At 39.8% G+C, this 288,358-nt stretch overlaps 1 protein-coding gene and 1 non-coding gene across 3 annotated transcripts; one reads left to right on the top strand and one right to left on the bottom strand.

Moving 5' to 3' along the window:
- VPS41 (VPS41, HOPS complex subunit) lies at positions 52,642-252,788 on the top strand. 2 transcript variants are annotated; one of them, XM_005679350.3, is made up of 29 exons: positions 52,642-52,675; positions 64,400-64,438; positions 96,271-96,378; positions 104,685-104,762; positions 143,984-144,058; positions 155,633-155,695; positions 159,049-159,114; positions 178,914-179,033; positions 180,263-180,409; positions 189,072-189,138; positions 204,562-204,659; positions 208,016-208,145; positions 209,795-209,910; positions 211,338-211,394; positions 214,302-214,363; positions 215,191-215,272; positions 217,322-217,414; positions 226,018-226,145; positions 227,560-227,704; positions 229,825-229,866; positions 230,005-230,055; positions 232,785-232,922; positions 239,345-239,399; positions 240,069-240,209; positions 241,445-241,581; positions 248,520-248,619; positions 249,006-249,050; positions 251,347-251,426; positions 252,028-252,784. In XM_005679350.3, exons 1-29 carry the CDS (start codon positions 52,655-52,657, stop codon positions 252,106-252,108), a joined length of 2,565 nt encoding a protein of 854 aa, XP_005679407.2. In that variant the 5' UTR covers positions 52,642-52,654; the 3' UTR covers positions 252,109-252,784. The 2 variants fall into 2 exon arrangements, with proteins under 2 accessions (XP_005679407.2, XP_005679408.2); XM_005679351.3 differs by lacking the exons at positions 52,642-52,675; positions 64,400-64,438; positions 96,271-96,378; positions 104,685-104,762 and adding an exon at positions 131,580-131,584 and having other exon boundaries at positions 252,028-252,788.
- TRNAE-UUC lies at positions 105,974-106,046 on the bottom strand. Its single transcript has one exon. It is a non-coding gene; the product is annotated as a tRNA-Glu (tRNA).

Below are 288,358 nucleotides of genomic sequence, written 5' to 3'. Positions count from 1 at the left end.
GGAGATCAACCCTGGGATTTCTTTGGAAGGAATGATGCTAAAGCTGAAGCTCCAGTACTTTGGCCACCTCATGAGAAGAGTTGGCTCATTGGAAAAGAGTCTGATGCTGGGAGGGATTGGGGGCAGGAGGAGAAGGGGACGACCGAGGATGAGATGGCTGGATGGCATTACGCACTCGATGGACTTGAGTCTGAGTGAACTCTGGGAGATGGTGATGGACAGGGAGGCCTGGCGTGCTGCAATTCATGGGGTTGCAAAGAGTCAGACGTGACTGAGCGACTGAACTGAACTGAACTGAACTGATCAGAGTTAGTTGATAGAGTTAATCAAATTTTAGTGGCTACCAATATCTTCAAAAAAGAACCTAACAGTTGTGCATGACCAAACTGACTCAGATGGATTAAAAACCCTCTGATAGATATAGCTTCACTGTGTCAGAGTCAATGTGGACTTGGGCAGCACATTGCATAGAGATGGACAAGTAGCTCATTGCTACTAAATGTTGAATGAATGAGTAATGGATCCTGGGGAGATAATAAAGAAGAAAATTGATTATATTCGTTTGCTTTGTCACTTTGTGTCATGTGAAAATTTGAATAGGGACAAGGTTGAGCTGAGATGAAACAAGCTAACTAGATTAGGACAGAATCTTTCAAGAAGTACTGAATTAGACAACCCTGTCAGTGATAAAGCCCTGCACTGTTTGACAAAGGAAACTGTTTGGCAAAACCAAAATGTTTGCAAACTTAGTTCTGACACCAGATCTACCAGTTTATTGATTTATAATTAGAAACAGAGGTCATATGGGCCAAAATTTGGCTCAACACGACCAAGGAAAGCCCTATAAAAGAACCTAAATGAGGAGATACGTAAAAATAAGAGAGTTATCTGATAAACATGGATGTTAAGTAGATGAATCAGCAAATCAAATATTTAATACCCAGGTTACGTTGTTTCATCTCATCTGTTTCTGTCTTGGGGAATATATTGACAATGGAGCACAAAATGGATAGCCAAGGCTTCTTCTCCATGGATAGGTTCTGGTTGTCTTGCAATTATACCTTTCTCTAGAAAAGTTATACCTCAAACTTGGTCAACATTGAATCTTGCAAGTCTGGGGCAACATGTCACTTCAAAGAAGTTTTTGTATTACTGTTTATGTGGACCCTAGTGATATGCTTCAAGTTAGGATATATTGGGAATTTCTTAGCCTTAGTACTAACAGTTAGTAAATATCACCTTCATCAAAGAAGCAAAGCACATAAATACTAATTATAAGACCCTTCACAAATAACCTCTTACTTTGTCCACATGCTTATGATAAACATAGTGAGCTGAACCACAGAGCTTGAAAAAGATATCTAAAAGTAGTATGTTCTACGCTATATTTTTTCTCAGATATATACATCCAACCTATGCTTTTACTGCATTTTTTCAGTGCCCATTATCATGAAAATACTGAGCTTTATGTCTATGCAAAATAAACACAAAACTTGTATACTTTCTCATGAGAAATCTTTGGTTTAATTGGGAAAATCTGGTTCAGGTACAACACAACCACAGGAGTGACCCAGAAATATTCAGCCTTCCATATAGGAGGAAGCCAGTGTCTTTGATAAATGTAGGCCTTTTCCAGCCGCATTCGTCTTAAGTTGTTTGTTACTGAAATCAAGATTCGTCTGATCGACTTCTGCGAAGACAGTGTAAAGGAGTTTTCATGTACTTAACAGGCACTTAAAAAAACAGAGCTATACAAATCCTAAATTGTTCAGATTTGCTGTACGCATAGGTACATCCATGCAGGGAGGCAGGAAAATGCATCCACCAATACAAAGCAACTGGGGCAAACTCACACTTAGGTCATGAAAATAGGAAAACAGTGGTTACAACGGTTGGCATGTCTGTAATTCCACAGCTGTTTTAATGCCATTATCAGTCTTGGAACAGAAGAAGTTTGTGATTTTTATTTTAAGATGATACAAAATTGCTCCAATGATCTTAAAATTGATTTCAAAAGACATGAGATATTACATTTTATTCCTAACGCAACTGGTGGTAAATGTATAAATTGTGATATACGAGAGTTTTCTAAAAGCTTTGACTACATGTTATAGTCAAAAAGGTGTGTATTTCTGTGAGGAGAGTCATTGCTTTTATTGTCATGACTATAAAGTCTATTTTAGCATCTGATTAAACCTAGTATTGTGCAGGACACTTGACAAAGAGAATTGCCTCTATTGGGGGAAAATAACAGAAAAAATAATCCCTTGTGACCTCATCCAGGATGAAAAAATAATCACTTTTTTTAGTACCTCCAGACATTTTTCATATGGACAGGGTTTATATATAATTATAGTGTAAGACAAGAATTTATTGACTGACTCGCATGTCTGCGATAAAGAAATGTGTTTTATAACACAGATCTAGTCATCCTCAGCGTCAAGACTCTGACAGTGAGGAGCATCTGGCCTGTCATTGTTCTTGACTACCACCCTGTACCTTGCTGTGACATCACACTCACTGAATGCAAAACCTTTGCACTCCCTCACTCCTTCACCTGAAATGCACTTCAGGGCCTTTCTCCTGCAGGTAGGGACAAAGTCTGTGCAATATTTAATGCTCATTCCCATTTCCAAGACAGTTTCCCTAGATTCTCTTTAGCATTGGACATTAACATGTTAAAAATCAGCCTTATTATTTCTCAAGCAAAATATGTTTTCTATTTTTACTTTACTCCAAAATTTCTTTGAATACAAAATATGTTGCATTTCTTTATATATTTATTGGCAATTTCAGCTTCACTTTTGTAAACTGTCTTTTCCCCCTTTCTCCTGGATATGGTTTGCTATGAATTTATGTGATCTTTAAAGATGGACACTTTAACTAATAAGGACCTACTGTATAGCACAGGGAAAAATGTATAAAAGAGAGTGGATATAAGTGTATGTATAACTGATTCACTGTGCTCTATAGCAGAAAGTAATACATTATAAGTCAATATACTCCAAGAAAATATGTGTGTGTATATGTATTTATATATGTATATATATTTTTAAGATGAGTATCTTATGATTTATTTCTTTTTAAAGGGTTTTAAAAATATTTATTGCTCTCGTTTTATTTTTTATATTAGAGTATAGTTGATTACAATGTTGTATTAGTTTCAGAGGTACAGCAAAGTGATTCAGTTATACATATACATATATATATTCTTTTTCACATTCTTGCCCCTTATAAGTTATTAGAGAGTATTGAGTAGACGTCCCTGTGCTATACGGTAGGTCCTTGATGGTTATTTGTTTCATTTATAGTGGTGTAACCTTTTAAAGGACTTTTGATGCACACAATTTCTATCAAAGTTTTCACTTCTCTTTATTTTTTCTTTGCATTTAAAATCAGAAAGTCTTTCTCCATACTAAGCATAGTTATACATATTCACCTGTACTATATTTTGTATTTTCAAACATTTAAAGACTTAACTCCATTTGCAGTTTATTTCAGTGTGTCAGATATGAGGTAAGAGGTCTTTTTTTTTTTTTTTCAAACATCTAACATTCTGAACACCATATGTTGGATAATTAATCTTTCACCTTGCAGGTGTGTTTTGTTTCTTTTTGTTTGGGGCAAATAGTGAGTAGAACTTATTTTGGGCTCTTTATTCCATTAATCTGCATTTGCACACTGTTTTAGTTATTGTAGCTTTGTTATACATTGTAATATTCGTTAGGAGAATACTTCAACAGTGCTCCTCTATTCAAAATTCTTTTTGCTAGTATTGTCATTTTATTCCTCAAGAATAACTAGAAATATTTTTCAGATTCACAGGAAACTCTGCCTTGTATTTTGATTGCCCTAAATCTGTAAATTCTTTTGAGTAAAATTGATACATTTATAACAACAATGGGACATGATTCTTTGAAATATTATATTTGGAAAATGTTGCAGAATTAATGTAGCTACCATTTATGGAACACTTGCTAAACCATAACTCTGCTAAATACTATATATACATTATCTATTGTAATCCTCATGACTATTATATTGGTAGTATCACTATCCCCACATTAGGGTGAGAAAGAAGAATATTATTTTTTCAGGCAATTAAATAATTAAAATCCATCTCCAAAAGTCTGTACTGTGTTTATCAGAACATAATTTACGAGAGAGAATGTACCCAACATTAGTGGCCCCATTTACAAAGGACTATGATGCTATGAAAGTGCTGCACTCAATATGTCAGCAAATTTGGAAACCTCAGCAGTGGCCACAAGACGGGAAAAGGTCAGTTTTCATTCCAATCCCAAAGAAAGGTAATACCAAAGAATGTTCAAACTACCACACAATTGCACTCATCTCACAGGCTAGTAAAGTAATGCTCAAAATTCTCCAACCCAGGCTTCAGCAGTACGTGAACTGAGAACTTCCAGATGTTCAAGCTGGTTTTACAAAAGGCAGAGGAACCAGAGATCAAATTGCCAACATCCGCTGGATCATGGAAAAAGCAAGAGAGTTCCAGAAAAACATCTATTTCTGCTTTATCGACTATGCCAAAGCCTTTGACTGTGAGGATCACAATAAACTGTGGAAAATTCTGAAAGAAATGAGAATACCAGACCAGCTTACCTATCTCCTGAGAAATCTGTATGCAGGTCAGGAAGCAACAGTTAGAACTGGACATGGAACAACAAACTGGTTCAAAATAGGAAAAGGAGTATGTCAAAGCTGTAGATTGTCACCCTGCTTATTTAACTTCTATGCAGAGTACATCATGAGAAACGCTGGGCAGGAAGAAGCACAAGCTGGAATCAAGGTTGCCGGGAGAAATATCAATAATCTCAGATATGCAGATGACATCACCCTTTTGGCAGAAAGTGAAGAGGAACTAAAAAGCCTCTTGATGAAAGTGAAAGAGGAGATTGAAAAAGTTGGCTTAAAGCTCAACATTCAGAAAACGAAGATCATGGCATCCGGTCCCATCAGTTCATGGGAAATAGATGGGGAAACAGTGGAAACAGTGTCAGACTTTATTTTTTTGGCCTCCAAAATCACTGCAGATGGTGACTGCAGCCATGAAATTAAAAGATGCTTACTCCTTGGAAGGAAAGTTATGACCAACCTAGATAGCATATTCAAAAGCAGAGACATTACTTTGCCAACAAAGGTCTGTCTAGTCAAGGCTATGGTTTTTCCTGTGGTCATGTATGGATGTGAGAGTTGGACTGTGAAGAAAGCTGAGTGCCGAAGAATTGATGCTTTTGAAGTGTGGTGTTGGAGAAGGCTCTTGAGAGTCCCTTGGACTGCAAGGAGATCCAACCAGTCCATTCTAAAGATCAGTCCTGGGTGTTCACTGGAAGGACTGATGCTGAGGCTGAAACTCCAATACTTTGGCCATCTCATGTGAAGAGTTGATTCATTGGAAAAGACTCTGATGCTGGGAGGGATTGGGGGCAGAAGGAGAAGGGGATGACAGAGGATGAGATGGCTGGATGGCATCACCGACTCGATGGGCATGAGTTTGAATGAACTCCGGGAGATGGTGATGAACAGGGAGGCCTGGTGTGCTGCGATTCATGGGGTCACAAAGAGTTGGATACGACTGAGCGACTGAACTGAACTAAACTTAATGTACCCAATACATACTCCTTTGAAAGATGGTTAAGATGGTTTATTTTATATTATACATATTTTGCCAAAATTTTAAACACTTAATCAGATACATGGAGAGCAAATAAAGCCAAAGACAATGGGAGGGACAGGGGAGCACTGTCTGACTTCTCTTACCAAAATCACCCTAGCCTCTCTGTCTGCCAAGACACTAGCCATTCCTTGAGTCTATGCAACTGCAATGTTACTTCTTTTATTGTTTGGCTTGATCCTATGGGTACTTCAGTGGGCCAACATGGTGGAATGAGTCAGTAGTTTGTACCTAGCCATCATGTTAAGATGCTCCCCCTTTAAAAATATACATACAACATTTTACAAAAATACATCCAATACCATGTTGGACCACACAATGATGTCATGGAAGGAATGGGAAGGGATACACCTTTTTTAAAGCCAGGGAGTTTCTGGTGCTATTTGTTTTCATCTTAGATCTTTGGAGTCCAGACCTGGGTATCCACATCTTCCTCTTTCTAATTCTTTCCTCCTCATTTTAAAGTGCAAACCCTAGTTTAGAACAATCGTACAGGGACAGGACTATAACTGAAGGCATTATCCTAAAAAATTCTGCTTGGAGTAAACTTCTTCCTTCTCAGAAGCTCTGTATGGGTGCATACGTGTACACAGGGTTTGTGTATGTTTTGATTTCCTCCTATTCACCTCACTGGTGAAGGAGGGATCCCCAGTCTTAGGACTGGGAGGTTGGTTGAGCCCATGATACCAACACTGGACAGATGAGATCAGTTTGTTACATAAACTCACAATCAGACGACATCACACTCTGCACAGTGTCACTTGGGATTTGTGCTCAGGGACAGTGTGGACCACCTAGAAGGTGAACTGGGGCATGAACAGAGGCACACTGGGATAATTAGCAAATAAATCTCACTCTGTACTGAAAACAAAACAAGACAGCTGTGAAAGGTGATGTTAGTAGAATCAAGAGGATGAGGTGTCGCTGGTTCCCATGGGAGCATGTGATTGGTTAGTTTGAATAATTCCATGCACAGTCAGAGAAGTAAAACCCACCACAAAAGAATAAGCAGGAACAGAGCTTGTCCTTTGACACGGAGAGTTTTTTAGGAGGTTACTGTATCCATGGAAGCAGAGTGGGCTGGGGAGCCTTGGTGAAGCCATCTAAGGTGCTTCAAGTGTACCAGGTGTCACGGCAACACATAATATTAGCCTTGATTTTAGACCTTGAACCACTTGTTTGTGTCTGTGTGTGTACGCATGTGCACATGTTGGGGTGGGAAGGGGCTAGAAATGGTCAGCCATTGAGTGTTTGGTAGAACAAAGGGCAACGGAGGGTAGAAGGGGGCTGACAATATCAAAGGGAGGGCAAGTCCCATTTCCCTTCTTACATTCAGTCCAGTGCTCTCAAAGTGTGGTGCGCAGACCAGCACTGGTCCCCAAACCACTGTCACCAGTCTGCAATGGGACAGGGACAGAAATCCAGAGTAAGCACCTACTTTTTTAGCAATTTGGCACAGATCTGATAGTACTTGATTCTAGGCACATGAACAAAGCAAGCACATCACCCTGAAAATGGCTCCAAAACCAGGAACCGTCAGGCATTTTTACCAACCAACTTGGAAACTGGTGAATGTTGGTCGAGAGGAGTCTTATTTCATTAATGGTTAATTCTGCTCCTGCCCTCCTATCCCCATTCCAATTAAATATAAAATACACATTTCAGGATTTGATGCCAAACCATAAAGGATAGAGACAAGCCGTGTCACCCAGCAGTAAATATTAAGGGAAAGATTTAATGTAAACGGCAGTATATGGCAGGGCTGATGATTTCTCATAAACTACATGGGCTAATTTAGAAAGAAAAAAAGGTAGAGAAGCCTTCAAGGAAGTAATAACCCAGAGGTAAGAAATATTGATTAGGGAAAAATATTATCTTAATCAAAATATGTCTTTTAGCTAGAAGTTGTTTGGGCTCCAGAAAGAGAAAACAAAGTACATTTCTAAGACGTACATTTTTACTTGTGGTTTTTGTTGAATAATGAACAAGGCCATCACTCTTTCTGAAGTCTTGGTAAATCAAAATAAAGCTTTACTAATTCTAAAGAAAACATTATTTACCAGTCTGATCAAAAGTCAGCAATAACAATTATGTAAGTATCTCAGTAAGTCCCTGTGACTTTTGATGTTTCTTGGTGATATATCCTATAATTTTTAGAGGGCTTGCTACTTATTTCTTCTAATGAGAGCTGCTTACTTCTGACCTTCTCCATCTGTCTTCAGAGGCAAATGATTTTAAATAACTTGTTCTTCTCAGCATTTGTCTGGTGTTCGAGCAACTTCTTTGTAATCTGCTTCCAAGTTTAAGCTTGATCATTGAAACATTCCAATCATACAGTAGTTGGATATGTGTATGTATATTTTTATTTTTAGGAATTTTTATACATTTAAAGTGAATCTGAATCTCAATAGGTAAGAACTACTTTAAATCCTAACACTGCTCCGGTTCTTTTCTTTCATTTTACAATGTACAGTTGCCCTCAAATTTTGTATGCCAAAATGTCTTTATTTTCATATGCCATTCAGACACCAAGAAGTTTGTTTGTATGAGAAACTGTCTGTGAGAACCCACCATCCCTTTCTGCTATTCTTTATGAGGCAAGGCTAAGACCAAGTGATGTGCTAGGGGCAACAGGGGGAAAGCAAAATTAGAACATTTTCTAACTACTCACTCTGTTTCAATGAACACAAAGTAAGAAGATGATAAATTATCCAATAAATGTAGTCATTATAGCCAAGAAAATTCAAGCGTTATTGATCAATGACCCGAAATCCTTCAGGGACCCAAATCCTTCGGTACCTCCCTCAATCCCTACTTCATGTGTAAATACTGGCTCTCCTAATGCCCCTTCACTGACCAGTGATTTGTCTCACTTTGTTTCTGAAAATGTTTGCAAAACCTTTGTGTGTGAGAACAGTAGTCTTTACTTTTGCACTGAAAGTATAAAAAAATAAAACTGAAGATCATTTTGAATCAAATCTTTTTTACCTTCATCCAAATATGCAGTGAGCTCCCCCTGTCGGCTGCCCAAGCAGTGGGCAGTCATAAACACAGCCTTGTCAGTCCTCAGCACACAAAGAAGGGAACAGACCAGAAGGGCCGTCCATGGTCATTTGGCCTCCTGTATTAAAAGCGGGGGAGGGGAAATCAATATTTGCTTAATAGAAAAGAAAAACATGGATAGGGAAGGAAGTTTTATTCTCAAGCTTTTAATAGGTTGTTTCAACTCTAGGGAGTGGAACATTCTTTTCTTTCTTTTTTTTAGCTTAAAGCTATATTCACTTTCAATGTTAGATGGATAATATTTTCTAAAAAGAAGAGTGAACAGAAAACCTAACAAATACATTTGTTTTTTCCAAGGCCACATTTGACTTTTTTAGGTTGTGCCTTTATTCTATTCATGTCAAAGGCTAAGAAATCTGTAAATGCTAGAATCTGTCCTGTTCCCCCAAATATTTTCAAATAGGATGACCTGAGCTTTGAAGGGAAGAAATGGTTAGGAGAATAAGACATAACCACACACATGTACTTTCCTTCTGATATCCTAAGGATTGAGTCAATAAAAATAGATTTCCTTTCTATTTATCATAAATATGTTTCCATCACCACTAAGCGTACCTGCTAAAATCTGGTTTTACTCACCTACAGGGAAGCATAGATTTTACTTTAAAATTCTGATTTAGAAGTACAATCATGGGTTACTTTTAAAATGATAGCTATTTTGTCAATCCTACCAGTGACGGAATAAGGTGAAAATTCCCCCAAGAACCTCTTCTCTAAGAAAGCTTAAATATTTATTCTTTTATTTTCAATTATACATCTGCTGCTGCTGCTGCTAAGTCACTTTAGTCGTGTCCATCTCTGTGTGACCCCATAGACGGCAGCCCACTAGGCTCCTCTGTCCCTGGGCTCTACCTAACTCTAAATTTTAAATATAGGATTAGCAAGTGGCACAGAAAGAACACCAGAATAAGAGTCAAAAGACTTGGATTCTAATCCTGACTTTGCCACTTTCTCCTCCTAGAACTCTGAAGGCCATATAGTGTCCCTGAGTTTCAATTTCCTCATCTGAGAAGTGGAAGTCATTAAATTTAATCATCAATTCAAGATATATGAAATGCTAATTACCAGAGGTGTTGCCAGCTCTATGGCCATGTGGGTGGACTTATAATCAATGAATTGTACTGAGCTTTCACTATGGCCCTTTCACTGGAAGCATCAGTGACCAGACCCATGTAAACTCATAGGAGCTCAGCTCTGGAATCAGACTGGGTTCCCACCCCATCTCTATCGTTTTTCATCCAGTTAATGCTTCTGAAACCCAGTTTCCTGCACAGAAACACTGAGTTGTTTTTCTGAGTCCCAAGGATGGAAAACAGCAGAAGCAGGATTAGAATGCAATCGTGCACTTGAAAAAGACTACTGTCTAGAAGAGAACTGGCCATGATTGCATGGAGGTCCACTGGTTAGGACTGTGCACTTCCAGCGCAGGGGCATGGATTCTATCCCTGGATAGGGAACCAAGATCCGGCCTGCCATGTGGCTTGTGCTGTGTGCACGCTCAGTTGTGTCTGACTCTTTGGGACCCCATGGACTGTAGCCTGCCAGGCTTCTCTGTCCATGGAATTTTCTAGGTAAGAATACTGGAGTAGAATGCCATTTCCTACTCCAAGGGATCTTCCAGACCCAGGGATTGGCCAAACCTAGAAGAGAATTGGCCGCAAATGAAACATTGGAGGGCTGTTCAACTTCCTTTATTTCTCATTCTACTTCTTGAAGGATGCTGAATGTCAAACTGAAGACTTTATCTTGTAGTTTAAGGGGAGTTACTAGAATATTTTGAGTAGGGAAGGGACATGAGCATGATTAACTAGCCAGTATGTTGAGAGAATTTAATAAGCAACTATATGTGAATGGAATACACTTGTGTGAATTATAATTCTATTTCTTATAGGTGATCAATTACAGGTGATAATGTAAGGAAAAGACCACACACTCTATCTTGTCTGATATCAGATTATGGTGTTCTAATATGATACCTTATGGAGATAAAGTAAGACCATGTCTTACTGTTCAGAGATATGTTTTCCTCTAGAGGAGGAAAATTTCCCATGTGTCCATCATACTGGGAAAAATATTCCAGAACAAGAAATTAGAAACTGAGCCTTAGTCAGAGGTAAACCTTTCTTGCTGGAAGTAATCTAAAAAAAACAAAATAGTCGTAAACTATCTACATTAATGTGGAAAAATCCTCAGCCAAGGGACATAGCCAGTCCAGCAGCCAGTCCTTCCCATCTGAAATTTCTCTCTATTGTCAATCTTGGAACATATCAAAGTGATGAAGTTCCTGCCATATATGTGAAGAGCATGAATAATTTTACTCTTATTATCTTAAGCACACATTGAGTGTTTCTATAAATTAATCAACAATGGCACTTCAGTTGAATATCTAATCCCTAATCCAACAAGATAATCTTTGCCCAAATGTGGCAGGGTTATGTTAAACTTTGGTCATAATTTTTAGTGCATGTAGTTCTTGATTTTTGGTTTGTATTCTTTGGAGTTCATCTGGGGGCTAGGAGCCTAGAGGGGTGAGATGTGCTTATTATGAAATGCCAGCATGCAGTGATTACAGTTTTTCTAAATCTGGGTTAGAGGTTCATAAAAGGCTTCTGATCCATCAAAATACCTTTTATAAGTCTCCAGAATGAAGGAAATGTAGAAAAAACACTGTTCGAGGAAGTGCTTTGCCTGTTCTTAAGATGTGTTTAGTTCACTTGCTAACTTTTTCTGTATCACAGCCACCCAGTTAGAACATTCTGCTTCAAGTGTGTGTCTCTGGAATGCCACATCTTTTCAAAAACATATGCCTACCATTTCTGGAAAATTCTTCTCTCCTGGTTTATTTCCTTACCAGAGGCAGCCTCCTCTTCCATGAGAGCTGCTTGGCTTCATCTTAACTATCCTGATGGATGGGGTGGGGTGTGGGGGGGGGGGTGGCCTGGTTTTTAATTCCTTGAAACCTACAGATATACTCTCTACCCTGGAAGAGGCTCTTAGCTCAAAATGTATTTCTTTAGAAAGGCTCATGAGAAGAAGCAGTAGGGGGAGAAAAACCCACCACAAAGCCAGGTACTTAAGCCGTCTCTTTCAAGCACCACTTAACGGCGTGGAGCTGACCTGCAGAGACCACGATCTGACATGGGATGAGGCCACTCAGTGGCCTCTTAATCAAGGGCTGCCCAAGGGTGCCGGGCTCTGGGTGAGCCTCAATTACTAAAGGGGTTTGGGGAGGAAGAGAGGAAATAGGAAGGGCAGGCTATTTCTATGAAAAGGAAAAAATTGATACAGCACGGGAGTGGAAATTGTACTGAAGAAGGCCATCCTGTTCGCAAGGTGGTGATTAGCAGCCAGACCCCGTGGAAAGCATGGGGATGGAAGTGGCTGGAAAATGGCCCCCTCACTGCCATCAGACTTTATCAGTACAAGTGCAGAAAGTGATCTATCAGAGGTTCTTTTGCGCATCGTTTACTCTGGATGTTTTAAACTGTAATTAATGCCAGATTTTACCCCTCAGGAAATATTATAGGAAAACTCCTTCATTGAATTACACAGTCTGAATGTTTATGGCTAAACTGAAATGAAAATTGTGACAATGCCAGGTAGTTTTTGACCAAAAAATTAGGAATTGTCAAGTGAAAGAAGGGAAGAGGTCTTGGGAGGCCACTCAGACAGACCCCTCATTCCATCGGTTCTTTGAATGGGATCAGACACATACATTTCTGTACCCACCACTCCCTACACTATAAGCAACATCAGCGTTGGGATCATGTAGTAGTCAGCCCTGTGTTACCAGTGCCTAGCACTGTTACCCTCTGTTTAAAACCCATGAAAGAAAAATATATAAAATATGAACTGCAGATTGCTTGAATCCCTCTTCAGCACTATATATACATATATACACACACACTATAGATTTAACTGTGTGGTGGTCATGGTAATGATTTTAACATAAGTTTTATTTTATATTGAAGTATACAGTCAATTTACAATGTGTCAATTTCAGTTGTTATTCAGTGATACATATATCCATTCTTTTTCAGATTCTTTTCTTATATAGGTTATCACAGAATATTGTATTGAATTCTCTGTGCTATATAGTAGGTCCTTGTTAACTATATAGTGGTGTATACATGTTACTCCCAAACTCCTAATTTATTCCTCCCCTTATTTTTCCCTTTTGGTAACCATAAGTTTGTTTTCTACATCTGTGAGTCTATTACTGTTTTGTAAATAAGTTCAATTACATCATTTTTTTTTAGATTCCACATAGAAGTGATATTATGATATTCATCTTCCTCTGTCTTACTTAATATGATAATCTCTGAGTCCTTCCATGTTGCTGCAAATGGCATTATTTCATTATTTTTATGGCTGAGTAATATTCCCTTGGGCTTCCCTTGTGGCTCAGCTGGGAAAGAATCTGCCTGCAATGTGGGAGACCTGGGTTCGATCTTTGGTTTGGGAAGATTCCCTGGAGAAGGGAAAGGCTACCCACTCCAGTATTGTGGCCTGGAGAATTCCATGAACTGTGTAGTCTATGAGGTCGCAAAGAGTCGGACACGACTGAGCGACTTTCGCTCACACTCACGATATTCCCTGTATACATGAGCACCACATCTTTATCCTCTCACCTGTTGATGGACATTTAGGTTGCTTCCATGTCCTAGCTATTGTAAATAGCACTGCGGTGGATATCGGGGAGCATATATCTTCAAATTAGTTTTCTCTGGATAAATGAAAGAAATGGGATCGCTAGATCATGTGGTATTTCTATTTTTTGTTTATAGGAACCTCCTTACTGTTCTCTATAGTGGCTGTACCAAACTACTTTTCCACTAATAGTATAGGAGGGTTCCCTCTTCTCCACACCCCGTCTCCAGCATTGGTTACACTCTGTTTTTTTGATGATGACCATTCTGTACAGTGTGAGGTGATACATCATTATAGTTTTGATCTACATTTCTCTAATAACTAGTGTTGTTCAGCATCTTTTCATGTGCTTTTTGGAGATCTGGATTTGTTTTTATTACTGCCTAACTCTGGAGAGATTTCAGGCTGGCAGTAATTTGCTTCATCTAAGTTCAGATACAGTGAGTTTCTCTTTCTCCTCTGATAGCTGTCTATGCAGCAAGCCCCTCACACTCCACTTGAAGGGGGTTTTTGCATGTCCTAGTTGGGGTTGTCTACCCATGATTAATGAGATGGATACATGGGAACCTAAAGAGGCAGTCTTTCTAGCAGATACTCAGCAGACCACGTGGTGATAGCAGTGGAAGGGAGATGCTCACAGAGCCTCTGTTTTGTTAGTCATTCTTTGTTTTTTAATTTAAATTTATGTATTTTAATTGGAGGCTAATTACTTCACAATATTGCATTGGTTTTGCCATACATCAACATGAATCCACCACAGGTATACATGTGTTCCCAATCCTGAACCTCCCTCCCACCTCCCTCCCCATACCATCCCTCTGGGTCATCCCAGTGCACCAGCCGCAAGCATACTGTATCCTGCATCGAACCTAGACTGGCGATTCTTTTCATATATGATATTGTACATGTTTCGATGCCATTCTCCCAAATCATCCCACCCTCTCCCTCTCCCACAGAGTCCAAAAGACTGTTCTATACATCTGCGTCTCTTATGCTATCTCATTAGTCAAGAATGACTAACACAACTCCTCAGCACAGGGAACACAACATCCTCACCAAAATGGAGCCAGGAAGTCTCCCAGGTGGACCCTGCTTGTGGGACCAGATGCTGGAGCAAAACTGGGTGAATTTTCCTAGGGTCTCTCCCAAATTTCTCCCACTCATGCCCTCCTCTTTTCTCGCTACCCTCAGCCTGGGTATTCCTTACTGGTCTTACAGTTAGTAAGCTTTATATCTTATTCATCACACGTCCTTCATGCTCTCCTGAAGCCTAGGAAATTGAAAATTAAAAGCTAGAACTTTATATTTCTGCTGTGCCATGCCTTTTCTGAGGAAATGTATAAGGAAAGCCAAGCTAACTGAATGGGAGAAAAGATAGGGGTAAAGAAATGGTGGCAGGAAAAGACATATGAATTAATACTTAGAATACTCTTAAAATAGATTATCCTGCCAAATAAGCCACTGAACAACCCATTTCTCCAAGGATGTAAGAAGGGAGGTAGAAAATAGCCTCTATTAATAGTTCCCATGTAGACACAGCATGCACAAAATCTTTACACTCACACTACAAATATCAAGTCCTTTGTGTCCATCTGGTTTACCTTTTGTCAGAACACTTCCACTTGATGGGTAAGAGTGCTGCAAACTGCCCACACCCACATCCTTACAACTTGGCAAATCCAACAGAAAGAGGACATTCTCTGCACTCATTCCAGCAGAGAAGTTTTGATCAGTGTGCCTTGGGTTCATCATTCTTGTTCACCTGGAGGGATTACTGTGCCCAGGAGGAAGGAGTGCTGGCTGTGCGGGCACAGGAGGGCCTAGAGGAGCTATCCCACATTGAAGGTCAGGAAAGGCAGCACTGAGGAGATACCCCTCATCCAAGGTAAGGAGCAGCAGCTGTGCTTTGCTGGAGCAGCTGTGCTTTGCTGGAGCAGCTGTGAAGAGAAACCACACACCCAAGGTAAGAGAAACCCAAGTAAGATGGTAAGTGTTGCAAGAGGGGATCAGAGGGCAGACACACTGAAACCATACTCACAGAAAACTAGTCAATCTAATCACTCTAGGACCACAGCCTTGTCTAACTCAATGAAACTAAGCCATGCCTGTGGGGCCACCCAAGACGGGTGGGTCATGGTGGAGAGGTCTGACAGAATGTGGTCCACTGGAGAAGGGAATGGCAAGCCACTTCAGTATTCTTGCTTGAGAACCCCATGAACAGTATGAAAAGGCAAAATGATAGGATACTGAAAGAGGAACTCCCCAGGTCAGTAGGTGCCCAACACGCTACTGGAGATCAGTGGAGAAATAACTCCAGAAAGAATGAAAGGATGGAGCCAAAGCAAAAACAATACCCGGCTGTGGATGTCACTGGTGATAGAAGTAAGGTCCGATGCTGTAAAGAGCAATAATGCATAGGAACCTGGAATATCAGGTCCATGAATCAAGGCATATTGAAAGTGGTCAAACAGGAGATGGCAAGAGTGAACGTTGACATTCTAGGAATCAGTGAACTAAAATGGACTGGAATGGGTGAATTTAACTCAGATGACCATTATATCTACTACTGTGGGCAGGAATTTCTCAGAAGAAATGGAGTAGCCATCAATGGTCAACGAAAGAGTCTGAAATGCTGTACTTGGATGCAATTTCAAAAAAGACAGAATGATCTCTGTTCGTTTCCAAGGCAAACCATTCAATGTCACAGTAATCCAAGTAAATGCCCCAACCAGTAATGCTGAAAAACCTGAAGTTGAATGGTTCTATGAAAACTTACAAGACCTTTTAGAACTAACACCACCAAAAGATGTCCTTTTCATTATAGGGGACTGGAATGCAAAAGTAGGAAGTCAAGTAACACCTGGAGTAACAGGCAAATTTGGCCTTGGAATGCGGAATGAAACAGGGCAAAGACTAATAGAGTTTTGCCAAGAAAATGTACTGGTCATAGCAAACACCCTCTTCCAACAACACAAGAAAAGACTCTACACATGGACATCATCAGATGGTCAACACCGAAATAAGATTGATTATATTCTTTGCAGCCAAAGATGGAGAAGCTCCATACAGTCAACAAAAACAAGACCAGGAGCTGACTGTGGCTCAGATCATGAACTCCTTATTACCAAATTCAGACTTAAATTGAAGAAAGTAGGGAAAACTACTAGACCATTCAGGTATGACCTAAATCAAATCCCTTATGATTATACAGTGGAAGTGAGGAATAGATTTAAGGGACTATATCTGCTAGATAGAGTGTCTGATGAACTATGGACGGAAGTTTTTGACATTGTACAGGAGACAGGGATCAAGACCATCCCCATGGAAAAGAAATGCAAAAAAGAAAAATGGCTGTCTGGGGAGGCCTTACAAATAGCTGTGAAAAGAAGAGAGGCGAAAAACTAAGGAGGAAAGGAAAGATATAAGCATCTGAATGCAGAGTTCCAAAGAATAGCAAGAAGAGATAAGAACGCCTTTTTCAGCGATCAATGTAACGAAATAGAAATCAAGAACAGAATGGGAAAGACTAGAGATCTCTTCAAGAAAATGAGAGATACCAAGGGAACATTTCATGCAAAGATAGGCTCAATAAAGGACAGAAATGGTATGGACCTAACAGAAGCAGAAGATATTAAGAAGAGGTGGCAAGAATACACAGAAGAACTGTATAAAAAAGATCTTCACGACCAAGATAATCACGATGATGTGATCACTCATCTACAGCCAGACATCCTGGAATGTGAAGTCAAGTGGGCCTTAAAAAGCATCACTATGAACAAAGCTAGTGGAGGTGATGGCATTCCAGTTGAGCTATTTCAAATCCTGAAAGATGATGCTGTGAAAGTGCTGCACTCAATTTGCCACCAAATTTGGAAAACTCAGCAATGGCCACAGGACGAGAAAAGGTCAGTTTTCATTCCAATCCCAAAGAAAGGCAATGCCAGAGAATGCTCAAACTACCGCACAATTGCACTCATCTCACACGCTAGTAAAGTAATGCTCAAAATTCTCCAACCCAGGCTTCAGCAGTACGTGAACTGAGAACTTCCAGATGTTCAAGCTGGTTTTAGAAAAGGCAGAGGAACCAGAGATCAAATTGTCAACATCTACTGAATCATGGAAAAAGCAAGAGAGTTCCAGAAAACATTTATTTCTGCTTTATTGACTATGCCAAAGCCTTTGACTGTGTGGATCACAATAAACTGTGGAAAATTCTTCAAGAGATGGGAATACCAGACCACCTAACCTGCCTCTTGAGAACTCTGTATGCAGGTCAGGAAGCAACAGTTAGAACTGGACCTGGAACAACAGACTGGTTCCAAATAGGAAAAGGAGTACATCAAGGCTGTATATTGTCACCCTGCTTATTTAACTTCTATGCAGAGAACATCATGAGAAACTCTGGGCTGGAGGAAGCACAAGCTGGAATCAAGGTTGCTGGGAGAAATATCAATAACCTCAGATATGCATATGACACCACCCTTATGGCAGAAAGTGAAGAGGAACTAAAAAGCCTCTTGATGAAAGTGAAAGAGGAGATTGAAAAAGTTGGCTTAAAGCTCAACATTCAGAAAACAAAGATCATGGCATCCAGTCCTATCACTTCATGGGAAATAGATGGGGAAACAGTGGAAACAGTGTCAGACTTCATTTTTTTGGCCTCCCAAATCACTGCAGATGGTGACTGCAGCCATGAAATTAGACACTTACTCCTTGGAAGAAAAGTTATGACTAACCTAGATAGCATATTCAAAAGCAGAGACATTACTTTGCTGACTAAGGTCTGTCTAGTCAAGGCTATGGTTTTTCCAGTAGTCATGTATGGATGTGAGAGTTGGACTGTGAAGAAGGCTGAGTGCCGAAGAATTGATGCTTTTGAAGTGTGGTGTTGGAGAAGACTCTTGAGAGTCCCTTGGACTGCAAGGAGATCCAGCCAGTCCATTCTGAAGGAGATCAGCCCTGGGAGTTCTTTGGAAGGAATGATGCTAAAGCTAAACTCCAGTACTCTGGCCACCTCATGCAAAGAGTGGACTCATTGGAAAAGACTGATGCTGGGAGGGATTGGGGGCAGGAGGAGAAGGGGACGACAGAGGATGAGATGGCTGGGTGGCATCACTGACTCGTTGGACATGAGTTTGAGCCAACTCCGGGAGTTGGTGTTGGAGAGGGAGGCCTGGCGTGCTGCGATTCATGGGGTGGCAAAGAGTTGGACACGACTGAGCGACTGAACTGACTGACTGACTGAGGCCCAACTTTAGTTGCTTAGGTCGAAGGCTGGAAATAGTGAGAAAGCCAGTGGGATTGAGCCCCACCAGGATCACCTAGAAATCAAAGGAAAAAGGATGGGAAAATGTTCTAGAAAGTAAAAAACTAGAGTTAATCCATCTTCTTGCCTTGTTTTCTTACTGCCAAAAACTATAATCCAGTGCTTTTCAAATTGCAGTGTTGTACCTCAAATGCAGATAATGGAATCAACTTAATGGCAAGTGACCAGAATATTGTAGAATAGCATAGCATAGGGCTGGACAGAAAGACAAAGTTCATGATGTCAGTGTGAACCACATAAACTAAGGGTATTATTTCATGGAAGTATTGAGTGTGTTTGTGTGAGTGTGTCTATCTACCTGTCTTCTATCTATCACCCATCTAAACTAACCAGATCATAATGTAGAATGTGTTTCTTCCTGTGGAATGCAGTAGGTAGAAAACAAAACCCAAAACAAAAACTTTTAAGATACAGTGAGTTAACAGTGAGACTTTCAAGCATACTCTTATTTTTTTTAAAGATGAGAATTCTACTTAGCTCTTGGAAAGATTAAATAGTCCTACTAAGAAATCAAATTTGCTTTCCACATTTAATGATTGTATACAATATGTTTCTAAAGTCTTTGCTCATGAAAGCAAATAAACAAAAATATTTATAGCCCTAACAATAAGTGCCCATGATTTGAATATTCTTCATCAGGTACTGTAAACTCAAAGCCTCAGAGATAGTCTGCATAGCTGGCTGTGGAACAATACAAATAGCACATTTTATCAAATATATTTATCAAATTTATCTTATAAGAGCTGGAGGGGAAGCAATGCCAGAATTGAATGTCATTCAGAAAGCAGGACAACAATCTGCAAAGACTCAGAAAAACTAAGCTAAGATTCCAAGAGTCAAAGGTTTACTTGGAGAGCTAAGTTATTATATAACTTACTGAATGGAAGACATATAGTAATGTATTAAGTCATTTTTGTCATTAAATGATAGCCTGGAAGAGGGAGGAATGTTGTTATAGGCAATATTAGACAAAGCTTAATTTGAAGTAAATAGTCATCTTTTTATGGAATAATGCCCTAGTGACTTAGAAGAGCTCTAGTTTCCACCATCCCCAATTCACTTGCCTAGAATGGAAGAACCATTCTATGACTGCAAAGAAATGTTATAGCTTTGTGATCACCAGGCATAGAAAATAGTATGTTGCACCTGCCTAAAATTCTAGGAAACTTTACATAAGTACAAATCAAGATATGTTTCCTTGAGAAAAGATTAATAGATATTTTTATTGCTATTGTGATAAGAAGTGATGGTTCTGAAGCCTGAGACTTTAGCAATCAAGTGTGGAGGTGGGTTAGAGCGACAGGGGACAGGAAGATTATTGTAGATAAAAAGGTCAGCATGTGCAAATGCCCAGAAATTAGGAAGAGTGAGGCACATAAGGCACTTCAAGAGAGTCTATATGGCTGAAGAAGGAAGAGGTAGAGACTGGTGGCAGGTGAGCCTAGAAAGGTGAGGCACATAAGCCCTCTAGATTTTATCCCAAGCACAATAGAGAACTAACGAAGGGTATACAGCAGAGGAGTTTTGCGATCATGTATCACTTCTAAAATATCACTCCAGCTGCAATGTGAATAAAGAAGTTGAGAGAGACAAGAATGGAGGCACAGACCTTTCAGGAAGCTATTACAACAATCTAGGGGAGGATTGGTGGTGAGCTGAAGTAGGAAAGACATTTGGATGGACAGAAGAATACAGAGAGAGAGGTTAACAGGTTGAATTAGCAGAACTCGGTGACCTAGTGAGATCTAGAAGTATAAGTAAACGAGATGAGTCAGGGATGACACCCAGCTCCCTTTTTTTTTTTTCAAACTGAAGTATAATGGTTTTACAACATTGTTAGTTGTAGGTATATGGTACATGTGTGTATACACACAGACACACACACACACATACACTTGGGTCTTCCCTGGTAACTCAGATGGTAAAGAATCTGCCTTCATTGCAGGAGACCCTGGTTCAATCTCTGTATCAGGAAGATCCCCTGGAGAAGGGAATGGCTAACCACTTCAGTATTCTGGGATTTCCCTGGTGGCTCAGACAGTAAAGAATCCACCTGCAATGTAGGAGACCTGGGTTTGATCCCTGGGTTGGGAAGATCCCCTGGAGTAGAGACTGGAATACCCACTCCAATATTCTTGCTGAAGAATTCCATGGACAGAGCAGCCTGGCAGGCCACAGTCCATGGAATGATAGAATTGAACATGACTGAGTGAATAACACTTTCGCTTTCATACACACACATATATACATCTTTTGTTTAGTTGCTAAGTCGTGTCTGACTTTGCAACTCCATGGACTGTATCCCACCAGGCTCCTCTGTCCATGGAATTTCCCAGGTAAGAATACTGGAGTGGGTTGCCATTTCCTTCTCCAATACATATACACATACACACACACATATATATATACATATATGTGCTTTTCCCTTATAAGTTATTACAAAACATTGAGTGTAGTTCCCTGTGCTACACAGTAGATCCTTGTTGGTTATCTATTTTATACATTCAGTTCAGTTCAGTCGCTCATTCATGTCCGACTCTTTGCGACCCCATGAATCGCAGCACACCAGGCCTCCCTGTCCATCACCAACTCAGATTCACGCCCATTGAGTCAGTGATGCCATCCAGCCATCTCATTCTTCTCCTCCTGCCCCCAATCCCTCCCACCATCAAAGTCTTTTCCAATGAGTCAACTCTTCGCATGAGGTGGCCAAAGTACTGGAGTTTCAGCTTTAGCATCATTCCTTCCAAATAGTACTGTTTATATGTTAATCCCAAGCTTCTAACTTTTCCTTCTCCCCACAACTTCCCCTTTGGTAACCATAATTTTGCTTTCCATGTCTATGGGTCTATTTCTGTTTTGTAAATAATTTCATTTGTTGTTTTGTTTTTTTCAAAGTCCACATATAAACGATATCATGTGGTATTTGTCTTTCTCTGCCTGACTTAACTTCACTTAGTATGATAATTGCTAGGTCTATCCATGTTGCTGCAAATGGTATTATTTCATTTTTCATGGTTGAGCCATGTTCCATTGTGTGTGTTTGTGTGTGTGTGTGTGTGTATTCACACACCATATCTTCGTCCATTCATCTGTCAATGGACATTGAGGTTATTACCAGCTTTTTTACTGGGGCAACTACATTATGAAGTGGTGTCAGTCATAGGGAAAAGAAACTCAGGATGAGAGGCAATCCATTCAGTTTGGGATGTTTCTGAAAGATTGGTGCTGAGCCATGAAAGACACCAGGATTCTTTGCCTCTGAAGGAGAGAGATTCAATCCTGGGCCAGTGACAAGGCTTGCTCGCTCAGAGCTTTTGTGTAATAAAGTTTCATTAAGGTATAAAAGAGATAGAGAAATCTTCTGACATAGACATCAGAAGGGGGCAGAAAGAATGCCCCGTTGCTAGTTTTTAGCAAGAAGCTATATACCTAATGGCAGGCTGCTAAAAGGAAATGTCTCAAAACTCAGAGAGTGGCACCAGGCCCCTCACCAACAACATGCATGAGATAACATTGGCACAAGTTGAGTCATCCCAGGCCATAAAACCATTGACATGAATCTTGAAGAAAGACAGATTTCCAAGCAAATTCGAAGTCTCATAAACATAGCTTAAGAGAACATTTCCATGAATAAAACATACTGGGTTTTTGAGCCATTATTGGTTCTGAATCTTAAGTGAACCAAAGACAGAGTCTAGGGTAAGTACATAGTTCATTAACATAGCTTAAGAAAAACATTTGCATAAGAAAAATGCATTGGTTAGCTCAAGTTTTGAGGAAAGTTAAATTCAGGTGGAACACAGAGTTTTAAAAGAAACCTTTTTTAATTTTGTAGAGAAGGTGGAAGAAACCTGACACTAATAGTTTGTTTCCTCCTGCCGCTTAAGAGAAAGATAAAAAAATGTCTGACACTTGCAGCCTATTTCCTCCATTTGGAGACCCCTAGCCTTTCTGCCTGTTATGCTCTCACTTCCTCATAAAAGGGAGAAGAGAAGGAAAAGGCTTAGCAATGTCTTATGACGACATTGTATTTGAGTGTCTGTAAATTTAGTTGAATGTTCTCATATTCAGTGACATCTACCCTTAGGTAGAACTGTCCCTTAATCTTTAGGTTCATGTATCCACTCTTGCTACAAGCCAGTTGTTAAATGAATGAGTGTTATCCGGGTAAAATAAGTAATAATAACAATGCCTTTTGAACAATATTCAAAACAAATTACATATGATATGTTGTTAATATTTCTGAGAGGGAACCAGGGATATTAGATACATTCATGGAGGAAAGAATCTAGTGAATGGCCCAAGAACAAACTCACGGAAACACTAAGACAAGCTGCTATCCCATGTAGTCCTTTGGATAGAGTGAATAAAAATTCTCCCAGGGTCCTTTCTGCAGTAAACAGTGAGAGAAAGCATTGAAGTACACTGTACGCTCACAATATTAACTACTTGTCACCAGGTTTAGTGTATTATAAATACCAGTATGTCATGCGTGGCATTAAAGATAATTTCCTGACATTGTAAGTAGGGGTGGTGTCACATGAAGAGCCAAAAGCCCTTCACTTTGCAAGAACCCACATCTTGTTAAAATCGGGAGAGAACTTTCAGGTTGTAACTCATGTTACCCACAAGGTAGCACAGATCTTATGTGGACAATGGACCTGGAGTTACTATGGCATGATATCTGAGAGTTTCAACTAGGCTATCCCAATTCATGGAATACGGGATGAGCAAATACAGAAAGAGCCATTACTACAGGATGAAATGCCTTTTGGGTTTGTAGATGCAGTCAAGGCATTGATCCTCCAGTGTTTCACAGCAACGTGCCACTTGGAGCCTAGGACATAACTGTTACAAGTGAATCCTTTCCTAGTTATGAAATTACACTGAAATTATACCAGGTCTGCAAAGACTATCTCTATTAAACTCTGAATATTTTCTTCAATCTTTCAGTATGCTTCTTTAGGCTTAGAAGAAGCCTATTAGATAATATTTACAAATTGTAGACCAAAATGCAAACTTAGCAATACTTTACATCATTAGAAAGAGAAAAACCTGTCATTCATTTCAGTCTGTTTGTGGAAGAGGAAAAACCTCTAGGAATTATGAGAATTCACAGAAGGGAATTGTCCTCTTAGAGTTAACTGTACCTTCTTTAAGAAGTGTTGAATTGCAAAAAGTCATGTCTAAATCCTGGTTCTTCAGAGCTATTCCTTCTAACTATATGCCACTTAAATAAGGGATATGTTTATCTGAACTCTAAGTATAGTTATTACAATAGGAATGCTTAGGTAGGTTGCTGAACAGCTACAGGTAGGGCTTCAGCTGGCTGCCTGGTTGGGGTTAGGATTTTCTTGAACACTCTTTCTTCATAGTCCTCTAACCTCCAGATCAATGAGGACTGGGAAACCAAGGCTAGCCCACTACTGACCTAGCACTTGAACCAAGTATTTGAACCAGTGTCTTTGAGGGTGTTAGTATCATAGTTTCTCCTGAGCTTGAAACTGCCCATCAAGTGGCTCCAGACCCTGTATCTAGCTCATCTATAATGATTTATCTGAAATATAGCAAAGAAAGCATGGTCAATTTAGTTTCTGGCTGAAATTCAGCTAACATCAGAAAGAAAGTGTTAGTCACTTAGTCTTGTCCAACTCTGTGACCCCATGGGCTGTGGCCCACCAGGCTCCTCTGTTCATGGAATTTTTCCAGGCAAAAATACTGAAGTGAGTTGCTGTTTCCTTCTCCAGGATAACTTCCCAACCCTGGGATCCAACCTGGTTCTCCTACATTGCACATCTTTACCCTCTGAGCTACCAGGGAAGCCCCAACATCCGAAGGATGACAAAGCCCTGCAGGCAAGGGAAGAAACGTATAAAGGAGAGGTGAGAGTGGTGATTGTATGCTCATCCAAAGAGCAGGGCATTGAGTCCTGTCTGTACTGGAGACATTTCCTTAATCCCCAAGGGCTGAGAATCAAGAACGTTTCCCTGGTTACCAAAATCCATTTACTAGAACCAAGGGCAGGGAAGATATGATATAAGACAGCTTAGAGGAGAAAGCCAACTGTGTATGCGTGCATGATTGTGTGTGTGTGTACGTGTGTATGTGTATTTGTGTGTATGTATGTATAATCAGTAGAAACAGTGTCAGACTTTATTTTGGGGGCTCCAAAATCACTGCAGATGGTGACTGCAGCCATGAAATTAAAAGACACTTACTCCTTGGAAGAAAAGTTATGACCAACCTAGATATATTCAAAAGCAGAAACATTACTTTGCCGACTAAGGTCCGTCTAGTCAAGGCTATGGTTTTTCCAGTAGTCATGTATGGATGTGAGAGTTGGACTGTGAAGGAGGCTGAGCGCTGAAAAATTGATGCTTTTGAACTGTGGTGTTGGAGAAGACTGTTGAGAGTCCCTTGGACTGCAAGGAGATCCAACCAGTCCATTCTGAAGGAGATCAACTCTGGGATTTCTTTGGAAGGAATGATGCTAAAGCTGAAACTCCAGTACTTTGGCCACCTCATGCGAAGAGCTGACTCATTGGAAAAGACTCTGATGCTGGGAGGGATTGGGGGCAGGAGGAGAAGGGGACGACAGAGGATGAGATGGCTGGGTGGCATCACTGACTCGCTGGACATGAGTTTGAGCCAACTCCGGGAGTTGGTGATGGACAGGGAGGCCTGGCGTGCTGCGATTCATGGGATCACAAAGAGTCGGACACAACTGAGTGACTGAACTGAACCGAACTGAACATATCAGTTAAAAATTAGGACTTTTTTGACTGAAAACATCAGAAAACTAATTTAAACTTATTTCGACAACAAAAAATATTCCTGGATATCTCACTGAATCAACAAATCTTTTTATCTCTTTCAGTCTCATTTCCAAAAATACCAGGGAAAGATGAAGATTAATAAACTATTGATATATCCAGCAAGCAGAAGGGCTTTGTAGGCACCACTTGGTGGTAGGCCAGAAGCATGGAGTGGTGGGGAGGCAAACCCTGGGAAAGGGTGCTGGATGGACAATCTAATCAATGTCTACCACAATATTTCATAAAAACTTATAACAGGCTTTCTGTACCATTGGGCCTTCTCAACTGCAATGAAGAGTCCAGGGATAGAGAAAATCAGGATCAGCCTTGATAGAGAAGCCCATCGTTTATACCTGCTTAAGGGCTTCCCTGGTAGTTTAGTCGTAAAGAATTCGCCTGCCAGTGCAGGAGACGTCAGAGATGTGGGTTTGATCTTTGGGTCAGGAAGATTCCCTGGAGGAGGGCGTGGCAACCCACTTCGGTATTCTTGCCTGGAGAATCCCATGGTCAGAGAAGCCTGGTGGGCTACAAGCCATGGGGTCACAAAGAGTTGGATATGATCGAAGTGACCTAGTGCATGTGCTACATATAGGAAGACATGGTTTTCTTCTCCGTGGCCAGTGCTGTCATAAAGACCTTTCCATTCCAAGGGCTGCGGCTTGTTGTGGCCATGGGGTCTCCCACTGCATGCAAGAAGAACTTGGAAAGACACTGACAGCACAGGCCAGCATAATACCTGCAGCTGCCACTCACCTTTCCTATAATATATTCAAAAAAAAAAATCTTTTCAACTCACTTGCACCAACGTCAGGCACTGAAACAGTAAAAACAAGGGGGTAGTGACTCTAGAATGAAATAAAGGAAAGGGGGCATGACCTGGCTTTTGGGAACAGCAAGTCTAGAACATCCCAGTTAGAAGTAGGATCAACAGGACCCTGGGCTTTTCTGCTGGCTCAGCTGGTAAAGAATCTACCTGCAGTGCAGGAGATCTGGGTTTGATCCCTGGGTTGGGAAGATCCCCTGGAAAAGGGAAAGGTTACCCACTCCAGTATTCTGGCCTGGAGAACTCCATGGACTGTACAGTTCATAGGGTCACAAAGAGTCGGACATGACTGAGCGGCTTTCACTTTCACTACAGGAACAAGAGTGAGGAGCATTCTAGATGGCCTTTGGAAGTGGTTGGTGGGCATTTGGGGCAGGGGAGTTTCCTTCAGAACTTTCTAGACATGTATACCTGAAAGGAGAAGTTGGGTTTTGTTTTGTTGTTTTTTTGGCTGAACTCTGTGGCTTGCAGGATCTTAGTTCCCCATCCAGGGACTGAACCTATGCCCCAGGTAGTCAAAGCAGAGTCTTAACAACTGCACGGCCAGGGGAATCGCAGGAGAAGCTAATGATACATCAATTAGAGATGTCAGGCCTGGGGTTCTTGTGCTGCTACATGTGTAGATACATGGTGGATACAGAACAATTTTTCTCCAATAATTGTCAAGTCAGCTAGAAATGTCACATGGGAATCTAACAAGGATTATCTAAAGATGCAGGAAAAGGCTTTGCTTTAGGACCCAATGTTATATTCCATGCTCATTTTATGAACCTCTTTCTCATTTTCTCCTTGGTATGCTTTCTTTTTTAGGGGATAAATCTTCTTTAGTGATGGTTAAAGTAATTTCTCTCCTTAATGCTACAATCAAAAGGCTCTAAGCTCCATTTCTGGGCCAGGGATCTGTAATTAAAGTGGTACTGTCTTATGATAATTATTCCTTAAATAGTAGAGAAGCTCCATGATTGTCATAAATTATTCCAATAAATTACTGAATCCTAGAGAAACACAATCAAGTCAAAAAAATAAAACCATGTGATGATAAGGTTTGGCTTTTTTCATTAACCAATATTCAATGTAAGTACAAAATAATTCAACCAACGTTATAGTATTTTTATGTTATTTAATTATTGCATTAGTAATTTTCTATTTTTCATAACATGTACAGATTCCACAGTGTTATGGATTAAACAGTCTTCTGTCTAAAAAGCATTTATATTACTGTTCATAAAAAAGAATTACTAATAAGTTTCAACAATTAACATACTGGTTACATTAAAATTTGAAATACAACTGAGAATTGTCATTGCTTTTACCCAGTGAAGCGGACCCTTCCTCCTTATCATCTTTTCTCTTCTCTTCCTCTTCTTTTTCAATTTGTTGTGTCTTTGTGTTTGAAGGCCTCCGATATATAGGAGACAAAGTCTCTTGCTCCACAAACATACCTTGAAATTGGATTCTTGCTGAAAAATGGACCTTGTTTCACAAATGATATTTGGATCCAATGGCAGGATGTGTTTAAGTATTTTGTTTCAAAATTTTGATTGAAAATGAAAGATTCTCTATAAAATAATACATTTTCTTGGCACAGCTAAACACCTGGATTCTGAACAGATTGAATCCATGCCTTAAGTTAAAAAAATTAGTTTTGTGCTTTTCTGTCAAAAATATGAAAGAAGTTCAGTAAGTGGATTGCACATAAGCAGTCTCTGTCTGGGGAAAACCCAAACAGATGGTATTTGAAGTATTTGTTAGTTAGACATACAATAGCACTCCAAAGATGAATAAAAGATTTCCTAAAATTATTCAAAACAACCACAATAGATGATTCAAAAGATGGGCTTTTTAGACACTTTTTGTTATTTCCAAAGAACTTTTATGACAACCTCAAAGGTCCTCTGACCAAGTCGTTCAATTTCTGAATATATTTCTAAGGATATATAAATTGTCAAGTACACAAAGTTACAATGCACCACACAATATGGTTTAATAGAAAAAATTGAAAAGCAGTTTAAATATTTAAAAGTAGAGAATTACTACATAAATTATGATAATCAATTCAGTAGAAGCATAGACAACTATGTAGCTACATAGTTGAAATTATTTATGTGAAATCAACATTTTGTATATTAATAAATGACACTATATTTTACTTATTAATAATTAAAATTAAAATGCGCCAAAGAACTGTAGAGTATTATCCAAATTGTATTTGAAACTCACATATAAGGAGTCCTCTGTATATACACAAGTGGAAAAACACCTGGGAAAATATACCCTAAAATATATAAGAAAAAATATCCTTCTTGATCTCCTTTTCTCTTTTTCATTAGAGTAACATTTGACAGGTCACTTATATATTACCTTTTTCTTTTCACAAAGAGATTGCATGCATGTGTGCTTAGTAGCTTTAGTTGTATCTGACTGTTTGTGACCCCGTGGACTGTAGCCCACCAGGCTCCTCGGTCCATGCGATTCTGCAGGCAAGAATACTGGAATGGGTTGTCATGTCCTCCTCCAAGCAATCTGCCTGGCCCAGGCACTGAACCCACAATTCCTGCATTACAAGCAGATTTTTTTTAACCACTGAATCACCAGATAAGCCCACAAAGAGATTAAACTTCACCATTCTTTCTACAAACCCACAGATGTAAAGCATTAACATACATAAAGCAATGATCACTTATGGGAAAAGCATGACCAGTAGGATTTTCTGCTCTCATTACTGGTAAGATACAACTGTGTACATTCTGTAATGAAACAGAAAATATGTATTTAAGAAATACACTATTTTTAAGAGCAGTTTTAGGTTCACAACAAAATAGAGAGGAAGGTAGAGCTTTGTCATATGCCCACTGCTCTCACACATGATAGCCTCCTGAAACCTCCAATACCAATCACAGAAGTGGTACATCTGTTACAGCTAATGAATCTGCATTGACACATCATAACCACCCAAAGCCCATAGCTTACCTCAGAGTTAACTCTTGGTGTTGTATATTCTATGGGTTTGGACAAATGTATAATGACACATATTAATTATAACAACATGCAAAATATTTTCACTGACTTAAAAATCCTCTGTGTTCTGCCTGTTCATCCTACCTCCACTCCATCCCCAGCAAAATCTGTTATTTTTTTTTATCATCTCTGTAGCTTTCCCCTTTCTAGAATGCCATATAGTTGGACTCAGATACACTACCATTATGCAATAAGGTTCTAGAATATCATATAACTAGAATCGAACAGTATGTAGCCTTTTCAGATTGGCTTCTGGCACTTAGTAACATGCATTTAAGGTTTCTATCTTACCAGTTGGGCTCATTTCCTTTCAATGCTGAATGACATTCCATTGTATGTACCATGGTTTATTTATCCATTCACCTACTGAGCATTTTGGTTACTTCCAAACTTTGGAAATTGTGAATCAAGCTGCCATAAACAACCATATGCAGGTTTTTGTGTGAACACAAGTTTTCATCTCCTTCGGGTAAATACCAAGGAGCAAGATATCGGGATAGTATAAGAGTATGTTTAGTTTTAAGAAACCCTCAGACTGACTTTGAAAGTAGCTTTATCATTTTGCATTCCTACCAACAAAACATAAGTTCCTATTGATTCACATCCTTGTCAGCATTCAGTGTTGTTAATGTTCCACTTTTGGCTATTTTAATAGGTGTGTAGTGGTATCTCATTATTACTTTAATTTCACCTTATCCCTGGTGTTATAGGAGGCAGAACATATTTTTTCCTATGCTGATGTGCCATCTATAAATCTTCTTTGGTGAGGGATCTGTTAAGGTCTTTGTCCCAGTTTTTAATCAGATTGCTGCTTTTTTGTGTGTCAAGTTTCCAGAGTTCTTTGTATATTTGGGTAAGTCCTTTATCAGATGTATTTTTTACAAACATTTTCTCCCAGAGTGTGGCTGTCTTCCAATTCTCTTCACATGGTCTTTTCTATAGAGCTGAAGTTTTTAATATTAATGAAATCCAGATTAGTATTTATTTCGTAGATCATGTCTAACTCTGTTCCAATGATCTATTTGTCTGACTTTTCCCCAGGACCACACTGTCTTTATAACCATGTGACAGTAGCTCAATAGTTTCCAACTCTTTGCAACCCCATGGACTATACAGGCCAGAATTCTCTAGGCCAGAATACTGGAGTGGGTAGCCTTTCTTTTCTCCAGGGGATCTTCCCAACCCAGGGATTGAACCCAGGTCTCCCGCATTGCATTGATAACTGTAGCATTATAATAAGTGTTGAAGTTTGGTAGTTTCAGTTCCCTCATTTTGTTCTTTTCCTTCAATATTGTGTTGGCTATTCTGGGTCTTTTGCCTCGCCTTTAGAATCAATTTGTCAATATTCATATAATAACTCACTAGGATTTTGATTGGAATTGCATGGAGTCTTCAAACTGAAGAACTGACTGCTTGATGATATTGAGTCTTCTATCCAAGAGCATGGAATATCTTTCCACTTATTTAGTCATTCTTTGATTTTGTTCATCAGAGTTGTGTAGTTTTCCTCAATAGATCATGTACATATTTTGTTAGAGATGTATCTAAAGAAATTCACCTTTTTGAGATGCTCATATAAATGGTATTGTGGTTTTAATTTCAAATTCTTAATAATTATTAATTAGTTAATTCATTGCTGTTATATAGAAATGCAGTTGGTGTTGTGTATTAACTTGTATCTTACAACCATGCTTTAATCACTTATTTATTGGTTTCAGAAGTTCTTGGTGATTTTTTCTCCCCAGATTTTCTAAATAGAGAATCATGTAATATGCAGCAGGGACAGTTTTTTGTCTTTCTTCCCAATCTGTGTACTTTTTATTTCCTCCTTTTCCGCCTTATTGCATTAGCAAGGGTTCTAGTACAGTGTTTAAAAGGATTGATGAGAGGGAACATCCTTGCCTTGTACTTGAACTTAGTGAGAAAGCTTTGAATTTCTCACCATTGAGCATAACATTAACTGTAGGTTTTTGTAGATGGGCTTTATCAAGTTGAGGACATTGCTCTCTGTTTCTAGTGTACTGAGAATTTTTTTTACCTTGACTAACTATTATGCATCTGTTGGAACAATCATCTAATTTCCCTTTTTAAATCTGTTGATTAGATACATTACTTAGAAGAAATGGAGTAGCCCTCATAGTCAACAAAAGAGTTCAAAATGCAATACTTGGATGCAATCTCAAAAGTGACAGAATGATCTCTGTTTGTTTCCAAGGCAAATCATTCAGTATCACAGTAATCCAAGTCTATGCCCCAACCAGTAACGCTGAATAAGCTGAAGTTGAACAGTTCTATGAAGACCTACAAGACCTTCTAGAACTAACTCCTCCCCAAAAATGTCCTTTTCATTATAGGGGACTGGAATGCAAAAGTAGGAAGTCAAGAGATACCTGGAGTAACAGGCAAATTTGGCCTTGGAGTACAAAATGAAGCAGGTCAAAGTCTAACAGAGTTTTGCCAAGAGAATGTACTGGTCATAGCAAACACTCTTCCAACAACACAAGAGAAGACTCTACACATGGACATCACCAGATGGTCAATACCGAAATCAGATTGATTATATTCTTTGCAGCCAAAGATGGAGAACTCTATACAGTCAGCAAAAACATGACCAGGAGCTGACTCTGGCTCAGATCATGAACTCCTTATTGCCAAATTCAGACTTAAATTGAAGAAAGTAGGGAAAACCACTAGACCATTCAGGTATGACCTAATTCAAATCCCTTACAATTATACAGTGGAAGTGACAAATAGATTCAATAGATTAGATCTGATAGACAAAGTGCCTGAAGAACTATGGATGGAGGTTCATGACATTGTACAGGAGGCAGGGATCAAGACCATCCCCAAGAGAAAGAAATGCAAAAAAACAAAATGGCTGTCTGAGGAGACCTTACAAATTGCTGAGAAAAGAAGAGAAGCTAAAGGTAAAGGAGAAAAGGAAAGATATACTCATTTGAATGCAGAGTTCCAAAGAATAGCAAGGAGAGATAAGTAAGCCTTCCTCATCGATCAATGCAAAGAAATAGAGGCAAACAATAGAATGGGAAAGACTAGAGGTCTCTTCAAGAAAATTAGAGATGCCAAAGGAACATTTCATTTATAGATAGGCACATTAAAGGACAGAAATTGTATGGACCTAATAAAAGCAGATGGAGAAGGCAATGGCACCCCACTCCAGTACTCTTGCCTGGAAAATCCCATGGGCGGAGGACCCTGGTAGGCTGTAGTCCATGGGGTCACGAAGAGTCGGATATGACTGAGCAAATTCACTTTCACTTTTCACTTTCATGCATTGGAGAAGGAAATGGCAACCCACTCCAGTGTTCTTGCCTGGAGAATCCCAGGGATGGGGAGCCTGGTAGGCTGCCATCTATGGGGTCACACAGAGACAGACACGACTGAAGCAACTTAGCAGCAGCAGCAACAAAAGCAGAAGATATTAAGAAGAGATGACAGCAATACACAGGAGAACTATACAAAAAAGATCTTCATGACACAGATAACCACAATGGTGTGATCACTCACCTAGAGCCAGACATCCTGGAATGCAAACTCAAGTGGGCCTTAGGAAGCATTACTATGAACATTGCTAGTAGAGGTGATGAAATTCCAGTTGAGCTATTTCAAATCTTAAAAGATGATGCTGTGAAAGCACTGCACTCAATATGCCAGCAAATTTGGAAAACTCAGCAGTGGTCACAGGACTGGAAAAGGTCAGTTTTCATTCCAAAGCCAAAAAAAGGCAAAACCAAAGAATGTTTAAACTCCCACACAATTGCACTCACCTCACACGCTAGCAAAGTAATACTCAAAATCCTCCAAGCCAGGCTTCCACAGTACGTGAACTGTGAACTTCCAGATGTTCAAGCTGGATTTAGAAAAGGCAGAGGAACCAGAGGTCATATTGCCAACATCCGCTGGATCATGGAAGAAGCAAGAGAGTTCCAGAAAAACATCTATTTCTGCTTTATTGACTATGGCAAAGCCTTTGACTGTGCAGATTACAATAAACTGTGGAAAATTCTGAAAGTGATGGGAATACCAGACCAGCTTACCTATCTCCTGAGAAATCTATATGCAGGTCAAGAAGCAACAGTTAAAACTGGACACGGAACAACAGACTGGTTCCAAATCGGGAAAAGAGCACATCAAGGCTGCATATTTAACTTATATGCAGAGTTCATCATGAGAATTGCTGGGCTGGATGAAGCACAAGCTGGAATCAAGATGGCAGGAGAAATATCAATTATCTCAAATATGCAGATGACACCATCCTTTTGGCAGAAAGCAAAGAGTAACTAAAGAGCCTCTTGATGAATGCAAAAAAGTTGGCTTAAAACTCAATATTCAGAAAACTAAGATCATGGCGTCCGGTCCCATCACTTCGTGGCAAATAGATGGGGAAACAATGGAAACAGTGTCAGACTTTATTTTTTTGGGCTGCAAAATCACAGCAGATGGTGACTGCAGCCACGAAATTAAAAGACACTGCTCCTTGGAAGAAAAGCTATAACCAACCTAGACAGCATATTAAAAAGCAGAGACATTACTTTGCCAACAAATGTCCATCTAGTCAAAGCTATGGTTTTTCCAGTAGTCTTGTGTGGCTGTGAGGTTGGACTATAAAAAAAGCTAAGCACCAGAGAATTGATGCTTTTGAACTGTGGTGTTGGAGAAGACGCTTGAGAGTCCCTTGGACTGCAAGGAGATCCAACCAGTCCATCCTAAAAGAGATCAGTCCTGAGTATTCATTGGAAGGACTGATGCTGAAGCTGAAACTCCAATACTTTGGCCAGCTGATGGAAAGAACTGACTCCTTGGAAAAGATCCTGATGCTGGGGAAAATTGAAGGCAAGAGGAGAAGGGGACGACAGAGGATGAGATGGTTGGATGGCATCACCGACATGATGGACATGAGTGTGAGTAAGCGCCAGGAGTTGCTGATGGACAGGGAAGCCTGGCATCCTTTAGCCTATGGGTCACAAAGAGTCGGACACGACTGAGTGATTTAACTGAACTAGATGCATTACTATTAATTGATTTTGAAATATTTAATGCTACATAAATCCCACTTGGTCATGGTCTATAATTATTTTTTATACTTTCTGGGATTAGTTTTGATTATATTTTGTGTAGGATTTTTGAATCCATGTTTGTGGGAGACATTGGTCTATATTTTGTTTTTGTTTTTCTCAAGATTTCTCTGTTTGGTTTTTGTGTTAGGATAGTGCTCACCTCTTAAAACTAATTAGGAAGTATTCCTTCTGCTTCTGGATTCCCTGGTGGCCCAGTGGCAAGGAATCCACCTGCAAATGCAGTTTCAATCCCTGGCTTCAGAAGATGCCCTGGAGAAAGGAATGACAGCCCACTCCAGTATTCTTGCCTGGGAAATCCCTTGGACAGAGGAGCCTGGTGGGCTACTGACCATAGGGTGACAAAGAATCAGACATGACTTAGTGACTAAACAACAACATCTGTTTCTATCCTCTATAAGACTGTAGAGAATTAGTGTAATTTCTTCCTTCAGTGTTTGGTAGAATTTACCAGTCGGGCCCATCTTGGCCTGGTGCTTTCTGATTTGAAAGATTATTAATTATTGATCGGTTCAATTTCTGTAATAGATTCAGGCCTATTCACTTCTTCTGTGAGTTTTGGCAGCTTGAGTCTTTCAAGGAATTGGTCTGTTTCATGTAGCTTATCAAATTTATGTGCTTAGGATTGTTCATAGTGCTCCTTTATTATATCTTTAATGTTCATGGGATCTTCAGTGATGTCCCCTCTTTATTTCTGATATGAGTAATTTGTGTTCTCTCTTTTTTTTCAGTTAGCCTGGCTTGAGCCTTAACAATTTTACTGATCTTTTCAAAGACCCTGCTTTTGCTTTCTTGTTTTATTTTTTTCATTAATTTCCTGTCTTCAATTTCATCAGAGTCTCTAATTCCTATTTCTTCCCTACTGATTACTTTGAATTAAATTTGCTCATCTTTGTCTATTTACCTAAATTGGAAACTTATAGATTATCACATTTAGATCTATCTCTCTCTCTAATATTTACGTATGATGCTATAAATGTCCCATTATGCATTGCTTTCACTGCTTCCTATGAGTTTTAATAATTATGTTTTTATTTTCATCTAGTTCAAAATATTTTAAAAATATCTTTAGATTTCTTCTTTGACCCATGTGTTACTAAGAAGTATTTTTTATTTAAGCTTGTGCATCTTGGGGTTTTTCCAGTTATCTTTTCATTATTGATTTCTGGTTTAATGCCATCATGATCTGTGAGGAGACATTTTATAATTTCTATTCTTTTATATTTGTTAAGGTGTGTTTTATGGCCCAGAACATGGTCTATCTTGGTGCATGTTCCATGTGATCCTGAGAAGAATGTGTAATCTCTTGTTAGATGAAATAGTCTATAGATGTCCATTATATCCAACTGACTGAAGGTGTGGTTCAGTCAAGCTATGTCCCTACTGATTTTCTGTCTGTTCAATTTGTCCATTTCCAACAGAGGCATGTTGAAGTCTCCAGCTATGATAGTGTATTCATCTATGTATTCATTCTCCTTGAAATTCTATCAGTTTTTTGCCTCACAATGTTGACACTGGTGTTAGGCACCTACATATTAAGAATTGTTAGGTCTTTTTGGAGAACTGACCCTTTTTAATTTCAAACAGTATTAGTGTTAGAGTGACTGACACTAACTGCTTGAAATTAATACAGTTACTCCTGCTTTCTTTTGATTAGTCTTAGCATGCTATATTTGTCTCCATCCATTTACTTTTAATCTATTTGTGTTTGTATATTTAAAATGGGTTTCTTATAATCAACATATAGTTGAGCACTGTTTTTTACTTTTTCTGACAACCTTTGTCTTTTATTAATAATTGGTGGATTTAGGCCATTGACATTCCAAGTGATTTTTTTATATATTTGAATTCATATTTACTATATTTGTTCAGTTCAGTGCAGTTCAGTTCAGTCACTCAGTCGTGTCTGACTCTTTGCGACCCCATGAATCGCAGCACGCCGGGCTTCCCTGTCCATCACCAACTCCCGGAGTTCACTCAAACTCACGTCCATCTAGTCGGTGATGCCATCCGGCCACCTCATCCTCTGTCGTCCCCTTCTCCTCCTGCCCCCAATCCCTCCCAGCATCAGAGTCTTTTCCAATGAGTCAACTCTTTGCATGAGGTGGCCAAAGTACTGGAGTTTCAGCTTTAGCATCATTCCTTCCAAAGAAATCGCAGGACTGATCTCCTTCAGAATGGACTGGTTGGATCTCCTTGCAGTCCAAGGGACTCTCAAGAGTCTTCTCCAATACCACAGTTCAAAAGCATCAATTCTTCGGCACTCAGCCTTCTTCACAGTCCAACTCTCACATCCATACATGACCAATGGAAAAACCATAGCCTTGACTAGACGGACCTTTTTTGGCAAAGTAATGTTTCTGCTTTTTAATATGCTATCTAGGTTGGCTATAACTTTCCTTCCAAGGAGTAAGTGTCTTTTAATTTCATGGCTGCAGTCACCATCTGCAGTGATTTTGGTGCCCAAAAAAATAAAGTCTGACACTGTTTCCACTGTTTCCGCTGTTTCCCCATCAATTTCCCATGAAGTGATGGGACCAGATGCCATGATCTTCGTTTTCTGAATGGTGAGCTTTAAGCCAACTTTTTCACTCTCCTCTTTCACTTTCATCAAGAGACTTTTCAGTTCCTCTTCACTTTCTGCCATAAGGGTGGTATCATCTGCATATTTGAGGTTATTGATATTTCTCCCGGCAATCTTGATTCCAGCTTGTGCTTCTTCCAGCCCAGTGTTTCTCATGATACACTCTGCATATAAGTTAAATAAGCAGGGTGACAATATACAGCCTTGACATACTCCTTTTCCTATTTGGAACAAGTCTGTTGTTCCATGCCCAGTTCTAACTGTTGCTTCCTGACCTATATTTGTTACTACTTCCTATTTTTTGCCCTTGGATTGTTTCTTGGGCTTTTTGTTTTATTTGTTTTGTGTTTTTTTTTTTTTACTGTGTTTGCCTTCTAGCTTTTTCTGCCTTTTGTGGTTAATTTAACATTTTATATAATTCCATTTTCTCTCCTTTCTTAGCAAATCAGTTATACTTGTTTAAAAAAATTTTTTTAATGGTTACCCCAGAGTTTACCATATACGTTTACAACCAATTCAAGTTCACTTTCAAGTAATGCTATACCACTTCACAGGTAGTATAATTATTACCTTATGATGACCAAATAATCCTAATTTCTTCTTCTCATTCTTTGTATCATTGCTGTTACTCCTTTCACTTATATAAACACATATATAAGCTATATTCTTAAGTATACATTGCATGTTGAACATGTGGTTGAAAACATTGTTACTGTTATTGAACAATATTTTATGTTTTAGATTAAAAAGAAAAATAAATTTGAAAATTTTACTTTCACTAATTCCTTGTTTTCCCTTCTTTATGTACATCTGAGTTTCTGACTTATTTTCTTTATTTCTAAGAATTTCTTTTAACATTTCTTGCAAGGCAGGTTTACCAGCAAGAAAGTCTTCAAATTTTTGCTTGTTGATAAAGTCTATTTCTCCTTCACTGTTGGAGGATCATTTTGTAGGACTACCAAACTCAAAGTTAGTTTTTTCTCCTCTCAACATTTTAATTATTTCACTCCACTTTCTTTTTTGCTTGCATGGAAGCAAAAAAGAAAAGTTAGATATGATTGTCTTTGTTCCTCTATAGTAACGGTGTTTTTTCCCTCCATCTTCTTTTAGAATTTTTTTTTATCTTTGAAAATGATATGCCTAGATATAGTGGGTTTTTTCTTTTTTCTTTTTTTTTTTTTTTTTGCATTTATCCTCTTTGGTGTTCTGAGTTTTCTGATCTGTGGGTTAGTGTCTCACATTAATTTGGGGGAAATTCTCACACATTGTTTCAAATATTTCTTCTCTTCCTTTCTCTCTTCTGTTGTTCCCATCTCACATATATTACATCTTTTATAGTTGTCCCACAGTCCTTGGACATTCTGATCTCTTTTTCCCCATTTCTGCTCTCTTTGCTTTTTTTGAGGGTTCTTTTTATATATTTTTTGGCTTCATTAGCCATGTCTTGTTTATTTATAACCCCATAAAAGGCATTTTTCATTGCACTGTTTTTTATTGCTAGCATTTCTTCTGGCTCTTAGGATTTCCATTTCTCAGCTCATGTTCCATACTATCTTGCATACTGTCTACTTTGTCTACCAGCATGTTGGATAAATATGATTAGCATGTTAATCATGTTTAAATTTCTGATTTAATAATTCCAATATTTCTGCTATGTCTGGTTTTGGCACTTGCTCTATCTCTTCAAATTGTGTTTTTGCTTTTTGGTATGCTTGTATTTTTTCTTGATAGCTGGGCGTGATATGCCAAGTAAAAGGAATGCTTAAATAGGCCTAATGGCAACCTACTCCAGGATTCTTGCCTGAAGAATCCCATGGACAGAGGAGTCTGTCAAGCTACAGTCCACGGGGTGGCAAACAGTTGGACACAACTGAACAACTAACACTTTCACTTTCACATTCAATGTGGTGGTGAGGTATGGGGAGAAGAAAAGTGCTCCTGTGATTAAGTGTCAGTCTTTTAGTGAAACTGTGCCTGTGAACTATACATTTCACAAGTACTTCTCTCTCTCTCTTTTTTTTTTTCTCCCTCTTTAGGTGGAGCAGGGTGGCTAGAGGGGGTTAGAGTTGGTTATTCCCCTTCTCCCAGGTCAGTTAGGTTCTGTTTAACGACTTTACCCTGAGGGCAGGCCGTGTTTAGAATAAGCATGAAGTGAAAGTAGCTCAGTCATGTTCGACTCTTTGACCCCATGGATTGTATAGTCCATGGATTCTCCAGGCCAGAATACTAGAGTGGGTAGCCATTCCCTTCTTTAAGGGATCTTTCCAATCGAGGGATTGAACCCAGTTCTCCCTCATTGCAGAATTCTTTACCAACTCAGCCACCAGGGAAGCCCTTTTAGAACAAGGCCTGTGGCTAATTTCAACAGTGTGTCTTCCCCTCTTTCTCCTAGAAGCACGATGGGATTTTTCTCCAATATTTTCCATGGGAACCTGTTGTGAAGAAGGAATTAATAGGGCCTGGACTCCATCTAAGGCCTGTTCATGCTGATCATGCTCGGCCACCTTTCCAATGGACTCTGAAAACAACAACGGAAGGATAAGACCCCCCTCCAGACAGGGGAACCTTGAAGATCATATCTAGGTTACTCTTCGCCTAAGAGAAAACATACACTAATCACCTCTTCCTCCCAACAGGCCATAAATTTTTCTGTATCTATCAGAGTGTAACCTCGGGTTTCTTGATTATTGGCTAATTGTTTGACTGTTTGAGCACATGACCACATAACACGTGAATGAGGGGGTTATTGAGATTGTATTTTCCTTGGTTTATGTAAGTCTCAAGGAATTTGGAGTGGTGGGTTCAGACACGTACACATGGGGTATAAAAGGTTTTCACAAATGCTGGTCGGGGTCCTTGGCTAAGAGGAGACTCTGCCTTGGGCGCGCCAGTGTAATAAACTGCACTCCACTATCTGCATTGTCCTTCTGAGTGAGTTTGTTTCCCAGAACCCGTGGCTACAACAGTTGAGCTCCAGAAGGTAAATCTCACAATATTGTGGGGGGCCCAGCCCAGGAGTCCCTGGAGTTTCTAACTCTCACACTTGTCCACACTGAGCCTCCAGCACTTTGTCAGGTACAGTTTAGGTTTCCCTACCCTGGCACTGGTTTCCAGGGTGGTTTCTCCTTGTGAGTCTCTGCTCTGTGATCCCCTGACTCCATATTTCCGCTCTTAGTCTCTCTGATCTTGGGGACAAGGGTTTGCCCTGCTTTCTATTACAGACCCTAGAAGAGTGATTTCCCCCCCCCTCCCATTTTTCCAGCTTTTTATTTGTTCTTAGGATGGAGTGGTAACTTCCAGGTTCCTTACATGAAGAAATGGAAATTGGAAGTCCCCAGAAAAATTACACTTTTTAGTCTACTCTCCTTTACCTCTACAAGGCCTCTGATAAACCCTACATAAAGTTTCCTTTGAGGGGCACATCCCAATATTCTTTTACTTCTTACGTAAACAAATAAGGCAGGAGAATGGTCATGCACCTATAGGTGAGGGTCAGGAGAAATAGAGCAGGAGGAGGACATTGCCATGTTTGCTATGTGGATATTCAAGTACAAGAAACATAATAGTTACATGTAAATAATTGAAATAATTGTGTCCCTGTTTTCTGCTTTTCTCATTTATTTTTCACAATAATCCTTGAGAAAGTTACTATTAGCTCATTTTTTGTACTTTTTTTAAAGTAACTTGTACTTTTGTGAGATTATATTATAGGTAGCATAGGTAGGATTTGAGTCCTGGTCTCTGTGGTTCTCAAGCTCTTAGACATCACAATGAACTAGACAGAGTCAAAGGCAATTTTGTACACGGGTTCACTGTTCTAGCCTTTTTTTAGTTTCAAGATCCAAAAACTTTACATAAAGGAAGTTGTTCTTCTCACACACATGCATACATGATCTCTTCTCCTTTTCTTATTTCTCACATGTGCAAATAAAAAAGAATAATTCACTCATGTGCCGTAGGTGATGTCCTTATGGCCATGTCATTTCTGGTCTCAAAAATCCTGAGTGTATATCACTGTATCAGTTAGGATGAAATATGGGTGCCTGTGATAGACAACCCATGATAACACCATGATTTATTCTTTCATTAAAAATAAAATTGGAGGCAGGCAGTTTGGTGGGGGATAGGAAGTGGGGCAGGGCTTCCCAGCTGGCGCTAGTGGCAAAGAACCTGCCTGCAAATGCAGAAGACTTAAGAGACATGGGTTCTACCCCTAGGTCAGGAAGATTCCCCTGGAGAAGGAAATGGCAAGCCACTCCAGTATTCTTGCCTGGAGAATCTCCATGGACCGAGGAGCCTGGTGGGTTACCATCCATAGGGTCGCAGAGTCAGACACAACTGAAGTGACTTTGCACACTATTTGGGAGGAGGGCATTTTGGCTCCAAAAAGTCATCAGGAACCCCAGTTTCTTCTATCTTTCCACTTCATCCTTTCTAGCATTTGGTTTCCAACCTCAGGGTCACTTCATGGACCCAGATGGTTGCTATAGGATCTAGTAGCAGAAATGGAGAAAGGAAGTATCTCCAGCTGTCTGTCTCCATTGAAGAGTCTTTCCGGGAAAGAACATAACACTTTCATTTGTATATCATTGACTGGAACGTAATCATACAGACACACCTATCTATGATATAAAGGTCAAGAAATGTAGTATTTTTATCTAATGGAATTGCTGTCCCCAATGTTATAGGAGTTCTTTTGTTACCAGAAAACTGAGTTTGCCTCTTGGTAGGTGTCAAGTCAATAAATGCAACCAAGCCAAAGATTGGGAGAAGGAAGGATTTATTATTACTTGCAGGAAGGACTCAATGGAAACGAATTTGAGCAAACTCCAGGAGATAGTGAAGGACAGCAGAGCCTGGCATGCTGCAATCCATTGGGTTACAAAGAGTTGGACACGACTTAGTGACTGAACAACAACAACAGAGTAAGGAGAACACCAGGGTGGATCTCTCCCAAAGCAGTGTCAGCAAAATTGGGGAAGTATTAAGCTAAGAGTACTCACGTATTCATGAGTGAGCAGAGGAGTATTCAGCATAGACATGGGGCAAAGGTCAACAGAGTTTAAGTCTTGGTTGATTGAAGCCTGGAGGGTCAACATCATCCTTCCATCCTCCACTTGGGTGGGAGTCGTAACTCCTATAGAACTCAAAGATCTACAATTATGTGTATCCCCTGAGGAGGAACCAAGACTATTGCTTTTCAGTGTACTATTGTTTGACTTTTCTTTGTTCCTGCATTCCTTCCTTCCCTTAAGATCATTAATTACAAGACTTGTTCAAGGGTGAGCTTTGTGGTTAGGTTTAGATTACAAAATGGCTCAGGTCAAAATGGGCTCTCTTATGTCGAGAGAGCCATTCCTGTTTCTCTTTCTCTGGGGACCCCTAAGCTATCCGCTTATGCTCTTACTAAGGAAATAGAAGTTAAAGGATATCAGGGTGTCAATTAGCAATCTCTGTCACAACTGCCTGTGAAACTATGCAAAATTATGCCTGGTGTTGACAGACTCTAGCACTGTCCTACCTAATATTATGTCTGACTCTTGTGATATATTTCACATATTTATGTCTCTTCTCATAATTGCTCTCTGTATGTGGGAGATCATCCCTTTCCTTTGCTTTCTACCATCAGTCTCTTACCCATTCTTTAGGGACCACTTGGTAAGATGCTTCCTCCATGTAGTCTTGAGGCTTCCCACGGCTTCTGACTTAAACTTCCCAAACACCACTCTCATTGGGTCAGCTTTGCTTAAACCTTCAATGCCTCCTTATTTTCTCACAAAATAGATGGCCTTGGGATGCCAAGAAAGTCTATCTCCTGGGAAAACATGATGAAATAAAGATATGCTGCTGCTGCTGCTGCTAAGTCACTTCAGTCGTGTCCAACTCTGTGCGACCCCACCAGGCTCCCCCGTCCCTGGGATTCTCCAGGCAAGAACACTGGAGTGGGTTGCCATTTCCTTCTCCAATGCATGAAAGTGAAACGTGAAAGTGAAGTCGCTCAGTCGTGTCCGACCCTTAGCGACCCCATGGACTGCAGTCTACCAGGCTCCTGAGTCCATGGAATTCTCCATGCAAGAGTACTGGAGTGGGGTGCCATCACCTTCTCCAGAATAGAGATATATTCAATTCTAAACGACTGATTGAATATAACTGATTAATTCATTAATTCAGTCAGAAACAATTATGGTGACTGCAGCCATGAAATTAAAAGATGCTTGCTCCTTGGAAGAAGACCTATGACCAACTGAGTTGGCATATTAAAAAGCAGAGACTTTACTTTGCCAACAAAGGTCCGTCTAAGTCAAAGCTATGGTTTTTCCAGTAGTCATGTATGGATGTGTGAGTTGAACTATAAAGAAAGCTGAGCCCCTAAGAATTGATGCTTTTGAACTGTGGTGTTGGAGAAGACTCTTGAGAGTCCCTTGGACTGCAAGGAGATCCAACCAGTCCATCCTAAAGGAAGTCAGTCCTGAATATTCATTGGAAAGACTGACGCTGAAGCTGAAACTCCAATACTTTGGCCACCTCATGTGAAGAATTGACTCATTTGAAAAGACCCTGATGCTGGGAAAGATTGAAGGCAGGAGAAGAAGGGGACAGCAGAGGATGAGATGGCTGGATGGCACCACCAACTCAATGGATGTGAGTTTGAGCGAGCTCTGGGAGTTGGTGGTGGACAGGGAGGCCTGGCTTGCTGCAGTCCATGGGGTTGCAAAGAGTCAGACACGACTGAACAACTGAACTGAACTGTATTATGTGGGACTGAGTAGGTGCTCAAGCACTGACCTTGGTGCTGGTCACATGTTTATTGAAAAACAGAGAGCTTCACACAGACACAGAGAACAGACTTGTGTTTCCCAAAGGGGAGGAGGGATGAGGAAGAGAAGGATGGTGAGTTCAGAGTTAAGAAGATGCAAACTATTAAATACAGAATGGATAAACAACAAGGTCCTATTCTATAGCACAGGCAACTATATTCAATATCATATGATAGACAATGATGGAAAGGACATTTTTAAAAAGGAATATTTATGTATAACTGAATCACTTTGCTGTAGAGCAGAAATTAGCAAACATTGTAAATCAACTAAATTTCAATAAAAAATAAAAAACATAGGGAGCTGTTAAAACAAATATGATAGTTTCTTTCTGATTCTTTTGTTGAGATTAATTTACTGTTTTTAGTGGCTTTTTGGAGGGAGCTTAGTACTTGTTTATAGCTGCTGCTGCTGCTGCTGCTAAGTCGCTTCAGTCGTGTCTGACTCTGTGTGACCCCATAGACGGCAGCCCATCAGGCTCCTCCATCCCTGGGATTTTCCAGGCAAGAACACTGGAGTGGGTTGCCATTTCCTTCTCCAATGCATGAAAGTGAAAAGTGAAAGTGAAGTCGCTTAGTCGTGTCCCACCCTTAGCGACCCCATGGACTGCAGCCCACCAGGCTCCTGCATCCATGGGATTTTCCAGGCAAGAGTACTGGGGTGGGTTGCCATTGCCTTCTCCATGTTTATAGCTGAGTAATAGCAAAGTCAAAGATTCTAGGAATACATGTAAGAGAAAAGTTTTAAATGGTATATGTTCTCCACTATTTAATTTTTTTTCTTATGAATTGGGAAAATTCTGTGACTATTTAATTTGAGCAGTGAAACCCCTTGATCCTCAAATCCGGGCACACTACTTTCACAGCCAGAAAACAACCACATTGAATCTGAACTACATCTTGTCAGTGTCCTTCAAATCTGCATATTCCCAAAGGTTCTATTTTAAGTTCTATTTTCCCTTGATTGCTTAGTCTCCCTGAACTTCAAATACCCATTGTATGCTGAGGATCTCAGACTACTGCTCCCCAGCATCGGAATTCTCATAGCTTCAAAACCAGCTAAGAAACCATTTCCTTAAAGAGATGGGAATACCAGACCACCTGACCTGCCTCCTGAGAAATCTGTATGCAGGTCAAGAAACAATAGTTAAAACTGGACATGGAACAACATACTGGCTCCCAATTGGGAAAGGAATGCGTCAGGCTGTATATTGTCACCCTGCTTATTTAACTTATATGTAGAGTACATCATGCGAAACACTGGGCTAGATAAGCACAAGCTGGAATCAAGATTGCTGGGAGAAATATCAATAACCTCAGTTATGCAGATGACACCACCCTTATGGCAGAAAGTGAAGAGGACTAAAGAGTCTCTTGATGAAAGTGAAAGAGGAGAGTGAAAAAGCTGGCTTAAAACTCAACATTCAAAAAACAAAGATCATGACATCCGGTCCCATTACTTCATGGCAAATAGATGGGGAAACAATAGAAACAATTGAGAGACTTTATTTTCTTGGGCTCCAAAATCACTGCAGATGGTGACTGCAGCCATGAAATTAAAAGATGCTTACTCCTTGGAAGAAAAACTATGACCAATCGAGACAGAATATTAAAATGCAGAGATGTTACTTTGCTGACAAAGGTCCATCTAGTCTAAGCTATAGTTTTTCCAATAGTCACATATGGATGTGAGAGTTGGACTATAAAGAAAGCTGAGTGCTGAAGAATTGATGCTTTTGAACTGTGGTATTGGAGAAGACTCTTGAGAGTCCCTCAAACTGGAAGAAAATTGAACTGGTCAATCCTAATGGAAATCAACCCTGAACATTCATTGGAATTAAGCTGAAGCTTTAATATTTTGGCAACCTGATGCGAAGAACTGACTCATTGGCAAAGACCTTGATGATGGGAAAGACTGCAGGCAGGAGGAGAAGGGACCACTGAAGATGAGATTGTTAGATAACATCACTGACTTGATGGACATGAGTTTTAGCAAATTCTGGGAGGTGTGGAATGGACAGGGAAGCCTAGCGTGCTGCAGTCCCTGAGATCTCAGAGTCAGACAGGTCTGAGTGACTCAACTGAACTGAACCGGTTCCTGTATGTTATCATTTAAGTCAATGAGAAAAAGATCTATTTGCCAACGGAAAATGAGTGAAGAACAAGAGTAGAAAATGCAGAAAACAAAAGAAAATACTGATTCATCAAATCAAAGAAATATAAGTTAAAACAAAAAGTTAAATACTATTTTTCTTCCAACCCAGTTGATGATGTTTTAAAGAAAATGATAATCTTGAATGTTTGGTTGGAAAGTATAAGGATTTCATACATAGGTTTTATGAGTATAATTACGAGAGATGGAATATACAAATAGACAGTGGCCAGACCATATATAAAAATAGAAATCTAACTGACAGCCTGCCCAGGAAATCAACCGCTTTTCTAGCAGTCTTGGAAGCCAGGCTTCCTTAAATCAGACTTGTAGGCAGTCAGATTGCTGACTCTAGTAACAGACAGGAAGCTTAACAATAACTTCTGTAATAATTGGCCCAAAGTGTCCAAGACTTGATTAGTAACTAACAGCTTCCCTAAGTTTTGTCTTTACTTTCAACTTAGAAACTGAAATACTAAATACGCATCCCTAGCTGATCACACAGAATGCCCTACTTCTCATAGCCCGCTCATGGCTTCCCTTGCCATCAGCCTCTTATCAGGGCAGACCTGACGCCTTCCCTTTTTTACACCATGAAGCTTCCTCACACCTCTGCCCACCACTGAGTCTCTGCCAAAACACAGATGAGGGTGGCTGATGTCCATGCTGGAGAAGGTTCTTTGGTTGTCTCTATTTATGTCTATATTGATACTACCTTTTATTATAGCACCTACCAACACTATGCACAGGAATGTTAATTAGATATACACAAAATATGCAATAAAAAAGAGTTGATTAGGGAATTCTCTGGTGGTCCAGTGGTTAGGACTTGGGGCTCTCAGTGTCGGGGCCCAGCTTTAATCCCTGGCTCCCTGGTTAGGGAATTAAGATCCTGCAAGTCACACAGCAGGCCCCACCCCACCCTCCAAAAAAGAAGAGAGTTGATTATATAAACTATGGCATTTTCACAGAATACAATCTAAACGTGCAGCATTAAATCACATTTCAGACTAATAATTTATAATGTTATTGGAAAATGATCTTGAAGTTTGACTGAGGAAAGCAGATGGCAAGTCTTGATAGAATTTTTGTTTTATAAAGAAAGGAAGAGAAGGGGGGAGAGAGAGAATAAATATTTACAAGAAGGGAGAAACTGAGTGACTTCTGAATTTATTAAAAAATTTCTTTGGTATTTTCCCAACTATCTGTCATGATTATGCATTCTTTTTGTAATTAGAAACATGTGTCTTAAAAAAAATCTAGTGTGGGGTCTCAGGGAAAATTACAATAAGCTATATCTCAAGGTGACTTCTAGTCAAGGCTATGCTTTTTCCAGTGGTCATGTATGGATATGAGACTTGAACTGTGAAGAAGGCTGAGTGCCGAAGAATTGATGCTTTTGAACTGTGGTGTTGGAAAAGACTCATGAGAGTCCCTTGGACTGCAGGAGATCCAACCAGTCTGTTCTGAAGGAGATCAGCCCTGGGATTTCTTTGGAAGGAATGATTCTAAAGCTGAAACTCCAGTACTTTGGCCATCTCATGTGAAGAGTTGACTCATTGGAAAAGAGTCTGATGCTGGGAGGGATTGGGGGCAGAAGGAGAAGGGGACGACAGAGGATGAGATGGCTGGATGGCATCACTGACTTGATGGACGTGAGTCTGAGTGAACTCCAGGAGTTGGTGATGGACAGGGCGGCCTGGTGTGCTGTGATTCGTGGGGTCGCAAAGAGTCGGACACGACTGAGCGACTGAACTGAACTGAAGGTGACTTCTGAAACATTAGAAGGGAACAGGTTTCAGTGGGTACAGGTTTCGAAAAACCAAGCTGCAAAATAAGTGGAGGATTACCAAAATTGATAAAAATAAAAATTACTTTATCTATTTGGGAGATAAAGTAATTTTTATTTATCTATTTGGGAGAGAAAGTTAAAGCAAGATTAATATCATAGCTCAGAAGTCAGTAGCATAAGGTGGTTTCAACTTTGCTTGTCATTGCTTGTCAAGAAAGACCTTTAGACTGAAAAAGGCAGCAATCTAAGAAGGAATGGAAGCTAATGTTTGGGAAAAGATTCTTTACAGCATCATCGAATTAGAAAAGATAAAGGGGACGATTTTTTTTTTTTTGCTTTATCTTTCCACTTTGATTTTTTAAGTTTCTGAAATTTAGAAATACTATATTTTAATTAATTTATTATTTATTTGTTTGGCTGCGCTGGGTCTTGGGATATTTTCACCTGGGGCATTCAGAGTCTTAGTTGTGAGATATGGGATCTCGTTCCCTGATCAGGGATTAAATCTAGGCCCTCTGCAATTGGGAGCATGGACACTTAGCCACTGGGCCATCAGGGAAGTCTCTAGAAATACTATCTTTTAATGGAAAATATTAAAGCCCCTCATCGTGTTTAACAATAAAATAGATTATTAGGAATCAAATGACTAAATTTATCAAGTTGGTCAACTCTTTCAGGCCTATACAACAAACATATGAAACAGAGCCTTCGAGCCAGTGAACTATTTACAGTACCAAGTCCTATAGACTGAGAAGGAGATGCTGAGGCTCACTCTTACCTCCATAACTTGAAGCTGGAGAGTGTGACCTGATGATGGGAAAGAAAAAGTCATTTCTCCATAAAATGAAAGACTGTTAGTCTGAACATTTCTCAGACTTTAATGTACATACCTATCACATGGGGATATTACTAAAGTTCAGATTCTTGTTCAGTATGTCTCTTGAGGGGCCCTAAGCTCTTTATTTCTTTTCCTTTTTTAAAAAAAAATAATTGTAATATATAGTGAAGCATATGTAACTGTTCTGTAATTTCCAAGTCTCCTGTAATTGTGTTTCCTTACTTTCAAATTTTAAAAAATAAAAAAGCGAAAGTTGAAATTTATTTATTTTGGCTGTGCTGGGTCTTTGTTGCTGTGTGCAGGTTTTCTCTAGTTGCAGGGAGCCAGAGTTATTCTTCTTTGTGGTGCACGGGCTTCTCATCGCTGTGACTTCTCTTGGTGCATAGCACAGGCTCGAGCTGTGCTGGCTTCCGTAGTTGCAGCACGTGAGCTCAGTAGTTGTGGCTCACAGGCTTAGTGAAATCTTCTCAGACTAGGGATTGAACCTGTGTCTCCTGCATTGACAGGTGGATTCCTTCACTGCGCCACTAGGGAAGTCCCTAAGCTCTTCATGTCTAACAAGCTCCAAGCTCCAGTGTGATATGGATACTGCTGGTCTGTGGACTGCACTCTGAGTCTCAGGGGATAGAGAACATTCTAGATAAGAGAAACCAACCTTTCGTTTCACAGGAGAAAACTTGGGGCACAGAGGTCACATATGAATTTCATCTTGTTCACAGGCACAGTGTGAACCTGTCAGCCTGAAGGGGCTTTCTTCCTCTAATTCATCTTTCCATATCATTGTCATTTCACTTTCCAGTCTACTGCAAAGGAAACAGTAACATATATAATACTCATCATATTTTATCATAGTTAAGCCAGTACACTGAATCAGGAATAGTCTTGGGGCAGCCATTGTCTCTGAGGTTGAATGAGCAGAGGAGAATTCTGCTGTACATTTTGACTACATCTTCAATCAAGCACATAACACCCTTTTTGAGGAAGAGAAGGAGGCTGAACACTCTGCATTCCAGAAAAGTAGAAAGACCAGGAAGGCCCAGAGCTGATGACCCGCCTCCAACTTTGCTTTCTTGGGCTGCCATTGGATGTTCTCCACCAAGAGGGTCCCCAGAGCAGAACCTGTGTGGCAGATGAGAGAAATGTGTCCCTGGGAGAGTTTGTGGAGAGGACTCATCATCACATAGACCTAGGGATCGCCAGCCTTCAAGAAAAGAAAAGGTAGCGTATATTCAGCAATGAAATCAAAGAGCCACAGCCCTGGGCAAGGAGCTGATTGTGACTCTCAGAAGATCTTTTCAGTAATGTCTTTCCACTAATCCCCACCTCTAATTCTACCATCAACACAGGGCCAAGTGACAGGGGTCTGGGAGAAGACTCAGCACAGCTGGCATCAGAGACCAAGATGGGTTAGGAGGAAGACTGCTGGCCTAGAAGGAGAGAGAGAAGCTAGCACCTCCCCAGAATTTTGAGGGTGCACACACTGTTGGGAAAGAAAAACAATTTTTTTTACTTCTTTTTCTCTTTTTAAAGTATAATTAATTTACAATGATGTGTTAGCTTCAGATGTACAGAATAGCGATCCAGTTATTATATAATTACTCTTTTTCAGGTCCTTTCCCCTTACCGGTGGTTATTATAAGATATTGACTTTGTTCCCTGCACTGTATAGTAGGTGCTTGTTATTTATCTATTTTACATATAGTAGTGTGTATATGTTAATCACAAACTCCTAATTTAAAGAGAAAAACAACTTTAGGAGAGCAAGACTTTGTTCTGAATTTCAGTGGCAGTTTTCTCACTTATCTCCAGTATTTAGTCTCTCTTTTTCTGGATGTGTTACTTGACCTCTCACCACAATAAAATGGAACAATACAAGAACACCCTAGGGACAAGATAGTGGTTATAATCTTCTGTTTTTCTTCCTAATCCTAAGCATATGTTTCGTCAAAGCAGAAGAGTTCAAGTATATGTATGGCTGAGATGCTTTGCAGTGCACCTGAAACTATGACAACATCGTTAATTGGAGCTACTCCAGTATATAATTAAAAAAAATTTTTTTTAAAGCAGAAGAGATTGCCAGTTTGGAGAGGGTATAGCCCTAGAAGTTTATGGGTGTGTCTATGTCCTAATGGAAAAGGAACAATTACAGTGTGTGAGGAAAGTCAGAATGGTAGTGGTCTAGGCTCACTTCTTTTTTCGTAATGACTTTAATGGAGGCTTCCACAGCCTCTTCGGTTGGTATAAGGATCCTTGTGGGACTGAAAGTCCATCATGAGTAACGAATGTTTGCTCATGGGAAGTTTTGTGACAGATTTTAGAAACTTATCAAACTGGAAAGGTTGATACTTAGGGTATGGAGTTCTTGGCTACATATACCTAGATACCATGGTGTTGGTGTGTTTTTATTCCTTGTGACTAAGTGATCGACAAAATAGAAGAGGGACTCCCCACAAAACTTGGAGGAAGAAGGTGGAACTAAGGCTCTTTTGGCACAGGGGAGAAGATAATTTTCTCAGATGATGTCACCCGGGTGTTGAGGAATCATGGGTTGAGCAGGTTACAGGGAGAGATCTGGGAGGCAACAGAGTGCTGAGTCCATGACTTCCTACTAGGTTGGAGTTCATGCAGCACAAGAGTCAATAAGCACTGGGCACCCACCAGGTGCTGTCATTTGTGATGCCCTCTGGTAGTTCCTACTTTCTGGAGATGAGAGGAAGGAAGGAAATACCCATTTTTGGACAGGAAACTGCAGATTTTGAGGATTAGGAAGGAGCCTTCATAATGTCCAGAAAAGTGGAGAGGGGATCATTCATTCTAAAGGATGGAATTAATACAGTGGTTTTACAGATTTTACCAAGGGCAAATTTATGTTCTATGTTGAATATTTACCCATGGAATATACTCAGTGAAAACTTAAATAATTAAACAATGGACATTGTTTAAAAGTTAGCATGTCCAGGTTCCAGAAGAGAACAATTTAAAAGTAGCAGCAAAGAGTAGGAGCTAAATATTTTTGGAGGATAAATTGTCTCTGGTTCTTTATTTCAAAAACTTCTTTATATTCATATACTTTTTTTTGTTGTTGTTTTAAAGCAAGGACACTTTTAGATGAACCAGGATTTGGTAATCACAGAGTTTTTGGCATCAGACAAAGTCAAATTCGAACCCTAGTTCTTTCCTTGACTGTGTGACCTTCGAGCCAAGATGTTCCCCTCTATAAAACGGGAATAACAGTAAAGATTACTGGGAGGATTAAATGAGACACTGCACGCAAAACTCTAAATTCAAGATCTGATATACAGCAAATATAAAATACTATTGTAGGGTAAGGGAGTTAGAGAAGGCAAGGTTCAGAAAAAGAAGGAGACCAGCACTTTACAGGAACAGATCACCTTTAATGAGGCGAGAAGGGGAGACAGTCAGATTAGCGAGTTTCTGCACTAACCTAAGAAATGAGTAAGTATATATAGGCATGTATGCGGAAAGTTACTGTCTTAAGGGGGCCTGTTCTCCAAGGTTGCTGGAGTAGTTCTCTCTTAAATGGCTAGGCAAGGAATTTTGGAGATCGGCCAGAGGCTGGATGGGCTGGGAGCTGGGCATAATCAGCCTAACGTCCATTTTTTGTTCCTGTGAGAGAGTTCTTTGTTTTGCATAGAATGGTGGGGAGGACCTGGAAGGGAGTTTTAACTCCAGGGTACCTAGAGACTTGCTACTTTTCTTCAACTATAGTAATCAAGGAATCAATAAGATCAACGATGAAATAAATCGTAGCATTAACAATGGCTATGTCTGGATTCCCCAAAGCACAATTCCACTTAACTTGGAGAATCGGAAGCCGAAATGAAGTCCAGCAGGTTCATCAGCTAAAATAAATTTCTCGGTTCAGAAATGACGCTAAAACTACATTTCCCAGCATGCGCTGGGTTCCAGGGTCTTGTTTTCTCTCATTTCCGGGTAGGTCAGGTGACTCCCTGGCTGCGCCATGGCGGAAGCAGAGGAGCAGGTAAGGGCTGCAGTTCCTAGGCAGGGGAAGGAGAGGCAAGGGTAGGGCGATGGGGGCGTAAAGTGGGGTTGCTACGGAGGAGTGGGGCTGGGGTATGGCCAAAGTCCATTTCGGGGAGCCGAGAGGCAAGTGGGATGCAGTCTTATGGACCGCAGGCGGAGGCAGCGCCTCGACACACCCCCAGCGTTTGTGGGGCGACCCTCCGTTTGGCTGTAGCCTTGTGGCCTGTGTTCTGAGAAATTTTGGCTTGAAGGCAGCTTGGGCTCTCTCAGGGACTGGCTGTTTCTGGGAGGCATCCCATCTGATTTGAGTTTTGAGGTCAGGTGACTGAGATTTAAGTTCCTTTCTACTCGAAGTAGGACTGAAAGAGCTGATTTGCAGGTGGGCTAGGAAGGCGAAGTAGATGCGATGAGTTTTGTTTCAGATCTATTTCATTTAGGTACCAAGCTAGGTCAGTGTTGCATCTGATGAGTTTTATTTCGGGTCAATTTCATTTTCATACAGAGCTAAGTCAATGTTGTGTCTGTTGAGTTTTATTTTGGATCAGTTTCATTTAGTTACAAATCTGGTTTATCTGGCAGTGGTTAAGTGCATCAGTCAGGGAGCAAACAAGTCTCAGGCTCTAGTGCTCGTTCTTTTTCTTAAAATGTGACTTTGGGCTAGTTGTTTGTAGAGATGGAGATAATTGTAGTACAGTCCTCAAAGGGTGATTTAAGAAGGACTGAGTCTAAGCAAATTTAAAGTGCTTAGAAGAAGTTTGGCTCAGTAAAAGTTTTGTGGGATAGTTGCTGATTATCAGCTGGCAGTGTTCAGCCTACACCTGGCAGTGTGACACTGGAGTTTAGGGAAAGATTAGTAATGGCAGTAGTTATTTTCATATAGGCAATAGTGGTAGCCAGGTATTAGATGAAATGACAAAGTAAGATCCAGTACCCGTCATCCCCCACATCCCCCACCCCCCAAAGGCAGATCGGAATTTGGGGAAATACCTTAAATTTCCATTTCCAGTGTTATTTTAGCTTGGCATTGTTTTTCCTTATGAATTAATAGGGCCGTCAGTTTCCATAATTGCTTGTGAGCAGTGACTTGATGCGCTACTATCATATAGGAAGTTTATTTCCTTTAAAAATTTACTTTGTACCATTTGCAGCATACTTCAATTACATAATGAAAATTGTCCTGTGTAATTTTCACACATGCCAATAAATAAATTCGCCAAGGTAGAAATTAAGTTTTTGGGTCTTCATTATGTTAACAGATGAGTCTCCTCTGTAACCCTGGAGCCCCTTTTTCCATTTCAAGCAGTTTAGCAGGATATGTTCATTCAGTTCAGTTGCTCAGTCCTGTCCGACTCTTTGGGACCCCATGAATCGCAGGACGCCAGGCCTCCCTGTCCCTCACCATCTCCCAGAGTTCACTCATACTCATGTCCATCGAGTAGGTGATGCCATCCAGCCATCTCATCCTTTGTCATCCCCTTTTCCTCCTCCTCCCAATCCCTCCCAGCATCAGAGTATTGTCCAATGAGTCAACTCTTTGCATGAGGTGGCCAAAGTACTGGAGTTTCAGCTTTAGCATCATTCCTTCCAAAGAACACCCAGGGCTGATCTTTAGAATGGACTGGTTGGATTTCCTTGCAGTCCAAGGGACTCTCAAGAGTCTTCTCCAACATGTTTACTACCTAGTATTTGCTACCTAGTGTCTGCTACTGTTTTGTGCAGGAGTTTAGTCAAGCTGTTTGATTAAAATGACACTTAGAAAGTTCGTGATAGTAAGAATGCTTTGCATTTTTATAGGACCTTTCAGTTTAAAGAACCTTCTCATGTTTCATTTGGTCCTTACAAAAGAATTCTGTTGGTAAATTTTACTCTGATATGTAAGTCAGATCAGTCACCTCCTATGCTCCGAACCTTCAGATGGCTTCCTATGCACTCTGGAAAAAAAAAGAGTCCTTAGGATAGTCTAGTTCCCTATAGCACCTGTCACAGTTGCTCCCCGTTCTTGTTCTCAGACCTCATTTTCCACTATTCTCTTCCCTTTCTGTCCCTCTGCATCAGCTCCCCTGGTTTTCTTACTCTGCCTTCAACAAAGTAGGCATGTACCTGCCTCAGGACCTTTGCTCATGCTGCTCACTTTTTTTGACCCCAGGTATTAACAGGACTTTCTCTCACTTCCTTTTTATTTCTGCTGTTATTTTGTTTCTGGTGTTTGTTCTAGGTGTTATCTTTCTGTGTGAGACCTTCCCTGACCATTCTTCAAAACCGCCTTCAGTGTAATTTTCTCCTTAGTGCTCATGACCATCTGACATACTGTGTTTTTAAATTTCCTTTCTCCTCTCCCCTGTATATTCTGTATATTTCTATATTCATTTTTATATATCCTTTCTATGGAATGTAAGCTCCAGGATGGCAAGGATTTGTTCATTGCTGTATGCCTGACACCTGGACAAGTGCTTGGTTCTCAATATATGTTAAATGATTGAATTTTACAGATAAGCATATTGAAGTTCATATGCCTTAAGTAACTTACCCAGGCTTGTGTCTGTAATAAATCTCCAGTATTCTGTCTCCAATGCTCATGATCTTTTACCAGAACACTCTGCCTTTTAAAAAATTACTTAAGGGGCTTCCCTGGCAGTTTAGTAGTTAAGACTCCGAGCTTCCAATGCATGGGGCTCAGGTTTGATCCTTGGTTGGAGAACTAAGAACCCGCATGCTGCTTGGCCAAAAAACAGAAAATTAAACTTACTCTAAGTCAACCTCTCCTCTTAACTTTTCTGAGTGTTGTATTTTTGGTGATGGCTCTTTTATCCCTCTTAATTTTAGGAAGAACCAAGAGAGTGAGATATATGCTGAGTTAGTATAACACAGTTCACAGACTCGCAAACTCAAGATCTCTTTTTGTGGAATATCCTGGCGATCCAGTGGTTAGGAGTCTGTGCTTCCAGTAGGAGGCAGGGGTTCTATCTCTGGTCTGGGAACTAAGATTCTGCAAGCTGTGTCATGCAGCCACAAAAAAAAAAAAAAAAAAAAAAAAAGATTAAAAAAGATCACTTTTTGGATATGAATGAACTTTTTTAAAAAAAGTCATTGGGAAATCCTTGTTTATTCTGAGAATGGTTAAAGTGGTTAGTAAAAATAACTACATATAAATTAGTTCACCTTGCATGTGCCTGGAAATCCTCTAACCAGCCATTTTATCTCTCACCAAAATGATTTATAGTTGACCTTCGTAATCACAGATGTCTGACACTATTTGCCCATACCGTGCTTGTGAGAGACATTCTGCCCGAAGTCTGGCTGTTTGTATGTTTGTGTATTTGTCTTAGCTCTACTGCAGATTGCTGAGTCCTCAAGAACGAGCACAGAGTTTACTCATGTCTGTATCTCTCACAGCGCCAGTGCCTTACACAGGTACTAGGTACTTAATAAAATGTTTAAATGGATTTATTAGGGGGAGAATACCTTTCTGAATTGAAAACACCAAATTTTTAAGCTAGGTGCAAAGAATTTGTGCTGTTGTTTGACCTGAAAGTTTTGAAAATCCATTCACGTGGATTGTAGGTTACATTTCCTACGTTCCTTACCCTGTCAACTCCCTGGGTACTCTCTTTCCTCCCAACCAGCAGGGAACCTGGTCCATTAAAATACTTGGTCACTCAGATCATCTATTCTTTGACCAGACTGGAGAGCTTCTACATTGAGTTTCCCTCTGCCTTTTAGAAATTAGGGGCATTCTGTCTGTACTGTAGAGCATTTTAGGATTATGAGATAGTACGTTGGTGAGCAGGTATACCCTCATGTGATTGTGCCCTGTGTAAAAGTAAAAATCAAGGTGACAGATATTTGAGTATCACAGGCTTTTCAAGCCTGTAGCTTGGGAATTTTACTCCCCAGGATTCTTGTGAGTGTGAAATGAGATAAAGTATGTTACAATACCAGATTGAAGCAATTGGCTTGTAAATAGGAAAGTGATTTATAACCCAAACTTGGATTGGCTAAGGTGCAGACAGTCTTCATATAGTTTGGTGAAGACAGGTCTTTTAAAAGCAGCTTTACTAATAAGTGGGCTTCTCTGGTGGCTCAGACCATAAAGAATCTGCCTGCAATGCAGGAGGCCAGGGTTTTATCCCTGAGTTGGGAAGATCCCTTGGAGAAGGGAATCGCTACCCACTCTAGTATTCTTCCCTGAAAAACGCCATAGACAGGAGCCTGGCAGGCTGCAGTCCATGGGGTTGCAAACAGTTGGACACAACTGAGCAACTAACACTTTTCACTTTCATTTACTAATAAATAACTAAAAGAAAAGCAAAGCCCTGAACAAGAAGTTGCAAAAGCACAGGATCAGAGAAATCTTTAGGAAACCCAGTCTTTACCTTTATGTAACAAGTATAGTCATGAATTAGCTCAGCCGATGAGCTTGCTGCCTTGTGAGTCTCTCCTCCCATCTTCCTCTGGCTTGGTTGGCTGGAGGCTGGTGACATCAGCTGATCATTAGTAGCCTCCCTGGCTCCCAGGTTACCACTTTGTGTAGAGACCACTCATCAGATCCGGGCGGGCTTCTGTGTTTCATGCAACTCCCTGCTCATGGCTAATCAGTCACAGTTGCCTTTGTTTCTTCTAGAAACTTGATCTTCCTTAGTGGGTTTTTTGTTTGTTTGCTTTATCAAATCCTTGTGAATCTGGACTCTGATTTATACCTACTGCATCAGAATCTGTGAAGATGGAGTGGATACTAAATGAAGTCAGTCAGAAAGAGACAAATACCATATTGTACCACTTATATATGGAATCTGAAACATGACACAAGTGAACTTACCTGTGAAATAGAAACAGACCCAGAGACGTAGAGGACAGATCTGTGGTTCCCACGGGGGAAGAAGTAGGGGAGGGATGGGCTGGGAGTTTGAATTTAACAGATGCATACTGTCATATAGAGAATGGATAAACAACAAGATCCTACTGTATATCACAGGGAACTATCTTCAGTATCCATAATGGAAAAGAAAAATCCGTCAGTTCAGTTCAGTCACTCACTCGTGTCCGACTCCTTGTGACCCCATGAACTGCAGCATGCCAGGCTTCCCTGTTCATCAACTCCCGGAGCTTATTCAGACTCATGTCCATCACATTGGTGATGCCATCCAGCCATCTCATCCTCTGTCGTCCCCTTCTCCCTCCTTCAGTCTTTTCCAACATCAGGGTCTTTTTCAGTGAGTCAGTTCTTCACATCAGGTGGCCTAAGTATTGGAGTTTCAGCTTCAGCATCAGTCCTTCCAATGAATATTCAGGACTGATTTCCTTTAGGATGGACTGGTTGGATCTCCTTGCAGTCCAAGGAACTCTCAAGAGTCTTCTCCAGCACCACAGTTCAAAAAAATCCATAACTATATTCAATAAACCATAATGGAAAAGGAAAAAAAAAACATGGAGTGGATTAGCAAATATTAGCCAGTTCCCCAGACAGTTTAGATGGCTCTGATGCAAAGTCAGATTTCGGATGGGGACACTAGGCACCAGACGGGGGCAGTCCTCGAGGCTTTCCTTCATTTGCAGAGTAAAATGAGAGCAGCCGTTGAGCCTGATGGGTTGAACAAGGTTGGTAACCTGCGTATTCTGCTTCTATCGGCTCCTGCGGTACCCATTCATCTTACTCAGACAGCCTAGTCCTTGTGGGACCCAAAGCTTTCTGTGATGGAAGCTCTGTGCACGAGGATATCAAATACAATTCACACAAAATATTTCCTCTTTCCGTGCCTTTGTCAGACGTTGGGACCTGTCCCACTGTGTCATCAGGCTCAGCCATGGCACACAGTGTGTTGGGATGGGAGAGAAGGTGGCAGTAAGTGTTGTGTGTTTCACGTCCGTCTCCAGCCCAGTCTGGTTCTCTGGGGCCTGGTCTCTGCTCTGTTTCTTCATCCTGCAGAGTTTGGAGCTGGCCTTCCTCAGGCTCCAGCCTCCCATTTCTCCCCCTCAATTCTCTTCATGGTGCTTAACAAACTATTCCCTCCAAATTGTGAGGATTTCACAACCTTGGAGGTCCTGGCTTGTCTTTCTCTTCCTGGGCTGACATCTTCTGAACCCCTCCTGGCCTCTGAGGCTGGCTGTGCTGTATCTTCTTCCCGGCTGCTGTCACGGGGCCCTAATGGTGGGATTAGGGTCGAGGTGCGTGGGAAGACCTTGTTGTGGGGACCTTCCGAGCGCCCCGTTTGCTCCCTCCCGGGGCTGCCGCCAGGTGGTTAACACTCTGTGTGAAGCACTCTGTCCTTGTTTGTGCTGTCACGCCTCTGTCCCCCTCTGTCGCTGTCCTGTAGCCAAGAGCTCATGAGCTGGAGAAAATGCACTTACTCTTACTCACAAGTGGGAAAGGAATACACAGAGGCGGTGCAGCGTTACTGCCTTGGATTGGCAGCTTATTCATTCATTTATTTTAAGGTTTATTTTATTGAAGTATACTTGATTGCGGGCTTCCCAGGGGGCGCTAGTTGTAAAGAATCTGCCTGCCAGTGCAGGAGATGCAAGAAACGTGGGTTCAATCCCTGGGTCTGGAAGATCCCCTGGAGGAGGGCATGGCCACCCAGTGCAGTATTCTTGCCTGGAAAATTTCATGGACCGAGAAGTCTGGTGGTCCCTGGGGTTTCAAAAAGTTGGACACCACTGAATGACTGAGCACCATAGTTGATTTACAGTATTTTACTTTCTGCTGTACAGCAAAGTGATTCAGTTAAATATATATATTCTTTTTCATATTCTTTAACATTATGGTTAAACATTTAACGGTAAGATACTGTAGTTCCCTGTGCTATATAGTAGGACCTTGTTGTTTATCTCTTCTATATATAACAGTTTGCATCTGCTAATCCCAAATTCCTAGTCCATTCTTCCTCACCCCACCCATACCCCAGCAACCACAAATCTGTTTTCTCTGTGATTCTGTTCTGTAGGTTAGTTTGTTTGTGCCGTATTTTAGATTCCACATGTAAGTGATTTCATATGGTATTTGTCTTTTTCTGACTCATTTCACTTAGTATGATACTTTCTAGGTCCATCCATGTTGCTTCAAGTGGCCTTGTTTCATTGTTTTCTATGGCAAAGTAGTATTGCATTGTATACTAGTAGCATAATAGTATTCCATCTCCTTTTATCCATTCATCTGTTGATAGACATGTAGGTTGCTTCCTGTTTGGGCTATGATAAATGGTACTGCTATGAACATTGGGATGCATGTATCTTTTCAAATTAGGCTTTTCATCTTTTCTGGATATATGCCCAGAAGAGGGGTTGCTGGATCATATGGCAACTCTTAATTTTTTGAGGAACCTCCATACTGTTTTCCATAGTGGCTACACCAATTTACATTCCCACCAGCAGTGTAAGAGGGTCCCCTTTTCTCCACATTCTCTCTACAGCACCTTATTTCTTCTCATCGTGATCATCAGCAACCAGCTGTTGAATCCTATCCTTTGGGTAGGATAGTTGGAGACAGGCAAAGCCTTTAGGTTTATCCACAGTGAATTTAAAAGGATAACTACTAGGATCAGACAATTAATATTAGGAGAAACAGAGGCCATAGGAGGCCAGATCTGGACCTTGTGGCCTGAACTCATTGGAGACAGTTTTGTGAGTGAGATGAGGGCTAGGTTGGGCTGTGAGGAAAGTTTAGGATTTAGAAACAGCCAGTGAGTTTTTAACTTTTTTTTTTAGCCTTGCTTTGGCTTCCCTGGGGGCTCAGATGGTAAAGCGTCTGCCTGCAACGTGGGAGACTTGGGTTCGATGCCTGGGCCAGGAAGATCTCCTGGAGAAGGAAATGGCAATCCACTCCAGCACTCTTGCCTGGAAAATCCCATGGACGGAGGAGCCTGATAGGCTACAGTCCATGGGGTCGCAAAGAGTCAGACACGACTGAGCGACCTCACTTTCACTTTGGCAACATGGAAATGGAAGACATATAGTCCAGGCTGTGTTGAAGCAAGATTGAAGGCCCTCAGCCCGACTGTCCCTACCTCCTGGAGGTGCTTACTGAGCATTGTCCTGTGGAGCAAGCTGAGAGTTGGAGGAACACTAGGAAGTGTGCGGAGTTGGGCCAAGGGCTAGGGAAGTGCTTCAGGAGGCTCTGCACTGGCATCACAGGCTCAAGGGCGGGCATGTGGAGTGGCCATGAATGGGACTGCCTGGTGTTGGGACTTTTGGGGTGTTGGTGGTGAAGTGCATTCTGTCTCCAGGACCATAGCTGCTCAGCTCCAATCGATGTCTGTGGAAATGTAGATTTCAGGTGTATCTGAGTTTATGAAGTCAGAAATACAGATTTTTATGTGAAGGTCTTAAAAACACTACCTAGACCAAACAAAACACCTACAGTTGACATCCAGACTGCAAGTCACTCTTTCTTCCGGTGACGTAGAGACTTGAGCATGTGATCTCTGCGTGAGAAGTCACCAGTGTGCCTGGAGGGCCATGAGTCTGTACAGAGAGTGGGGAGTGAGGCTGGAAGTGCACTGGGGGCCAGATTGGGGTGGGCTTCAATGATCTTGCTGGAGAGCAGTGACCAGTCTACTGTGTGTTTTGGGAAGACGATTCTGTCAGTGGTTGAGTAGATTCAAGAGGTCACTTGCCAAGGCAGTGAGATTTTTAGTTAATGCTGTTTGGACACACGATTAAGGGATTGATGTTCAAAAGAAAGGTAAAATGAAACAGTTGTTGACTTAGTTAGATTTCAATCTGATGCCCAGAACTTGTCCGACTACACATTTGTGTCACTAGATGCTTTCCAGCCCTTCATTTTGGCTTCAAGCAGAGCAGCATATTTTTTTATGATGATAAGATACATATAATATATACCATTTAAACCATTTTTAAGTGTAAGGAATCAGTGCAATTAAGTACATTCACCTTTGTGCAGTCATTACCACCATCTATCTCTAGAACTTTCTGTCATCACAAAACTGGAACTGTACCCATTAAACAATAACTCTCATTCCCCCAACATCAGCTCTAGGTAACCTCTGTTCAGCTCTCTGTCTCATAAGTGGAATACTGCAATGTTTGTCTTGTTGTGTCTGACATATTTATCTTAGAAGCTAGCACAGTTTTATAACTTACACTTTGATGATTTGAAGGTTGTTTAGTCTCTAAGTCGTCTCCGATATTTTGTGACCCCACAGACAGTAGCCTACCAGGCTTCTCTGTCCATGGGATTTCCCAGGCAAGAATACTGGAGTGGGTGGTCATTTCCTTCATTGGGGATCTTCCCGACCCAGGGATCAAACCCATGTCTCCTTCATTGGCAGGCAGATTCTTAACGGCTGAGCCCCCAAGTGTATGTGAAATTAAAAAAGAAAAAAAAAAAAAGAGAAAATGTTTGGAAGTCACTATTTCTCTATGTTCAGCCTTCTTCTTCTGGGATCCCTCACTGGGTACATTCACTTTAGATCTTCCTCTAGCCTCTTTCTCTGGAGCATTGAGCAGCGGGGCTTGATGAATGAAGGATGCTAAAAAGTAACAGAGCCAGCCAGTTCCTGAAGGCACTTATTCGGGGCTTTGATAGCATCGTGGGTAGAAGTGTCGTTTTTTGAGGCCACAGCTCCGTTTGGGAGGTTCATGCTGGTGCTAATGCTAAGTCTCTGAGTGTCCTGAAATAAATGTTCTGTGTTGATTGATACCAGCAGCCACAGGAGGGCTGGAAGACTCAGATGTCTTATATTTGCATGCCTTAAGGTATCAGATTCTGCCTCTGCGTGCTTTCTGGTGGGAACAAATGTGTAATTTGATTTTGAGTTTTTGGATTGAAATTGCTGGTTGGGAACTTACGTTTTTGTTTTAATGATGCATGTAAGTGGGATGTTTGTCCTTATACACCATGTGTATATTTGAATGGATCACAAATTAGGAAAAAATGTTTCCTTTGATTTAATGTCAGTTTTGGAAAAGAGTAGTCAAGTGTTCCCTGAAAGTTCTAGAGGTGGGAGATAGGAATCTTGCCGTGGCTTATTGGCACAGCTGTCAAAGCCTGGTTTCGCTCATGCTAATAACTTAATGTGCAGAAACTGTCAGGGATGTTAGAAGTCATTTAAGTTCAAACTCTAAGCCTTTGCATTTTAGTTTGGAGGGCATTAGGAAATTTCAAGATACTACATGTGAAACATTTAGCATCATGAGTGATATATTATAGATGTTGAGTGAAGACATTAGAACAGTGACTATTAATATTAAGTGGAGTATGTCTGTGTTCAAAATAGAAGGATCAGGAGGGCAGGTACACTAACCAGGGGATGATTAGTGTAGGGGAGAAATAATTTAGAAGAGTCAGCTTGATCTGTTTCATTAACTGTCTGGAGAACTGGCAAGCAATAGAATTAGATTTTTTATGTGTCATAGTTAGAACTAAGAACAAAACATTGCTGTGGAAAGATCATAGCTCCAAGTTACTGAGGACTTTCTAATATTTTAGATTATCTTGAAAACAAACAGGCTATATTAGGATATAGAGGAGATGTTCACATTCATCATAGTTAATATTATAACTACAATCATATTCTTAATTACAACTATTATTCATCCCCATTTTACAGATGAACTTGTGAGCAGGGACTGTTCTGTCCACAAGGCTCTTCTGGAGGGAGCCTGCCACCTGCCAGGCTCTTAATGATTTTAGACACGTGAAATTAAAATATTTTCACACACCCAGTGTCTGTTTATCCTGCAGTCCAATTTGCATTGAGTGATATGTGCATCCACCTTTCTTTAAAATGTTCATTTGTTTGGTCCTGAAAAAAATTATTCTTTGTATCTAGAATGTCCTACCCCCCCGTTTTTTTTTTTTTTGGCTTGTGAATGTCCTTGGCCCCCCACCCCACCCTTTTATGTCTCATGGATGGTTGAGAAATGCTTATGTTCACTGTCAGCACGTTAGCTGTAACCTTTTATTGCTATTGATATCTATAAGCACGTTAAGTAAATCTTCGTTTTGCTGACCCCTTTGAAGATGCGTGGCATCAGCAGATTCTCTCTTTCAGTGGACAGGTGAGAGATTAGCGGGACCAAGTCCATTTTTTCCCCCCTTTTGCTTTGTTTTCTCCAGAGCAGCAAGATTCATTGTCTTGCAAGAGGAAAACTGTTAAATGGCAGAATTTGTCTTCCGGTTAATGGTTTAAAGAGTGGATGTAAATTATACAGCTTGTTTGCGCAGTGCCTGATAAGGTACCACACTAGGGGAGTTCTTTTGTAAAAGCTGTTTAAGCAAGACAGTCATTTTGACTCAGCCAGATTAATAGCATAATAATTAACAGCAAAAGAGCTTTGAGGTTTGCTGTATAAAAATTGACTTATGGACAATTTGAAGTGGCAGTTGCCTCTTCCCTTCTGAGATCAGTAAACTCTGCTTTGCCAGACTGAGTTCCATCTTTAGTGAAGGAAGAGCTTTCTGGGTCCTCCCATAAGAAGTTCCTGGAGTCATTTGTTAAGCTGCTGACCCATTGAGGGAGGTCACTGGGAGTGACAGTTCCATGTGGACCCAGGATGACCATCTTAGCCCTGCAGGGTGTGGAGACGTCGTAGGAGGCTTGTGAGAGTCGGACCATGTGGAGTTCTTCAAACTGGGTTTGAAGATTACTGCTAAAGAAGAGCAAATAGGTATTGGTGGTGAGGACGTGAGGACTTTTATTCCTCGAAAATATTTTTTCTTCTTTTGTCATGTGTTGTAACCATTTCCCCCCTCTATGATTTGTAGGAAACTGGATCTCTGGAAGAATCTACAGATGAGTCTGAGGTAGGTGGTGATTCAAGAGCATGGAAATTTCTAGCTGAGCCAACATCATGAGCTGGTCATGCCTTGCTAAATGGAACATTCCCCGGGTTTGGGAAGGTAAGGTAGGGTCATAGGTGATTAAACCTCGAGGAGGAATATGTTGGTCATCTTTTAAAGTATTAGATTCATTTAAAAAATGAACGAGAAAAGGAGCAAAAAGTGTTTTCCTTATTTTGAACAATATTTTAATCCTAAGTGTGTTGGCAGTGAGGAAATTCATGCCAAATTTTACAAACCAATCTTGACAGTTAAAAACCTATTTTTAAAAATAACCATTGTAGGGTCTGCAGTATTTATTCTTTGTTCTTTTAATGAATATGATGTGCTTTTTAGTATAACTTCTGAATCACTGAAATGATATTTCATAAAAAGGGAAGTAGCTACCTAAAAAACTGTTAGGGAGCTCAGTTGTAGTAAAGATTGTATTTTAAGGAGAAAAAGTAATATATAAAGGAAGCCTTTAAAAAATTTCTCAAGGCTATGCATAAAAAATAAGTTTAAGCATAACACTGATCGATTAGCTTATTAGTTTTATGGATACACTAATAATAATAGGTACATTTTTTTCCCTTATAGTATTTCCTTTGGCTCAGAGGACTATAAAAGTATCTGTGATAACATCTATTAAATTTGGACTGATATTACAGATAGTCTCTTTTATGCTTTGGGGAGAAAAGGTGGTCTTATACATATTCCTCTAGAGAACATCTTCCATATTATGCCATCATACATCTGTAGAGTTTCTATAGAGTTGTAATTCCTAACGTTTTCACTACTAAAGATCTGTGATGCTGTTTTAATCCTGGTAAAGTGTAACTGAAATTACTTATAGATAGGATATAATAATTGTTGATTTTTAATAATGCATTGAAAGCATTTCAGAGCACCATTTTTACTTTTGGAGAACTTTGCTTAACTGAGAACCCTGTGTTCTGAGGATCACTAGTTCAGAATCCTACAGTGTTGGAACCCTGTCCAGGAATTTCATTTCCAGGGTGAGCACGATGTTGGCACCTGCGTCCATCTAAATCTTTCCACCCATCTTTCAGATATGAAATGATCCAGAAAGGGAGCAAACAAAAGAATCTGTAAGCCATGCCTCCAGCATAATTAGGCAACAGGGAGACTGTAAACTTCAAAATAAGTGGGGAAATAAATATTTGAAACTAATAGAGCCAGCTTTGGATTGACTGGAGCTGAGGATCAGATGGATGGAAATGAGGGGAGTGTGGCCAAGCCCCAGTGGTGGCACAAAACGAGGGGAAGTCATGCCCAATCCCAAGTAGGGAAGTTGTGAGTACAGGTCTGAGCCTGGTGGATCTGAGAACTGATTGTTGAGAATTTAAAGGAAGGAGTTTGAAAATTCGTGAAACACCAAAAGTACAGTATTGGGATGGGGCCACTTCTGCAGACAAGGGGGAGGCATTCCCTGGAGGTCTGGTGGTACAGGGAAAAGGAAAAAGCAGAGATATCAAGGTGTCAGAAACAAACAATATTGTACAATCAGGAGATTTACCTCTTCTCTCCACGCCCCCATAAAAAGGATGCCACTTATTAAAGAAAATGTGGGACTTCCTTGGTGGTCCAGTGGTTAAGACTCAGCACTTCCCATGCAGAGGGCACAGGTTTGATCGCTGGTCAAGGCACTGAGATCTCACATGCCCCACACATCATGGGCCGTGCCCAAAATTTAACAACAAACAAAATGCCCTTCCCTTACCAGTGTAACTAAGAAACCTAGTAAACCACCCAAACACCTCACCTCTCCCTGGGAGCACCTGTTTATGCTGTCCAGGAACATCTAAGTCATTTAAAAATGATCTGAAATGGTAGCATCCATACAAAACTGCTTACAGGATAAAAAAGTAGTGAGAATAAAAAATTTTCCAAGAGAACACCAACGTAACACTCCAGCATAAACTGAATATCTTGAAACAAACAAGCGCACAAAAAAACTATCTTAAACCAGAAATTTAAAAATCTCAGAATAGAAATGAACCAAAAACTAGGAAGTTAAGGAATAAAGTTAACGACATTTCAAGAATGATGGAAAGAAAAGATATTTTAATGTCGAGAAAACTGAGGCCCAAAAAGTAACCTGAGAGTCTAATGTCGTAGCTGCTTTGTGGGAGAAATGGGTTCCGATTCTGGTCCCCAGCCTCTGGGTTCTTTCAGTCTTCTTGCCTTCCAGCCATGGTGCCTTCTCAGGATGGTACCTCAGGTCATCTCTCAGCTGTGCTTCATACTTGCTGTGTTACTTTGGGCATCGTGTCAGTTCTTCCATTCTTGGGCTTCTTGGTGTGAAAAATGGGAGTGACTGCTAACCTCGTATGGTTGTTGTGAGGATTAGAGAAGATTGATGTTTGCAAGTCGTCATGTTTGGCATTCAGCACATGGGAAGCACGCTGGGAATATTAGTGATCTCCAGCTTCTGTTTTAGCTGTGGTGCTGGTGGCTGATTTTACAGCCTGGTGCTTCAACCTGAGGGCTTGGAGATTCTTCCCACACTGGCTCTAGGAAAGTGGTTGCCATTCCAGATAATACCAATTCTAGTGAGTTTATGCACCAGCAGCATAGTTAGGTTGGTGGTAGAGCTGAATGAAGTCATTGTAGCTATAGTAAGTTACTTGCGGTCTAGTCTTTGGAGAAGATTTTCTTGGATTTCTCACTCAGTTTGAACCACTTTCCACTTCTAAGATTGATATTGGTATTGACATACCACTTGATTCCCAGGGAATCTTTATTCTTCCTTTTCTGCCTCTGTCCCTTCTTCCCATTAGGGTTTTTTTTATTTTTATAAAGATGTTTTTTAATGAGTCTTCATTGAATCTGTTACAATATTGCTTGTTTTATGTTATTGTTTTTTTCTGGGGGAAGGCATGTGAGATCTTAGCTCCCCCACCAGGAACTGAACCTTCAAACCTGCAACCCCTGCATTGGAATGCAAAGTCCTAACCACTGGACCACCAGCGAAGTCACCCCCTATTTGGTTTTGTAACTGTTAATTAAGCTTTCTCTTTTTGTACAAATAGGCTTTCCTTTATGAATAAGCATGTTTAAGTGCTCAGATGATTTCCATTTTTGTGAACAATACTTAGTGTTTTCAACCATGTAGTATAGTAATTTATTCTTCTACCACTTTATGAAATGCTGCATTTCATATAAACTAGACTTTCACATTATAGGAAAACTACAGTGTTAGGTTATTCTGAAGTTCTTTTATTGACTTTTAATTTTTAAATTTTTAGTTGTAAAATATACATTAAAACAAAATATACCATCTTAACCATTTTTAAGTATACAGTTCAGTATCATTAAGTTTATTCACATTGTTGGGCAACCTGTTTCTGGAACTTTTCTCCACCAACACTTATTTTCCTTTCTGTTTTTGATAGTAGCTATCGTAACAGGTGTGAGGAGATATCTTATTGTTGTTTGATTTGCATTTCCCCAAAAATCAGTGATGTGAAGCATCTTTTCATATGCTTGTGGGCCATTTATGTATCTTTGGAGATATATCCAGGTTCTTTGCCCATTTTCTGATAGAGTTGTTTGGTTTTTTCGTTGAGCTGAATCCTTTATATATTCTGAATATTAACCCTTTTCAGGTGTAGATATGGATATCAGATGGATACCTGGATATTAATGCCTTATTCAGTAGCTATAAGTATAACTCAACAACCTGTGGATAGGATGGATGGATAGATAGATAGCTAGGTAGGTAGGTAGGTAGGTATAGATTTGTGGAGTTATAAGTGATTTACCTGTATTTGTGTGTGTGTGCGTGCGCGCTCAGTCCTCTTGCAGCCCCATGGATGGTAGCCTGCCAGGTTCCTCTGTCCATGGGATTTTCCAGGCAAGAATATTGGAGTGGATTGCCATTTCCTCCTCCAGGTGATCTTCCCCACCCAGGGATCGGACCTTGGTCTCCTGTGTCTCCTGCGTTCTTTACCACTGCACCACCTGGGAAGCCCTGCTTACATCCATATCTCTGTATATAAGATATATTGGTAGTATATAAAGAATATATACTAACGTGTGTATCCCTTTTTAATTATATGCAGATATTTAGATATTTTCTCCCGTTCCATAGGTTGGTTGCTATTTCATTCTCGAGTCTATCTTTTGATATATAGGCATTTTTAATTTGGATGCAATTCAGTTATCCATTTTTACTTTTGTTTCTTGTGCTCTTGGTGTCATATCCAAGACATCTTTGCCAAATCCAATGTCATGAAGCTTCTTCCTGTGTTTTCTTCAAAGTTCTTATTGTAATGTGTTTGAGAAAATAACACTGAATACTCAGAATTATCAGTATGTTTGTCACTAATCTTGAAAACTGCAGCCAAATGAAATGAATTTGAGGTGTGGAGTATAATTAAAATAATTGAAAGTGGTATATATGTCAAGACGTCAATCTTTAAGAATTTTAACTTGTTCTTTGCACTTAAAGTAGAAATTCAAAGCCAGGTTACAACCAAGATAGGAAGTAATGTTTATTTAATAAGCTACATAGTTAGGGGTCTTGCGATCATGTTAATAATTAATGGGAAATTTGGAGGAAAAATAAACTGATCCTCATATCTAGGATTTTTTTTTGTTTTTAATATACAGTCATCTGTTTTTTCCATGTTGATATGATGAGCCAGACTATTTTTGAGACAGTGTTTCTCTTGTAAAGTTTAACAGAAAAGTATATTATCTTCAAAAAGATTTCATTCTCGTCTTGAAGCTCAAAGACCTTTTCAGTTTTTAGGGATGGATGGCTACTGTCGTGTAGGTATGATATTTTGGATGATGTTACAGATTTTGGTTTATTCAACTAGTGGGGTAAGATGCTGATTTCAGAATCTTTGAACTTATTGATTATTCTGGAGAAGAGAGGATTGTCTAGCTAATGTATGTATGACATTAATAATTTTGATAAAATTCTTATTTTAGAATAATAAACATATATAAAATAATGTTAATTATGAGTTACATCCCTTTTGAAAAGTATATCAATTTCTGTGTGCAGAAATTTAGCTTCAAGAATGTTCATTACAACTTTGAATTATAAAAATTTGGAAACAGGCTAAATATCTAGAAATAAGGAATTGTATTATCTTTGTAATTTAGAAAAGCTTTTTACAAAAATACCATGTAGGGTGGTTGGCAAGCTCTTTTGGTCAGTGTTTAGATAGTAAATACTTAAAGCTTTGTAATCCAAGAGATAGTATTGAAGATATTATGTAGGTATGTAACCATATAAAAATGTAAAAGCTCTTCTTAGTTTGTAGATTGTACAAAACCAGGCATATGGCTGGATTTGGCCATGGACTGTAGTTTGCTGATTCCTGATTTAGAGTATAATCTAGTTTCTCTTCAACTTCCAAAGTGCACATATGGTCATAGAGAAAAATACTACAAGGCCATTTGGGTCATGTGACTCTCATTTACTATTATAATCTGTCTTCATTTTTCTAAATTTTTTATAACAAATACGCATTACCTATGGGGCTTCCGTGATGGCTCAGATGGTAAAGAATCTGGCTGCAGTGCAGAAGACCTAGGTTTGATCCTTGGGTCAGGAAGGTCCCCTGGGAGAGAAGGGGAGAGAAGGCAGTGGCTATCCACTCCAGTATTCTTGCCTGGAGAATTCCATGGACAGAAGAGCCTGGCAGGCTACAGTCAGTCATGGGGTTCTAAAAAGTCACACATGACTGAGCGACTAACACTTATGTGCTTATGCATTACTTTATATACTTAACAATACAAGTATTCCTCTTTAACAAAACATGTTAATGTCTATACATGTTAGAAAAGTCTATAGCAAAAAAAAAAAAAAAAGTCTATAGCAGTTGCTGTTATAGAACTTTTGGGTTGCAAAGGTATGGAACCTGATATAGAACTGTGTCCTTTCTTCCCTACCTCAAACTCAGACCGGGGAATTGGAGGAAAACTTTGGTTTATTTCTTGGCCTCTGTTTTTTCAAGATTTTATATAAGGCCAGAATAGTTTATACTCTAATAAACATTTTTTTTTTCCTGAGCTTTTTTTTTAAAGTGTTAAATTCTGAGGTAATTGTAGATTGACATGCCGATATAAGAAGTAATACAGAGAGATTCTTTATACCAGCTACCTAGTTCTGAAACGCTAACATCTTGGGTAACTAATATTGCACAGTCAGATGTGATACGCTATGAGACTGATATTGGTGCAGTCTACAAACCTTAATCAGATTTTACCAGTTTTTTGTGCATTCGTCTGTGTAAGTGTGTGTTTGATTGTGTGCACTTTTATCACATGTGAAGATTTGTGTGACCACCAATGCTGTCACGATATAGAACCATTCATCACAGGGTGAAAAACAACTTTCGTTTTAAGTCACAGCCGCTCCCTCCCCTCCCCCCACGCCTGGCAGCCACTGTTCTATTCTCCATCTCTTTATGTTTGTTATTTCAAGTATATTATAGGGATGGAACCGTACAGTGTGTTTATCTTTTGAGATTGACTTTCTCCTACTCTGCCACTCTCGTCTTTTCCCTGGCATGGTGAGAACATTCACATTGAAGGCAATCATTGACATATCAGGGCTTAAGACTGCCATTTTTTGTTTTCTGTTTGTTCCTGTTTTTCATTTGTCTTGTTTTTCTTTTCTTCCCTGTCAGTGAGTTGCTTGAACATTTTCCTGAAATTCTGCATTGATTTATTTATAACAGTATTTTTGAGTATATTACTTTGTGTGATTTTCTTAATGGTTGCTCTTTGTGTTAAATATGCGTATGTAACTGCTCACAGTCTGCTGGTATCCCCAACATTGTAATATTTCCAGTCATATGTGGAAACCTTCCTTCCCATTTTTTTAAGTACAGTTGTCTTAAATATGTTTCCTGTTCATTGAGCTTATCAGTTGGTATTAGACATTTTAATTCAAATATCAAATATGCTTTAAGAAACTTATGAAAAGAGGGCTAATCTGCTATGTTTACCCCCTACTCTAACCCATTTTTATGTTTTCTTTTTAAAGTTTTAAACCTTTATCTGTTAACTTCTATCTTCTATTCCTTCCTGTTTAGAAAACTTTCTTTACCCCATTCTTTAGGGATAGATTTGCAAGACACAAATTATTTTAGTCTTTCTTCATCTGAGAATGTCTTTATTTCCCTTTGATTTTGGGGGGATGTTTTCATCAGATATAGCATTTGTGGTTAATAGTTGTTTACTTTTAGAACTTGAGAAATTATGTGCCACTGCCTTCTGGCCTCTGTCATTTCAAATGAGGAATCTGTTGTTGTTTGAGTTGGTGCTCCCCCATAAGTCATGTGTCGTGTTTCCCCAGCTGCTTGCAGGATTTTTTTTTTAACCTTAGTCTTTAGAAATTTAATTAGGATGTCTCTTAGAGTGGATTTCTTTGACTTCTCTTCTTTGAAATTTGTTTAGCTAATTGAATCTGTAGGTTTATGTCCTTCACCAAATTTGGAAAAAGTTCAGTCATTATTTCTTCAAATACTTTTTCAGTTTTATTCTCTTCTCCTTCTGGGCCTTTGGTAATATGAGTGTTAGGCCTTTTGTTATTGTTCACAGAGCCCTGAGACCATTCATTTTCTTCAGTCTGTTTTCCCTTTGTTGTTCAGATTGGGTAAGTTCTGTTGATTGATCCCAAGTTCATTAGTTTTGTCCTGTCATCTCTGCTGTTGAACCCAAACACTGAGTTATTTCTTTTGGGTATTATATTTTCCAGTTCTAAAATTCTCATTTTTTAAAATAGCTTGTTTTTTTGCTGAAAGAGTCTGTCGTTCCATTTGTTTCAAGAGAATTTATAATTGCTTGTTGAAGCACTTTTATGATGGCTGCTTTAAAAATCTTTGCCAGATAATTCCAACACCTGATTCATTTTGTTCTTAGACATTTTAGTGGAAGGCAGTATTTAAATCATGAAGAATCATCATTTACTTCCATTTTTTTTTCAAGTTCACTTATGACTTCCTTGTGTTGTGCTCCTTGCTTTACTTGGATTATTTAATATTGACTGCAGTCCTATATCAGGCAGGATGCTGCAGTAACAAACGGTTCCAAAATTATAGTGGCTTAACACACCATAGATTTATTTCTGAGTAGAATCAGTGGTGCAGGAAAAAGAAGTTGAGGTATTAACAATACAGAAATAAGGTCTTTCCTATTTGTGGACCAGGTATAATGTACTGTGGAAAATTTTGTTTATAAAGCTGGAAACAAGCTGTTCTGCTTCATGGAGATACATATTTTTTAAACCCTGCTTTGAATAGGTTCTTGGTATATTGTTTATTTGGAAGTTTATTCCACCTTTTTGTAGGAGTTTATTGGGTTGTACAAAAAACTTTGCAATAGAAGCATCAAATTGTTAGCCTAACCTTTCAAGATTAAACTTGCACAGCAAGAAGAAAATAACAAGAGGGAAAACTTCGGGCTAAATGGGGATTACAAGGAAAGAGAAGAGCACCAAATGGAAATTGAAATGTAGTGAGGTCTGCTTTCTTCTAAGTAAGAGTCCCAGTGACCTTTTGTTATTCATGAATGCAACTGAATAGCGAAACTAAGACTTACTCTGTCTGTAGTGTCTTTCTTTAAATTGCCTGTAAATTACATGACCTGTGCCTGGGCCATGGCATGTGATAACTAATTGTTAATTAGTGTCATTTCTGTCCTTATGATTTTGTTAACCATTGTTAGTAAACCTGCCTTCTAAGTGATGTCCATTTACATCTTGCTCAGGTCTTGCAGATATCACAATTAGGAGGGCTTGAATGTGTTAGCTGAATTAATTTTAACAAACCAGAAAGACTGACAGATAGCTGAGCCTATTTAAAATAAACCTATACATAGTTTATGTTGAATGAGGAATTAATTTTAAATGCACCTTTTGGGACATCTACCACAAGGAGAATTTTTTTTCAGCTTTGTTGACCTGAAAACCAGTCATTGGGAGAAATCAGCAGATAGGTTTTTTAAATCAAAATGCATCACACAAAAAGTATTTAACCTGGTGGGTAGAACATTGTGAATCATTTATTGAAACTTAAATTGGTTCTTTACATCTATTAATTTTAATAAACAAATTGTCGCAACTAGTAACTGAAATGGTAATGTACTTTGTTATGAGATTGATTGGTGTGAGAAATGGAGCATGGGATTATAATATATCCTTCCAAATAGCCCTTGGATTAAAAATTTGCTTTTTCATTTAATGAGCTATTAATATTAACAGGTTCTGCTGATTATTGCATCATTCAGGCAAGGATAAACATTCTTTGTGAAGCCTATATTATAAAAATTATACATTTGGAAACTTAGTAGAAACTTTCCAGATGCAAGATTTGTGAATCTATATTTCTGACATTTGTTAGCAATTAAGATGAACATGACTCTTTCTGGTATGATACATATTTGAACAGAATTTATAATTTTACTACCTAAGGAGAAGAAGTTATTTTAGATAGCCAAGATGGATTGATTATTTTCTCTATTCAACGAATGTTTGAGTAGTATTATGTTTTGGGTACTAGGATATACCAGCACTTGATAAAGAAGGCAGACAATAAAAACATTTATATCAAGTAATAATAAATGTGGTAGATAAAAATTAAATAACATTGGGTAAGGGGGCTGTGAAGTGGCCTGAGGGCTGTTGTTTTATCCTGGGCAGTCGGGGAGGCCTCTCTGATAAGGTGGCATTTAAGTAAATATTCAAGGGAAAGGTCTTCTTGATAAAAGGAAGAACAAATACGGTACCTACAAGTTGGGTCATGATAGAGGTTTTAGAGAATATGAGCTGGGCTGAAGCAGGATGGTAGGAAGTCTTGCTTAAGAAGCACATGACCAAGAGCTAGAGTCTGAAGTCAGCTTATAGACTTTAGTTTTTACTGTAAAACAGGAAACCACTGGAGGGTCATTGTTTTAGTAAGATCACTTTGGATGATGTTTGAAAAAAGTCAGGGAGTGGTGGCAAGTAGGAAGCAGCAAGACCAGTTAGGAGGTTTAGGCAAAACTCTAGCTAGAGGTGATGTAGATTAGGGTATTTTTAAAAAACATCCAGTGATTCTTTATTTTCATTTTATTAATACTTATTTATTTAATTCTTTATTTGACTGTGCCAGGTCTTAGTTGTGGCACACAGGGTCTTTAGTTGTGGCATGTGAGATCTTCAGTTGTGGCATGTGAACTCTTGGGGCTTCTCTGGTGGCTCAGACGGTAGAGAATCTGACTGTAGTGCAGGAGATCTAGATTCGATCCCTGGGTCGGACAGATCCTGGAGAAGGAAATGATTACCCACTCCAGTATTCTTGCCTGGAGAGTTCCATGGACAGAGGAGCCTAGTAGGCTACAGTCATGGGGTCACAAAGAGACACGACTGGGCGACTGTCCCTTTTACCTTCATGTGAACTCTTGGTTGTAGCACGTGGAATCTAGTTCCCTGACCAGGGATCGAACCTGGGCCCCCTGTGTTGGGAGTGCAGAGTCTTAGCCACTGGCCCACCAGGGAAGTCCCTCGTGTATTTTTTGAAGTAGAGCCAATGGATTTCTTAACCAGGACATGGAGGTGTAAGTGAGAGAGGAATGAGGATGAATAGCTAGAATGATGGAGCTCTTGTTAATGGAGATAGGGGAAGTCTCTAGATGGCACTGGTTTTGTTGCTCAGGGTGAGTTGGTGGTGATGGTGGTAGTTGGGCAGGATGGGTAAATAAGAAATTCCATTTGGGGTAATTTAAGTACATAGCATATTGAAAAGCAGAGACATTACTTGGCCAACAAAGGTCCTTCTAGTCAAGGCTATGGTTTTTCCAGTGGTCATGTATGCATGTGAGAGTTGGACTGTGAAGAAGGCTGAGCGCCGAAGAATTGATGCTTTTGAACTGTGGTGTTGGAGAAGACTCTTGAGAGTCCCTTGGACTGCAAGGAGATCCAGCCAGTCCATTCTGAAGGAGATCAGCCCTGGGATTTCTTTGGAAGGAATGATGCTAAAGCTGAAACTCCAGTACTTTGGCCACCTCATGCGAAGAGTTGACTCATTGGAAAAGACTGATGCTGGGAGGGATTGGGGGCAGGAGGAGAAGGGGATGACAGGGGATGAGATGGCTGGATGGTATCACTGACTTGATGGACGTGAGTCTGAGTGAACTCCGGGAGTTGGTGATGGACAGGGAGGCCTGGTGTGCTGCGATTCATGGGGTCACAAAGAGTTGGACACAACTGAGCGACTGAACTGAACTGAAGTTGGAGATATCAATTAGACATCCAAGTGCAAATGTCAAGTAGGCAGTTGGATAAAAAAAGACTAGTGCAGGTCTGGGCTGAAGATAAGAATCTTTGAATCAACATTTGGACGGTATTTAAAATAATGAAACTGAGTGAGATCTCAGGGCATGAGAACAGATACATAAGAGACCTGATGTCTGGACCTAGGGGTACTCTAACATTTTAGAGATCTGGTATATGAAGAGAAATCTTCAAAGGGGAGTCAGCAGGAGTAACCAGTGAAGTAGGAATAGAGCACTAGAAAGCAGTGTCCCAGAGGCCAAGGGAGGAATGCATCTCGGCAGAAAGAACGTGGTCAGTTATACCAGATACTGCTTGGAAGAGGAATAAGATGAGGTCTACAGCTTCACCTTTGGGTCTGTAAAGGTGAGCCCTTTGGTGTGATCCTTATAAGAACAGTCATGGTGTCTCATAGTAGGGAAGTGGTGTTGGAACCTATCTGGAATGGGCCCAAAAGAGATTAGCTGGCAAAATGTCTCTGCTCAGAGAAATTCTTAGCTTATGTATTATAAAATGTTGATATTTAGAATGCTCATAAAGGACACATTTGTTTAGTGACTGTTTTTGCCTGTCATTAAAAGGTGTTCAGTAGGCATGTGTTATTTTTGTCCAGTTGTATGCCAACTACTTTCCAGAAAGCAGGGACCCTGTCACCAAGTTTTCACTAGCGAGGTACTTATAAATGACAAATGAATTTATCTTTACAACAATTATATGAAACTGGCACTGTATCGTTACTTAGAAGATGGTGAAACTAGGGATTTGAGAAGTCCCTTTGCCAAAAACAAGTAGCAGTGACTACCTCTGACTTCCAGACTCAAGCTTAGATCTGTTTTATCCCACCCTCTGTCTTCAAGAGGATTGTGATTTTAATTTAGGGACAAGTAACGAGAACTCTTTTAGTTTGGGGTTTGGCTTAGGGGATCCAGCACCATAGCCCATCATCATTTTTATTACCTCTGATCCTTTTATTATTCTCAGTAATAGGCAGAATAATGGTAGCTAGAATAATGGAAATCATCCTAATTCCTGGAAGCTGTGAACATGTTATGTAATATGGCAAAGGGAATTAGGTTGCTAGCTGACTTAAGATAGGGATATTATCCAGGTGGGGATCAGTGTAGTCACAAAGTCCTTACAGGTGCAGGAGAGAGGTAGAGAAGGTCAGAGTAATGTTACGTTAGAAGGACTCAATCTACTCTTGCTGGTTTTGAAGGTGGAGGAGAGAGGGGGGAACCCATGGGCAAGGAATGCCAGTGGCCTCCAGAAGGTGGGAAGACGAGGGACCAGATTCTCGCCTAGAGCCTCCAGAGAAAGGCTTCTTGCTGTCATCTTGGGATGGGATCTGTATTGAGGTCTGTTTTGCGTTGTAAGACAACAAATTAGTGTTTCAAGCCACCGGAGTTTATGGTAATTTCTTACAGTTCAGTTCAGTTCAGTCACTCAGTCGTGTCCAACTCTTTGTGACCCCATGAATTGCAGCACGCCAGGCCTCCCTGTCCATCACCAACTCCCAGAGTTCACTCAGACTCACGTCCATCAAGTCAGTGATGCCATCCAGCCATCTCATCCTCGGTCGTCCCCTTCTCCTCCTGCCCCCAACCCCTCCCAGCATCAGAGTCTTTTCCAGTGAGTCAACTCTTCTCATGAGGTGGCCAGAGTACTGGAGTTTCAGCTTTAGCATCATTTCTTCCAAAGAATTCCCAGGGCTGATCTCCTTTAGAATGGACTGGTTGGATCTCCTTGCGTCCAAGGGGCTCTCAAGAGTCTTCTCCAACACCACAGTTCAAAAGCATCAATTCTTCGGCACTCAGCTTTCTTCACAGTCCACCTCTCACATCCATACCTGACCACAGGAAAAACCATAGCCTTGACTAGACGGACCTTTGTTGGCCAAGTAACGTCTCTGCTTTTCAACAAGCTATCTAGGTTGGTCATAATTTTTCTTCCAAGGAGTAAGCGTCTTTTAATTTCCTGGCTGCAGTCACCATCTGCAGTATGAAAAGGCAAAATGATAGGATACTGAAAGAGGAACTTCCCAGGTCAGTAGGTGCCCAATATGCTACTGGAGATCAGTGGAGAAATAACTCCAGAAAGAATGAAGTGATGGAGCCAAAGCAAAAACAATACCCAGTTGTGGATGTGACTGGTGATATACGCAAGGTCCGATGCTGTAAAGAGCAATATTGCATAGGAACCTGGAATGTCAGGTCCGTGAATCAAGGCAAATTGGAAGTGGTCAAACAAGAGATGGCAAGGGTGAACATTGACATTCTAAGAATCAGCAAACTAAAATGGACTGGAATGGGTGAATTTAACTCAGATGACCATTATATCTACTACTGTGGGCAGGAATCCCTTAGAAGAAATGGAGTAGCCATCATGGTCAACAAAAGAGTCCGAAATACAGTACTTGGATGCAGTCTCAAAAATGACAGAATGATCTCTGTTCGTTTCCAAGGAATATCATTCAGTATCACAGTTATCCAAGTCTATGCCCCAACCAGTAACGCTGAAGAAGCTGAAGTTGAACGGTTCTATGAAGACCTACAAGACCTTTTAGAACTAACACCCGAAAAAGATATCCTTTTCATTACAGGGGACTGGAATGCAAAAGTAGGAAGTCAAGAAACACCTGGAGTAACAGGCAAATTTGGCCTTGGAATAAGGAATGAAGCAGGGCAAAGACTAATAGAGTTTTGCCAAGAAAATGCACTGGTCATAGCAAATACCCTCTTCCAACAACACAAGAGAAGACTCTACACATGGGCATCACCAGATGGTCAACACCGAAATCAGATTGATTATATTCTTTGCAGCCAAAGATGGAGGAGCTCTATACAGTCAACAAAAACCAGACTGGGAGCTGACTGTGGCTCAGATCATGAACTCCTTATTGCCCAATTCAGACTTAAGCTGAAGAAAGTAGGGAAAACCACTAGACCATTCAGGTATGACTTAAATCAAATTCCTTATGATTATTCGGTGGAAGTGAGAAATAGTTTTAAGGGCCTAGATCTAATAGATAGAGTGCCTGATGAACTATGGAATGAGGTTTGTGACATTGTACAGGAGACAGGGATCAAGACCATCCCCATGGAAAAGAAATGCAAAAAAGCAAAATTTGTTACGGTAGCAATGGTAAAGTAACACAATAAATAATGTGATTGTATGATCTTATTCCCTTAGCACTTTTCATTAGTTTTTATTCTCAGAATTTGAGCAGTAAAATACATGTGGCAAGGAAGAACATACAGAAAACAGTTGTATTGAAATTGCTATTACTGTCAAAGCTGTATTTATAAAAATTTATCTTTTCTGATAATTGCTCGAGAATGTTGTTTAAACGATAATTCTGCTTGACAGTTCAGTTCAGTTCAGTCGCTCAGTTGTGTCTGATTCTTTGTGACCCCATGAATCGCAGCACGCCAGGCCTCTCTGTCCATCACCATCTCCCGGAGTTCACTTAGACTCACGTCCATCGAGTCCGTGATGCCATCCAGCCATCTCATCCTGGGTCGTCCCCTTCTCCTCCTGCCCCCAATCTCTCCCAGCATCAGAGTCTTTTCCGATGAGTCAAGGGCCCAATATTACCCTGTCAAGGCTTTAAGGTGTTCTTTTCTGTGCAGGCTCAAGAAATGCTATAACAAATCTAAGTAACATGTAGATTTCTTATCATCTATGAGCTATTTCAGTTTGAGTACGGCCATTTTTAAGTATAGTGATTTACAGACATCCATGTTGTCATATTTCTTTACTTCAGAAAATGACTTTCTTCTCCAAAGACCTCAGTGGAGTAAATAAATCTCTTGAAACAGTATCAGAAGGTTGGGAATGAGGAAACCCTGTATAAACCTTAAAATTTTAGTCTGTTGTCATCATTTCTATCAGTGGTTGGGCATTTTTGAGATACTTGACCTGGCATGAGTTACTTTTGAAATTTATAAGCATCCAGGAGTGACTGTTGGCTTAATAAGGAGGGGACTGTAGTATTTCCTTTTACTTTCTGAATAACAGGATTCACACTTAGGTATGATTGAAAACATTTTTGAAATGATGTGACCAACTCAACAGTAATATATCTTCATTTTTTGTAAATAGTGTAAAGCAAAGAGGTAATTAAATTAGAAATGTTATGTTTATTCAGTTTTATGTCTGGAAATAAACTCAAAAGGGAGGATTTGAATTATGCAGTTTGAATTTGGAAACTGTAATACAAATGATAATGTTTTTAGTAACTGACATTCACTGGATACATAGCTGATACTGTGCTTTAACTCCATACACAAAAATGAGCTCAAAATGGGTTAAAGACCTATATGTGAGACCAGACACTGTAAAACTCCTAAAGGAAAACATAGGCAGAACACTCTCTGACATAAATCTCTGCAAATTTTTTTTCAACCCGTCTCCCTGAATAATTGAAATAAAAACAAAAATAAACAAATGGGACCTACTTAAAAGCTTTTGCACAGCAAAGGAAACAATAAACAAATGAAAAGACAGCCCATAGATTGGGAGAAAATACTTGGAAATGATGTGACTGATAAGGGATTGGTGTTCAAAATTTATAAATAGTTTCTGACTCATAACAGCATCAAAACAAACAACCCACTCAAAAAATGGGCAGAAAACCTGAATAGACATCTCTTCAAAGAGGACATGCAGATGGCCAACAGGCACATGAAAAGATGTTCAGCATTGCTAGATATTAGAGAAATGCAAATCAAAACTACAATGAGATATAACCTCATGCCTGTCAGAATGACTGTTGTCAAAAATTCCACAAATAACAAATGCTGGAGAAGGTGTGGAGAGAAGGGACTCTGTTGGTGGGAATATAAATTGGTACAGCCACTATGGAGAACAACAGTATGGAGATTCCTGGAGAAGGCAATGGCAACCCACTCCAGTACTCTTGCCTGGAAAATCCCATGGACAGAGAAGCCTGGTAGGCTGCAGTCCATGGGGTCGCTAAGAGTTGGCACGACTGAGCAGCTTCACTTTCACTTTTCACTTTCATGCATTGGAGAAGGAAATGGCAAGCCACTCCAGTGTTCTTGCCTGGAGAATCCCAGGGACGGCGGAGCCTGGTGGGCTGCCGTCTATGGGGTTGCAGAGTCAGACACGACTGAAGCGATTTAGCAGCAGCAGCAGCAACAACATGGAGGTTCCTTAAAAAACTAAAAATAGAGCTACCATATGACCCTGCAATCCCATCTCTGGACATATACCTAGCGAAAAACATGATTCGAAAAGACACATGCACCGCAGTGTTCACTGCAGCACTACTTACAATAGCCAAGACATGGAAAGAACCTAAATCTCCATCAACAAAGAAATGGTTAAAGAAGATGTGGTGTGTGTGTGTGTGTGTTTGTGTATAATGGAAGTATCACTCCACCATTAAAAATGAATGAACTAATGCCATTTGCAGCAACATGGATGAACCTAGAGAGTGTCACATTGCCTGAAGTCAGACAGAGGAGGAGAAATATCATGTGACATTCTTTAAATGTGGAATCTAAAAGAAATGATACAAATGAACTTACAAAAAAGAAAGAGACAGAGAACAAAATAATGGTTGTCAGGGGGAAAGGGTAGTTAGGGACTTTGGTAAGGTCATGTACACACTGCTATATTTAAAATTGATAACCAACAAGGATCTAACGTATAGCACATGGAACTCTGCTCAGTGGTATGTGCCAGCCTGGATGGGAGGGGGATTTGGGGAAGAATGGAGACATGTATATGTGTGACTGAGTCCCTTCACCATTCATCTGCAACTGCCACCACATTGTTAATATTCAGTTCAGTTCAGTAGCTCAGTCATGTCCAACTCTTTGCAACCCCATGAATCACAGCACGCCAGGCCTTCGTGTCCGTCACCAACTCCCGGAGTTCACTCAGACTCACGTCCATCGAGTCAGTGATGCCATCCAGCCATCTCATCCTCTGTCATCCCCTTCTCCTTCTGCCCCCAATCCCTCCCAGCATCAGAGTCTTTTCCAATGAGTCAACTCTTCGCATGAGGTGGCCAAAGTACTGGAGTTTCAGCTTTAGCATCATTCCTTCCAAAGAAATCCCAGGGCTGATCTCCTTCAGAATGGACTAGTTGGATCTCCTTGCAGTTCAAGGGGCTCTCAAGAGTCTTCTCCAATACCACAGTTCAAAAGCATCAATTCTTCGGCGCTCAGCTTTCTTCACTGTCCAACTCTTACATCCATACATGACCACAGGAAAAACCATAGCCTTGACTTGACGGACCTTTGTTGGCAAAGTAATGTCTCTGCTTTTCAACAAGCTGTCTAGGTTGGTCATAACTTTTCTTCCGAGGAGTAAATGTCTTTTAATTTCCTGGCTGCAGTCACCATCTGCAGTGATTTTGGAGCCCCCCCAAAATAAAGTCTGACACTGTTTCCACTGTTTCCCCATCTGTTTCCCATGAAGTGATGGGACCAGATGCCATGATCTTCGTTTTCAGAATGTTGAGCTTTAAGTCAACTTTTTCACTCTCCACTTTCACTTTCATCAAGAGGCTTTTTAGTTCATTTTCTGCCATAAGGGTGGTGTCATCTGCATATCTGAGGTTATTGATATTTCTCCCGGCAGTCTGGATTCCAGCTTGTGCTTCTTCCAACCCAGCGTTTCTCATGATGTACTCTGCACAGAAGTTAAATAAGCAGAGTGACAATATACAGCCTTGAGAGGAGGCCTTACAAATATCTGTGAAAAGAAGAGAAGCGAAAAGCAAAGGAGAAAAGGAAAGATATAAGCATCTGAATGCAGAGTTCCAAAGAATAGCAAGAAGAGATAAGAAAGCCTTCCTAAGTGATCAATGGGAAGAAATAGAGGCAAACAACAGAATGGGAAAGACTAGAGATCTCTTCAAGAAAATGAGAGATACCAAGGGAACTTTTCGTGCAAAGATGGGCTCGATAAAGGACAGAAATGGTATGGACCTAACAGAAGCAGAAGATACTAAGAGGAGGTGGCAAGAATACACAGAAGAACTGTACAAAAAAGATCTTCACGACCCAGATAATCACGATGGTGTGATCACTCATCTAGAGCCAGACATCCTGGAATGTGAAGTCAAGTGGGCCTTAGAAAGCATCACTATGAACAAAGCTAGCAGAGGTGATGGAATTCCAGTTGAGCTATTTCAAATCCTGAAAGACAATGCTGTGAAAGTGCTGCACTCAATATGCCAGCAAATTTGGAAAACACAGCAGTGGTCACAGGACTGGAAAAGGTCAGTTTTCATTCCAATCCCAAAGAAAGGCAATGCCAGAGAATGCTCAAACTACTGCACAGTTGCATTCATTTCACAAGCTAGTAAAGTAATGCTCAAAATTCTCCAAGCCAGACTACAACAATACGTGAACCGTGAACTTCCAGATGTTCAGGCTGGTTTTAGAAAAGGCAGAGGAACCAGAGATCAAATTGTCAACATCCGCTGGATCATGGAAAAAGCAAGAGAGTTCCAGAAAAACATCTATTTCTGCTTTATTGACTATGCCAAAGCCTTTGACTGTGTGGATCACAATAAACTGTGGAAAATTCTGAAAGAGATGGGGATACCAGACCACTTGACCTGCCTCTTGAGAAACCTATATGCATGTCAGGAAGCAACAGTTAGAACTGGACATGGAACAACAGACTAGTTAATCAGCTATACCCTAATACAAAATAAAAAGTTTAAAGTTAAAAAAAGACATGTTTGTTCAGTTTTACATCTGGAAATAAACTCAAAAGGGAGGATATGAGTTATATAGTTGAAATTTGGGAGCTTTACTATAAATATCGGTAATACAACTGACATTCACTGGATACATACCTGATACTGTACTTTGGTTACATTTATTACAGTTGATTCTTACAACAATTCTATAAGGTACATATTCTCTTCCTCCTTTCATGAAAGATGAAGTAACTGAGGTTTTAACTAAGTTGCCCAGTACATTAGGACTGTGTATAGTGGAATTGGCATAAGAAAACTTTATTTTGACTTATTTTGTGATTGGCCACTTGATTATGAATTCCAGTAGGTTTTTAAATGATTTCTTTCCTTTCTTCCTCTGTCCTTTGTTAACAACATTAGTGATGTATGGATGTGAGAGTTGGACTATAAAGAAAGCTGAGTGCCAAAGAATTGATGGTTTTGAACTGTGGTGTTTGAGAAGACTCTGGAGAGTCCCTTGGACTGCAAGGAGATCCAACAAGTCCATCCTAAAGGAGATCAGTCCTAGGTGTTAAAATTGGAAGGACTAATATTGAAGTTGAAACTCCAATACTTTGGTCACCTGATGTGAAGAGCTGACTCATTTGAAAAGACCCTGATGCTGGGAAAGATCGAAGGCAGGAGGAGAAGGGGACGATAGAGGATGAGATGGTTTGATGGCATCACAGACTCGATGGACGTGAGTTTGGGTGGACTCCTGGAGTTGGTGATGGACAGGATGGCGTGCTGTGGTTCATGGGGTTGTAAAGACTTGGACATGACTGAGCGACTGAACTGAACTGAAACTGAACTGAACATTAGTGAACTTTACCAAGATTTAAAAAATTGTTTTTCTTGGCTGCACTACAGAGCATATGGGATCTTAGCTCCCTGATCAGGGACTGAACCCATACCCCCTGCATTGGATATGCAGGATCTTACTAACTGGACCTCCAGGGAAATCTCTACCAAGATTTTTTTGATCATCCTCTTTCTCATCTCTTACAACATCTCTTAGATTTTTTGCTTTCTATTTGAATACCTTCTTGAAAAATATGTGTCATAGTGGGAGTTTGTGCCATGAGTCTTCTGAGCCTTTGTAAAGTGCCCTTGAGGCATATCTACAGGCCAGGCCAGCTCTCTCTGTCTTGGCAAGACAGGGTTCTCTAAAGAAACAGAACCAATGGGTTATGTTTAGGACCAACAGGAACTGGGGGGGGGTATGGGAGAAAAGAGGGAGAGATTTGAGAGAAATTCAGGAGGATTTGAGAGAGACCAATAGGATCAGAAAGAGAGAGAAAAGATTTCTTGTAAGGAACTGACGTATGTGATTATGGATCTGGCAAGTCCCAAGACCTTCAGGGTGAGTCAGCAAGCGGGACACTCAGAAAGAGCCAATGTTTCAGTTCAAATCCTAAGACTAGAAAAAAGTCACTCACTTGGAAGGCAATTAGGAAGAATGTTTTTTGCTCAGTGGGAGGGTTTATTTATGCCTTCAAGTGATTTGGTGAGGCCCACCCACCACCAAGTTTTCTATTAATATATGTAGAGTTTGCTTTGGAGTATAATTGCTTTACAATGTTGTGTTGGTTTGTGCTGTGCAGCAAAGTGAATCAGCCACACATATACATATATCCTTTTTCTTGAATTTCCTTCCCGTTTAGGTTATCATAGAGCATTGAATTGAGTTCCCTGTGTAGGTACATAGGGTCTCATTAGTTATCTATTTTACGTGTAGAAGTGTGTGTATTAATATGTCCGTCCCAGTCTCCCAAGCCATCTCACTCCCGTCTCCCCCTTGGTATCAATACGTTTGTTCTCTATGTCTGTGTCTCTATTTCTGTTTTGCAGATAAGTTCATCTACACCATTTTTCTAGTTTGCACATATTTGCACTAATTGCTAAGTCACTTCAGTCGTGTCTGACTGTGTGATCCCATAGACGGCAGCCTACCAGGCTCTCCCGTCCCCTGGGATTCTCCAGGCAAGAACACTGGAGTGGGTTGCCATTTCCTTCTCCAATGCATGAAAGCGAAAGGTGAAAGTGAAGTCACTCAGTCATGTCTGACTTCGCGACCCCATGGACTGCAGCCTGCCAGGCTCCTCCATCCATGGGATTTTCCAGGCAAGAGTACCGGAGTGGGGTGCCATTTTGACTTCACTCTGTATGACATTCTCTAGGTCCATCCAGATCTGTGTAAATGGTTCAATTTTGTTCCTTTTTTAGGGCTGAGTAATAGTCTGTTGGATATATGTACCATATCCTCTCTATCCATTCCTCAGTTGATGGACATTTAGGTTGCTTCCGTGGCCGGCTATTGTAAACAGTGCTGAAGTGAACATTGGGGTGTGTGTATCTTTCTGAATTATGGTTTTCTCCAGGTGTATGCACAGCTATGAGATTGCTGGATCATATGATAGTTCTATAGTTAGTATTTTAAGGAACTTTCATACTTTTCTCCATAGTGGTTGTATCAGTTTACATTCGCACCAGCAGTGTAGCCGAGCTCCCTTTTCTCTTTTCATTTATTGTTTGTAGAATTTTTGATGACAGCCATTCTGATGGGTATGAGGTGGTACCTTATTGTAGTCTTCATTTGCATTTTTCTCTGATAATTAGCCATGCTGAACATCTTTTCATGTGTCTGTTGGCCATCTGTATGCCTTCTTTAGGTTATGTCTATTTTTTAATTGGGTTGTTTCTTTTTTTATATGGACCTGCATGAGCTCTTTGTATATTATGGAAATCAATCCCCTGTCAGTTGCTTCATTTGTAAATACTTTTCCCACTTTGAAGGTTGTCTTTTTGTTTTGTTTATGGTTTCCTTTGCTATGCAAAAGCTTTAAAGTTTCATTAGGTCCCTTTTATTTATTTTTGTTTTTATTTTCATAGGGTTTGCTTTATGATATTCTGCTTAAAATTTTTATATTTACACTCATGCCTCAGATAACTGAACTATTTATTTTCTTTTTTTTCCTTTTTTTTTCCCTTCAAAACTTTTCTTCAAGAGTTTCGATATTACAGTTATGCTTCCCTGGTGGCTTAGCAAGAAAAAATCCACCTGCAGTGCAGGAGAGGTGGGTTTGATCCCTGAGTTGGGAAGATGCCCTGGAGGAGGAAATGGCAACCCACTCTAGTATTCTTAACTGGGAAATCCCACGGACAGAGTTACTTGGTGGGCTAGAGACCACAGAGTCACAAAGAGGGAGACACGACTTAGTGACTAAGCATGGACACGCAGACTTTGGACTTATTAATTATTCAGTTTTCTGTTTTTTTAATGCATCTTTGCTTTTACCTTTATTTGCGTTCTCTGGTTGCCTGAAATTCTCACCTCCCTACTACCAGTGTTTTTTTGGTCCTGCAGTGCTTAAAGCTGGGACTCCCAAATCACCAGTAATGCACTGTTCAGGTGTCAGGGTCTTACAGTCTCTGCCTATAGGAGGGAGGTGGAAATCAATGGTAGCCAGGGTTGAAGGTGCAGGTGTGGAAAAACAGTGGGCAAAAACTGCAGTCACTGTCTAGAAAAAAACAGCCCCTAATGGGTGAGGCAGGTATCTGCTCTGTCGAGTGGGATAGGCTCTGAGTCATGAGCATGAAGCTTTGGGGTGGTTGTTCAGTCGCTCAGTCATGTCCAACTCTTTATGACCCCATGGACTGCAGCATGTCAGGCTTCCCTGTCCTTCACCGTCTCCCACAGTTGGCTCAAACTCATGTCCACTGAGCTTTGGTGGGAGAGCCTAAAGCATCTTTGTGCATTTTGTTCAGATGGGTTAAGGTTTCATGAAACAAGCCAAGATACGTCATGAGTTCAAATTCATACTCACCATATGTATCAGCTTTTCCTTAATTTTGGTAATGGCTTATCTTAATTTTTTATTGCTATTTTGGGAGTTTATCTGTATCTGTTTCTTTATGGAAATTTTTGAAAAGCTGTCAGAGGCTTGTGTGGGAGTAGCTAGCCAGGTGCTTCTTTGCACCTGGGATAAGGAAAGATACTTGAAAGGTATTTAATCTCCTTGCCAACAAAAATAATCTCAAAATCTGTGGCACTTTTTAATGTAACAGTAAACCTGTAAATTATAAATCAATGTTAAGTTTTTCATGAAAATTGAATTTGTGGAACCTCTGTGGCTGCTGCTCCTATTTGCTGCTGTCTCCCTCTCTTTGGTACCTCCCCCTGCTACCCCCTCCCCCAGCTGTGTCTGTAAATATTTTACATAATATTGTACATAATTGAGGTGATCTCTCCTTGTCCCTGCTATGCTACGATTTGGATTTTCTTGTGTGGAAATCTAAATGAGAATGTCTCTGAAAAGCTTCTCACTAAACTCTGTCTGCTGTTACGATGTACCTGTGTTTTCACTGGTCTTTGTTAGGTACCCACAGTTTTGTTAGGTGAAGTTCAGAACAACAAATAGGCCTAAACCCTGCTTCTAAGGATCTTGTGATCACCAAGGGATATTGGGAAGAAAGAAAAGAGGGTTATGTTGGATTTAGTGGCGGAAATTGTCCACCTGAATGGCATATCTTGAAGATTGGTCAGGTTATTCCATATGGCTGGAAGGAAATGAAAAGCTTATTTGCTTTTCTCATTCCCCACCCCCCGACTCTCTATATTCTTATCGCTTTCCCAATATAAAATAAATGATGGGAGTTGATCCTGTTTATGGTATGTGGCTTAGGGCATGGAAACCTTCACCTTATTTTTTTTTCCTCCTTGAAATGAACATGAAATTCTGATACTACAGGGCAAAGGAGAGACCAGGGTTTATGAAGACTGCATATCTTGTGAATCTTAAGTACCTCTTCAATTATTAGAGGCTCAACTTTTTCTCACTTCTGTAGGCAAAGTGTTGACAGGGGAAGGAGAGTGGTTTTGAGAGATAAGTTTGGTAGATGTAAAGATTTGAAAAGAATGTTGAATAATGGCTTGAAAATATATAAAATATTGTAATTCTATAATAAATGAAATAATGATTTATTTTAGAAAATTTAGAAAATATTGGTAGTAGCCATGGTAATTTTTTTTTTTTTTTTTTTAACTTTCTGGCTGCCCCATGCAGTATGCTGGATCTTAGTTCCCCAACCAGAGATTGAACTCACACTCCTTGCATTGAACGTGCAGAGTCTTAACTATTGGACCACCAGGGAAGTCCCCTCAGTAGTGATTTTTAATTGCCCTCTTCTATAATGGTCACAGCAACCCTGCGATGGAAGTCCTGTTATCACTCCCAGTCTGTATGTGAAGAAAAAGCTTAGGAGGATGACCATAATGTTTGTTTTTCTCATTTACCTCCCACATGTGCGTATGCATTTCTTTATAACATTTGGATTGTGCAAAGCAGGTTTTTATGACCTACTTATTCACTTAGTAAGACACTTTGAGAACCTTCCCCTTTGTTATCAAATCGTCTTTGAAAACAGATTTTAAGGTCACTGTAATATTTAATCTTGTGAAATTTGTTTAACCCGGGGTCTCTTGACCTTGGCACTATTGGCATTTGGGGAGGGAAAATTTTTTGTTTTGGAAGAGTGTCTCATCCACTGTAGAATGTTTAGCTTTGTCCCTGCCCTCTACCCACTAGATATCAATAGCATCTTCTCCGGCGACTCAGTTGTGACAACAAAAATGTCCCCAGACATTGCGAAGTTAGTGAACCGGGGGAACAACATTACCTCCAGTTGAGAACCACTTATTTAACCATATGTATTTTAAGCCTTTAAATATAGTATATACCTATGAGAAGGCTCATTGAAAATTTCTATCTATATGAAAAAGTAGACCTACATCATCTAGAATACATTTATGAGCTCCTAATTTTAGCTACGTGTTTTTGATTAATGTTTTCAGTAATAGCAGTATTGCTTGAAAGTAAAAAACTTTAACAGCATTATTTGCATTCATATAAGAGTGTAATTGCTTGTCTGTCACCAGTCTGATGGAAAGGCATCGTGGGAGCTTTGACCACAGTTGTTTTATTGTAGATGAATTCCATTATCTCCGTGTCACTTTCTTAAAAAGTTTGGTCATTGAGGCAGCTATAATACCTTGTGTTATAAATGGAAACTAGAAGTTACTCTCTTGGCTTGTTTATGTAGTTTTCTTGATATGTTTTGACATTTTAGAAGGATATATGAAACCAGCTTTCCTACCAGACAGTCATCTTTTTGTGTAGATAAAATCATCCTTTTGTAATAGCACTATAACCTGTAATAGTTAACAGCTGCACTTGCCCTTTTAAGGAGGTGGCATTCATTTGGGAAGGGCACAAATACAAAATCAACAAAAGTCCTTATTTCTTGATAAATTTTGAATCTTACAGTTATTCTTTTTTTGTACAGTTTTTCTCATCATAAATCTCTTTTTGTGAACAAGTTTAAGACTGATATGACATAGGTGGAGATGTCCTTTATTGGTGACATTACAGTTTCAAATAAATGTATATGCATGATAATATATATATTTCTTGACTCTATATTAATGTTGATAATAAAGTTGATATAACTCCTGTTGTAGTGCAGAGTTCTATCCTTAAAAATTTGTTAGTTGTATATTTTGAGACCTCAAATTATGTGGTTTGATTGACTTACAGTATAATTTCAATTATGGTGATTATAATTCTCGAGAAAATGTTCTAGAGGAAAGCCTTTATACCTTCAGACTAATGGCTGACGATTGATTTGATTTTATTAACACTTGGTTTTTTCCTGTGGAAGTTCAAGCTGCTCTTTTTTTTAGACAGTGAGAATTTTGTTTTGTTTTTGAGGATGTTAGTGTTCCCTATTTTGTTTAGCTTTATATTTGTTAAAAGGAATTTGTCTCTGGTTAGATGTAGTCGATGACAAGAGATCAACGCACCCATTCATCTTATTAAAAATCCTAGAGGTTCAGCTTTCTCATTGGTGAGTCTAGCTGAGATGAAGGCATCTCCATAGAATGAGATTGTAAATTGTCTAGGAGCACTCCACTGGTGATATTTTGTCACTGGCTTAACTTGGATTTTGTAAACATCTCATCTCACCCTTCTTGTGTATCTACTATTGTTTTGTGGGGGGGGGGGGGGGGGGGAAACCGAAACAAGACAAAACAGTATTTTAACAAAGAACTGATAACCAGAAATAAAATTTTGAGTTCTAGATTCATAAAAACCATAGAAAATATAATGATCTTTCTGTCAACCACTGAATTCATATTACACATTTTTTTTTAAAGTAAAATTCAGCTCTTCATTGAGACTGTCACATTGTACATAAAATATACTGTGAAAGATGTGGTTAGAGTTAAAACAGGATGAAAAATTGGTTATAAATGCCAAACAGTTTTTTCTTGTACAGAAAATTTAAGTTATCAGATGAAAAGTACGATATTCTTGTTGGTTATATAATTCTAAGTTAGGTGATGGGATTTTCTCTATGTACATTGACCCTGTGGTGTTAGCAACAAATTGTTAAATAGTTTTTGAGGCAGAAATCTGTAATTACCTTAGTCTGTTGTCCCAAAAGCGACTTTTTGACTTTCAGTTCAAACCTCAGTAAAAATGACCATGATAAATAAATTTATTTTCAGATGTTTTAGAATCCTACAGGATGATCTAAAGGACTTGTCTTTAATTAAGTGTTATCCACTTAGTGAAAGTCCATGTTATTTGAGGAATTGATTCTTTTTAAAGAAAAGCTTCAGATTTTCTTGTATGAGTAAATGTCACTCTGTTCATATCTTCGCTTAACTGCAAGTCAGGACTTGTACTGTGCCTCTAGGTTGTCATAGAAACGCAGTTAACTGTCATCTCAACTCAGACTGTTGATGGTTTTATTTGTAGGCTTGCAAGATTATTAAAATTTAACAAAAATTATTGATTTGCTTTTTATTAACACTGGATTGTTTTCTGTGGAAGTTCAAATTGCATGAAAGTCTTTTTTTCTGTTTAATTTTTTTTTTTTTACAGTGAAACTCTGTATTAAATCTACCTGATTTTTAAAATGTTTTTTATTTGAAATGTGATAAAAAGTCTGCAGCAGTAGAATAACCTCTGCGAATTGTATTTTTGAATCACTTTCCATTTTCTTTGTTTACAGCAAGCAGAAAACACCTTAAAAAATTCACCTTTAGCCTGCTTTTAACTTAACATAAAAGATACCTGTCAGAAAAGCGTGAAATGCTACATCAAGTGCCTAATACTGGAGTTTTCATTTTATTTATGGTTTTTGAAGCCTAGCACGAATGCTTCAGTGAGCTGTGCTGTGAAAGTATTTATTTTTGTATACTTATGTGAGAGAAATTATTTAGTTTCCACTTATGAATAAGACAGGCAAACCTTATTTACAGTAACTTTATCTAATGGTCCGTGGTTGAGTGCTTTTATGCAAAATAGTCCAGAGGCTAGAATTAACTTTTCACATTGGATGCGCATTTGATGTCCAGTCTTAAACAACATGTGGCATCTTATTATAAAGACTAACATTCAGGATTCAATTTGTATTTAACACATTTACTTCAGAATGCACACATCATGCCTTGGCTACATTTAGTGTTAACTTTGTAATGATTTCTCTTTCTCGCTTGTATTAGATATTTAAGTAGAAGTGTTTATTCATTGCTTTTTGTAATTTTCCTATTTCTAGATTTTTTTAAGACTGAGTTAATTAGCTATTTGATATTTTAACAACAGATCCTTTTTGGACATGCAACAACTCGTTGGGTTGAGGCGATTATTGTTCGTACATTTTTAAAGAAAGGTAGGGCTTTGAAGGAACCATGCACATACTACTTCCTTCTGTGGCTATTAGTTCTTGGAGTTATTCTTAAAAAGTTAGTAGGTAGACCATCTCTGGTTTTACCACTCTTTTACTAAATAAACAACTAGTAGCTTGTGTATACTGGAGAAGAAAATTTAAGACAGTTCATCAGTAGACATGGAATATTGATTTTTTTATTAAACTAGGTTTATTGCTCTTAAAATTTCATTACTCCTCTTGTAGCTAGTCTGCATGATGCCCCCCGGTGATTCTCACCTCTTATTATTCCTGCCTTCATGTCCTCCCCTCCCACTGAATCATGGCTGGTCTGTATGATCAACATACAGGAATACTATGGAAGCGACAGCATGTGACCTCTGAAGCTAGGTCGTTAATAACCTTAGGGTTTCCACCGTGCATTCTCTTGTACCACTCACTCTGGGGGAAGTCTCATTTGCCATATCCTAAGGACATTGATGCAGCCCTTTGGAGAAGTCCAGAAGAATAGCGACTGAAGCCTCTTGTCAACACCCAGCGCCAACTTGCCACCCATTTGAGTGAGCCATCTGGGAAATCATTACTCTGACCCCAGTCAAGTCTTCAGATGCCCAACTGACACCTTGTCTGCAACCCCAGAAGAGATCTTGAATCTCAGGCAGCCAGTGAAGCCACTTGTGTATTGTTTACCCACCAGAACTCCATTAAATAGCACATATTTATTGCTGTTTTAGGGCTTCCCAAGTGGTTAGGGGTAAAGAATCTACCCGCCAGTGCAGGAGACAGGTTTGATCCCTGGGTCAGGAAGATCCCCTGAAGAAGGAAATTGTAACCCACTCTAGTATTCTTGCCTAGGAAAGCCCACGGACAGAGGAGCCCGGCAGACCTGTAGTCTGTGGGGTCACAAAAGAGTCAGACCGTGACTTAGTGACTAAACAACAGCAGTATTGTTGTAAAGTCAGTAAATGTTGGAATAATATCCATCTATCTATAACTAATGTACCTGCTAAATAAATACATTTTACACGTTTCCTGTTGATCACAGTTTATAGTTTTTTGTAGGCATAAAAACCTTGGAGGTGTCTATTGTGATTTGTAGTGTAATTTTCATAAGAGTTTGGGGTAGTATATTAAATGAGGCATTGATGTTAGAGCATTCATAACTGAATTTGAATTTTAGCTTTGCTTTCTATCCACTGTGTATCTTAATGACATTACCTAAAATTTCTGATTATCAGTTTTTACTGAAATATCTGTAAAAATGGGATAATGATATTTAACTCACCATAATCTTTTTTTTTTTTTAAGTCAGGATGAAATGAGATATCTAGTGTTAAGTCTTTAGCATAATGGTTGATATATCTCTCATCCTGTCAGTTTATCCAGAAATGAGCTCCTTTCCATGTGAAGTAGGTCTTTGCCCCAGGGATAAAGATTTCTGTAGGCATCTGAGTTCATGGTCTCTGTGTGATTGTTGATCAGTATTATAATCTTTAAGAAGTCCAGTACTTAACAGTCTACAAGTCATTTTTCTTTTATGTAATTTTCTTTTTACTGTGATGTGTCTAGGTGTGATTTTCTTCATACTTATGTTGCTTCAGTTTGCAAAGTTTCTTGATCTTGTGGGTTGATGTCTTATGAGTTTTGGAAAATTCTCAAGTTGTTACCTCTGTAAGTATTCTTCCTGACCCTCCTCCCTCCCATTTTTCTATTTTCCTTATCCTAATGGGGACTATATTGAAAAATGTTAAACCCTTTTCACCGTGTCCCACATATCGCACATAATTTTTCTGTATTTTCCGTCCATTTTCCTTCCCTGAGCTTCCCTTTGGATATCTTTTGACCTGTTTTCCATTTTACTAATCCTGTCTTATGCTTCGCTAATTTCTGTTGAACTATAATATTGAGTTCTTAATTTCAGTTATATTTTTCAGTTCTAAAATTATCATTTGATTTTTTTTTACAGATTGATGTTTTGTATTGAAATCTTTTTATCTATTTCATTCATCTTTTTAAAAAACATACTTTATAATAATTAACATAATTATATTAAGGTCTTTTTCTGCTAAATCCAGTATCTGGGTCATCCATGGGTCTGTGTTTTCGTTTTGTTTAACACACTCTTTTTCTCCTTGATGTTTAGTTATTTGGTCCTGTCTTGTGGCGCACCTGGTAGTTTTTTTAAATTGAATTCTTAGTACTTAGAATTGAATTCTTAGTGAAGAATTGTAGAAGCCCAATAGTATTCTTTCTCTAAGGAGCCACCCTTTCCCTTACTGGACAGATAGGTTGAGGGTTATGTACCTTACTCCAGGGAATGAATTGAGGCAAAGCTAGACAGAAGTTTTGGGAAGCTCTTTGTGTTTGTGTCCTGGGGACTAGGAGTCCCAAATAAGAGGCTTTGGTGTTCACCAGGACATCTAATTTTCTTCCTAACATGTCAAGGCAGCGAGTTTGCATTTTTGAGGCAAGCTTTTTTGTCTCCTACCTTATGTAGTTTTGGAAATTAGCAGTTGTCTTTTGGGGAAAAGTGGCTGTGTAACAAACTCCCTTCTTTGCCTCTCTCTTCCACCCATCAAGCCTCCAGTCCCCACAAGTACCAGAAAGTGAAAGTGTTGGTCACTCAGTCTTATCAGACTCTTTACAACCCCATGGACTGCAGCCCGCCAGGCTCTTCTATTCATGGAATTCTGAAGGCAAGAATATTGGAGTGGGATCTTCCTGACCCAGGGCTTGAACCTAGGTCTCCTGCATTGCAGGCAGATTCTTTTACTATCTGAGCCACCAAGAAAGCCCAGAAGGTTTGCTGTTTTCCACGCTTCCAAGTGTGGCCATCTTTCCAGGCAGAGTGTCTCAGCCTCCTGTTGATAAACGCCTCCAGGAAGAAAATGACTGTGGAATGCCAGCTGGCCTTTCCGTGATTTCTCCACCACCTTGGAATCACACTTCTAGTTCAGATTGCCTCAGTAGCCCTTTAATTGATGTCTTAGACTGATTTTGCTCTGTATTTCACTAAACATTCCTAGGTATTCTGGGTGGGACCATTGATGTACCTCCAACTACCCAAATGTTAGCTGGAAGGTGAGGACCACAGTTATTTTTGAAGGAAATGATGAGTAAACTGTTTTTGTGGACTCTGCTCTTTTGGCCAGTTTTATTCTACCACAGTTGTCACTATATGCACATTTCCTTCTCATTGTATATTGATGCAGGAAAATAAATGTTTTTCTGAATCACTGTCGTAAGTTTTATAACTAATCTTGATTTATTAATTCCTGGCCTTTATAGACAATCTAGATTCTGAACTTTGTAACTCTGAAGATTAAGGATGTCTTATGATGCTATATCAACAGTGAAATTGAACATCTAAAGTTAGTAATAACAAGTATAAAAGATTCAGAGCATTTTAATGCATAAGTAGGTTTATTCAGATGAGAGTCAACAGTGTATATTCTAACATCAACTAAGTAATAATATCCATTCATGGTTTCTCAGTTATTTGAAATTAATATTAAAATATTTTCACCTGAAGAGTAAGTATATACTTTGCTTTATATAAAATTTCTGATTTTCTTTCATTTTAATTTTTATAATTTTTCTAAATAAAATGGGGTATTCTCAAATCTGACAAAAATGCTTGCAATTCTGAAATACAGAATTCGTGTCTTTTGGAAGTTTATTGTATTCCTGTCTCATTGCTGTGTTTTATGTCCATGAGGGTACATTGACAAGTATTTTGCCTATGCACCTTTTATTGGCTTTTGTCCGAATAGTGGGACAGACAGTTTTGTATTTTCTCGATATGCTGAAGTTGATTACTGTCAACAGAAGGTATATGTAGTCCTCTTTCGAGCTTTCAGATTTATTCTGCCATTGAAGTTGTAGCATTTGATAGGCCAGTTGGAAAAATGAAACATGAGAATCTTAACCTTTAGCTGTAGTTGTGGTTGTTGACAGTCATTGAGGGAACCACCTCTGGTTCCACCTTACAACGTGTGTTTTGAGTCTTTGACTCTTTCAGATATGTCCTTGAGGCTGTCATCTCTGTTTTCCATGCAGGAAGAAGAGAGTGAAGAGGAGCCGAAACTGAAGTACGAAAGGCTCTCCAATGGGGTAACTGAAATCCTTCAGAAGGATGCTGCTAGCTGCATGACGGTCCATGACAAGGTAAGGTGACCTGTAGAGGATGCTTCTGTAACTCGTTTCTGTCATATGTTTGCTGATATTTTGAGGTCTGGTGCTTTGGGTGGTGGTTTTTCACAGTAATTGTGTCTCCCTGCCACTCTTCCTCTCTTCTTTCTCACCAGTGAAAAACTGAAACAACAACCAGAGATATTATATCAATGTATTTGTACACACACACTCCACCCATTGCCACAGTGTATCAAATAGAAGAGGATGATGGTTGTGAAAGGTCTGTAGCAAGTGATTCTCAGAAACTCTGGCACTTAATTCCTCAGATCTTACATAGTAGAGTAGAAAAATGTTAAGATGAGAAATATTCTGGAGCTCATTGCTTTTGTAAGAGTAGAAGAGATTACATTGGAGGCCTTAGGAATCAATAGAAAGGCCTCAAATGATTTTTTATGTATTATATGAATGAATATATATATTCCACATCTCAGTCTTCATTATAGAAAAGCCCCCCACCAACGTTTTGAGTCCAGACTAAGTACTATACAGGACCCTTATCCCATTATAGACCAAAACAGTCCAGGACATAATTGGAATATTAGAAGCAAGGCATTCTGATCATTGCTCCCTTTTCCCCATGAGCCGTATGAGTGAGCCTTGGTACCTCCACTGAAGGCAGGCACCTGGCTCTGATCCACCTCCTGGCTTTATCCCCTTGTTACTAGCAGTATTGCCTCATCTATCTCCTTGCCTTTACCCAGTTCCCCTTTATTACAGATTTCATTCTGTTGTAAATAGATTTCCTGCTTTCAGCATGCCAACAGGACCTGTGTTTTCTGTCTTGTTTTTCCAGAACCCTCTCCTTCAGCCCTGTTTCATCTCTCTATCCTTAAGGCCACATTCTGGAGGCTTTATGTCCGTCCCTGGAACGTGAAGATATTTTGGGCAACACTCTTAATCTTTTTATCCTTCAAGCTTCTGTGTTCATCTTCCCACTAACCCTGTTTTGTGACTTGATGGAGCCCTGATCGCTAATCCAGTCTTCTTCTTTTCTGTCTCTGTCAAGTGGTCAGCCATTCTAACTTAAGTTTACCAGCAGATTCAATTCTTTGCTCTCAAGGACGCACCCCTGCCACCCGCCTCAGCCCCACCGCCCCAGCTAAGCTCTCAGCTTAAAGTCAGTGCTACAGCAAGGCCACCCGCCATGTGCTGGTACACCTTGCGTGTGAGGTGTACATGTCACTTAAAGGGCTGATATTTATTTGTCCCTCATCAGCTCCTTCATCCCCAATCCGCCTTCTCGGCCACCGTTCCTTCACTCTCAGACAATGATGTCATTTCTATTTCTTTAAGAGAATGGAAGCTATCCAGCAGATCAGCCTCAGTTTCTGACTGTTTGCCCAGCTCATCCTTCCCCTCCTGCTTATGGTCCTTTTTGGCCACATCTGTCATTCACTTCATTTCATCCCTTCTCTCCTAGCGATCCATGCTGTGTCATGGAACAGACATAACTCCAGCCCCACGTAACCACTGATCTACTTTCTGATTCTGTAAATGAGCCCATATTTGATAGTTCATGCTTTTGTTGTTGTACAGTTACTGAGTCGTGTATGACTTTTTGCGCTCCCATGGACTGTAGCATGCCAAGCTCCTCTGTCCTTCACTGTCTCCCAGAGTTTGCTCAAGTTCATGTCCATTGAGTCAGTGATGCTCTCTAACCATCTCATCCTCTGCCACCCCCTTCTCCTTTTGTCTTCAGCCTTTCCAGTATCAGGATCTTTTTCCAGTGAGTCTGCTCTTCACATCAGATGGCCAAAGGATTGGAACTTCAGGTTCAGCATCTCAGTCCTTCCAGTGAAGGACTTTCAGTGAAGAGTATTCACTATACAGTGAAGAATATTCAGGGTTGATTTCCTTTAGAATTGACTGGCTTGATTTCCTTGTCCAAAGGACTCTCAAGAGTCTTCTTCAGCACCACAGTTCAAAAGCATCAATTCTTGGGAGCTGGTAGCTCAGTCAGTAAAGAATCCACCTGCACTGCAGGAGATCTGAGTTCTATCCCTGCTCGAGAAGATCCTGTGGAGAAGGAAATGGCAACCCACTCCAGTATTCTTGCCTGGAAAATTCCATGGACAAAGGAGCCTGGTGGGCTGCAGCCCATGGATTTGCAAGAGTTGGACACAAATTAGTGATTAAGCCATGTCCTTCTTTATGGTCTGGCTCTCACATCCATACATGACTACTGGCAAAACCATAACTTTGATTATACAGACCTTTTTCATCAAAGTGATGTCTTTGCTTTTTAATATGCTGTCTAGGTTTGTCATAACTTTCCTTCAAAAGAGCAAGTGTCTTTTAATTTCATGGCTGCAGTCACCATCTGCAGTTACTTTGGGGCCTAGGAAAGTAAAATATCTCACCACTTCCACTTTTTCCCCTTCTGTTTGCCATGAAGTGATGGGATTGGATGCTGTGATCTTAGATTTTTGAATGTTGAGTTTTAAGCCTGCTTTTCAATCTGTTCTTTTCACCCTCATCAAGAGGCTCCTTAGTTCCTCTTCACTTTCTGTCATTAGAGTGGTGTCATAGGCATATCTGAGGTTATTGATATTTCTCCCAGCAATCTTGATTGCAGTTTGTGATTCATTCAGCCTGGCATTTCGCACGGTGTACCCTGCATATGAGTTAAATAAGCAGGGTGACAATATAGAACCTTGACGTACTGCTTTCTGAGTTTTGAACCAGTCCATTGTTCCATGTCCGATTCTAACTGTTGCTTCTTGACCCACATACAGGTTTCTTAAGCAGGTGTGATGGTCTGTATTCCCATCTCTTGAACAGTTTTCCACAATTTGTTGTGATCCACACAAAGGCAGGGGGGGCTCATCTTCCATTGCCATATCTTTTTGCCTTTTCACACTGTTCATGGGGTTCTTGGGGCAAGCACACTGGGGTGGGTTGTGATTTCCTCCTCCAGTGGACCACGCTCTGTCAGAACTCTTCCCTATGACCCATCCATCTTCTGTGGCCATGCACAGTATGGTTCGTAGCTTCATTAAGTTACACAAGTCCCTTCACCATGATAAGGCTGTGATCCATGAACTGGGGATCAGTTCAGTTGAGTTCAGTTGCTCTGTCGTGTCTGATTCTTTGCGACCTCATGGACTGCAGCACACCAGGCTTCCTTGTCCATCACCAACTCCTGGAGCTTGGTCAAACTCCTTCATCAAGTCAGTGACACTATCCAACCATCTCATCCTCTGTCATCCCCTTCTCCTTCTGCCTTCAGTCTTGCCGAGCATCAGGGTCTTTTCCAGTGAGTCTGCTCTTCACGTCAGGTGGCCAAAGTATTGGAGCTTCAGCTTCAACATCAGTCCTTCCAGTGAACATTCAGGACTGATTTCCTTTAGGATGGACTGGTTGGATCTCCTTGCAGTCCAAGGGACTCTCAAGAGTCTTTTTCAACACCACAGTTCAAAAGCATCAATTCTTTGGCGCTCAGCTTTCTTTATCGTCCAGCTCTCCCATGGCTGGACTGGAAAAACCATAGCTTTGACTAGATGGACCTTGTTGGCAAATAACGTCTCTGCTTTTTAATATGCTGTCTAGGTTGGTTGTAACTTTTCTTCCAAGAAACACGCGTCTTTTAATTTCATGGCTGCACTCACCATCTGCAGAGATTTTGGAGCCCCCCAAAATAAAGTCTGTCACTGTTTCCACTCCCAAGATTTGGTCCATTGGTCACTTGTTTTCTAAATATTTACTTTTCTTGATTTATTTCATTATTTCTGTGGTTACTTCCACCCTGACGCTCTCTAGATTAGCGTGCTTGTTTATTTAAGCGCCACTTATACAGCTGTACCTTCGGTTCTATTTTTACGTGTAACTCGCCATGGCCAGAGGGAACTCATTTTTTTTTTCTCTTCCTTCCTTTGCATTTGTTCTTTTGTTTCTCTGCCCCATTTGGTGGCAGCACCTAAGGCAAAACTGACCCTCCCTTTCCACCCCATCGTTCCCTAAGTCCTGTTGGTTTTCTCACCACCCCTGCCCTTGCTGAGGTCTTCCACTTCTCCTCCCTATACTCGTGTATCTCTTATTTATTATTATTATTTTATTTGCTTTTAACTCTTTTGCCACCTAGTTGCCAGAATGCTCTGTGGAAAATATCAGTTCTGCAGCTCAGGTCTGATTTTCCTCATCTGCTAAAGTCTGAGCTCCTTCATGTGGTATTTATGGCCCTCTGAGATCTTGCCTCCTTGTGTAATTGGCCTGATGTCTGAACACTTTTCTGCCACAAGTGTAGTGTCTGGCAGTAACCACAGGCTCTTCTTACAACATCTCTTCTGCCTGAATTCTAGTCTGAAGTCACCTGCTTGAATCCACACCCATCCTGAGCCAAGGAGCTTTTAGTTCAGGCATTCGTCATTTCTCCCCTGAACTAATGAAAGTGCCGTGAACCAATGTATTTTCCTTCAGATTTGATTTCATCCTAATCCATTTATAATATTTTCTAGTGAAATAATCTTCCAGGAATTCAGGTCTGATTGTCTACTTCTCCATCCTGGAATTCTGTATTGGCTTCTTGATGTCTTCATGATTTGGACACCCCTGCCTACTCCCCCCTGCCCTCCAACCAACTTTGCTACCTTTCATCCTTCCATAATTATTCAGAAGCCTTCTATTAACCAACCTTGTCAGTCTCATTACCTGCCTCCTCCCCTGGATGCTTCTAAAACTACTTGTAATTTTTTGACTTGGTCTTGCTTTTTCTGTGACCACATGCCTTTGTGCAAATTGTATCCTTACTGCCTCAAATGGTCTTTACCACAGGCCTTCCCTCTCTGCCTTGGTGTCTGCTGTCTAGCTTCTCCTTCAGAGTTGACCCTTGAGCAACATGGGTTTAGACTGGTTCAGGTCCACTTATACACAGATACTATTTTCCAAATAGTAAATACTGAAGTACTACACAGTCCCTGGTTGGTTGAATCTGAGGTTGTGGAACCCCTGATCTGAGGGAGCCATGGGTCTGCGGGACCAACTGTAAGTTACATGCAGATTCTCAGCTGCAGGGAGGGTTGGTGCCCCGACACCTGCTCCCCTCTACCACTGTCTAAAGACCAGCTATACTGTTGAAAAAAATCTATGTATATGTGGATCCTCCCTGTTCAAACCTATGTTGTTCAAGAGTCAGTTGTACTTGCATTTTAAGGATACTCTTTAAATTTAATTTTAATTAATCAATTTTTTATGTCTGTCTATTACTGTACCTTCCTCCTTTTAAGTCATACTTGCTTATTGTCTAAGCATATTGTAGGTGTTTTGTATATGTGTGCTGAATAAACCACAAAATGGATGAAAAGGAGAACAAAGTTCCTCTCCAGAGATTGTTTCATTAACACCATACTTAATCCAACTTGCCGAGGAGCCTGATAGTGGGAACTGTAATCAGACTAAGTTTGAGAATATGCACCCAATATTTTTTTAATATGGACCATTCTTTAAAGTGTTTATTGAATTTGTTACAGTATTGCTTCTGTTTTACGTTTCGGTTTTTTGACCCCTAGGCATGTGGGATCTTAACTCCCTTGACCATGGATCAAACCCACACTTCCAGCATTGAGAGGTTCAGTCTTAACTACTGGACCACTAGGGAAGTCCTGAGTACATGCACTCTTGATCTGAGGCCCATGTCTCTAGTTACTAGGTTTCTGATCCAGCTGAGGGTAGTTGAGCTCTTAATTCCTATTCTAGCTCTGCTGTTCATTGACTATCTCTGGGGAAGTCACATCAACTCCCAGAACTTATTTCCTCATACGTAATTGAAGGGACTCCCTGCTCTAATGCTTTGAATACCGTAAAGCACTAGGTGAAACATAGACATTATTATACAGCTGACCACATTTGAAACGTGCTGCTTCTTGTTTCTTTTGTAGTGTCCAAAAGACTGCTTATTACTTCTTCTACTTGTTTACTTAACAAAAAGTCTAATTATTCAAAGTGAAAGCAGTTATGTCAGCTGATGCTTCAGAAGGATTGGATGCCCAAGTGATAGTTTATGAGTCAGGTTTCTGTGTTTAAATCTGAAAGGAGCTAATTAAGTTTATTCTTTGCCCATGCTGGATTTTAAATTCTCTTAGGTTAAAAGATAAAAAAAAAAAAAAATTCAGTAGTTACAAAAGTGCAAAGCTTTTCAAGTCTGGAAGGAGGATCATATTTAAAAGATTTATATTGTTTGTGATTTGTGGCTAATCATGCATTTTTTAACCTGTATTTCAAATAGTCAAAATCACTAGCACATGAAAGTATGACTCATTAATAGCTTTTAATGTTTAAATTTTTAAAGAACTATACAATTACCATATAAAATTTGATTGTTTTAAGAGCCCATAGTTATTTCTTTCTAAAAGAAAGCAACAATAGTTTGTCTAATCCAAAGGATGAAATGTTTTTCTAAGCAAAAAGTAGCTTGTCATAAAAACCGGTCCATTTTTTCCCCCAGAGATCTGCTAAAGCAATTATAGTTTTAGGTTGAAACTGTAACATTAAAATAATTATTTTATATTTCCTATCTTAAACATTAAATGAAAGAAATTAATGATTTTGAAAAATAAGAAGGGGGAAAGAATTCCTGTTTGGATAAAGTACTCTTCATGGAACCTTTAAAATTTTGATAAAATATAATTGGAAGTTCAAGAATGGCCTTCAAAGAGGTATCAGAGAGTGACCCACTATTAAAATATTTTAAGGATCCAAGCCCCTTAGTTTTTAGCAAACTATCAATAATTTATGAGGAGAGTCAGTACCATCAACCACTTGGATGTAGTGTGCTTTAAAACCCATTCTTGGACCACAGATGCCTCAGAATGAAGTATCGTTTGTTCGTAGCTAGTATTATGTGGTGTTTTTCTCTTCAGATATTGTTGGAGTGTCGCTACAGAGAAAAAAAATCGCAGTCCTCTGAGTCCTCTATTTCTGATTAGAATGTTCTTTTGCTTGGGAGGAAACAGCCATGTTTGGTTTAAATATTCAGGCTCCTCTCCCCGCAGAGTTGCCTCTTTCCCCTTCTCTTTCCAGGGCCCGGCATCCTGTTTTCACGAGGCCCGCTGTCTGCCCTGGATGAGTAATCGGCCTGGCACCTGGTGCATTCAGGCAGGCCTGTGCAGCGGAATCGTCACACCTAGTTATGTCTGCACACCTGATGTTTTATTAACCAGTATTGATTTTTTACCCGGGGGACTTTTTTTTTTCTTTCTGCAAAAAGGCAACCTTGCAGGAGTGAAAGGCATTGCAGGGGCTGAATTTCTAATGAACCCCTTCTTTTCCTTTTTGTGACTCTTTAATGTGGCTTCATATTTTAAGCACCTGATCTGAAATTTCATTTTCAGCAATTCCATTTCAAGAAATCCTTTTAAATCTTGACTTTCTGTAAGGTTATTTTTTCAAGATGGTGCTGCTTGACTGAAATGCTCAGTAGTGCCTGTAAATCTGAGCATTTTGTTCTAGGTTGCGATGAGGCAGGCTCACATGCAATGAAATAGAGAATTTGGAACTCTTTGAGGACTGCTTAGAGAAATAAAAGGCAAGAGAAACCTCATGTCTTATTTCAGGTAGTTCCTAAAGTTTCTTCTTGTTTCTTTAGGGTTAGTTCAAAGAATTAAGTAGCCATGGGATTTATGAACTAGTGTTTTGTGTCATACTATGAATATGTAGCTGAGCAGTAGTTTGTGTGACAGAAAAGGATTTTTTTCTTTTTTGCATTCAAAAATGAATATTGGCAATATCATTTACTTTTAGTGAGGTGTTCTAATGATGATAGTATAAGTACATCAGAGTTTTTGCATATCTCAATGTGGCATGGATTTTCCTTTCTACAAAAGAATACTTTGTTGTGTGTGTGTATGTCTGTGTGTGTGTGTTTGTTGAACTTAAATGATAGCACAGATTTACACATTTGCCATAAATGAAGGGGAGTTTCTTAATCATTCTCTTTAGACGCTGAGTTCAACCATAGGTTGATCGTGCTTTCACAAATACCTTTTAATTTGCTGCCTCAGTCCATCAGCCATTGTGTACAGACCGCATGCACACCATTAGTTGTCAGCAGATGGGGGTCCTCATGAGTCATTCTGACAGCTAGCTTGCACGATCACAATAAAGTAGGCCCTGTTCTGCGATTTCCTTGAAGCTGGAAACAAGCCTTCTTGAAGGAATGTGTATCTTCCACGGCATTGCAGATCACTTACACATTAAGTGTCTTGACTTTGCAGATGGTTTAATTGCTAATTGTATGGATGGTCCATTAAGAAACTGACCCCTCTACCCCTCTATTCTTCTTACAGTTCTTGGCACTGGGCACACATTATGGCAAGGTTTATTTACTTGATGTCCAGGGGAACATCACTCAGAAGTTTGATGTAGTAAGTATCCAGTATAAAATAATGTATAAACTGAATTTCATGCTAAAATTTGTGCTTTAGAATATTTGTTTTAGCCATTTGTTTTAAGAGCATAAAGAGTCATTATCAGTTAAATCAAGAGTGCTAAGAGCTCTACTCTGAACTTTATAGCCCATGCTAAAAATTTTAAAGGTGAACTTACAAAGAGAGAGGTCTATTTATAGGTATACACATACACACATTATATATTTTCATTGGTATCTTCTATATAAAATCCTTTTAAAAATGTATTTTTTATGAATCTGTTTAATTGCATATCTTTAGGTAATTGTAGCCATCTATTTGGCTTTAAGTGGAGCATTTAAAATACCCCTATGTGTCTTCATTTTAAATTGTAACAATGTGGGATGTCTAGGTGGATTGTTATTAAAGTAAAAAGTATTACTTTTAATGGTGATTCATGGTGCTGATTTACATAGCCGGGGGCGGGGGGTGGGTGTTGGGGGGATGGGGGTGTTGTGGAATCCTTGAAGTGTGAAGCCCCTCATTTGATGACTAATGTCAGTTGTAAGAACATGCACCATCATCTTCTCCAGATGCCGAATGTAATTGAAAATTGATTGATCACCTTGATGGTTCAGTTTATCTCTTCTAAATATATAAAGCTAATATTTTATGTGAATGTTTTGAGGGTTGAACTCTTAGGGAATTATATTGATTGAAAGAGAAGAGCCAGGCTTTTTATTTCTTTAACTGTGATTTGGAATCACCGAGGATGAAAGCAGTGTTGAATTTGAAGCTTCATTTTGGTGTTTAAGATGGGCCTTGAAAGTATCAAGTGTCCAAGGCTGTGAGAATATGAACCTTTGGGATTAAAAAGGTGATCATTTTAGGGAGCAGATGTTCCTTTTGTGAAGAAAGACTCAGCACTTGTTGAAAGATTCTTCATGAGGAATTGGTGTAATTTACAAAGGAGACCACAGTTTCTAAAGCTGACACATTGTATATGAAAGGTTTCAGGGTGCTTTGTTTTGCTTTAAGGAAAGAGAACCACAAATAAGGAAGGAATCCTTGGAATTTTTGGAATAGTCCAGGGAGAGAAATATGCGCTCTAATCACTGATCCCATCCGGTAAATGGTGGGTTCTTGTTTTGTTTCAGCGTCTCTTTGAGACAAGAGGAATATACCTTTATTTTTTGTTTGGCCACACCATACAGAATTTGGGATCTTAGTTCCCCAACCAGGAATCGAACCTGTGCTCCCTGCATTGAAAGTGCAGGGTCTTAACCACTGGACCACCAGAGAAGTCCAAGGGGGACATACTGTTGACCTTTTCTTTTCTCCCTACTTGACTTTGGATGCCCATTTTGATGATTTAACAAGCATTTGGTCTTTCCATTGTTGTTCAGTCGCCCACATATACCTATGTGGTATAGGACCTAGCCTCTTTGCGACCACATGGACTGCAGCATGTCAGGCCTCTCTGTCCCTCACCATCTCCTGAAGTTTGCCCACATTCATGTCCATTGCATCAATGATGCCATCCAGCCACCTCATCCTCTGATGCCCTCTGTTCTTTCTGCCCTCAATCTTTCCCAGCATCAGGGAATTTTCCAGTGAGTCAGCTGTTCACATCAGATGACCAGAATACTGGAGTTTCAGCTTCAGCATCAGTTATTCCAGTGAGTATTCAGGATTGATTTCCCTTCAGATTGATGTCTTTGCTGTCCAAGGGACTCTCAGGAGTCTTCTCCAGCACCACAGTTCGAAGGCATCAATTCTTTGGTGCTTTGCCTTCTTTATGGTCCAGCTCTCAAAATCATATGTGACCACTGGGAACACCATAGCCTTTAGTATATAGACCTTTGTCAGCAGAGTAATGTCTCTGCTTTCAACACACTGTCTAGGTTTGTCATAGCTTTCCTGCCAAGAATCATACGTCTTCTGATTTCATGGCTACAGTCACCATCTGCAGTGATTTTAAAGCCCAAGAAGAGGAAATCTGTCTCTACTTCCACGATTTCCCCTTCTGTTTGCCATGCAGTATGGGGCCAGATGCCATGATCTTAGGTTTTTTTAACATTTAGTCTTAAGCCAGCTCTTTCATTCTCCTCCTTCATCTTCATCAAGAGGCTCTTTAGTTTCTCTTCACTTCCTGCCATTAGAGCAGTACCATCTGCATATCTGAGGTTGTTGATGTTTCTTCTGCGTATTTTGATCCCAGTTTGTAACTCATCCAGCCTGGCGTTTCTCACGATGTGCTCAGCATACATGTTAAACAAACTGGGTGACAGCAGATAGCCCTGTGGTACTCCTTTCTCAATCCTAAACCAATTGGTTGTTCCATACAGAGTTCTAACTGTTGCTTCTTGACCCACATACAGGTTTCTCATCCATTAAAGCATGAGCTGGTGCTGGGCAGAGCTCTCTTCACTTTGAAGAAAAAGCTTGCTTGGGTGCTGTCTTAAAATTCCAGCTCCAGTTTAATGATTCTGTTAACAGTCTGCTTCTAAGTAAGTCTTTTTAACATTGTATAGAAACTACTTGACTCCTAAGGTTCACAAGACAGACACTGCTGGTTTCATGGCCAAAAGAGAAACCAGGAGAGACGCTGTAGGAGTTTATTCATGTCCCCTTCCTTCCTTCCTTTCGTGTAGGCCTCATGTCTGCTCCCTGTAAGCCTTCAGCTTTATCTTCTCTGATGTTAGTTTTATGTCAGGTATATTCTACATCCTTTTCCAGGTAATTCCTGGTTCTCTGTATTTAGTCCTGCCCATATGACATCTTTGAAATTTAAGTTCTTTGTAGCTTGCACTTATTTTTTGGTGGGAGAGGAAGATGGTTTGGTGCTCTTTTTGTTTGTTTACCTGACCCCAGAATTTAATAGTCTGCTGTAGAGAAGTTTTTCATGAAGCTATGAGTCTGCATGAACCATTACCATATTAGGTATATGACTTTGAGGTGACAAATTTCAGAATGTCATATTTTGAAAGGAGCCTTAATCTTTACCTTCTCATTTCAGATGAGTTTTCTGCTTTGTTATTTTATTTTCCCATTTCTGATGATGTGTTTGCTTGCGGCAGGTGGGGCTCTGTATCAGTGCTCTTGATAAAGCATTCAATTCTGAAAACACCATTATGGCTTTAATTTGTAAATTTTCTCTGCAATGATTGCCATATTCAATCAAGAACTGTTTTCTTTATTTGAAATGCAGCAAGAGTGAAGCAAGTATTAAAAAAATTAGTGAATTACTTCTAGGTGAAACTAATTTAAACAAATTAAAATTAGATAAAATAATACCTTACCCTTGCATAACACTTTTTTTATTTTCTCAAGAACTGTCTCTTTAACCCATTCATTGTATTTATAGTTTTTGATTGAAGTAATGAAGGTGTATTCACAATTCTCATTTATTGATAGGCTTTTGTTTGGCAGAGGATGGGGACATAAAAGAATCTTTATTTTTAAACGATTTCCCAAATGATTCTGCTATTTGTATTGGAATAGAGTCATTGCATTAGGTGCTGTATAACTTGACTTTAAATGTATATGATATAAAAGAAGAAAAAACTAAACAAATCATTCTGCATGTTGAAAGTGATTTGCTTTCCCATTAATATTTCAGGAGAAATACTGATTAGCAGATGGCTTACTAATGACTTAGCAATTCCACTCCTAAGTACACATTCAAGAAAACTGAATCCAGTGCCTGTGGCCCCCCAAATATGTATGTGTAGAAGAATGGTAATAGGTTAATTTGTAATAACTCCAAACTAGAAACAACCCAAATGTTCGTCCATAGTAGAATGGATAAACCAATGATGGTGTATTCTCAGTGATTAAAAAGAAGAAACTATTGCAACATGCAGCAACATGAATGAATTTTACTGTCTTATTGTTCAACCAAAGAAGCCAGACAAATGTGTACATGTTGCATGATTCCATTTATGCTGATCAAGGGAAGACAAAAATCACAGTATGGTGATAGAAGTCAGATTATGATTTGACCTGGGAGAGAGCACAGGTAGAATCTTCTGCAGTATTAATAATTGTCTCTATCTTGGTCTTTCCCGGGTGTATACATGTGTAAAAATCACTGAACCACATGTCTGAGATTTGTGTACTTTATTCTTTGTGAGTTATGCCTCAGTAACATGCACACATGCACATCCCTCCACATGTGTATGTCTCTCTAACCTTGCTGCTGCTGCTGCTGCTAAGTTGCTTCAGTCGTGTCTGACCCTGCGACCCCATAGAAAACAGCCCACCAGGCTCCCCCGTCCCTGAGATTCTCCAGGCAAGAACACTGGAGTGGGTTGCCATTTCCTTCTCCAGTGTATGAAAGTGAAAAGTGAAAGTGAAGTTGCTCAGTCATGTCCGACTTAGCAACCCCATGGACTGCAGCCTACCAGGCTCCTCTGTCCATGGGATTTTTCAGGCAAGAGTAGAGCAGTGCTCAAATTATCCTTTGCCTGTTGAAGCAACCTTTTCCTCTACTTGTTCCTAAATACCAGCACATTTTCCAAGTTGGTATCTTGTTCAGAGATCTTTATATAAATGAATCACTTTCTTACACTGTATTTTCTTCTATCATTACATGAAAAGGTTGATAGAGAGGAGCCTATGCTACCCACCCATTTATGACTCATCTTTGTTGATCAAAAGTGAAAACCACCAGGGTGATGGTTTATTTTGCATGTTGATGTTGAGATTTCAATACATCTGAAAGGATACCTATTAAAATGCTTTAGCCACACATGTGTTTTTTAAAGATTTTATCCCTAGGTATAACTTTATATTAATTCAGATTGAATTGATAAAGTTCACTTTTACTTAACTCACAGAATAAAAATTAAAATAGGCCTAGCTTCTCAGGTAAAGGGCTCAAGTTGCTTAGAAAATTGCCTGCTTGAATATGGATCAGATCATATTCTCCTCAGTAAAGGTTGTCTTAATTGCTTACACAGTGTATGACATATGACTTCAAAATCCTTAGAGAATCTCAAATTCCTTTTAAGTTCCCACATGGTGTCCATACCCATATGATGTCATTAATCATAGTAGTTACTTTCTCTTTAATAGCCTTCTTAACTATATTAACTTGTTGTTTTTGTTGTTCAGTCTCTCGGTCATATCTAATTGTTTGTGACCCCATGGACTGCTGCACGCCAGGCTTTCCTGTCCTTCACTGTCTCCCAGAGCTTGCTCAAACTCATGTCCATCGAATCGGTGATGCCATCCAACCATCTCGTCCTCTGTTGTCCCCTTTTCTCCTGCTTTCAGTCTTTCCCAGCATTAGTGTCTTTTCTAATGAGTCGACTCTTTGTGTCAGCTGGTCACAGTATTGGAGCTTCATTTTCAGCATCAGTCTTTTCAATGAATGTTAAGGGTTGATTTCCTTTATGATTGACTGGTTTGATCTCCTTGTTGTCCAAGGGACTCTCGAGAGTCTTCTCCAACACCACAGTTCAATTAGGAATACTATGAAACAGTGAGCAAATTATTAACTAGGAATACTTACTTTGAAGCGATGAGCAAATTATTTTTGGAGCCTTATTTCATGTGTTTTAAATCTTTATTCTTCTAAGTGTGCCAGATGGAGAGCAAAGAACTCCACTGACCAAGCAAATCTCTGCCCTTTAGGTGAAGGCTCTTTTCTTTTTTAAAAAACAGAAAATGCAGAGGTTTGGCTCTCATGGCGCCATGATAGGAGACGTTAGTTAAGTACCTCTAAAGTGGGTGGTTACAAAAAGAAAGGGGTCAGAAAGCAAAGTAAAATTGAACAGCCTTACTGGGAAGTTTATAAATTCAAAGTTTATCTCTTGAAGAAGTGGGCTCAGGGTACTCCTTGAACTCCATGTAGTAGAGTCTATTGGTATTTCTATTCCTGGTTTTTTTTGTTGTTTTAAATTTTTTTGAAATGGAGTTGATTTACAATGTTGTTTTTCAGGTGTACAGCAAAGCAACTCAATTAAACACTCACTCACATATATATGTATATATATTTCTTTTTTACATTCTTTCCCATTATAGGTTGTTACAAGATATTGAGTATAATTTCCAGAGCTATATAGCTATATAGTAAGGTCCTTTTTTGTTATCTATTTTATATATATATATACATATACATACATACATACACATACACACACACACACACACACACACACACACATATATATAGTAGTGTGTATATTTAAATCCCAAACTCCTAATTTATCACTCCTTGCCCCTTTAGTAACTGTGTTTCTTTTCTGTCTGTGAGTCTGTCTGTTTCTCTTTCTTATGTAAGTTCATTTGTGTCTTTTTGTTTTTTTAGATTCCTGCATACAAGTGGTATATGATTTGTCTTCCTCTGGTTTACATCACTTAGTATGATAATCTATAGATCTATGTATGTTGCTGCAAATGGCATTGTTCTATTCCTTACTGCTAATATTGGTACTTTCTTTTGATCACAGGAAATTAAAAACCTAGATTTCTGTGAAAACTAGCTCACAGTGCAGTAACTTAACACCCCGCTAAGAGGTCTGAGCATCCAAGACCCTTGTCATATGGCCAAAACCTGTGTTTCTAGGATCAGTTTTAGTGTCTTTCCTCCCTAGTCACTGTGATCTACTCGCTGTCTTCTGGGTATTGACTTGGATATGCTCGTTCTAACCTTTTAATCACATATTCCAAGGAAGTCCTTCTTCCATTAAGTCCCATTCTTTCTGTGATGTGCGTGTCCTGAAGTGTCCTCTCCTTCAAACCCCTGAATTATTTCTGTTTTCATTTGAAGTGTTAATACCGCATCGTGTCAATTCCAGCTTCATGTTCACACTCAGGCTTTTGGAGGGCGGGGCCATATCTCCTGCAGTACCTCTCCCCTCTCTCTCCCTCTCGCTTGTCTCTGGGGATTTTTGCTACCCAGTAGACATACTGGCTGATGATATTATCTTGAAACATACCCAGGAAACTGGTCCTTTTTCTGTCATTACTTAGCCTCCCAGGAGGGCCTCTGAATCAGATCTCCACTCTATTGTGTATTATTCAACCCTCACCTTCCCATTGGATTTGTAATTAGAAATTTCTGTATTGCTCTCAGAATGTTTTCACTCCTACTTATGGAAAGTAAGCCTGTCATTCAGTGATACTTGGCAAGTTTTTAAGATATACTCAGACTTTTCCTAGTTGCTGTGGGAATTCTTAGTCAATAAAATGTAGAAGCTGAGGAGACTTTGGAGATCATTCTAGATATAAAAGGTGCCAAGTCAGACGCTGGAGGGGAACTGGACTCGAGCTGCTTTGTTGCTCTATTCAGTGCCCACGTACTCTTCTGCTCTTCTCTTCTGATTCATTCTAGGCCTTCCTCACATACCTAAGACATTTTCCTCCCCTGAGGTTTAAAACGATGTTTTTTTGTGACTGAATCCTGCCTGGGAGTGAGTGACCATGGTCTCATTTTTCTCTGAGGGCTTTGGGACTCAGTCATCTTTGGATTGCATTTCTGGCCTTTGGCTGCTCTCTTTGGTGTAGAGGAATTCATCTATACTATAAATCAGCTCCTGTTTTCCTTTTTTTGGGTATTGGTATATAAATGTTGTTTGTAGGCTCACCCATCTTTATTTTTACATTTCAGCAAAAGAAATGATTATCTTTTTTCTTCTTGCTTTCTTGGCCAACATAATCCTGAAATTTGAGTGTTCCTTTAATCTCACCTTCTTAGATTGCATGTTTAATATTCAAAAACATGTCTTTTATTTTTTCCATGGTTTAGGCATCTCCTTCTCTTCTGGAATATCCAGTACTTTTGTCAGTATTTATTTGTATCTGTGTTGAGGTCATTCCATCCAGAAAATGTGTTTCCTGAGGCAGTTTCTCTAATTTCTCTTTGCATCCTTCGTGCTCAGCATAAAAGCTAGTGATTGTGAGAAATTGATGAAACCTGGCTGCACCAATAGTTCTGTGTCTGTAAAGTCCCATGTATCTGGACCTTATTCCAGATGATCAAGGTCTTATACCTTCCTGTTCCTGTTCTCCATCAAGATGATTATGGGGCTTTGCTGGTGGCCCAGAGGCTAGTAAGACTGTGCTTCCAATGCAGGGAGTGAATTGGATACCTGGTCTCAGAGAACTTGCTCCTGCATGTTGCAGCTGAGACCTGGAGTGGGCAAATAAATAAGATATTAAGAAAGATAATTGTATGTATATTAAGGGGAATCATATGGGCATGACCATCTCTTTGAGAGTAAATACAAATCCCAGGCATTCATTATTATCCTGAAGAAGCCAGCTCTTTGAGGCTCATTCATAGTGTGTGTGGGGTGATGATTCATTAAAAGAACCCTCGGAGCAGATCTAAAAACATGAACAAAGATAACCCTGCTCTACTGTTGGCCATAGAGTACTTCTTTATCAACCTGAAGCACATCCCATCCATAGTGTGCAATTCCAGATGCGGCATCATTATTTGGCAAAGTCAGAACAGTAAAAGGATCATGAACAGTGTGGAGACTTAGAGGAGGAGTGTTCAAGTTTGTACATGTGTGGAAGTGAGATCTGAGGTGAATCTTGAAGGATGAGCATTTCTTGATTGTTGGAGTAGATTTAGACAGAGTATTGCATGCTTCCTATGAAACAGGATGTCACAGAGGGCAGGGGATGTTGGTCATATACCTAATCTGCACATACATTTTGTTCTTCCTCCAATAGCTGGAATATGAAGGACTGGAGAGGAAAGAATGGATCCTGAGATGCAATGAGAGCAAATTAGGCAGGAGCTTTGCCAGAAGGATGGAAGGAAAAACAAAAGAAGTGTTTTCCTGAGTGTATTCGTGGGGGTTGGGTTTGGAGTGTTGAGGGAAGTGAGAGAAACCCCAACAGGGATGGGAAACTGGGTGTCCTGAACCAGAAGACTATATATGGATACGAGAGTCTGTGTATACAATTTAATAACAAATAAACTCTGGGAGGTGGTAAAAGACAGGGAAGCCTGGCATGCTACAGTCCATGGGGTCACAAAGAGTTGGACATGACTTAGCAACTGAACAAGAACAACAGTAACAGCTTATACCTTGAATTTTTTTGGTTCATGATAGACTTTTTGGTCTGTGGAAACCCTGACAGAGTATGTTTCAAAATAAGGGTGTATTACTTCTTCCTTAAAACAAAGTCTGTTTTTCTATCTGAATTGTTTAGTTTTTTAAATGAAAGTGAAAGTGAAGTCGCTCAGTCACGTCTGACTCTTTGCGACCCTGTAGACTGTAGTCTACCAAGCTCCTCCGTCCATGGGATTTTCCAGGCAAGAGTACTGGAGTGGGTTGCCATTTCCTTCTCCAGAGGATCTTCCCGACCCAGGGATCGAACCAGGGTCTCCCGCATTGTAGGCAGACGCTTTACCATCTGAGCCACTAGGGAAGCCCTTTTTAAATGAGGTGTAGTTCATTTACAATTTTGTGTTAGTTTCAGATGTACTGACTGCAAAGTGATTCAGTTACACACACACAAACATATATATATATATATGTTTACATTCTTTTTCATGTTCTTTTCCATTATGGTTTATCACAGAATATTGAATATAGTTCCCTGTGCTATACCATAGGATTTATATATAGTTGGTTGTCTACTTTATATATAGTAGTGTGTATATGTTAATCCTAAGAATTCTTTACTTTATGAGCCTTCTCTAAAAATTATTTCTTTGGCTGTAATTGCCAAGGTTTTTGCAGTTGACAAAATCACAGTGTGTATCATAAATGGAAACTAAAAGGATATTTTGTTCATCTAAGATATGAAATTCTATAGTTTCCTTGTCATTTAGTTGTTAGGTCCTTAGTTTGTATTTCTAGTAAGAAGAAATCCATTACTTGTACAGGCAGCTATTGGCTCTTTGCACTTTAGCTTTTTTTAGTTTAATTGCTAGAAATGATGCATACCGCACTATACACTTCTTCAGTTCAGTTCAGATCAGCTGCTCAGTCGTGTCTGACTCTTTGCAACCCCATGGACTGCAGCACTCCAGGCCTCCCTGTCCATCACCAACTCCCGGAATCTACCCAAACTCATGTCCATTGAGTCAGTGATGCCATTCAACCATCTCATCCTCTGTCGTCCCCTTCTCCTCCCACCCTCAATCTTTCCCGGCATCAGGGTCTTTTAAAATGAGTCAGCACTTCACATCAGGTGGCCAGAGTATTGGAGTTTCAGCTTCAATATCAGTCCTTCCAGTGAACACTCAGGACTGATCTCCTTTAGGATGGACTGGTTGGATCTTCTTGCAGTCCAAGGGTTTCTCAAGAGTCTTCTCTAACACCACAGTTCAAAAGCATCGATTCTTCGGCACTCAGCTTTCTTCACAGTCCCACTCTCACATCCATACATGACTACTGAAAAAACCATAGCCTTGACTAGATGGACCTTTGTTGACAAAGTAATGTCTGTTTTTTAATATGCTGTCTAGGTTAGTCATAACTTTCCTGCCAAGGAGTAAGCGTCTTTTAATTTCATGGCTGCAGTCACCATCTGCAGTGATTTTGGAGCCCCCCCAAATAAAGTCAGCCACTATTTCCACTGTTTCCTCATTTATTTGCCATGAAGTGATGGGACCGGATGCCATGATCTTGGTTTTCTGAATGTTGAGTTTTAAGCCAACTTTTTCACTCTCCTCTTTCACTTTCATTAAGAGGCTCTTTAGTTCTTCCTCACTTTCTGCCATAAGGGTGGTGTCATCTGCATATCTGAGGTTATTGATATTTCTCCCACTTCTTCAGTTCAGTTCAGTTGCTCAGTCGTGTCCGCTCTTTGTGACCCCATGAATCGCAGCACGCCAGGCCTCCCTGTCCATCACCATCTCCTGGAGTTCACTCAGACTCACATCCATCAAGTCCATGATGCCATCCAGGCTTAGAGTGGTTAAAATTACGCTTCAGGACTGACCATACCAAATCTTGGTGAGGGCATAAAGAAAGTGAAACTCATCCACTACTGTTGAAAACGTCAAAAGATGTAACCACTTTGCAAAACAGTATGGTGGTTTTATAAAACTTTTAAACACGTACTTACTCTATGATCCAGCTATTTCAGGAAATGAAAGCATATGCTAATCTGAAGAGTAGACTTGTGCATGAATGTTCATATAATATTTTGTTTATAATAGCTCTAAAGTGGGTCTGTATGTCCATCTCTAGTGAACAGATAAACAGAATATGATACATCCACATGATGGCATTCTGTTCATCCACAGAAAGGAATGAACATTGGAGACACATTACAACATGGATGGATCTCAGGTCTATCATGTTAAGTTAAAGATACCATACTCAGAAGACTACATACCATATTGTTGTTTGTTCAATTGCTAAGTCATACCCAAGTCTTTGAAAACACATATTATATGGCTGTGTTTATATAAAATTCTAGAAAATACTGGTAAATCTGTAGTGACAGAAAGCAGATCAGTGGTTGCCTGGAGATGGGCAGAGAAATGGTATTGTTGCAGGAGGGGGCACCTCTTCCAGGGCCTAAAACGGGGCTCTTATCTAACACTCGGAATTAAATTGTCCAAGGAGAGACGTGTGCTGAGAATGCAAGAGACTGCATTGGAAAGGGGTGTCTGGGCAGAGAGCAGGAGGGTGAGGGAACCCAGGAGGACTGCTCTGTCACATGGCGCGCAGTCTCTGGTTTTATGGTGATGGGATTAGTTTCAGATTGTGGCCTGTCATTCTGATGCAGGGCCCTTCCTGGTGGCACACTCATTGCTCAGCCAACACGGATGCCAAACGAGAAGAATTCTGAGGGGTGGTAGGACACATGGCGTCTCCTTTTGACCTTTCCCGAATTCTTCCAGTTAGTGGTGGCTGTTTAGTTCCATATTCCTTACCAGGACTTCTGTCATGAAGTAACTCATGCGATGGTTACTCTGGTTCCTGGCCAGGATGGGTGATTTCGGTCAGCATGCTTCCCCTAACAGTACGGTGGGATTATAAAAGTAGTAGAGAAACCTAAATGTCCATCAACAGAGGAATGAGCAGAGAAGATGTGGTACGTATATACAACGGAATATTACTCAGCCATAAAAAGGACAGCGATATGCCCCTTGCAGTGATACGGATGGATCTAGAGATTATCATACTAAGTGAAGTAAGTTAGAGGAAGACAAACAGCACATGATACTGCTTATATGTGGGATCTAAAGTAAGTGGCACGAATGAACTTATTTACAAAACAGGAATAAAGTCATGAGTATAGGAAACAAACTTACAGTTACCAGGGGAGGGGAGGGAGGCAGGGAGAGAGAAATTGGGAGACTGGGATTGACATATATACTTGTTTAGCTGCTAAGCCGTTTCTGACTCCTTTGTGATTCCATGGAGCCTGTCAGCCTCCTCTCTCCATGGGATTTCCTGGGCAGGAATACTGGAGTGTGTTGCCGTTTCCTCCTCCAGGGGATCTTCATGACCCAGGGATTGAACCCATGTTTCCTGCACTGGCGTGTGGACTCTTTAGCACTGAACCACCAGGAAAGCCTGAAAATCCACTACTGTATAAAAAATACATGACTAATAAGGACCTACTGTGTAGCACAGGGAACTATATGCAGTAATCTGTAAGGACCTATATGGGGAAAGACTCTACAAAAGAGTGAATATTTGTATAACTGATATACTGTGCTGTACAACAGAAACAGATGCAACATTATAAATCAACTATATTATGAAATTTTAAAAGTATAAAAATCTCAAAAGAAAAGTGGCTTTAAGAAACTTTCAGGGCTGTACATTCATTATATTGATTGTGGCAAAGGTTTCGCTAGTATATATTTATGTCACAACTTTGCCAAATTTAAATAAATACAGTTTGCTGTATGTCAGTTACATCTCAGTAAACCTATTTTTTTAAAAATAAAAATGGCAAACTATAGAAAATAAAATGTTCCCAGTGGTGTTGTCTACATTTCAGAATGTTAGGTGCATCTATGTAACTGATGGGTATTCTTTAAGGTTCTCAATAGTATAAACGACACCATACAGAGTGGGGTCTAAATTATCTAATTTTTGGCTTCTTTGGCCTTTCTTTAGGTTATGAGTCAAAGGGGAAAATTAAGAAAAAATATTTATCTAACATTTTCCTTGTTTCTTTTTTTAAGTTGAAATAAGTTGTGGCGTGCTGCAATTTATGGGGTCGCGAAGAGTCGGACACAACTGAACTACTGAACTGAACTGAAGTTGATTTGTAATATTGTGTTAGTTTCAGGCGTGTAACATAGTGATTCAGCAGTATTTTCACAGATTATCTTCCATTATAGATTACTACTAGGTAATAAGTACAATCCCCTGTGCTATGTGGCATATTCTTGTTGCTTATCTGTTTCCTCTATAGTAGTTTATGTCTGTTAATCTCAAACCCCTAATTTGTCCCTTTCCTGCTCACCTTTTCATCAACCATAACTTTGTTTTCTATATCCGTGAGTCTCTTTCTGTTTTGTACATACATTCGTTTGTGTTGTTTTTGTAGATTCTACATGAAAGTGATATCATATAGTATTTGTCTTTCTGTGTCAGACTTAGTTCACTAAGCATAATATTCTCTTGGTCCATCATTGTTGCTTCAGATGGCAGTGTTTCATTCTTTTTTATGGCTAACACTCCATTTGTGTGTGTGCGTGTGCGTGTGTACCAACCACCTCTTCTTAGTCAAATTTGCTGTTGATGGGCACTTGGGTTGTTTCCATGTCATGTCTATTGCAAGTAGTGCTGATATGAGCCTTGAGATGCATCTGTCTTTTCAAACTAGTATTATCTGTTTTTCTGGAAATGTACCCAGGAGTGGAGTTGCTGGATCATACGGTAGTTCTGTTTTTATTTTTTTAAGTAACCTTCATTTGTTTTCCACAGTGGTTGCACCAAATTACATTCTCACCAGCAGTGTAGGAGGGTTCCCTTTTCTCTATATGCTTAGCAACATGTGCACTTTTAGACTTTTTGATGATAGCCATTTTGATAGGTGTGAAGTGGTACCTTGTTGTTTTAATTTGCATTTCTCTAATATTTAGTGATGTTGAGCATCTTTTCACATGGCTGTTAGCCATCTGAATGTCTTCTTTGGAGGTCCAGTGGCATCCTTCGTTAGTGTGTGGTTACTTATACAGTATTTTCTTTGCTTCTGACCAATGAAATATGGTTGGGGAAAATACCAGAAGTTCAGCGCAAATGTGAAATGGAAGAATTTTCCCAGTATCGCCAATATCTTTTTTCTGTTTTCGTTCTGTATTTGCACAAGTAATCCATTTTCTATATTGTAGATCCCTTTTAGGGGGAGCTCTGCCTTTTATAGAAATGATACACTAACTCAGAATGGAATAACTGAATAAGTTAGGATTTGTTTTAGGTTCCCCCGTAGCATGGGTGCTCTATTTTAGGCAGAAAAAATGGGTTTGTTTGAAATAATGAAATGAGCAAATTCTGTACCAAATATCTCGTTTGGGTACATCTGCCTTGTTAGCTGAAAGTTCCAGAATTTCATTCGATTTTCTGGAGGTGTTGAGTTTCATCTCAGAGGGAGAGAATTATATACCGTTAGGTAGTCTTAACATTTGACTGCATTTTACTGTAGTGTATAAAAGTTAATATATTAGTCAGGGAACTTGGGTTGCTCAGTGACAGAAATCCATCTCAGCCAGGCTTAACCATCCATGGGATTTACTGGCTCTCTTATAAGTCAAATGGGGCTGAAGTGGGTCTTTGGGATCTGCAGAGCATCTTAGAGCAATGTTCACTTCTGGGATAGGTTTTTTTTTGGTCTGGTGGGCACCATGGTCAGCCCACAGTTCAAGACTGATGATGCCTCAGAACTATAATCCTCATAAACAAGGTAGGACTCCATCAGTGACTATGGGTAAAACCTACCAGGAAGGACTTTGACGAGTCTGGTTGGGTTGTATTCTTCTACCTGAATTAGTTGCTATTGGTTGTTTAGGCTAGGCCTCAAAGAATTGATGCTTTGAACTGTGGTGTTGGAGAAGACTCTTGAGAGTCCCTTGGACTGCAAGGAGATCCAACCAGTCCATTCTGAAGGAGATCAGCCCTGGGATTTCTTTGGAAGGAATGATGCTAAAGCTGAAACTCCAGTACTTTGGCCACCTCATGTGAAGAGTTGACTCATTGGAAAAGACTCTGATGCTGGGAGGGATTGAGGGCAGGAGGAGAAGGGGACGACAGAGGATGAGATGGCTGGATGGCATCACTGACTTGATGGATGTGAATCTGAGTGAACTCCGGGAGTTGGTGATGGACAGGGAGGCCTGGCGTGTTGCGATTCATGGGGTCGCAAAGAGTCGGACACGACTGAGCGACTGAACTGAACTGAGTTGAAAGTGGGAATTGGAAGAGGGAAGGGGGTGGCTACATTGCATTCTAATCATATAGAATGTGTTTCTCAATTAAAAAAAAAAGCAGGTGTAAAACTGCCTGGAGCCAACTTTACAGTGCCCTATACACCTAAAGAACAATGCTAAATCTAGGAGAGAGAGAGGGATGAACATTCTTAGGTGGGCTGGAGAATCTTGTGACTGATTCTTTCCTTTGAACAAATCCTTTGAGATAAAATCACCAGGGCAGACACTATGAACATCTTTTAAAAAGTAATTTTACTGAATTGTAGTTGAGTTTGGGGCTTCCCGTGTGACTCAGTGGTAAAGAATCTGCCTGCCAAGCAGGAGATGCAGGTTTGATCCCTGGGTTGGGAAGATCCTTTGGTGAAGAAGTAGCAACCCACTCCAGTAATCCTGTCTGGGAAATCCCATGGACAGAGGAGCCTGTTGGGCTACAGTCCACGGGGTTGCAAAAGTTGGACATGACTTAGCAACTAGACAACAACAACAAATAGTTTATTTGCAGTGCTGTATTAGTTTCTGGTATGCAGCAAAATAAATCAGTTTTATATCTACATATAGTCATTCTTTAGATTCTTTTCCCATGTAGGTCATTATAGACTATTGAGTAGAGTTTCCTGTCCTATATATACTATGAACATTTTTAAGATTTGTTGAGTATTTCATTGCACTTAAGTTCATAAGTTCAGTCGCTGAGTCGTTCACAGCACGCCAGGCCTCCCTGTCCATCACCATCTCCCAGAGTTCACACAGACTCACATCCATTGAGTCCGGGTTGCCATCCAGCCATCTTATCCTCGGTCGTCCCCTTCTCCTGCCCCCAATCTCTCCCAGCATCAGAGTCTTTTCCAATGAGTCAGCTCTTTGCATGAGGTGGCCAAAATACTGGAGTTTCAGCTTTAGCATCATTCCTTCCAAAGAAATCCCAGGGCTGATCTCCTTCAGAATGGACTGGTTGGATCTCCTTGCAGTCCAAGGGACCCTCAAGAGTCTTCTCCAACACCACAGTTCAAAAGCATCAATTCTTCGGCACTCAGCCTTCTTCACAGTCCAACTCTCACATCCATACATGACTGCAGGAAAACCATAGCCTTGACTAGATGGACCTTAGTCAGCAAAGTAATGTCTCTGCTTTTGAATATACTATCTAGGTTGGTCATAACTTTTCTTCCAAGGAGTAAGCGTCTTTTAATTTCATGGCTGCAGTCACCATCTGCAGTGATTTTGGAGCCCCCCAAAATAAAGTCTGACACTGTTTCTAATATTTCCCCATCTATTTGCCATGAAGTGATGGGACCAGATGCCATGATCTTTGTTTTCTGAATGTTGAGCTTTAAGCCAACTGTTTCACTCTCCACTTTCACTTTCATTAAGAGGCTTTTTAGCTCCTCTTCACTTTCTGCCATAAGGGTGGTGTCTTCTGCATATCTGAGGTTATTGATATTTCTCCCGGCATCTTAATTCCAGCTTGTGTTTCTTCCAGTCCAGCGTTTCTCATGATGTACTCTGCATAGAAGTTAAATAAGCAGGGTGACAATATACAGCCTTGACATACTCCTTTTCCTTTTTGGAACCAGTCTGTTGTTCCATGTCCAGTTCTATCTGAAAGAGGCAGGTTAGGTGGTCTGGTATTCCCGTCTCTTTCAGAATTTTCCACAGTTTATTGTGATCCACACAGTCAAAGGCTTTGGCATAGTCAATAAAGCAGAAATAGATGTTTTTCTGGAACTCTCTTGCTTTTTCCGTGATCTAGCGGATGTTGGCAATTTGATATCTGGTTCCTCTGCGTTTTCTAAAACCAGCTTGAACATCAGGAAGTTCACTGTTCACGGATTGCTGAAGTCTGGCTTGGAGAATTTTGAGCATTACTTTACTGGCATGTGAGATGAGTGCAATTGTGCAGTAGTTTGAGCATTCTCTGGCATTGCCTTTCTTTGGGATTGGAATGAAAACTGACCTTTTCCAGTCCTGTGGCCACTGCTGAGTTTTCCAAATTTGCTGGCATATTGAGTGCAGCACTTTTACAGCATCATCTTTCACGATTTGAAACAGCTCAACTGGAATTCCATCACCTCCGCTAGCTTTGTTCATAGTGATGCTTTCTAAGGCCCACTTGACTTCACATTCCAAGATGTCTGTCTCTAGATTAGTGATCACATCATCATGATTATCTGGGTTGTGAAGATCTTTTTTGTACAGTTCTTTCATGTATTCTTGCCACCGCTTCTTAATATCTTCTGCTTCTGTTAGGTCCATACCATTTCTGCCCTTTATCGAGCCCATCTTTGCACAAAATGTTCCCTTGGTATCTCTAATTTTCTTGAAGAGATCTCTAGTCTTTCCCATTCTGTTGTTTTCCTCTATTTCTTTGCATTGATCACTGAAGAAGGCTTTCTTATCTCTTCTTGCTGTTCTCTGGAACTCTGCATTCAGATGCTTATATCTTTCCTTTCCTCCTTAGTTTTTCACCTCTCTTCTTTTCACAGCTATTTGTAAGGCCTCCCCAGACAGCCATTTTGCTTTTTTGCATTTCTTTTCCATGGGGATGGTCTTGATCCCTGTCTCCTGTACAGTGTCACAATCCTCATTCCATAGTTCATCAGGCACTCTATCTATCAGATCTAGGCCCTTAAATCTATTTCTCACTTCCACTGTATAATCATAAGGGATTTGATTTAAGTCATACCTGAATGGTCTAGCGGTTTTCCCTACTTTCTTCAATTTAAGTCTGAATTTGGCAATAAGGAGTTTATGATCTGAGCCACAGTCAGCTCCTGGTCTTGTTTTTGTTGACTGTATAGAGCTTCTCCATCTTAGGCTGCAAAGGATATAATCAATCTGATTTCAGTGTTGACCATCTGGTGATGTCCATGTGTAGAGTCTTCTCTTGTGTTGTTGGAACCAAATTACATTCCCACCGGCACTGGGTGAGAACATGTTGGTATATCTCATCAAGTTGCATTGACTGTCATCATTCAAATGTTCTCTGCCACTTAAGTTTCTAAAGAATGGAAATTAATTGATCTCAGGTATATATATATTTTTGGTTACTAATGAGGCCATGTAGTCTTTTGAGAATTGTTATTTCCTATAGTTTGTCAGTATGTATTGTAAACTTCTAAATTGATTCATAATTAAAAAGTTCATTGTTGTCAAGCAGAAATAATAGCATTGATCTGGGCAACTCATGTGATGTCTCAAAATCAGAAGTCACGAACAAGTCAAATTTAACAACTTGCAAATAAATCTTTCATTAGCTTGAGTGGGTTATTTTACCATTCCTTCACTTTCTTTATAAAATGTAGAGTATACTCACTCCCCTGACTTATGTGACTATTTTGAAGATTTTTTCATAAAATAATGTATTGTAAAATAGGTAGTGTGAGGATCAGTCACTGATAGCCCTTAGGAGGAATGGGGTCAAGTCAAGAGACTGATTGCATGACATTTACGCCACTTTCTGAAGGAGAGCTGTTACTTTTGAATTCATTTGTATGGTTGGCTTTCACTCTGTTCTGGAGAGCAGGGAAACATGGGAGAGAGGGAGGAACTGGGGGAGGCAGGAAGAAAAAAAAAGAGAAGGGAAGACACTCTTGCTCTTATCCACTAATTTGCTTCTCGCTTTGTCAGATCCCTTTTTTTATTTGGGGAGCAGGCATCTTTTATCACTGGGCTCAAGTAGGCTTACTACCTTGAAGTTTTAAGAACATGTTTACTTACTTACCTTGGTTCTGCAAATGGATCCCAGTGTAGCTCTAGTGAGTTGACTTCAGGAGTTTCTTTTCAATGTAGAGACATTGCAATGTGGTCTCCAAGATGCTTCTTTCAAGAACTGTTGAGAGATGACAGTCTACTTGGGAGATGACTTAATGGAGAATTGATAAAGTAGTGATTGTACACCGGAGAGCATTAGAACAATAATTTCTGTGGTAAAAGTAGAGGTGAATTTGTGAAGTTTTAAATGGTCTTTCTTCATCTTATGCCTGAAAAGGAACTTGGGCATTTTCTGTTTGGTTAATAACTTGGTCTCAGTCATTTAAACTATTTGTACTGCCCTTTTGGGATAAGTGATTTTTTTTTCCCCCCAACCTGTGGAAACACAAAGGCTTTACTTTCTCAGAGATTGGTTTTAGATAAAGAGAATGCATTAGCATCCCTGTGCTATTATTAAGTCACAAATAAAAGTGAGAAGAATAAGAACATTTGTACTTCTGACAGCCTTTTCCTTTATCATTGATGGTTTCGTTGACTTGATATGGAGAAATTAAGTAAAGATACCTGCTAAGATCGATGTTCAGATAGCTCTGTAGCCATCAGGAGTTTGCATTGTGTTCACCTTTCTTGAGCAGGTTTTGTTAATTAAGTTTCTGCTCATAGATGGACTAACAGTGACATAGCAGACTCTTAGGACCTGGACAATCTAAGGGATAACCCTTTCAGACTGAAATTTAAAGACTGGTGATGTGCTCATTATTCCTTTTCTAGTTACAGTAACTCCACTACACGTGATTGAGTTCTGTTTCAAGAGTGCATTCGTAGGTCCAACAAAAATAACTTAGGTTCCTAACTGACACAATTGGCTACATAGTGCTGGACTGTAATAGGTTTATAATACTTTTCACACAAATAATACATCGAAAACAAACACAAAAAACCATTTAAACTCTTACAGCAGAGTACCTTGAAAAGTACAGTGGTACAGCACAACAGCTGGCATACAGGGGCACGTCCACATCTTTGAAAGTGCACAACTTGAAGTTTCATGTGTAGGGGGCTTTCTGTATATGACTTAGAGGTGACAGCCCCATTTTTGTTGCCTTAACTCTTATAGAAAAATGTATTATATGCTCTGGGGCAGTGTTCTCTGGGAAAAAATGGAGTTTTATATTTTGAAATCGTAGTGTTGAACCCTGTAGGCTGGAAATCTTGGGCACACGGCCAGCAGTGGAGGACACTGTATTCATCACCTGCCTGTCAAACGTATTTGGGTGGTCAAACATCAGTGTTTATTTCTAACCTAAGTTATTATTTGAGATAATTTAGCAAGTTGGGCTGTCTTCCATGTGGTTTCTCATTGAAGGGCCTGCACTGTGCCTTTGCTACTGAGTCCTGGCTCCCTGAGCTGATAGCACTTAACTTCCCTCAGCAAGGTCCTACCTTTTAATTAGACCATGTATCCCTCATAAGTCCTTGTTTGTTTATCAGCGGTGTTGTTGGGATCTCTAGGCAAGAATACTCGAGTGGATTGCCATGCTTTCCCAGAGAGGATCTTCCCGACTGATCGAACCCACGTCTTTTATGTCTCCTGCATTGGCAGGCAGGTTCTTTACCACTGGCACCACCTGGGAAGCCCTCTAGTGGGCCAGACAATGTTAAGTTTTTTGTTGAATCTAAATATTACTGCTGGGTTTCCCTGGTGGCTCAGACAGTAAAGAATCTACTTGCAATGGAGGAGACCCGGATTTGATCCCTGGGTTGGGAAGATCCCCTGGAGAAGGGAATGGCTACCCACTCCTGTATTCTTGCCTGGAGAATTCCATGGACAGAGGAGCCTGGTGGGACCCATTCCATGGGGTTGCAGAGAGTTGGACATGACTAAGTGACTAAGGCACACACGGTTTCTGACACAAAGCCAGTCTTCAACTACCTGCAAAGACTGGGCTTTTCCTGGCCCCTGATGAAGAGCATCCCTTCAGAAGGCTTCATCTTTGCTCCTCCTCGCTGTTTACTTCTGTCTCTGTGACATTTATCTTCCATCATCTGCCTCCCATCTTTCCCTGTATAGCCCCTGGATGCTGCTCAGAGCTCGTACTCTTGCTGGCTCTTTATATCACCACCACCCTTGTTTAAGTCATTACTGAATCTCACTTGAGTAATTTGCAGTGAAATTCCACTGATCTGCCCTAGACACCCCACGTCTCCCCTAATCACTCCTTTGCACAGTGGCCCAAGTAATTGTCTCAGAGGAGAGCTGGGAGTTTGTCATTCTCCTCCCTGAAAATACTCCTGTGGCTCTTCGATGCCTGGGAATAAAACAGAGCTCTCCCTGAGGCCGCCAGGCTTTCTGTCTGAGCTACGTTCTCCCGTGTCATGGCCTGCACTGTATCCACACTGCCCTTTGGCTCTCGCTGGAATGTGCTTTCCTGTCTTTGTGGAAATGCTTAGTGTCCTTCCCTCTCTGTGACACCTTTCTGATGACCCCACTCAGAGGAGTCCGTCCTTCATATTCATTCAATGATGGCTTCTTATTCCTAGCCAGCATTCTGTAAGGATGTGCAAGGGGTATAAAGAATTATAAAACACAGCCCCTGTTCTCAGGTTGAATCAGTTGTGGAACTAGTTACATAAACAGCCATCTGTAATCTAAGGTGTTAAATTGTAAATCAGAGGTGTGTGCGAAGCGCTGTGGTCCCAGACTGCATACACAAACACCTTGAAGGCAGGCCTTGTTTGTTGTTGAACTCTCTATGTATTATGTACAGGTTTTGCTGATACCAGTTGCTCTTTTGCGAAATGCATTTATTAGTGAGTTGTTGTTTTGCATTTTACCCTTACACTAAACTGATGACTTGGCACGTCTCTCCTGACTCTGCTTTCCTTTTTTATTTTCTTTTTTTTGGCTGCACAGTGCAGCTTGTGAGGTGTCAGTTCCCCAACCAGAGACTGAACCTGGGACACAGCAGTGAAAGCCTGGAATCCTAACCAGTAGGCTACCAGGGAATTCCCTCTGCTTTCCTTTTTCTTTTCTTTCTTTCTCTTTTTTAAATTTAAGTTTTATGGTATTTTTTTGGCCACATCATGCGACATGTGGGATCTTCCTTTCCCTGACCAGTATTGAACTTGCGCCCACTTCAGTGGAAGCAGAGTCTTAACTGCTGGACCACCAGAGAAGTTCCTGCTTTCCCTTTTTCTATCACTCCTTCCTTTGTATCTTTATTGGGAACATGTATAAGCAAGAAAACTCTTAACTCAGGTTAAGACACACTTCATACATTATATTTCGCTATTTGAAAGCTATCAGTTGTATTTCTTTTCAGGTCATTTATATACATAACAGATGTTAATTCCTTCAATAGTGGCTTTCCAGTAAAACAGATTGTTTTTATGATGGCATCACAACCCAGCACAGTGTCTGGTAAAATATAAGCAAAAGTTCCTTCACTAATGGTTTTCCAGTAAAACAGATTGTTTTCATGGTGGCATCACAACTCAGCATAGTGTCTGGTACAAATACCAGCAAAAGAAACTACTGGCTCTTTCTGCTGTTGCTCAAACCGATTTACCTAGAAGGTTCTGCTAAAGATTTCCTCCCTCATGTGTGACATATAGTATTGTAGACAGCCAGGCAAGTCATCACAGGAAGACTGCTCCGAGGTGTCTGCTCTCAAGTGTTCAGCATAGGGGCATCGCACGCTCTGGGGAAGACAGGCTCCAGCTCCAATGTGCTGCTCTTCCCTCTCACTGTTGGGGACCACTGCAGCTTTGTTGTGTCCCCAGAAGGTCCCCGTATAAACATGAACAGTGTTCCAGTGATTTGCCAGCTTCCTAAGGGCAAGGATCCCATTTAGCCTGTTCACAGCATGCCGCTGACATTTAGGACAATCCCTTGCAGGTGAACTAAGAGAAATGTGGACCAAAAGGCTGTTTTTGCCTTTTATCAAAGTTATGTTTTAATTGGTGCCAAGATGGTGACTCTCTGTCTTGGTTACATGGTGTGTGCAAGCGAGCCTCCTCCTACTTTTGTGGCAGGGAATGTAGCTGGCATGGGCAGAAGATGGAGTTTAACAAAAGGAAAACAGCTCTAGGAATCAGCAGTGTGCCCGCTTCTTAGGAGGCAGTCTCTTCCAAATCCTCCCTGTGCTTTTAAAGGTTGTTAGGATTTAGAAAACGAACGTGTATCTAGTAAGTCTTCTGCAGTGGCAAGGCCATTCGTGCCCCCGCTGTGCTGAGGTTGTGAGTCCAGCGGGTGAACCTGAGCCTGTTGGGAGCCAGCCATGTGCATCTGTTGCCACACAGTGGGGACAGCAGTGGGCCTTGAGGGGTCAGGGGAGGTTGCAAATGGTCCTTGTAAGTTGCCAGCATCCGAGGCACACCCAGTGTGCTCTTATGGGGGGCATGGTTAAGAATTTTTGTTGGAGAATATTTTTCAAAGGTCAGAAAAAATAAATTTAGGAACGTTTTTGTGAACAGCAGGACTGACTTATCAGCAGTCTTATTAATGCAGAGTGTTCATGTAAAACAATGATAACAGTGGATGGACAAAATTCTTTTCAAGCATGGTAACTCTTGTTCAAAACTATTTCTCATTCCCAGATGATTTTTATTTCTTTTGCATGATGTTCAGGATATCAGAGTTAAAATTAAAGAGTTCATTATCTAAAAGGATAATTTGGTTATTTGATCATTAGAATCGAAGTTACATTTAAGTGGAGAACTAGAGATAATATATATTTTTTTCTATCAAACAGTATTCTTCTTGTAGAGGTTATATCAGTAGAATATGAGGCTATCCAGTGATAAGTGTAGACAGTGGACTGTCCATATGTTCACATTTCCCATTATTTACATAAATTCTATAGCATTAAGGGAAAGCTGTGATGAACCCTAAAGTTACTTGAAGCACTACAGCAAGTTCAAAGTCACTGTGAGAGGGAAATCAATAAATGGTGCTATTTGGGGACTCTTATTGTGCTCTTATATTGGAAGTATAGCAGACCTCACCTAACATAACAGACATGTAATTGTTTCATATTATTAAAATGCAGTATTGGTACTCTCAATATTGACTAAAATGTAACTTATTCAAGTAGTTTTCACTTCGAAACCCACTTTGCTTGTATGAATAGGCTGTACTTAAAAAAAAAATTGAGGTATAGTTGATTTACAGTGTTGTGTTTCAGGTATACAGCAAAGTGATTCAGTTTTACATATATATCTATCCTTTTCCAGATTCTTTTCCCTTATAGGTTATTAGAAAATATTGAGCATAATTCCCTGTGCTGTACAGTGGGATCTTGCGTTGTTTTTTTTTTTTTTACCCTATTTTATATATGGTAGTATGTGTATGTTAATCCCAAACTCCTAATTTACCCTACCCTCCTTTCCCCTTTGGTGATCCTAAGTTTGTTTCATATGTCTGTAAGTCTATTTCTGTTTTCTGAATAAGTTCATTTGTATGTGTGTGTGCATCAGTCAGTTCAGTCGGTCAGTCATGTCTGACTCTCTGTGACCCCACGGACTGCGCACACCAAGCTTCCCTGTCTATCAGCAACTCCCGGAGCTTGCTCAGTCTCATGTCCATCGAGTCAGTGATGCCATCTAACCATCTCATGCTCTGTTGTCCTCTTCTCATCCTGCCTTCAATCTTTCCCAGCATCAGGGTCTTTTCCAATGAAAAGTATTGCATCAGTTGACCAAAGTATTGGAGCTTAAAGTTCAGCATCAGTTCTTCCAATAAATATTTAGGACTGATTTCCTTTAGGATGGACTGGTTGGATCTTGCAGTCCAAGGGACTCTCAAGAGTCTTCTTCAACACCACAGTTCAAAAGCATCAATTCTTCAGTGCTCAGCTTTCTTTATAGTCCAACTCTCACATCGAAACATAACTAATGGAAAAACCATGGCTTTGATTAGATGGACCTTTGTTGACAAAATAATGTCTCTGCTTTTTAATATGCTGTCTAGGTTGGTCATTGCTTTTCTCCAAGGAGCAAGCGTCTTTTAACTTCATGGCTGCAGTCACCATCTGCAGTGATTTTGGAGCCCAGAAAAATAAAGTTTTTCACTGTTTCCATTGTTTCCCCATCTATTTGCCATGAAGTGATGGGACCAGATGCCATGATCTTAGTTTTCTGAATGTTGAATTTTAAGCCAACTTTTTCACTCTCTTTCACTTTCATCAAGAGGCTCTTTAGTTCCTCTTTGCTTTCTGCCATAAGGGTGGTGTCATCTGCATATATCAGGTTATTGATATTTCTCCGGGCAGTGTTGATTCCAGCTTGTGCTTCATCCAGCCCAGCGTTTCTCATGATGTACTCTACATGTAAGTTAAATAAGCATGGTGACACTATATATCAATATATAATAATATATAAATATTCCTCCGTCTGTGGGATTTTCCAGGCAAGAATACTGGAGTGGATTGCCATTTCCTTCTCCAGGGGAACTTCCCGACCCAGGGCCCGAACCCAGGTCTCCTGCATTGTAGGCAGACGCTTTACTGTCTGAGCCACAAGGGAAGCCCCATATATAATCTGTTTATATTTTTTCATATTAACACATATATTTCAATTCCACATATGATATCATATGATATAGCTTTACTTCATTCCCTCTGCTTCATTGAGATATAATTGACTTAATACATAAATTTAATGTGTACCATGTTATGCTTTGATATATGACTTGATCCCTATATATGCTGTGAAGTGTTACCACAGTAAGATTAGTTAACACATTCTTCACCTCACTTCATTGCTGTTTTGTTGTCCTTGTCATGATGAGAACATTAAAGCACTATTCTCACAGCAGTTTTCAAGTATATAATGCAATATTGTTACCCACAGTCACCATGTTGTACATGAGATCCCTGGAACTAACTTATCTTGTAACTAAAGGTTTATACCCTTTGACTAACATTTCTGCATTTTCCTACCCACTGGCCCCTGCAACCACTGTTTTATTCTCTTTCTATGAGTTCATTGTTTTTAGATTCCACGTATGAGTTTTTATCTTTGGTTTTCTGACTTATTTCACTAAGTATAATAACCAGAAAATCCTTCCATGGTGCTGCAAATGGCTTTTTTTTTTTATGGTTAAATCATATTATATATAGATATACATCACATTTTCTTCATTCATTTATTTGTTGGCGGTCATCTAGGTTGTTGCCATCTTGGCTGTTGTGAATAATGCTGAAATGAATGTGCAGGTGCAAAGATTTTTCTCTTTGAGATCCTCATTTCATTTCCTTTGAATATATATAGAAGTGATATTGCCGAATTTTATGGTAGTTCTATTTTTAATTTCTTGAGGAGTCTCCACAGTTTTCCTGACTGGCTGTACAAATTTGCATTCCCACCAGCTGTGCATCAGGGTTCTCTTTTCTCCACATTCTCACTAACATTTGTTATTTGTGATCTTTTTGATAATAGTCATTTTAACAGCTGTGAAGTGATACCTCATTGTGGTTTTTATTTGCATTTCCCTGATAACTAGAATTGTTGAGCACCTTTTCTAGCACTGTTAGTCATTTGTATATCTTATTTGGAGAAATGTCTATTCAAGGCTTCTGCCCATTTTTGAATCAACTTTTTTTTTCCCCCAGAGTTATTGTATGAGTTCTTTATATATTTTAAATATGAACTCCTTGTCAGATATTTAGTTTGCAGATATTTTATTCCATTCTTTAGGCCATCTTTCATTTTGTTTATTTTCTCTTGTGGCACAGGAGCTTTTTAGTTTGATGTAGTCCCACTTGTTGACTTTTGACTTTGTTTCTTGTGCCTTTGGTGTCTTATCCAAAAAATCATTGCAAAGACCAATGTCAAGGAGCTTTTCTGCATTATTTTCTTCTAAGAGTTTTACAGTTTCAGATATTATCCTTAAGTTTTTAATCCATTTTTGGGTTAATTTTTGTGAGTGGTATATGAGAGTCCAGTTTCATTCTTTTACATGTGAGCATCCAGTTTTCCTACCATTTACTGAGGGTAGTATCCTTTCCCCATTAAATGTTTTTGGCTTCCTTATCAAATATTAGGTAACCTTATGGATGTGGATTTATTGCTTCTTTTCCATTGGTCTATGCGTCTGTTTTTATGCCAGTAATTCTACTGTGCTGATTACTATGGGTTTTTAATACAGTTTGAAGTGGGCTTCCCTGGTGTCTCAGCCGGTAAAGAGTCCACCTGCAATGTGAGAGACCTGGGTGTGATCCCTGGGTTGAGAAGATTCCCCCAGTGAATGGAATGGTTACCCACTCCAGTATTCTTGCCTGGAGAATCCATGGACTGTATAGTCCATGAGATCACAAAGAGCTGGACATGACTTTCACTTTGAAGTCAGGAAGTGTGATGTCTCCATTTCTTTCTCCAGATTGTTTTGACTATTCAGGGTCTCTTGTGATTCCATTTGAATTTTAGGAATGTTTTTTTTCCATTTCTATGAAAAGGGATGTACTTTTGAAGGTATAAATTTATAAAAGATGATCAGTAGCTGTGGAATAAGGGGTATTCCAGCCACATTATTATGCAGAATTTTCAATGTAACTTATATGCAGCTATGCTACAGTTCATCACCGTCCCTTCTGTTTATTCAGAGTAGAAAATAAATGACTTTTTCTCAAATTGGAATGAATCGCTGCGGATAAATAAAGCATTGTCCCTCATCTGCAGAAAGACCAGTTTCTATAAAAACTGAAATATCACTTTAAGAACCTCAAACTAATGTAGATACTAAATCTTAGAGAGGTAGGGCTGTTAAGACTTAATAAGAAGACACAGTTCTTGTATAGTCATTTCAACTATGAAATATAGTAGGTACCACGAGGAAGTGACTGCTGTATGTAAGCCATCAGCTTCTCTTCAGCTTTTAAAGTCTGATGTTGAATATTGAAAACCTCAGATTTTGAAAGAGCAGGGGTGCATTAGAACTTGACTTCCCATTGAACTTACTTTGAGGCTTTACTGTTCTTTAAAACTTCTCTTATTCTTAGGAAAATAACATTATAGCAAAATTGTTTTGATTTTTTATCTATTCTGCTCTTAATTAGTTTTCTTTCTACAGAGCATTTGTTTGTTTATTTAACCTGTTTTCTGGTTCAGAGCCTCACACTTGGAAAGACTGGGGTTCTTATTCTTTTGGCAGCATCATCAAGTTCTTCTGTGCCAGCTGCTGGGCTTAAAGTAGGTTTATGTGGGAATTCCCTGGCAGTCCAAAGGTTAGGACTCTGTATGAGGTTCCAGGTTCAAATTTTGGTTGGGGAACTAAGATCCCACAAGTCATGTGCTGTGGCCAAAAATAAATAAGTAAATAAAGTAAATTTCTGCTCTCTGGGAGCTCAAGTTAAGTGCTGGAGGCAGACAACAGAGTGAGTTATTGTTGTGAAGTAGGCATGCTCTGATCGAGAGAGGTAGAATGAGAGGACTTAGTCATTTTCAGTTGCTCCTGTGGGGTGTGAGGGAGAAGGATTGGTCTTGGATGACTAGTAGGCTGAGGGTCATTTGGTGAAACTGAGATACAGAAGGCGGCCATGGTTCTGCAGATGGTTGGTTGACATGGAGCTGGGTGTAGTTGTTGAGTTTGAGTCTACCACTCTAAAGGGAGACTGGAGAGAGGTGAAGACAGACACTAAAGAAGAACTATAGCCAGGGAGCATGACTGAAAGTTGTGATCAGAAAGGCAAAACAGAAACAAGAAGTGGAAGCCAATGGAGGTGAGTTGCAGATGCCAGAAAGTCATGAGGACCAAACAACATCCACTGACTTTGAAAGCCGGGTCTGTGTTGGTGACCTTTCCATAAGCAGCTTTGGTGGCAGCATTCAGGCAAAAAACCCTTTACTGGGTTAGTGAATGAATCAACTTAAGGAGTTGAAGGGAGTAGACAGTCACTTTTTTAATATACCTTACATGATTGGTTTCTTTTGAGGGTCTTCCTTTGCTCATCAGCTGGCATAAATGGCAGCCCAGCATGTGATATTTCCCACATCCATGCCTATGAGAAATGGAAAAGAGGTACAAATAAGGCAGCGAGCCAAGCTTTTTCATTGGTGAATGATTGTGATCAAATTTAAAGATATAATACTCGAAAAAAAAAAAACAAACACAAAACAAAAACAGTAACACTGTTATTCTTGTATTTTGTAGACAAGTTCTGGACTCTTCTTAGGTGGTTATCATAATTCAGTTCTAAGTGTACTTATCTAAGAATCTATATGCCTCCAACTTTAAATATCTTCCCTTGCTTCCTAATGGAAACAGGGGACAGGAAGAGAAGTCACTGACAACACAGTGGTGACTCAGCTATTCAGTGACAGGAGAGGAGAGTCACCTAAGAAACTAGTGTGCACCTGTGAAGGATAAGGCTGGTGAACTGGACCAGAGAATGTGTAGGTGCTGTCCTGTTCATTATCTGCCCCTGGTGTGAAAAGCATTAAGTTTACCATTTAAATGAAGGTCATCATCTAGCTTTCTGGTGATTAATTTGGTAATTTAAATTCCTGATGGTAACTGAAATTTCTAGTCTCCTAATCTTTATCTCTGTTATTTTAGTGTTTATTTTTGCATTATTTTGTTTCAGTCCTGAACCAGTGTTTTATTGTATGTTTAGTCATTATTGTTACTCTTTTGTTTTTGTTGTTAAAGATTTTTAAGATCTTCATTTATTTCATTTAAATTTTATAACATGGATACTAAGTCACTTTAGTCATGTCTGACTCTTAAAAACCCTTGGACGGTAGCCCACCAGGCTTCTCTGTCCATGGAGTTCTCCAGGCAAGAATACTGGAGTGGATTGCCATGCCTTCCTCTAGGGGATCTTCCTCACCCAGGGATCAAACTCGCGTCTCTCAAGTCTCATGCATTGGCAGGCTTGTTCTTTGCCACTAGCATCACCTAGGAAGCCTGTTTGTTAAATATCCAGAATTTATTATTGCTTCGAAGTCAAACTTCATCGTTTCTTCTAGGATTTTTTTCAGTCTCTTGCCCTAGCCTTTGTCATACGTGTGCACTCAAGATGTAAAGTTTTTTGATGGTTTCTCTTCCTCCCTCATTTTCTTAAAGGAAAATATACTATATTTGTATCTCCTAAACAACATAGGAGATGGGAATACCAGACCACCTGACCTGCCTCTTGAGAAATCTGTATGCAGATCAGGAAGCAACAGTTAGAACTGGACATGGAACAACAGACTGGTTCCAAATAGGAAAAGGGGTATGTCAAGGCTGTATATTGTCACCCTGCTTATTTTACTTATATGCAGAATACGTCATGAGAAACGCTGGACTGGAAGAAACACAAGCTGGAATCAGGATTGCCAGGAAAAATATCAATAACCTCAGATATGCAGATGACACCACCCTTATGGCAGAAAGTGAAGAGGAACTAAAAAGCCTCTTGATGAAAGGGAAAGAGGAGAGTGAAAAAGTTGGCTTACAATTCAACATTCAGAAAACGAAGATCATGGCATCTGGTCCCATCACTTCATGGGAAATAGATGGGGAAACAGTGTCAGACTTTATTTTGGGGGGCTCCAAAATCACTGCAGATGGTGACTGCAGCCATGAAATTAAAAGACACTTACCCCTTGGAAGAAAAGTTATGACCAACTTAGATAACTTTGCCAACAAAGGTCCGTCTAGTCAAGGCTATGGTTTTTCCAGTAGTCATGTATGGATGTGAGAGTTGGACTGTGAAGAAGGCAGAGCACCGAAGAATTGATGCTTTTGAACTGTGGTGTTGGAGAAGACTCTTGAGAGTCTCTTGGACTGCAAGGAGTTTCAACCAGTCCATCCTGAAAGAGAGCAGCCCTGGGATTTCTTTGGAAGGAATGATGCTAAAGCTGAAACTCCAGTACTTTGGCCACCTCATGCGAAGAGTTGACTCATTGGAAAAGACTCTGATGCTGGGAGAGATTGGGGGCAGGAGGAGAAGGGGACGACAGAGGATGAGATGGCTGGATGGCATCACCGACTCGATGGACGTGAGTCTGAGTGAACTCCGGGAGTTGGTGATGGACAGGGAGGCCAGTGCTGTGATTCATGGGATCGCAAAGAGTCGGACACGATTGAGCGACTGAACTGAACTGAACTGAAACAACATACAGTGGGTTCATGATTTTTTAGCCTTTTATTTTTGTAATGTGATAGGTAAGAATGATGTATTTTGTTTTTGTCCCCAGACTATAAGTAACATGGCGTCCTTACCTTTTGGTTTATTGCGTTATTCAACAGTGCTTTATAGCCCATAGTGGTAGGTTGAACAATGGAGAGGGTGTGGTCCTCATGCTGAGGGAAGAGAAAGTTGGAAGGAAACAGTGGGCAGCAGGGTCATTTGTCACAGAGTGATCAAGCAAAGTGAAGCTGAAAGGCCTCCAAATGCTTCAACCCCAGCAAGTTCTTAGTGGCCTCAGGAGAACCTCTTGGCAGTAATGATGGGCTGGGCCAGTTGCCATGGTGTTTAGGAGTGACAGGGACATTGAGAGGATCTCCCAAGGAATGGGCTGGAGCCTTTAAGCCTTCTCTTTTGTTTTTACTGAAGCTGTAAGCTGAGATTTTTGAGAAAACTCCACACAGGTTCTCCAGCTTCAGTGTTGCCTCTCTTTGATTATTCCCCATCTTGATTGGAAGGATTTAAAGTGAACCTAGAGATGAAATCTAAGAGCAGCTAAGAAGGTCTGAGGGTTTTTAGTTAAGGTTAGGCCCTTCTGCATTTGCAGTAACATGGATGAACCTAGAGAGAGCATATTAACTGAAATAAGTCAGAAAGAGAAAAAACAAATACCACACGATACGACTTATATTCCACAATGTAAAATATGACACACGTGAACTTACCTATGAGAGAGAAGCATAGAGAATATACTGGTGGTTGCCAAGGGGAAGGAAGTGGGAGAGGGATGTATTTGGGAGTTTGGAATTAGCAGATGCAAACTATTATATTAAAAAATGGATAAATAAGATTCTGCTCTATAATATAGGGAGCTGTATGTTCAATATCTTGTGATACAAACATAATGGAAAAGAACACGAAAAAAATATATATACATATATATATGAGTGTGTGTGTGTCTAACGGAATCACTTTGCTGTACAGCAGAAATTAACACAGTATTGTAAATCAATTGTTCTTCAATAAATTTCTTTTTTAAGTTAGGCCATCGAACCATAGAATAAGTCCACCAGAAAATAAATGTTTCTTTTGCTTCCTTTTGTTGTGTAGATGTGTAGAAAACTCACAGTTAGGTGTATTTTGCAGAGACTTCTTAAATCCAACTGGAGGTCTGGCTTATTTCAGAGTGTGTCCTCAGGGGAGAGGAAAATCAGCAGTAAACTGAGCTCTTCCCAAGTCTGAAAGGACACATGTGTTTTTCACATGTGTGATGGAGGACAGCTTGCTTGCTCACATGACTGAAGAGCATGGAGCTGCGTGGGCAGCCCTGTGGATGTTGCCATTGCTGAGTAGTGGGTCTCCGGGAGAACGTAAACGAAACCCCGTCTTCTGTTTCTTATTCTTTCCAGTCAGTGTCCATGGGGATGCAGCATTTGTGAAGGAATCAATTATCCATTTGTTAGTCAGAGGAGCCTTACCAATTATACATTAGCAGATTGATTTCTGAGGTTCACATTGGGAGACCAATAGCTTAAGGTGGGATGATGAGGAGCATCGGGGGAAAAGAAGTGGCCACAAAGAACACCATTAAAAGCAGCTTTTGAAACGACCGTGAATTTATTCCTAATTGAAGAGCTGACATAATCCATACTAAGTGTATTTATTTCAAGCCTCGTACATTAGGTAATTGATTATCACATGAGGTGGACATGCGGGTGATTTTGCCTTTTCTTTAAATTTAAGACCGTGGGACCACCTGTCGTGGACTTGGCTTTAGAAGGTATGTGCTGGTCCTGGGCCCCTCCTGTTTCCTTGGGCTTCTTTTTTTTTTTTTTGTTCCATTAAGGAAACATTTTTGTATGTTCTATGGTGTCAGCTTGACATTATTGATTTTTGAACCAACTCACTTATATTGTCCAGAATTCCAAACATGTCTCCATTAGGAATAAAATTGTAGCTAATGGAAAATACAGCTGAGGCCATTTTTCTCTGGTCTGTTTTCCCTCTGGTTCTGTAACCTTGTCCACATCTATTCCAGTAGTCTATCTTTCTGCAGCATACTCCCTACATTATATGTATAAAGCAGGCAGATGGGAAAAATCAGCATTGAAGGAAAGCTGAATCTTGCACTCCTGGTTTCCTCCCGTATCTTTTCTTATTCCTGTTGTGTTGTTGTTGCTGCTTATTTCTAGTGTTTAGAAAAGACAGATATACATGAGGCATTTGTTCCTGATTGGCATGATTATGTACCATTGACAGCTGTACTATTGAAATCTTGTTGTTTATTCTTTATTAAGTGTTATGAAACTGTTATAAAAACTAACATGCACAGTTAACTGCTCCGGATAAAAGTGTATGCTGCAGGTCCCCCAAAGGATGGCTTTATCAAGTAAGATTAATTGTGATTTCTTTTTGTTTTTAGATTCATGGATTTACTATATAATAATTTAAAAATATTTATCTTTTAATTACAAACAAAATAAATATTTGTTGTAAAAAATCAGCAGGGACTTCCCTGGTAGTCCAGTGGTTAGGACTCCGTGCTCCCAATGCAGGGAACAGGTTTGATCTCTGGTTGAGGAACTGAAATCTCGCATGCTATGTAACACGGCCCCCCACTGCCACCCCACCCTGCAAATCCGCAAAACCTAGAAAGGAACAGTCATCACAGTAATAGTATGTCAGCATTCAGACAGAAGTAATGGTAATATTTTGGGAAATCTACTTCTAGACATATATATATAAATACCTGTAAATATAATAGTGATTTGATCCCTGGGTTAGGATCCCTTGGAGTAGGAAATGGCAACTCACTCCAATATTCTTGCCTGGGAAATTCCATGGAGAGAGGAGCCTGCGGGTTGCAAAGAGTTGACTACAGCTGAGCATGCATGCATTTATAAACATTAGATCATATAGCTAAATTATAAGGTTTGAATGCATAGTCCTCTAGGCTTCCAAGTCTGCTGAAGACTTCTGAAACCAACTGCAAGTTCTGGGGGTTCCCAAATCCATCTTCATGTTTCATAATTAGTTAAAGACCTCACAGAACCCACTGAACTCTCTTTTACTCACAGTGATGGATTATTACGGAAAAATGATGCAGATCAATAATTGAGCCAAAGGAAGGACAGTGCCTGGGATGCTTCCAAAAAGTGAAGCTTGGTACCCCCACCCCTACATAGATGTGTGCTTACCAGGATGCTCAGCACCCTCGTTCCCATATTGAGGGATTTTATTAGGGCTCTATTCTGTAGGCTTGATTGATTGATGAGTCACGGTTGATCCAACCATGGATCGACATGGTTGATCTCAGCTTCTGGACTGACTAATACCCTGTGACCCAAAGACTTTACCCTAAATCACAGGATTGGTTTTGAGTAGCCCCCCCATAAGACATAACTGTTAGCTATGTAGGTGTGGCATAGATGACTTCCTAGAAGCCAGAGGCAAAGAACAGACCTCTCTTTGATCAAAGCCAATTTTTTTTCTATGTAATATTTCTTTTTAGAGCCTGATGCTGGGATAGATTAAGGGCAGGAGGAGAAAGGAACAACAGAGGATGAGATGGCTGGATGGCACCACCAACTCAGTAGACATGAATGTGAAAGAAAGTGAAAGTTGCTCCAACTCTGTAGCCCCATGGAATATGCAGTCCATGGAATTCTCCAGGCCAGAATACTGGCATGGGTAGCCTTTCCCTTCTTCAGGAGATCTTCCCAACCCAGGGATTGAACTGAGGTCTTCTGCATTGCAGGTGGATTCTTTACCGGCTGAGTCACCAGGGAAGCCCCAATGGACGTGAGTTTGAGGAAACTCCAGGAGACGGTGAAGGACAGAGAAGCCTGGCTTCCCGTTCTGCAGTCCATGGGGTCGCAAAGAGTCGGACATGACTTAGCGACTGAACAACAGCAAACTTAGTTAAAAAAAAATTATCATTTAGACTTCTCACTTTTAGAACTATAGGTAATTTCCATTTCTCAGTGTCTTAAAAGAGAGATCTGCTATGGAAAGCATGTTTTTGCAAAATAATCTTCGTTCTTCTTCTTGGTTGTAATAGGCAGTGCATATTTTAAAGAATTTTGATGCATATTGCTAAATGATCTTTCAGAGTTTCTCCAGATTTGAATTACTGCTTCCAGTGTAAGAGGAGTGTCTATTTTTGTGCTTCCTTTCTAAAACTAAATATTTGGGAAAAATCCTTGTTGATTCCCTGGTGGCTCAGAGGTTAAAGTGTCTGCCTGCAATGTGGGAGACCTGGGTTCGATCCCTGGGTTGGAAAGATTCCCCTGGAGAAGGAAATGGCAACCCACTCCAGTATTGTTGCCTGGAGAATCCCAGGGACGGGAGCCTGGTGGGCTGCCATCTGTGGGGTCTCACAGAGTCGGACACAACTGACATAACTTAGCAGCAGCAGCAGCAGGAATTGCTGACAGATAATGAGGTAAAGTCTGGAAGAAGAGTCAAGAATGGATCCAAAGTTTTTTGTCTTGAGCAACTAGAAGAATATATCAGTCATTACGGATTGGGAAGACATCAGGAAGAGCCGTTTCAGACAGGAAGCCCTTTCAGAAAGGAAGCCCTTTCAGAAAGGAAGATCAGACTCATGATTTGGGATTTTTTTTTTTTTTAACAAGCAAAATACAAATGGTATATTAATAACATTAGTGGAATTAAAAGTAAATATTTTAGCCCTGAGCCTCCCACACCAGTTTTTTTTAAAGATCGTCAAGACTAGGGGATGAATCACTTAAAGCAGAAATCTGATTTTTCATGTGGTTCAAATGTGTTACATTAAAGGATTTATCAGGTATGAAAATACAGCATTCAATTTTAATTATAGCACAGATATCTCCCTGAGATGCTATAAGGTATCAAAGGCCTTGCAGTTAAGATCAGCTCACAAGTAAACTCTTGAGGCCTCATTTTCCTTATCGTGAGATGGAAATAACCACCTTAGACTGACTGCTTTCCTCAAAAGTCGTGAGGATCAGCTAACGTGTATGCCAGGTTTTTTAAAAATAATACAGTACAATTCTGAGAATCTTAGCACAGGCTATGAGCACAGAATACAAGAAGAAATGAAAGAAAACTATTTGACAGATACATGGGGAGAAAATGCACTTCTGACTGTAAGTTGTACAGAGAGCCTTGTGAAGAAGCATTGCAGCTCAGTCTTGTGGGCCTGGAATAACGCTGTCCGTAGAACTCTCTGAAATGATGAAAACATTCCGTGATCTGTGTGCTTTCTCATACGTTATCTGCTGGTCACATGTGGCTTAAGTGCTTGGCATGTGCAGGCACAAGTGGGGAAATGAATTTTTAACTATGATTGACTTTAACTAATTAAACTTTCTGTATAGTCACACATGGATAGCATCCACCGCAGTGGTCAGCACAGGAAACCTTGGCAGTGATCCTGTTCTGTGCACCTATTAAATTACAGTCTGAGGTAGATTGTAATCAAATGTCAATTAAGTTACAGTCAGAGGTAGGTGGGGTTTATATTTGCCAAGAGTAAAATGGGTATTAAATTGTTTGATGAACAAAAGGTCAGAATCAGAAAATTGTTAACAGGAGGTACTCAGTGAGGAAACAACGTATCCAAAGGAGACTGTAAAAACTGGTCATTCAGACTCATTAACCAGAAAGAAGTCTAGACGTGCCAGCCTCAATGCTTTCTCAGTTCAGCTTTTGTTTTGCATCTTCTTTGCTGCCCATCACAAAGTTCTCTTCACTGCTCTCAAGGTCAGAACTCTGGCTCTGATCTTCTGTTGTGAATCTCATCTGGGATTGGTTTATTCTCTTGTAAATGGATCAAAGATCTGTCTGCGAGGTCTTTTCCTCTAACATTTTAGGAACTTTTAAGGAGATAGCTTGGCTTTCATGAGCTGCATTTCAGGAGTGATTTTGGGATCTGGATAACAAAGGGTTCTATAGCCAGCTGTCTCCACCTGTAACGTGGGAATTTCTCTCCGCATCATCAGTCCCTGAGTGGCCTTTCAAGGTCTGGGAGTCTTGGTCTGCCCTGGCCATTACTTTCTAGCTCAGAGATATTTTCCAGTAAGCGTGGAACAGTCAATTTGGTGTATTTCCATTTTATTTGTATGCACTAATCAGATTATTTTAAGGTTAGGTATTTTGGGAAACTAATTTGCAGGCTTATATTGTAATGATGAAGGCTTATTTCTCTTTTCATGGTTAATTTGTTCTATCATGTTTTGTGAAAGCTGGTTGGATACTGTCAACGTTTAAGAAGAAAAAGGACTTTCCTGGTGGTCCATTGGTTAAGACTCTATGCTTCCAATGCAGGGGGCACAGGGTTGATCTCTCGTCAGGGAACTAAGATCACGCATACCACTTGTTGCATTCAAAAAGAAAGAAATTGAAAAAAAATTAAAAAGGAAAAGAAGTGCTTGCCTTTTTTTTTTTTTTTACTGTTTTCATCATTTACTGATATTGACTTCCATTTAGAAAATCACCTTTGTGAATATTATAGTGAGTAATGCTATGCTATGCTATGCTAAGTCACTTCAGTCGTGTCCGACTCTGTGTGACCCCATAGACAGCAGCCCACCAGGCTCCTCCGTCCCTGGGGTTCTCCAAGCAAGAACACTGGAGTGGGTTGCCATTTCCTTCTCCAGTGCATGAAAGTGAAAAGTAAAAGTGAAGTCGCTCAGTCGTCTTCCAACTCTTAGTGACCCCATGGACTGCAGCCCACCAGGCTCCTCCATCCATGGGATCCTCCAGGCAAGAGTACTGGAGTGGGTTGCCATTGCCTTCTCTGATAGTGAATAAACAGCTGGCTACATAGAGAAATACATGGAAATCTGGGTAAAATATTAAATGTATAGTGTGTTTCCCCTTGGGAAAATACATCTAAAGTAGAATGCCTAATTCCTGTCTTCACAGATTTTTAAATTTGCGATTATTCCAAAGATGGGAGGATGACAGAGTTAGGATATGACAAACTTAGTATCAGTTAGACCCTGTGGATTTCCCCCAGAAGCGTAAAGTATAAATAAAAAGTTGATTTTGTCCTTTATAAGAGAAAAACAAATGAATTGGCTGGTAAGCCAGATTAAGACAACTGATTTTCGAGTTGCTAATTCAAAAAGACACCTGCGTCCCAGCATTCATTGTAGCACCCTTTACAGTAGCCAAGGCATGGAAGCAACCATGACATCTACCAGCCAGTGAATGGATGCAGAATATGTGTATATACATACAAAAGAATGTTACTCAGACAGAAAATGAATGGAATAATGCTATTTGAAGCAACTCTGATGGACCTCGAGATTGTCATAACAAGCAAAGAAAGCCAGAAAGAGAAAGACTGATACCACATGATATCACTTATATATGGAATTTAAAATATGATACAAGAGAAACAGACTCATGGACGTAGAAAATAAATGTATGGTTACGAGATGGGAAAGCAGGTGAGGGAATGGTAAATCAGGAGTGTGGGATTAGAAGCTGCACACTATTGTACATAAAATAGGTAAAGAACAAGGTCCTATTGTATAGCAAAAGGAACTATGTTCAGTATCCTGTAATAAACCATAATGGAAAAGGATATGAAAAAGTATGTGTGTATAAAACTGAATCACTTTGCTATTCACCAGAAACAAGCTATACTTCAATTCTTTAAAAAGCTAACAGTTTTCATTACATCATGATTTTTATTTGGGATTTTTGTTCTTTGAATGAATTTGGCTAGGGAAGAATTATAGGACTCTGGAGTAAATAGAACAGAATAAATAAAAAGGCACATAGCAAGTAAGAAAAATACCATTTTAGCTGGATTTCAGAATGTGAAATAGGTAATCTGGGAAAATCTGAGGTTTCTCCCCTTGTTATATGTCTGGGAACAAAGCTATATTTTACCATTTTCATTTGCAAAAGCAAACTATGTCTTGGACTCATACATCTAAACTAATAGACAGCTTGTATCATTTACATTTTACAAAGAGGTAAAACATTTGACTTCTGATACATAAAAATGTTTTTCATGTTTGTTTGTCCCTTTTTTTAAATAGAGTCCTGTGAAGATAAATCAGGTTAGCCTGGATGAAAGTGGAGAACACATGGGCGTATGTGCAGAGGATGGAAAGGTATGGGGATTGCCTGATCACATGGAAAGCGCTGCTCCAACCCCAGGGGCTGTGATGTAACCACTTCCAGGGCCTCGGAACAGCACTGCGCTTACTGGGTATCTGCATTCGGAGAACCTTGATTATTCTTTTCGGGTATTGGACTTACTCCTGATCGCTCATATTTAAAGTAAAATATTTTTTGCGCTAATGTGCCTTAAGGAAAAGTAATTACAAGAATGTCAATAATGTAACTAGTATTAAGCTGATTAACAACTGTGGCAGGGGGACATGTCACCTTAATCATTACTGGCGTGCCACTTAGACTTCAGCGACTGGTCTGCAGTTCCTGCAAGACAGTGGTTTAATGCTTTTCTGCCATAAATCCACAAAATTGGATTTTGTGGGCATGATTTCTGTGGGCTGGTGGTTTTCATTTTCACACACCAGTTATGAATGTTTCTCTTGAATTATAGAATCTTTTGATAAGCAGTCATAGTTTATCAGAAGAATAAAGTGTCTTGGAATGGCTGCATTAAATAAATGTAAAATCAATATATGTACAGTTTTCTAAAAACCTGGCCCCCACTTCCTCAACCAAGGACATACATCATTTGTGCAGTGTATAACTAACAATTATCAGTGCTTCTTGCTGATGTTGAGCTGTGACATTTAGTGGTTGTGGTGATTGATTTTCCACTTACAAGAATGTCTTTTTTGTTTTTCAGTCAATGGAAGGCTTTTCTAATGTTGGCTTGCAATGATAAAATTCTAATGCACAGAGTATTTAAGCTACTCTTCTGAAATAACAGTTTAAGAAGAGAATGCATTAAGAATCATTACAGAACCTTACATATTCTTGCCTGCATACAGCAGATTTCCTAATCTAATTTTATGTTTCTTTATGTGATCTAAATTCAATGGTCCATTAGGATGAGTAAATTAAAAACAATGTACTCAATATAAAAGATTTATACCCATTTAATCTGTTAACAGAAGAAAGATGAAGTCTTCTTGACATACATGAATGCATTTTGATGTATCTAAGCCTAACGTTGCCCAGAGAGTCTTCTGAAAGTCATTGGAACACTTGTGCTTTTCAGAAAGCATTATCAAATTTCACAGTACTTGCTGAAATTCTGAAATGAACCAGACTGTCAAAAGAGCGATAAGGGAAGAGTTGGTTTGTGCAGAAATTGAGAATTATCCAAACCATTGAAACATTCTGTATTGATAATGAAAGATTATCTCCATTTTTGTTTTCTGAAAGGTAAGGGGGAATTCCTTCTGGGTTAATATCAATTTAATTTTTTTTTTTTTTTGTCCTGTAGTTAACTTGTGATTACATTGTAACTCATGCTACATTCATCAGTTTACTACTTATCTTCCTAAATCCTGTTTGCCCCTAACATCCTAAGCTCACTATCTCTTTTTTTTTTTTTTCTTAAAAATATGGAACGCTTCACGAATTTGCGTGTCATCCTTGCGCAGGGGCCATGCTAATCTTCTCTGTATCGTTCCAATTTTAGTGTATGTGCTGCCGAAGTGAGCACTCAATTTAATTGTTGAGGGAGAATATTGTTTTTGAATTGTAAGAGAACTTTTAGGAAGCTACTTCATCGAAGTATTTTCAGAGTTCTAAATTTTGAAGAAGAATTATTTGATATGGTGAAGTGGGCTACTTTAACTACTGTGTCTGGTGAATAATGAGATAACCCTCAGATATCTCCTGGTGCACTTCTGGGCAAACACCTCTGTTTTCCTATTTTAGTCAGATTTGTAGCTGTCATATTTTGCTGTAGACCCATGGTGCTTTTTTTTTTTTTTTTTAACAACTTTCCTTTTTGGCGGGGCTGGGTCTTCGCTGATGCGTGGGCTTTGCTCTCGTTGTGGCCAGCAGGGGCTACTCTCTAGTTGCGTGAAGCAGCCATTGAGGTGGCTTCTCCTCTTGTGGTGTCAGGGCTCAGTGGTTGCGTTTCCCAGGCTCTAGAGCACAGGCTCAGTAGCTGTGGTTCACAGGCTTAGCTGCTCCGTGCCATGTGGGATCTTCCCAGACCAGGGACTGAACCTGCGTTGAACCCGACCGTCTTCTGCATCGGCAGGCAACTTCTTTACCATTGAGCCACCAGGGAAGCCCCCGTGATGCATTTTTAAACATAGTTTTCTCATATATTTTACCAGCATTGATAGACTTGAAAAGAAATACATCAGTGCACATAGTTAATGAAACCTAGCCCTCACCCTGGGTTAGTCAGTATTGTGAAAACTGAGGAGCTAATAATAAAGCATGATCTGGTAAAGTGGTTAGTAATGATAGCAATGTAAAGATTATTAAAAGTATCAACTCCAGATATCTAGATCTCATGCATCTTTAAATGGCTGTTGTGGTTTTTCTTTCTTTAGTGTGTTAGGATTTCTAGAAAAATCATTGCCTTCTATTTCAGAGATGACTCTGCATATTTGTATTCGGTTTTAAAGTCCTAATTCTAACAGCTCTTTAAAATTTACTCTGTTTATTCAGCTGGTGCTCATTTCTAATCTTTTGCTTCAGGACTTTTTTACCTTTGAGTTCCAAATTTTGAAATACCGTCACACATAGAGTATGTGTGGTACTGGTGTACATTTTTAGGTAACTTTCAGGATAAATACATACAAGGTTTATTTTCTGATCTCTTGCCTGTGTTGTCTTCACATATAAACTAGAATTAATTTAATATAGAATTCTAGGTTGAACTGTTTTCTCTCAAAGCTTTGGAGACCCTGCTCTCTTTTGTCTAACCTTTATTTTCATAGACATGTCAGAGGCCAGCCTACTTTGTTCTTTCACAAAACCTTTTTAAATTTTTTTGTCCTGCCTTGGAGCTCAGACTCATCATAATAACAACAACAATACCACCACCAACAACAACGAACAGCCCTTGTAATTCAGTTTGCTAAGTTAATGTCTTGTTCAGGTCTATTTTCATTCATTTTGTCTGAAAGAGAGTTAGTCCTTTTGATCTATATACTGAAGTATTGTTTTCATTTCAGGAAAGTTGACTTCAGTCCTGATTTTGATTATTGCTGCAGTTCCATGTGTTTTCATTTCTTCAAAGAAACTCAATAATACTGAGGCTGGAGGCGGTATCGCACAGAAGCTAAGAGCTTCGCTTTGCACCGCACCTGCCCAGGCTCCATTCCCACTCTGCTCTGTTAGGTCAAGGATGTTCCCTGACCCCCAACCCCCTCCACTGACTCAGCTGGGCAGTGGGCGCAGTGCGAGGCCTGAATGGGGATGTGGCAGAGCCGATCTGAGGTGTGTGGGAAATCCTCAGATCTCTTTGCTTTATTTTGATAACCTTTTCCTTAAACATTGTGGTCTGGCTTCTTCCCCTCCCGCGCTGTTGTGCATCACCTTTTCAAGGTACAAGAGTGAATGGATAAGTCCTATTCACCCTTCTCTTTTGAAAATATATTGTAAGAAACCTTGGCCATGTTTTGTTATACACACATAGACACGCAGACACACACATGTGCTTTGCTTTCTCATGGTTTTTATTGTCTCATTTCTCTGAAGTCAGGGAGAGTTTCTCTTCTTGTTTGGTCCCTTGGCTGATATGCTTTGCTTCCAATGTCCGTGTTGCTTTCTGGAGTAGAGTTTTATTCTGTTGGGCCTTTTTAATTTTCCTGAACTCTTTCGATCTCTCTCAGCTCTTTTCATGTCAGCCTGATCTATGTTTAATTTTCAAAACCAAAATGATGACTTCTTGTGTCATGAGAAGTCTTAGCTCTTAACGTATTAGAGGTCGTAAGAGTATTAGAGATCAAATGGCTGGGAGTGGAATTATCCTGCCACGCTTGAGCTGTGTGTTGTCAGCTAAGTGCTTCAGCCCTCTCTGGGCTTCAACCTGTTTTCCTCCTCTGTAAAAGGGGGTAGTAATGATTATTGCTGTGTTAATCATCAGGGGAAATTAGTTAGTTGATATGTGTCAGTAGTTTGGAATAGTATCTGAAATAGAAGGCACAGGTAGTAATTGTCAGTAGTTATCATCATCACCATCCTTTTCTTCTGCTCCAGATTCATAGAGGTCTCTTCTTACTGAAGTCAACAGTCTGGTAGTTTTGTTGTTGTTGTTGTTGTTACTGTTAACACTAGCCCCCTCCCCACCCCATACCACTTGGCATGTGGGATTTTAGTTCCCTGCCCAGGGATCAAACCTACACCCCCTGAGTAGAAGCACAGCGTCTTAACCACTGGACTACCAGGAAAGTCTCTATTAAAACATTTTTTTTAAAGCATGGTTTTTCTCCCTTGGAGTCCTTGAAATTGTGTTCTGCCTCATTCTTTTTATAGATCCTGTGTATGTTTTTGTTACTCTTGTATCCATTCCAAAACAAGGAGACAAGCTCTTTCTGAACCTCAGTTAGCAAACAGATTCAGTGTCCGCTTGCTCTGAGCCCTGCTTGTTATCCTTCTTGGTGTTATCCTGCTGGGTGTTGTAGAATCACACATCAGGTCCACACAGGGTCCAGTTAACGAGCTCCATTTCCTCTGCCTGGAAGTATCCAGTTAAGGCAGCTCCTCCAGTGAACTGAGATCCTCGCCTGTCTTCTCTCCTGGGTCTCTTAACACCCTCCATGGGTAGAGAATATGAAAAACTGCCATCTGCCCTGTGAGGGTCCCTCCAGCCAGACGGAATTACAGCTTATGTGTTCACTCCTGTTTTAATGCTTGACCAGTTGCTGTTGGAAGCTTGGGTTTGGGGGGCTGTTACCGTGAAGTACCAGCTGAGAGCGTTTCCTGGCCCTCCGGCCACCCTCCTCACAGTTTCTCTGTGTTAGGTGGCCAGTCGCCCAGTGTTCTGGTTGGCAGATACAGAGAAGTCTGTGCTAGAGTGGAGACACAGACACCTTCCTGATTGTTTCACGAGGGTAGGGTTTCTGTTTTTCTGGCGGTAAATACCATGAGCACCTTTTGTGGTCCTCATGGTGCTCTGGGTTTGTAGTTAATGAGAAATACTCTAGGTCTTTGCAGTAGATTGACTATAAAACAGATTGTTCTGAATTTTCTTTTTCTCATTAGGTATTTTTGTGACAAGTTGGGAGAAGTTGTCAGGGCTGCTATAGGAAATACGCTTATCAAAAGGATCCTTTCAGTTTTAACCTTTAAATATGATTCTTTTCTCAGGTAAGATCTTCCTAAAAGCCAGATCTCTCCAGGCAGTCATTCAGTGGATTTCTTTTCACAGTGTGATACTCACTGAGAAAATTTTTTTAAAAAGAGAGGAAATGAATGAGAATCATTTTGGGTTTTGTTAGCTTTAGTAGTGTAAGTTGTGACCTACTAGTTTGGGTGTCACGTTAGTGAAATTAACCAAAATAGCAAAGGTTTTACAATTCACCCTGCTCCAGTAGTCATGTATGGATGTGAGAGTTGGACTGTGAAGAAGGCAGAGCACCGAAGAATTGATGCTTTTGAACTGTGGTGTTGGAGAAGACTCTTGAGAGTCCCTTGGACTGCAAGGAGATCCAACCAGTCCATTCTGAAGGAGATCAGCCCTGGGATTTCTTTGGAAGGAATGATGCTAAAGCTGAAACCCCAGTACTTTGGCCACCTCATGCGAAGAGTTGACTCATTGGAAAAGATTCTGATGCTGGGAGGGATTAGGGGCAGGAAGAGAAGGGGATGACAGAGGATGAGATGGCTGGATGGCATCTCTGACTCGATGGACATGATTCTGAGTGAACTCCGGGAGTTGGTGATGGACAGGGAGGCCTGGCGTGCTGCGATTCATGGGGTCACAGAGAGTCGGACATGACTGAGCAATTGAACTGAACTGATACTGATGTCAAGTTTATGACATTTGTTTTGAGACATTTCAGTGTTTTTCATCCTGAAAGAGAAAATAAGGACAGTTGAGGAAAATGTTACTCAGTTAAGTGTAGAAATAGAGACTAACCTAAGAGGGATTTCCTTGGTGGCCCAGTGGTTAAGACTTTGCCTTCCACTGCAGGGGGTGTGGGTTTGATCCTTGGTCAGGCAGCTAGGATCCCGCATGCCTCATGGTCAAAAAAACAAAACATGGAAGTGAAGCAGTATTGTAATAGATTCAATAAAGACTTAAAAATGATCCACATAAAAAATCTTAAAAAAAAAAAGACAGTGAGAAGCACTAACCTAAGAGTTGTAGTCTTGCTCATCGCCTTCAGCAAACACCCCTCCAGTCTCTGTAGTGGGTACAATAGTGACATTTTGCTTCTGACTAGTTCTCAAGGGCAGTTCTGAGTGTCAGCCTGTTTGCTAAGAACTTGATGCCTTGTTCTCTTATTCTACTTATTCCTTCTTCAGTCAGTCAGTCAGTTCAGTTGCTCAGTCGTGTCCAGCTGTTTGCAACCCCATGAACTGCAGCACGCCAGGTTTATCACCAACTCCCGGGGTTTACCCAAACTCATGTCCATTGAGTTGGTGATGCCATCCAGCCATCTCATCCTCTGTTGTCCCCTTCTCCTCCTGCCTTCTTACTCTACTATTCCTTCTTACTCGACTATTATATCTTCATACAAATTCATAATTGTTTTGTTGTTGGATTCATAATTTTTACCCACGGAAATTTGTATTTTAGTTCTCCCCATAAAGTTCACAATATTTGTAATATTTGCTCACTTACTGATACCTCAGTCTTTTTTCAGCAGTCCCATATTTGTTTACAGCACGTGTTCTTTTTCCCACAATAAAAATCACTTAACTTTTGTTCTTCAAATCTATCCTATTATAGGTAGAAGGAAGTTTGTCTATTTGTCTGTTGCATTTAATTTCAATTTCTGTGGTAGAGTTGTCTGATTCATAGCCTGATACTCCCTTTCACTTTTATTTTGGCGAATATTTGAGGCATTTGAATTTTTTTCCAATCTTGCTTTTCTTACACTTCATATGGAAAGATATCTTCTTTATTTACAAATTTTGGACTAGCTCCTATAATGACGGTATATAGAAGAATAGAGCTTGGAATAGTCTTCCTGATTTTTACGACTTTAGACAAGTTGTTTATTTTGGTGACTCAGTGGTAAACAATCCACCTGCCAGTGCAAGAGACATGGCTTCATTCCCTGGAGGAAGTGGGAACCCACTCCAGTATTCTTGCCTGGAAAATCCCATGAACAGAGAGAGGAGCCTGGCAGTCTATTGTCCATGAGGTCACAAAAGAGTTGCACATGACTCAGTGACTGAACATCAACAAAGGTGTTTGCTTTCATCCCCAGCAGTCTTGCTATAAGGGTCAAATGAGGGAGAGGAAGATTTTTGGTCCTAGTTACATACCATGAATTATGAACCTTTAAAAATACAGTTTTAAAGGTATTTCTTCTCATTTTGAAGTCCATAAGGATAGTTTAATTCAGAGTAAAATTTCTTAAAGAACCAGAATGATACTGACCATTTCAATAGAAATCTTTTTCAGAAGAATGTTTCCCTGCCTAGTTTGAGAAAACTGAGAAATGGCATGACTTCTTTGAGGAGATGTTATCAAAATACACTTTGCCACTGGAATCTTAGTCTCACATAGTTGTAACCAAGACTTCCCTATAGGTTAAAATTGAATCAAATTACAGCTAAAATAATAATAATAATAGATTTAGAGCTCAGGGGACCACTTAGACATTTCTAGATAGAAATTGACTACTATGAGTGAAATAAATACATTCACCTGAAAAAAAATATGTATTTTATCCCACCAAAAAGTTTAATTTGTTGAGGATGGGGTCTGGCCATTAGTATCCGGGGATCTTAACCATGTAGTCCAATCAGAACCACTGAAGTAAGGTGTGTGGAAGCATTTTGAGGTCCAAGTTTTTAGTTGGAGTATAAGATGTAACACAGGACCATGCTGTGATATAGTTGGAGTGAATAGAAGTAGCTTTATGTTAGAAGAATATAAACTTCCTGGAGTACTATGGATATCTACTGATGTAATTTTAGTAAGTTGACCCCCGTGTTCATTTAGTCTGTTAAGATCCAGATGATATAGTACCTGTCTTACTTTGAGCCTGTTTTCTTGGATTCTTTGGGCTCATTCACATTCAGCTTCTTTGGGCAGAGTAAAACCTTGCATATAATGCTATTCTTTTGAGCTTCTCAACCACCATTTTTTAAGAAGTTCAGTGTACCCTGTGCTTAACTGCTGAGTCACATGTGACTCTTTATGGCTTCATGGACTGTAGCCCGCCAGGGTGCTCTGCCACCGAATTCCCCAGGCAAGAATACTGGACTGGTTGCTATGCCCTCTTCCAGGGGATCTTCCCAACCCAGGAATAGAACCCATGTTGTTGCATCTCCTGAGTTTCTAGGTGGATTCTATAGCAGTGAGCCACCTGGTGCTTATATGTAAAACATGAGCCAGTGCCCTCTGAATGATGAGCAGCATGGTGGTGGTGGGGCCTGCATGTATTTGCTATGTTGAGAATACATTTTATCAGACTACCTCAGAGTAGATCATATTCTCTTGGCATTACATTCTATGATGTATTATTCTTGGAACCCAAAGAGCATTCTTGGCCTAAGAGTATAAACACAGGAGTCACAAAATGAGTGGGATATTCTAAAGATTTTATATTTTAGTGAAAGAACATATCTCCCCAGAATGATAGTATGAGTACATTTTCCTCTTGGAACTTGCACAGATGAACCACTCACAGCTTACTAAGATGAAAACAAGATATTGAAAGTCTGAAAGGTTTTATGTCTATTTAAAAAATGAATTTGTAATGAAATACTTTCTCATATAGAGCCATTGGACCCAGATAGCTTCACTGGTGAATTCTTACCAAATTTAAAAGAAAAAAATAACACCACTTTCTTCTAGAGACTAGAAAAAGAGTGAACACACCCCAAGTGTTGGGAAACAGTTCTGAGTGCCCCTAATAGCTGGTTCCAAGTGTTTGAGAGCTCCTGGAATTCTTATGCTTTGCTGGTGAGAGTGTAAATTGATCAGAACAACTTTGTGAAATTGTTCAGCTGTCTGTTAGATGTCAACAGAGATATAAGCTGCAACTCAACAATCCCATTCTTCATAAATGGATATGTAAGTGGACCAAAAGATTTGGAAAGAGTGTTCATTATAGCATTATTCATTCAGTTCAGTTCAGTCGCTCAGTTGTGTCTGACTTTTTGCGACCCCATGGACTGCAGCATTCCAGCTTCCCTGTCCATCACCAACTCCTGGAGTTTACTCAAACTCATATCCATTGAGTCGGTGATGCCATCCAACCATCTCATCCTCTGTCGTCCCCTTCTCCTCCTACCTTCAATCTTTCCGAGCATCAGGGTCTTTTCAGATGAGTCAGTTCTTCGCATTAGGTGGCCAAAGTATTGGAGTTTCAGCTTCAGCATCAGTCCTTCCAGTGAATATTCAGGACTGCTTTCCTTTCGGATGGACTGGTTGGATCTCCTTGCAGTCCAAGGGACTCTCAAGAGTCTTCTCTAACACCACAGTTCAAAAGCATCAATTCCTTGGTACTCAGCTTTTTTAATAGTCCAGCTCTCACATGCCTAACATGACTACTGGAAAAACCATAGCCTTAACTAGATGGACCTTTGTTGGCAAAGTAATGTCTCTGCTTTTTAATATGCTGTCTAGGTTGGTCATAACTGTCCTTCCAAGGAGTAAGCGTCTCTTAATTTCATGGCTGCAGTCACCATCTGCAGTGATTTTTGGAGCCCCCAAAATAAAGTCTGACACTGTTTTCCCATCTACTTGCCATGAAGTGATGGGACCAGATGCCATGAACTTCGTTTTCTGAATGTTGAGCTTTAAGCCAACTTTTTCACTCTTCTCTTTCACTTTCATCAAGAGACTCTGTAGGTCTTCTTCACTTTCTGCCTTAAGGGTGGTGTCATCTGCATATCTGAGGTTATTGATATTTCTCCTGGCAATCTTGATTCCAGCTTGTGCTTCCTCCAGCCCTGCATTTCTCATGATGTACTCTGCATATAAATTAAATAAGCAGGGTGACAGTATATGCCTTGACGGAATCCTTTTCCTATTTGGAACCAGTCTGTTGTTCCATGTCCAGTTCTAACTGTTGCTTCGTGACCTGCATACAGATTTCTCAAGAGGCAGGTCAGGTGGTCTGGTATTCCTATGTCTTTCAGTATTTTCCACAGTTTATTGTGATCCACACAGTCAAAGGCTTTGGCATAGTCAATAAAGCAGAAATAGATGTTTTTCTGGAACTCTCTTGATTTTTCGACGGCAGTTTGATCTCTGGTTCCTCTGCCTTTTCTAAATCCAGCTTGAACATCTGGAAGTTCATGGTTCACGTATTGTTGAAGCCTGGCTTGGAGAATTTGAGCATGACTTTACTAGTGTGTGAGATGAGTGCAGTTGTGCATTAGTTTGAGCATTCTTTGGCATTGCCTTTCTTTGACATTATTCATAATAGCCTGTATTTGGAAATAACTGAAGTAATCAATGGAAGATAGATACGCAAATGGCAATGTACTCATACATTGAAATATTATACAGCAGTAACAAAGAACCAGCTCCTGCCATATGTACATAGCAGTGTGGATAAATATCAGAAGGAAAATATCCAGTTAAAGAAGCCAGTGAAATAGTTTATGATTCTATTTATATAAAATTCTGACATCAGCACAGCTTACCAAACGTGATAGATTTTGGAGGAGCAGTTAGTTTGTGAGGGTATAAATGAATGGGAAGGAACACAGGGGAGCTTCTTGGGTTTTGCCTCTTGACATGGGTGGTGGCTGCAGGGGTATGTTCATATCATAAACTTTTGTCAAGCTCTGAATCTATGATCTGTACCCTTTATGTTAATGTGTTAGTTGCTCAGTTGTATTCTGACTCTTTGCAACCCCATGGACTGTCGCCCGCCAGATTCCTCTATCTATGGGATTTCTCAGGCAAGGATACTGGAGTGGGTTGCTATTTCCTTCTCTAGGGGATCTTCATGTCCAAGGGATAGAACCTGGATCTCCTGGATCACAGGCAGGTTCTTTACCATTCTTTACCACCAGGGAAGATCCTTTATGTACAGTATACAATTGAATATTAAAGTCAACTGTTCAGAGGAAAGATTAAGATGAAACAACTTTAAGGGAGACACTGATAAATAGAAAATTAAATCTTACATGCATACACTCTCAATAGATTCAAGATAAGATGGTAAAAGAAGTGCAGTTCTAATCTCTTGCAACTTTGATCTGCTCGGTTGATTTATATATCCGTGACTCAAAGAAGCAGCTCCTTTTTCCTTCAAGGAAAGGAACAAATAATTCCTTTAGAAGTAGCCTATGGAAAATTCATTAAAAAATATTAATAACCTATTCATCTCTATTTCATTTTTTAAAGTTGACGTCTATTTAATAAATTTGTGATGGGCAAAGGGAACTCTGTCCATGAGATGCTGGTAAAAAAAACTTAATTGCAGTGGTATAGCCTCACCCTGATGGAATTGTTTTCATTGGATATTTGATAGAGATTACAAAGACCTTAGATTACTAAGTACTTGACTTTTTTGTTGATAGTATGTGTTGTCACTGACTCAGCTGCTTTCTTTGTTACCGTCATGGTGAACTGACAGGATCCACTTACTTTTTAGGTGCAGGTGTTTGGACTGTATTCTGGAGAAGAATTTCATGAGACTTTTGACTGTCCCATTAAAGTAAGTATTCAGAGGATAAGTAAGTAAGTAATTTTTTCAGAGGATTTTTCTCAACAAAGGCAGTAAGCAAACTAATACTTTGAACACTACCAATCTTGCATTAATTTTGTCAGTAAGCATCCATCAGTCAATGTACTGGATACTATTTGATGCCTTGGAGGTGCACAGAATGTATGTTATGTGACTGTGACCTCAGTGTATCCTCCAACTTTTGTTGTAGTGGGTGAGATGATAAACACACACTGTGTGATTAAAGACTCAAATCACACAATCTGTGATTAAAGACTCAGAAGGAGGTAAAAACTCAGTGTTGAGTATAAAACTGAGAAGGGTTACTTCTAGCTCTTCTTGTTAGTGATGGCTCCCATAGATGGATTGATGTTTGACTGGGCTTTAATAAATGGACAGGACAGAGGGAGAAAGCTGACTGCCCTTGCAGAAGAACAGTATAATATAAATGAAGAGGCTAGAAAGTTCAAATTGTGTTCAGGAAGTGGCAAATAGTCGAGTATAGATGGTGCATAAAATACTGACTTGGCAGGAGAGCTGCATGGGCAGATTGAGGTGGCTTTATATTTAGGCTAAGGAATTTGTCTGGTAGATAAGAAGAAATTATGGAATGCCGAAGAGCAAAGAAGTGGCATAAAACTGAGCTAAGCTGAAAGCAAAGTAATACAGCAGCTATTTTCAGTATAGATGAGAAAGCTGACAGACATGAGGGAGAAGACCAGTTTTAGGTAACAGTTACTGTAGTTACAGTGGCTATTAGAGTTGTCAAGGAAGAGGTGGTTTAGTTTTCTCACGTGTTTATTCAAACATGTATTGATCAACAGGTAAAAGAGAGATGGGATCCGATAGAGGTTTTAGAAAGCCAGCCCTGCCAGAATGCAGGGGTATGCAAGCAAGAGAGTGATTGGGGGCAGGAGACGGTTTAGAAGGCTAAGCCATACCCTAGACATGGTGTTACAGGAGCTCAGTGAAAGAAAGAGAGTGAGTATTCAAGATGGAGTAGCAGTAATGAATTGGAAAAGCCTGGAGGAGGTAGGTTTAATAAGCTTTGGTGATGACCGCAGGTAATAAAAGACGGAAGAGCTGAGGGTAAATCAAGGTTCTTGCTTTAGTAATGGTGTGTGGGAAGGCTGTCAGCTGAAATAAGAGACGGTTTGAGGCAGGATGTTGCTAGTTTGGTCTGGAGTCTAGATAATGGTAGAGATATACCATCCAGTGGAAATGTTAGGGAGGTTTTGGAAATAAGAATGTAGAGCTCAGAATGGAGATTGGCCCTAAAAATCACAAACTGGGTAGGTAGCCAGCTGTACTTACAGCTGAGTAAGATGAAACCATTTTGAAAGTTATCATCCAGTTAAAGAAGAAAAAGACTGAGGGTCAAATTCTGGAGCAGTAACTTATTTTGTTTTTAAAATTTTTTATTATTTATTTTAGTATCACTGTGTTGGTTTATCTTATTTCTTTCTTTCTTTGGCCCCACAGCACGGGGGATCTTAGTTCCTCAACCAGGGATCAAACCCATGCCTCCTGCATTGGAAGCATGGAGACTTAACCACTGGACCTCCAGGGAAGTCCCCTGTAATGCTAATTTAAAGATTCAGGCAGTGGGAAGAAAAAATACCAATGAGGGATCTTAGAAGAATTAGGAGGATTGGAGGAGAAGCCAAAAGAGAGAGGGTTTCCAGAAGGAAGGAGCCAGCAGCACAGAAAAGGCAGTGTGGAGCTACCAGGAGGTAGGGACAGAAGCAGGGCACTTTATTTGATAATTATCAGCTCCTGGCGACCTTAATGAGGAGGGTCTAGGAGGAGGAGGCTCACTATGTATGGAGTAAATTGGAGATAAAGAAGGAGAAACAAGCAAGGTAGACTCTTCTTTCAAGAAACTTTGTGATGTAGAAGGGAGTTCATTTGGTAGATGAAGAAGGAACCAAAGTCCAGAAGGATTTCTGCCGGTCATGTTTTGGTTGTTGGTATTTAAAAAAAAAAAAAAAAATCACAGGGGGGAAGATCCAAAATAAGCAAAAGGGAATACTTAGTGGGGCGGCTCTAAGGGATGGGATCCATCATGTAGGGATGAAGGAGGGAAGCCTTGGATGTGAGTCCTACAGCCTCTGCTGGTGAGACCAAGCCAAGTGTCACTGAGTTGGGCAGTGAAGGCTTTGCAGTCAGGGGCAGTGACGTGATGGCCTTGGTTTCTTCTTGGTGGGGAAGAAAGCTTATGTGGTTGAAGGCACAGACATGACTGCACTCGCAGTTGTGATCTAGGACTGTGCATCACAAGAAAGCTAAGAGGACCCTCAAGAAAGATTTTAAGAACGTGTAATGACAGAATGTGTAAATGATTCCATTGGTATCCAGGATGGATGAGACAAGCGTGGAAGCAAAGAAGGGCTAACTTGGAAGTGAGAAATGAGGAGTCATATACTAATAAATGCCCTCAAAATGACAGGGTAGGAAATGGAATCTATCCCGTTGGCAGGTGGAGATGTATTCATTCATTAATAAGAATAGAAAATGTCTTTAGTTGAAGGTTTGTGAAAGTATAGCTGTGTCAGTTTTTTTAATGTGTAGAAAGAATTCTGTATGTTGGGCTGGAAGAACAACACAGTGTGTTAGTTGGTGATTACGTGGGTTTGGGGGTAAGAAAGTGAGGAGGCAGGGTCTTTGCAGGCTGGCAGCCATGTAAGGGAGCCCCAACGATGAGCTTATGCTGAGTGCAGCTTCAGACTCTGAGAAAGCCACTGACAAATGAAATAAATGATGACAAGGGATGGGGCAGCCTTGGGAGAAACCTTCGTGAGGGGTTGTAGGAGATTGTGGAGAGCAGGTGATAACCAGGGGCCCAGGAACTGACGGTGGAGGTAAAAGGGAACTCAGCTCAGTTCTGCAGCGCCGTTGTCTTTCCCACTGATGGAGTCCTACTCCAGACCGTGAGGCTGCACTGTAGCCCTTGTTCCACTTGGGAGGCATCCTTACAAGGAAACAATGTAGATTTCTTCTATGAAATGTCTTCAGTTACAAACGTTTGTGACATCTTGCTGCCTTAATTACCTTCATTGGCTGCCTGTAAAGAGGAGAGCCCACTCAGAGGGTCCCACTCAGCCAGAAACTACAGCTGTTCGCTCTCATCTTTTAGCTTTGACCTGACTTCATAGAAGAGACCCTCTCACACCAGAGCAAAACTTGCTTTCCCTTGGTGCAGAGTATCCCCTGAATAGATTACTTCCTACCTAGATACCAGGTTGATTTTTCGATGATGTTGCCTGTCATGTACAAGGGGCTTTCCTTCTGCTCTGCAGCTGTGACTCCTAACCAGTGACATGTTGGCTCCCTCTTCCTTGCAGATCATTGCTGTGCACCCGCATTTTGTGAGATCCAGCTGCAAGCAGTTTGTGACGGGAGGGAAGAAGGTAAATGCTGCATGTTGATGTCACAGGCAGTCTTTGAGGGGTTCTGTTTGCTCTTTAATTTATCTTTAATATTTTTAATGTCTGACTCTTCATTCGGAGAAAATTTGAGAAAGCACAGTGTAGTGAAATAGCAAGACCATTACCTCTTCGGGAGGTGTGGCCTCAGTGCTTGTCAGTGACATCCCTTTGGAATAGGTGCGGGCAAAAACAGATGTTACTCAAACTGGTTGCTAGCCTGTTGAAGTATAGCAGCCCCTTCTACACACAAAAAAAGAGGTAGCATTTAAAAAGTAAGAGCAAGTAAACTAGTGATTTCTTTCCACTTGTTGATAATCTCTTGGAAATCTTGAGAAAGTTTTGGAACAATCATGGCTCTTTTTAAAATTTTACATTTTAATTTATTTTTGTTGGAATATAATGTGTTAGTTTCTGCTGCACAAGGAAGTGAATCAGCTATTTTGTTGTTTAGTCGCTAAGGCATGTCCGACTCTTTTGCAACTGCTTGGACTTGGTGTTTATATATATCCCCTCCCTCTCAAGCCTCCCTCTCCCCGACCCGCATCCCACCCCTCTAAGTCAACACAGAGCACTGAGCTGAGCTTGCCATGACTCATTTTCAGTGACTTGTTCCTAGCATATTTTATTATCTTTGTGCTATTTAAAACATGAGAAAGTAAAAGAATTGTTTTATACATTAACATGTTTGTGAATATAGCAGATTCTAAAATGAAGGAATCTTTCTGCTTATTGAATAAGTTAATTTTTTTTTTTCTATTTGTATTCACCAGTGATTTTTTTTATAATAAAATGTTCCCACTGTCCTCGAACTCTGAATGTTGTTTCCTATCCAGTTTAGGGCTCAGTGGAGAGCAGGCTATATGTGTTTATTTCTATAGCAAGGTATAGCTATGGAATAGATACTTCGAGGCTTAGCTACCAAATGGTTTTGAATGTTTTGTGGTAGTTATCTGTCCTTTTCACTTGGACTGTTGCTTCATACAATGATATGACTGCATACTAGCTGTTGGCATTTTTCAAGCACTGGTTTTAGCTCCACATAATGTTTAAGTAGCAGGTCCTTTAGATTCCAACTGCATCTCAAGGCACAAAGCCAAGATTGCACCAGCTCTTATTTCTGTTTGAGAACAAGCTCGTTTCATCCCCTCCTCAGGACTTATTGTTATCCTTAGGCTCTACCAGCACTAACCTCACACAGAAATGTCTGTGGGATTGTGCTTAGTTGCTCTGTCATGTCTAACACTTTGTGACCCCATGCATTGTAGTCCACCAGGCTCCTCTGTCCATGGAATTTTCCAGGCAAGAATACTGGAGCAGGTTGTGATTTCCAACTCTGGGGAATCTTCTCAACCCAGGGATCCAGTCCATGTCTCTTGTGTCTCCTGAATTGGCAAGTGGATTCTTTACCACTGCGCCACCTGGGAAACATGTATAGAATTAATCAGTGGGAATTACAGATTGAAGCTAACATTTTCTATTTTAGATCTGCAGCTGACTTACTGTTAGGAAAAAGTAGCTACCTTACTTGTCTTAGTTGATTTCAGGAAAGAGTAGCTTCAAAATTCTTCTTGATAAAGTATTGATATTTCTTTAGTAAACACTTTTCTAGTTAGAACTTTTTATGTGATACAGAGCATGAATTCACATAGCTATAATTTAAACCCATGCATTTTAATTTAAAACTCATTAGGGATGAAAAATGCCAAGTCACTAGGTTTTTTGTTTGTTTTTTAAGTGGCCTAAACCGACACACTTTCATTATCTCACAGGTCAGAAATCTAAGAATGGCTTTCCTGTACAGTCTGTTTTAGGGCCTGTCATGAGATTTCAGTTCAGATTTTGGCCAGGGTTGCACTCATCTGAAGGCTTGACTGGGGTTGGAGATTCTGCTTCTAAACTGTCTGCTGCCTTCTTAATAGCAATCCCTCATAAAATGTTGATAACTTAAAATATTGATAAATCATTTTGGTTTAAGTCTTTTCCATGTGAGGATGCAGTTTTGAGTTCTAGCTTTCCAATTCCAGAAGTTAGAGACCTTAGAGTTGTCCCATATTTTTTCAAGGTATTGGTATGAAAGAACATATTAGGGTTAGTATGAATGATGTCCATATGGACTCAAACTTTGATGGTGGGAGTTTCTGTATAGATTTGTGTTCTTAATAGTCACCTTGTTGGTATGGTTTAATAATTGCTTTTATATCGTGAAGGGTACCTATCATCTGATCTAATTTGCCAGAGTAGTTTTTGCTACATGAATGTCTTGTCAACTTGCAAGATGCCTAAGGTAACTGTGTCAATAACGTGTTCATCCGTCTATGTAGCATTTGACATAGCTTACAGTCTGTAGAAGGGACCAAGTGAATGTAACTCTTTGGGCCGAAACTTCTAGAGTAGTTGTAACTCTTTGGGCCAAAACTTGTTGAGCAATTGTATGGATAACGAAGTAGTCCAGGATCTAAGTGCAGGCAAGGTCACTTTTTTTCCCAAAAGTTGGAATTGATACCAAGATTACATTGTGATAAGTATTAAAATAAGTAAAATTCACTGAATGCTGAACAGGCAAGAGCATCAAAGATATGGTTCATTTCTTTGGTTATCACTCTGCTTGACAGGTTTTTCTGTGTTCAGTGTTCTAAGAGGGAGCATTCTCTTTTCTCCTATTTTCCTGTTCATGTCTCCAAAAATGCATGTATAGACATTTTTTCCCAAGCACAAAATATGCTTAATTATGTACATATAAAATAAAAACAGTTCAAGTTATCTGGTGAAAAACTTGATATTATTGAGTTAGAATTTCTGGCTTAAAATCAGTTCAGTTCGGTCGCTTAGTCGTGTCTGATGCTTTGTGACCCCATGAATTGCAGCCTGCCAGGCCTCCCTGTCCGTCACCAACTCCCGCAGTGCACTCAGACTCATGTCCATTGAGTCAGTGATGCCATCCAGCCATCTCATCCTCTGTCGTCCCCTTCTCTTCCTGCCCCCAATCCCTCCCAGCATCAGAGTCTTTTCCAATGAGTCAACTCTTCACATGAGGTGGCCAAAGTACTGGAGTTTCAGCTTTAGCATCATTTCTTCCAAAGAAATCCCAGGGCTGATCTCCTTTAGAATGAACTGGTTGAATCTCCTTGCAGTCCAAGGGACTCTCAAGAGTCTTCTCCAACACCACAGTTCAAAAGCATCAATTCTTCGGTGCTCAGCTTTCTTCACAGTCCAACTCTCACATCCATACATGACCACTGGAAAAACCATAGTAATGTCTCTGCTTTTGAATATGCTATCTAGGTTGGTCATAACTTTTCTTCCAAGGAGTAAACGTCTTTTAATTTCCTGGCTGCAGTCACCATCTGCAGTGATTTTGGAGCTCAAAAAATAAAGTCTGACACTGTTTCCACTGTTTCCCCATTTATTTCCCATGAAGTGATGGGACCAGATGCCATGATCTTCGTTTTCTGAATGTTGAGCTTTAAGCCAACTTTTTCACTCTCCACTTTGACTTTCATCAAGAGGCTTTTTAGTTTGTGTTCATTTTCTGCCATAAGGGTGGTGTCATCTGCATATCTGAGGTTATTGATATTTTTCCTGGCAATCTTGATTCCAGCTTGTGATTCTTCCAGCCCAGCGTTTCTCATGATGTACTCTGCATAGAAGTTAAATAAACAGGGTGACAATATACAGCCTTGGCATACTCCTTTTCCTATTTGAAACCAGTCTGTTGCTTCATTTTTTAAAAAATATATTCTGGATTCACGTCTCTTGCCAGTATGTGATTTTCAAATATTTGCAAATATTTTCTCCCAGCCTTTGAGCTGTCTTTTTACTTTTTTGCTGGTGTCATTTGAGGTACAAAAGTTTTTAATCTTGCTGAAGTACCATTTATCTGTTTTTGTGTGGAATTTTTGTTGTGTGTGTGTGTGTGTGTGTTATACTCGTGCTTTTGGTATTGCATCTATGAAATCATTGCCAAATCTAAGGTCATTAAGATTTATGCTTGTGTGTTATTCAAAGAGTTTTATAGTATTAACTTTTAAATTTAGCTCTAGAGTCTACCTTGAGTTAATTTTTGTGTATGGTATAAGGTAGGGGTCTGAATTCATTCTTTTGCACATGGATATCCAGTTGTCCCAGCCCTCTCTGTTGCAAAGACTGTTCCTTTGCCATTGTCTTGGGCCCTCTGTCAAAAATCAGTTAGCCGTAAATGTTGGTTTATTTGTGGACTTTCAATTCTGTTGATTTCTGTATCTGTCCTTGTCCCAGTACCCTTTTTAGTTTTTAGAACCATTGATTACTTACAAGATGACAAACAAATTAACTCCTTTTAAAACATTTTGATTTTGACTTCTTTACCTTTAAAAGCCATTTTTATACCATCATTCAAAATTCTGCAAATAACAAATGCTGGAGAGGCTGTGGGAAAAAGTTGAACCCTCCTACACTAATGGTGGCAATGTAAATTGGTGCAGCCACTATGGAGAATAGTATGTCTGTTCCTTAAAAAAACAAAATAGAGTTACCATATGATCCAAAGATCCCACTCCTGGGCATATATCTGGGGAGAACTATAATTTGAAAAGATACATGTACCCCAGTGTTCGTTGCAGCACTATTTATTCCACAGTAGCCAAGATATGGAAGCAATCTAAATGTCCAGAAACAGGTGAATGGATAAAGAAGATGTGGTGTATACACACACTGGAATATTATTCAGCCATAAAAATAATGAAATAATGCATCTGTAGCAGCAAGGATTGACCAGAGATTATCATACTAAGTGAAGTAAGACAGACAAATATAATATTGCTTATATGTGGAATCTAAGAATATAATATAAATTAACTTATTTACAAAACATAAATAGACCCACATTCGTAGAAAACAAACTTATGATTACCAAAGGGGGAAAGGAGGGATAGATTAGGAGTTTGAGATTAACAGATACACACTATTATATATAAAATAAACAACAAGGACCTACCATATAGCACAGGGAATTCTACTCAACATTTTGTAATAACCTGTAAGGGAAAAGAATGTGAAAAAGAATAGCTAAATATATATGTATAACTGAATCAGTTTGCTGTACATCTACTTCAATAAAAAATAATGAAAATAGAGTTAAAGGGCATTACAATTTTTCCTATTTATGTTAGAGGTTTAAGAAACATTAGTATGTAAATATGTGCTCTATTTGAGCTTCCCAAGTGGTGCTGTTGGTAAAGAACCTCCCTGCCAGTGCAGGAGATGTACGAGAACAAGGTTCAAACCCTGGGTTGAGAAGATCTCCCGGAGAAGGGAACGGCAACCCATTCTAGTATTCTTACCTGGAGAATCGCATGGACAGAGGAGCCTGGAGGGCTACAGTTCATAGGATCCCAAAGAGTCAGACATGACTGAAGGAACTTTGCACACACGTGCCCTCTATTCAGGAACTTGTAACATACAAGCTGTTGACTAATTCTCTGAATTCATTAAAGTTTATTGTATAAATATGTATTTAGTGAGTAGTAAAAACTAGTGTTTATTTAGTAAGTTAGAGTGATTTCTTTGTATTGAGTTAAATAACTAGAGATTGCCAAAACGTACAGAAGCTTGGTGTGCTTTGCAGAAATCTCTGGAAAGATTTCTTTCTTCTGTATGTGTATGGTGTGCACTTTCGAAGATCACCTGCACTACATGGTTTTGGAATTAATGTGTTTTGTCTGTTTTAAAATAGATAATATTTAGTTGCGATTATTTCAGGAAATATTTCTAATTTCATTAAGGAATGCACCTTTGATTTTAAAAACTAAGAGAAAGGCTTTTGGAAGGTGATATTAAGAAAGAGGTAATATTGTGAAAAAATTTTCTTTTTAAGGTGTTAGCAGATTTTTAGGGGGAGTCGATTTTTTCCTTATAACTGAGTTATGGCATTTTATACCTTTGTAAATGAGAAAAAAATCAAAATCCTCATTGGCCCAATCACAACTCTGATCATTCCAACTGCAGTTTGCAACCAGTGCCGTAAACTAAGCAGAACAAGTTTGAAGAGTCCAACATTTAGCAAATGGTGACAACCTTGCACTAGACCTCCCTGTTCAGAGTAGATGGCAGATCATATGATGGAAAAAGCGCAGAGACAAGTATCATGTAACTGAGAGGTTAATTTGATCTTTAAAAAAAATGAAACGGTGACTAGCCAAATGAAGGTGTAATGTGGAATAAAGGCATTCTTAACCCTTAAGAATACTGATCTTCTCTAGACTGACAGCTAAATGCATCTAGGAATTATATGTCCACTTCTGTAAACAATGATGAAAGCTATACAACAACCACAGAAGCAAAATAGGAAAGATAGATGTCCTACAGAGAGAGAATCTTGATGTCATTTCATAAGAAAATTTGATGGAGGTTTTTAATTGAAGATTCTAGTTGATTTGATGGGAAAACTTAGTTACTGGGCAAGGGGTAAACATTTTTTAAAAAGTAATCAGAACATGTATTTCAGAATAGTTCCACAAACTAGTCATGAAGGGAAAAAAAAACCAAAAAACCTGAAACTGCAGTTTGACACAGTTGTTGATATTTCCTTTTTAAGGTTCTAGCTTCTTAGGTCTTTGGAGATAACTCCTTATTCACCTGGGACTGGAAAGAGGCGGCAATAGTTCTGTCTGGCATAAACTTTTATTTTAGATTTTCAAGGTAACTTCTTAGTAGTTGAATGCCATAGCTGGATTTATGGACTCCAGTGCTTGACACATGAGCATAAAAAGCTTATTCTAAATTCTGTTTTGTTTCCATGTTGAAAAAAGAAAAGAAAAAGCACATCTCGTAAGAGTGCCGTTGGAGAGAACTTTCAAACGTGTGAATCGATGGATTTTTTTTTTCAAGTGTAAACCTCCTTGTGTAGCAGGAATTCTAATGCATGAGCATAGAAATGAGGTATGTCTTCTAGAAATAAGTCTGCCAGGCAAATCTTGTCTGGTTTGTTTGCTATTTTTTTAATTGCTCAACTTTCTCTGTCAGCAGATAACTTGAGTTCCCTATGACCTTTACCTTTGAACTCTGAAATACACTTCATAATAACTGATTCTCCTCCTTTGACAAATTATTCAATTGTCGCACTGCTGTTTGCAGCGCAGTTCATTTATAGAAACGAGGTAGTCAGCTGTTTGGCATTGCAGTGAACTAGAATGAGGGGACCTGGCCGCAGGGATAGCTCACTTTGTAAGCTGGAAAGTGTCAGTCAGCAAACAAGGCAAGGACCTGCATGCATGAAATGAGAAAAAGCGCTTCACTATTCAGGGCTGAAGGCTCCTGGCAGATTTTACCTGAAGGACAGAGGTAGAAGCATCAGCTAGCTTTTCAGTGTCCAAAATGATCAGCAAACAAAAAATCGAGTGTTGGATTCTTTTTGGAAGACAATACAGTGGAGCAGTTTTTTGTAGTAATGCAAATCTTTTTAACATTTCCCATAGCCCAGTAAACTGCTATGACCATTAAATGTGAAATACAGTGTTAGGTGTTAGTCACTCAGTCATGTCTGACTCTTCACAACGCCTTGGACCCACCGGGCTCCTCTGTCCATGGAATTCTCCAGGCAAGAATACTGGAGTGGGTTGCCATGCCCTTCTCTAAGGGATCTTCCCAACCCAGGGATTGAGCCCAGGTCTCCTGCATTGCAGATGGATTCTTTACCAGCTGAGCCACAAGGGAAGCCCAAGAACACTGAAGTGGGTAGCCTATCCCTTCTCCAGGGGATCTTCCTGACCCAGTGACTGAACCCAGGTCTCCCACATTGCAGGCAGATTCTTTACCATCTGAGCCACAAGGGAAGAGTCCTTCCTTATATATTTGCTTGTCTCCTGGTCAGATGGAAGCTGGGGTTCTTGGGGTCATAAAAGATCTTTTTTAATTTTTAAAAAGTTTATTGAAGTATTGAAGTTGATTTGCAATGTAGTGTTAATTTCTGCTCTACAACAAAGTGATTCTGTTATATGTATTCTTTTTCATTATGGTTTATCAACAGGATATTGAGTATAGTTTCCTGTGCTGTACAGTAAGACTTTGTTTATCCTGAAAAAGTCTTTGATGTCAGTTTCACTACCCAGGCTGCTGACCAGGGTATCTGGAGAATGATACTTCTGCAGGCATTTAGATGCTTGATCTTAGGCAGTTTTCTACATGCAGACTTTTCTCACACATCACTTTTCAGGCAACCACCAAATTTATGTCCAAGTGGTTGCACATAGAACCATTGTAAATAAACACCTTCATCTCTTCTAGGCATGGTGTTATAAATTGTGGTTCCATTCCTAGAATTCATCTCATGCTGTAAGCATACCAAAATTGATTAAAAACTACCAGCTAATAGGAAGTAAAACACAGTGTAACCTTTACAGATATTTCTTAGGTATTTAAAACCCAAGTTGTAAATAGCTATATTGTAAAAGTACATTTTGGTTGGTTTTTCTCAATGTATTGAACTGATTGAAGCTAAAATTTTAAATCCAGGGCTTAAAAATAGAAATCACTTCCAATATCAGTGACAGATGTTTTTCCTTGCTTTCAAAATTAAGTTCATCCATCTCAAACATGAGTTGCTTTTTTGATGTCAGTATGTAGAGCTCCCAACATCCAGGAGATGGATCCATGGCAACCACATTTTCTTCAGTCCTCCTCGTTTCATAGCCATCAAAAGCCTGGTGAGAACAGAAGCGTTTTTGTCTTTAATGAGTTCAGCTAACTTTTCCGTGTGTAATATTTCTGTGTTGTTCGCAGCCCTTCCCTGGATTCTGATGTTAAGCTTACCATCTGTCTTCTCAGAGTAATCAAACCATCCTTTGTTCCTTGCTGAAAATATCTTTGTTTGCATGTTGAGAATGCTGTGGTTGTTCTTTAGTATTTGGAGTAGTTATTGCCTGTGCCAAATTACTGTTGGAGTAATTTTTCAGGCCTTTGTCATTAAGCATTTGGGGATCCCCCCCCCATTATAAGTTAGATTGTTTCCTTTTAGTTTTCTCATTCATTTTCAGCCAGTATTGCTCTTTGATGTTTGTAACAGTGCAGATTTGAACCCACTCAAAGTCTAATGGTGGCGTATGTGGTAGAGAAGAGCTGTGTCAGGGCCCTGCAACCCTAGATCTCCAGGAACACACTTGCAGAGTGTGAGGAAGAGGGTGTGTTAGAAGGAGGGTGTTACAGGATTTGGTCTGTTGATAAGAGGTGGTGGGGGGAGGCTTTAAAGAAGTAGGACTTTGCACTGGGTCAGGTGCTGTCTGGAAGCAAGAGGTTTTCCATCACTGGATATCTTAATACATCATATCCAGAAGGAGGAAAGATAAAATCAAGACTAAAGACATTGATAAAGAAGCAGTCTTTCCTTTTAGCCAGGATAGGGAGGTGTTTGGTCATTTATGTGGCTTGGAAACTGTTGATATTTTGTCCATGTTCAGATGTGATTATGGAGTGGTCCTGTTTTTCCTCCTCATCTTATGGTCACAGGGCCTTGTCTTCTGTCAGTGTTCTGTGAAATTGTTTATATCTACCCAGAGAACACCAAGGCCCTGCTCTGAATGGCAGACTAGCTCCTGCATGCCAGCTTTTTTCTCTGTCTTCATTGTGACAAATAAAATGCCCAACATTTGCTAAATGGCTTATTGAGGTACTTTATGAAAATAATACATACTATTTGATTCCCCTTTCTGGTAGAAATATAAATATATGATGTAGCAATTTCATGGAAAGCTGTATACCAGATTATTAACAATATTAATATTATTAACATGTTATTAACAATATCTGAGCAAGATTATTAGTGTTTTTTCTGGCCTGCATTGGCATTTATTTTCTGCCTTTTTTTTTTTTTGTAGAAAACATGCCTTTTATAATAATGAAAAGCAATAATAAAAGAATGTATAAAGTAATCTCAACTATTTTGGCTCTCTTTTCAACTTAGCATTCTAAATCATATGAAATTCCCTACATTATTGAAGTCTAATCTTAGCTCAGATGTTCTTTAATGATTATGTAATTTTCCATCCTGCAGGTCAATTTAATTTTCTTAATCGGTCTCATATTATTGGACCGTTAGGTTGTATCCCGTTTGGGGTTATCATAAATCATGCTGTATTGAAGTTAGAAATCTTTGGGTATGAACTTTTGTTTGTGCTTCTGAATGTTTTCCCAGCTCTGATTCTTAGGATTAGAATTACTGGGTCAAAGATTCCGAGTATTTTTTAGGCTCTTGATACATATTGCCAAGTAAAGGTACATTCTAGAAAACATACTGATTTATACCAGCTGTGTGTTTTAGAGGAGCTGTTTTACCATATCAGCTTGGCCAATTTGATATACATAGAAAGAGACTCCATTGTTCTATTTTGTAACTTCCTTGAATTATTAGTGATTCTGAGCATTTTTATTTACTAGTCACTTATATCCCTTCCTTTGTGATTTCTCTGGTTGTATTCTTTGCTCGGGGCAGCTTTTAATATTACCACAGAAGCCAGGACAATGACGACTGTCCATTTGATATTTATTGTCAGTTTGAGCGCAAATTATTGCTGCTTACTGAATAGCCTGCAGCCTTTTGTCCAATTTTAGCTAAACCTGGAATAATTATTCTTGTTCTAGGGAGGCTTATATAGGAGTCGTAATGAGACTTTGGAGTAGATGCTGAACTGTGTACAAAGAAGATGAGTATATTCTGCTCCACAGATGTATCTGCCCCTAAACCGTCTGCCCTGCTGCTTCCTTGAAGGCTCTTAAAAACAAGCCACCATGCCCAGTTAAAGGCAGGTTCATTTGATTTGGTTTCTTCTTTAGGCAGTGTCCCGATCTTTACTTTTTCCCCTTTTACTTCATTTTTTTTTCCCCATTGAAGTATATAGTTGATTTGTTATTGTTGTTGTTTAGTTGCTAAGTTGTGTCAGCTTTTTTGCCACCCCACTGACTGTAGCCCACCAGGCTCCTCTGTGCACGGGATTTCCAGGCAATAATACTGGAGTGGGTTGCCATTTCCTTCTCCAGGGGATCTTCCCAGGAGGAGCCACAGGAGCTCAGGTTTGATCCCTGGGTCAGGAAGATCCCCTGGAGGAGGGCATGACAACCCACTCCAGTATTCTTGCCTGGAGGATCTCATGGACAGAGAAGCCTGAGAGGCTACAGTCCATGGGGTCGCAAAGAGTCAGATATGACTGAGCAGCTGAGCACACATAACTTGCATAGTTGATTTACAGTGTCGTGTTAGTTTCATATGTACAGCACAGTGATTCCATTAAATATCTATGTGTATATATATGTGTGTTTGTGTGTGTGTGTGTGTATATATATATATATATTTTCCATTTCAAACTCTTTTCCATTATAGATTATTACAAAATATTGAGTATACTTTACTGTGCTATATGGTAGGTCCTTGTTGGTTCCTTTTTGCTTTAATTTGAATTGAGTGAAGTGCTTATTCACATCCGTAAACCTGTGTGTTCTGGTGACTCTTCCTGTTATTCAAGACTTAGCAGTTTTGTATTTCTTTTTCATAACCTCACTGTGCAAAGATCTCCTCCTGAGTCATCTGTGATTGAGATTATGTGTAGTTAAAATTAGAGATATTTGTTCATCACACAGAACGTTCATTCAAGTTGCATCACCCAGTGGATGTTTATTCTACTGGGGAAGGGGTCCAACCTTGAACCCAGTCCCAGGGAATAGATCCTCAGACAGCTGAAAGCTGAAAAACAGACTCAAGATTTTTGATTTGAACAACCAGCTCTGTTAAGTCTTCAGGATCCACATGAGAGGCTGTTTTTTTTTTAGTAGAAAAATTAACTTTTTTAAATGCCTCATTCATCTCTGGAATCCCATTTGCAATTGTGAGTTGCATGTGCAGAAATTGCATGTTGCTAGTTTGAATAGGAATCTTCCTCACATGCTGGGTCCAGTTGATTGCTAAACCCAGATAGGTGGGCGGGTAGACATAGATTTATATCTCTGTCATTGCTAGGTTTTTATTCTTTTTTTAATGTGAAGGAAACGCTCCTAAGTGGCACCTCTTGTGTTTAACTTCGTTGGTTCACACTGAATTCATAGCTTGGATTTCTTGGCTACTAAATTGACTGTTACTTTATGTTGATATGATGTTTTTTTAAATTTCAAAGCATATTTCTGGTACATAATTAACTTCAAGAATTTGTCAAAAAGCTGTGTTGCTTTTCAGCTGTGTTCATTCAGATATTGCCTGGAAGCAAATGGCCTGTCACATGGGCCCTGGAAATCTACCTGTGTAAAGGCTTTCTCTGGTAGCAAGATCTGGCCTGTGTCAAACTGCTTTTAATCAGGTTAGCCCACTTTTCAGGAAAGGAGGTGGGTGGACTAGAACCTGTGCAGAAAATAGCCACCTAATTTAGAGCAGTCATATATTTAGGAAGTCCCCATTTTCTTCTTACATGATGTGAGTTTTCTCTCAATGATGGTCAGGAAGGCTGTGTGTTTTAAACTTCGGTACTGAGCCAAAGCAGGAAGCAGTACAGAGGTGTTCTCTGCTCTGCAGGCTGCTGCTTCTTGGTCATTTCTGTCTCCATCAAGATTCAAGAATCCTGTCTGCTGCCAGCTACTACCCCAAGTCTACTCCATGCTCACCAATTTTTTTCTCACTTGCCTTCTTGACTTCAGTTTTATCCTTAATCTCTTCCGATCTTAGATTTAAAAATCCTTCTGTGACAAGCCCTCCTCATCATTATGCCCTTTGTTTTTACTGGGACAGTAAATATTTGGCATATTCTAATTTGCTGGATTTTATTTTGCTCTCTTTATTTCTCTGTCATTCTGAGCTCCAGTATCTTCTCTGATTAAGCATTTATCTCTTGTAGAGTCTGTTTTCTCCAAGGCTCTCTGTCCTTTCTGGAGGAAACACCTTCACCCATGGGCTCAGACCCCAGCCTCAGCAAGCAGTGTTGCTGGTATTAGGGAGCCCAAATGACTCAAATGATTTATATACTTGGAAGAGCACAAGATGATTAAAAAAGGTCCAATCATACTCCTTTTCCTCCACCAGGGAAGAATGGGTGATGGGTAATGATGGGTGTTAGGCTACCAGAATCGGCAGCTTTATTACAGCCCCATAGGAATCCCAGCCTGTGTGTGGGAGATTCTGGGATGTGGTATAAGAAAGTACTAGATAGATTTATCAGCACAAAACATAGGAGAATAAAGTATATTGCTGAGGATGTGAGGGCTCCTATTGAAATATAAGTACCAAGAGTGCTGACTGCCAGAATGTGGATTTATGGGAGATAAAGCCCTAAAATACTTTCTCCAACAAAAAAATAGACCTCTTGGAAACAGTTTTTCCTCTCTCTGTACTTAGCTCCCATTGAGCTTAAATTGCTCTCAGTATTGTGATAATGACAATTCAATATTACAGGATGTGGAAGATGAACCAAATAAATTAACCAGCTGCTTTTAAGGGTAGTTCCCTCAATGGCTTCCCCTCTAAAATGCTTTGTAGAAGATTCGTGCTCAGTAGGTCTCTAGGCAGTTTTATGGGTCGAAGAAAGAAATGGATTTTATTAAATGTCAGTGAAATACAAGCAGGTAGTTTTGTGGTAGTTAAATTAGCATAGAGTGTGTGTAAGAAAAGCAGCTTATCATGGCTTAAATCGCAGAAACAGAACTTTCCTTGGCCTTCCTGCCAGATGATAGGTTTCTGCCTGAAAGTCCCATACGTTAGGATGGAAAAATCCTAACCCTTCCTATCTGAAACTGCAAGATGTTATCCATCAAATGCTGCATGTACAGGATCATTTTATTTGGAGAGTTTAAAAGGACAGTAATGGCAATAATTTTGTAATTTCTAGCTGACATTTAAGATTTTATACTGTGTATGGACTAAGAGATAGGACTCATGAGTAAAGGGTTCAGTGAATTGGGAATTGGGATTGACATGCACACACTGCTCTATTGATAGATAAATATATAACCAATAAAATAGATAACCAACCAGGACCTACTGTATAGCACAGGGAATGCTGCTCGATATTCTGTAATAACCTAAATGGGAAAAGAATCTGAAAAAGAATCCTAGATAGATGCATGTGTATAGTTGAATCACTTTGCTGAAACTAATGCAGCATTGTTAATCAACTCTGCTTTAATATAAAATACAAGCATTTTTAAAAGAATTGAGTGGAGTGCAGAGGGAAGACAGAAAGAAACACTTCATGGGATCAAGCCAGTAACATAGAGGAGAAGGGCAGGCCGGGTCGGGGGAGGACAGGAGAAGTGGGTACTGTGACGTTCCAGAGAGCTTTGTGCAAGCAGACAAACCGATTCCAGGACATCGCTGCTCAGACCAAAGGGGAGACCAGTCGACATCCCTGAAACCAAGGAGCCGCAGTAACCTAAACCAAACAGAGAAGGTCTCGCCTTACAGTTCATAGTGTCTCAAAGAGTCAGACATGACTGAAGCAACTGAGCACGGCACAGCACCTTCAAAAGACTTCAAATTTATGACAAGTTGTGCACAAGTCATATCCTCTGACATTGAGCAAAAGGAAAGAGCAGCATTTTAGGAGTAGGACATGGCGTCAGTGTACATGAGCCCTTTCTCAGAGTGTGTGGATGTATTCCTTGGATGAATCAGTCCCAGGGCCCTTTCTTTTAGATGTGTGAAAGAGGGCAGATGCCTCTGTGTCTGAGATACGGTACTGCTGCTGCTAAGTCGCTTCAGTCGTGTCCGACTCTGTGCGACCCCATAGACGGCAGCCCACGAGGCTCCCCCGTCCCTGGGATTCTCCAGGCAAGGACACTGGAGTGGGTTGCCGTTTCCTTCTGCAATGCATGAAAGTGAAAAGTGAAAGTGAAGTCGCTCAGTCTGTCCGACTCTTCGCGACCCCATGGCCTGCAGCCTACCAGGTTCCTCTGTCCATGGGATTCTTCAGGGAAGAGACATTGCCAACTAAAGACAAGCCAAATGACTAGAGGATTTGGGAATTACACAGCTCCTCCCATAGCAAACACATTGTGTTTTTGGACAAGAAAAGAAGGAATGACTTTTAGACCCAGGAAAAGCCTACTCAGTGTCTAATATTTGTTATTCCTTCTGTGTCTAGCAAAGCATCTATAAGATTTGATGTATTTCCCCGATACATTTGGGGAGATGAGAAGTAAATACATTGTTCTCAGTGAACTAGATATAATGTGGCACCCACGATCCCATGACTCAGAACCAGTATTTGACTTAACGAAAGAATTCTCCAAAGCAATGATCTTCTCTAACATATTTAAGGCTATTTGTTTAGAGATCATCTCTTAATTTTCAAACGTAAAGGTAAGGTGATGAAACTACCACCATTTGAAAGACATGAGAAAAATAATATGAAGCGTGTCTAAAAGCATAATGGAAATGAGTTAAAACGTAACTGGTTTATAGAAGCTAGGACATTAGCTGCCCACCTGCCCCCCTCTGCTGTTTTTGAGCACCCATCAGTGAGTCAGTCACATCAGATAGGTACTACTGAGGCTGTATTATAAAAATAACATTAAGGGACCAGCCTCTTTACTCCTTTGATTTGTGTCAGGGCAGGGTACACAGGGTTTATTGTAGTAGGACTCTGGAAATTCAGACTGAATTCAACATTCTCTCCTTTCCTTCCTGCCCTCTGCTGGAAGTTTTCCTTGGAGCCAGAGCAGGAGACAAAGGGAGGCTGGGGCCCAGCAGGCTCAGCTTCCTCTCATTGCAGAAATCACACTGACCACAGCAGAAAGGATAAAGTGGAGTGACCTTGGCCTGGGTGGGAATTGCAACAAGATTTTATTAAGAGTTTTCTAAAAGAAGTTAGTGTTTTATTTGAAAATTAGATACCATATATGTGAATTCTCATCCATAGATAGGGGATCACAAATAGTCTTTTCAGTTCCAGTGAATTTTTTATTTTGTTTTATTTCAGATTTTCCCCTAAATTATCTTGACTGTTAAAATTAGAAGATTGACTTTCATCCCCATATCTATTAACATTATAAAGAATAATTCACGTGTGCTGTGTAGAATAGTTATTAAAGAGGAATAATACAAAATCACTTGTCCTCTCTCAAGTGATGATCTCTTTGTCTTTCAGGTTTTATATATGGATACACATTCATATTTTATTTAAAAGTCATTGTATTTAATCTGTTTTGCAATCTGCTTAATATGCTCTGAACATGTTTTCCTGTAAATAAGTGTCCATATTAAACACACACACCCCCACCCACCCCATGTATATACAGACATGTCCCTCTCCCCAGTGTCTGACCTTATCATTTTGGTTCATCTTTGTCAATTTTTCTTTCCTTTTTCCTTCACCTGTCAATTCTGAGACCACTGCTCTACTGTTGGGGGTGTTAATTAAAAAGAAAAAATTTTAGTATCTAGCAGGGCAGATGACCCCCCCCCACCTCCAAATTGCTTAATTAAAAAAATTTTTTTGTTATTATCACACATTTTCAAATGAGTTCATTGCATTTTAGAAGCTCTAGAAATAATTCCTTTGGGATTTTCTTGGGGTTTGCATGAAAACTGTAGGTTAATTTGGTAAGACTTAAGCTCTTCAGTGAGAATTCTGAGTCTTGTCATCTAGGTACACTCTGTATCTTTCCATTTATTTTGCTCTCCTCCTCTGTCCCTCAGTAAAGAATTTTTGTTTTCCATGTAGCTTGTATACACATATCTGTTTTTGTTCATTATTAACTTTGAGAGCTATGGACGTACCCTTGTTTACAGCTTTGATTGCATCCCCTAAAGTTGAGGTTTGTACTATTTGTATTTTCATTTCCCAAGTGCTCTGGCGGCAATTTGATTTCCTCTTTTACCCAAGGATAGAGAGTATTTTGGTTTTTTATTTCCTTTTTTTCCACTTGTTTTGCTCTTCTTATCCTTTGTTATTAATTTCTTGCTCTATTTTCTTGTCACTTGAGAATAAAGAGAATTATTCCTGAAGTTCGTTTCTGCTTTACGTTATGGCTCATTCACGTGGTGGTAGGAGTAGGAGATTTTTTCTTATTCCCTAGATAAGTTTTATTATTTTCAAATCCTGAATTTTTCCACATTGCCAGTGTTTTCTTCTTGTGAACTCATATTTAGGAGACATGGCTGTGAAGTTATCCATAGATTTTGTGAGAACTTGTCCAGACCTTTTACTCTGGATAGTGGTGGGAGAGCTTTTATGTTTTCCATTTTGCTGAATTGGAACATAATTGTCTGTTGGGAAAATGGATACAAAAGAATGCATTGGGTGGGCCAAAAAGTTCATTCGGGTTTCCTGTATGATGTCACAGACAAATCCAAACGAACCTTTTTGGCCAACCTAGTAATTATTGGTGTAGCAGGGAAGTGCTGTATTTTAAAAAATAAGAAAACAAAAACGAAACTTGTTCTCTGTGCTTAGTAAGGCAGGTGCTGCCCGCCTCGGTAACGGGCGCGGTTGCCCTCAGGAGGCCCCCTCCAGCCCCAGCCTGCCCGCTCTTCCTTCCAGGCTGTTTCTCCGAGCAGCGGCCGGCGCGGCAGCTCAGGTGCGCTGTTCCGGTGCTGACTGAGGACTCTGCCGCTGCCTGAGGTTTCCCCTGTGGCCCCCCAGCCCCGGCCCCCACTACTCTGTGCATCCTGCCGTATACTCGACCCAGGCGGGCTCTTTCTTGTAATGAGTCAGCTCACAGCCTTCACCGGGATCCTCCTTCTGTTAGGGTTAACAGAACTTCTAATTTGAAATTGAGGACTTATTTAATTTTCCTGACCCAGGTGCAGACTGTTGCCCTTTTAATACTCTAGTGGCCATTTCTTGGTGGGTGTTGGTGAGGGAGACGCCTCGCCCTGCATCTCCATGCCTCTCCCCCGGCCGTCCAGCAGAGCCGCCCCTCCAGCAGGTGCTGGTGGAGCTCTCCCAGGCCCCGCCCACTTTTTTTTTTTTTTTTTTACAGTCCCCGTCACCCCACTGAGGCCACTGAGTCGGGGGGTGGGGGGGACGACAGACCCTGTGGTCTTACCAGTTCTTCATGTTGAATACAATTGTCAGTGGCTACCTGTCTTTAGTGGAGCCTGACCTAATGTGTGGTAAGGGCCATACTCTCAAGCTTTCACCTCTGATCCCCAGTTTCAGACCTGTCCCATCACAAAACCCCGCACATACTCAGTGACCGCCTTAGCTCTGTTCTCTGCGTCATGACCCACGGGAGAGGCTGAGTCACAGCTGGAGGCCGTCCCTAAGGGTCACTAACTGGAAGCAGGCAGCCTTGGTGGTGGTGAGAATTTCTTAGAACCTGGGCCAGTCGAGATGGCTTAGAAGATCACTGAGCATGTAGGAGATCTATCCTGTGTGTATCCAGCGGGAACACAGGACCACATGTCTTTAGTAAAAGTTCTGCCTCCACTAAGGATGTTGTAAGGCTGCCTTGCTCTTTCATGGATGACAGAGAACTTTAAACATTTCTGGCATTTTTATGAGACTAAACTCAGCTTATTTATGATGATGGCCACTTATTTAATTATAACTCCCCGTCACCTTTTGTACATGTGTGTGTGTGCCCCTCTGGCTACTGAGAAAGATATATAAAAATATTAATAATGTGAATTTACTTTCTATTACCTTTTTTCTTCCTTTTTTGGAGGTGGGGTATTATACTAAGGTACATTGAAATTGACACTTATAATAAGAATTTTAAAAATTCCATTAAGGAATGCTTTTAAAAGATAACTGTGTTTCAGAATTCTGTGTCTACCTTACATATTTTAAGTTCTGCATTGTATAAATTATATATAGTATGTATTGTTATATATTTTATAAAGGTCTTTTCTTATAGGATTTAAATTGGATATAGCAAGAAAAAAATTTTTTGACTCCTTAATAATGTGTGATTTCTAAAAGAACTACATCTCTATGTAGAGGGTTTGACCAGTTATTTTTGGTCATAGAATTTATTCATCATATTTTTTTTTTGATAGATAGCTACTCTGAAATTTCTGTAGAAGTTAAATTCTAAAGTACATTTCTCTTGTGACGTGAATAACAACTGCTCAAGTCATTGTGATTTTTCTTGAGTTTGACCCTTTCTAATCATTGCAGCTGAATCTGTGGCTAATCTTATTTTCAGAGAAAAGTTCTAAAGTTTTGATTTCCCAAATTACTAAATAAATTAATCCTGGTCAATTACTTGAAGAACTTTCTGTGGTAAAAATCTTCTGGCTAAATACCATACATGCGCTCTATTTTATCTGACTTTTGGTGTTTTGGTGCCATCTTGTGGCTGGACTGCGTCATAACTTCAATACTGAAACATTTTAAACAGTGTCCTAGATAGGATCAGATAGACTGGGGATACTTTCCAAAATGCGAATCATGTGCCACTACAAGTCTGTATTTAAAATATTGAGAGTAATTTGTTTGTTACTTGGATTTGTGGATACAGCGGGAGGAGAGGGTGGGACGGATTGAGAAAGTAGTATCGACAGACAGACACTATTATGTGTGTAATAGATAGCTAGTGGGAGGTTGCTGAGTAACACAGGAATCTCAGCCTGGTGCTCTGTGATGAGCTAGAGGGGTGGGATCGTGGGTGAGAGATGGGAGGGGCATTCAAGAGAGAGGGAATATATGTATACATATGGCTGATTCATGATGTTGTACAGCAGAAAATAGCACAGCATTATAAAGCAATTATCCTCCAATTAATTTTTTAAAAATTTTGTTTGTTACTTGTTGAATGTCCAGGCAAAAATAATAAGGAATTTACCATATGGCTCTTGGTTTTTAAAATTCTGTTTTTATATTTGCCCCTAGTTGCTGCTGTTTGAACGATCTTGGATGAGCAGATGGAAGTCTTCAGTTCTGCATGAAGGGGAAGGGAACATAAGGAGTGTGAAGTGGAGGGGCCATCTGATTGCCTGGGCCAATAATATGGTAAAAGTGCATCTCCATCTCTCTAAGGCTTGTTCAGCACCAGAAGGATGGCCAAACCCAGAGGGCTGTGACAAAGGGTGGGGATGCCACTCCTCCCATCACCATTTCTGAAAGGTGCCCATGGCGATTGATATCATACCCGGAAGGGTGAAGAAATTAGATTGCTTTTGGCTTCCATCAGAGAGTAATTTCCAACATATTCTGGACTCTATTTTAGAGGAAGAAACCCGAGGCATGGAGAATAGCCAAGAAAATGAAAAGGCATCTTAATAATGGAAGGGCTGCAATGGGAACATGGTTTTGAAAATACCATTTGCCTATTAGCCAAGGGCAAGTGCCAGTCGATATGAAACAAGGGCAGGATATTGCTGATTTCTTTTACTCCCAGAATAATCACCAACCCAAAATAGGCCTGCCTTTGAAAAAGTGGATCCTAGTTTTTGATGCTTCACTTACCTCAAGTTCAGTCGATATGAGTTGGGGGAACAGAAAGTTTGAAAATTACCTTTAGGACATCTGGCATAACTATAGCTTTTGGAATTTTTACGTACAATTTAGCAAATTGGTGCTATTCCTTTTTTTATTTTGCCATGCTGCAACGTCATATGAGCTCTGTTCCCTGACCAGGTTTCGAACCCAAGCCCCTTGCATTTGGAAGTCCCCAGCTATTCCATTTTGCATGGTAGAAACCTCCCAGAAGCTGCTGTGCTAGTTGGGACTTTTCCTACTCTTCTGGGTCACAGTCATGGTCAACAGATATATGGCCTCTTGGATTATTTTCATTTAGCTGCTTGCTCAGTGTTTCTTGATTTGAGTACTTTCAAATGTCAGGTGTAGTTTTCTTTACCTAGTCGGTTTTCAGATTCAAAGCTTTTCTGAAAACCAAATCCCATACTTGAGGTGTAACAATACATACATAAATGTTTCTTGTCTGTCATTTTGGAAACGTAGTTGCTGATACCTATACATTTACCATTTGTGTTGCTTGTGCCATCTGCTCATAAAATCTCCTTTGCCTGAAAAGAAGGATGAAGGTTTCCTTTTGTTCTGGGTTTTCACCGGATTCGTGTGGAGTCAGAACGTTTCTGTGGTTCCCAGTGGCACCCAATAAACACTGTCAATACTTTGCAGTGCTCATTATCACTGGGGTATAGCAGTGGCCATTATTAAATTTCCTTTCACTTTCCTTCTCTCGAGTCAAGGATGCTTAATGCTACTTTATTTTCCAGGGCGTGAAGATTTTTGACATCACCTCAAAGCAGAGAATCACGAACGTGCCCCGGGATGATATAAGTCTTCGCCCAGATATGTATCCCTGTAGCCTCTGCTGGAAGGACAATGTGACGCTGATCATTGGCTGGGGGACGTCTGTCAAGGTGGGTTTACTTGTCTTTCCCCTGAGTCCATGTTGTTATAGAGCTACTGATCGATGGTCCAGAGGAATCCTTTGTGTGCTTTGTGTGTGTGTATGTGTGTGGACCGTTTCTGAAGTCCTTATTAAATCTGTTATGGCATTGCCTGTGTCCTGTGTTCTGGTCCCTTGGCCCCGAGGCATGTGGGATCTTAGTTCCCTGGCCAGGGATCAGACCCACACCCCTTGCATTGGAAGGCCAAGTCCCAACCACTGGACCCCCAGGAAAGTCCAAGAATATGAGTTCTTGAATGGCTTCTCAGAGCCAAAATATTTTCACCTGCATATTATGGTCATGGGATAAGTGTGAGTTTTCAGATCTGTCCTTTCTCATGACCTTATCCATGTTCAGAATGGTGTAGCCTTTCTGATCTTTTCTTAATTTCCTGTAACCCAGTTGGCCTTAGCTATTTATGGAGTATGCGTTGTGTTACTGGTTCCCCTGGGTCCTTTTCTTTATGTTTCCTTCCATTTCCCTTAGCTTTGATCCTGAGCTTCTTCAGTAGAACTGATGGTGGGAAAAGATGGTTGAGATGAAATCATCCTGCTTGCTCGCTAGTAGTTTGGTGGAGTAAAGGCCCAGGCTTATTATGGACGATACGACTTGGGGCTGTTTGGTCACATATATTGCCTGCCTTTTATATGCCTGGGTAAATGAAGCTGTTCTGCAAAACGAGGCCCAAAGCCCATTCACCTTTATTTCGTATCTAGTAGCACTTGTCTTGTATTAGGTATTTCAGAGCAAAATTTGTTTGTTTCCCTTTACAAATACATACCTTCGTCTAAATAAAGTAAGACTTAGCTGAGATAAAGGTGTTGTAAGAAGATATCCCATCAGTAGTCTAATGGAAGGGCTCAGGCTGTAGAGTCACACAGACCAGGAATCCATTCCAGTTTTTCCACTGATCTTCCTGTGTAACCCTCTCTAAGCCTCACTCTTCTCATCTGCAAAATGGGAGCGCTGATAGTTCTCACATCACATATTTTGGGGCAGTTTAATGAAGAATTTAGTATAGGATCTGGCATACCATGTGTAGGAAATATAAGCTGTCATAGTTACGTCAGAAAATTCCAGAAAGATCATGAGAGAGACATGGCTATTGAAAATTCCTCTGTGAAGAAGAAAGCATAAAAATTATTAGTGTTGGTGATTGTTATCAAAATAAGCATTATTAGTTTGAGGTAGATCTAGTTATGATTCAGGTTCTCTTATTTAGTAGAACATGTGGTAATTGTTTCCATGCATTAAATGAACACAACAGTCACATTTAAGGTAATAGAAAGGAGGTTGTACCTCAAAGTCAAGGACAAAAGAGGGCTTCTCAGTCTCCCTATCCCAGTACTGATCCAGTAAACTGAGGTTCTTGATAGTTTTTAAGTATCTTAAATAGACTAAGTGGCTTTTTCCCTTATTTTAAAGTTGGTATTTTCTTTTCTTTTTTGGTGAAAGGAAAGGGAAACTAGCCTATTGGGACATGAAAGAAGTTTGATGATTGCTACTGGAAATGTTTCCTCCATTGGGCTGAATTATGGTCCCCAAGATAGCAATCCTGATTCCCACCACCTATAAATGTTTCTTTTATGCTGTAAAGAGCCAAGCAAAAAGATATGACTAACTAAGCCTCTACAGATGGGGAGATTATCCCGCATTGTCTGTTGTTATTCAGTCACCAAGTTGTGTCTGACTTTTTGCATCCCCATGAACTGCAGCCCCCTAAGTTCCTCTGCCCTTCACTCTCTCCCGGAGTTTGCTGAAATCATGTCCATTCAGTCAGTGATGCCATCCAACCATCTCATCCTCTGTCACTCCCTTCCCCTTTTGCCTTCAGTCTTTCCCAGCATGAAAGATTTTTCCAGTGAGTCAGCTCTTCATATCAGGTGGCCGAAGTATTGCAGTTTCACCTTCAGCATCAGTCCTTCCAATGAATATTCAGGACTGATTTCCTTTAGAAATGACTGGTTTGACCTCCTTGCAGTCCAAGGCACTCTAAAGAGTCTTCTCCAACACCACAGTTCAAAAGCATCAATTGTTCAGCGCTCAGCTTTCTTTATGGTCCAACTCTCGCATCCATCAGTCAGTTCAGTTCAGTTCAGTCGCTCAGTCGTGTCCGACTCTTTGCGACCCCATGAATCGCAGCACGCCAGGCCTCCCTGTCCATCACCAGCTCCCGGAGTTCACTCAGACTCATGTCCATCAAGACAGTGATGCCATCCAGCCATCTCATCCTCGGTCGTCCCCTTCTCCTCCTGCCCCCAATCCCTCCCAGCATCAGAGTCTTTTCCAGTGAGTCAACTCTTCACATGAGGTGGCCAAAGTACTGGAGTTTCAGCTTTAACATCATTCCTTCCAGAGAAATCCCAGGGCTGATCTCCTTTAGAATGGACTGGTTGGATCTCCTTGCAGTCCAAGGGACTCTCAAGATTCTTCTCTAACACCACAATTCAAAAGCATCAGTTTTTCGGTGCTCAGCTTTCTTCACAGTCCAATTCTCACATCCATACATGACTACTAAAAAAGCCAGAGCTTTGACTAGACGGACCTTTGTTGGCAAAGTAATATCTCTGCTTTTGAATATGCTGTCTAGGTTGTTCATAGCTTTTCTTCCAAGGAGCAAGCATCTTTTGATTTCATGGCTGCAGTCACCATCTGCAGTGATTGGAGCCCAAGAAAATAAAGTCTGTCACTGTCCACTGTTTCCCCATCTGTTTGCCATGAAGTGATGGGACTGGATGCCATGGATCTTTGTTTTTAAGCCATCTTTTTCACTCTCCTCTTTCACTTTCATCAAGAGACTCTTTAGTTCCTCTTCACTTTCTGCCATTAGAATGGTACCATGTGCATATCTGAAGTTGTTGTTATATCTTCTGGCAGTCTTGATTCCAATTTGTGATTCATCCAGCCCAGCATTTTGCATGGTACACTGTGCATATAAGTTAAATAAGCAAGGTGACAATATACAGCCTTAACCTATTCCTCTCCCAATTTTGAACCAGTCTGTTGTTCCATGCCTGGTTCTAACTGTTGCTTCTTGACCTGCATTCAGGTTTTTCAGGAGACAGGTAAGGTGGTCTGATATTCCTATCTCTTTAAGAATTTTCCACAGTTTGTTGTGATCCACAAAGTGGATCACAAGAAGACTTTAGCATAGTCAATGAAGCAGAAGTAGATGTGTTTCTTTTTGGAGGGAGGGGAGTTCTTTTTGCTTTTTCTGTGATTCAGTGAATGCTGGCAATTTGATCTCTCGTTCCTCTGCCTTTTCTAAATCCAGCTTGCGCATCTGAAAGTTCTTGGTTTACATACTGTTGAAGCCTAGCATGTGAATGAGTGCAATTGGGTGGTAGTTTGAACATTTTTTGGCATTGCCCTTCTTTGGGATTTGGATGAAAACTAACCTTTTCCAGTCCTGTGGCCACTGCTGAGTTTTGCAAATTTGCTGACATACTGAGTGCAGCACTTTAAGAGCATCATCTTTTAGGATTTGAAATAGCTCAGCTGGAGCTATCTTTATTTATAGTAATGCTTCCTAAGGCCTGCTTGACTTCACACACCAGGATATATGGCTAGTTGAATGGCCACACCATTGTGGTTATCTGGGTCATTAAGACCTTTTTTTGCATAGTTCTTCTGTGTAGTCTTGCCACTTCTTAAAATCTTCTGTTTCTATTAGGTCCATACTGTTTCTGTCCTTTATTGTGCCCATCTCTGCATGAAATGGTCTCTTGGTAGCTCTTATTTTCTTGAAGAGGTCTCTAGTCTTTCCCATTCTATTGTTTTCCGCTATTTCTTTGTATTTTCACTTAAGAAGGCTTTCTTATCTCTCCCTGCTATTCTCTGGAACTCTGTATTCAGTTGGATATATCCTTGCCTTTCTTCTTTTCTCGGCTATGTGTAAGGCCTCCTCAGACAACCACTTTGCCTTCTTGCATTTCTTTTTCTTGGGGATGGTTTTGGTCACCACCTCCTGTAGAGTGTTATGAGCCTCCATCTATAGTTCTTCACACACTCTGTGTGCTAGATCTAATCCCTTGAATCTATTCATCACCTCCACTATATAATCATAAGGGGTTTGATTTAGGTCATACCTGTATGGTCTACTTTCTTCAATTTAAGCCTGACTTTTGCAGTAAGGAGCTCATGATCTGAACCAGTCAGATCCAGGTCTTGTTTTTGCTGACTGCAGAAATGTACATTGATCTATCAATTCTACCTCTAGGAATTTATTGTAACGAAACAGAAGTCCAAAAGTTTTATATAGGAGCATGTTGATTGCATTATTGCTGGCATCAGAAAGAGATAGGAAGCAAAAGAATAATCTCTAAAATAAGATTGATTAAATTACAGTTCATTCTTGTAATGAAATACTATAAAGATATTGAAGAATCCATATAAGGATATATAAATAGCACATTAAACTATTTGTAGTAATTTTAGGTTAAGAAAAGTAGCTTCTCCAAAAGTGTGAATTGTTAATAGTGTTCAGTCTCTTCTGGGACAATGTATGATTTGTTTTTTCCCTGTGGATTTTCTGTATTTTAGAAATTTTCATGTTGTAGGTACACTTAGGGATACAGCTATAAAATAATGCAATAAATGCTGTCTAAAAGAAGTTTGTATAGGATCAGTACCTATGACTTAGTCTTTTTTTTTAATTGAACTGTAGTTGATTTACAATATGTTAATTTCTGCTGTATAGCAAAGTGAGTCAGTTACACACACACACACACACACACACACACATACATATATATACACACACATTCTTTTTCATATTCTTTTCCATTATCATTTATCATAGGTTACTGAGCATAGTTCCCTGTGATATACAATAGGTCCTTGTTGTTTATTCATTCTACTAACCCCAAACTTCCTATCCTTCCCTCCACTAGTCCCCTCCCTTTTGGCAACAAGTATGATAATCTCTATGTCCATCCATGTTGTTGCAAGTGGCATTATTTCATTCTTTTTCAGGGCTAAGTAATATTCTATTGTTTTTACGTACACATCTTCTGTATACATTCATCTGTTGATAGACATTTGAGGCTCGGTCTTAAGCCAGATGGCTGAACTATGTAAATTTTTCTCAGTTCTTATTATAAAATAGAGTACATTTCCTTCAGAAAACACAGCAAAACAAAAAAATATTATAAAATATGCATAGTCGTCTTATCCTAAAACATCCACAGTTAACACACATATGTGTTATGGGCTGTGTGTATGTGTATATATGTATATATGTATACATATATACACACATATATATATAAATAAATATATAAAATTTCTGTTCAAACTGTATACGTATAATTTAAAATATGAGTTACTTTTTTAAAATATGAAAACTTTCTGTAAGGCTGGTGGTAAAGATTTTAAGCTTCAAGTGAAGTAAGTGAAACTCGCTCAGTTATGTCTGACTCTTTGCAACCCCAGAATTCTTCAGGCCAGAATACTGGAGTGGGTACCCTTTCCCTTCTCCAGGGGATCTTCCTGTCCCAGTGATTGAACCCAGGTCTCCTGCATTGCAGGCGGATTCTTTGCCAGCTGAACCATAAAGGAAGCCCAAGAATACTAGAGTGGATAGCCTATCCCTTCTCCAGTGGATCTTCCTGACCCAGGAATCGAACTGGGGTCTCCTGCATTGCAGGCGGATTCTTTACCAACTGAGCTACCAGGGAAGCCCTTTGCCTGCTACATATTGTTTCTGCCAAGCACTTTTCTTATTATTTGTTTTTCCTTCCTAGTCTCCCTCGTCTCCTTTTCACTTTTTCAAACCTTCAAAAATGTAAAAATTATTTTCAGCTTCAGATCAGTCGCTCAGTCGTGTCCAAATATTTGAGACCCCATGAACCACAGCATGCCAGGCCTCCCCGTCGATCACCAACTCCTGGAGCCCCCAAACCCATGTCCAACCATCTCATCCTCTGTCGTCCCCTTCTCCTCCCACCCTCAATCTTTCCCAGCATCAGAGTCTTTTCAAATGAGTCAGTTCTTCGCATCAGATGGCCAAAGTATTGGAGTTTCAGCTTCAACATCAGTCCTTCCAGTGAACACCCAGGACTGATCTCCTTTAGGATGGGCAGGTTGGATCTCCTTGCAGTCCAAGGGACTCTCAAGAGTCTTCTCCAACACCACAGTTCAAAAGCATCAATTCTTCAGCACTCAGCCCTCTTTACAGTCCAACTCTCAGATCCATATATGACCACTGGAAAAACCATAGCCTTGACTAGATGGACCTTTGTTGACAAAGTAATGTCTCTGCTTTTTAATATGCTATCTAGGTTGGTCATAACTTTTCTTCCAAGGAGTAAGCATCTTTTAATTTCATGGCTGCAATCACCATCTGCAGTGATTTTGGAGCCCCGAAAAATAAAGTCAGCCACTGTTTCTCCTGTTTCCCCATCTATTTGCCATGAAGTGATGGGACTGGATACCATCTTAGTTTTCTGAATGTTGAGCTTTAAGCCAACCTTTTCACTCTCCTCTTTCACTTTCATCAAGAGGCTCTTTAGTTCTTCTTCACTTCCTGCCGTAAGGGTGGTATCATCTGCATATCTGAGGTTATTGATATTTCTCTTGGCAATCTTGATTCCAGCTTGTGCTTCCTCCAGCCCAGCGTTTCTCATGATGTACTCTGCATATAAGTTAAATAAGCAGGGTGACAATATACAGCCTTGCCGTACTCTTTTTCCTGTTTGGAACCAGTCTGTTGTTCCATGTCCAGTTCTAACTGTTGCTTCCTGACCTGCATATAGGTTTCTCAAGAGGCAGGTGATCTGATATCCCCATCTATCTCAGAATTTTCCACAGTTTATTGTGATCCACATACAAACAAAAAGATCAAAGGCTTTGGCATAGTCAATAAAGCAGAAATAGATGTTTTTCTGGAGCTCTCTTGCTTTTTCGATGATCCAGCAGATGTTGGCAATTTGATCTCTGGTTCCTCTGCCTTTTCTAAAACCAACTTGAACATCTGGAAGTTCACGGTTCATGTATTGCTGAAGCCTGGCTTGGAGATTTTTAAGCATTACTTTACTAGCGTGTAAGATGAGTGCAATTATGTGGTATTTTGAGCATTCTTTGGCATTGCCTTTCTTTGGGATAGGAATGAAAGCTGACCTTTTCCAGCCCTGTGGCCACTGCTGAGTTTTCCAAATTTGCTGGCATATTGAGTGCAGCACTTTCACAGCATCATCTTTCAGGATTTGAGATAGCTCAACTGGAATGCCATTACCTCCACTAGCTTTGTTCGTAGTGATGCTTTCTAAGGCCCACTTGACTTCACATTCCAGGATGTCTGGCTCTAGGTGAGTGATCACACCATCGCGATTATCTGGGTCGTGAAGATCTTTTTTGTACAGTTCTTCTGTGTATTCTTGCCACCTCTTCTTAATATCTTTTGCTTCTGTTAGGTCCCTACCATTTCTGTCCTTTATTGAGCCCATCTTTGCATGAAATGTTCCCTTGGTATCTCTAATTTTCTTGAAGAGATCTCTAGTCTTTCCCATTCTGTTGTTTTCCTCTATTTCTTTGCATTGATCTCTGAGGAAGGCTTTCATAACTCTCCTTTCTATTCTTTGGAACTCTGCATTTAAATGGGTATATCTTTCCTTTTCTCCTTTGCTTTTTGCTTCCCTTCTTTTCACAGCTATTTGTTAGGCCTTCTCAGACAGCCATTTTGCTTTTTTGCATTTCTTTTTCTTGGGGATGGTCTTGATTACTGTCTCCTGTACAGTGTCACGTACCTCCATCCATAGTTCATCAGGCACTCAGTCTATCAGATCTAGTCCCTTAAATCTATTTCTCACTTCCACTGTATAGTCATTTTCAGCTTACAAGCCATAAAAAAATAGATCAGAGGCTCGGCTGTCGTTACCATCCCTGATTTAAATTATGTAATACATATATTTTAATGAGCTTGAGAGAAGAAGAGCATGTGACACTTTTGGAAAGTATTATTTAGCAACAGTGAAATAAATTACTAAAATGTGATCAGAAACACTAGACTTATATGGGTGTTGCCAAGACTAGCCATTGGGCATTTGGGGCTCTGTGCTTTTGCTCGAGTTTTATTTGGATGATGGTTGAAGAAGTCTGTCAATAGAGCTTCAGAAAATGAGTCATTGGAAACGTGTTAAAACTATATATCCACTTCCTTCTTTTCTTTGTCACTGAATAAAACTGTTGGAGAATAATATCTCTGGGACCTGGCAGCGTGAGAGTACGGCTTCTCAGGTGGCTCAGCGGTAAAGAATCTGCCTGCCAGCGCAGAAGACAAGAAATGTGGGTTCGGAGCCTGGGCTGGGAAGATCCCCTGGAGTAGGAAATGGCAACCTGCTCCAATATTCTTGCCTGGAGAATTCCATGGCCAGTGGAGCCTGGGGGCTACAGTCCATGAGGTCACAAAACGTCGGAAATACCTGAGCGACTGAGCACGCCATGTTGGAGAATATATGTAATGGTTGCTGTGTGTCATTGAAACTGATTTCTATCACTTAAGTCATAGGGTTGGATGTGTGCATCCTGTCTTCAGTGCTACATGGCTAATTTAGCCAAAGTGCCATATAGTGAATGAGATGTGATGAAGAGTTTTCTCACATGAATGAAAATGACCTTTGGCTTTCCTTTCTAGATATGCTCGGTGAAGGAACGGCACGCCAGTGAAATGAGGGACTTGCCAAGTCGATATGTTGAAATAGGTAGGCCTTCTGTGGTGTAAACCTTCAAAAGAGAATCAGTGTTACGAGGGGGGTACCTAAGGCCATGTTCTTCAGGGCTCACCATTGGCACCTTGATGAAATAGATCAAGAAGCTTTTGAGTTTCGAAACTTGGCTGTAGAGACCTTTTGTCCTAACTCTATTTCGAGTTTTTAACAATAATTTTGTAATTGGCTTTGACGTCAAATAAACATGGGTTTGGGGTTCTGGTTCTATTATTTAAACTACCTGCACTTTGCACAGATGTCCACATGCCTCAGTATTCTCATCTATGAAATGCAGGAAAGAATATGTGTCCCATAGGTTGGTTGTGAAAATTCCAAGAGTACATGCACAGCTCATAGCACAGTCCTCACACTTGGTCCTGATTCCTTATGCCTTCTAAATATTTGCTTTCTTCATCACTGGTCTGGTCCAAGCTGCCGTGGTCTTTTATCTAGATCAGTGCAGCAGACACTTAACTGGTTCATCTCTTTCCACCATGAATTACTGTGCGCTAGTCTCCCCACTGCAGTCAAAATACAAATCAGACAGTGTCACCACTCTTCACTCTGGTCTCTGTGTTCCAGCCACGCTGGCTTTCTTCCACCCACCCATGCAGCTTCTGTGCTTCTTCCCGTCTCTCTAGAATGTTTGTCTTGCCTCCTTTTGCTTATGGATCCCTTTTTACCTTTAATTAAACCTCAGCTCAAATGCTGCTTTCCTGGGAAAGCCCACTGGCCATCCCTAAGCAGGTCACATCCCCCTGTGATGGACATGTAGCGTTTCCCTTTCTGGATGTTGTTTGAGTTGCAGTGATCACGTGATTATTTGGTGCATTTCTGTCCCTTCCATCAGACTGTAACCTTGTTTTTGCTTAGTGTTTGTTTCTCAGGGACCTGGCACCATGCATGACATGGTAGGTAGAAAGTAATATTAGGTTGCATGAATCAGACTCTGGGAAACAAGTATTCAGGAAAAGTATGCCAAGGAGGCTGTGCCACTACTTTTATAACTTAAGTTTTATGACCTAGTGCCAAAGTTATTCATACAGAAAAAGTGAAAACTGACTGATATTTGTCAATTAAACAAATAGAATAAAAACTCTTTTTGTATTATTTAGTACCAAACAACAGAAGACAGAGTTTTGTGGCAAAAAGAAAAAAAAGGTTTGCTGTGTTTTGTGTCAGGTAAATAGTTTGTGTACGCATTTGGATGGGAGAGGAGGAATATGCATTTGATGGGTTGTCATAAACAGGGAGAAGCTGAGATAAATCATTTGCACAAGACTGTATTTCTACAAACAAAGATATTCCCACCTGGCTAATATGTTTGTACCATTTAAATATTTTATACTTTAAGTCATAAATTGGTGGTAGGGTTTTGATCATTGTAGTTGTTGTCTGCCTTAAAAGGATAAATGAATATATAAATTCACAGTTTGGATTGCTTGGGGTATGGACAGAATAGGTGTATGCAGAATATAATGGTACCGAGAAGCACTGAGTAACCTGATAAAAAGGCAGAACTAGAAGATAAAGATAGTTATTTCGGTCTCTCTTCTGTCCTGCCTCTCCTGTGCCCACCAGTGAAAAACCTGAACGTCTCAATGCTGTGTCCCGAGAGATAAGTATTAGAATATTGTAAATGCAGGTAGAGAGAAAAGGGCAATGACTGTGGGAATTTTAGGATGTAAAAATTGCCTGGAAGGCATGAAAATGTAGCAGTGTCACTTTTTCTCCTTACTTGGTATTGCTCAAGAACTAGGTATGGGGTATTGTGCTTTGTGCACATCTGCTTTAGTCCACTTGACCACCACAGCAGCCCTTTGAAGGGCAGGTAGTAGTCTTCTTATTCTATAGATGAAAAAACCTGAGGCTCATGATGGTAAAGTGGTAAATAACTCATCCAGGATCTTATTGCCGTGGCATTCAAATGGGTACAATCTAACCCCACAGAATGACCGAGCAAGGAGGCCAGGCAGTTTGCCGAATTCCTGTCTGATCTTGATAAGTGCTTTAATGTCCCTGAGCTAGACTTTCTTCACTTGTGAAATGGAGATCAGGGACTTCCCAAGTGGCCCAGGCTTCCACTGCAGGGGGCACAGGTTCTGTCCATGGTCTGGAAAGTAGATCCCGTGTGCCTCATGGTGTGGCCAAAAAAAATTTTTTTTAGTAAATAAAAAGAAATAAAATGGAGATGATGAGACCTACCATTCCAGATGGCTGGGAGAATTAGGTGTGATGTAAGGAAAGTCTGCAACACACTCCTTGGCATACAGTAGATGCTCACTGAACCACAGCGGTGATCATCACTGTGCAGACTTTCATCCCAGCTGCTCAACTGCTAATAGCTAGAGCCCTGGGATCATTATTAAAGTGTAGTTCATCTGTACTACAATTTCCATGAAATAGACCGTGTACGGGTACCAACAATATCACATTACAGACATTTTACTACTATGGTTAGTGGTTAAGTACCATTTTTTTCCCCTCTTGAGAGCAAACCTTTAAGAATATAAACCATTTCCACAGCAGGAGGCAAAGTGGTTTGGATAAGAGTCCTTGACTAGGATAAAGGAAAAGAGAAATATTAGCGGGTTTGGATTACAATTTGCTTTAGTCCTAGACGTTATAAGCCACTGTTCTTTACTAAATGAGGTGAAAATGGCATTGAGATGAAAGAAATGTCTGTGGCTGTACATTTCTTAGAAGCCAGATGTTTATAGCTCTTCCTTACAAGACAGAATCTCAAAAACAATGTAAAAGTTATTCCTGTCAATAAGATATTAATTTATTCTTGTAAGCGAAAGATAATATTGATAGTAAATATGAAGCTTACTGGCCAGTTTCCAACCCATGAAGACATAAGATTACTTAAGACTTTTTAGATGTCATTTATTCCTCCATATTACTGTATTAAAAATAAAATATGTTGTGGTCCATGACTGCTTTACTTATTTTAACTTAACTTGGGTATCTTGTCACTGGACTCCCTTACCCTCTGGTACTTTTCATAATAAAATGTTGGGGGAAAATATTCAGTACAGAAGAATTAGTAGATTATAACCAAACTGAAAACCATACTGGGCTAGATCCTGAAGCACAAACACCCTGAACTGTCCTGATGCCCACTGAGATTTAGACACGGAGATGAAACTTTTCACCAAAGTCATCCTTGGTCCTAATGGAATGGTAATTGGGAGCTGATATTATGTTGTTGGGAAATGAATCCAATATTGATGTGTCATTTGAGGGGGCATCTCCTGTCAGGGGCAGATAATTTACATGCAAGGAATTAACGATTAACTCCCTAGTCTTGATCTCGTGTGGAAATTTGTTTCAAAAAAATAATGAGAAAATCTATATGGGAAGCTGTGTAGAATGAGAGGAGCCAGGAGGATAGGGAGGAGAAAAGCAAGGGACATCTTTTTCACTTTAATTAAACAGAGTCCATATCTTTAGTTGACTATATGCTGTGGCTCTGTTTAGTACATTGTTCTGTTTTCAGCCTCTTGATTGGGAAGACAGTGACTTGAAAATTGAAGGGCTTTTTGCATGACTTAAGAGAGCTGTGAAATTAATACCCTTCTCAGATCTAACTATCTCTGTCTCCAGCCACCTGTTAGCGTTCTGACCCAGACACACAGGTTTCAGCAGTGGGACAGTTCTGTGCACGACAGTAACAAGGTTTATCTCCATATCACAGTCTCAGCAGGAATCAGGATAGTTCAAGGTGTTTGGCTTACAGGTTTAACTCTGTGTGATTTTCTGTTCTCTTAGAATTTAGTTTGATTCTCTCTATTAATTCTTCTCCTCTGCCTTAATTTTTCCCCAACAGTTTATTATGACAATTATTACACATACAAAAAGTAAAGAATTTCACTATGGGTTCCTATTTACCCACCCCCTCAATTCTGCAATTAAGGTTTCATTGTGCTTGTTTTATTACGTGTCTGTTCCTCTGTCCATTCCCCCTCTTCTTTCTCACTCAGTGCTGCAGGCTCAAATGTTTGTTGCAAGTAGAATGAATAAATTTTCTCTACAGTAAGGAGTGGAAAGAAATCTGAAGCACCTGAAGTAAGAAGTGTATTTTGTTTATTTTATAATCCCCACCACCAGGCACATGCTAACATGCATTACAAACAGAATTTCATTTAATCTTCACGATGATTCCAGTGGAGGGGGTTGTTACACCATTTTATAGGTGAAGAGGCTGAAGTTCAGAGGGATCAAGTAACCTCCTGAAGATGATGACTTCAAAAGCAGAGAAGGCAGCATCTGGACCCAGACAAGCCTAGTCTCAAAGCTGTTGCCTCTAACCACTGTGCCATGCTTTCCTCCCTGCATGCCTTCCTCCTGACCCCTGCCCTCATTTGCAGCCAGAGTAACTGATGAAAAGCAGTTCGCTCTGGGCACTCAGATACAAACCATGGGGTAGAAATTCTGTGAAGACTCTTTAAGTATGCCAGTGAGGATGTCTGCTTACCTGTTCTTCAAATAGCCAGATAAAATGGAAATGCAGTACATTTGTTTTTGTTTTATTTGGGTTCAGTGAAGTGTCTCATTTAGAAAAGTAGAAATGTTATTTCCCCTTATTGTATTCTGGGACTGACAGCCCTTCATTATTTTCTCAGAGAACTCTAGAACCTAGTTGCCTTGGATGGCTGTCAAAATTGTTACTGAGGAAAGGGAATCACATCCAGACTGGGATGTGATTCTTGCAGCCCTTTGAAAAAGAGGAAAAGCTCTTATGTGCGCTTTCCTAGTGTTCGACATAAGTTTACTTGGTGCATCAAGGTAGTTTTGGGAACTTTTGTGGGGGTGCAGGTGGTTAGGTCTCTGAATTTTTTTTATTTTGTTATGGTAAAAACACTTCACATGAGATCTACTGTCTTAACAAATTTTTTAAGGGTGTGATGCATTGTCATTGCTGATGCGCATAATGTTATACAGCAGATCTCAAACTTAATTCATCTTGCTTAACTGAAACTTTACGTCTATTGATTGGCAATTCCCCGTTTCCCCTCCCCAGCCCTTGCAACCACCTTTCCTCTTTGATTCGATGATTTTGACTATTTTAGGTACCTCATACAAGTGGAATCATGTAATATTTGTCTTTCTGTGACTGGCTTATTTCACTTAGCATAATATCCTCAGAGTTCATCCATGTTGTTGCAAAATTTTCTTTTTTTGAGGCTGAATGGTATTGCATCTTTATGCATTGCTCTGTGGATAGACATTGGGTTGATTCCATGTCTTGACTGTTGTAAATAGTGCTGCTATGATCATGGGAGTGCTAATGTCTCTTCAAGATCCTGATTTCAGTTCTTTTGGATTGATACCCAGAAGGACGTTGCTGGAACATATGGTGGTTCTATCTGAAACTTGTTTTGAGGACACTCTATACTGTTTTTCATAATGGTTTTACACTTTGCATTTCAACCAACTTTCTCCACATCTGTACCAACACTTATTTTTGTTTTTGTTTTTGTTTTTTTTTTTTTGAAAATAGCCCTTTTACAGCTTAAAGTATAACTATTTGATTTGAACCTTTTGACCCAAGTTCTTCGAACATCCCCTTGTCTGTGGTGTAAGTAGTGTGTGGTCAGCTTCTCATTAAATCACTCAGCATTGCTGTTTCTTTGTGAGTTCTGGAGTTTAGTATAAGAGATAATCACATCTGCTTAGCTTTGATCACAGTGTGTACTGAATATTGATTTGAAAATATGAAATTAAATTGAAGGCTAAGCTTGTCTTAAATGGCTTTGACCTACGTGTAATATTGGTTCCTGATTTGGATGTTTTAGTAATGTTATCCTTTAGCCATTGCCTTCTGTTTCACTCCCCTATATTAGACCTTGTCCATAACTTGGTGACATAAACCATAGTAAGTCACTTTTGCTTCAGTGCGTCAGCTTCATATCAATCCTGAGGATGTTGAAATGTGATTTCCAAGTATATTTTCTCAGATCAGTGGTCACGTTGACAGAGTGTCCAAATTTCTCAGAGTCTGTGGACATTATATCCAGTTATGAAATACTAATATCTGGTGACTAAAGGGTCAGATTCTCTTGGGAATAAGGAACTATCATAAAGGGACTTTGATGCTTTTCATATGTGAATATAAGACAATGGAAGATAATTGTTCTTATTTATAAATTGCTTAAAATTTTCTTTCTTTGTTGAAGAATCATAGAAACGAAAATTTATAGAAAGGGATGTCTCTGGTGGTCCAGTGGTTAAGACTTCGCCTTCCAATGCAGGGACTGTGGGTTCAATCCCTGGTCAGGGAGCTAAGATCTCACATGCCTTGTGGCCAAAAAACCAAAGTGTAGAACAGAGGCAGTATTGTAACAAACTCAATAAAGACTTTAAAAAAGAGTCCACATTAAAAAAAAGAAGCTTTAGATAAAATTATAGGATATCACTTTATTTAGTCTCAGTGAAGATCCCGAATCCTTCTAGGTCACATCTAACTAATGGGCATTTTGCACAAGCAAAGGGAAAACAAAGACCCAAAATAAAAGGCAGCACATGTTCTCTGTGCTTCAGTGCACGGAAGATTCCAGAGAAGGGCCCGGCACCCTGGCTGCATGCAGCAGAAGTGGCAGCAAGTTGTCAGGCCCTTCACTTTTCCCATTCCAGCTAACATAGTGCACCTTTGCCCTTAGCACCTCTGTGGGCTTGTTTATGTTTTCTAGTGTGACTTATATCTGGGGAAAGTAAGATTTCAAATTCCTGTTTTATTGCCTTCTACTGTCAAGTTACTTATCATCCCTGAGCTTCAAGTCCCTTTTAAGATAAATATAAAGTTATCATGGTGAAAAAAGATCATGTTGTAATATATTCAGCATGCTGCTTGTCAGCAATGTTCATTAAATGGAAGCTGTTATTAATATGACTATTCTGTTTTGTTAGAAAACCAGTAGTTTCTTTTAATAGTCAGAAGGCTAAAACATTCGTGTTTCATAAAGTCAATTGAAAGAGAATGGGGGAAAGATATAAATAAGGATTTACTAAATTATTCTGAAAAGGTTAATACATCTCATAAGACAGCTCATAGGTACACGTAATAATCAAGACTATCATTCTTTAGGGCTGAATACAATGATATTATTGAGATAAACTAGCTGTGAGTTATTTGGAGGATGATCTTTTTATCCAGACCCAAATAAAATCTTGATTTTTATTTTTGACAATCTAATACACAGTTTTTACTATTTTTTAAATGAAGTTTTTTTCATGAAACTTTTTTGAACGAACATTTAATGAAATGTTGTTCTCTCATGTATAACTACCATTCCTGCCCTTAACAGGCATATATAGCCATGATAATGGCTATTGTTTCCATGCCCATCTTCTCCCCTCTGGGAATAAATTGCCTGCTCTGTACTCTTTGTTGCTTTACACCTATTTCCATTCTTGGATAGCACGTGGAATTTTAATTATTTCTTCAGCTTCTAGACTCACAGTCTCTTTTAAGTCAGAGGCAAACTCATCTTCCTGATGTTTCTAGAAGAGTGTCTTCTAGTGCTCAATAATTCCTTATTGAATTAAGTTATTGATAACCCTCAGAGATATAAAACTCAAGATATAAGAAGTCTCTGTCTTATTCATTTTTATTTCAATCAGATGCAGTCATTCAGAAACTTACAGCATGTGCACTGTTGATGGCCCAATGATAGTATGTGTTTGTGACTACAATCCTGGCCCTGGCTTATATCAAGTTGATATCTAACCCTGATACATTAACATTTTGTGCTTGGAGGATTCTAGGAAGATGTGGTAATGGCTGCATAATTGTTCCATCCTCCTGAGTTCTCCCAGCAAAATGAAACAACTCGATCTTACAACCAAAAACCCATAGACAATATTTACAGCAAGGTAGCCCTAGGAATGCCAACATGCATGCAAATGACAAAAGCCACCAACAGCCACAGGAACCACTGCGCTTCCAGAACTGGTGAGAGAGATGGCAGAGGGAGCAAGGGGGCTTCTACTGCGAACTCCAAGAGAATGCCAAGACAGCCAGTGGGTGTTTTCTAGAAGAGACCCCAGGCCATTCTGAGAGGTCTGGGTAAAGTCCAGGAGAATAAATCCCGAGCAGTATGAGCAAGAAGGAGAGGTTGTGCCATTGTGCTTAGTCATGTCTGACTCTTTGTGACCCCATGGGCTGTAGCCCGCCAGGCTCCTCTGTCCACGGAATTCTCCGGGCAAGAAAACTGGAGTGGGTTGACATTCCTCCTCCAGGAGATCTTCCCAGTCCTGGGATCGAACCCTCATCTCTTGCATCTCCTGTGTTGGCAGGCAGATTCTTTACCTTTGGGCCATCTGTTCCTGCTGCCAAGTCGCTTCAGTCGTGTCCAACCTGTGCGACCCCATAGACGGCAGCCCACCAGGCTCCCCCATCCCTGGGATTGATTCTCCAGGCAAGAACACTGGAGTGGGTTGCCATTTCCTTCTCCAACGCATGAAAGTGAAAAGTGAAGGTGAAGTCGCTCAGTCGTGTCCGACTCTTAGCGACCCCATGGACTGCAGCCCACCAGGCTCTTCTGTCCATGGATTTTCCAAGAAAGAGCCCTAAAGAAAGAGAAAGTCTAGATGAAAGTAGGGAGGGGACAAAGCCAGAAAGCATGGAAACATTTTTAAAACTACATGAAAACACTGAATGAGGGAACTCTTCAAGGTTAGAAGAGTTACCCCAGTTCCTGCCTTTTCCCAAGAGATCAGTGACTGATTTTATCTAAAAACAAGCACTGTAAAAGTACAAAGCTCAAATCCTCTGCTAAGGTTTAAGAAAAAAATTGATAAGGAACAGAATAACCTCCTTAGCAATGAAAGCATACCAGACAGAAACACCCACAAAATAGATCACAACTGTAATTTACTGTTTCATAACAAGCTACAAGATACTTGAAAGAAGTTACCGAAGCCATGGAAGAACACCAAAAATCAGAATTATATTTCAAATGAGGTGACAGAACTCAGAAAATACTTATAAATAAAAGAATTATTTCAGAAATAAAGGTTAAACTGGAAGGAACATGGGAGCAAATAGATGCAAAGATAGTTCTGTAAGAGAAATGGAAGAGGAAAAAGATTTTAATCACAAATGAGGAGTGTGTATAAAATAAGAAATGAGAACCTACTGTATGCTACAAGAGACTCTACTCAATACTCTGTGGTGACTTAAGTGGGAAGGAAATCCAGAAAAGAGGGTATGTGTGTATATGTATAGCTGACTTATCTGTACAGCAGAAAATGACACAACAGTGCAAAGCAGCTATTGTTCAGTTGCTCGGTTGTGTCCGACTCTTTGTGACCCCATGGACTGCAGCATGCCAGGGTTTCCTATCCTTCACTATCTCCCAGAGTTTGCTCAGATTCACATCCATTGAGTTGGTGATGCCATCCAACCATCTCGTCTGTCATCCCCTTCTCTTCCTGCCTTCAATCTTTCCCAGCATCAGGGTCTTTTCCAATGAGTTGGCTCTTTGCATCAGGTGGCCAAAGTATTGGAGCTTCAGCTTCAGCATCAATCCTTCCAGTGAATATTCAGGGTTGATTTCCTTTAGGATTGACTGGTTTGATCTTGCAGTCCAAGGGATTCTCAAGAGTCTTCTCCAGCACCATAGTGAGAAAGCATCAGTTCTCGGGTGCTCAGCCTTCTTTATGGTCTAACTCTCAAGTCGGTACATGACTACTGGAAAAACCATAGCTTTGACTATGCAGACCTTTGTTGGCAAAATAATGTGTCTGCTTTTTTAATGTGCTGTCTAGGTTTGTCATAGCTTTTTTTCCAAGGAATATATTAATATTTAGGGCTTCCCTGGTGGCTCAGACAGTAAAGAATCTGCCTACAATGTAGGGGACCCAGGTTCATGCCCTTGGTCGGAAACATCCTTTGGGGAAGTAAATGGCAACCTGCTCTAGTATTCTTGCCTGGAATATCCCATGGAGAGAGGAGCCTGGCAGGCTACAGTGCATAGGGTCACAAAGAGTCAGAGACAACTGAGTGACTAACATGCAGACCAGACAGGTTCGTCACAGCTTTTCTTCTAAGGAGCGAGGATCTTTTAATTTCATGGCTGCAGTCACTGACTGCAGTGATTTTGAAGTCCAAGAAAATGAAGTCTCTCACTGTTTTCATTGTTTCCCCATCTATTTGCCATGAAGTGATGGGACTGGATGCCATGATCTTAGTTTTTTGAATGTTGAGTTTAAGCCAGCTTTTTCACTCTCCTCTTTCACCTTCATCAAGAGGTTCTTTAGTTCCTCTTCACTTTCTGCCATTAGGGTGGTGTCATCTTCATATCTGAAGTTATTGATATTTCTCCTGGCAATCTTGCCTCCAGCTTGTGCTTCATTCAGTCCAGCATTTCGCATGATATACTCTGCATAAAAGTTAAATAATCAGAGTGACAATATACAGCCTTGATGTACTCCTTTCCCAGTTTTGAACCTGTCTCTTGTTCCATGTTTGATTCTAACTGTTGCTTCTTGACCTTCATACAAAACTATACTCCAGTAAAAATTGAAGAATTAAAAGCAAAGGGAAAAAAAGATTTTTGATTAAATGATAAATACTGAAGATGAGCAAAGGTAATTTAGCCTGCAAATAAGAGTCCTGGGAAACAAAACAAGGAAATGGAATAAATACCAAAAACGGTAATTCAAGAGAAATTTCCTGGAACTAGTTTTAAAACAGATACAAAATAGATATGAAAACTAGAAACTGTAAATTAAAATAGTACAGTGTGTATATGAAAATTATAACCCACAATGCACATCATCAAGATATACTTGAGTAAAATGACTTGATTTTTAAAGACAAAAAATTATAGGGTATCTGGACCTGTACTGTCCAATAAGGTAACCACTTGCCACTTTTAACTATTAAGTGCTTGAAATGTGGCAGGTGTGGGCTGAGATGTTGCTGTATCTAGGATTCCAAAGACTTGTGTGAAAATACAAAGTAAATTATCTCAATATTTTTTTATGTTTTTGCTTGAAATAGTTGTATGTTGATATATTACATTAAATAAAATATTTTTTTAAATTTCACTTCTTTTTACTCTTAAATATGGCTACTAGAAAAATTTATATGCATAAGTTATGTTTTTGTCTTAAGTTAATACTCTGTTGAATAGCACCAATCAAGATCTGAAGCTTCTCTTCTAGATCAGGTCTGTATAGAATTGCCCTCTTTCTGGATCCAAATAACTCCTTGAATACAGTTTTTATGTAAATAATCCTTCTGAAACTTTTTTTCTCTTTCTCTCTTATTCTGCTAAGAATCTCTTCTTTCTTGAATTATTTCTTATAACACATCTAGGAATGCGTTATCCTCCTGAGTAAACTAGAGCACAGTGAGTCTTTATCTCCATCAGGGTGAAGGCTGTGCTGCAGCTATAATGTTGCTTTTGCTTGAAAGTGAAAGTCTTAGTTGCTCAGTCCTGTCCGATTCTTTGTGATCCCAGGGACTGTAGCCCACCAGGCTCCTCTCCATGGGATTCTCCAGGCAGGAATACTGAAGTGGGTTGCCATTTCCTTCTCCAGGGGATCTTCCCGACTCAAGGATGGAACCCGGGTATATCTTGGCTTACCTCCACCATAATTCAGGGACCCCGGAGCACTTCCTTCAGGGCCCCAGAGCCATCAACTCACTTTCTGCACCTCCTTGATCTGCAGTATAGCTACTGTCTTTTGTGGCTTTCTCTAGAAATTCTGCATTATTCTCTTCTTCCCCGCTGCTCCCCAGCTTTTGCTTTCTATTTTGTCTTAGTGCTTTCCAACAGGAGTTGTCTTTTTTTTGTTATGATTTATCTTTTTCAGATAATGGAAAGATTCTGAGGTATGGGAACCATAAACCACCTTATGTTCAAACTGTTTTCCTTTAATGAGTTTTTTTTTTTTTAATTATGACAACTCTTGGAAAATATATTTCAGGGAAAATAAATTAACTGAAACTTTGATTAGTCTATAGAAATTTTGAAATAGAAAGGCAGTAATGATGTGAAGACATTTTATAAATTTGGTCCATAAACTTATTACATAATTTACATATGTTCTTTAGAAGAATAAATATTACCATCCAGTGTTTCTTTCTCTAACTCTCTTCATTATTATCTGTTCATTTAGAATATTTCTTCTGCTTCCTATTCGTTCTGACACCAGCCCTTCAAGGATTTAGCATTAGTATAAAGAATACACTGATTCGTGATGGATCCTAAAACAGTCCTGTTCTGTTACCTGGAGTGAGTGAGTGAGTGAGTGAGTGAGTGAGTGAAGTCGCTCAGTCGTGTCCGACTCTTTGCGACCCCATGGACTAGCCTACCAGGCTCCTCCAACCATGGGATTTTACAGGCAAGAATACTGGAGTGGGTTGCCATTCCCTTCACCAGGGGATCTTCCTGAACCAGGGACTGAACCTAGGTTTCCCGCATTATAGACAGGCGCTTTACCATCTGAGCCACCAGGAAAGCCTGTTACCTTAGTAAGTAGTTAAACAGAACCCCATCGTTCATCGTAAAAAGTCTTTTTTTTTTTTTTTTTCTGTTTTTATTCTTTGTTAGCCACATTGTGAGGCATGTGGAATCTTAGTTCACTGACCAGGGATCAAACTGGTCGATCCTCTGCATTGGAAGCACAAGAGTCTTAACCTCTGACCTTCAGGAAAGTCCCTGAAATGTCTTTTTTAATGTAGAATAGCTGTAGAACTTTCCCTAAACTAGGACCTCAAACTAGGAAGTGAATCCTTTTTTTACATGATACCATTACTAATGGATATTCATGGAGATGAATTTCTAAGTGGTAGAATATTCAAAGCTAAGAAAAGCAGCCACTATTTAAGAATTCTTAAACTATAACTCATAGTGGGTGTGACTATAATTGCAGTTTTGTTTTCCATAAGATTTCTGTTGATTTGAAATCATTTTAATAAAATGAAAAGAATTACTTGAATTACAACTTTTTATGAATGGTGATAACTTGCTTAACTGTGCCTCTGGAAATCTTGACAATGCTGTTTTTATATACCACATCTTTTCTTCGTAAATGGCATTTCTTTTTGTTTTTTGTCATTTAGACACTGCATGTCATTTCTACCTAAATTATTACTAATTTTCAGTTAGTAAAGTATAGTCAGCTTTAGCTCTTAACAAATAGCATTTGCGACAGTATCTGGAATTGAGAAGGAAATAGATATCTGCTTCTTCACATTATTGCCTTGTTTTCTTTAAGAACACATAGATATTCTATTTTGTTCTTAGTTAAATAATAGGAAATTTTATGCATTATTAACTCAGTTCAGTATTAACTCAAGCTCTTGATAGAAATCAGAATGTAGAGAAGGGAAGAGCTGAGTAGAATTATTTTTTAACTTTTCTGTTCTTTGTCTTATGAGTCATGCATATACACCAAGGCCTTGATGTGCATTTGGTTACCTTTACGATGGATACTGTCTGATACTTCTTGGCAGTGAGGCTAACAGCCCATTTGGCATCTCAAGTGGGGAGAATACCTCATTCACCCACAGTTTCTTAGATGATGCTCTTCCGCGGGTTTCTATTTCAGAGAGGCACACCAAAGGCTCCATGTGAGTCCCAAGAAGCAGCCTCTGTAGCACCTCTGACTGACTGATCTTCACCCAAGTTGCTGGTAAGGGAACTGGATATGGAGCATTTCAATAATGGAATGTGATTTAGTAAAGAAGAACACCAAGTCCCTCTCTACCAAACAGAGTTTAAGCAACCTCAGGAGTACTGGCATCCAAAACCTCCTGTTAATAGGCCTGTATGTCTTCAAGAACGTGAAACTCTCACCTCTGGTCATTAGGTCATGTGTGGCCCCACACTGATCAGTAGCATCTGCACATTCCAACCCTCCTCTGTCCCTGTTCACACGCTTCATTCACACACAGCACTGGGGAAACTTCTTCACAACTTTCAGTGTCTGGCTACACAATGGACATGCTCATCTCTGAGCATGCTTCATGTGAATATTTATCACATTAGCCCTTTACCAAAACTATTTTTAAGTGGCTGGGTAAGAATATTCAGTTCAGGTTCAGAGATGAGAAGAAAAAGTGTTCATGGCAGAGCTGCACAATTTGGACTTACATCATCTGGTTCTGTTCAGGGCACCCCGACTACCTATGTTATCCAACCAAGGACACAGCTTGAAAATGTTATCCTTTTTCATATTTATGTTGTTAACTGTGTGCATGCTAAGTTGCTTCAGTTGTGTCCGACTCTTTGCGGCCCTGTGGACTGTATCCTGCCAGGTTCCTCTGTCCATGGGGTTATCCTGGCAAGAGTACTAGACTGGTTTGCCGTTTGCTTCTTCAGGGGATTGTCCCAACCCAGGGATCAAGTCTGTGTCTCTTACATCTCGTGCACTGGCAGGCAAGTTCTTTACCACTAGCGCCACCTGGAAAGAGACATTAACTAGTTTTGTTTATTATCCTCAGTTTCATTTTGGTATGAAAATTAAAGTTTGAAAACAGTTGTATAAGGAGTAGGCATTAAAGATAAGCAGAGACAAGTAACACTAAGTGATTTATGAGGAGAATGAAGAGGAGGAAGAACAGTTCACTAATCCCTCATTTTATTTGTATTATGAGTTTATTTCTACTCTGATACCTTTATTTTATACATGGGAAAAGTTATATCAGCAGAAATCAAAATGAATTGTCCATGTTCAATTTAACTGCAGTTACAACTTAGATTTCCTGACTCCACGTAGGTGATGCAATAGAAGAAGTAGAACTTTTAATGACTGACTTGTAAAAGAAAAGAGAAATTTCTTATTTTTTCTGACCTTTATTTAATACTGAAGAATTAGCATCAGTTTCATCATAATGTTATCTGTATCTACACTTTATTTTAGAGTTTAGATTAAATGATTATTAAATGTTAGAGTATTAATAGTTTCAAAATTACAAAGAGCTGTTCTCATGACCATAATACCATGGTAATGCCCTAATTGTGAAAGATTTAAATTTGTGTTTAAATTATTTTAGAAGTATTTTTGTCAGTAATAGCATTTTTTATTTAAAATATTTAATTTTTTAATTTAAAATTGTTATTGAATAATTTAGATTGGATTTTATGGATTTCAAAGTGTCTTCATGGGGCTTAACCCTGTCATTTTTAAACTAACTAGGTAATGTCACTTTTGACCATTCATGCTTACTACTATTGTCGAGTTTGCTTATTGTTTGTAAAAGAGTTTTTCAAGTGTAAGTTCCCAGATATCTTTTTCTGGTGCTGATTATCATCAAGAAAGTATGTTGATCTCTGCCCCTTTTATGTTAAATTTCTAAAATGAGTCTATTCTGCGTTCATAGTAAATGTGTTCTTTCCTTTGTGTGCTGCTTTCTGCTGCTATTAATGATGAATCTTCTCTCCCTCTTGTTTGCAGTGTCTCAGTTTGAAACTGAATTCTACATCAGTGGACTGGCACCTCTCTGTGATCAGCTTGTTGTGCTTTCCTATGTCAAGGAGGTTTCTGAAAAAACGGTAATTTTTTTCACCTAAAATGCAATGGGAAGTGCAGGTTCATCTGTAGCATTTCCCCCCAGATCATGTTGTCATGAAAGAACTCAGATCCAGCCTTAGCAGAACTTCCTGACCTATGAAACAAGGGCAGAGAGATTACCCTGCAGACTTAATGTATTTACCTTTCAGAAGCTCTACTCCTCAGTTGTGCCTTTGTTCCCTTTGCCAAGCAAAAGGGAGTCTCTTTTTCTTTTTAATTTTTCTTCGTTTTTTCCATCTTTCCTGGTATTTCAGTCGAAAGGAATGAAGGGTTTCCTCTTGCTGAAAGGCGAAGGAACTAAGCTGACACCGTGCATTAACTGAAATGACAGCAATGAAGTTGATCTGCAGCATCAGCAGGGGTCCCTGTGGTCAGGGTGAATTACCGAGAGGGCAGTCCACGATTTCCTGTGGTCCGGACATACTTGTTTACTTCCCGGTGGCCTAGTGATTCTGAGTAGCTTGATTCTTGCTTGGAAATTAGATTCTTGCTAAGTCTCAGTTATCAGTGCAAATGATGGTATGAAATGCATAGCTAATAGGAAACAGCAGAGAATCAGCATTTCATTATACATGACTTTGGAATGAAGCCTGTTATAGCGTCCAGGGGAGGGCCCTGCATACTGAGTCTCTCTTTGAAGCCTAGGTCGGCTGCATTCCTAGTTTATCTTTATTGTCAGAGTCCAGGGGTCCTGCTAGGAAGGGGCTAGGGGTGGCTTCAGGGTATAAACAAGGAGAGTTTATTGTAAAGGATTTTCTTTTGGATGCTATGTATAAAAGAAACACAATTGATCATGTAGCCCTCTACAGTGAGTGGGTTCCCCTTGTCTGTGTTCTCTCCCCTTTTTTTCCCTTTCAAACAGCAGAGAATAAAATGGGGAGAAAAACCCTGGGAGTCCCAGTTTTGAAGTGGTAGCTGCTCTCCAGCATTCCTCTGAGCGAGCTCTTGCATCAGGAAGCCATCGCTATAGTAACCTGGAGCTCTGGGTGCCCATGTTGCTAGGCAATGGGATGCTGCAGACTTAAGTGAACACTCAAACCTGCTAAAATCAATAGGACTGGCTTCTAGCCCTGTGCAGGACATCAGTTTATTATTATTTTATTTTTATTTTTTTTTAAAGAAAGAAAAGCAGTGGCTCCTGAGGGAGTAAATACAGTGCTTTTTGATGAGGAGTGTGGGGAGGATTGAGAATGTGATTGAAAGACATAAGGAAAGAGGCAGTAAAATGAAAAAGGGAAAGCCTAATAAACCACTGACCAAAAAAAGAAGGAAAGGAAGGAAACCTTTGCTAATAAAAGAGAATATTGGAAAGGAGTAGAACCCAAGAAAGGCCAACCTCAAAGAGCAAATTAGAAAATGGAATTTTTTTCAGAGGAAGAAGTGAACATCTTAGAGATGTTTTAAAAATGTGTGTGTTGGTGTATATAACTCTTCATTTTCTGTACCACCAAAGGACACCTGAAATCCTTCAGCACAGAATGAACTGATAAAATTAAGGCAGAAATAGTAAAGAAGCATGCTTGGGGCCAACTATGCCCTCCCCACTTTTCATATCAAATAGACAGGTTAGATGCAACAGTAAACAAATTTTTTTCTACCAGGCTTAATGTTACTCCAGCATATTTTTCCCATCACATCTTTTGCCTTCATCTCTGTCCCCACATGGTTGTAGTGATAGTTACAAGCTCCTCTGTGTTGCTGTATTTTGGGGAGCATCATTCCATTCTCTGGGCGTATGGCTTTGCAGTCTCCTATCATTATTTATGGTGCTTGTGACCTATTTCATCTCATTGATATAACCTAATCTATGAAGCTGCTCCCTTAATGTTTGTTTTTTTCATTCATTAATAAAGCACATGTGTGTTAAGAATGGTGCTGCACATAGAGTATCAAAGATCAATGAGACCAGGGACTTGCATGGCAGGCCAGTAAGATTAAGACCTCACCTTCCAGTGCAGGGGGTGTGGGTTTGATCCCTGGTCAGGGAAGTAAGATTCCACAGCCAAAAAACCAAAACATAAAAGCAGGGTTGTAACAAATGCAATAAAGACTTTAAAAAAAAGTCAGCAGGACCAAATTCCTGCTCCCTGGAAGTTCACACATAAGCCAGGGCTGTTTGACCAGTGAACGAAAGTTGTAAGATAGGGAGAATATAGATTTCTCATCCATCACTTTGCTGATGGATTTCTTACATATGAAGGAACTGTTTATATGGTCTAGCAAGGTGGTTTTCTTTTAACATTGTTTGGTTCAATCTTTTTTTCTGTTTTTGATTCTAATTTTGATATTTTTTTGTTATTGTTAACAGCTGTTAATGTTTTTAAAAATATTCAAATCTTTCAGTTTTTTTTTCCTTTTTGTTGTTTTCATATTAGGATATTTGTCATTTCTCCACAGATCTGATCAATTACATATTCGTTGGGGTTTTTTCTTCCGCCAGTTGACCTTTTACAGTTGTTTTTTAAATTTTTGAATGCTTTAAACATATGAGATGCAGTATAAACCTAATGGTTTCTCAGTTAACCTAACAGAATTGATCAAAGGTATCTGTGAGGCTTACTGTTTTATTGGGGGACCTTGGAGATTCAGGGGTAGTTCTGGACTTCTTTCATGCTGTTTCTTTCATCTGTATTCTCTGTACCAGTGCCACACTGCATTAGCTCTTGTTGCTTTGGAAAATAGTCCAAGTATATGTTTCATGCTCCTGTGCTGAATACTCAGAAAGCATGAGCTTTACAGTAAAACAAACTTGATTTCAAATATAGTACCAGTTTTTCCATAAATCCCAGTCTTACCACTTACTTACATAACTTTAACCTCAGTAAATTTTTTGATCCTCAGTTCATTCCTCTGCAAATGAGGAACAACAATACTTCCCAAGGGTGATTTAGGGACTCAGGAGAGTAATCTGTGGATAGTCACCTACTAAGCTAGTGGAATTGTCATAGGCCCTCATTAAAGCATATTTTCCCTTCTATCTTGGTCTAGAACTGCAATAACCAGAATTGTAATCACTAACCTCATGGGGTTGTCTAAATTGAAATTAATGAAAATTAAATAAAATTCAAAGCTCAGTTTCTCAGTCATAGTCGTCACCTTTCAGATGTTCAGTAGCCAGCCGTGACTGCTGACGTGGTACAGCGGTCCAGTACAATACATACACATAATACATACAAAAGGTCAAAGTAAACCACTGCTGAAGCTATTCACAGCTGCTGGTGACAAGAGCTTATATCTGCCAGATTTATCAAAGCAAGGCATTTAATTATGGCTACCTAGAATTAACTTGTATCATTTATAGAAATGTAATTCCAATGAGCTTTTCTTCCTCCCCCAGGAAAGAGAATACTGCGCCAGACCCAGATTGGATATCATCCAGCCACTTTCTGAGACTTGTGAAGAGATTTCTTCTGATGCTCTGACCGTGAGGGGCTTTCAGGAAAATGAATGTAGAGATTATCACTTAGGTGAGACAGATCAAGGATCTGACTCATGTGATTTCTTATATTTGTTTTTTCCCCTTCACCTGAGTAGCACAAACAAAAATTTAAATTAAGGTGCTGAAAGGCTCTTAGAGCTAATCTGGACATGTTGAAAATTAAGACGCCAAGGCCCAGAGATGCTGGAGAACTTGCTTGAGTTCCCAGAGCAGAAGGGAGGGGTAGAGATGGAGCCAAGACCAAGGTAAGGAAGCTTTGTGGTCTTTGTTCTTACATTTGGTCTCCTGTCCTATTTCGTGTGACACCTGACTTACAGTGATGTCAAGCAGCTTGGTTCTGTGGTTGCCATATCACTCGGGCATACTCTGGGTTGGCAGAGAAATTGTCCTTCTATGGCTGAATGCTCAGAGCTTGAAAGAGTATATGGTACATACTAGACTTTTGCTATTATTTGTTGAGTAGATGAACGAATACATTTAGTCCCTGCTTGGAAATAAAAGGAGAACCATTACTCTGTAGTCATACCAGGGGCATCTGTGTTTTCAGTTCAGTTCAGTCGATCAGTAGTGTCTGACTCTTTGCGACCCCATAGACTGCAGCATACGAGGCTTCCCTGTCCATCACCAACTCCCAGAGCCTGCTCAAACTCATGTCTATTGAGTTGGTGATGCCATCCAACCATCTCATCCTCTGTCTTCAGTCTTTCCCAGCATCAGGGTCTTTTGGTGTCACTCTTTTCTTGAAAAATACATTGATGAAAAAATAGAACAGCTGTGGCTGTTGAGACCATCTTTCCTTCTTTAAAAACAACATGTTTTGAGAGTATTATCAGTTATTTTGGTCAAGAGAAATGAAGAAATATTCTATATCTGAGTTTTCTTATATGAAGCCCTTGATCAACTGGGAAATGGGAGTGTCTGTTCTGGACTTAGAAAAAAGCAAATATGACTCACAAGAGAATGCATCCAGTCGAGGTATTTTTCCTTAAAGCAAACTTGGCTGCACACTTAGAAACCCTTCCGAACAGATTTTATAATTGAATTCTGCAGGAAACCCTTACCATCGGCATTGTGCACAACATGCTGCAGTGATAGATGATGTCCCCAGGCCTTGGGGCATCTGTCATTTATGCTTTAGATGGCCTTGACCTTGATGAGGAGGAAACATTTATCGCCAACTGTAGGGCGTAATTGTTCTGTAAAAATAGAACAGTGCTGTAAATGCCCATCAATAAAGTTTATATACAGTAGATAAATTATATATAATAGACACCAAAAATTTTCAGCACTTTCAACTGAGGTCAGAATGTTAATTATGAAACATAATTTTTAAGCCCTCCTTATTTTGTTAAAGATTTTTTGGTATTTCCTCCCACCCTCCTCCCTTCCTTCTCTTCTTTCCTTCCTCCTCCTCTTCCTTCCTTCCTCCTTCTCTTCCTTCTTTTTTCTTTCAAATTGTTTTACATGTAAATATTTTTTAAAACACTGGAATAGATTCTGACATTCTCACCTCTAGTCTGCCACCCTCTTCAAACACAGCCAAACACATTTATTTCAAAGGTAGGAGAGTTTTCTATTCACTCTTAAAGTTGGATAGTCTAACCAAGTCCTCCAAACCACTGCCAGGGTTTCTCCTATTGAGTCAGCCAAGTTGTTCCTCTCTTCTCTCATTTCTAGAGTACTCGGAAGGGGAGTCACTCTTTTACATCGTGAGTCCAAGGGATGTTGTTGTAGCGAAGGAACGAGACCAAGATGACCACATCGACTGGCTTCTTGAAAAGAAGAAATATGAAGTAGTTTTGCTTTTACTTTTTTCAAAGTATTGACAGATCAGTAACATAAAGAGGATAAAAGCATTTTTTGCAATAAATCTTTCATGTTGGTCAACTAGAATGCTCTAAGCCAATAATATGTGGGAGGCTGATAACTTTCCACTATGGTTTTCAGAAATTAGAGGGAATAAAGACAGCAGGAAGGTGGACTGGCTTTACTGTTCACTGAAGGAAGAGTTGGCTGCGGAGGGAGGGGGTAGGTTAAATCCAGCCTACTGATGTGTTTCTTTGGGGGTTTTTCAAGGAAAATAAAATTGAGCTAGTATTTCAGGATCAACTATTTGAATATTTTAGTGAAATAATTTATCTTGTGCTTAGTTCATTTATATTGTGCTTAGTTCATATGTAGAAGTAAAGCTATCAAATTATACTCATTTAGGATGGTTTGAACTTTCTTTTTAGATAATGTTGTCCACTTCATTGAGTATTGAGTCAGACTAGTTTGAGTAGATAATGTCCCATCATGAATTTTTTTTTTTTAAAAAGGAAAACATTATTTTAATAGCCACAAAAGTACTGTTGTGGTGGTTTAGTTAGGGGAGCTGTCTGGAGAGGCTTATCTGCTAGTTAGCTAAAAAAAAATAGTCCATTTATCTGGTGCTTCAGGTTTGTAAGCACCTGACATGATTTGAAAAGAAATATTTTTATTGAATAATATATAAACTCTTTGGAATCCAAGTATTGATACCAAGTATTGATACCAGTTGATAATATATAAACTCTTTGGAGTCCAAGTATTGGTACTCCATATATTGTATTGGAGTATTGATACTTTATTGTTATTGATATTTAAAGGTTTAAATATCAACCTTTATTACCTTGATAGCTTTGAATCCAGTAGCTTCTTAAAGAAGTAAATTAGGGTTTCAAACAGTTGTGGTAAACTAATCATTGTAAACTTAATAAAATAGAAATAGAATCAGAGATTTTCAAAATCTTATTGTAGTTATACCCATGTGTATGTATATAGGCTACTTTTTATGTTTCATAAAGGAAAAGTGCCCCTTTGTTAATACATGTCAAACAGATTTAGAATGACAGATGGATGTTTTGTTGTTGTTCTTTGAACTTAGGAGATTTTGTTGTATTTTAATTTGTGTTTGAAATGTGATTCCAGTATCCTGATGTGGAAATGAATTCACATGGAAATAAGAGAAGTCTTCATTTTGGTTGACTGCTTTTGTTTCAGTTTGAATTCAGTGAGGTTCACTCAACCATAACATTAAAAATTCCTGTGCTTGAAGCAAAAGCCATGGGAAAGTGGGGCTTATTTATGTAGCCCATAACTTTAAAACATAATAAATATACTGTTTATAACCTCAATATCTTTCTCTCCTACCCACTCCCGTTTTTCCCCCTCCTCCTTTGTCATGCTTTTGTAAACACAGGAAGCTTTGATGGCAGCTGAAATTAGCCAAAAGAACATTAAAAGACATAAGATTCTGGTAAGTATATAATTTTATTATTTGAAATATAACTTCACCTTTCAATAAGTTACGAGACTGCAAGTAATTTGAGGAGAACAGATTCTTCCTACATTTTGAGAAGTTATTTCCCTTGAATTCTCTAGCCTGTGAGGTCAAAATATTTCATTTTATTAGATCAGTTTCTGCTTGTAAACAAGAAACTTGAACACCTGCTAGGAGGCAGTCTTAGGTAATTTGGAAACTGGATTTATCTTTAAATACAAAGCTTTCCAGTTATATGTGACAAAGTTACTTTAATTCATAGGTAAAATCACATTATCATGAAATTTATCAAGAGAGTAGTTTCATAAAGCTAGATTGCTTCCATGTCTCCATAAGAACAGACCCAATTTATTTTGTTATGGTGATTAATCTAGGACATCAGATACATTTTTATTACATTTGGGACTCTGGAAAAATATTGTGAATGAAAGACCATTTCTTTGCTAACTGTGACAATGAATGTGCAGATGGAAAGCCAGAAAAGAAATGGTACTCTCTGAGTGTGAAAGATCGCTGGAGATCATCTAGCCCAGGACCCTGGTTGACAAATGCAGATTAGAACATTAGTCTTTTGTGGCTGTTTGGGTTCCAATGCGAATTCCTTCTGCCCGCACTTTCCCACCTTAAACTTCTCTTTAAAATTCTTCAAAATAGCCTAATTCTCAAAGAGTATACAAAGGAAATAACTCAGGAACTTATTCATTGAAAATTGTAGAGAATAAGGAAGAATTATCTAGAAATGGAGTAGTCCTACCAGCGCAAGAGTGTATTGAAGTAAGCAGGTCAAAACTAAGACGAGCTCAGCTAGTCAGCTGTACGCTGGATTTGGTAACATGAAAGTGACAAGTACATTTCCTGTACATGTATTATTTATTCTTGACATGCTTGGCAGAGTGAAAGTGAATAGGAGATGATGAAGTCGAGTAGAATAGAGACTATTAGGCTGGCTGCAAAGTGGAAAAGATTCAAGACTGCAGGTGGGGACTATGACATCATGGGCAGGTTTTTGGTAGTCCTGGGTATTTTGTGTAAGAGAGACATTTAACATGCTTATGATAAGGGGACAGAGATAAAATCAGGTTAAGGTTAAAGGAACACAGGGAACAAAGGTTGGAGAAATTGACTCTGCAAAGGAGGCATCTCTTCTCTGAACCTGTAGACTCACTATAGATAGTGTGATCTGTGATTTTCAGAGAAATAAAGTTAGTCACCCTTTCTTCATCCTGTAGTTCCAACAGATTTGGAATATGATTTCCTACATAGTCGTCCTTAAAGTAAAGTTGAATCAAATAAGAACTTTGGGTATTTCCCTTCACTCTTGAAATGGGCATGTCCTCTACATTAATCATGCCTGGATATTTCCTTCCTAGGACAAGGCAAGCAGAGAGAAATGGGCTTCTACCATTTCTGCCATCTAGGAAGAAGTTCCACAAAAGATTTTTTTGTATGTAAAGTAGAACTTAAAAATCTAAGTTTTTTTCTTTTATTTTTTTACATATATTGAGTTAAGCTTCTAATGCAGATGCTTTTGCATGGAACTAATCTTTCATAAGAGTCATAAGAGGTCCCCTGTATCTGTGACACAGGCCACCCGAAATCCTTTCAGAACCAAAGTAGAATAAGTGAATGAGCATGAGTCCTGGGAAGCCAGTCAGTTCACTGCTTTGAGGCTGTTTCCTCATCAGAAAACGTGTGGGTTTGAATGTCCTGTTTTTCATTTTCACATTGATGTCAAGTTGAATATTTCCCTTTCGAGTGGTGTCCTGTCATTTCTTTTCTCTTACAGCGTATCCTCAGAGATGTAGAAGAGACAGATAACTCATATTTTACAGATGAGAGCACAAGAAACAAGTTTATATCTAGTGATAACATGAAATCATTAGATTGTTTCTTATATCAGAGATTTCTTTTATAGGACTTTTTTAGAAGAGAGCAGGTTAGGAGCCATTAAAGTAGTAACTTTTAAAAAATTATGAATTCTAAAATTTGTGAAAATACAAGCATATTTAAATATGACTGAGAAAGAAATGAGCATAATTACATAAAGCAAACTGAAGTATAGTATGAATAGGTTCTTGTCAGCAGTGCTAATAGGACCCAATGTCATGGCTCACTCAGGAACTGAGACCCAATTTTCCGTCAGTTCAGTTCAGTTGCTCAGTCGTGTCTGACTCTTCGCGACCCCATGAACCGCAGCACACCAGGCCTCCAGTCTTATCACCAGCTCCCAGAGTCCACCCAAACCCATGTGCATTGAGTAGGTGATGCCATCCAACTATTTCATCCTCTGTCGTCCCCTTCTCCTCCTGCTCTCAAATCTTTCCCAGCATCAGGGTCTTTTCAAATGAGTCAGTTCTTCGCATCAGGAGGCCAAAGTATTGGAGTTTCAACATCAGTCTTTCCAATGAACACCCAGGACTGATCTCCTTTAGGATGGACTGGTTGGATCTCCTTGCAGTCCCAGGGACTCTCAAGAGTCTTCTTCAAAACCACAATTCAAAAGCATCAATTCTTCAGCGCTCAGCTTTCTTTATAGTCCAAATCTCATATCCATACATGACTACTGGAAAAACCATAGCCTTGACTAGACGGACCTTTGTTGGCAAAGTAATGTCTCTAATATGCTGTCTAGGTTGGTCATAACTTTTCTTCCAAGGAGTAAGCATCTTTTAATTTCATGGCTGCAGTCACCATCTGCAGTGATTTTGGAGCCCAGAAAAATAAAGGCAGCCACTCTTTCTACTGTTTCCCCATCTATTTCCCATGAAGTGATGGGACTGGATGCCATGATCTTAGTTTTCTGAATGTTGAGCTTTAAGGCAACTTTTTCACTCTCCATGTGTTTCAGTTAACTAGGAAATTCCTTCATTTCATTTTCCCTAGGACATCGGCTTGGCGTATATAAACCACCTGGTGGCAAGAGGAGAGTATGATATAGCAGCACGGTAATCAGGATGTTTTCACAACTATTTGTTAATATAAATAGAATTGAGCCATATTAGCAATACAAATAAGTCATTTTTTACAACTTATTTTTTTTTACATTTTTCTAATGGGTAATTTTGAATAGTAATAGTTTTAATCACAGAATGAATTGATACATGTTATTTACCCACCTACTGTCTCGTTTTTACCAAATGAAAAATATTTTTCTCAACGAAAGAGATGTCAAAAAACATGAACAGTCTGAGATTTTACCAATTTTATAAGGCAGCCTGGAAAGATAGTCTTCAGGCCTACATTTTTGTCCCCTGATTTAGGGAAATGTGTTTCTTTGATGTGTAAATCAAAGTTTTATTCATACATAAACATTTTTTTCCGCATTATGCACTGAGGTAGAATTCTGATGTTCTAAAGCCTGATGTTGTAGTCCATTATTTAAAGCCAGTAAAGAATTGGTTTAAATGGATACTTATAGGTATGATGATATTTCTTCAGGGCATAAAGGGTCCCCAAACTAGTAGCGTTCATCTGGTTAAGTAGGAAACAGAACAGAAAAATCATTGGGAAAACCCTTATCAAAGTCTTCTGAAAGGGATTCATCTTTATGTATAAGTATTTTGTATTTTCTTGATTTCCATCAACTCACATGCAGTCAAGTGAGTACCAATAATAAATACCTTTATGTTCATTGGCACTTGAGATGGAAATTTGTCAAAACTCTGGGATAAGAGATTTATCTAAACCACTAGGGGAAATGACTGCTTATTCTGTCTCTGTTTATTTTCTTTATTTATACTTTCTTTCTCCCTGGGATGTTTTTTACAACCAGCAAATGCCAGAAAATTCTTGGGAAAAATGCAGCACTCTGGGAATACGAAGTTTATAAATTTAAAGAAATTGGACAGCTTAAGGTAAGCAAACTTTATTTTTAACTCTTAATTTTTCTATGTAGTGTATTAATATTGAGGGCTTCCCAGGCAGCTCAGCGGAAAAGAATCTACCTGCCAGTGCAGAGACTCGGGTTCGATCTCTGGATTTGAAAAATTCCCTGCAGGAGGAAATGGCAACCCACTGCAGTATTCTTGCCTAGCAAATTCTGTGGACAGAGGAGCTTGGCAGGCTACAGTCCATGGGGTCGCAAAAGAGTCAGACATGACTTAGTGACTAAACAACAATGACAACAATATTAATATTGAAATGGAAGTAAAATTAAGACAGTAGTAATCAGCTCTTTATTGGGAAGCGAGTACCATTTCACTAGAAAGAAAAACTTTTAGAAATTAGTTACAAAACAGAAGCCTGGTTCATATTTTATGTGCATAAAATATATACATATATATTACATGTACGATATGTTCACTTTCTTATCTTCCTCCAATTCCCTCGGTGTTCAGATGAAGTTTTAATGTTCTTTTTAATGAGTATGGAAAACAGGTATGGTTTAATCATAGTAGATTATACACAGAAGGCTTTTTTAACATGTACTGAATAATTAATGAATTTTCCAGTATTTTACATACTGGAAGATAAATGAAACATTTTGACCAGGTAGCTCCAACAAATAATTTTGATATTTCATTTCTTTAATCTTTCAATTTAGTGTGCAACATCCAAACTAATCAGTAAAGTGTTCTGTGCCTGTAGGTGTGTGTGAAACATTTTCACTTTTCAGTTTTTGTGAGCCTTTACAGTGCTCTCCTAGAATTATGAGTATGCTTTTAAAAACTGCAGTTGTTCAGCTGGCCACATGTAACTTACCTCCTCCTTCTGTTTAATTGCCAATCCTTGTCAGTCTCACATCATCAGTATTGATTGGGCCTTTCCTCCCCCTCTAGTACCACTGTCTTAACTCCCACCTGAGATCTTACAAGGGCCTTCTGGTAGATCTGTGGACAACCCTAACCCAGAGTGAGCATGTTAGTTGCTCAGTCATGTCCTATCCTTTGTGAGAGCCCGTGGTCTCACAAGCCTACAAGACTCCTCTGTCCAGGCAAGAATACTGGGGTGGGTAGCCATTTTCTTCTCCAGGGGATCTTCCTGACCCAGGGATCAAACCCAAGTCTTCTGCATTGCAGGCAGATTTTTCACCACTGAGCCATAGGGGAAGCCCAACCTGGAATTAGCTATTTGAAAAAATAGGCATGTTCCTCTCATCCCCTCCTGCTGAAAGTATCAAATCCAGATTTCCTTTCATGACCCCCTCTCAGCTTTCTCTCGAGCCTCGTCTCCAAACCATGCTGACCTCCCCGCATGCATAGTGGGTGCTCATGGTTCCATCCCTTTACCCATGCTGTTCCCTCTGCAAGGGTGCCGTTGCCCTTCTCTCTCTGCCTGACAGACTCCTGGCATCTGTCACTTCTGCTTCAGTCTCCAAGATCCACCTCTCCACAGCTTCCTGTTCATCCTTATTTCAAGACACTTAGCACGCAATTGGCTGTTTAGATATCAGCATATCTTCCCTGTGAAGCTGTGAGCTCCTGGGGACAGTGCCCCAAGCTGTGGGTCCCTAGGACAAAGCATGGTGGTAAGGTGGTGTACTGCAGAGCTATTTTCAAGTGTTTGGAAATTGGAAACTTTTAATACAGCACTGAAAAAGCTAAAAACGCAAGATGTATTTCCCCTTAATTTCAAAACATGATTAGATGTCATGTAACTTCTGTGACATTCTCTCTTATAACTTAGATTTTCATTAATTCATCAAGAATAAGAGAGAAAGTTTACTTAACAGAGTGAATTTTTTTGATTCAAATTTATTCATACATGTAGACACCCCATATGTACTTTTGAAAATATAAAATGAGCTTATTGACTCTTTTATCTTCGTAATATTTTTCCAAAGTACTCTATTGCCTTAAAATTTAAAGTAAATGTATACTTTTATACTTGCTGCCTATTGCATGCAGTACAGTTTTACTTTGCTACTTTCTAAAGTTTTTTTTTTTTTCTTTTTCTTTTCTTAGGCGATTAGTCCTTATTTGCCAAGAGGGGATCCAGTTCTGAAACCACTCATCTATGAAATGATCTTACATGAATTTTTGGAAAGTGATTATGAGGTATGACATTCTAACATGGTCATCTTGTTCTCAGTGGAAAATGTTAAGAAATCTAGAAAAATAGCACAGTGAAGCAGCTGATTTAAAGGCAACAGCTTTGCAGCTTCTGTGTGGTTGATGAAACGGAGGTACATACACTCTGATGACAGTTAAAAATATGTCCACCTTGTTAGAGAAAATGTCTAATCTGTGGACATTCTGAAGATTTATTAAAGCTAGCTTCTTGATAGAGCTAAAGGAAAAGGATCAAGTACCATTTGGGGGTTTTCAGGGATAGAATAGTATCTGCTAACCATGCTTCTAACTACCCTGAAGAATGTAGAACTTTCTGAAACTCAGAACTTTGCCAAAGGAGGATCAGAGAAGTCGGAAGGCACGAAGGAAATTGAAAGTGATCTGTTTGGTTATTGATTAAGGAGACAACTAGTACTTAAATTGCTTATCTACTATATACTCTGCACTTTCACTTGCCTGTTGTGATGTTATACCCCCAACAACAGTATACCTAGTAATATCCAATTTTACAGAGAACTGAAGATTAAAGAGATAACTTGCTCATGGCCATATATAATAGGCATGCCTAGCTTTGAATTCAAATTTGGTGTTTGCATGCACCCAAAATGGACTTTTTTTTCCCAGCCACGTCATATGGCTCACAAGATCTTAATTCCCCAACCAGGACTCAGGCCATCAGACCCGGGCCCTCGGCAGTAAAAGTGCAAAGTCATAACCACTAGACCGTCAGAGAAGTCTCCCAAAATGGATTATAATTTTTAAAGTTGTTCCTTTAACACACATTTATTCGGAAAATCTGTTTCATGCCTGCTGTATTCCAGGAATGTGCTAGGCAGTCGGCACGCAGGTGTGACTGAAATGATGTGCATTTAGCAGTAGCTCACAGTCTTAGCTGGAGAAGGCAATGGCACCCCACTCCAGTGCTCTTGTCTGGAAAATGCCATGGACGGAGGAGCCTGGTAGGCTGCAGTCCATGGGGTCGCAAAGAGTCGGACACAACTGAGCGACTTCACTTTCACTTTTCACCTTCATGCATTGGAGAAGGAAATGGCAACCAACTCCAGTGTTCGTGCCTGGAGAATCCCAGGGACGGCAGAGCCTGGCAGGCTGCCGTCTATGGGGTCGCACAGAGTTGGACATGACAAGCGACTTAGCAGCAGCAGCAGCATAGTCTCAGTCACACCTAAGCATGTAAACCAGCAGTTCTCAACAAGGGCGGACACCCCGCCCCACCCCCACTCGCCCAGAAATATTTAGTGATGGAGACATTTTTAGTTGTCATGACTGGGAAATTGGCAACACTGTCATTTAGTAGGTAGAGGCCAGCAAGATGCTGCTAAACATCCTTCAATGCACAGGACAGCTCCCTGTGACAAAGAATTCTGTCCTTAAATGTCAGCAGGACTGAGGTTGACAAACCCCAAAGATAAACAGATAAATTATTACATCATATGCCAGATCCTCTCATAAGGCTCTCCACGAGACGCTGTGGAAAGACTCAGCCTTCTCCTACTTCTGACCAGAGGGAAAGATGAGATTTCTGGTGGGGAGGTTCTAGACAAGGCTGGTAAGTTCTGCTGGGAAGATCCATACCCTGGTAGATTGCAGACCTGGGCTTCTGTTCTCCAGCTTCTGTCCAACCTTCACAGTCTTTCATAAAAGTGGTGCCATCTTCAGCTGCTACTAATGTTTAGGAGCCTAACCCAGTGATCTGTTTTCATTTTTGGTACCTCACAGCATGTTACAAGTTGTCCTTGCCTTCACACATTCTGATGTTAAGTTTTGAAAATAAGGAAGACTTTATTTACAACTTTCCTCCTTCCCACACGAATGTGCAGAAACTTGCAGAAAGGTTAATATAAATAGAAAGAGGCAATCAGAGAGGGCATGAGAAAAAGAACTGTGTTTTGAGTGCCTACTTGGGCACTTTTTTAACCAATAACTGAGTCCATTTAAAGAGAAGTAATAATGCAAATACTACATTCTCACTCTGAGATTATTTTTAGAGCTTAAGATCTAAAGGGACTTTGAAGATTGTAATCCTTTAATAACACAGGGACTTGGTCAGTTACTGTCAACCAAGTGTTCCTAGATATGTTCAATTCAAGCATTCCGATGCCTGCATCACCAATGCAATTCTTTTACTGTTTTAAGCCTGTATTTTTATCATAGGGAGGGACTAAGTGCTTTAGTACGAATTAAAATTGAACAAAATATTTCTTTATTAATTGTGCATACTAATGGGACAGAATTTATTCATGTTCTTTTCTAACTAGCATGTGTTCTAGTGTCATGATCCAATCGTCCCTCCCAGCCTGGATCTACTCCTTTCTAGATCTGTACAGAAGAGTTCATTGTAATGGTGTATGCCGTTTATGCTAGGTTCTAACTTATGCAGTCTAGGAGCATGGTTCCTATTTATTTCCTATTCGGTTCAATTCAACACATCTTTAGAACCTACCATGGTTGAGGACTGGGCTGAGTACTCATTTGGATCCAAGAGGAAAACACAGTCCCAGCCTTCAGTGGATTTACAGACTGGGGACACCGTATAAAGAAGCTTCAAGTAACTAGGAAATATGTAAAACAGGCAGAGTAATTAATGTGTTATATGAAAAAATGAGAGGTCATTATTGGCTGTAGTTATTGGAAGAGGTTTCTTCAGTGAAAAAAGACTTGTAATGGACTGTTCCTGTTTCTTTCCAGTATGTTCTGAGTACCTAGAATAATTGTCAGACATATTCCATCTTTGTACACCTTCCCCCCCAAAAAATAATTGTGAGTGTACTGTGAAAATATGGGGAGAATAATGAACTTTATTTCAAAATACCAAAGCTTAGTATACTTGTCCTCTTTTTAAAGTAATTTAACAATAAGAAAAGATTTTATTATTTGTGTGACTCTCTTACAATTCATTATTCAACCCTTATTTTTTTCCAGAAACTTTTAAATCCTGTATCATTAAAGGTATCTTGTTGATTCATACCTGGAAAACTTTTGACTGTGAGTGGAAGAAATAAGCATAACTTAAAGATTATAGATTTTTTTTTGCTGGCCTAAAGCTCAACATTCAGAAAATGAAGATCATGGCATCCGGTCCCGTCACTTCATGGGAAATAGATGGGGAAACAGTGGAAACAGTGTCAGACTTTATTTTTTTGGGCTCCAAAATCACTGCAGATGGTGACTTCAGCCATGAAATTAAAAGACGCTTACTCCTTGGAAGGAAAGTTATGACCAACCTAGATAGTATATTCAAAAGCAGAGACATTACTCTGCCGACTAAGATCTGTCTAGTCAAGGCTATGGTTTTTCCTGTGGTCATCTATGGATGTGAGAGCTGGACTGTAAAGAAGGCTGAATGCCGAAGAATGGATGCTTTTGAACTGTGGTGTTGGAGAAGACTCTTGAGAGTCCCTTGGACTGCAAGAAGATCCAACCAGTCCATTCTGAAGGAAATCAGCCCTGGGATTTCTTTGGAAGGAATGATGCTAAAGCTGAAACTCCAGTACTTTGGCCACCTCATGCAAAGAGTTGACTCATTGGAAAAGACTCTGATGCTGGGAGGGATTGGGGGCAGGAGGAGAAGGGGATGACAAAGGATGAGATGGCTGGATGGCATCACTGACTTGATGGACATGAGTCTGAGTGAACTCCGGGAGTTGGTGATGGACAGGGAGACCTGGCATGTTGCGATTCATGGGGTCGCAAAGAGTCGGACATGACTGAGCGACTGAACTGAACTGAGCTTAGGGTGTCTTCCTAGTCATTAAGAAGTTTATGAGTAATTTGGCTTTGTCATAAGCTCTTGTAAGTAATTCGTATTTTAGCTCCCATCATTCTCAGTTTCATGTTTAGATTTGAATTAAACTTTCACGGAGTTGATCAGATAGTAGTGTTGTGTAGCAACACTTGATCACATATAATGTGGATGATAATTCTGTGCTTCTAAATAGTACTAAGTGAAAGTAAAGTCGCTCAGTCATGTCTGACTCTTTGCGACCCCATGGACACCAGGCTCCTCTGTCCATGGGATTTTCTAGGCAAGAGTACTGGAGTGGGTTGCCTTTTCCTTCTCCAGGGAACCTCCCGACCTAGGGATCGAACCTAGGTCTCCAGCATTGTAGACAGACGCTTTACCGTCTGAGCCACCAGGGAAGTCTCCAAATAGTACTAAAGGTCAGATTAAAAATATAAAAGGCTTCCCTGGTGGCTCAGTGGTAAAGAATCTGCCTGCCAGTGTAGCAGACACCGGTTTAATCCCTGGTTCAGGAAGATCCCACATGCCACGAATCATGAGCCGCAACTATAGAGCCTGTGCTCTAAGCCCGGGAGCTGCAACTACTGAAGCCGGAACACCCTAGCGCCCATGCTCTGCAACAAGAGAAGCCAGTGCAAGGAGAAGCCTGTGAACCACCACTCTCCGCCACTGGTGAAAAGCCTGCAGCAAAGACCCAGCACAGCCAAAAATTAAATCATTTTTTAAACATTGATAAGAAATATAATTAAAAAATATGAAATTAAAAGTATTTTCTTGAAGGTACTGGTGCTTCAGGATTTCTTTGTATGAAGTTTCTACTAAAATCTTTAAATTTAATTTTTAATTTATAGTCTACCAGAATTATTTAAACAGTTAAGCTTTGCTTTATAATATTAATAACAGATATATAAGCATGTTAAAAATGGGGTGGTTTTTGTGGCATTTTGTTTAATGAATAGTCCTTAACCTTTTACTTCTATGATGGGCACCAAGGGATTCTCTAACTTTGCCACTGGATCCTAATAGCTCCCTGATAACTGTGTCTTTTAATTATTAATAAAGGCTTCAGGGTAATTTCATCAGTATTTTTCATCATATTTAATCAGAGGTCCATAAAATCAGTTAAGCAGAGAATAGCCTAACGTGAAATATTGTAAGTGTTTATTTCAGTTTATGCTGGATTTGTCTCGTCTTTAATCATGCAGTGTGACCGGTCATTTTGTCTTATTTTCATTAGAAGTTGGCAGTGCTGCAAGGCTATTAACTGAATCAGGAAAATAAAAAAGAAGCCAAGCTTTCATCTTTCCCTGAATAGAATTATTCCTGGTCTCAAGGCTACTGAGAATTGCTAGTATTGGGGTGGAAATCTTGTCAGGACTTTTTTCTTTTAATCTTATAAATTACAGAGTCTTAAGAAGACAGAAACTTGATCCTTTGTACTTGATCCAAAGTATCATTTTGATTCAGAGAATATGTTAATGTTGTGATTCAGTGGTTTTATAAAATATGACCTCTTTACTGAGTGAATCTCCTTCCCAAATCTCACAGATCAAACTGTAGTCATGGTCACATGAAGGAAAGTTGCAGTTTGAATAGAAAATACATAGCCTGTTGTTCTGATCTCTTGCCTCCTTCCCAGGGGATACTTGAGTAGAAACTGGGCTTGAAACTATATTCCTGATTCTCTCATGATTTTTCTTCTTACCAAATCCTAGTACTTTACAGAAGCAAATTCCACCATGCTGTTTTCATTTCTAAGTATCATTTAAACCAATTAAAAGTAGTTCATTAAGGCACTGAAGTAAAGTGATAGTCGCTCAGTTGTGTCTGACTCTGTCCTGTCTGACTGTAGTCCACCAGGCTCCTCTGTCCATGGAATTCTCCAGCAAGAATACTGGAGTGGGTTGCCATTCCCTTCTCTAATGGATCTTCCTGATCCAGGGATTGAACCCTGATCTCATGCATTGCAGGCAGATTTTTTACCATCTGAGCCACCAGAGAAGCCTTATTAAGGCATTCATTGAGTTATTTAATATTAATAATTTTTTAAATAATGTTAATATTTTTGCTTTTTTTCATTTCTTTTCCATGGGGATGGTCTTGATCCCTGTCTCCTGTACAGTGTCAAGAACCTCATTCCATAGTTCATTAGGCACTCTATCTATCAGATCTAGGCCCTTAAATCTATTCCTCACTTCCACTGTATAATCATAAGGGATTTGATTTAGGTCATACCTGAATGGTCTAGTGGTTTTCCCTACTTTCTTCAATTTGAGTCTGAATTTGGTAATAAGGAGTTCATGATCTGAGCCACAGTCAGCTCCTGGTCTTGTTTTTGTTGACTGTATAGAGCTTCTCCATCTTTGGCTGCAAAGAATATAATCAATCTGATTTCGGTGTTGACCATCTAGTGATGTCCATGTGTAGAGTCTTCTCTTGTGTTGTTGGAAGAGTGTTTGCTATGACCAGTACATTCTCTTGGCAAAACTCTGTTAGACTTTGACCTGCTTCATTTTGTACTCCAAGGCCAAATTTGCCTGTTACTCCAGGTGTCTCTTGACTTCCTACTTTTGCATTCCAGTCCCCTATAATGAAAAGGACATCTTTTTTGGGTGTTAGTTCTAAAAGGTCTTGTAGGTCTTCATAAAACCATTCAACTTGAGTTTCTTCAGCATTACTAGTTGGGGCATAGACTTGGATAACTGTGATATTGAATGATTTGCCTTGGAGACGAACAGAGATCATTCTGTCATTTTTGAGATTGCATCCAAGAACTGCATTTTGGATTCTTTTGTTGACCATGATGGCTATTCCATTTCTTCTGAGGGATTCCTGCCTGCAGTAGTAGATATAATGGTCATCTGAGTTAAATTCACCCATTCCAGTTCATTTTAGTTCACTGATTCCTAGAATGTTGACATTCACCCTTGCCATCTCTTGTTTGACCACTTCCAATTTGGCTTGATTCATGGACCTGACGTTCCAGGTTCCTACGCAATATTGCTCTTTACAGCATCGGATCTTGCTTCTATCACCAGTCACATCCACAACTGAGTGTTGTTTTTGCTTTGGCTCCATCCCTTCATTCTTTCTGGAGTTATTTCTCCACTGATCTCCAGTAGCATACTGGGCACCTAATGACCTGGGGAGTTCCTCTTTTGGTATCCTATCATTTTGCCTTTTCATACTGTTCATGGGGTTCTCAAGGCAAGAATACTGATATGCAGATGACAGCACCCTTATGGCAGAAAGTGAAGAGGAGCTAAAAAGCCTCTTGGTTAAAGTGAAAGACGAGAGCTAAAAAGTTGGCTTAAAGCTCAACATTCAGAAAACGAAGATCATGGCACCTGGTCCCATCACTTCATGGGAAATAGATGGGGAAACAGTGGAAACAGTGTCAGACTTTATTTTGGGGGGGCTCCAAAATCACTGCAGATGGTGACTGCAGCCATGAAATTAAAAGATGCTTACTCCTTGGAAGAAAAGTTATGAACAACCTAGACAGCATATTCAAAAGCAGAGACATTACTTTGCCGACTAAGGTCTGTCTAGTCAAGGCTATGGTTTTTCCTGTGGTCATCTATGGATGTGAGAGTTGGACTATGAAGAAGGCTGAGTCCCGAAGAATGGATGCTTTTGGAATGTGGTGTTGGAGAAGACTCTTGAGAGTCCCTTGGGCTGCAAGGAGATCCAACCAGTCCATTCTGAAGGAGATCAGCCCTGGGATTTCTTTGGAAGGAATGATGCTAAAGCTGAAGCTCCAGTACTTTGGACACCTCATGTGAAGAGTTGACTCATTGGAAAAGACTTTGATGCTGGGAGGGATTGGGGGCAGGAGGAGAAGGGGACGACAGAGGATGAGATAGCTGGATGGCATCACGCACTCAATGGACGTGAGTCTGAGTGAACTCCGGGAGATGGTGATGGACAGGGAGGCCTGGTGTGCTGCGATTCATGGGGTCGCAAAGAGTCGGACACGACTGAATGACTGAACTGAACTGAACTGAATATTTTTATTTCTTCTGCTATCTATAGAAACATTTAAGGTTATTGGTTTTGTTTTTTTCCCCCTAAAAGTTGCCAAAGATCAGTAAGTAAAACTGCTCCCCAGTACTTTGAGTTACAAAGGTTAAAATTAGGAATCAGCATGGCAGAGGCTGCCCAGGACACTGGCTCACAGCACTGGAAGGCTCTGGAGAGTCAATCAGGGCATCTGGAATTTTCTATGAGAACCACAAAATTTGAAATCCAGAAAGAGTCACGGTAAGAGCAGGGGATAAGACTTGAACCAAAGTCCCAAATTCCTAAACAAAACTAGAGTTAGAGGCACCCAGTGGAAGGAAGATAGAGATGACGACTTGCTGAACATGGGATGCTGGGTGATTCCACCATGGGAGCCTAGCCACCACATGCACAGTGCTGGCTGCGCAGCTGACTTGGACAGTGTCTGTAAGATGTCAAAGAATGCCTTCCAGGTGTTACAGTGAGTCCACAATGAGGAGAGAGCATGTAGACCTAAACTCTGCAGTGGTGCCTGATGGAAGGACCCCGGGGTCTCGCTTCCTCATGCATTTCATCCAATAATAAGAGCAGGGATGGTTCTGTCTACTTCCCTTCTCAGGAATGGCCAATGGAAATGGATGTGGTCATTCTCTGCCTCCCTTGCCACCACCAAACCCATAGTCTGAAAATTGATGATATGTTCATGGACCAGTGTTTTCATCATACATGGTTTTGTGTGTTTTCCATGAAAACTTTCAGGCATTGTTTGACGTCTTGGGATTGTTTTCCTTCTTAAAGAGTGTTCTGTTTTTTCCCCATCGGTTAGGGTTTTGCCACGTTGATCCGAGAATGGCCAGGAGATCTGTACAACAATTCAGTAATAGTTCAAGCAGTTCGGGATCACCTGAAGAAAGATAGTCAGAACAGGACCTTACTTAAAACCCTGGCAGAATTGTGAGTATATTTTAATGCTTTTTTTCCCCCCCAAATCGATCGTCATGAAAAGTTTTCATATTTTAGATCTGGCAAACTGAGTTGGGAGAATGCAGGTTTGTATGTACCATTTTCCTGTCTTCACTCTTAGTTGAAAAAACTTTTCATAAGCCTCCAGTGTACAGCTAGAAGGTAAGGTAAGGGAAATGTGTGACACTGTACAGTTGTAATTTATTTCCCAGAGGAGAGGAGCTTTGGTCAGCACCACTTGGTGGAGGCAGTGGTCTGGGGAGGGAAGGACACCAGGTCTTCGACTACTGCACGAGTCATTTTCTCAGTGAGGCTCTGGTTTCTGTCATTCTTGGGTCTGCAAGTTAGTAAACTTCTCAAACTGTAGAATCTTTATCTATAAGATCACTGGGGGCAGTTCCGTATGGGTTGGTTTTCATGTAATTTCTTAATCAAGAGCTGAGTGCAGTGAGTCAGGTTTCAGAATATGGAAGCTTGGTCAATGCTTTTTGTATTTGGGGGCACTTTCAGTGACTTGGGCTTTGTGCTAAATGCCTGATTGCAGACAGACAAGGTATCCCCGTGCCCTAGGACCTTTGATGAGTGAAACAAGAAGCACACTGTAATCTCAGGAAGACCATCTTGCTTCAGTCCCTCCTCACACTCCCACCATCTCAGACAAACCCTTCTATCACTCTTACCTCTTTTGCCCAAGCCCAAGAAAAGTAAACCCAATGGCCTAGAATCAGGGCTGTTAAGACTTTCCACGAAAGGAGTTTTGTTTGTGGCACTGAGTCGGAACACTAATCATTTTCTTCTGGAAACATTGCTCTAGTTTTCCTTGGATTCTTTAGTTATTAACACTAAGAGTACTGATAATTTTGTAGTACTAATAATGGACCCAGTGCAGCTTAGCATCAATTGGCCTTTAGGAGCTGACTTGCAAAATTAAGCAATATGAAAACATTGTTTCAACACAAAAACACATTTGAATTTTATACAACCTCCTTATAGATAAGCTTTTGGAATATCACCCATCTGTCAGCTGAATACTGTTTGTAAGAATTGTAACTTTCTATTACTAGAATAAGAATTTCCTTCATTTGGGGTCATAATTTCTTTGTATATGGATTTCTCTAAAACATTTTGAGAGTTTTCTGTAGGAAATTAGTTTTTGTCAACATTGACAGAATATTGACAATAGAATATTTTAAATTTTCTAACATTTTCTCAAGGTTCTGAGAAAGAAATACTTACTGGTCACATATAGTTCAATCCCAAGGAACACTTTTCTAAATAAAGTTAATTTTTATCTCTAAACAAGTATTTCAGTTTTCATTAAAGTAAAACATGATTTATTGAATATATCTTCATGTTTTATTGGAAGTGTTGATGAACATTAATGCAAAAATTTTTGTCTTACCAGGTACACCTATGACAAAAACTATGGCAATGCTTTGGAAATATACCTAACATTAAGACATAAGGATGTTTTCCAGTTGATCCACAAACATAATCTTTTCAGTTCTATCAAGGATAAAATTGTTTTATTAATGGATTTTGATTCTGAGGTAATGTTTCTTTTTTTAAGATTTCTTTATTTAAAAAAAAACTTTATTGGAGTATAGTTGATTTATCACGTATGTTAGTTTCAAGTGTACAGCAGAGTGAGTCAGTTATAATGTGTTTCTTATTTTACTACTGATAAATTATTTGCGCTGTCCCCGGTTTTTAACAGACATTTGTCCACATGCTGGAGTAGTTAATAAATCACATAACCTGTTGTATGCTAACTGTTCAGAACACTCCTACCCTTACCAGATGTTCCTTTAGTAGTTGGCATTCAGGACTCCTTTAGTTGATGCAGTTTTTCTGTAAAAGCAATCATAACTTGATGTGGAACTTTTAAAGTTGTGTTTATGTGAAGTAATTTTTTTTTTTTTAGTAAAACAGGTCATTGTAATTCATAGGAACAGAGAAACTACCATATGCTTTAGCTCATTCAATCCTCTTAATTGTATGTCCCAACTTACAGCTTAATTGTATTCAAGCTGTAAGTAAACTATTCTGGTCTGTTCGTTGCACTTTTATTCTTTGGCATTCACAGCTTTAGCATGTGGAGTTTCCATTGGTCTCAGATGACAAAAAGATAAAAAAGAAGATAATAAAGTGGATTTGAATAGTGGGATGTTTAACTGATGACTTCCCTGGTGGGTCAGATGGTAAAGAATCTGCCTGCAAAGTTGGAGACCTGGGTTTGATTCCTGGGTCAGGAAGATCCTCTGGAGAGTGAATGGCCACCCCTCCAGTATTCTTACCTGGAGAATTCCACGGACAAAGGACCCTGGAGGGCTACAGTCCTTGGGGATCACAAAGAGTCAGACACGACTAAGCAGCTAACACTTTCACTTCTATCTGATGAGGGCACCCAGCCTCCACATCTCACAGTGGGTCTTGTAAAGTGGTAGAAATTGTTTGTATGTATTTTAAAAAAGAAAGTTAATGCCAAGTGCTAGTGATGAAAGAGTCTCATAAAACACAGTAGCTGTTACTTGAAAAGTTGAAATTTTAGATAAATCAAAGAGTAGAACTCTTAAGGTTCCAAAAAGGTTACTTGGACTTTTTAAAATTTTATTTTACTGTATCTAGGGGTATTATGTGCTATGTTATATATCTATTACATGCTGTGTATTAGACTTCACACACTTAATTTAAATAGAAGGTAAATCTACTTTTTATGAAAGCTGCTTTTAGCCTATTTTTCATACTGAATGAGTCAAGTCGTTAGGGAGTACAGATTTTAAAATAGTGTAGTTCCCAGAAGTTCAGATGCAGAGGTCCTGCTTCTCTGGCAGATGATGATTAAGGAGATGAGCAACTTATATAGAAATTAATTTTCCCATAGCCAGTCTCCCCTTATGACTGACCCACCCTTCATATATCTCAAGAGCTTATTTTGCATATGAAGCTGTAGATAAAGATGAATGAGTTCAAATTCATTGCTATTCAAAAGCATGAACTCAAGGAATCACATAACTTTCTAATTAGAAAATAACTTACAGGTAATCTCTTCCAACATCCTAATGTTTCAGAAAAAAAATGCAGCAGACGGGTAGGCAATGTAATAGAGTCAAGAACAAGACCCAGGGACTCTGTATGAGGCTTAGTCTGGTGGGCTGTCTTCCCACCGCCTCTTGTTACAAACACTGTCTAACTTGTGTTTCATGAATGATAAAGGTGGCTAAACTCAATTATGTAAATCCATAAGCTTTATACTGTTATGAAGCTTCAGGTGTCTTCCCCCCCCCCCCCTTTCTGTGTCTTATCCTTTTCTCCACGTAAGACCAGCTCCTTTTATCTGTGGAATCTGTAGAGGGACTCCATCAGTATTCACATGGCCAGAAAGAAAGCTCTTTTTTTTGTGATACTGGGAATAATACAAATGCTTTGTATTGTGAGTTGTAGCACAGCACCATTTTATGTTGTATGCAAAACACAGAGACCGCAGAGTGAAACAAAATTTAAAATACATTTAGAAATATCTCAAGAACCATTTTAAAGCTAAGAACCCTCTTATCCATGTAAAACCGGCCCTCTGCCTTTCGTGGTGATACCATATATAACACATTATGTTCTGTGTTCTCTTTTTCTGTGGCAAATTTCAGTGACTGGGTATTTTTTCATATTGCAGAAAGCTGTCGACATGCTTCTGGACAATGAAGATAAAATTTCAGTGAGTGCCTTTATATATATTGAAACAGATGAGTGTCTGAGACCACAATCACCATAAAGAAGAGAGATGTTTATCAGATAATTTCACAGCTATATTTGATTCCTCATAACTCTACATTTAATTATTTTTTTCCTATAGATTAAAAAAGTAGTGGAAGAATTAGAAGACAGACCAGAGTTGCAGCATGTGGTAAGCATGACAGTCCTCCTCTTTTGCCCTTTGATTGAATAGAGCAGCAAGTCACCTTCCAGTATTGGTTTGAGAAGACTGGAGTGAACACAAACAATATTCTGTAATTATTATAATGCAGCAGATGATCAGAATCCAGAGTAGGAATTAATAACAGATCAGGAAATTTGACTCACAATTGAATTGTGATTAAAAAAAAAAGTTATCACATTTTTGTATTATCAAACCATGTCTAGGAGTAAACAACTTCCTTCTGTCAATTGAAGGAAAAAAACAACACACACACACCCCGAAAGTTGAGAATTATGTGTTATTGAGCACATACAGAGAACTATAGCCTGGGAGAGCAGCCTCTTAGATAGCGCTAAGGGACTGTTCCAAAGAAGTCAAGGGAGCCAGGATGTATAGCAGTTTTTGCTGGGGGGGCGGAAAAAAAATATATATATATATATAGTGAAACATCGAAAGAGTATCGCTAACCATAGACACAGAAAACAAACATCTCAAGTTAATGATTTTAGTGCCTTCCTTTATATAGGAAGATGGCAGAGTGTGGGCTCATTGAAATCATCCCTTAGATATGCATCTTATGTCCAGGGCCAGTGTGTGTTTTTCTCCAAGCTGACTTCCCCTCAGGGTGCACTGTTGGGTTGGCTGCAGTGGCTTTGAGGGCTTGATGGTGGACAATATTCATTATTTACGAATGGCAGGTAGTGTTCTTTGTCCACACTTTTCTAGTTACCATTTAATATAATTATGGCATCAGTTACAGCCAAGCCAGTGCCCTGACTGTGCACCAAAGATACCAAGTTTTCCTGCTAAGGAAACACCACACAGCTGTTCCATGTCCAGGACCACACAGAACACTCACAGATCAGAGCCTCATTTTTTGACAGAGCCTGTGCCTTATTTTCTTACGTGGTCATGTGGTGGTGCCATTGGACCCATTACTCTAGATTTCTTTTGTTGGGGGGCTCCTTTGATTCTCTGCATTGCTGTCGTCATGGGAGCAAAACAGGAAGAGACGTTTTTCTATGTCCTTTCAAAATGATGCCAGAGAAGTCTTCAGTGAAAATAGGGGTTGTTCCAGTAGGCCTGTGAGCATCATATAAGACTGTTGTATCTGTGCGCATCTCTTTGCTCCCCGGGAGGAGGGTTAGGAAATAGAGCACTTATAAGTCAGTTTCATGCATTGAAGCTTTTGAAGACTCCAGTATAGGAACGTGAAGTGATTTGTGGAGGGAGGTGGGTTGTCCCTTTGTTTGCTCGGTGGTTTTCTGAATACTTTTTGCTCTGTTGTTCATGATTGAAAATCGCCAGATTATCTGCTTACCCAAGCAAGGTACCTCTGTGTGGGTCATCATGGAGTTTGTTTGCAAAGCAGTGATTTCTGGCTTCCTTCAGCCGTGAGACAGGATTACAGGCGGCAGGTACCAAGTGACAGTGTCAGGAGGGCAGTGGTAGAATGGTGGCAGTGCTCACACTGAATGGCGCATCGTCTCTGTCAGGCAAAGTGATGTCTCTATACGTTTGCCCCAAAGATGTGACAGAACCTTCTTAATCCATTTGCACCTCTGGGAAACTGCAGTGTGTCAGTTCTTACACTGACGCCATGCCAGTGAGTGGCCAGAGTCTTCATCGGGGCAGGGACTTCTCTCGGACTCCCCCAGTTCTTGCCTGAGAGAGGGAGCAGTTAACCCAAGGAGGGGGTTCTCAGTGTGCTTGTGTCCTGGTTAGGCTTATTTAGTGACCATATACGACAGCAGGTGTCAGGCTCCAGCAACTTCATTCCCCGTCACAACTTCGGGGCAGGCTGATGCTCTGTGTTGAAGAACCAATCCAATCGAGGGGGCAGATACACTGATGCACTTGGTGTGATGAAGCCTTCCCACCTCAGGTGGGTTCTAGGGTGTTTGTGTCCATTTAACATGAACTAAACATTGAATATCAATTTCTGACTTCTGTGCAATATATTTATAACCTTGCTACTACTCCAAGTTGAAAGTGAATCAGTCACTCCCTTGAAGGTTCATTAACTTTTTCAGACAGTCAGAAGAAGGAATCAGCTATGAAAATGAGTTCAAAACACCTGACTCTTCTTGATTTTTTTCACTTTTTGAGGTCCCCAGCGGAGGCAGCATTTCATGGCAAACACAGATCTCAGTAAAACTTGAGAGGAGATTTAGAAAATATGAGAATTAATTTAGCACTTGCTACTGGAGTTATTTTTGAGAACATGTTCTTGCTCCATGACTCTACCCCCTTTATGTAAAGGATGAGAATTTTTACAATCTAGAAACACCACTGATCAAGCTTTTACTTCTGAGGTGAAGCAGATGATGGTGAGAATATTAACAGCTCCTGTCATTAACATTTTTGCAGTGCCTGTTACATGCCAGGTGTGGTTCTGAATAATTTACAAATGGTAACTCATTCAGTCCTCACAACTGAAGATTTTTGCCGGTAAAGAAACTCAGTCACAGAGAGTGTGACCTGCCCAGGGCCACATGGTTGGTAAGAGGCAGAAACAGGTCACTTGGGGCAGTTCTAGGAAGTACCAGCACCTCCTTACTCTTGCTAAGGTGTCTTCCTTTCCACTTCCCCTTCACCTAGAGATTTTTCCCAAAAACTGCTTTTCCGCCAGTCTGTCTGTGGCTGAAAATAGCAATGTTAAACAGGTATCACTCCCATATTTTAATATTCCTCATTTGCTCCTTTGCTCTTTTTAGTATCTGCATAAGCTTTTCAAAAGAGACCATCATAAGGGACAGCGCTACCACGAGAAGCAGATCAGCCTTTATGCTGAATTCGACCGACCCAACTTGCTTCCATTTCTCCGAGACAGTATCCATTGCCCCCTTGAAAAGGTAAGTCCCAGATGCCCCAGCTCAAATGCTGCGAGGTGAGAGTTGTCATTGTTGATAAGCTCTGGGTTCTTCTAGTCATCTGTCTCTGCTCGTCCATCCTCATTCAAGGGAAAGACTGGCTCTCCGGGCACGAGGTTTTGCCGGGCTTTCTATCACAATGGGTGGTCCTATCAGATCAGATTTTGGTAAGGACCTCAAGTATCTCTATGCCAGGTTTAACTGGGATAAAGGTCTGATCTAGGATCTAGGACTCTGTCAACCATAAAACGCTGTCTGGAGTCTGATGCATTTACCAGCAAGGTCAGCCTGGGAGGGGGACATGGACCACCCAAAGCCAGAGGCAACTGCCCCAGTCAGGACTCCCAAGTTGATACATAATTTCAGTCCTGCACCCTGTGTGCTTTAAAATACCCACATGATGTACTTTTCTATTTCTCTGTCACACTCATTTCAATTATAGTTATAATGTAGTTAACTGTAGTTATAACTATAGTTTCTAGTCTCTCCCACCATCCTATAAATCCTTCAAGGAAAAGGAGTTTGTTTCACTGATTCTCATAAACTCAGTAGCCAGCCACACATTAAACACTAAATGTTTATTGCATGCCAGTCGAATAAATGAGTAAATTGATATCTACAAGGTTCTAGTTAGGGCTGAATATGAACTAGTACGTGTTATGAATGAGCTTGCTGTTTCAAAATAAACTACAATACTCACCATGTGTGTACTAGAAACTGGGTGATTGAAGACCCTCAGTTTTGTTTCCATGGTTCTTCACACCATCTGCAATGCTATCATCTGCACCTATCTTCCTAAATTCAGATGGCCAGAGAACAAGTAGTTTCTTCTATCAGCCATATGTGGCAACAAAACAGAGTATTTGACCCGTAAGAGACACATATTAAGAAGTTGACTGACAGCACGTGATTTATGTGCAGTCACAGCTTTTCTAGTTCCTTCTTCAGCCCATGATGATTAACTTCAAATGTGTTGAATTTACTATGAACCAGTTTCAGCTCAATGGATTTTCTTAATCTACAGTTAATTAAAAAAGAAAAATCTTGCCTGCATATTAGTTTATGGAAAACATTAACAGTTTATGTTTGGGCCCCAAGGCTTTTTCTCAAGAATAAATTTGGAAACACATCATCTTAGAAAAGCAAACGTTCCTCTGTTTTCTCACTTCTGAATCTGTAGTCGAGAAAAATAGGGAGAATCTTAATCTTTGTGTGCCTGCCCCTGTGTTTGTACCTCACTTTGAAGGAAACATCGTGTGTTTCCAGGTAGACCTGGCCTCCTATTGACTCCTCAGCCAGAGCCCCGCACACGAGGGTGATCGGCACCCACCCAGGCATCCTTCTTCCCCTTCCTGAACACCGTACAGAGGCTCCACTTGGATTCCAGTACGTCCATGTCTGGAACATGCTTTCAACCCATTTGGTTTAAAGTTTTCCAGTCTGGTAGTGTTCAATGGAAAGCACACTGCTCTGCCCACAAAGGGAACATCAGAAATTCTCATCTCCACACATGATATTTCTAATACAGAGAACTCACCTGGAGCATTGTGTGGGCCCTTTGGAATTTTTCTCTCTGAGCTGCTGGGAAAAATCAATTGCATGTAAGAGAATTCAACACAAACCTGAGAACAATTATGTTTGAAGTAGTGTTTTTTTTAAGATAACTTTCAGTGGAAAGAGAATTTGGAACAAAATGGATTTGAGATAGTAATGGTTGAAACATGTCTCTGTAATCAAGTCATTAGGCTTTCAGGTTAAAGATCTTTGAGACATCTTTATTAGAGATTATCTTTGCTTGAGACTCCATTGTGGGAAGTCTGTATATTTGCAAAAAATATAGCACTGTCCTTGCTCAGGTACCCCAAGCCATCTTAAAGCAGATTTTCTTGACTTTAATTCATGTAGCATCTCATTCCTTTCTCCCTAGAAATAATAACTCTGTGCACACTATGTTTCATCTTAGAAACAAATTCCTTTTATGTTTACTTGTAATATAGAAAAACTACTGACTCATAAAAACCTAAGTAGATTTCCCCCCAGTCTAGAGCTATAAGACAGCATGCTGAGCCTTAGAACCTATCTCTTAACTTTGGGTTCCATATATTTTCCGCTGTGGTAAGGAACATTTTTTTTCAGTTTAAAAAGTTAATTAAAATAACAACAACAGCAATAGTAATAAAGATATTCCTCAATATTGTAAGAATTGTGAGAGACATCAGTTTTTAAACTGTTCATTCTTCTGTCATTTCCAGGTGTGGCCATCAGGTCCTAGTTTTCACATTCACAAATCTGATTTACTTGTGCTGAGAACAGTTAAAAGCAAAATATTAGCTTTATCATTAATACCTGAATTTATGGTCTCTCTCATATCTAATTGCATTCACAAGGTGGCAGTATATGTGAATCTGGAGGAATAAAGTAGGAGATGCATAGTTTATTAATTTTCCTTAAAGAAAAATAAGACTGTATAAAAGATGATGGGGTCAAGGCTATGTAGAAATTATTATAAAACTGATATAGTAGATAGGGCTGATAAAGTTTCCATTAGTTAACCTCTAAATTTTTAAGTTACTTACCTTTACATTAAATAAGGAAAGGAAAAATTTGAATAGTATTTTTACATCATTTTTTACTCAATTTTTGTTATTATTCTGTCTTGTCACTTGTTTTCTGTTACTCTCCTTTTTTGCACACGTGCACATGTGTATGTCCTGTCGGCTTTAAAAATCTTAGTTTACCTACTTTTTCCTCTAGATGGAGCACTATTGCTCGGGAACATTCAAGAATCTAAAATAAGAAAACAGGCTTTATGCTTTGTGTATGTGCTCAGTTGTGTCCAACTCTTTGCGACTCCATGGACTGTAGGCTGCCAGGCTCTTCTGTCCATGGGATTTTCCAGGCAAGAATACTGGAGTGGGTTGCCATTTCCTACTCCAGAGGATCTTGACCCAGGAATCAAACCCAGGTCTCCTGCGTCTCCTGTATCATCCATGTTTCTAAGAGCAGTTTGGATGAAAGGATTAAAAATAAGAGTGCAGGGTGTTCTCAGACCCAGAATCTGCCCTCCCACATTTCTGGTTCATCCCCTGGTGGATACTGGTCGCATAGCTCTCCTACCACCGGAGAGGCCTTGAGGTTTTAATTCTGGGCACTCGCTCAACCACCTATAATCTTACTACTATAGAAGAAATGGGCAACGGATACTAAGGAACATCTTGCCATCTCTGCCACATCACTTTTTAAATTTTTGTTAGAGAATAGTTGCTTTACAATGTTGTGTCAATTTATGCTATGCAGCAAAGTGAATCAGTTATACATATATCCCCTCTTTTGGGATTTCCTTCCCATTTAGGTCACCACAGAGTACTGAGTAGAGATTCCTGTGCTATAAAGTAGGTTCTCATTGGTTATCTATTTGATACATAGAGTAAGTTGTATAGAAATGTCGATTCCAGTCTCCCAATTCATCCCACCCCCGTCCCCCATTGGTGTCCATACGTTTGTTCTCTGCCTCTGTATCTGTTTCTGCTTTGCAAATAAGTTCATGCGTATCATTTTTGAGATCGCACACATAAATGTTAACATGACATTTTTTCTTTTTGACTTCATTCTGTATGACCCTCTCTAGGTCCGTCTACATCTCTGCAAATGGCACAGTGTCCTTCATTTTTATGACTGAGTAATATTTCATTGTATAGATGTAATATCTTTATCCAGCCCTCTGTTGATGGACTTTTAAGTTGTTTCTATGTCCTGGCTGTTGTAAATAGCTGCAACGAACATTAGGGTACATGTATCTTTTTGAATTACGGTTTTCTCCAGGTATAGGCCCAGGAGTGGGACTGGTGGGTCATATGGTAGCTCTATTTTTAGTTTTTGAGGAACCGCCATACTGTTCTCCACAGTGATGGTATAAATTTACATTCCCACCAGCAGTGCAAGAGGGTTCCCTTTTCTCCACGCACTTTCCAGCATTTATTGTTTGTAGATTGATGATGGCCATTTTGACCACTGTGAGATACCTCATTGTAGTTTGATTTGTATTCCTCTATTATTTAATGATGTTGAGTATCTTTTATGTGGCTGTTGGCCGTCTGTATATCTTTTTTGGTGAAATGTCTGTTTCTAGCTCCCCCTCATTTTTTTGAATGGGTTGTTTTCTGATGTTGAGCTACATGAGCTGTTCGTATATTTTGGAGATTAATACCTTGTGGGTTGCTTCATTTGCGAATGTTTTCTCCCATTCTGAGGGTTGGCTTTTTGTTTTGTTTATGGTTCTCTTTGCTGTACAAAAATTTTTAAGTTTACTTAGGTCCTATTTCTTTTTAATTTTTATTACTGTTAGGAGTAGATCAGAAAAGATCTTGCTACAATTTATGTCAAAGAGTATCCTGTCTATCTTTTCCTCTAAGAGCTTTATAGTGTCCAGCCTTACATTTAGGTCTTTGATCCATTTTGAGTTTATTTTTGTGTATGGTATTGGGAAGTGTTTTAATTGCATTCTTTACATGTAACAGTCCAGTTTCCCCAGCAGCACATATTGAAGAGACTGTCTTCTCTTCATTGTATATTCTTGCCTTCTTTGTGATAGATTAGGTGACCACTGGTACGTGGGTTTATCTCTGGGCTTTCTACCCTATTCCACTGATCTATATTTCCATTTTTGTCTGCTACATAATTTTTAAAGGAATTGTGTGAGTAATCAAATTAGTGGTGTTTCTTGCTCACTGTGACCTTCAGGTCTTCTCATTTTCTCATTTAAATGATTGTGTACTGGCTGGCTCAGTGGTAAAGATTCCATACCAGCAAGATCTCCTGGAGAAGGGAATGGCAGCCCACTCCAGTATTCTTGTCTGGAAATCCCATGGACAGAGGAGCCTGGTGGGATACAGCCCATAGGGTCCCAAACGAGTTGGACATGACTTAGTTACTAAACAACTCTAAAACACTGTCTTAGTTTCATTCCAACTCTAAAGTGTTATTGTTTTTTAATGGAGTATAATTACAGTGTTTCTGCTGTACAGCAGTATGAGTCAGCTATATGTATATGTATATCCGCTCCCTCTCGATCCTCCTTCCCACCCTGTCATCGCCATCCCACTCCAAGTCATCACAGAGTGCCAAGCTGAGATCCCTGTGCTCTGCAGCAGCCTCCCACTAGCTAGCTCATTTACACTATTGTGTATATACGTCAGGGCTGCTCTCCCAATTCGTCCCACCCTCCCCTTCCCTCCTCACCCCCACGTCCACCAGTCCATTTTCTACATCTGCATCTCTGCTCCTGCCCTGCAAATAGGATAGTGTTTACAGTTTTTCTAGATTCTATATATAATGCATTAATATGTGATATTTGTTTTCTCTGACTTCACTGTGTGTGACAGACTCTTGGTTCATCCAGATTACTACAAATAACCAGTTTTGTTCTTTTATCAGTTCAGTTCAGTTCAGTCGCTCAGTCGTGTCCGACTCTTTGCGACCCCATGAATCGCAGCACGCCAGGCCTCCCTGTCCATCACCAACTCCCAGAGTTCACTCAGACTCAGGTCCATCGAGTCCGTGATGCCATCCAGCCATCTCATCCTGGGTCGTCCCTTCTCCTCCTGCCCCCAATCCCTCCCAGCATCAGAGTCTCTTCCAATGAGTCAACTCTTCACATGAGGTGTCCAAAGTATTGGAGCTTCAGCTTTAGCATCATTCCTTCCAAAGAAATCCCAGGGCTGATCTCCTTCAGAATGGACTGGTTGTTCTTTTATGGCTGAGTAGTATTCCATTGTACATATGTACCACGTTTTCTTTATCCGTTCATCTGTTGATGGACGTTCAGGTTGTTTCCATATCTTCACTATTATGAATAGTGCTGCATGAACATTACGGTGCACATATCTTTTCAGTTTTCCTCCCACCTTTGACAGATCCTTGAACAGAGATTTCTTCTAGACCCTGTAAGCCAGCAATAGAAATAGTCCCACCCCAGTGTTTAATTCTTTTTGCAGCAAATGTTTACTGCTTTTTACAGGGAACATACAGCTATGAACAGTAGTCCCTTCCTGGAGCTTACAATCCAGTGGAAGGAAACAGGGCTTAGACCAGTTCCATGAAGAAACCTCAAGTAGCAGAAAGAAAGAAAGCTTTGTGGGGAGGAACCTTTGTTTCAGCATCTTGCTTTCTGCCTTCTCTCTGGAATGTTCTGCATTAAATATGTTATCAGTTAAATTGTGTAGGGTCCAGCACCTCTCAGGGAAATGTGGATAACTACAAACAAAACTTAAAGAGGCTTATTTACTTCTGCTTTGTTTTTAAAGGGAGGCAGTGGAAACATTCTTTCAAACTTGTATGTTTAAGTGACTGTAGATATTTGTTTTTATATGATAACACATAACATTTTTACCTTGCTTTATCTGAAGGCTCTTGAGATCTGTCAACAGAGAAACTTTGTAGAAGAGACAGTTTATCTTCTGAGTAAGTAGCTTTGATTCATTTTGGTCCCCATAAACTAGAGTGGGGTGACAACGTGATATAAATTTTCCAAGAATGGACATAGGTTTTAGACCAAAGTAACAGAGATTAAAGCCTGTTTTATATAATAATTTAATATTTAGAAAAGGAAACTTCATAGCTCAATAAAGAAGGTAGCATTATTTAATAAATGCTACTGAGATAATAATTAGTATTATGTAATAAAACTATCAGTTCACACTTTACAGTGTAAATCAAAATAAATTGTGGATGGGTTGACAAATTTCTTTTCTTCTTTTTCTGCTTTTCATCAGAAAGAAGTCAGAATCTAACAGACCTGGTTTCAGATTCCAGATTTGCCATTTAGTAGCTCTATGATCTTGGCAAGTGACTAACATGTCTGTCCTTTTTTATAAAACTGAAATATTAATAGAACATACTTCCTCAGATTATAGTGATTACAGGAAGTAATTCATGTGAAGCACTTAAGTGAATACTCAGTACAAAGTAAATACCTAGAAATTAGGATTTATTTTACTAAGTTATAGTTGTCATACAAGGAAATACACTTTTTGTCACGCTATCAAGCTATGTAAACAACTAAAGTGAGATGTGGTTTATCTTAAAACGTTTAATTAAATGAGCCTAAACATGTTTCTCACATTGTTCTAGGCCGAATGGGTAATAGCCGAAGCGCCCTGAAGATGATCATGGAGGAATTGCATGACGTTGATAAAGCGATTGAATTTGCCAAAGAGCAGGACGATGCAGAACTCTGGGAAGATCTGATTTTATATTCCATCGACAAACCACGTAAGTAGAAAACCCATCTGCCTTCATAACTTCTTTCTCTCGATTTAGCCAGTTGCGTCTAGAGTAAGAATCATCTCAAGATGCACTGAGTTAAAAATATGGTGAAGTATCTATAATAAAAATAAGTCAGGTACATAGTAATGATTTCCTAAACTCTCCCTATACAGGGAAGTCTAGAGCCTTAATACTTCATGTTAGCTAGCTGAACTTGATAAAGAACAAGTGATTGACATGATATTAACTCTGCTCTCATGAAGCATAGTTTTACCTACTGCACCCACACGAAATAAAAGATTCTGGTTTTGTTTGTGTACAGCGGGCATTTATTTTGAAAGTGTGTAGTCTAGCCCTTATCAGTTCTCTTTATGGAAACCCATAACCATTACTGGACATTGACTATATTTGGAGGTTTGCTGCTGTGGCACTGAGCCTCTTTCCTGCCTTGTTTTATCAGTGCAACACCAGGAGTGTCTGTCTGCTGCCTCTCTTTGACCATCTGCTTGGGTCTCCCATTTTGGAAGGAAACAAAAGTTAATGAAAGTCCTCTTTTAAAGATATAGATATGATTCAGAAACTAACAGTCATGGTTTAAAATCTCTCCCTTCCCCCTTCTTATATTTTGGTCGGAAGGCTTATCTATTTCAAGATTTTCAAGTTCTAGAAACCACTGTTAAATTTTTTTTTTTCCTGAGATACCAGAGGGTGTTATTCAGGTTCATTACAGATTAAGGTACTTTGAGAATCTAGTTTAGCATACTAGAGTAGCAGTTCAAGGATCTTACAGGAGGTAGAGTGGTAATGAAACAAACTTTGAACCTGGGCCTACCCTGGCTTTGATTTTGGGTTCAAAAATTGCTAGTTTTGTGATCCTGGATGAATTCATTAACGATTCTGTTTTTTCCTTTTCCATAAAATGGGAACAAAAAACATTCCCACCTTGCAGAATATTGGAGAAAAATATACGATAACTGCACCATAGTATACTCTCAATAACTATGAAGTCACCTCTCTCTGACATCACAGACTGGGTTCTGAAGTAATCATTTGTTCTCCAATTCATTTGCTTTTAAAATCTCTTCTCATTTAGCTGCTTCTTTGAGGAAAGTAAAGGAAGATTAGTTCTTGGGAGGATTGAAAGTTCGGATGGTTTTAACACTTACTAAAAGGAAATAGCTTTTTGCCTAAAATTGCATCCATTCCATTGCTTATATGTTGATTTCTGTGGTATCCTGTAGCATTTATCACCGGCTTGTTAAACAACATTGGCACGCATGTTGACCCGATTCTACTAATTCACCGTATTAAGGAAGGAATGGAGATTCCTAATTTGAGAGACTCCTTAGTTAAAATTCTGCAAGACTACAATTTACAAGTAAGTATCCTTTCTTGAATAAGTGGTCATTGCTGAGTAAGTTGACTTCCCTGGTGGCTCAGACGGTTAAGCGGCTGTCTACAATGCAGGAGACCCGGGTTCTATCCCTGGGTCGGGAAGATCCCCTGAAGAAGGAAATGGCAATCCACTCCAGTACTATTGCCTGGAAAATCGCTGAGTAAATTGACTACTGGATAAACATTTCTAGGGTTTATTGTGGACATCCATTCAATTTGATAGTCACAGTGTTCTTAGGCCCAGATATTTGGAATATTTTTCAAATAAAGAAGCTATAAATAGCACCCTTTAAGGCAGCATACTTATTTTTTATCCATCCCCAGATTTTCTCTCCTTGTGAGCAGGCATTCTCACATTTATAGGGTAAACTTAGCATGGCCTTGGAGCGTGTGAGGGAGTGTTACAGTGGCTTTTAGATCAGACCACCTGAACCATTTTGAAGTAGAATGAGCATTGTGTCCATTTGGAGAAATGAAAAAAAAAAAAAAAACTTTTTGTTTTCCTTGAAGCCACTCAGTATCGTATTGCCTGAAAGATTTTAAAATACAGAATTTGTTTTACCTTTTGTCAGTTTTTCTAGAGTATTACAAGTTTAGTACCCTCAATAATTCAGAATTTGTGATAAGAGCCATAGAACTCATTATCTTCATATAAATAATTAACATGCCAATCACAGAGCATCCTGATCTTTTCCTTAAAATAGGCTCTAGCAGTGACTGTATTTCGGAATGCTAGTAGCGTCCAGAGAACTTGAAACTATTTAAAGCACATTTCTTGAAAAATTCAGACTGTTCTTTCTCTAGCTCATTTGGAAATGAGTTTTTGGTTAAAGGGGGATGAAATTTCTTTCCTGGAGACAGAGATTTTGCAGGTGGAGCCAAAAGACAGGGTTGTGGGGAGAGAAGTGGTCTCCAGGGTAGGAAAGGGGGAGCACGTGATGAGGATTTGCGCAGCATCTGCTGCACTTGGAGTTCAGGTCAGAGACTGGGTGAAAAGGAGAAGAAAATGACGAAGATCAGTGGTATCAAAAAGAAAAATGAGAAATGTCAAGGACTGACAGAGCTGGAGGGCCTGGAGCCTGTGGCCAGGGAGGAAGATATTGTTAAACATTCCCAAAGGAGTCTTTGTGACTGCATTCAGAAAGTACAGTGATGGGAGAGGTCATGGGAATGGAATTAGTCAAGAAACTGTGAGGGCAGGAGTTGTCTGGTGGGCCCTGAGCTGTGAGCCAGGGTCCAGCTTTCTCCTCACACTAAGAGTTAACATCCAATAAGCTGACTGGCCTTACTGGACAACTCAGCTTTAAGGAGAATAGGTTTTCCTGAGGGCGGATGTGACAGAACCGGAAGGCTTGGCTTAGAAGGCTTGTGGGAGGTTGGCATCATGGGAGAGAAACGAGTACTTGGTTTAGGCAAGTAGGAAAACAAACTCTTCTGCAGAAACCTTCCAGAGAAATAAGCATTTGTTTTCAGTGGAATTTGGAGGCTTGTGGGTGACCCAGAGAAAGGTTGCTGGAGGAAGGAGAAAGGCCAGGAAGGAAAGGAAAATGTAGGAAGGGGTTACTAGGTGAGGAGAGGTAACAGGGAGGGGTTTGTGCTTTGTGCAGCTCTCAAGGGATGCAGAAGAACCGTCCAGACCGGAAATGAGTCACTTTATCCTGAAGCATGAATTTGGCGTTAGGGAGAGCAGTTCCAGTGTCAGACCCTGTAAAGCCCTGGACGTGAGTGAGCTTGACAACGATCTGTAGCTCCTCCGCTCTCAACACCCCGGGTCTGCCTGGAAATTGCAAATTCCAACTTGTCAAGAGGTTGTTTAAGTGTATCTACACCTCTACCCCAAGAAAGGTGACCAAATAATTACCCCTTCTGTCCTCCAGCTCTCCTGCATGAAGCCTAGCCTCTCAGTTGAAAATTATGCATCACTTTTTTCTCAACCTCTACAGTACCTCCAAAAACACCTAATAGATCCCTCTTCCTAGGCTCTTTCCAGAGAACCAAGCTCAGGGTCACTGCTAGGTCTCACTGCTCATTAATGTTTTATGACTATATTTGCATAGTTCTGAATCAGCCAGGAATAAAAATAAAATTATTAGGTGCAAAGTGAATTCCATCTAAAAAATTAGCCACTAATCAGCTGCTAAGTCAATATTTTATCTTTTTCATTACATTTTTAAGTGAGAGCTTTTCCTTAAGATGTGTAAGTGTGCAGCCCCTGGTGTATTAAAGAGGCTGGGAGTTATTTTGCCTGGGAGTCCAAGGTAGCCTGTAATACCCCAACCATGGAGAGGGGCTTCTGGGACAGAATGGGAGGAACTCATGGAAAAAAGGGTGGGGTCTGTGGGAACAGCTGCATCTCTAGTCTTCTCTGGACCTCAGACATCTCCTTGGAGGACGCAGAGAGAAAATGCTCTACTGGGGCAGGTTGTTCAGAGTTCCAGGAGGTACTTCCTGCTTATATATGAAAAGTTTAGAATTATTTTCTATGAAAAAGGATACTTCTTTTCATTAATGACTATTTATTTTCTTTCCCTGACAACCTACTGGGGATCACTATAAAAATAACTTGAATCTATTTATGGAGCAGTCTGAATTTTCTAGAAAGGTTTCACATACTTTTAAAATTCTGTCTAGTCTTTGTTGTTGTTTCATAAAACTATGGTTGATTTTTACATGTTTTAACAGGCTAAAAAATTTAAACTCTGACAATGACATCCAAAAAATTTAAGGGAAATTTTGCAGGTCCATGAATCAGCAAGAATCTGGACCCTGTTATGCCTGGGGGCAGGGAGTTAGGGGGAATGACCTTGGGAGACATTAAGAACCATTCAGTGAAATGTAGGAAACTGTGGTCAAGTGTTAGACACAGGTTATCACAGAGCTTCTTAGCACCTTTTTTGCTGATTTGCATTGGTAATCTAAGGGTCAGATTTATAATTCAGTGGACAGAATTTTACAACTTACTTGGTACTGAAAGTGCTTTGGGGGAGGACTCCTCAAGTGAATTGCTGTTTGGAAAGAGAAAAGTTAGAAAGTTAGGGGGAAAAAACTGAACATCACTTCTGGTTTTAAAATTTCATGTTTTCTAAGATGCAACAACTTTTCTCAGTATCACGTCTAATTCCATCTAAATGGAATTAGAAGCTGAAAGCTAAACTTAAACTGTCTATGACATCATTAATGTTAAGGAAATAATTAACCACATTATCAATGTTTAATTTTTTTTTTTTTACACATTTGTATACCTTGTTATATTGTTAGCATGACGGTTCAATAGAATTTCAAAGCTTCATGAGGTAAGATAAAAGTAGCCTGTATCATACTTCGTAAACTTAAAGTGTTTCTAGGTCTGATTTCAAGACAAATAGCATTTGTTTTGATATAAGTTACTTATAAAACAATATATAATGATATTTCCATTTTTACAAGAAGCTGCAATTTCCAATTTCTATGCTGTTTTATATATGTAAAAAATTTTATTTCTTATATTTAGTGGGTTGGCCAAAAAGTTTGTTCAGTTCTTCTGTAAGATGTTATGGAAAAATCTCAACAACTTTTTTGGCCAACCCAATATTTAGCATTTATATCCACTTTTCTTGCCCTTTTTTTTAAGAGCTTATTTAGAATTCTCAAGTGTCCTAGCACCTTTGCTTTTAAACACTTGACAGTATTTATCTTTACAATGGTCCTTAAGGAACTCTCATCTCTATTTTATATATAAGAAGACTTGCATTTCACAAAGTTTTGACTTACCAGTCTGAGAAGTTGATGAACTGGATTTGAACCCAGACCTTCTGACTAAACCTTCTGTACTTCTCACTGGTTGTCCCTTTGGTCACTGGAGATGCAGTCATTACATGGGCAGGTTGCAACAGGAATATATAGGATTGGCCTAGAAGATGAACAGGTAGCCTGTTGTCTTTGAAGAGCTGTGGGCATGTTTGCAGACCCAGACTTTAGTCCCAGCTTTGCCATTAATTCTGTTGACCTTTGGGAGGGGCCTGTAAACTTTCTGGATGTCAGTTTTTCCCATTAAATCAATTACTTGTTAAGCCTGGCTGTACACCAGAATATTCTGACGTTTTTTTAAAGAAAATTACTTAGTTTCTGGTACCACCCCAGATCTGTGGGAGAAGAACAGGGAGCAAATCCGTAGACCACCCTGGTGTTTCTTAAACACTCAGCATGGCACTGGGTTCTGCATTGACATTTAAGAGCCTCGAGATTAGATGGGCTCTAAAGAATTTCTATCAAATTCTCAAGAGGGTCCTTTCATAAACATGTCTTTCTTTAGCAAATGCAGCTGCATAGCATTAATGTAACATTTCTGCGGAAATCATCTGTAATACTTATTTTGGAGTCTGTAATAAAGTAGCTTAGATTTTTTCCATATAACTGTTTTACACTTGATCTTAGCCAAAATGCCAAGAAGCAATCAGTATATGTTTTTTAATGCTATATGTTTGATTGCTTATAGACATATTGATTTAAATATTTGAGTGCCCACTGTGTTAGATCCCACACTGGATAGGGACTCACAGAGCCTCCACGTATTATCTCATGGACCAGGAAGTGAGCAGAATGCAGCCCTTTGCTCGAGCAGCTCTTGAGCTGAATGAATATTCCTAAGAGAAGCAAAAAGCTTTAACACATGTACACACACAGTTAAATAAATAAATGACTCCAGACATCTGTTTATCCAAGTTCTTTCCCCATATTTACTTTTTCTATAATCTCCTGTAGAGGCCTCCCAGGTGGCTCAGTTGGTAAAGAATCCACCTGCCAATACAGGAGAGACAGGTTTGATCCTGGGTCAGGAGGATCCCTTGGAGGAGGAAATGGCAACCCACTCCAGTATTCTTGCCTGGAAAATTACATGGACAGAGGAGCCTGGTGGGCCACAGACCATGGGGTCACAGAGTCAAACACACCTGAGCACACATGTACACACAGTCCCCTGTGACTGTCATTTCCCCACAGGTCTCTACTTTGAAATCCAGAGACAAATTAAGAGGAAACAGTGGCCGCTTTCTTACTTTTCTTGGTCTCACATGGGTTTCAACTCACAGTATATAAGCTCGTAGTTTCTTCTAAGTAATAGTTTTTAATATTCTTGAAAATTAAAGTTATATAAACATTTAAGATAAAATCTATTTTTTCCTTTAAAATTCTTTCTGTTTGGCCTCATCACATAGGTGCTTATGACAACCAATTATAGCGGGGTCACACAGAGTCGGACACGACTGAAGCGACTTAGCAGCAGCAGCAGCAATCACTTAGTTACATGCATACTTTGAATCATTTTTTCAACTCCAACATGAGAACTTAAAGAGTCTTTCTGTCTTATTTCTCTGCAGTTCATCTTTGATAATAAACCTGACAAAAGGCAACGCTTTTTTCAAATAGAATTCAAATCCCATTGCATTGTGATTTAAATGATAGATTAGAAAGTAGGTAAAATGGTTTCCCAGTCTGGCTCTGGTATCATATCAGGGGTTTATGAAGCCAGGTGACTATCTCATGTGTCATGCTGACGAAAAGCATTACAAGACAGTGTCAGCAAAACAAGACAGTGTCAGCAAAAAGTTCAGCATTCAAAGAGTCTTTTAAAATAGAAATTTCAGAAACTTGGCAGCCTTGTATGACATTTTTTTCCCATGGCAGCTCTTTCTAATGAACAATAATAACTTCGCTGATGTACCCTCTTCTTACTACTGTATAAAAGGTAAGCCTAGCACTTTGCTTTCGGTTGGGATCATTATCAATAATGATGAATTGCAGAGAAATAAGGAAAAATAGGGAGAATCTAGAGTTTTGTGTTAGTTTTCAACAGCTATCTCATAAATACATTCTTAATTAATCTTACAGTAGAACAAAGTATGCTTGTAACAATTACAGAAACTACAACTGACTTTTGGAAACATTTTGCTTTGGATTGACACTATTTGTGTTAAGCTTTTATTTTAGTGTTAGAGCAGCTAGGTATGTTTGGTAGTAAGTTTTTTTTAAAGTTTACCAACATCAGTATTTTTTAGATCTTTTCTACTCTATTTTTCTCATCTTTCTGTATGCTTTCATGACATCTGTTAGTTTGTTTTCTTAAATGAATCTGAAAAATTCAATTTCCAGCAGCATTTTGAAGAATAAAACTTCATAGGCAGTTTCTCAACGTAGAAACAGTAAAATCATGCAGTTTCCTGTTAATCAACTCTCGAAATGGTGGGTGCAGAACTTTGGGCATCACTTCCGTTTCCATGGCCCTTTGCCTTCATATAATGAGGGGGGAAGCCCTTGGGCTGCATGTACCCAACACCGGTGCTCCTTGGGATTGAGAGGAAGGCGTGGTATTACAGCTGATCTGGGACGGAGGACCACAGTTGGCCGCTTCCAGTTTCCTTCCCTGATGGCACGCATTGAAACTGTGAAAGCAGAACAGCCATAGAGGCTTCAGAGTCGAGAGTGACTTTGATGTGAAGAAGGGCAGGATGTGGCTGTGTTGTGACCCAGAGCTGGGCAGCAGGGGGGCAGCAGGGAGGCAGCAGGGAGGCAGCGATGTCTCCATCGTGTGAATTTCCATGGAGCCCCACGGAACCATGTGTGCTCAGACCCATTGGGCCAGAAGAAGACGACGTGGATGCTGCACCAGAGCCTCCCAGAAGGCCTTCAGTGTTTTCCTCTTTGAAAAGCAGCGAGTTCTAGTGAAAAACAACATCTGGCTTAAGCATACCTCACACAGCTTCTCCCAATTTCCAAAACAATACCTACCCCCCAAACCCAGAATGGACGCTCACAATGTGGCCAGAGGAACTGGTTTAAAAGGGAAAGGAGCCACCTCTCCCTGACCCCACCCGAGAATAGTAAGAGGATTCTCCCCCATATCTGAATCTTTTTAAGGTGGTTTTCCTTTTACATTGTGTGCATTAGATTCTGCTTCGTGAAGGCTGTAAGAAGATTCTGGTAGCTGACTCACTGTCCTTACTAAAGAAGATGCACCGAACTCAAATGAAAGGCATTCTGGTTGATGGTGAGTAAAATGGAAAGAATCATATTGGAACTGCATGCCTCGCTTTCAGACAGGACAAAGAGAAACATTGTACAATCCCAAGTGTAGAGTAAGTCCCCTACATATGTTCCAAGAGCACGTTCGTAAATCCGACAAAGTTAGCTAAGGTATCAACTGACATAATCGGCTATGTAGTACTGTACTGTAATAGGTTTATAATGCTTTTTCACACAAATCATACATAACCACCAAACCCCAAAGTAGACATTTTAAATCTACAGTACTTTACCTTGAAAAGTACAGTAGTGTGGTACAACAGCTGGCATCCAGGGACACGTTTGCATCTCTGCAAGTTCAAAACCTGAAGGTTCGTATGTAGGGGACTTACTGTGTGTGTTTCCTTGCAGAGGAGAACATCTGTGAGTCCTGCCTTTCCCCTATTCTTCCATCAGGTAAGATGGCTGGGTGGAGGAAAAAAATTCCCAGTTATGTGTTAATGACGAGCAGAGTTAAAATTTTGAAGTTAGCGAATTAACACTTTATCAAACTTTTGGGATAATTCAGCTTAGAGAAGAATTTCAGCCATATCCCTACTCAGTTGCATGCTGGGGCTGCCAATTTCTTAGGGGTAAGGTTCCCAAGTTTTAGAGTGAGTCTGCATCTGTGGGTAGGCTTGTTAAAACTGAGACTGCTGGTCCCAACCCCTGTAGGGGGTGATTCAATAATTCAGGGTGGGACCCAAAAATCTGTGTTTCTAACAAGTTCCCATGTGATGTGGATGCTACTGGTTCAGGGGACAGTCTTTAAGAACCGCTGCCTTAGTATAAAACAAAACAAAATGAAAACTTTCCATCTACTTGTTTAGATTCCAAGGTAGAAGAACCGTATGTATACTTGGGGAAAAAAATTATAGGTAGCTTTCACTTTTCTTTAAACTTTTCATTGCTTTGTGGCTCTAGGCACCTGAGTTATCTCATATGTATTTCAATGGAAATGGATACTCACCTTTTAATTGGAAACTGTGGTTCCTTAAAAGATGTGCACGTTTGTTTATTTGTATGTAAATATATATATCTATCACCAACTACAATCAAAGCATTTTAGGGACTTCCCTGGTGGTCCAGTGGCTAAGACTGTGTGCTCCCAATGCAGGGGGCCCAGGTTCAATCCCTGATATGCCACAGCTAAGACCTGGCACAGCCAAATAAATATAAAAAAAAAAAAAACATTTTACATACGGCTCATTTAGGATGTATTAGGCTTCCCTAGTGGCTCAGATAGTAAGGAATCTGCAATCTGCCTGCAATGCAAGAAACCCAAGTTTGATTCCTGGGTCAGGAAGATCCCGTGGAGAAGGAAATGGCTACCCACTCCAGTATTCTTGCCTGGAGGATTCCATGGACAGAGGAGCCTGATGAGCTACAAAACATGGAGTTCCAAAGAGTTGGACATGACTGAGCAAATAACACACAGGATGTGAAAAGAGAGATTTCCATATTTTGAAGTAAAAATTAAAGCAGTTTTTGAGATGCTAAGAAAATGCTTCATATGTGTAAATTCAACATGGAGAAGCACTACAAGACCTAGTCTGTGTAGCATTTACTTTGCTTTGAGGGATTATTTAATAGGGCAGGAGCACAGGAAGTCATTTCACTTGGGGTCTTCTGTAGAGGTTTGTATTTTAACTGCTTATGTTAAAAATTGCAGTGGGTTATACACATATCCAGGGCTTCCCAGGTGGGGCTAGTGGTAACGAATCCACTTGCTGATGCAGGAAACATAATGAGATGTGGGTTCGATCCTGGGGTTGGGAAAATGCCCTGGGCGAGGGCATGGCAGTCCACTCCAGTATTCTTGCCTGGAGAATCTCATGGACAGAGGAGCCTGGCGGGCTAGAGTCCATAGTATTGCACAGAGTCAGACACCACTGAAGCAACTTAGTGTGCATGCATACACATATCCATTCGTGTTCTTTTCCATTATGGATTACCCTAGGATACTGACTAGTTCCCTGTGCTACACAGTACGATCTTGTTTGCTGTAGAGCAGAAATGAATACAACACTGTAAATCCACTATAATAAAAAATAGAAAAAAAAACTGCAGTGGGTGTAGGAAAAGCAATGAGCTTTTGTAGTGTTTTAGTCAATGTTTTAACGGAAGGAAACCACATGCACCTGCACAGTATAGTCAGGTTTCTAATTTAATCTGTTAAAGGTTAAATCTTACCGGAACTCAGCTGGCTACACCAAGCAGGAGCAGATGAGGTGCAGTGCCCAAGCGGACTTCCAGCACAGGGCAAGGTCACACCAAGGATGTTAGCCCAGTTCTGCCCTGAAGTCAGTGAAGGGTCTCGGCAAACGCAGACGCTTTCATGCAGAAAGCATCCGTACAAACCACAGAATCCACTTCAGTATGTGGTGTGTCACGATTGTGTACACAGGGCTGAGGGAGGGAGAACCTTGTACAGTCACATACACATGCTGATTTTTTTTTTTTTTTTTTTACAACAAATGCTGTTGCCTTGCCATGAAATCATCCCCAGTGTGTAGCTGCAGTAACTGATTGGGAAGCCAGGCAGCTAACTGGGGACCCCAGAGCAACAGGACTCATGCCTGCCCTGTGTTCAACCATGCCACCTGGCTGGGATGCAGTTGTAAATTAGCAATCCTCCCAGGGCAGCTTCTGGCTGGAAAATGAAACTGCGGTTGCCCTGAGCTCTTCTTTCTTCCCTGCCCTCTCCCCCTAGATGCGGCAAAGCCCTTCAGCATGGTGGTCTTCCACTGCCGGCATATGTTCCACAAGGAGTGCCTGCCCGTGCCCAGCATGGTGAGTGGGTGGCTTGGCCACCACCTACTTGAAAGCAGTTGGTGCAGCCAGAGGGATGTGCTTAAAATGATAACCATCCTCTTAGGACATCCTCTGGTTCAAAGTTATAACCTTCATCTGTGTCTCACAGTTACAGTTTGTCACATCAGAAAAAGTTATGAGCCTATTTTTCAAATGTAAAACTGCTCAGTACACGATACTAAACATTATAAAAGCATACTCATGTATGTAAATTTGTTCAGATAAAATTGATGACTGTTGGGCTCCAGAGATGAGAACTATGGGGAGAACCATATTTTACTGTGTCTGACTTTCTCACCCTGATTTCTGTATCACAACACTACTGTTTTTTTCAGTGTCAAGGCGGGTTCCCCAGGGTGCCCCTGGGTAACATTAGGCTCGTCTTTCTGTGGGACATCCTTTGAGTCCCAGAACAACAGCTGGTCTAGACAGAATCCCATGTGAACCAGCTGTACCCTCCAGGGAAAGGAGTGACATCGCATGGCCTCCTCCCCATCCTCCATCAGTGCATCCCATCTGGATATGATAGTAGAAGGAGATGATCTTTTTAAAAGTCTGCATTTTTACTTGCATTTTTTAGACCTCTCCTGCGCAGTTCTGTAACATCTGCAGTGCGAAGCACCGGGGACCAGGAAGTGCCATTTTGGAGATGAAAAAATAGCTCGGTTCTGTTTGTCAGCCTCTTCCTCGCCGCTCTTTGAGGACTGCTTTTGCAGCAACAGAAGCTTTTGTTGACACCAGTGCTGTTAAGAGATTTGTACATGTTTAGATTATGCTTAAGAAGAGCTTCTGCATCATTGTCTGTCTACTAGATGTTTCTCTTTGCAGTTGACAAAGAAGTTAGGGCTTTCCCTAGCCATACCTTGAAAGATGTGCATTCAGGGTCAGTATTTTATCGTTTATTTGTTTGACTCATTATTTAGGAAGAGAAACTGAAGTCTTGGAGCTGGAAGTGACATTTCAGTAAAACTGTCCAGCCATAACATGGACTGCTGAGAGTTGTCCCAGATGGCTGAGTGCCTCACCACTGAGGCTGTCTAGCAACACCTTGGACCTTGTTTTCATATCCTCTGCCAGCAACCACTCTCAGATTCTGGGTTTGGCTTTTTTTTTTTCCAGTATGTCATCAACTGTGCTTACCTTTTTAATTGGCATTGAATGAAACATTGTGCGTATTGTCACGGACTATGTGATGTCTGGGAATAACAAGAGCAGTCTGATGCCATGCAGTTTCATGTTGACTGATGACATGTTCTGTGTCCCAATGACCAGCAGTGTCTGCCCCTGGCAAGCACTCAGCGTTTGTTGATTGAATAAATGTTAGCTCTTCCCACTGTGAAAGACTCACTTTTACTGGGTTGTACAACTTTAATCAAGCATTCTGGCACCCTCATAAGGAATGGAAGAAAGTTTCAGCACCTAGAGTGTGAGGGAGTGTGGGTGGGTGTCGCTAGCAGGGAGGATAGGAGTGATGCTGTGGAATCTGAGAGAGATGCTCAGGAGAAAGGCAGCTGGTGCTGGAGGATGGGCATGACAATGTTTCCTGTAGCCTCCTTTGCCCTTGTAGAACATAGCGTAAAACAAAGGGAGAGAATTCAAACTTGTGCCTATGTCTCATAGTCCCTGGTTTCATTTCCTTGGGCTACATTGCCATCCTCTAACCAGTGAAAAACACATATTCACTGTCCCTGCTCTCTTTGTCCCAAGAGAGGGAATAAATGCAGCTTTCTGTGTCTGCCTTTTTGGGGAGAGGGTGGGATGCTAATGACTACCAAGCACATACCAACTACTGAACTTGGTACAGTTGTTCCCATGAGCAGCATCTCATTTCATTCTTATAGGACTCCCCAGACTACCTCCTGACCCCAAGAAGAAGATATTATATCCCCAGGTTTACCAGCAGAGAAATCAAAGTGCAGAGATGTTACCACAAAGGTGACTCTCTCACTTCAGAGCAGGGCTCTGCTTTAAGAAATCACATGGCCAAGTTCACAGGAAATGCACAGTACATCTTTTTGCACTGGGATTAAAGAGAATATTAAGTAGAATACAACAGACTTCACTGGTTAGTCTTAAATATATAGAACTAGAAAGTGTTAGAGGTTGCTGTCATCCCTCTCAGTATTTCCGTATTCCATGACTAGGGATATTTCTGCTACACTGCTAAGTTTTCCTTTTAACCAGAGAGATTCTTCCTTCACACACAAAAAAACTTACAAGTGAGCCCAATTTGAAACATAGCTGAAAAGCAAAGCTACTCCACTTACATTTGAGAAGAATGTAGTTGCTGACTTCAAATTTCACGTCCTTTCCTTAAAAGATTTCTTTAGTGTGAAACCACTAAGTTCAAAGTTATTTTGTAATAACAGTTTTATTTTGCTTTTGCTTTTAGCCCAAAAGACTTTATACTAGTTTAAGTATGTCCATCTTTGAAAAATTTTCAGGCATTTTCAATAAAAATGTAACTGGTTGTTCTAGTGCTAAATGATCTGTATTTAATATTATGAAAACAAAAAATTGAGCAATTATGTTTATACTAGTTTAAGTATGTCTGTCTTTGAGAATTTCTGAAACAGTCTCAATAGCTTTTAATTCGGTGGTTCTATTGCTAAAATACATGTATTTAATATATGAAAACAAACATTGAGCATCCATATCATGTCAGCAACTGATACAAGCACTTTGCATGTATTATCATTCATATGAACCATATGAGATAGGCATTTATCATTATCATCATTTTACAAATGGGGAAGCTGGGCACATAAAGTTTAAACAATTTGTCTTAAGGTCAAGGAGCAGGCAGGGGGTAGAGCTGGAAGTCAAACCCATGCAGTCACCCTTCAGAGCTCCATGATCTTAACCAGTACCATTTGATTTAAAAAAAAAAAAAAAAAAAAGTTTTTGACCAGTTTTGGTCAGTGTATAGAAAACAAAATCTGCTATATGAGCAGAAACAGATTTATCATGAAGTATGGAATAGCTTCCAGAACCACCGAGAAGCTGAAGAAACAGACAGGAGGCAGACCTTCCAGGAATGCCTCACCCGGCCCCCCAGAACTGGCTGCCGGGGCCGTCACACCCACTCCACCTCTGTAAGGGGATGAGCTGCACAGAGCAGTGCAGATCGTTCTTTTCAAGTAAACTTCCTATAAGTAAAAGTGTACACATTTCTCAGTGTCTTTTCAAGTTCACCCTCAGTAGCACTAAATAAGGAATGTTATGTATGTACCTATTTGTGCAAAGGGACATTTCTGTGTGCTAAATATCACACCACTTGAGCCTGATTATCAGGACTTGGGCTTGATAAATTTTAATCAAAACTTAATTTTGATATGAAACAGTAACTTTGACTTCACAAACACTCCTGGACATAGAGCTGAGTGTCCTTTTATAAAATCGTAGAAAGAAATGCCCATGTCCTGCAATGCAGGTTTAGGGGTGATGAGAAGCAGTGTGATGTTAGTAGTAAAGGTGATGGAGGAGAGAGAAAGAAACACTCAACCTCCAGAAGCAGGAACCCCAGAGGGAGCCAGTGCCCAGGCCGTTCTGTACATTCACCCAGAACAGTGGTGCTGAAATAAAAACATGGTCATGACATTTCTCTTAAGCATCTAATGCCTCATCTGGGCCTTGGCTGACCTCTGTCCACACTGGCATTGGTGGAGATTCCATCATTCCCGTAGCCACCTATCACCTGCATCTGTTGCCAGCATCTCTTGTGATGTGTGCAGAGCCAGCTGGTCTCTGGTCCTTGGTCCTCGACTTGACCCTGCTCTCCTGACCACCACAGCTCTCCCAGCCCCCAACACATCTGTCTACCTTGTGACTCTGGAAAACTCATTCAACTTACCCACTGAGGTAGTCTTTCTCTGTTGCTTCCACACCACACCCAAGAGGGTGGGTAGGTGGCAGGAGAGTGAGAAGGGTGGGCGTTCAGTTTGCAGACTCACTCCCTCTAAAACAAAACAGAAAGTGAATAAATGCAAAAGAAACAAAAGAGACCATAGCAAAAATCAACAAAGCCAAAAGCTGGTTCTTTGAGAGGATAAATAAAATTGACAAATCATTAGCCAGATTCATCAAGAAACAAAGGGAGAAAAATTAAATCAATAAAATTAGAAATGAAAATGGAGAGATCACAACAGACAACACAGAAATACAAAGGATCATAAGAGACTACTATCAGCAATTATATGCCAATAAAATGGACAACTTGGAAGAAAGTTGTCCATTTTAGAAAAGTACAACTTAGAAAAGTACAACTTTATAAAACTGAACCAGGAAGAAATAGAAAATCTTAACAGACCCATCACAAGCATGGAAATTGAAACTGTAATCAGAAATCTTCCAACAAACAAAAGCCCAGGTCCAGACGGCTTCACAGCTGAATTCTACCAAAAATTTACAGAATAACTAACACCTGTCCTACTCAAACTCTTCCAGAAAATTGCAGAGGAAGGTGAACTTCCAAACTCATTTTATGAGGCCACCATCACCCTAATACCAAAACCTGAAAAAGATGCCACAAAAAAAGAAAACTACAGGCCAATATCACTGATGAACATACATGCAAAAATCCTTAACAAAATTCTAGCAATCAGAATCCAACAACACAGTAAAAAGATCATACATCTTGACCAAGTGGGCTTTATCCCAGGGATGCAAGGATTCTTCAATATCCACAAATCAATCAGTGTAATACACCACATTAACAAATTGAAAAATAAAAGTCATATGATTATCTCAAGAGATGCAGAGAAAGCCTTTTGACAAAATTCAACATCCATTTATGATAAAAACCCTCCAGAAAGCAGAAATAGAAGGAACATACCTCAACATAATAAAAGCTATATATGACAAACCCACAGCAAACATTATCCTCAATGGTGAAAAATTAAAAGCATTTCCCCTAAAGTCAGGACCAAGATAAGGGTGCCCACTCTCACCACTATTATTCAACATAGTTTTGGAAGTTTTGGCCACAGCAATCAGAGCAGACAAAGAAATAAAAAGAATCCAAATTGGAAAAGAAGTAAAACTCCCACTGTCTGCAGATGACATGATCCTCTACATAGAAAACCCTAAAGACTCCACCAGAAAATTACTAGAACTAATCAATGAATATAATAAAGTTGCAGGATATAAAATCAACACACAGAAATCCCTTGCATTCCTATACACTAATAATGAGAAAATAGAGAAATTAAGGAAACAATTCCATTCACCATTGCAACGAAAAGAATAAAATACTTAGGAATATATCTACCTAGAGAAACAAAAGACCTATATATAGAAAACTATAAAACATTGGTGAAAGAATCAAAGAGGACACTAATAAATGGAGAAATATGCCATATTCATGGGTTGGAAGAATCAATATAGTGGAAATGAGTATGCTACCCAAAGCAATCTATAGATTCAATGCAATCCCTATCAAGCTACCAACGGTATGTTTCACAGAGCTAGAACAAATAATTTCACAATTATGGAAATACAAAATAGCCAAAGCAGTCTTGAGAAACAAGAATGGAACTGGAGGAATCAATCTGCCTGACTTCAGGCTACTACAAAGCCACAGTCATCAAGACAGTAATGGTACTGACACAAAGACAGAAATATAGATCAATGGAACAAAATAGAAAGCCCAGAGATAAATCCATACACCTATGGACACATTATCTTTGACAAAGGAGGCAAGAATATACAATGGAGAAAAAACAATCTCTTTAACAAGTGGTGCTGGGAAAACTGGTCAACCACTCGTAAAAGAATGAAACTAGAACACTTTGTAACACCATACACAAAAATAAACTCAAAATGGATTAAAGATCTAAACCTAAGACCAGAAACTATTAAATTCCTAGAGGAGAACATAGGCAAAACACTCTCTGACATAAATCACAGCAGGATCTTCTTTGACCCACCTCCTAGAATATTGGAAATAAAAGCAAAAATAAATGGGACCTAATTAAAATTAAAAGCTGCTGCAAAACAAAGGAAACTATAAGCAAGGTGAAAAGACAGCCTTCAGAATGGGAGAAAATAATAGCAAATGAAGCAACTGACAAAGAATTAATCTCAAAAATATACAAGCAACTCCTGCAGCTCAATTCCAGAAAAATGACCCAATCAAAAAGCGGGCCAAAGAACTAAACAGACATTTCTCCAAATAAGACATAGATCGCTAACAAACACATGAAAAGATGCTCAACATCACTCATTATCAGAGAAATGCAAATCAAAACCACAATGAGGTACCATTTCACACCAGTCAGAATGGCTGCTATCCAAAAGCCTACAAGAAGTAAATGCTGGAGAGGATGTGGAGAAAAGGGAACCCTCTTACACTGTTGGTGGGAATGCAAACTAGTACAGCCACTATGGAGAACAGTGTGGCGATTCCTTAAAAAACTGGAAATAGAACTACCATATGACCCAGCAATCCCACTACTGGGCATACACACCGAGGAAACCACAATTGAAAGAGACACGTGTACCCCAGTGTTCATCGCAGCACTGTTTATAATAGCCAGGACATGGAAGCAACCTAGATGTCCATCAGCAGACAAATGGATAAGAAAGCTGTGGTACATATACACAAAGGAATATTACTCGGCCATTAAAAAGAATACATTTGAATCAGTTCTAATGAGGTGGATGAAACTGGAGCCGATTATACAGAGTGAAGTAAGCCAGAAAGAAAAACACCAATACAGTATACTAATGCATATATATGGAATTTAGAAGGATGGTAACGATAACCCTGTATGCAAGACAGCAAAAGAGACACAGATGTATAGGACAGGCTTTTGGGCTCTGAGGGAGAGGGAGAGGGAGAGGGTGGGATGATTTGGGAGAATGGCATTGAAACGTATAATATCATATGTGAAATGAATCGCCAATCCAGGTTCGATGCATGATACTGGATGCTTGGGGCTGGTGCACTGGGATGACCCAGAGGGATGGTACAGGGAGGGAGGAGGGAGGGGGGTTCAGGATGGGGAACATGTGTATACCTGTGGTGGATTCATGTTGATGTATGGCAAAACCAATACAATATTGTGAAGTAATTAACCTCCAACTACAGATGGTGACTGCAGCCATGAAATTAAAGACGCTTACTCCTTGGAAGAAAAGTTATGACCAACCTAAATAGCATATTCAAAAGCAGAGACATTACTTTACCAACAAAGGTCTGATTAGTCAAGGCTATGGTTTTTCCAGTGGTCATGTATGGATGTGAGAGTTGGACTGTGAAGAAACTGAGCACCAAAGAATTGATGCTTTTGAACTGTGGTGTTGGAGAAGACTCTTGAGAGTCCCTTAGACTGCAAGGAGATCCAACCAGTCCATTCTGAAGGAGATCAACCCTGGGATTTCTTAGGAGGGAATGATTCTGAAGCTGAAACTCCAGTACTTTGGCCACCTCATGCAGAGTTGACTCATTGGAAAAGACTCCGATGCTGGGAGGGATTGGGAGCAGGAGGAGAAGGGGACGACAGAGGATGAGATGGCTAGATGGCATCACCGACTCGATGGACACGAGTCTGAGTGAACTCTGGGAGTTGGTGATGGACAGGGAGGCCTGGCGTGTTGCGATTCATGGGGTCACAAACAGTTGGACACAACTGAGCAACTGAACTGAACTGAAAATAAATTTACATTAAAAAATAAATCTAAAAAAAAGAACCTAAATGAGGAGATACGTAAAAATAAGAAAGTTATCTGATAAACATGGACATTAAGTAGGTGAATCAGCAAATCAAATATTTAACACCCAGGTTATGTTGATTCATCTCATGTACCCCCATGGCTGATTCATGTCATTGTATGGCAAAACCAGTGCAATATTGTAAAGTAAAAAATATATATATTATAATATATATTATATATATTATATATTTATATATATTTATATATATATTTTTCTATATATATTTTTATATATATATATATATATATATATATAGAAAAAACAGGAAGTGAGGTCTTTCTGGTCTCAGAGCTTCTGCCCTCTCTGCAGGGTCCATCTGTGTTGCATCCCCACCTGAGAACCCAGTCCTGAGACACAGAGCAAGGCACCCTTCTCAGCTCTCCTCTCCCTGAGCCTGTCTCCTCCTCCTGCTTTACCTTGGTCCAGCGGAATACTTCCTTACTAGGGCAGTGAAACTGCTTCTCACAAGATCAAGTCTGATTTTTGCTGTAAAACTTTGAGTTTGGGTACTCAAAAGGCTGAGGCTGCTACAAACTCTCGACTCAAAATTTTTAAGAATTTATTTTGGGACTCCTCCTACTTTGCTGTGTCAACTCTGCCTTTCTGTGAACAAGGAAACAATATTAGAATGCCCAAGGGGGAGAACAACCCATAGTGGTTCCTATATCAAAATATCATGCACCAGTTCCACTTCTGTGTCTGAGCTGGAGTGTGGACTGTGAACTCAGTAAAGAAGAAGGAATGTATTGCCACATCTTTCCTGTGGCAGAGTGATACAAAAGAGGCACTTGAAAATGTGTGTTCAATGAGTGAAAGTAAGCTTAGTCTTCCTCCCCTGTTCAAGATTATATATATATATATATATATATATATATATAGCATTTTATGACATGGTGGTATGGCTTGTAAATGTGAACCTCTCCTGATGGATGTTCTCATTGTAGACATGCTGTCATTTCACCTTATATTCCTCCCTTGAGAGCCTTCTCACCAGCATTAAAAAAAAAAAAAAAAAAAGCTTTGCCTCCTCCTGAAAGTTCATGCCACCTGGAACCTCATCTTTGAGTATCCCTCCTCTGCGTCCACATCCAGTCCACCATCTTTTCTCACCCTCACACCATCTTTTGCATTCTCATTGCCACTCTTTTGCTCCCAGATCCTGACTAGCATCTGGATGAGTTACCTCCTCAAATAAATTGTTCCTGAAAGGAAATAAATATCTTATAATCTCAAAAGTCATGCTGCAGAAGTGACACTTACTAAATGTCCCTTGATAAACTGAGCAAGATATAATTCTCCCTCTGGGTGTGGAGATCTTTCCTTAGGAAGGAGTACTGGAAATATGACAGAAAGAGTGGAGAGAGCCTTGCTAGCATGGGTAACTCCTGTGACTCATCTTTCTTGAAACTTGTTGGTTCCATGGATGCACCACTTTCTATAGTTCTGTATTCATACTATGGCTTTCTAAACATGAACTTTCACTGATTAAAAAACAGCTCATACAACTCAAGAACAATAACAAAACTGAACTGAAAAATAGAAAACTTGATATTTTGCCAAAGAAGATATAGAGATGGCCATTAGGCACATAAGAGGATGCTCAACATCACTAATAGAGAAACGCAAGTCAAAACTATAATAGTTATTACCTTACACCAGTAAGAATTGTCCTCATGAAAAAGTCAAATAACAAATGCTGGAGAGGGTGTGGAGAAAAGAAAACCCTCCTACACTTTTGGTGAGAATATTAATTGGTACAGACAGTATGAAAAACATAGGTGGGTTCCTCAGAAAGCTAAAAATACAATTACCATATGATCCCGTAATCCCACTCCTGGGGATCAGTCAGTCAGTCAGTTCAGTCACTCAGCTGTGTCCAACTCTTCACAACCCCATGGACTGCAGCACGCCAGGCTTCCCTGTTCATCACCAACTACCGGAGCCTACTCAAACTCATGTCCATCATGTTGGTGATTCCATCCAAGCATCTCATCTGTCGTCCCCTTCTCCTCCCACCTCAATCTTTCCCAGCATCAGGGTCTTTTCAAATAAGTCGGTTCTTTGCATCAGGTGGCCAAAGTATTGGAGTTTCAGCTTCAACATCAGTCCTTCCAATGAATATTCAGGACTGATCTCCTTTAGGATGGGACTGGCTTGATCTCCTTGGAGCCCAAGGGACTTTCAAGGGTCTTCTCCAACACCACAGATCAAAAGCATCAGTTCTTCGGCGCTCAGCTTTTTTTATAGTCCAACTCTCACATCCATACATGACTACTGGAAAAACCATTGCTTTGACTAGAAGGACCTTTGTTGGTAAAGTAATGTCTCTGCTTTTTAATATGCTGTCTAGGTTGGTCATAACTTTTCTTCCAAGGAGTAAGCGTCTTTTAATTTCATGGCTGCAATCACCATCTGCAGTGATTTTGGAGCCCCCCAAAATAAGTCTGTCACTGTTTCCATTGTTTCCCCATCTATTTGCCATGAAGTGATGGGACCAGATACCATGATCTTAGTTTTCTGAATGTTGAGTTTTAAGTCAACATTTTCACTCTCCTCTTTCACTTTCATCAAGAGACTCTTTAGTTCTTCTTCACTTTCTGTCATAAGGGTGGTATCATCTGCATATCTGAGGTTATTGATATTTCTCCTGGCAATCTTGTTTCTAGCCTGTACTTCATCCAGCCTGGCATTCTGCATGATGTACTCTGCAGATAAGTTAAATAAGCAGGGTGACAATATATCCAGCAAAATTGTAATTTGAAAAGTAACATGCACCCCTATGTTCACAGCAGCGCTATACAGAATAGCTAAGACATGGAAGCAATCTAAGTGTCCGTCAACAAAATAATGCATAAAGATGTGATACACATGTATAATGAAATCTCAGTTATAAAGAAAAATGAAAATACCGTTAGCAACAACATGGATACAACTAGAGATGAGCATACTAGTTGAAGTAAATCAGAGAAAGACAAATACCATATGATATCACTTATAGTGAAGTGATAATGTGAAATCTAAAATGTGACACAAATGAACTTATCTATGAAACAGATACAGACTCACAGATAGAGAACATACTTGTGCCTGCAAAGGGGGAGGGGGTTGGCAGAGGAATAGAGTAGGAGGTTGGAGTTAGCAGATGTTAGCTTTTATATAGAGAATGGATAAAATCCTATGATATAGCACAATATCAATATTCAATATCCTATGATAAACCATAATGGAAAAGATTATTAAAAAGTGTATCATGAATGGATAAGAAAGCTGTGGTACACATACACAATGGAGTATTACTCGGCCATTAAAAAGAATACATTTGAATCAGCTCTGATGAGATGGGTGAAACTGGAGCCGATTATACAGAGTGAAGGAAGCCAGAAAGAAAAACACCAATACAGTATACTAACACATATATATGGAATTTAGAAAGATGGCAATGATGACCCTGTATGCAAGACAGCAAAAAAGACACAGATGTGTTTAGCGGACTTTTGGACTCAGAGGGAGAGGGAGAGGGTGGGATGATTTGGGAGAATGGCATTGAAACATGTATACTATCATGTAAGAATCAAATCGCCAGTCTATGTCCAATGCAGGATACAGTATGCTTGGGGCTGGTGCACGGGGATGACCCAGAGAGATGTTATGGGGAGGGAAGTGGGAGGGGGGTTCATGTTTGGGAACGCATGTACACCCGTGGTGGATTCATGTCAATGTATGGCAAAACCAATACAGTATTGTAAAATAAAGTAAAAATAAAAATCTAAAAAATAATAATAAAAATAAAAAAATAAAAAGTGTATCAATGTGTGTGTGTCTACTACTGAATCACTTTGCTGCACAGCAGAAATCAACATTGTAAATCAACTATACTTCAGTTTTTAAAAAAAGAAAGTAAAAAAGAAATTACATGTCCAAGTTCAGAGCCAATGCACAGGACATCTCTTTCCACTGGAGTTAAAAAGAATATTGGGTAGCAGACAATAGAATTTCCGTTAGTATTTAAGACTTAAAGTAGCAGACAACAGAATTTCTGTTAGTATTAAAGACTTAAAACTAGAAAGTCTTTGTTGTTACTGTCAGCCCTCTCAGCATTTCTCTCTTCCAAATCTAGGGATCTTTCTGCTATGCTACTACATTTTCTTTTTTTGTTTTAACCTGAGAAACTCCTACTTTGTACACACAGACATACACACAAACCTTACCCGTGGGCCCAATATGAAACATAGCTGGAAAGCAAAGGTATACCACTTGTATTGGAGAAGAGGAACACCATTGTGGGTTTCATATTTCCCTTCCCCTCCTTAAAGAAAGTCAGTTATTTTGTGATACTGGTTTTATTTTGCTTTTGTTTTCAGCCAAAAGAATCTTATACTAGTTTAAGTATGTCCATCTTGGAGAATTTGAGATGTTCTCAATAAATCTTTAATTACTTTTGTGATTTCAGTGCTAACGTCTACATATTTAGTATTATGAAAACAAACACTGATCATTCACTGTGTCAGGCACTGTTGAAGCACTTTGCATGTATTATCATATCAACTGTATGAGACAGGCATTATTATTATTATTATTATCATCAGCCTCATCATTTTACAAATGGAAAATCTGGGGCACTTAAATGTGTCTAAGGTCAAGGAGCAAGCAGGGAGTACAGCTGGAATTCAAACACATGCAGTCAGGCTTCAGAGCCCTGTGATCATAACCAGTGCATATTTGATCCTTTTAAAAAAAAAAAAAAGGCTCTTTTTGAACCTGTTTTTGGTTAGTGTATTGAAAACAAAATCCATTCTAGTAGCAGAAAGTGATTTATCATAAATATCAAAGAGCTTCCAGAATCACTGAGAAGGCTGAAGAAACAGGAGGCAAAGCTTCTAGGAATGCCTCACCCAGGCCCCTAGAACTGGGCTGCCAGGTCCTCCACCCCACCTCCAGGGGACAGGCTTCACAGAGAAGTGTGAATCATTTTTAAGTAAACTTTATATAAATGAAAGTATACATAGTTTCTCAATTTCTTTTCAAATTCATTCTCAGTAGCAATAACTATTCTATGTGTACGTATTTGTGTAAGGAGACATTTCTGTGTACTAAATATCACACCAGTTGATACCAGTTTCTCTTGTCAAGAGTAGGCTATTGAAACGGAACCAATTTTTATAAGAAGCTAACTTTCATTCCCAAACACTTATTTCTAGATGTGAAACTGTCACTTTTTAAAATGTAGAAAGAAATACCTTCTGCTTTTCTCCCACAGTGCAGGTTTGGGTTTGATGAGAAGCAGTGTGATGTTAGTAGTAAAGGTAAGGCAGGAGAAGAAGGAGAAAGCTTCCAGAAGCAGGAATGCAGGAGGGAGCCAACTCCCAGGCCTTTCTTAACATTCACCCAGAACAGTGGTTCTGGAATGAAAACACTATCACATCATTCAGGAACCCCTCACCTTGCCTGTGAAAGGACTTTCGGGTTTTGGCTTGACCTGTGCTACCCACTGCATTTCACTTTGCAGCCTCTGGCCATCAGGACACTGACTTCTGGTGCCCCTCGCTTTGTGTCTATGTCCTTCATCCTACAACACTGCTCAGTGTGACTCCTCGCTCACTCTGACTCTGCAGATGGTGGGTAGGACACCTCTCACTCATCCTCTCAGAACACCTAGGGCTCCATCTTTGTCACACTATGCTTGTCTCTGTAGCAAGCAGCATCTTAGTCCACAAACTCAAGTCTGAAAAATAAGAACTCTTAAGTCTTCTCTTGAGTCCATATTCTACCTGGTAGCATACATTTTATGTTAGTTCATTGTTAACTCAGATGAATCATGTTTTTCTGAATTTTTTCAGGGAGCTCTTCTCTGCTGGTTGTCTCTGAGTTTAGGGCTGGTGGTGGGGATGGTCTCCTTCTATCCAGTAGCAGTGAGGAGGCATCCAGGCATCACTGTCTTCTGTCCACACTGGCATTGGTGGAGATGCCATCATCCCCACGCCTTCCATCACCTGCATCTGCTCCCAGCATCTCTGCTGTCTGCAGAGCCAGCTCGTCTCTGGTCCTTGGTCCTCATCCTGAGTATCTTCTTCTGACCACTAAGCTTCTCCCAGCACCCCCACACCTTGTAGCTCTGGAAAATTCAGATTTGCCCAATGAAGTGGTCATTCTCTGTGGCTTCCTCACCACATCCAAGAGGATGATTAGTCGGGGTGGGTAGAAGGGTGGGAGAAGGGTTGGAGAAGGTGGGCATTTGGTTTGCAAGACTCACTATCTCTCGAAATAGAAAGTGAGGTCCTTCTGTTCTGAGTTTTAGGCCCCTCTGCAGCATCCATCTGTGTACATCCTGACCCAAGAACTCACTCCTGGGGCACAGAGGAAGGCACCCCTTCCTTTTCAGCTCTCTTCTCCCAAAGCCTGTCTCATCCTCCTGCTTTATGCCAGTGCAGTGGAACACTTCCTTATTGGTGCAGTGAAACTAGCTCTTATATAATCACAGCTTATTTTTACTGTAAACTTGGGTTTGGGTACTCAAAAGGCTGTTGTCTTTGTTCAGTTGCTCAGTAATGTCAGACTCTGCAACCCCATGGACTATACCAGGCCAGGCTTCCCTGTCCTACACTATCTCCCGGAGTTTACTCAGACTCATGTTCATTAAATCAATGATGCCATCCAACCATCTCATCCTCTGTCACCCCTTTCTCCTCTTGCCCTTAATCTTTCCCAGCATCGGGGTCTTTTCCAATGAGTTGGCTCATCACATCAAGTGGCCAATTATAGGAGCTTCAGCATCAGTCCTTCCAATGCATATTCAGGGTTGACTTCCTTTAGGATTGACTGGTTTGATCTCCTTGCAGTCCAAGGGACTCCCAAGAGCCTTCTCCAACACCACAGTTCAAAAGCATCACTTCTTTGGTGCTCAGCCTTTTTTATGCTCCAACTCTCATATCTATACATGACTACTAGAAAAACCATAACTTTGACTCTACAGACCTTTGTGAGCAAAGTGATGTCTCTGCTTTGTAATATGCTGTCTAGATTTGTCATAGCTTTTCTTCCAAGGAGTAATCATCTTTGCAAACTATTGATTCTGTAAATTTTTAAGAATCTCTTTTAGAACTTTTGCTTCTCTGCTATATCAGCCCTGCCTTTCTATGAACAAGGGAACAATAGCAGAAATTACAAAGGGGAAAACAACCCACCATGGTTACTACATCAAATCATCCAGCCAATTCCACTTATGTGTCTGTCCTGGAGTGTGGACTATGAATTCAGTAAAGAAGAAGGAGCATTTCTTGTTCGTCTTTCCCATGATAGAGTGTCACAAATGAGGCACTTCAAAAGGTTTATTGGATGAATGAAAGGATTGCCAGTCTTCCTCTCTTGTTCAGACACACGGAGATATATCCTTTTTATATATAACATTCTGTGACATGAGTGACATATCCTGTAAATGTGAACCTCTCCTGATGGATGTTCACATCACAGACCTGCTGTCATTTCACCTCCTTGTATTCCTCCCTTGAGAGTCTCCCCACCGCCATGAAAAAAAGCCTCTTTTGCCTCCTTTCTACCATCTCAAGTTCATCCTAGCTGTAGCTTCATAAATGAATACCCCTCTTCCTCTGTGTCCCCATCCAGTCTGCCATCTTTTCTTGCCATCACTCTATCTTGTGCATTCTCATTGCCAGTTTTGAACCCAGATTCCTAATATCTAGCATCTGGATGGGTTATAAGCGATTTCTTCCCAATTTTCCCGCCTCCAGTATCCACAGTTCTCTGATTTATTCTGTACCCATTAATCTTTTTTCTAGTCTCGTCCAATCATGTTCCCAGATAGTCTTCTACTCACAGTGCTTGAAATTTATTCTGATACTCCTTTCTCCAAGTCTTCCCATCCCCTCTTCCGCCTCCTCATCAATTCCAGGTCCACCCAGCCTTCAAAGTCCAACTTAATGTCTTATCTCCATGTCTTCTTCCCCAACATACTCTGTCCCCAACCTAAAGCAGTTTTCACTCCAGCCTCCAATACTGTGGCCCAAACATAACAAAGCTGTTTATGTGATACATTATCCTGTATATATGTCTTATCTCACCAAATAAATAGTTTCTCATAGGAAATTGATATCTTAGAACCTCCAAAGGTATATTACAGAAGGGACACTCACTAAATGTCCCTTGATAGACTGAGCAAGACCTCATTCTCCCTCTGGGTGTGAAGTTCTTTCCTTAGGAAGCAGTATTGGAAATATTATGACAGGGTGAGACTATGGAGAGCCTTGGTAGCTTGGGTAGCTCCTGTGACTCATCTTTCTTGAAACCTAATAGCTCCATGGATGCATCACTTTCTATAGCTCCCTGTAGTTCCTAAAATCAAACCTTCCTATTCACTGACTAAACCCTGATAGTTTGGATAAACAAACAACACATACAACTCAATAGTGAAAAAACAAATTGAAAAATGAGCAGAAGATCTAAATAGGTATTTCTGCAAAGAAGACATACATTTGCCAACAGGTACATGAAAAGATGCTCAATAGCACTAATTACTAGGGAAACGCAAATCAGAGCAATAATGAGGTACCACCTCACACCAGTCAGAATGGCCATCATCAAAGTCTGCAATAGTATTAAGGTCCCTCACAAAGTTAAAAATAGTTATATAATCCAGCAACCCCACTCCTGTGCATATATCCAAATATAACTATAGTTCACAAAAGTACGTACACCCCTATGTTCATAGCAGCATTATTTACAGTAGCCAAGACATGAAAAAAAACAAAATGTCCACTGATAGATGAATGGATAAAGATGTGTTGTGTGTGATTTGGTGTGTACACACACATATATGAAGTGGAATATTACTCAGCCATAAAAAAGAATGAAATAATGCTATTTGCAGCTACACGAATGGACCTAGCAATTACCATACTAAGTGAAGTCAGAAAAAGACAAATGCCAGGTAATATCACTTATATGTGGAATCTAAAATATGATACAGATGAACATATTTTGAAACAAACAGACTCACAGACATAGAAAACAGACTTGTCACCAAGATAGAGAGGGTGTGAGGGAAGGAAGGATTGGAGTTTGGGATTATCAGTTGCAAACTAGTGTATATAGGATGAATAAACAGCAAAAGTCCTACTGTATAGCACAGGGAACTACATTCGGTATCCTATGATAAACCGTATGGAAAAGAATGTGAAAATTTTTATATGTATAACTGAATCACTTTGCTATAGAACAGAAATTAATACAACACTGTAAGTCAACCATACTTCAGTAAAATATTAGAAAAAGACACGCTGGTAAGCTCTTTAGCTCCAGACCCTATAAATGCCTGAGTAGGTCAGATCACCACAGGTTACTGTATTCAAATGAATTAAAAGTAAAATAAAGGGACTTCCCTGGTGGTACTGTGGATAAGAATCTGTCTGCTAATGCAGGAACACGGGTTCAACCCTTGGTCCAGGAAGATGCCACTACTGTGGGACAACTAAGCCCGTGTGCCACAACTACTGATCCCGTGTGCCACAGCTATTGAAACCTGTGCACTCTAGGGCCTATGAACTGCAACTACTGACACCTAGAGCCTGTACTCTGCAACAAGAGAAGCCACCACAATGAGAAGCCTGCACAGCACAACAGAGTAGCCCCAGCCACTGCAGCTGGACAAAGCCTGTGCAAAGCACTGCAGACCCGGCCCAGCTGAAAATAAAATATAAACAAAATTGAAAACTATTTTTAAGTAAAATATATTTCTAAAATGAATCTAGCTTTTCGTCCCAATTGTTCTCAATAGCCTCTGTCTTCCCTTTTGCTTTGGCGTTGGCACATCAATGATACATTTTCAAGATTCTGTCAACTTCTCTTGAACTAGACTGTAGTCAGATAATGTGTTTCACAACCAGAGAATTCTGAAAATGAGATGGGCACTATCAGAAACTACTCCCATCCAACAGGACTCTGCCTGGTGACCACAGAATTATGTCATTTTCTCAATGACTCACAGTACTACTGGTTCAATCCTACATGTAACAGAGGATGAAAATAATGTTTAACTTAAAGACAAAACCGACACTAGGTTCTGCCCCCCTAGGGTTATTGTGTAAGTCATATCAGTTTTAAAAGGAAATATTCTGCTCACTTCCATGTGTAAAGACTTGGGAGGTGATAGAGAGAAAGCTTCAAAACCTCTTCCAATTCCTCACCACAAAGCAGAGCAAATTATTGACTTGTTAGATAGTGAAATTAGCCCAGAGCTCTATTGAGGATCCAGATCTGCGTGGTTCTGCTTTCTGAAGTGAATGCAGTTGAAAGGGGAGGGTTTTAGGGAACAAGGTGACCAAGCAACCTGGATGCTCAAAGGACTTTTAAGCAAAGGAAACTTTAATATTCGATTTTAGGAAAACCGATACTGGATCATTTCATCTCCCTGAAATATTCAGTAAAGTCTAGTACATAAACAATGTATCTGTGAACAGTTTTTAGGGAACAGAGAGGAGCTTTGTTCTACATCTAAGACTATGAAGAACAGAAGTAAACAATGGCCAGAGGCAAGAGCTTGACTTACCTGGGAACAGGAGTTCAGACCCGCAAGTGACAAGAATTTAAGAATGCTGAAATATGCTGAAATGTTGGCAGAAGACTGGCCTTCCTGAAGGAAATAGTAAAGGCCTTGAGACAATTTATATAAATGTCACAGGACAGACTGGGTGACCACAGCTGTGTCGAGGTCCATATTCACATCTATATGGACAAAACTTGGCTATGGGGAAAAAGGAACCCTCGTACACTGTTGATGGGAATGTATATTGGTACAGTCACTTTGGAGAACAATATAGAGGTTCCTTTAAAAACTAAAAATAGAACTAATAGATTCAGCCTTCCCACTCCAGGGCATAAGTCCAGAGAAAACCATAATTTGAAATGATATATGCATTCCAATGTTCACAGCAGCACTAAATAGCCAAGCCACGGAAGCAACCATGTCAGCCACAGGTGTACATGTGACCCGCCACCCCGAACCCCCCTCCCACCTCCCTCCCCACTCCACCCCTCTGGGTTGTCCCAGTGCACCAGCTTTGAGTGCCCTGTTTCATGCATCGAACCTGGACTGGTCACCTATCTCACATATGGTAATATACATGTTTCAGTGCTATTCTCTCAAATCAGAGCATTTTTAACAGATTTTGACAAAGCAGTGAGGAGTAGCTGGAGTGTGATAGATTCTGAAATATGTTCATCAACAGAGGAATCCTTAAAGACATTATGGATACATACATACACACACACACACAGTGGAATATTAGTCAGAAAAAAGAGCAAAATACTGCCATTTGCAGTGACATGGGTTGACCTAGAGCTTATACTAAGTGAAGGAAGTCAGAAAAAGACCATTACCATATGATATCACTCATATGTGGAATCTAACTTTTCAAAATGATAAAAATTAACTTATTTACAAAACAGAAACAGACTCACAAATTTCTAAGACAAATTTATGGCTACCAAAGGGTAGACATGGGTGTGGAGGGCAGGTAAATTAGGAGTTTGAGATTAACAGATATTTATATTTAAGTAGATAACCATTCAGTACTCTAATAACCTATAAGGGAAAAGAATCTGAAAAAAGAATGATACATATGTGTAACTGAATCACTTTGCTGTACACCTTAAACTAACTCAACATTTTAAATTAACTATACTGCAGAAATTTTCTTTTAAAAAATTTGGCTATGGAGTAAGTACAACTTTAATAATCTCTTTGCTAATTTTATTTCAAAAACTATGTACATTTTGTCACTAGGCTTTTATTCTAATCCTGACAATGTATCATATTTTGTAGGCACATCTGTGCATTCTGATTTCTTCAACATTGTTTTCCATCATGTTGTGTGTGCAAGGAAGAGGATTTGTAGATGGTGAAAGGAATTCACAAATAATAGAGGAAAGTTGCCTTGTAATATTTAAGAAGTATGCCAAAATGATGTAGACTGCAGAAATTTAAAATAAAAGAAGTATGCCAAATTTTAATGGAAGTGAAATGCAAAGTTCTTCAGTTATGTGCAGAAAAGTCATTTGTACCAGGATATATCGGGAGAGACCTGGTTAGTCATCCAAATGAAAAGAAACCTCAAGTTAAAAACAGATGCATTTTGGTACTTCCCTGGCATCCCGGTGGTTGGGACTTCACCTTCCAATGCAGGGGGTACAGGTTCAATCCCTGTTAGGGGAGCTAAGATCCCACATACCTTGCAGCCAAAAAACAAAGACATGAAACAGAAACAGTATTATAACAAATTCAAAAAAAGACTTTTAAAATGATCCACAGTAAAAAAAAAAAAAAAAACTTAAAAAAACAGGTATATTTTGCTCTAAAGTTAGACCTAGGTTTTAACCCATGGTCTGTTGCTAAGAAACAATTTGGGAAAGTTACTTATCATTTCTATGCCTCAGTTGCATCTACTTTGGAGGATGTTGACAGCATTAAGTGAAGTGATGCATAATACAGTTTCAGCTAATACAAGCACAAGGAAAGTAACTAGTATATTGCAAATGCTTCAGAAATGTTAGCCTCCAAAATGGCCCCTGTGACTCCCACTGTTGCCAGGACTGGCATGTGTCCAACAGAATATGGCAGAGTTGATGGCACCTCACTCAAGGTTAGGTCATAAAAGACACTGGTTTGATACCACTTGCCTGGGGAAGCCAGGTTTTGAATGGAGAGGCACACCTCGTGAGGAACAAAAGCCCACAGCCAGCAGCATGTGAGGGAGCCTGGAAGTGATTCTTCAGCATCAGTCAGATCTTCAGAGTCTGCAGTTCCAGTCAACAACTTGATTGCAAACTCTTAAAAGACCCTGAGCTAGAACCAGCCACCTGACCCACTTCTGGATTCCTGATCTCAGAAACTGTGTGAGATCATAAATGCTTCTTGCTGTTCATTGCTAAATTTGGGGATAATTTGTTATGCAGCAGTACCTAACTAACACCTAGTCTTCTTGCTGTTGCTTTCCCACAGATAAGGACCATCAGTGACTGCTAAAAAGAAATCTAATGTGATATTTTCATGGACTATTTTTTCTGCTCACAGAAAGCAGCATTCTCTGTTCTCCATGTAAGAGTATTCAGTTTAGGACATTTTAAAAAATTAATTTATTTATTATAATTGGAGGCTAATTACAATATTGTGGCGGTTTTGGCCGTACATTGACATGAATCAGCCACAGGTGTACATGTGACCCACCGCCCCGAACCCCGCTCCCACCTCCCTCCCCACTCCACCCCTCTGGGTTGTCCCAGTGCACCAGCTTTGAGTGCCCTGTTTCATGCATCGAACCTGGACTGGTCATCTATCTCATATATGGTAATATACATGCTTCAATGCTATTCTCTCAAATCAGAACATTTTTTAACAGATTTTGACAAAGTAGTGAGGAGTAGCTGGAAGTGTGATAGACTTTGAAGTCATATTATTTAAGGTACAAATGAAGGAATTGTTCCAAAGATGTGAAAATTGAGGGGTGTGCTGATTTGCAAGATTCACAAGGATGTCACCTGCAAAGGAGATACATTCATGTTGCTTCAGAAGCCCAACTGCTGAAGTTGGTTGAGTGAAAGTTAGTACCAGAGCAATGTAAACTCAACCTAAGAGAACAGTCCAGTGTCCACAATGTAAGAACAGATGCCTATGCCCCTCTCAGTGGGGTCCTGCTCTGGTAGAGAGGGGCTGGTTCTGACCAGGGCCGCAGCTGGCTGACTGCCAGGCTGCCTGTTAGAAGTTTGTCTATAAAGCCCCTTTCCAATCTAAGCATATCTAAATCCCTCTAGAAACAGCAAATTTAATTAGTTTCTCTCATGCTCTGTTATTTTTATGCTCAGATCCCATGCCCATCTGTCGTGTGTCTAAATACCCACATCTATGGCTGACTTATTAATTCAGTGTCACTACAGGGTCCTTACTCCCATCCTCCCTCTCAAACTTCACTTGTCTCTCCCATCTGACCATTTTGCTGCTTCCTTTTATTTTTTGCCAGTTTAATGTATACTCTTTGCTTATAATAATGTACAAGAGGCAATGAACAAAACCATCCCAAAGAAAAAGAAAAGCAAGAAGGCAAAGTGGTTATCTGTGGAGGCTTTACAAATAGCTAAAGAATGAAGAAACGTGAAAAGCAATGGAGAAAGGGAAAGGTATATCCAACTAAATGCAGAGTTCCAAAGAACAGCACAGAGAGACAAGAAGGCTTTCTTCAATGAACAGTGCATGAAACTAGCAGAAAAAAACAAAAGGGGAAAGATTAGAGACCTCTTCAGAAAAACTGAAGATATCAAGGGAACGTTTCACCTGAAGAAGGGAACAATAAAGGACAGAAATGGTAGAGACCTAATAGATGCTAAAAAGATCAAGAAGAGATGGAAAGAATACACAGAAGAACTGTACAAAAAAGATCTTAATAAACTGGATTACTATGAGTAATCCACTCATCCAGCTGGACTGGATGAGTTACAATCTGGAATCAAGGAAGGTGGGAGAAAAACCAACAACCTCAGATATGTGGATGATACCACTCTAATGGTTGTATATGATGGTGTTGTCAGTCACCCAGAGCCAGATATTCCAGAGAGCAAAGTCAAGTGGACCTTAGGAAGCACTGCTGTTAATAAAGCTAGTGGATGTGATGGAATTCCAGTAGAACTGTTTAAAATCCTAAAGGATAATGCCATCAAGGCATTGCATTCAATATGTCAGCAAATCTGGAAGACCCAGCAGTGGCCACAAGACTGGAAAAGGTCAATCCTCATCCCAATTCCCAAGAAAGATAGTACTAAAGAATGTGCTAACCAGTAAACAATTGCATTCATCTCCCATACTAGTAAGAGCATTGTAAAATCTTGGATGCTAGGCTTCAGCATTATGTGAACCAAGAACTTCCAAATGTCCAAGCTGGTTTAGAAAAGGAAAAGGAACCAGAGATCAAACTGCCAACATTCACTAGATCATAGAGAAAGGAAATTCCAGAAAAACATCTATCTCTGTTTAATTGACTATGTTAGCCCTTTGACTGTGTGGATCATAATAAACTGTGGAAAACTCTTAAAGAGATGGGAATACCAGTCCATCTTACCTGTTCCCTGAGAAACCTGTATGCCAGTCAAGAAGCAACAGTTAGAACCCTGTAGGAAACAACTGATTGGTTCAAGATTGAGAAAGGAGTATAACAGGGCTGTCTGCCATCACCCTGTTTGTTTAACCTGTATTCTGAGCACATCATGAGAAATGCAAGCTGGAATCAAGAAAGGCAGGAGAAACATCAACAACCTCAGATATGCGGGTGATACCATGCTAATGGTTGAAATTGAAGAGGAACTAAAGAGCCTCTTGATGAGGATGAAGGAAGAGAGTGAAAGAGACAGCTTAAAACTAAATATTTTTAAAAAACTAACATCATGGCATCTGGACCCATTACTTCATGGCAAATAGAAGGGGAAAAGGTGGAAGTAGTGACATTTCCTCTTCTTGGGCTCTAAAATCACCATGGATGGTGACTGAAGCCATGAAATCAGAAGATGATCAGAAGTCATGAAATTAGAAGATAATTTCTTGACAGGAAAGCTATGACAAACCTAGACAGTGTGTTGAAAAGCAGAGACATTACTCTGCTGACAAAGGTCTATACAGTCAACACTATGGTCTTCCCAGTGGTCATGTATGGCTGTGAGAGCAGGGCCATAAAGAAGGCAGAACACCAAAGAATTATGCCTTTGAACTGTGGTGCTGGAGAGAACTCCTGAAAGTCCCTTGGACAGCAAGGAGATCAAACCTGTCAGTCTTAAGGGAAATCAACCCTGAATACTCGAAGGACTGATACTGAAGCTCCAGTATTTTGGTCATCTTATGCAAACGGCCGACTCATTGGAAAAGTCCCTGATGCTGGGAAACACTGAGGGCAGAAGGAGAAGAAGGTGTCAGAGAATGAGATGGCTGGATGGCATCACTGATGCAATGGACATGAACTTGGGCAAACTTTGGGAGATGGTGAGGGACAGGAAGGCCTGGCGTGCTACATTCCATGGGGTCACAAAAAGTTGGACACTACTAGGTGTCTGAACAACAACAAAGGCAAAGATATAGGTTCAAAATATGAATTGTCATCCACGTGAACATTCAGGAACATGACTGCCTTAGTCAAGTCTCTGGATTGCAAGTGGGGGAAGTGTGCCTGAGCCACTGTGACTCTGGTGAGGCCAGTGCTCTATCAGAAAAGAAAACCTCACACAGCCTGAGGAGACAAGGCTGACTTCCTGGAGCTGGTGGCACCCACAGCCCACTTCCCCAGTGCAATCCAGAGAAACACACTGGGGAGCTTAGGAGAACCCCTGGGTGCCTGGAACAGCTTTACCATGAGCATGGGAAAGTCCCAGTATTTGAGCTGGTGCTTTAAGCTACATGTTCACACATTGCTTCTCAGCTGTAAATAGTGCCAGCCAGAGTGGGGGGTCACTCCCCTCAATGAGTGATATTGGGAAGAAAGTGATGGCAGATAGGAATGGGGGTACCCCCTGAAGCCTCCTGGCTATTTCCTATCCATCCTTCTGCTTAAACATCACTTCCCCAGAGTTGCCTTCTCTGCCTTTCCAGGTAAGGCTGGCTTCCCTGATAAGTGACTCTGTAGCAACCTGGACCTCCCCAAAGACTTTTGAACTCCTGAAATTATTTATTCATTTGATTCCCATTAGACTATTAATTCCTAGATAGCAAGGACTGTCATTAATGCAGTGTCTATCCCCCGTGCCTAGTTGAGTGCCTGAGATTTGTATGAAAGACACTCAAATTCACTGACTAGTGGGACAATAGTAGAGTTAACTCTGCATCAGCTACCGTCTGCTCACCCCAGATCTAGCAGCTGAAGGTGGCCCTGCAGAACCTGATCTGGCACAGTCTTCATTCAGTCTCTCCTTCTCTCTGTTCAGATGGTCAAATGTAGCACCATCCACAGTGTGATTTTGAGAGAGTCCAAAGAATTAGGCATGAACCTCTCTGAGCTGCAGGGACGTTAAAGGAGGGGCAGGAGGTGGATGGTGTGGTCACTCACCTAGAGCAAGACATCCTGTAGTGTAAAGTCAAGTAGGCTGTAGGAAGTATTACAAGCTAGTGGAGGTGATGGAATTGCATCTGAGCTATTTAAAATCCTAAAAGATGATGGTATTAAAGTGCTGCATTCAGCATGTCAGCAAATTTGGAAAACTCAGCAGTGGCCACAGGACTGGAAAAGTCAGTTTTCATCTCAATTCCAAAGAAGGGCAGGGCTAAAGAATGTTCAAACTACCAGACAATTGCACTCACTTCCCATGCTAGTAAGGTTATGCTCAGAATTCTTCAAGCTAAGGTTCAGCATACTTGAATGGAGAACTTCAAGATATACAAGCTGGGTTTCGAAAAGGCAGAAGAATCAGAGATCAAATTGCCAACATTCCCTGGATCATAAGAGAAAGCAAGTGAATTCCAGAAAAACGTCTACTTCTGTTTCATTGACTACGTGAAAGCCTTTGACTGTGGATCACAACAAACTGTGGAAAATTCTGAAATAGATGGGAATACCAGACGATCTTACCTGTCTCCTGAGAATCCTGTATGTGGGTCAAGAAGCAATACTTAGAACGTTATAGGGAACAACTGACACGTTCCAAATTGGGAAAGGAGTATGTCAGGGCTGTATATTGTCACCCTGTTTAACTTCTATGGAGAGTACATCACACGAAATGCCGGACTGGATGAATTACAAGCTGGGATCAAGATTGCTTGGGAGAAATATCAACAACCTCAGATATGCAGATGAAACCACTCTAAAGGCAGAAAGCGAAGGGGAATTCAAGAGCCTCTTGATGAGGGTGAAATAGGAGAGTGGAAAAAGCTAGCTTAAAATTTAACATTCAAACAACTAAGATCATGGCATCTGGTCCCATCACTTCATGGCAAATGTAAGGGGGAAAAGTGGAAGTAGTGACAGATTTTCTCTTATTTGGCTCCAAAATCACTGCAGATGGTGGCTGCAGCCATGAAATTAGAAGACCCTTGCTTCTTGGAAGGAAGGCTATGATGAAGCTAGGCAGCATATTAAAAACCAGAGACATCACTTTGCTAGCAAGGGTCCAGTCAAAGCTGTGGTCTTTCCAGTAGTCGTGTACTGATGTGAGAGTTTGACTATAAAGAAGGCTGACCACTGAAGAAGTGATGCTTTTGAATTGTGGTGCTGGAGAAGACTCTTGACAGTCCCTTGGACTGCAAGGAGAGCAAACCAGTCAATCCTAAAGGAAACAAACCCTGAATATTCATTGGACTGATGCTGAAGCTCCAGTACTTGGCCCACCTGATGTGAAGAGCCAACTCATTGGAAAAGACCCTGATCCTGGGAAAGACTGAAGGCAAAAGAAGACGTAAGCAGAGGATGAGATGGTTGGATAGCATCACTGATTCAGTGGACATAAACTTGGACAATCTCCAGATCATGAAGGACAGGGAGGCCTGGTATGCAGCATCCATGGGGTCACAAAGAGTCGGGCATGACTTGGTGACTGAACAACAGGAGGTAGAAGAGGCAGAAAGGGAGGAGGAGGAAAGGAGAGAAAGATGGGTAAGGCGAAGAAGGAAGAAAGAGGAAAATAATATTGGCCTTTCAACTGGGAAATCCAGATCTTCTATAGAGATCAGTATCTGGTGAGCTGTGATACTTTAATGATAGAGCAGTTCTATTAAAGGTTTGCTTTCCTTAAAATTGCCATTTTCCAGAACCCCTGGCTTTTCTAGGTCCAGAATATGCTAGAATTTACCTCTCCTCTTTCCGTGCCCAACTAGTATCTAGTACACATGTTTGGCATAGCATATCATAGTTATTGAAGTGTCCCATCAGCTCCAGTGGAATGGGAACTCTGGAAGCCAAAACTATGTGATACACGTATGACTGTCCACCAGGGACGGACAAGAACTCTCTGAAGATGATAATAGTACCAAAGATAGCTGGGTGTGTTCTGACCTTAGATGATCCTTTATTCAAGGCTGCCCCTTCAAAGCACAAGTAGGATGTTTTGCCACATTCACTTCTTTCTTCCAGGCACATATACTATCTCACATAATTATCATCATAATCCCATGAGATAAGTGCTTTTACCCTCATTTTACAAAGATGTTGGCTGAGACCCAAAGGGATCAGAATGACTTGCCCAAGTCAGACAACATCAGAGTCAGAAGTCAGAAGCAAGCTCCCCATTTTCATACTGTACTTTTAATTTCTATTCACATGCCTCCCTGTCACAGGAATAAAATGAAGAATGAAAGATGAAGAATGTTCTGTGCTTCACTTCCAACAAAGGATTTTAAACACAGTGGTTCTCAATATATGTTTGGTTTGTTTTTTAATTCAAATATTCCAAAGGGAGCTGATACAGCTTTGCTAAGGGCTGTCACTGTCTAGTCCTCTCATCTTGCTAACAGATTGAGAAGCAGAGCCAGACAGAAGAATGATTTGACCTCATGGTCATCCAAAAAGTATTCATGAAATGGGCACTTTCCCAAGGGGCACCATTTTGACTGAGGCACAGTATGGAAAACCCACAGAGGAACCAAGCTGCTTGGTTTTAGCTTGGTTTCTTCTCTGCACCTCTGTCCTGGCTGAAATATCTTTGATTTTATGCCATATAACCTTTAGATGACCCTGTTTTTAAGGCTATACCCTTAATACATGATTAGCATACTTTTTCAAGATTGCTGGAAACATATTGGATTACAGTTTTCTTCCCAAAGTACCTGAAGTTTCTTAAATTCATTTAATAGAGAAAAATGACTTTAATAACCTCAGCAGCTGGTCACTGGCAGTAGCCACAGCTCAGATTTTATGAATATAATTTTTCTCTGTGGCCTCAAAAATCACGGAAACTTCATTTTTTTCCAGGAGCAAATGGCAAAGTTTCTGAATGGAAAAGACATATCAGCCTCAGGAGAACTGAGCTAAGGTTTTCCCAGAAAGTCTGTTAGAGTCCATTGGAGGCCCAGCTAAGAGGAAAGAGAGATCCTCCTCCAACAGTTCCAGAAAACTCTTTACATTGACTCTGATTAGCCCAAAGTGGTTCATAGGCACTCATATGGAGCCACCAGATGGGAGTCAGTCCCATCCAAACCACACTGATTAAGAGTGGGGAGGAGTCTGGCTCAGGAGGAAGCATTAAAGTGAATACATTTAAATAAACTGCATAACACCCATTTACCAAAACAAAACAAATTCCAAGAATTTTCCACATCTCACATTTATAAAACTATTGCTTCTGTGTGGCATACGAGGCAGTAGGGTTAAAAGAAAAGATGAATAAGACAGTCCCTGACCTTAAGAAACTATAATCAGTGTCTGAACTGATCGGGTGAAGAGGGGAGTGACCCACAGATGAGAAGCTCCTGCACAGCACTGCAGTCCCCAGGGCAGGTGAGACGAGCAGGTTTGCAGTGAGAAAATTACAGTCAGTTCTGGGTGTGCTGAAGCAGTGCTGCACTGGCCACAGTGGGACTACTGACAGCGGCTGCTAGTCAGAAAGCACCCCAGCACTGCGCTGTATCACTATGAGCACTGGACTGTCTATCATCCTATCTATATCTAGGTCACTACAGCACTGCTCTGCATATCACTGTATGTCTATAACCAGATCACTGTCTGTATCACACTGCACTACGTCACTCTAGCAGCACTTGCAACCACAAGCAAAAGCAAGCTGCCGCCAGCACTCCCATACTGTTGGAGCCAGAAGTTGGACATTTTTTCTCTTACTCCTGCCTTCTGATCTCTTCATGATGTTTTCTACTGGCAGGACATATAAGAGTCTGGCCAACAGTAGGGCTGGGTGTGGCATAGCTTGGGTCCCCACGGCCCAGCCAGGTACATGCAGACACCAGCCCTTCCCCTTGGGGCTCTGACCTGCCAGGACTCTCTTGAGCTGTGCCCCAAGCCAGCTCTGGAAATCTCATCCGCCTTTGTGCCTTGATCCATCAGAATGCAGATGCTTACCATTATAAGAAGACTTTCTGCAGGGCCCAGACTGCCAGCACCTTTGACTGTTGCTTTGGTATCCTTACTATATTCTCAGCCCTGTTGCCTCTGCTAAAAGAACTTGCCCAGCAACACCCGGTCCTTTCTTGGACTGTGGCCCAGACATATACTTTCTATTTTTTAATTTTTCTATTTTTTATTCTGTCATTTTCCTGCTGTTTTCTGCTTGTCTGTCTGTCTTGTTGTTATTTTTAGGTTGGTTTTTTGTTTTTTTTTCCTTTTTGCCATGCTGGGTGATCTGTGGACTCTTGGTTCTCAGGCCAGGTGTCTAGCCTGAACCCCTGTGGTGGGAGCACTGAGTCCAAGATGCTGGAATAATAGAGATCTTCAGGTCCCAAGGAATATTAATTGGTATGAGTGCCCCCAGAGGTCCTCATCTCAGCACCAAGACCTGGCTCTGCCCAATTGCCTGCAGACTCCAGGGCTAGATGCCTCAGGCTGAACAACCAGCAACACAGCCATACCCATCAGCAAAAATGAGATTACAGAGAAATATGTTTTAGATGAAGGAGCAAGGTAAAAACAAATAAAGATAAATAAATTAAGGGGAAATAGGCAAACTACCTGAAAAAGATTTCAGAGTAATGACAGTAAAGATGATTCAAAATCTCAGAAACAGAATGGAGATAAAGGTCAAGGAAATGCACGAAATGTTTAACAAGGACCTAGAAGAGCTATTGTTTAGCTCATCAACAACAACAACAACAACACCACAGTGATGAACAACACAATAACTGAAATACACTAGAAGGAATCAATAGAATAACTGAGGCATAAGAACAAATATGTAAGTTGGAAGATAGGATGACGGAAATAACTGATGAGGAGCAGAAGAAAGAAAAGAGAATGGAAAGAAAAGACAACAGACTGAGAGACCTATAGGACAGCATTAATGCACCAACATTCAAATTATGGTGTCCCAGAAGAAGAAAAAGGGAAAGGGTCTGAAAAACTATTTTAAAAGATTTTGGTTGAAAACTTCAATAACATGGCAAATGAAACAGCCACCCAAGTATAAGCAGCCCAGAGTTCCACACAAGATAATCCCAAGGAGAAACATGCTGAGACACATAGTACTCTATCGAAGATTAAATTCAAAGAAAAAATATTAAAAGCAGCAAAGGAAAAGCAACAAAAAACATATATGGGAAATCCCATAAGGTTATCAGCTGATTTTTCAGCAGAAACTCTGTAGAGGAAAAGAGAGTAGCAGGATATATTCCAAGTGATGAAAGGGAAAAACCTACAACCAAGATTATTCTACCCAGCATGGATATTATTCAGATTCAACAGGGAAATCAAAAACTTTACAGAGAAGTAAAAGCTACAAGAATTCAGCACCACCAAAACAGCTTTACAACAAATACTAAAGGAACTTCCCTAGGTATGAAACATAGAGAAGAAAACAACCTACAAAAACAAATGCAAAACAATTAAGAAAATGCCAATAGAAACATAATATTGATAGTTACCCTACATGTTAAGAGAGTAAATGCTCCAACCAAAAGAGACAGACTGGCTGAATGGATCCAAAAACAAGATCTATATATGCTGCTTCTAAGAGCCACTCTTCAAACCTAGGGACACATACAGACTGAAAGTGAGGGGGTGGATAAAGGTATTCCATGCAAATGGAAACTGAAAGAGAGCCGGAGTAGCAATACTCATATTAGACAAAATAGACTTTAAAATAAAGACTGTTACAAGAGACAAGGAATAGTAATCAATATATCATAAATAATCAAGGAATCAATTCAAGAAGAAGATAGAACAATTATATTTATGCACCCAACATAGGGGCACTTCAATACACAAGGCAAATGCTAACAGCCATAAAAAGGGAAATCAACAATAACACAATAATAGTGGGGGGCTTTAACACCCCATTTACACCAATGGACAGATCATTTAGACAGAAAAATTAATAAGGAAACACAAAATTTAGATGATACTTTAGACTAGATAGACTTATGGGACATTCCTTCTGAAGGCAGTAGAATACACTTCTCAAGTGCACATGGAATAGTCTCCAGGATAGATTGTATCTTGAGTCACAGATCAAACCTGGATTAATCTCAGCAAATTGAAACTATCAAGCATCTTTTTCAACCACAATGCTATTAGAAATCAGTCACAGGCAAAAAACAAAAACAAAAAACTGTAAAAAACACAAATACATGGAGGCTAAAAAATATGCTACTAAATAACCAAAAGACCACTGACGATATCAAAGAGGACATCAAAAATATGTGGAAATAAATGAAAACAAAAACACAATGACCCCAAACCTATGGGAAGCAGCAAAGCAGTTCTAAAAGGGAAGTTTATAGCAATCCAACACTACCTAGAGAAATAGGAGAAGTCTCAAATAAACAACTTTACCTTATACCTAAAGCAACTAGGGAAAGAAGAACAAACAGAACTCAGAGTTAGTAGAAGGAAAGAGATAATAAAAATCAGACCAGAAAAAAATGAAATAGAAATGAAGAAAATAGCAAAGATCAATAAAATTAAAAGCTTGTTCTTTGAAAACATAAACAAAATAGATAAACATTTAGGCAGACTCATCAAGGAAAAAGGGAAAAGACTCAAACTGATAAAATTAGAAACAAAAAAGGAGAAATTACAACTGACACCTCAGAAATAAGAAGGATCATAGGAGACTCTTACAAGAAACTATATGCCAATAAAATGGATACCCAGAAGAAATGGATGAATTCTTAGAAAGGTACAACCTTCCAAATGAACCAGGAAGAAATAGAAAATATGAAGAGATCAATAACAAGTACTGAAATTGAAACTGTGATTAAAAATCTCCCAACAAATAAAAGTCCAGGACCATGCGGCTTCACGGTGGAATCCTACCTAACATTCAGAGAAGAGCTAACACAATCCTTAGCTACCACAAACCTTAGGAAGGAATAAACCCAAGCTCATTCTACAAGGTCACTTCACATTGACACCAAAACTAAAGGTATCACAAAAAAATGAATATTATAGACCAATATCGCTGATGAACATACATGCAAAATTTTTCAATAAAATACTAGCAAAGAAAATCCAACAACACATTAAAATGATCATACACCATGATCATGTGGGATTTATCCCAGGTATGCAAGAATTCTTCCACATATACAAATCAATCAATATAATACAATATATCAACAAATAGAAGAATAAAAACATTATGATCACCTCAATAGATGCAGAAAAAGCTTTTGACAAAACTCAACATCCATTTATGATTTAAAAAAAAAAAAGAAGAAAAAAACCTCTCCAGAAAGTGGGCATAGAGGGAAAGTGAAAGTGAAGTTGCTCAGTTGTGTCTGACTCTCTGCGACCCCTTGGACTGTAGCCTACCAGGCTCCTTCATCCATAGGATTTTCCAGGCAAGAGTACTGGATTGGGTTGCCATTTTCCTTCTCCAGGGTATTTTCCCAACCCAGGGATCGAACCCGGCTCTCCCACATTGTAGGCAGACACTTTTAATGTTTGAGCCACCACGGCCATGTATGACAAATTCAAAGGAAACATCACTCTCAATGGTGAAAAACAGAAAGTATTTCCTCTAAGATCAGGAACAAGACAAGGATGTCCACTCTTACTATTATCATTCAACATGGTTTTGAAACTCCTAGCTACAAAAATAAGAGAAGAAAATGAATTAAGAGGAATCCAAATAGGAAAAGAAGAAGCAAAACTGTCACTGTTTGCAGATGACATGATACTATACATAGAAAATCCTAAAGATGCCACCAGAAAACTACTAGACAATGAATTTGGTCAATTTGCAGGCTACAAAATTAATACACAGAAATCTTTTGCATTCCTATACATTGGCAATGAAAGATCAGAAAGAGAAATTAAGGAAACAATCCCATTTACCATTGCAACAAAACAATAAAATACCTAAGAATAAACCTACCTAAGGAGGCAAAAGACCTATACTCAGAAAACTGTAACAGATACTGATGATGGAAATCAAAGATGACACAAATAGATGGAGAAATATACCATGTTCTTGGAATGGAAGAATCAAGCTTGTGGAAATGACTGTTCTACCTAATCTCCAGATTCAATGCAATCTCTCTCAAATTTTTCACAGAATTAGAACAAAATATTTTACAATTTGTATGGAAACACAAAAGACCCTGAATAGCCAAATCAAGCTTGAGAAAGAAAAATGGAGCTAGAAGAATCAACCTTCCTGACTTTAGACTACACTACAGTGCTACAGTACTCAAGACAGAAATGGTATCAACCCAAAAACACAAATATAGATCAGTAGAACAGGGTAGAAAGTCTAGAGATAAACCCACACACCTCTGGTCATCTAATCTATGACAAAGGAAGAACATACAAGAGAGAAAAGAGTCTCTTCAGTAGGTGGTGCTGGGAAAATTGGGTAGCTACAGATAAATGAATTAAATTGGAATACTTCCTAACACCATACACCAAAATAAGCTCAAAATGGATCAAAGACTTTAATGCAAGGCCAGAAACTTCAAAACTCTTAGAGGAAAACAGTGGCAGAACACTCTTTGACATAATCTCAGCAAGATCTTTTTTGACCCACCTCCTAGAGGAATGAAAATAAAAACAAAAATAAACAATTGGGGCCTAATTAAAGGTAAAAGCTTTTGCACAGCAAAGGAAACCATAAACAAGATGAAAGGACAACCCTCTGAATGGGAGGAAATATTTGCAAATGAAGCAACTGACAATTTGTATTAATTTTGGATTAATCTTCAAAATATACAAATAGCTCATGCAGCTCAATACTAAAAAAAAAAAAAGACCCAATCAAAAAATGGGCAGAAGACCTAAATAAACATTTCTCCAAAGGAAACACAGATGGCCAACAGACACATAGGAAGAGGCTTGACCTCACTAATTATTAGAGAAATACAAATCAAAACTACAGTGAGGAATCATCTCACCCTGCTCAGAATGGTCATCATCAAAAAATCTACAAACAATAAATGATGGAGAAGGTGTATAGAACAGGGAACCCTCTACACTGTTGGTGAGAATGGAAATTGATACAGCCACTATGGAGAACCATATGGAGGTTCTTGAAAAATACTAAAAATGGAACTACCACCTGACCTTGCAATCCCACTCCTGGGCATATAGCTGCAGAAAACCATAATTTCAAAAGATACATGTTCACCAATGTTCATTGCAGCACTATTTATAATAGCCAGGACATGGAAGCAACCTAAATGTCCAACAACAGAGGAATGGATAAAGAAAATGTGGGGTATATATATATATATATATATATATATATATATATATATATAATGGAATATTACTCAGCCATTAAAAGTAATGAAATCATGCCATTTGCAGAGACATGGGTGGACCTAGAGACTATTAAATAGAGTGAAGTAAGTCAAAAAGAGAAAAACAGTATCATATATTAAAGCATATATGTTGAATATAGAAAACAGTACATATGAACTTATTTGCAAAACAGAAAAAGAGACACAGATGTAGAGAGCAAACATATGGACACCAAGGGGTGAAGAGGGGAGTGGGATAAATTCGGAAATTGGGATTGACATATATACACTGCTGTGTATAAAAGAGATAACTAATGAGAACCTACTGTATAACATGGGGGGAAGTACAATTTCTATAACATATAGTAAGTTAACCTTAAAAATGCATTCTGATATACATTAGGTGCAGACAAATACTGTTTGACTCCACTTATGTGAGGTACATAGAAGATTCAAATTCATAGAATCAGAAAAACATTGGTAGATACCAGGGAATGGAGTGTCATGATGGGGAATGGAGAGAGAGCGTTTAACGGGATCAGAGTTTCAGTTTAGGAAGGTGAAAAATTTGGTGGATGGATGATGGTGAGAGTTGCACAATGTGAAAGTACTCAGTGCCACTGAACTGTACAGTTGCGTATAGTTAAAATAGTATGTTTTATATTATGTGATTTTCACCATAATAAAAAATATTAGAAAAAGAAAAGATCCTTAAAAAAAAAAGAACCTGTCCAATAAGAGAACTTAGGAAATGTAGATTATAGACATCCAACCCAAAGTATATGAGCTTCCCAGGTGGTTCAGTGGTAAAGAATCCCCCTGATAATGCAGGAGCAGCAGGTTCGATCTCTGGGTCAGGAAGACCCCATGAAGAGAAAATGGCAACCAACTCCAGTATTCTTGCCTGAAAAATGCCAGAGGAGTCTGGCAGACTACAGTTCACAGGGTCACAAAGAGTCGGGCATGACTAAGCATACATGCACACAACCCAAGGTATAGAAGGGCAGATGTGAGGCTAAGAGATACCACTGAGATAATTTAGGATGGATGATGGAACAGCATATACCCACAATATTGGTCTTCAAAGAACTATTGCTCACCTTTAAAAGGCTGATATTCTTCTTTGGATGGAAATCAGTTCAGTTGCTCAGTCGTGTCCAACTCTGCAACCCCATGGACTGCAGCATGGCAGGTTTCTCTGTCCATCACAACTCCCATAGCCTGCTCAAACTCCTGTCCATCAAGTCAGTGATGCCATCCAGCCATCTCATCCTCTGTCAACCCCTCCTCCTCCTGCCTTCCATCTTTCCCAGCATCAGGGTCTTTTCAAATGAGTTAGTTCTTCGCATCAGGTGGCCAAATTATTGGAGCTTCAGCTTCAGCATCAGTCCTTCCAATGAATATCCAGGGCTGATTTCCTTTAGGATTGACTGGTTTGATCTCCTTGCAGTCCAAGGGACTCTCAAGAATCTTCTCCAACACCACAGTTCAAAAGCTGTGGTAACTGGATGGTAATACAAACATTCATTAACAGTAACATCAACAAAGCAAGAGAATGGAGATGACCAGAACAACTCTACTACTAGGATTCCTGAACAAGACATGTTGATTTCATCCTAAAGGCATAAATCCTGTGGGCATCGTCTCTGCCCAGTCAGGGTGATCTTTGAGATTAGAGAAGGGGATGAAGACAGAGGTCCCAAGGCTCTGCCAAGGGGAATCAGTTTCAGTGTTAGGTCAACAGACTTGGCCAAGACAGAGAAATCATTTTTAAGCCCATCATATGCCTGTTTTTAAGATTTTTTAAACATATTGTCAAATTGCCCTCTGGAAAGACTCTCTTCAGCAGTGTTTGAGAACATGAATGTAATCTTTAGTGATTAGTGGAGCTGGAATCGAAAATTGATTGTTTTGGAAAAGCCAAGGGAAGCCTTTTGAATCTAGAGGTGTCAGAGTGGCAGGGAGTTCTGGGGAAGAGGGAAAGGCTCTCCTTGGGAATGGAGTCATATCACTTGCCTCTTAACCCAACAGCCATGTAACAACATGGTTTATTAAGGAGACTTTTAACAGTCAAACAGAGAACTTTGTAAGTTGAAGGAAGGTCAAAATTGTTGAAGAAATCCTCTGACACAGTCTGTTGCCTTGACAACTGAGAATTAAAGCCATTTCAGGCAGCTCCCGTCCATTCATCCAGAAGCCTTCCTGATGGTGAAAATCAGACTGCAAGCCTGTCCTGGGACACAGCTTTCTTTTTTTCCCCCTTGCTCCTGCTTCAATTTCTAATAAAAAAGAAGTGCCAATTTCCTCATAAAAATGTGTTCTAATTTTTTTCATTTCCCGACCAGATTTTCCTGCACAGAGCTGATTGTTAGGATATCAACTTTTAGTCTAGTTAATGTGTTATGCCTACTTTTTGGTGTGACTTTGTCATGTCACGTGAAGCTGTTAACCCAAAAGAGACTTTAAATTTTATAAGCACCACAAAAACAGTTGAGCACAGCAGTAGGTCCAAAGAATACAAAAAGGATTAGGACACGAATCCTGCTTTCCAGAAGGTTAGACATTCCTCTAAATTTTTAGAGCATATAATCAACTAAGATCAAGTTTAAGAAAAAAGAGTCAAACAACCCAAGTAAGAAACAGGTAAAAAATACAAAGAAGCAATTCACTGAAAAGCAAAGATAAATGGCAAAAAGTGAGATAGAAAAAGTACAACCTCATTAATGCTAAGAAAATGAATGAAGTATTCCAAGGCTGTTGGCAAGCGGACAGGGAACAGATACATTTTATAAACTGTAAGTTGGCGGTGTAAATTGATTACAG

The sequence above is a fragment of the Capra hircus genome, chromosome 4 (genome assembly GCF_001704415.2).
Source record: "Capra hircus breed San Clemente chromosome 4, ASM170441v1, whole genome shotgun sequence".
NCBI lineage: Eukaryota > Metazoa > Chordata > Mammalia > Artiodactyla > Bovidae > Capra > Capra hircus.
Note: the sequence above shows the minus strand (reverse complement) of the source record. Positions and strands in the feature narration are given on the sequence as shown.

Excerpts from the sequence above, each read along its gene's own strand:
- VPS41 (XM_005679350.3), top strand. The coding sequence starts at position 52,655 with ATGGCGGAAGCAGAGGAGCAG. Across the intron at positions 96,379-104,684 it reads GCATGACGGTCCATGACAAG|TTCTTGGCACTGGGCACACA; the intron begins GTAAGGTGACCT and ends TTCTTCTTACAG. Across the intron at positions 211,395-214,301 it reads TTAAAAGACATAAGATTCTG|GACATCGGCTTGGCGTATAT; the intron begins GTAAGTATATAA and ends CATTTTCCCTAG.